This window comes from Lacerta agilis, chromosome 17, assembly GCF_009819535.1.
Source record: "Lacerta agilis isolate rLacAgi1 chromosome 17, rLacAgi1.pri, whole genome shotgun sequence".
NCBI lineage: Eukaryota > Metazoa > Chordata > Lepidosauria > Squamata > Lacertidae > Lacerta > Lacerta agilis.
Window position 1 is genome coordinate 11,658,422 of NC_046328.1, and position 244,716 is coordinate 11,903,137.

The window sequence follows — 244,716 nt, forward strand, 5'->3', positions numbered from 1 at the left end:
CTAAGAGAAAAAGGGAGGCATTCCTGAAGAAGAAGAAGAAGAAGAAGAAGAAGAAGAAGAAGAAGAAGAAGAGTTTGAATTTGATATCCCGCTTTATCACTACCCGAAGGAGTCTCAAAGTGGCTAACATTCCTCCCTCACAACAAACACTCTGTGAGGTGAGTGGGGCTGAGAGACTTCAGAGAAGTGTGACTAGCCCAAGGTCACCCAGCAGCTGCATGTGGAGGAGCGGAGACACGGACCCGGTTCCCCAGAATATGAGTCTACCACTCTTAACCACTACACCGCACTGGCTCTCATGATGAGTTCTGCACTTCTTTTTCTAAAAGAATAGCACTCTACAGGTATATATCGCCTGAGAGCAGTTCTCATTTAGGGATGGGTGAATCTGTCCACTTCAGTTTCTCTCAATTTCCTTAAACTTGATTTTAGTTCTCCATAATGAAAATAACAAAATCACAAGCTGATGTGGCTGATGAAGTCCTTATGAAAATTCATCAGCCGCTTAGTCCCAATTTCTACTAAAGTGAACATTTGTGGGTGCACTTTTGCCAATTAAACACATTTTTTTTTTTGCAAAGCAACCTTCCCCCAAACAGAATGTATTTTTTGTAAGTTTTTCTTTTTAAATGCATTTTTATGCATGCTCAGTCCTAGCATATGAATTTTTGCAAAGATGACTTTGCTGGATAACTGTGTTGCAAAGTTCAGAGACGTGTGAATATCAGGATGGCTGTGTTTCACTTCTCATATTGTTTTGGAAACTGTGAATTAGGTGAGTTTGCTTCTAGATGTGAACTGGACTGAATTTCTCCCTCATCCCCAATCTCATTACGTATTTTGAAATGATATTTAAAAAGGAAGATTCGTGCAGAAACAAGACAGATAATAATAAAACCAGAGGGGAAAGCAACATGGCCCACAAACAATTATTTGTCTGTCTCAATGCAAACCCACACAATGAAGGATTCTGTGTACAGAGTAGCTTTGTCAGTCGATACAGGTTGACACACCGCTGTGTGCATGGTTGTTCCTCTTTGTCCGGAAACTGCAAACATTTTCCTGGCATAATATTTGCCTTCTCAAAATTGACCAGCAGGTACTGGCAGACCCTGTGCTGCCTCTTCCTACTGCATCTTCCCTTTACTGCAACCTAACGCCACCTGCCTCTGCAGCAGCTTGACAAATGTTAGTCTAAATCTGCCTCTTAATTAAAAAGTTTGGGGGGGGGGAGAGAAGGGACCCATAGAAGAAACCAAACCAAACAATGGTTGAAAGTTGGAATATGGGGGGGGGGGGGAGAGATGGAAATGAAGCTTGCATATATTTAGTACTCCAGTTCAACGATAAGCCGCTATTCATCGCCCAAACTAGAAGACAAGTCGGAGCTCAGGCTTTATTATTAACAGTTCACCTGTTGCCATCTTTCAGCACTTTTTATTCAGGTCTCTTATTTGTCCTGGAGGCTTGTTGTCATCACCTCTGCGTCTCCCTTTCGGATGCAAAGCAGCCGACAGGACTCGAAAGCCCCACCAAGGGCACAGCCCAGCATCCAGTCATTGAAGGACTTCGGATCCTCCTTCTCCTCCCCCCCCCCCGCCTCCCATTCCCAGGGACACACACACACACACACACACACACACACACACTTGCCATGTTGAAACTGTTTCCACATTTCACAGCCATACAGCCAGGCAGGCAAACACCTCTATTGACCTTCCCTATTTTCCTTTGGACTTCAATTGTGGCGAGCTTTCAAAGCTCTCCAAACACGACAGTCTTCCCGATAACCAAAGCCAAAGGCCGCCTCTCTCTCTCCCTGTGTGTGGAACAGTGACAGTTTCTGTTGCAGGTCTATTAGGCGAACACAACGGCGAGGCGGAGGTGTTGTTTCCGAATGGAGTTTGCTTTTATTTTATTTATTATAAAAACCACACACACACAGTGCTCCCCCCCCCACGTCCCTGAATCAGCAAAGTATCAAACGACACCTGTATGCAAAAAGAGTCCAGATGAACCAAAGCAATAATCCAACTCAGGGCTTGTTGAGGAGCTACTGCAGTCATAGGAAATGCAACCATTCCTACATGCACGCTGAATACCCTCCGACGTTTCTCCGATGAAAATAGGGACGTCCTAAGGAAAAGCGGGACATTCAGGGATCAAATCAGAAACCGGGGCAGCTTCTGTAAATCCAGGACTGTCTCAGGTTAAATAGGGACTCTTGGAGGGTCTGCCACCTCTGTTGCTGCCATGTGTCTTGGGAGCCAGTGTGGTGTAGAGGTTAAGAGCGGCAAACTCGTAATCTGGTCAACCGGGTTCGATTCCCTGCTCCTCCACATGCAGCTGCTGGGTGGCCTTGGGCTAGTCACACTTCTCTGAAGTCTCTCAGCTTCACTCGCCACACAGAGTGTTTGTTGTGCGGGAGGAAGGGAAAGGAGACCGTTAGCCGCTTTGAGACTCCTTAAGGTAGTGATAAAGCGGCATATCAAATCCAAACTCCTCTTCTTCTTCTTCTTGCCAAATGCAAGGTGGTTCTTTTAAAAGGAAATTCAGAAGCAATACGAAACACGAGTGAGAAGAAGAAAAAATTATTTCTAAACAGCAAGCAATACATACATACCAAGCATGCACTTCTATCTGCCACTTGGAAGCCCTCAAGAAGCTCGTGTATGGACTGATCAGCCGCAGGGCCGTGCAAACCGAGGCTACCTGGGGGAATCACTTCACAGCTTCTCGAGGGCTTCCAAGTGGCAGATAGAAGTGCATGCTTGCTCTGTACACATTGCTTGCTGTTTAGAAATAAAACCTCCTCTTCCTCCTCACTCATCAGTGTTCTGTATTACTTCTGAATTTACTTTTAAAAGAACCACCTTGCCTTTGGCAAGACACCATGGCGGCATCAACAGCGGGCAGTGCATTCCTTGTAGGCCAGATCTGCTGCCCCCATGGATCCTGCCCCCTAAGTCAGTCGCCTCACCTTGCCTCAGGAGGGAGGGCAGCCCCGGGGCTGAAAAGGGTTTTCCACCCCTGCATGCTGGACATTTCCGTCTAGGAGCCATAATGGCAGAGCATTACATATCTATCCTGCTGCACGGAATTCTATACCGTGGTACCTCTGGTTACGTACTTAATTCGTTCCGGAGGTCCGTTCTTAACCTGAAACTGTTCCTAACCTGAAGCACCACTTTAGCTAATGGGACCTCCCGCTGCCGCTGCGCCGCCAGTGCACGATTTCTGTTCTTATCCTGAAGCAAAGTTCTTAACCTGAAGCGTTATTTCTGGGTTAGCGGAGTCTGTAACCTGAAGCGTATACAACCCGAGGTACCACTGTATTTTCATTCCACTGTCAAGTGCATTCAGCTCTCTTCTTACACATGATCCCACAAGATGTAGAGCAATATATTAGTGTCAGAGGCATGTTCTCTCTCTCTCTCTGTCTCTCTCCCCTCCCCACCTCATCTTCCTGGTATTGAGGGTACGCTTTACATAGGCAGCCCCAGGGAACGGAACCAGTCTGCTGACTCCCAGCTCTGCTTCTTTGGCACTGCGCTTGTTCGCGTCGGTTATAAATGAGTTCAGGTCTCCCGTTATGGGCTAATGTCTGCAGACCTTTGACCTCCCAAAGAGCCCTCAGGGGGGAGCTGCAGTAAATCAGAGCAGCAGCAGCAGAAAGTCACTAAGCGATGAAAACAGTCTCCCTGCCATTCCAGTCAGCTGCTAAACAGCGATGAGAAAAACATGAACACCACTCCTGTAGATGAATACCTTATTCATGTGCCAGGCAGCGCCTGACTTCAAGTGTTCTGAATATTTTATAGCCGGGCTTTATTCAATCCGAGGGCCGCATTCTGTCAGGGGCAACTCTCTGAGGGCCACATGCCAAAGTGCACTGGGTAACAACAACAACAAGAAGAAGAGTTTGGATTTGATATCCTGCTTTTCACTACCCGAAGGAGTCTCAAAGCGGTTAACATTCTCCTTCCCCTTCCTCCCCCACAACAAACACTCTGTGAGGTGAGTGGGGCTGAGAGACTTCAAAGAAGTGGGACTAGCAGCTGCATGTGGAGGAGCAGGGACGCGAAGCCGGTTCACCAGATTACGAGTCTACCACTCTTAACCACTACACCACACTGGCTCTCAAATGTTTCACCTCTTGTACAGCAGGCTTATTCCTATACAGTGGTAACTCTGGTTACATACTTAATTCGTTCCAGAGGTCTGTTCTTAACCTGAAACTGTTCTTAACCTGAAGCACCACTTTAGCTAATGGGACCTCCTGCTGCCACCGCACCCCCAGAGCATGCTTTCTGTTCTTATCCTGAAGCAAAGTTCTTAACTTGAAGTGTTATTTCTGGGTTAGCGGAGTATGTAACCTGAAGCCTATGTAACCTGAAGTGTATGTAACCGGAGGTACCACTGTACTCTGTCTGGGGAAGAAAGAGGTAATTGACAGAGCTCAAGGGCACAGCCCAACCAGGCAAGAAACAGTTGAGGAGTTAAACATCTAAACATGTTTAAATCAGAATCAGGTAAATGTTGGAAATGTCAAGAAACAGAGGGAACATTTTGTCCTATGTAGCGGACATGCAAACTGGACAGGGGCTTCTGGGAGATGATAAATAATGAAATGGGGGGGGGGTGTTTAAAAGGTCTTTTGTAAAAAGACCAGAAGCCTTTCTTTTAGGAAAACCGAGTTAGATGCCCTTAGAGAGCAAAATAATAATAATCATCTGTTTCTTTATGCAACCACAACAGCCTGAATGGTATATGCTCAGAAAAGGAGGGAGGGAGCAGTACCAACAAAGGAAGAATGGCTGGCAAAATGGATGGAATTTGGAGAAACCGCAAGTTGAACTAATAGAATCAGAGATGGGGAAGAAAGAGCGTTTAAGGAAGAGTGGGAATTGCTTGTAGAATATTTGAAGAATAATTGTAAACAAGTTAAAACATTAGCAGGATTAGAGTAAATGTAGGCAACAACAGATGCCAGAATCCTAAACACGCAGAATTGGAAGGAAGAAAAATGTAAAATGAATGGACTATCTGTATTAAATAGTGGGTGGACATAGCAGACGACACAGTGGATTCTCCAAGCAGCTCTGTTTATTGTCAGGCTGGAACAGAACTGAACTGAAGGGCTGAGCCAGCCTGCTTATATATGGTAGAACTCAGCTACAAGCAACAGTAACAACTTTCTGTAGTTACCCAATCCCTAAACGTCACTTTCAATTCCTCATTTGCATGTGCGGACCTGAGTGAGAACTGCAGCAGAATGAACTATGCACACACACACCCCTAGTGGCCTAGAGTGAGAACTTCAATACATAACAATCTGGAATTGGCGAAGTTGACCAAGAGCATGAGACATCAAAAGGACGGACTCTTTAAATTGAAGAATGGAAACCCTTCCCGGAATATTTGAGAAAGAACTATAGTCAAATGAAATCGCGGACAGGATTTGAATTATGAGCAGAGGGTTGAAAATGACAATAAATGTAATAGAGGAAATATGTATTTGATTTAGTTGGACATATAATGTGGCAGAATAAGGGTGGGTATAAAAAAAAACCAGGGAGATAAGGGTGGGAAGCCATTTTGTTTACTTTGTAAGAGAAACACAAATTGGATTTGAAGTTTTGAAAATTGAAGGAAACTTACTAAAAAGAAATAAAAGGAATATAATAGCTGGCAGGAATGTGAGAAAGCACCTCTCTGCCTACTTGTTGGGGTTGTGCCATCAAACCCTTAAGATACACCTTCTGAGAAAGCTTCCATTTAATACTAACAGCATCAACCAAATTTTAACCTCACCCCAGCAACTTTGGACTTTGGCCTGAGATTTCCCCAGGATTTCCATGGCCCGAAAAAGCCGACTTATTTTGGAAGTGGCTATGAATACCTGTTTCATGTCATGGATACAAACCCACAGAGACGGGGTTGTTTACATTCCCCTGCAGAGTTTTGCATCGGGCGAGTGCTATACAATCTGTCCCTTATGATAGCTTATCTCTGAGCCACAAGTGTTTCCCCGTTCATTAATCATGTGGCACATCATAGCAAAAGATCGTTTTTCCTAAAAGGGAGCTTTTCTTCGCAGGCCGTCCTCTCCACCGGCAGAGAGTTTGAAAAAGAAGCCTTCATGTCCAAGCAAAAGGATCTGCTTGTCAAAAGCCAGGCATTGGCTGGGCACACATAGGAACCCCATGCGCAGACCCACACATAAAACTGTCTGGACCAGAAGTCGGTCTGGAAGCATGAAGGCATTGTGCAGGGTAGAAGATGTGCAAATCAGCCCATGTTGATTTCTCCTCAATCCAATCTTTCCACTTTGCCCCATTCCACCACAAGTTTGCACCTTTTAAAAAACTCAAACACATTTTTGTATTTATTTCTCTTCATATAACCGTTTTTGAATGCAAATGTTTTTTTTGTTTTCCCAGGGCAACGTCAACATTAAATTGTCAGATCTGTTTTGAATACGTCTTTTGTGGTTTTATGATTCAATTTCTGCATGCCTATATATATATATATCACTTTTCGAGCGTCTCGGAAGCTGAACGTTTCAGTTTTCGAACGCCGACAACCCGGAAGTAAATGCTTCTGTTTTTGAACACACCTTGGAAGTCGAGCAGCTTCCACTGCGTGTTTTCCAATTTTCTCAATTGAACTTGCAGCCAGCGTTTTGCACCTTGGTTTTTTAACGTTTCAGAAGTCAAACGGTCTCCCGGAATGGATTACATTTGAGAACCGAGGTACCAATGTACACATTTAATAAGACTAAACCTATTTCGCCTGGATGGCCACATTTTTTGCAAGCAAACATGTGTATTTTTGTGTCCAATTTCCCCCTAATATGTTCTTCGGTACAGGCTTTTTGTTGTTGGAGAACTGCACCGCAAAATTCGCATTGTGGTTCAGGTCCCTCCCCAGAGTCATAAATCAGCAACTCTTTGAGGTCCTCCCATTCCTCATCCTAATCTAACCAGCCCTTCCAGGACATCTCCTTGTGGCACAGGACCATCCCTGCCTTGATCATGCTCACGAGCATTTGCGCATGAGCTCTCAAACCCCACCCACAGCACCTCTAGCAGCGGGCTTTGAGAATTCAATCTCAGCCATCCAGCCCCCACTGCTGAAAAAGCAACAACATCTGGACACTGCTTCTTCTCACAATGTAAATATATCATATTAAAAAGTGCTTTTGCACATACTCGACATAGAAGAAGCATCTGAAGTCACACCTTTCGGAGTATTCGCCTTCCTCTCTGGCCGCGTTCCCCTCCTGCCCGCTGCCACCACAAAGTATCTCGCTGCAATTAATCTGACTCGTAATGGGAAACAGATGAAGGTATAAATCACGCCCAATCCCGACAGTGTATCTTTGGAAGGGGGGGAGGGGTTCGTGACTTGAAGCCCGAGAAGTTTCCACAACAATAATAAAGCAAAAAATTAACAACTCAGCATGCTTCAGTCAGCCCTGTCAATTGAAGGTTATGCCTCGAATTAGAGCAGAGGGAAACAGAGTTCTCCTTTTTGCCACTGGCAGGCCCCGGCGGTCCGCCATCTTTGGTTTTCCTTTCACTGGGCAAATCTAGAGAACATTCAATGAGGGAAGGGAAGGGAGCCAGTGTGCTGTGTTCGTTACAGCGTTGGACTACGACCTGGGAGACCAGCATTCAAATCCCCACTCAGCCATGAAAGAAGAGAAGAAGAGTTTTGGATTTGATATCCCGCTTTATCACTACCCGAAGGAGTCTCAAAGCGGCTAACATTCTCCTTTCCCTTCCTCCCCGACAACAAACACTCTGTGAGGTGAGTGGGGCTGAGAGACTCCAGAGAAGTGTGATTAGCCCAAGGTCACCCAGCAGCTGCATGTGGAGGAGCAGAGACGCGAACCCAGTTCACCAGATTATGAGTTCACTGCTCTTAACCACTACACCACACTGGCTCTCACTCACTAGGGCCACATTCGCAGAGTTTATTCTTGCCACCACCACCCCAACCCAGGTGTATCCCTGTCTGTTGATTTCCACATTATATTTGAGCTTTCACACGACATAAAAGCCATTTCCAGAAATAATCGTGGAATATAGTGCACGTCCAGCGCTCGTTTCCGTGTTATCTGCATCCAGAAGAGAGAGAGAAATTCCTTTTGCAAATAAAACAGAAATTGAGCACCAAGCTTGCACTATATTCCACTATATTCCCAACAGTGTATTTTACTTTGTGCAGAAGCTCAAATGTAATGTGCCAAATTAACAGGGAAAATGGATTAAACCACCTTGGGCCCCACCTATGCCACCTTAAGATCCTTGGAAGAAAGGTGGGGTATAAACATAAGGGTAAAACGTAACATTAAAATAAGTTGTTGTTGTTGTTGTTGTTGTTTTGCATCCTACTCAGAACAGGCCCATTGAAACTTGCCTTAATTTCAATAGATCTACAAACACTGCATGCGTATTATTAGTACATTTATGTACACCACCTCTTTCTGATGCATCTCTAACCGACTTCACAGTACAATTAAAAAAAAAGTGTATATATATAACAATTATTTTAAATGGTGGTGCGGTGTGGGAGGGAAATTCCAAATACCAGCTGGGATAAATATTTCCCACTTCAAAGGCTTATTGAAAGAGCAAACTCTTTGACAGGTGCCAAAAAGATCATGGAGGAGAGTTGATATGGCAAAAGACCCGGGTGCAACATCAAGGGGATTGGACCTCCTTATAAGATGGTACCTGGGAGATGCGCTCTCCTGTGAAGCCCAGTGATCAGCTGGGTATATCAGGGATGAGATGATATTTTAGAGTGGGGAGGTGCTAAGCTGCTATTACTAGCGCCGGCTGCCCATTGTGGCTGATTGGGCAGAAGGCAGGGAGTCCAACAGTAGGTGGCGCTAGCTAATTCTAGCTTTGTCCCCATCCTCCTCTCTGCTGAGTTCTACAAAGGCAACACTGAGGCTAAGAAGGAAGGCGGTGATTGCCAGTGCTACCCCTTGGACTGGTAAGAAGGCAGGCAGGCAGGTGGGGGTAGACAGAGGTTGGTGGGGCAGTGCCCCATATGCCATAATGGGCTAGCTTCCACTGGCTTCTACCCAGGGCTGGCAACCAGGGAGAGCGTGATCGGGCACATGCTGAGGTCCCATACCCCAGCAGAGGGCCCCACTGACAAGAGCCCCCTAGAACTGCACTTGGAGAGGGCAAAAATATGGCTTGCCGGTGGGGGGCACTTTGGGCCTTCAGGAACCCTCCCATTCAGGGTTTTTTTTCCATTTCTGATACATTTCAACACAAGAAAAAAAACAAAAAAACCCAAAAGAAATAGGAAATGCGGGAAAAAGAAAATTACATATTATATATATCCTCTCTCTCTCACACACACACACACACAAAGAGAGAGAGTCATTGACGGACTTCCCTTCCTCTCCTTCCATGGCTCCGTTTCTCTTCCCCTCGCGTTTTCTTAGTTTCTCCAAACTTTCTCTGTTCCTCCCGTTAACTCTAGTTCTAACTTAACGCTGCTAAAAAGATTGCCACCCTGCTAGGCTGATTGTCTGCTTATAATATTTTTTCCATATAATCAATAAATAATACCCAGTCCTCCTTATATCTTTTATCATTTTGGTTTCACATTCTAGTAGTCATGCCTGCTAACTCTGCATATTCTAACAGTTTGAGGACTCTCCCATTCAGGAACGGCACCAGACTTGGGGGGGGGGGGGAGGCTCAGCATTTTGTTGCCGATGGGTCCCATAGCTCAATGACCCCCCATGCAGTTCCACTGGGGCCCTGGATGGTGCTTTGGCCGTGGATGGGTGATTGTGCCGCTGTTGAGTGGGAGCCAAGCATGGTTCCCGTCCATGGTGGCTGGCCGCCATTTTAATTTACTGAAAATGTAGTGCCAATGGAGCAGAGTGTGGAGGGCAGCAAGGAGTGTCGGTGAGGCAGTGAGGGGCACTCAGCCATGCCCCAACCTCATCAATGGCTTTGCTCCCATTCTCCCTGTAGATCCGGGAATGGGAGAGGAGCCATGCCAGCCCTGGAACTGGAATGTGGAGGGGAAGGAAAAAATGCACTCTGAATATACAGTGGTACCTCGACTTATGAATTTAATCCGTTCCGAATGCACATTCGTAGGTTGAAAAATTCGTAAGTCGAAAAAAGCGATTCCCCCATAGGAATGCATTGGAAACGAAAAATTTGGAAAAATTCGTAAGTCAAGTAAACCGCATCTAAAATTCGTAAGTCGAGTAAACCCCATCTAAAACAGCCAACGGATGTCCTTCGGATGTTGAAAAATTCGTAGGCGTGCAGGCACTTTTTCATTCATAAGTCGAAAAATTCGTATGTCAAGTAATTCGTAAGTCGAGGTACCACTGTACAACGCCTTCCTGGCAGGGCAAGAAAGGAGGCAGATCATTTGCCTTCAGCCTCCCCTTCCCCACACCTCAGGATTCCTCTGCCCTAATCGTCTTCTGCTGTTTGGCAGCAATCCTATGGATATCTGCCGTATTCTGTTCTTCAACCTGCAACCTCTGCTACCAAACCGAAAAGTTCACCACGCTGCTGATTCCTATGGGGATCTCCGTCCCCCTTAAAATGTCCATCTTTTTGGTTTGCAGTCGGCTGGAAGGGTGAACGAAGAATGCATGAAAGAACAAGCAGCGATATTCCCCTGTGTGGGTGGTTTCATGCCTTACGGGGCGAATATCTCGGTTTATAGATTGCTGCCCACCCCCCACCAGCCTGTTTCTGATGGGAAAACAACCCGGCGGGAGATAAATTATACTAAAGAGTCCCCTTTCTCCAGAGCGAAAAACCTGGACTTTGGGAGCTGATCTGTGCCGAGAGATGGGGAGGGGGCACTTTCTAAATATCTCCCTAATAAATTTGATGCAGTGACTACAAGCATGTTTATAGAGGTCTAAGAGGGGGAGGGGGAGAAACGAGCAGGGCTTGTATCTGTTTTCTTAAAGTGCAAAATCAAGGCTAGCTTACAGCACCCAAGAGATCAGAAGCTGCGTCGAAGGCCACCCATCTGGAGAGCAGCTGATCGTTACCTAAACGCCCTTCCCAGGCCTTGGGTTTGTTCTCTCTCTCTCCCCCACCCCTCCGCACTCCTTTTTATGGTCCCCTGTCAGGGTAAGAGAGAGAGTTTATGAAAGACTAACAGCAAGTCTTGTACAGGCCATAACTCCGTGGATCAACAAACATTGCTATAAATTAGCAGGAAGAAAGGGCCCGGGGGGATCATCTCCAAACTGGCCTGCGGTCCCACATAAGTCAGCAATTTTTTAAACATTGTAATCTAAAGTTTCAGAATCAATTGTGTCTGGAAACGTGAGTCTCTGAAGCACTCGGAGGTGGGGGGGCAGAGAAACTGGCTGTTTCAAGAGGGATGGACTGATAGAGCATACATAGCAGAATAATAATAATAATAATAATAATAATAATAATAATAATAATAATACAGAGGTGGGAAATTGTAGGAGCATTCAAGGATGTTTCCATCAGCTTTCAATTGGCTTGCTATCACTCATGGGAGAGAAAACCAGTCACTTCTCTTTTGAAACTTATTCACACTTTGTGACCCTGCAATGCTTTGAAAGTCACACTTTCCCAGATTTCGCAGTGCAGTTCTCCAACCAAAAGATACATACCAAAGAAAACGTGTACTGCTGGCAAAAAAAAAAAAAAAAATGTATGTATTAGGCAAAATCGTGTACAAAAAATGTGTGCAGAATCACAGAATTCTAGAATTTGGACCCCATGGGTCATCTAGTCCAACCCCCTGCAATGCAGGAATCACAGGTAATAATTAAAAAAAAAATGGACTGACGGCCATCCAACCTCTGTTTCAAAACCTCAAATGAAGGAGAGTCCACCACCTTCTGAGAGAATCCGTTCCACTGTCAAACAGCTCCTACCATCAGGCAGTTCTTCCTAATGTTTAGTCGGAATCTCCTTTCCTGCAACTTGAATCCATTCGATCAGGTCCTACCCTCCGAAGCAGCAGAAAACAAGCTTGCTCCATCTTCCATGTGGCAGGCCTCCATATGATAATTGAAGGGAGCTATCGTGTCAGCTCTCAGTCTTCTCTTTTCCAAGCTAATTGTACCCAACTCCCTCAACAGTTCCTCGTAAGGCTTGGTTTCCAGACCCTTGTGAGATGCTCACAAAAACATGTACAAATTTTCACAGGTACCGGAAGTAATTTCGAGGTCCCTGTTCCCCTCACAGACCTACGGTCCTCCAAAGAGTCCTGTGAAGAGGAATTGTCTGTTAAACAACTCTGAGAATTATAGCTCTGTGAGGGGGACAAGGGTTTCCTAAAAACTCTTGGTGGCCTTCAGCTCTCAGGATTCTTTGGATGAGGCCATGACTGTCTAAAGTGGTATCACAGAGCTTTAAATATGTGGTGTGAATGTGACCCAGGTCAGGGCTAGGCACGACTGCCTGCTCCCTCCCTGCTCCTCCTGTCCCTCCCAGTATGTGGCAGTTATACACCTTCTTGGAAGCTGGGATTGCAGTTCCTGCCCACCAGCCCAGGTGTGGCAGACCATTTCCCTTTTTAGATAGCCGCAACCAGACGTGATAGCTGAGTTGGTTAGAACATGGTATTGGTAACGCCAAGGTGGCAGGTTCAATCCCTGTATGGGACAGCTGTGTTTTCCTGCATTGCAGGGGCCTGGATTAGATTGTCCTCAGCGTGCCTTCCAACTCTATGATTCTACAAGGTGTGGCTGGAAAGTTCGGTGAATGGTCACAGAAATCGGACAGCGAGAAATATCCGAACATACATGCCTCACAGGCCTTCAAAGTAGGCCCCCTCTGATACAATGCACCACTGACAACGTTCGTAGAACTGTTGGAAGCTTCTGGATAAGTCCTCTTTTTGTACTGCTTTCAGTTCTCTCCTCACAGCAGCTTGGACGTGTGAAATGTTGGAAAATCTGTGCCCTTTCAGCACAGATTTCAGTTTTGGAGAAAGAAAGAAATCCGGTGGGGCCAGGATCGGGAGAATATGGAGAGTGGGACAATTCAGTAACCCCAGTAATGATTTCACGTGGAATATGCAGTTCTTCCACCATCATTCGGATGGACAAACGCCGATCCCGCAGCAATATCTCACAAACTCTGCCGACATTTGCTGCCGTTCTGCTAATAATAATAATAATAATAATAATAATTTATTTGTACCCCGCCCATCTGGCTGGGTCTCCCCGGCCACTCTGGGTGGCTTCCAACAAATATTAAAATACACAGATTAAAAACTTCCCTAAACAGGGCTGCCTTCAGGTATTTTCTAAATGTCAGGTAGTTGTTTATCTCTTTGACCTCTGATGGGAGGGCGTTCCACAGAGTGGGTGCCACTACCGAGAAGGCCCTCTGCCTGGTTCCATGTAGCTTTGCTTCTCACAGTGAGGGAACCACCAGAAGGCCATCGGCGCTGGATCTCAGTGTCCGGGCTGAACAATGGGGGTGGAGATTCTCCTTCAGGTATACAGGACCGAGGCCGTTTAGGGCTTTAAAGGTCAGCACCAACACTTTGAATTGTGCTCGGAAACGTACTGGGAGTCAATGTAGATCTCCCAGGACCGATGTAATGTGGTCCAGGCAGCCACTCCCAGTCACCAGTCTAGCTGCCGCGGTCTGCCAGACCGAGGGTCATCTTCGATGGTTCGCCACGCTTCACGGAAACGCTTAAACCACTCATAATGCTGTCTTTCGAGTTACAGCTTCAACTCCGTACACAGTTGTCAGCATTTCCGATGCCAATTTACCCAATTTGAAACAGAATTTCATATTGACTCTCTGCTCCATTTTCAATCACAACGCACAGCACTATTAACAGTTACTAAACACTACCACATGAACTGTCAACAGATGCCGAGACACGTGCACATATGTTAGCTGAGATACGGACGAACACCTCCTACTTGTCTCCGCAAATCCGCAGATTCCCTTTATCGCATACAGGGGTGATTCACCCTCCTTTCCAGTCACACCTAGTATGATAACATCACCGCCATTTTGTGAGCCAGCGCAGTCAAGACTGTCTCTCCCTGCCTGTGGTCATGTTCCGAAATCCGTCCATACCTGCTGGCCACGCAAGAAGAGGCCCAGGGTCTGCGAAGCCGTTTGGGTTTCTGCCTTTGTGGGAAAGGCAGCCATGACCTTGGCGAGGAAGATAAATGAGTTTCAACTGGAGGAGCTCGTCACATTCAATGCAGGGAGCGGAGGTTATTTGATAGCACAAAGATGCCCCCATCCTCATTTGTTTCCGCTATTCGTAAGAGAAGGGAGGGGGGTGAGCAGTCATCACCGTTTCTAAAGAAAGATGGAATCATAAGCCTTTGGATTCCACTGCAAGGGAATGGGGAATATTCCTCTGGGGTTTCATACGGACCCCACCCAGTTGCAGTTTTCTAGCAGAGGGGAGAGGAATATTTTTCTGCCCAGGGGTATCACTCCTTTTGAGGGAAATCTTCAGGGTACCACATGCCTGTGGTAGGCGGGGTCAGAGACAAAAGTGGGCAGAGCAAGGAATAGCTAGGACTCAGCTAGACTGTATCGTATATGCAATATAACATTGTGCCACCAGGTGGCACTGTGGAGTCCTGCTTTTCTCTACCTGTTTTCCCTGTTTAAATTTACAACGCGTTCAACTGAATTGCTTCTTTGATGTGTCTAGACCAGCCACCCCCAAAGTCAGCCCTCCAGATGTTTTGGGACTACAATTCCCATCATCCCTGACCACTGGTCCTGTTAGCTAGGGATGATGGGAGTTGTAGTCCCAAAACATCTGGAGGGCCGAGTTTGGGGGTGCCTGGTCTAGATCCAGCCCTAATGCTATTCTAGGCTGCATCAGCAGAAGTATAGTGTCCAGATCAAGGGAAGTAATGGTACCACTCTATTCTGCCTTGGTCAAACCACACCTGAAGTCCTGTGTCCAGTTCTGGGTGCCACAATTTAAGAAGGATGTTGACAAGCTGGAATGCATGCAGAGGAGGGCAACCAAGATGATTAAAGGTCTGGGGGGGAAAGCCTTATGAGGAACAGTTGAAGGAGCTGAGTATGTTTAGCCTGGAAAAGAAGAGACTAAGAAGAGCTATGGTAGCCATCTTCAAATATCTCCCTCATGCAAGAGGGAGCTTGCTTGTTTTCTCCTGCTCTGGAGGGTAGGACTCAAACCAATGGCTTCAAGTTCCAAGAAAAAAGATTTCGACTAAACATCAGGAAGAACTGACAGTGAAAGCTGTTTGACAGTGGTCTGCCTCAAGGGGTTGTGGACTCTCATTCCTTGGAAGTTGTAAAGCAGAGGTTGGATGACCATCTGTCATGGATGCTTTAGTTGACATTCCTGTATTGCAGCGGGTTGGGCTAGATGACCCTCGGGGTCCCTTCCAACTCTATGATTCTATGATACGTTACCTTTGTAGAGCAGGCTAGTTTCTACACACACTTACACACCCGCTGTCTACCTAGGCAAGCAAGAAGCACTTTCAGAGGTCAAGAAAACATCCTAAGCAAGCAAAAACATTCAAGGAGGATGCGAAGCAAAGTTAGTAAGGGGTATGTCTGGGGAGGAGGTGTGGCCTAGAAAGAGTCCTGAGGGCCAGATAGGGAAACTTGAAGGGCCACATGATACCTAAGGCTTCTCATCCCTCTTCTAGTTTTTGAGGGGTTGTTGAGCAAGATGCCCACAATGGAACATTTGCTTCCCTCTCTCCCTCCCTTGGGTCTCAATCCATGCCACTGGCCAGAGTTAGAAGGCAAGAGAATAGAAGGTGGGGGGGAATATCAGGGCGAGAGGACTTCAGTAGAGGGTGATGGGCTCCTGGCTGGAGTGTGGGCCTTGGCAGATCTCCAGCAATGCCAGCGCACAATGCCAGTCCTGCCAGAGGCCACAAGAGTTTGATGCTATTTAAACCCGGGCCAATTTGGGCACCCGTTCATCTTTGCAAGATAAATGGGTTTGCAGCATTCCTCTGGGCGAAGGCAAGGACGAGGTGCCCTTTCTCTGGACTGCTGCAAAAAAACAAAAAGGGTCCTGAAAAGCAATAGGGAGACTCAGACTGGCTCCACATTGGAGTTGCCCTCTGGGATTCAAAGGCCGGGACTGGGAAAGAGTTGGAACGTGGCAAAGCACCAGGATGGAGGAGAGAGGACCAAGCCCCTTGCAACCACTGCTCCTGTCAGAAAAGAAACCCCACACAGGAACCTCAAGATTTAATCGGGGAGCCACTGAGCGATTGGGTCGTGGTTCCTGTCTTGTCTAGGGATGGTTGGGAATTTCAATTCACTTCACATTTAAAGGGGAATCTACTTAACCTGCATTTTTTTTCTGAAGCAGTACAAGGACCAAAAGGGGACGCGGGTGGCGATGTGGGTTAAACCACAGAGCCTAGGGCTTGCCGATCGGAAGGTCGGCGGTTCGAATCCCCACGACGGGGTGAGCTCCTGTTGCTCGGTCCCTGCTCCTGCCAACCTAGCAGTTTGAGAGCACATCAAGGTGCAAGTAGATAAATAGGTACCGCTCCGGTGGGAAGGTAAACGGCGTTTCCGTGCGCTGCTCTGGTTCGCCAGAAGCGGCTTAGTCATGCTGGCCACATGACCAGGAAGCTGTCTGCAGATAAACGCCAGCTCCCTCGGCCTGTAAAGCAAGATGAGCGCCCCAACCCCAGAGTCATCTGCAACTGGACCTAACGGTCAGGGGTACCTTTACCTTTACCTTTTACAAGGACCAAAACTCAGCCGTCCTTTGAAATTCGCACTTCTCTGAATGTTGCCATGCAGTCCTCTAGCCAAGAAGCATGTGCAACAATGTATCTACTAAATTGTTCATTAAAATGCATGCAAAGATGTGTTATTTTAGGGAGGGGGAATTGCTTTGTAAACGTGCATAAATGAGGAGAAATGCGCAATAAGATCCTGGTGGGTTGTTGTTTTGAAATTGCAAATTCATGTGGAAATGTGGAGAACTGACCTTGGAAAAATGAGAAACAGAGAGAAAGCAAAATTAGCATATTCAGCCATCCCCCATGCATCTAGAAACGATATGGCAGGAAATGAGCGAAACTGCACTCATTAAATTTTTGGACCAGGACCTGAGAGACCAGGGTTCAAATCCCCACTCAGCCATGAAGCTCAGCGGGTAACTTTGGGCCAGCCACTCACTCTCAGCCTAACCTACCCCACAAGATTGTTGTGGGGATTAAACAAGAACCATGTGTGTCACCCTGAGGTCTTTGGAGACAACACAGTAAACAAATTGTGCAGGTCCCATGGGTTACTCTAGAGGCGAGGTCAAAGTCCGGTCCATGATCAAAGGTTCAGCATAGAGACAGTCCGTAGTAGCTGAAGCTGGGTGCAGGGCAGGGAGTCAGGCCAAGCAGTGCTGTCAAGTATCCCGTTTTCCCCGGGAATCTCCCTTTTTCCAAGCAGTTTCCCGCTGCTATCCCTTATTTTTTATATCCCTTTAATTTCCCGTTTTTTCAAAGGAAGCAGCTCCTCTCCCTCCCCCTGCTGGCCAGGGACTGGGAAGGCCTCGCCTCCTTGCAGCCTCAAAGCAAGCGGGAGCCATTTCCCGCACTTACAGGCGTCGTAGCCCACGGGCAGCGTTTCCAAAATACAGTAAGACTACTGTGCGCGTTCACACCAGTGCCACCCACTTTTGCTTCTGGCTCCACCCACCACTGCCATGTGACTGTCCCCGGGATAGGTGAGGCTGCTGGTCCCTTATTTTCAAATCCGAAACTTGACAGCTATGAGGCCAAGTCAGGAACAGGTGTGCAGGCAGGGAACCAGGGTGGGTCAGGAGCTCAGGCAAGAAAGCAAGACAGGTCTCTGGCAGGAACTAGCAACCAACAATATTACTCCCGCAACCCGGGGCGGGGTCTGGCTGCCTTTTATCTAGACCGGGGTAACGGATGGCCCCGATCCCTTGGCAACTCATTCCCTCACCTTGCCTGGAGGTGAGCACTCCTCCTGCAAGTACTCAGGTCTCTGCTTCTGTCAGCCCTGAGTCTCTGCAGCTTGGGAGACGCCTGTGGGTTGCAGGACCCAGGAGCCACCTCAGCCCCAGCTGGCACTGGGCCAGCTGCTGGTGACGACCCGGCTGATGGCAACGAGGTATCCCCTGCATCTGGAACCAAGGCAGACTCAGGCCCTAGACTCGGCTCAGCTGAGTCTTGTTGCAGGGGAGGCTGAGCAGACTGAGGCTCCTCAGGACCAGTCCCCAGACTTGGTTCAGCCGATGTCCCAGGCAGAGGGTCCGGTGCAGGCTGCGACCCCTCCAGCTCCGAGTCCGAGCCCGAGTCCCAGGCCATCACAAAAATACAGAAAAAGATGGTCCCTAGCATCTACTACTGGAAGTAACATGGCTATCACGGCTGATTGTCACCGATGGTCTTGTTCTCCGAAAGCATGAGCACCACGTTGTTCAAGCTACACAATGATCTGCTGCAGAACATAATTAACATGCATGCAAATTATATGGCCACCTTTGGGAACATCCCAAACCTTCCGGCCTTTCCATAAAACAACGTCAAGCTGTCCAAAGATTAATGCTTAGAGCAAATCGGCAATCACAACAGACTGTAAATGTCTAAGTGCTCACAGAGGTTGCGTAACTATCCCATGGCACCCCAAAGTGCCAGAGGGAGAAAGGGAGCTTCCTTCCTGTTTTGTCGACTCGTCAATTGTCATCACATCAGCACAGCGTGAGGTGATGTTGTTGACACGCTGGCCATGTTGAAAGAGAGCATCCATCTGCAGAGATCCCCTCCGTTGAAAGTGATTTGCTTTTAGTGCTTACAACTCCTCTTACAGATAATTTTCAATGGCTAAAGCAGATATGGTGGGCAGGGACAGCGGCCTGCCTTTGATTCTACAAATGGAGGTTGTTCAGTTAGCTGCTTCCATTTCAGGGATCCATTTCTGGACCGTTTTGGAAAGCAGAGCTTCTTCTTGAGCAAACCATAGCCCTTCAGTGGGGTCAGGGTCTTAGCTCTGTGGTAGAACATCTGCCTTGCATGCAGAAGGTCCAGGGTTCTATCCCCAACATGGCCAGGTAAGGTTCAGAGAGGCTCCCTGCCTGAAACCCTGGACAGCAACTGCTGGTCAGCGTAGACAATAATGAAGGAGATGGACCAATGGTCTGACAGAGCACAAGGCAGCTTCCAAGGGGCTGTATATCCAATGTCCTCTGCCCGGTGGCACAAAAGCTCTTACTCCAGTGGGTGGGTGAGTTTTAACAGAGGAATCCATTGCAATGGACCCTTCCAAGGCGTTCAGAAGCATGCTGCATCTGACAATGGAGCCAGAACATATGAACCAGGGTTAGCAGCCAGTGAATTTGTCCAACTCTCTTGCAAAGTAAACCAAGTTGGTGGCCTCCTGTGTGAAGATGTCCTTCCGTTTGTGTGTCATGGAAGAGGAGAGATCAGTCAATGGTTCCTATTCATTATGGGTACATAGAACCTCCAGGGTCAACCGCAGCGTCCTTCTGAACACCTGTTTCAAGGTAGGGGCAATGGAGAAGGGCTATTGTCCATATCCTCTTTCTGGACTTCCTTAAGGCATCTGTGAGGAACAAGATGCTGACATAGGTGGGCCCTTATCCTGAACCAGCAGGGGTCATCGTGCGTCCTTAAGAAAACTTCTTCCAAGAAAGAGGAATTTTAAGCTAATGGGTAATCTAGGCCAGGTAAGGGAAACCTACAACTCTGCAGATGTCGTTGAGACTCTAACTCTCATCATCCCTGAGCACTGGCCATGCTGGTTGGGGCTGATGTGAGTTGCAGTCCAACAGCAGCTGGAGGACACAGGTTAGCCACACCTTCCCTCTCCTCAGAGGTTCCTCTGACACCTTCATTTTGTGTATTGTCCATCGTATGCTGAAGACTCACCCCTTGGCCCTAGCTTTGACACTTGAAATACGTATATCTAGTAAGACCCACCCTGTTCTTGAAATTTGTTTTAAACAGGTTCCTTGGTTGTAAGTTGCTTTGAGCTTGATTCTTTTTTGTGGGAAAGCAGCGTACAGTAAAATTATGAATGGATGAGCCAATGCTTGCTGGAGCTGATGGGACTCTGTCTCCAGCCCTGGCTTTTGAAGTTCCTCAGGGCTCTCTTTTGCCCTCTCTGATTTTTAGCACCTACTTTGGCTCCTTTCTTCATTCCTTCTTTATATGCTATCCTGTTGTGTTTCTTCCCCCTCTCCTGGGAGTTGGCTGTGATTCGATTACTTAGAAAGGGAAGTTCCACTGGGTCTCCGCTCTTTGTTTATGAAAATGGCTACAAAGAAGTGGAGAGAAGCCACCCTTAAGCCAGCCAGCCAAACGGCGGAATCCACTGCCTTTGGTCGGACTTTGGATTAATTAGCTGTGTGTCTAATTAGCAACAGGCTCCCCTTGGTTATTCTGAAACTGTAGCTGCCGCTCATCAACCAGAGGGGCCATCAGGAGGCTTGTCAGAAATCAGAATGCGTTCCAGCTGGCCTTTGCCACCCCCCACCTTCTCCCTCTCTTAAAAAAAATACTAAGACTGCAATTCTATACCCATTTATCTGGTGGGAATCTCCACTGATCTCAATGGGTGTTAACTTATCTCTTTTAATAGATAAAAGTATGTATTTTAGTTGAAAACAAACTGAATTTTCAGCAGAAGCCTTTGCGACCTGCCTTTAGGTTCATCTCTGTGACATAAAGGGCTGTATCCAACCAACTTGTTCCGTCAGCTCAAGGATTTGTGCTTGTTCAATTGATTCCCCCCTCTTGTCTCTCCCTCCCCCAACAGGCTTGTTGCGAAGATGGGAGGGGGAGAACCGTGTACACCATCTTGGGATCATTGGAGAAAAGGTTAGGATATAAATACAACTAATAAATATTGAGGAGTTCATCCTTGGTCCACCGTAATTTATGAATTAGAATGTGATTGGCGTGATCAGTTGTCTTCCCACCACCCACCACCCACCCCACCTCACCAGCATTGTTACCAACAAATAAAAATGAAAGTAAAATACAAACCGGGTCCTCCCTCAAAGAGGGCACGTGTTGCAGTGCGACCTGCCAACCAAACCCTTGTGCTGTGGGTGGGAGCATTTGGATAGCCACAACACCCTATTAGTAGGTCCCTCGATGATGGGTGTAATCTGACCAATGGGACGCTAGCAAAATGGACCGAGGGACCTACATAAGCCCATGCACGTGTCCCTGAGCTTCCTCTTTGGGCCAGTGCATCGGAACACCCGCCCACCTCTCACTATATTTAGGGCTTGCGCTTGACCTTGCTATGCCGTCGTGTGTCGCCTGTTCGTTGGGACAGGGGCATGGCAGGAATTTTTCCCACTTGGCTGATTGGCTGGTGCCATTTGGGTTTCGGCTGCCGCGTAGCAAATCATCACAACTTGTAAGGTTGCAGATAGGCTCTGGTTCAGGTGATCGGGATGGGAGAATGCTCTCGCCATCCCTATGTGAAGGGTATTCCATTAAAGGAATCCAGGGACTCAATGGTTTGGTCAACCCTAAGAGGGGTTGTGCCCATGCCTGAGTCCAGGGGGGCATCTGGGTGGTGGACTAGCATGACCCCGCTTTCCACTGTTCCAGGTGTTTACCCTATACTGACCTATGCTGGTGCCCGGGGTCAGTGCTACCTGCCATGGGGCAGGGAGATATTCAAACCAGAGCTTTTGCAACCACTCACTTGCTGTAATCAATAAAGTTGTGGCCTAAATTCTGCCAAAAACCCAAACTAAAATTTGAGTCTTGTCTGGATTTATTTAAGGGGGAGGATAAAGGTCTAAACACGCAACTGAACCAAATCACAAACAATCGAACATTTTGGGCATTTCACTCATCCAAAGGGTACACCAACAGCAAATGGGATTTACTTCGGAGTAGACGTGCAGGATTGCAGAGTGAGATTGGTGGATCTTTCCATGTCCTTCCTTCTATGATTACCTCATATATGGGACCCCACCAAAGCTCTTCTTAGCACAAGACCGAACCTTTCTCCTTCCCAGGGGCATAGCATGGGGGCGGGGGGGGCATAGTTCTGGGCACACAATTTTGAGGGGGCACAAACCAGGTGCCCCCATGAAGGGATCCCCATCCCGCCCTGCCTGCTGCCAGAGGTTTCTGGGCCCTAGAGCCTTGCCGCCACATCCCTGTACCCATCACTGAATGGCCACCCAGCCAGCACCAGGGGGATTCGCCCACCAAGAGCCCCATTGGCTGACTGGGCAGGTGGCCAGTGCTAGGCTGGAATGGTCTTGCCATAATTCATGCTAGCTAGATTTCTGGTACAGTGAGTTTCGAAGGCAGGTTTTCCAAACCCTCTATACCCCACACCCGAATGGCAATGGTGGTGAGGGCTGGTTTGGGCATGGTAGGCTCCATGAACCCTCCACACCATGCCACCGCCCCGTGTGTGTCCCAGGCACCAGCCAACACCACAACGCCGCTGCCCCTTCCTTCTACAACATTCGTTTTCTTTTTGATTGCTTGCCCCCCAAATCCATTCATATCTAAGTCTCAGGCCTTTGGCCACAGCAGATAGTTCAAGGAGGAGAGATGAAAAGTTCCCAGAAGTTCCCATGGGGCGTGGAGATCTTCTGGCTCATATACAAGCCTACAGAAGGGGGTGGGTGGGAGGAGTTGCCAGATACATTTCTGAGACACGAATTGGAACCCACTAATAACAAGCAAAGCACTGAACCACACAGACATCACTTTGAAGGAACCCAAGTCACGCATCTGGCTTTGCAGAACTTCGCCATATAACTTCTTGCTCCATGAGCAGGGTATCATAATAGTTATTTCAGAGCACAGCATGGTTTGTTTTGAGAAGAGTATAAACTGCCTCGTTTTTTTCCGGCCTGGCAGGGTGCCGTGTTTAGCCCAGCAGTAAAGAGGGTGGCAGGAGATGGAATGGGACTAGCGATAGGGATGTTTGGAGGAATTCAATTCAGTTTCCAGTTAAAAGGTGGCCATACCTAATTTGCGCTTCCTGGCACAATTTGAGAACCGCGACTCAGCTGTTCTTTGAAACCCACGCATACAGCAAGAGTATTTTTTATTGTGTAGGCTCCTATTTTGTTATGTGCAAATGGCTTTAGATACCTGTTAGGTCCATAAATTACCATATAGCATATATTCAGCACACAAAAACAGTGACAATTTGTTGTTGACAAAGGACAGCTGGACATATAAAGGGCCCCATTACCTTCAGTAGCTTAGATAAAGGTAAAGGTAAAGGGACCCCTGACCATTAGGTCCAGTTGCGGATGACTCTGGGGTTGTGGTGCTCATCTGCCTCTATAGGCCGAGGGATCCGGCGTTTGCCCGCAGACAGTTTTTCGGGTCATGTGGCCAACATGACTAAGCCGCTTCTGGCGAACCAGAGCAGCGCACGGAAACGCCGTTTACTTTCCTGCCAGAGGGGTACCTATTTGTCCAATTGCACTTTGACGTGCTTTTGAACTGCTAAGGCCTCATCAAACCTAAATCCAGACCTGTCCCCAGAGGAATGTGGCTTTGCTATCAATAAGTTGCACACCCTACTATAGGCAGAGCAAAGGTGGAGAAGCTTTTTTGGCCAAAGGGCCACATTCCCTCTTGGGCAACCTTCTGAGGGCCAGATAGCAGTGGTGTTCAGGGCAAGAGTGACCAGAGCAGCTAATGTAAATTTGTAAAATGATATATCGTTGGTATCTAACACCAAGTAAACTGGCAAAAATATATAAATTTAAATCAAACAAATGTTGGAAATGTGAAGAGGAAGAAGGTTTTTTTCTTCATATGTGGTGGTCTTGTAGTAAGGTTAAAGCTTACTGGGAAATGATATATAATGAATTGAAAAGGATGTTCAAAATAACCTTTATATAAATAAAACCAGAAGCTTTTCTTTTGGAACTTATAGAGACAGAACTACCTACATTGTATGGAAATTTATTAATATATGTGACTACAGCAGCAAGAATGTTACTTGCCCCAAAATGGAAAGAAGCAGAAGTCCCAGCAAAGGAAGAATGGATACGAAAACTTATGGAATATGCAGTAATGGTGAAACTTATTGGAAGAATAAGAAATCAAGATAACCCAACTTTTTATAAAAGAATGCAAATGGTTTATTGAATATTTACAGATAAATTGTAAAGAGATAAAAACATTAGCAATAACCTGCAGTTTTAAAAGAGTATATATTTACAGTGGATAATTAAACGAGTAAGTTAAATGAATTTGGATATGCAGAATATATTAAAAAATGAATTTAAGGAACCGCAGAAAGAGGGGGAAGGAAGTCGAATTTTGAAATGTTAAATTGATTGTAAAACTAAAGACGTGTATCAATTTGAAAAGTATAAATAAATAAAAACTATAAAAAATGCAAAGGTAAATTTGTACAGTGTCCTAGTTTCTCCACACACCCCTTTCTGAGCTCCACCTCAGCAAGCAAGAGGTGTTGCTGAAGTTCAGGGACACGCTCCAGCACAGCAGAAACACTCGAGGAAGCTGCAGAACAGAGCCGGCGGCCTGCAGGGAGTTCCGAATGCTACGACAGAGAGGTTTGGAAGGCCACATTTGGCCCTGGTGGGAGTGTGCAATCCGTTTACCCAGCTTCCCAACTCTCAGGTAGGCCTACTCTGGTGTAAGAGCTGTCAGAGCCTAGAAGGACACGTCCAAGCTGTCAGGAAACAGTTCTCAGTTTCACTGGGAAACAAAATACATCCAGCCCCTAATGAGGGAAGACACCAGCTGTGCGAAGCCCACAGAGGGGAGACACTCCAGTTATTTATTCCCCTTCCTTCGCCAGTCCTTCCCCCCCCCCCCAAATCACAACAGCAGCGGCAACAAAAACTTCCAGCCTTCACCAGCAGGTCCCTAAAGGGAAGGCAATTTGTTTACTTCCCCTACCGGAGCCAGATCCTGACGGGGCCAGAATGACAGATGAGTGACATCAGGATGCTATTTCAATTAGCAGGCTGTGCTCTCTCCCTGTCGCCCTCCGAGGCCCCCGCCACCCCTCTGGGGTCTTCCACACTTTATTGTCACCTTGAAGAGCTTTCTGTCTCCTTACAATGGCCTTCCCAAATTCATGGAGGAGAAGGCTATCCGTGGCGAACAGCCACAATGGCTAGGTTCCACCAGCACTGCCAGAGCCAGCATGTCTCTGTGGGAATCACAAGCGCAGAGAGTTGATGTTGTGCTTGGGTCCTACTTAGGGGCTTCGCCTCCAGTATCTAGCTGGACACTTATGAGAACAGGATGCTGAACTAAATGGGCCCTTTAGCCTGATCTAGCTAGGATCTTCTTGTTGATTTAAAAACCTATTCCTGTTCATTTCTTGAAAACGCAATGCCTGGAAGGAAGAAACAACTCCGACCAGAGAAGAACCGCAAACCAAGTTTGTGCCAAAATGGGGAAATTAACTGGGAAGCTCAGTAATCAAGAAGGCAAGAACTTCAAAAAAAGAATGGGGAATGTTTGTGGTTTACTTACGGGACCACTGCAAGCAAGTTAAAACATTGGCAGGATTTTAACCAGAGACTTGTAAAGTAACAGAAAGTATGGATAATCTAGAAGGATAAAAATGTGGATAAATATTGATATGCAGTTGTAAATATTATCATTAGGACCCATGGAAGGGATGGGGGGAAGTCAGGAGATTCGGAGTAATCTCAATTTTTGGACTTTGAATTGTTTGTAATTTGTTTATATTGTTTAAAATCAAATAAAAAAATTATACACACACACACAGGTTTTAGCCAAGTTTAATCTTTTCAACCTCTGAAAAAAGGGGGGAAAGAAAATGCAATCCAAATATAAATATAAATATAAATATGAAACCAACAAAAACCAAAATAATGCAGGAGTGCCAGCCATGGTCCTTTTTTCTTTTTTCTCTTTCCATTTTGCTTTTTTCCGTGCAAAGCCTCCTGAAGGATCCACTGAGATCCACTGAGAGGCTCAAGCCAGCCAGATCAATGGAAAGGGCTGTAGCTTCCTCCTTGCATCCAGAAGGTCCCAGGTTCAATCCCCAGCATCCCCAGGTAGGGCTGGGAAGAAGGTCTATTGTCTGAAATCCGGCAGAGCTGCTGCCAGTCAGTGTAAACACTACTGAGCTAGCTGGACCAGTAGTCTGATTCGATAACAGGCAACATCCTACCTTCCTCTATTTTGTGAATGGGTATTTGTATTCCATGAAATGCCCCCTTCAGCCTTCTTTTTGTGCTCAATGCATTTCGAGGGCTATGCGATCATGATGTCTTAAGTTCCAATTCTCACATCAAGCATGGTGATAACTTGTAGCAGAACCATCAAAGCTTTGCTTTGTTGTTGCCGTTTAGTCGTTTAGTCGTGCCCGACTCTTCTTGATCCCATGGACCAGAGCATGCCAGGCACTCCTGTCTTCCACTGCCTCCCGCAGTTTGGTCAAATTCATGTTGGCCGCTTCTATAACACTGTCCAACCATCTCATCCTCTGTTGTCCTTTTCTCCTTGTGCCCTCCATCTTACCCAACATCAGAGTTTTTTTTCCAGAGAGTCTTCTCTTCTCATGAGGTGGCCAAAGTATTGGAGACTCAGCTTCAGGAGCTGTCCTTCCAGTGAGCACTCAGGGCTGATTTCCTTAAGAATGGATAGGTTTGATCTTCTTGCAGTCCATGGGACTCTCAAGTGTCTCCCCCAGCACCATAATTCAAAAGCATCAATTAGCCGTCGATCAACCCTCTTTGTGGTCCAGCTCTCACTTCCACACATCACTACTGGGAAAACCATAGCTTTGTATGGATCTTTGTCGACAAGGTAAAGTCTCTGCTTTTTGAGATGCTGTCTAGGTGTATCATTGCTTTTCTCCCAAAAAGCAGGCGTCTTTTAATTTCGTGACTGCTGTCACCATCTGCCATGATCATGGAGCCCAAGAAGGTAAAATCTGTCACTGCTTCCATTTCTTCCCCTTCTGTTTGCCAGGAGGTGATGGGACCAGTGGCTTTGTAAAAGTAAAGGTACCCCTTACAGGTAGGTAGCTGTGTTGGTCTGCCATAGTCAAAACAAAATAAAAAATAAAACAATTAGGTCCAGTCGTGGACGACTCTGAGGTTGCGCCGCTCATCGCGCTTTACTGGCCGAGGGAGCCGGCATTTGTCCACAGAAAGCTTCCGGGTCATGTGGCCAGCATGGCTAAGCTGCTTCTGGCGAACCAGAGCAGCGCACGGAAACACTGTTTACCTTCCCGCCACAGTGGTACCTATTTATCTACTTGCACTTTGATGTGCTTTTGAACTGCTAGGTGGGCAGGAGCTGAGACAGGGCAGCGGGAGCTCACCCCATCGCGGGGACTAGAACCGCCGACCTTCTGATCGGCAAGCCCTAGGCTCTGTGGTTAAACCACAGTGCCCCCTGCGTCCCTAGTGGCTTTGTACCTGAGCTTTATTTTTTTGCTGGAGGATGTTTGCTTCTTATTTGGGAGAGAAAACATAACACACGGACACGCATGCACACACACACACACATGAATCAGTTCAGAATGGGTTTTTTGGGTGGGGGAGGAGTTGTAGCAGATCAAAGAAGCCCATCCTTTAAACATCATGCAACAGCCCTGCGGCCTCAGCTGACATGTAACCGAAACCTCAGTTGCCACTAGCCAAAATATCTTTACCTTCTGTGGAATTGCAGGCTGACTCAAGGTCATAGGGAAAGGTCAAAGAGCGCCCTGCCTTGGCCTCCGTCCTTTTAAATGCCAAAGGTTATCTTGATTTCATTACAGTTGCAAAAACAAGAGGGTGTTTTTACTGCTCTAATTTTCTGAGCATCAAGGAACGTCTAGGGAGCACGTCTTAAGATAATGGGTCACGGAATTGCTGTTGGCGGGCTTTTGAGCAGTGCCTTTGCCTGCCCACAAAGCAGTTCTTTCCTTAACTGAACGCAACACAGAAATCCATACGCAGGGTGGGCAGTTAATAGAAATAAGACAATACGTGCCAGGCAGAATATCTGAGAGGGTGCTAAGATCCTTGTATCAGTTACAGGTGGGTAGCCGTGTTGGTCTGCCATAGTCAAAACAAAATAAAATAAAAAATTCTTTCCAGTAGCACCTTAGAGACCAACTAAGTTTGTTCTTGGTATGAGCTTTCGTGTGCATGCACACTTCTTCAGATTCAAGATCCTTGTAAACGGCCTATTGCTCAAAGTGGAATAAGAGACAGAAGGGAGCGAGGAACATAAAATATTATTGATCATGCCTAAGTCCTCATCTCATACTCTTCAAAGGGCAGAGACCTCGATCAAATGCACATCATGCATTTAAAACACATAGAACCATGAGAACTGTAGTTTAACCCTCACTGAACTAAAACGCCCAGCACCCTTAACAAACTACAGTTCCCAGGATTCTTTGGGGGGAAGCCATGACCATTTAAGGTCAAAAATATGGACCACACCTTACTTTTCCTTTAAATACTACAAACAGTGTGAACAAGTTAGGCATACAGAGAATTGGTACACCTTGACCATGAAAATCTAGGTAAGCTGTTTTTGTCAGTTATATACTGTGTAAATAATGGACTGAGTTTGGTATAAACTGTATAACTAATGATCTCACGAAAGGGTATTATATATATAAGCACTTATAAATATTATAAGATTTATTTCTAACACAGGATTTCTTAATAATAAAACTGTTTGAAGACTTTAAAACTGATCTCCCGCCTGGCCAGAGTTCTTGGATTTTTTTATTTATGACCATTTAAGGTGGCATGATACTGCTTGAGATGTATAGTGCAGATGGGACCTATGGTTAGCCCTGTTATGTAGCTCTGGATTACACCATTCGATTGGGGGCCCAAGGATCCAGGTTCACGTGTCCTGGGTACCTCTGACACCAGGGTTTGGAAAAACCCCTCTACCTGCTCCATATGAGGTGGGCTGTGAGTCAACAGACCAGGATTGATGGGCTGTGGGCTCTTTTCTTATCTGCTGTGTTGACTTTGAAACCCGTTTTTTTTTTCCTCCTGCAGAGGTCTTTATCAGATCTGTGCCACAGCTGAAAGAATTCCTTGTCCGGCCTTGTGCTGTTAACAGGATGCAAACAGCCCAGTGGCACCTTTAAAGACAAACTTTTTACGGCAGAACAAGGATCAAGGAGGCAGGGACCTGATTCAGGTGTGGAAAGGGGTCGTTCACAGCAATTTGATTAGCATCACCATGAATGGCAAATGATACATCTAGCATACGACATAACAGTCACTCATTTCTGCAGAACTGGCGGGTTCCTTGGGGAGAACTTAAGGGCCAGGAATACTATGTGCTCTAATATAATATGCCCCTGTTGAGTTTTTGTCATTTTCTTGAAAGCACAATGCCATTATGGAATCCAAAAACCAAGCAAAACCAGCACAATGACCAGAGGGAAGGCCGTGGTGCTTGATGCGTGTTGGGACTGGTGGGGCTCATGTACACATATATAGAGATGTCAGAGCTGGCCCAAGTCATTTTGCTGCCTGAGGCAAAGGATGAAATGGAAGCACACCACCCCTTCAATTCCACACACAAAAGTCAAGCAGATTGGCACCGTTGTGCCTGGTGTCCTTTGGGACTGGTAGGGTGTAAACCAGGGAGCCCAACAGTAGGGGGAGCCAGAGTCAATATCAGAAACAACCACAGCCAATGAGAAGCAGAGGCACCTGGTTCTAGTTTTGTCCCATTGCCCTAATTGGCCAGCCTCCATTGGACAAAGGGTTTCCTCCCCTTTATTTTATCCCCATTCATACTTTTCCACACAGAGGCTTTTTCAGGCCTGGAGAAATTGATGTCACGGCCCTATCATTGACCAACTGCAGGCCCTCCAAGTGTCCCTGTTTTTCAGGGACGTCCCTGATTTAGAGAAGCCACCCCGGTTTCTGATTTGATCCTAGAAAGTCGCGCTTTTCCTTAGGACGTCCCTATTTCCATTGGGGAAATGTTGGAGGGTATGGAGTTATTTGACACGAGCTGTCAGAAGACAATCCTGTATAGGGGAGGGGTTTTTTTTTAAAAAAAAAGAGTTTAATGATTTATTAAGTTTTCATATATGTTGGAAGCTGTCCAGAGTGGCTGGGGCAACCCAGTCAGATGTGTGGAGTATAAATAGTATAATTATCATCATGGAATGGGACTATTTTCATCGGAGAAATGTTAGAGGGTATGCAACTGCTCCATGTGGCTGATACTGAAGGCAACTCAGATGTTCTCCTCTATAAGAGGACAGACCTCTTCTTCCACTGGCCTGACTCCCCTCGTGTGTGTCAGAGGACACCCACCACTAGTGCTGAGTTAAGATTCAGTTGCCAGTCTGGTACTTGGAATGTGGAGGCACCATCTTGACCTTCGCTTCAGGCAGCAAAATCTCTTGGGCGCTCTCCCTGCTTGCTCTATTGTTAAATGGAGCACATGGTGCTAACGTCATCTGTGGGAAGGTATTATGATTAAAGGAAGGGCCGTAGCTCCGCGGTAGAGCAACTGCTTTGCATGCAGAAGGACCCAGGTTCAATCCTTGTCATAGACTGAGATCTGAAATCCTGGAGATCTGCTTGTGATCAATGTCGTGAGATGGGCCAAAGAGCTGACTCAGTATAAGGCAGCTTCTTATTAGAGGAAGAACCAAATCTGAGTGGCAGAGCAGCTGCTTTGCATGCAGAAGGTCCCAGGTTCAGTCCCCTGCATCTCCAAGTAGGTCTGAGGGAAATCCTGTCTGAAATCCTGGAGAGGCACTGCCAGTCAGTGTAGCCAAGGAATAGGCCTCCAGGTGTTGTTGGACTACATCGCCCACTGTCCCTCTCTATTGGCCATGCAGGCTGGGGCTGATGGGAGTTTGAGTCCAATGAGATCTAGAGGGCAGCTACCTTGGACAACACTGAGGTGGATGAACCTCTGATCTGACTCGTTCTAAGGCAGTGCTGTCAAGTATCCCATTTTCCCCGGGATTCTCCCTTATTTTAAGCAGTTTCCCGCTGCTCTCCCTTATTTTTTATTTCCCTTAAATTTCCCGTTTTTAATGGAAGCAGCTCCTCCCCTGCTGGCCAGGGACTGGGTGGGAAGACCTCGCCTACTTGGAGAGAAAAGCCTCAGCCCTCAAAGCAAGTGGGAGCCGTTTCCCGTGCTTACAGGGGGGTGTATTCCTCCCCCTGCATCAGCCCCTATCCGTTGCCGCCGAGCCCCTCAGCCAGCCAATAGGGTTAGCTGGTGGGCGGAGCCTGGCTGCCTTTGAGCAGCTGCTGCTTCCTGTCCTGTTTTGATTGGATCAGACAAGAAGACAATGGGGCTCCATTGCGCAGAGCACATGGCTGCCCTCCTCTTTGCTGGCTGCCCTCCTCTTTGCTCTGCTCCAAGCCCGAGCCCGCTTGGAGTTTACATTGCTGCTCCACCCACTTTTGCTTCTGGCTCCGCCCACCACTGACATGTGACTGTCCCCGGGAGAGGTGAGACTGCTGATCCCTTATTTTCAAATCCGAAACTTGACAGCTATGCTAAGGCAGCCTCCTCTGTTCCTATGATTTGCCCTGTTGGTGGGTTTTCTAGAAGCACGCAGCTGATCTGTCTGAGAAACAGATAATATGGATCATATGAATATTCAGTCGGATTTGGCAGGGCCCTTCTTATGTTCTGGCACTGCCTGAAGGATCAAAAAGTTGCCATGCACAATGGACTCACAGAAGCAGAGAGGCAAGAGGATGTAGTGCAACCTCCCTACAACCCCCCCCCCCAAAATCGATCAGCTATGTTAACATCTTAATCACCATTTCATGGTTATCTCCGCTTTCCTGGATTGGCCAGCATCTCGCTCGTTTTATTCACTCAAGTGGGAGGCCATTAAGGCCAATTACATCTCGCCTTGGGAGGTCCCAGCCATCTGGACCCCTGCAGGGCGATGAGGAGCTTGGGAGAGAATGCGCTTGGGAAACAGGAGCTGAGAATGAGAGGGAGCCATCATGGGGGGCAGGGGTGTCCTGGCCCAAGGAGGCAGCAAAGCAAAATGGGCACACCACCAAGGCTTGAGCTGCGAAACAAAGCTCGTTTTGGGGGGTTTCCCAGTAAGGACCCACCTGCCAATCTTGTTGCTCAATCCCACTGGCAAGGCAACTTTCGTTCCTCAATCACACCTGTGCACAATTGTCCATTGCCAATAAGCACAAAGAATTCTGTGTCCTGAGAAATTCGGCGCTCCTGAAAATGTCTAGCTCTAGTCAGGTCTGGCCTTAACAGACTCCCTCAGGCAAATGACAAGGCCCCACCAGGTCCTATCAATGCTGATTCCTGCATTACTTTCAAAAGCCACTTCCCATTCCTGTGCATATAATATTCTAGCTGCCGTCGTCACATACAGGTGAAACTCGAAAAATTAGAATATTGTGGAAAAGTCCATTTATGTAAGCAATTGTTTTCATTAGCTTAATATATGAGATAGACTCATGAATGACATGCAAAGCAAGATATGTCAAGCCTTTGCTTGTTATAATTGTGATGATTATGGCGTACAGCTGATGAAAACCCCAAAGTTGAAATTGTTAATTTGGGGTTCTCATCAGCTGTATGCCATAATCATCACAATTATAACAAATAAAGGCTTGACATATCTCGCTTTGCATGTCATGAGTCTATCTCATTTATTAGTTTTACCTTTTAAGTTGAATTACTGAAAGAAATGAACCTTTCCACGATATTCGAGTTTCACCTGTATGTAAATAATTTTGTCCTCTCCTGTGGAACATCCTTCCCTATTATACCTATAAGAAAAGCTTCAGGTCTTTTAAACATTTAAACATTTTCTTCATTTCATTACATCGCTTGCTTCATTACATTATTACAATAATCCTGCCAATGTTTTTATCTCTTTGCAATTTATCTGTAAATATTCAATAAACCATTTCTATTCTTTTATAAAAAAAGTTTGTTTTCTTGATTTCTTATTCTTCCAGTAAGTTTCACCATTTCTGCACATTCCGTAAATTTTTGTATCCATTCTTCCTTTGCTGGGACTTCTGCTTCTTTCCTCTTTTGGGCAAGTAACATTATTGCTGCATAAATACATAAATACATTTCTATACAATGTAGGTAGTTCTGTCCCTATAATTTCCTGACATGCCTGTCACATTTTTGTGTGCTTTCCAGATTTTTTTTTTTTTGCAGTCAAGTTTTTGTGCATTTTAAACTTTCTCCCCATTTTTTTCCCAAAATTTCCCAATTTTTTTTAAAAATTGCAGAATCCTGACCAACAGGCCCCTGTTTTGTACAAACAATTGCAGCCTCACAGCAAAATCCTAGACATGTTTACTCAGAAGTAAATCTCCCTTTGTTTCAATGGCACGTGCTTCCGAGGAAATGTCCTTAGGGTTGCAATTGTCTTTAGGATTTTTTAAAAAATTAAAATGTATGTCAAATAAAGCAGCCTGCAATCCATTTAGGGCAGTGAAGAATTTCCCGAACTAACTGTATCATGGCACACTCTCTCCCCTCCCCCTGCTATCTCTGGTCACCTTCTGATTGTTAGAATTTGACAGCAGTGAGTCAAGCACCTACTGGAAAGGGGATTAAAGCTCTCTGTCATCCTAGCACAACAAATCCGCTTACAAAAAAACAAAAGAGGACGTTTTGCGGTTAGGAGAGCGATGGGGAAATGCTCTGAAAAGAGCGGGAGGAACAAATCATTGATGGGAAGACGGGTAAACACCATTGGCAACATGATGGAAGTTGACATCATAGACATTTATTCATGGCCTAGAGAAAGCAGTTAGAGAAAAGTTTTTCTCCCTCTCTCATCACACTAAAACCTGTGGATACAGTGCCGGATTCACATATAAGATAAACAAGCTATAGCTTAGGGCCCCACTCTCTTGGGGGCCCCAAAAAAATTAAAGGGAAAACAAACTGGATGTACATTTCCAAAAATATAAAATAAAAAACAAATAAAATAAAACTTACATACAGCAACAGTGTTTTGTGTTGTGTAGGCTCCTATTTAAGTAATGGGCCCCGCCTGCTAGCCTGCTCCCTAAAATATCACTGGTTTGCTCATTTCTATATATAGGATGCCTACATTCTGCATGTGCAAATGGCACCTATTAGGTCCATAAATTACCATATAGCATGTATATTCAACACACACAAAAAACAGCGACAATTTGTTGTTGACGAAGGACAGCTGGACATATAAAGGGCCCCATTACCCTCAGCAGTTTAAGGCCTCATCAAACCTAAATCTGGCCCTGGGTGGATACCCAGCAAAGATGAATGTTAGAAGGTTCAACACAGATAAAGAAATAATTCTTCCCACTGGAGGAAGCGATGGTCACCAACTTGGAACGATTTATTTCTTTTAAAGTTGTTATTTATACTTTTCAAATTTCTACAGCTCATTAATTTTACAATCATTTTAACATTTCAAAGTTTGATTCCTCCTTCCCCCTCTTTTGGAAATTACTGGGACCAGGGCCGTCTTAAAGGGATCGGCTGCCGTGGCGCGGCGATCCCTCAGCGCCCCCGGCAGGCCGCCTCTCCGCCCACCTCCCTCCCACACTGGCCGCCCCTCAGGAGGAGGGGTGAGCGAGCAGGGGGTGAGGGGTGTGGCGCTGGAGCGGCCAGCGCGGGAGGGAGGTGGATGAGTGGGGGATGAGGGGCGTGGCGCTGGAGCGGCGCGGGGCTTTACGCACCCTTCCCAGCGCTCCAGCTGGGGCTCCGGAGGGCAGCCGGCTTGCAGCTCACCCGCCGGCGCACAAGTGCCCATGGGGGCGGGGGCGGGTTGGGGAGGGGGCGGCCGGTATGCCGGCGGGCTCCGGGGCGCCCCTGGGGGACCGGCGCCATGGCGCGCCACGCCACCCAGCCCCTATGATGAGCCGGCCCTGACTGGGACAGAACTACCTAAATTGTATAGAAATTTATTTATGTATGCTACTACAACAGGAAGAATACTACTCACCCAAAAAGTGGAAAGAAGCAAAAGTCCCAGCAAAGGAAGAACGGATACAAAAACTTATGGAATATGCAGAAATGCCGAAACTTACCGGAAGAATAAGAAATCAAGATAATAAACTTTTTATAAAAGAATCGGAATGGCTTATTGGATATTTACAGATAAATTGCAAACAGATAAAAACATTGGCAGGATTATTGTAATAACCTGTGGTTTCATGGGAGTATATATTTAAAGCAGATAATTAAATGAGCGAATTAAATGAATTTGTATATGCAGAAGATATTAAAAAAATAAATTTAAGAAACCACAGAAAAGAGGGGGAAGGAAGTCAAACTTTGAAATGTTGGATTGATTGTAAAACTAATGAAATGTGTTGCTGTAATCTTCCCAGAAATGGTGGAAGGGAAGAACAAGCCAATTGACTTCTTCTGCATCATCTGGTACTGTAGATCTGGTGTGGGGAACCTGTAGTCCTCAGGCTTTTCCTCAGCTACAATCCTCATCCTCCTTGGCCATCGGCCTTTCTTGCTGGGGCTTATGGGAGTTGTAGTTCCAGCAGCACCTGGAGGTCCGAAAGCTCTCCCATCCCTGACATACACACGGTAGTTAAGAATTGCTTCCTACAAACACAGAGTTGGACCCACGGAAGCCTGTGACCAGCACCACAGCCACCCACTAACAATGGCCAGAGGGAGGAACTCGTCACAATTAACAGCACCATGATACTCATATGTGAAATAGTACCAAGCACGTAAGTTTTGCATTCAGGTTCGGCCTCTCCCCTCCCAACCTCCAGTAACTGAAAAGTCAAAATATCTGTATTATTTTGAGGTCATAGTGCCCTCTTCTGTCTGGCATGGAGCACTTCACATCAGCAAGACAGTTCTTAAATATGAAACTGGCCCAAGAGCCTTTAAGCAACTCTTTTGGCAAAAGCAAATTGGGGGACAGTTTGTGTTGTAGCTAGGGATGGGTGATAAATTCATTTTTTTGTAGGCATATTAATGAGAAATCTGCACGTCTCAGTCCAATTTCCACACTGAAACGCAAAAACCGTTCAAAACTCATGCTTCTCCAGGTTTTGCAATGCCGCGCGGTGGCAGACCTAGTAACACTACGAACCTTAAAACCTGATGCTAGAAGCAGCTGCTGTTTTTTATTGCTTTATTTCCACAATATTTCTATACTGCTTGATTGCAATCAAAAACTCAAAACTGCTTGGATAAAACAGAAAAGCAATAAAACCATTAGTTTTTAGTTGATAGTTCTTTAAAGCTATTTAAAGCCTACAAAAAATTATTAAAATTAAATAATTTCATTTGTTATTTAATATTTATTTAAATAAATAAAATAGAAGCCAGATTGAAACACAGATTTGTCAATGATCCGCATGTCTAGATAGTTCTTGCCCAAACAAAGAATGTTTTTAGCAGGTGCGAAAACGAGCACAGCAAAGGTGCCTGTCTGAGGTCAAGAGGCAGGGAGTTCCAAAGTGTGCCATACTAAATGACTGATTTCTTACAAGTATTATGCGGCACCCGTAACTGTGCCATTTCCACAGTTCAAATTGGTCCGGTGAGCATGTATGAGATAAGATTATCTCACAAGCAATAGTCCCAGGCCTGCCTTTCAAGGGCAAATAGCAACCAAAATCCTCCAACTATCAGAGGAAGCCCCAGGGACTCGGCCACATGAGTAGCCGAGTCCCTGGATAGTTGCTGATTTCAGATAATGTCTGGAACACCATCAAAGTAGGAAATAATCCGACATTCATATCATGTTTGTTATGTTTTACTTGGCACCCTATCCAGGATCTTTCTTTCTTCAGATATCGTCAAAAGCTGAGAAAACAGCTGATTAGATCCTCTAAACTTTCCCCCTGCTGACAGAAGTTTTCTTCCCAGTGGTATGAACCCAACAAGCCAAGTCTGAATGGTTCCAGAGAAGCAGCCACTACTTTTAAAAGAGCTGGCTCTCCCTCTAAGCAGGGATAAAAATCAGATTATTTGTTCCAACACTACCCCCATCCTTATTTCTTGGTTACTCTGTATTACGGCTGGGGGAGAAATTCACATCGAAAGATGAATCTATCAAATATGTGCTTTCCAAAACCATTTGTTGTTGTTCAGTCGTTCAGTCATGTCCGACTCTTCGTGACCCCATGGACCAGAGCACGCCAGGCACGCCTATCCTTCACTGCCTCTCGCAGTTTGGCCAAACTCATGTTAGTAGCTTCGAGAACACTGTCCAACCATCTCATCTTCTGTCGTCCTCTTCTCCTTGTGCCCTCCATCTTTCCCAACATCAGGGTCTTTTCCAGGGAGTCTTCTCTTCTCATGAGGTGGCCAAAGTACTGGAGCCTCAACTTCAGGATCTGTCCTTCTAGTGAGCTCTCAGGGCCGATTTCCTTGAGAATGGATAGGTTTGATCTTCTTGCAGTCCATGGGACTCTCAAGAGTCTCCTCCAGCACCATAATTCAAAAGCATCAATTCTTCGGCGATCAGCCTTCTTGATGGTCCAGCTCTCACTTCCGTACATTACTACTGGGAAAACCATAGCTTTAACTATACGGACCTTTGTCGGCAAGGTGATGTCTTTGCTTTTTAAGATGCTGTCTAGGTTTGTCATTGCTTTTCTCCCAAGAAGCAGGCGTCTTCTAATTTCGTGACTGCTGTCACCATCTGCAGTGATCATGGAACCCAAGAAAGTGAAAACCATAGGACAACTGAAATGAAGCCATCCGTTGAAATTCACACTTCTCTGGATTTTGCAATGCAGCTGGGCAGCCTAGTAATAGCCACGAAAATAATAATAATAATAATAATAATAATAATAATAATAATGCATGCCCTGTGGGTAAGGTGCGCATAAAGATGCATAAATTGGTGAAAACACAAAAGCATTGCATTGCATTACAGGTAATTGCTTGCAACAATGCATTTATTATTCAAAACTTCCTACAAAATCGTGCTCATTAGAAGAAAATCATACCAGGGTGCTGAAGAAGATATAAACTTTCCCGCTGCCCTATGTGCTGGGTTATTGATCAGAAGTCCCATAGCTCAGTGGCAGAGCATCGGCTTTGCACGCAGAAGGCCCCAGGTTCAAATCCTGACATCTCCAGGTGGAGCTGGGGAAACCTCCCTGTCTCAAACCCTAGAGAGCTGCTGCCAGACGAGGCTGAACTGGATGGATCACCGGTTTGGCTGGGGGTAAGGCAGCTTTCTCTGTTCCTACTAATCAGGTTCCCCTGTGCCTGTAATTATTGACAGAAAAGCGCACAATGGAGACATCTTCTACATAAGAGCTTGCTAGTTCAGACTCGTGGCCCATCTAGTCCAGCACCCTGTTCTCGCAGCAACCATCCAGGTGCCCCCGGAAAGCCCCAAAACAAGACCTGAGTGCAACAGTGCTCTTGCTGTGCCATGTAATCCTTGTAGCAGTCAAATACAACATTCCTTGTATCCCTAGGGTGCACACACAGGGGGATGTAAATCCAACCAGTAGAACTTCCAGTTACACCTGGTCTGGAGCATCTTCCCGCTGTGTGTGACCAGGTAGATGGGCGTGACCCTGGGAGACCCCACAAAAGGGCCAGGCACACAGCCATCTTCACTTCTTGTTCCCCTTCTTCTTCCATTCCTTCTCTTGGTCTGCACTGCTGGCTCTCAGCCAGCAGCACATGGGGTAAATCCCCATATGGGATGGATCCACACCTCTCTCGGTAACTGTAACTACAAGCTAAAGCCTGCCTTCAGGGATCATACCGTGAACTGAATGTAAGTAAACTTCTTGTTGCTATCTAAGGAAGACTGTTGTGTCTTTATTCTTTTTAAGAGGGAACAAAGGGGAATTACCAGGAATAAATCCAATCTGGGCAAGCCAGACTGGATTGCTTAACTAAAGACATTCAAACGAATCTGCAAATTAGCTTCCTGCTGTATAGAAGGGAATGTGCTCTGCTACATGACTCACTAGTGTGAGTGAGGAAGGGTAATATTTAATCAATATACAGTCATACCTCATGTTACATCCGCTTCAGGTTGTGTGTTTTCGTCTTGCGTCCCACGGCAACCTGGAAGTACTGGAATGGGTTACTTCCAGGTTTCGCCACTCACCATAACTGTCAACTTTCCCTTTTTGTGTGGGAAATTCCCTTATTCCAGCGCCATTTCCCATTGCAAAAGAAGGGAAAGTTGGCAGCTATGGCTGTTTCCCAATACAAAAAAAAGGAAGGCTGACAGCTGTGTCGGCGTTCACGCATGTGCAGAAGTGCTAAATCACTCTTCGCACATGCGCAGAAATGCCAAATTATGCCTTGTGCCTGTGCAGACACGGCGCTTCGAGTTGCGGGCTTTTCACATTACGGATGGGCCTCCGGAACGGATTCCGTCCATAACACGAGGTACCACTATACAGTGGTACCTCTGGTTACGAACTTAATTCATTCTGGAGGTCCGTTCTTAACCTGAAACCATTCTTAACCTGAGGTACCACTTTAGCTAATGGGGCCTCCCACTGCCACCGCACCGCCGCCACCACGCAATTTCTGTTCTCATCCTGAGGTAAAGTTCTTAACCCGGGGTACTACTTCCGGGTTAGCGGAGTCTGTAACCCAAAGTGTTTGTAACCCGAGGTGTTTGTAACCCGAGGTACCACTGTATCCTCTCCTACTACTCACAACATTTGCACACTCCCCACTTGTGACTGACGCTTACCTTTCAGGTTGGGCTCCGTTGTGGGACAGCAGCAACACCAGCCCACTATCTGCTGGCCACGCTAGAGTCGAGGGGTTTTCCCTGCCCTGGGTAATCCTCTTTGGCTTCACCCGGGCCCAGGAAGTGGATTGCAGCCTGCCTGTGCTATTGGTCAATGGCAGGCCAGCTGCAGTGCAGGCTCTACCCCAGGGACTGATCGAACCAAGCTGGCAGGCTTCACTCTGGTCCGCCCCATGGGTATTTAAACCAAGACCAAGTCCACTTCCTCGCCCAGTTTGTCGCAACTGGCATTCAGAGGCATACTGTCCTCCAACATTGCAGGCAGAACATAGCCATTATGTGTATATGTTCTTTAGCCCTAAGGCAGCTAGTGAATATGGGACTAAAACTGGTGTTTCCTGCTCAACCAGTTCATTGATAAATATAAACATATACTGAGTTTATCACACCCCACATCCAAATAATATTCCAGTCTGGTTCTTGAATAGGATTCCCAAGCATTCGCCTGAACCCTCTTAACCGGAAATTATTTTCACCTTGAGAACGAAAGGATATCAGCTGACCGTAATTATTCTTTGCTAACTACCCTTTGGAGGTCCTGTGCTTACCAATTAACCTGCCATGCTTAATTATGGCGATCTTTAATGTTCCACTTCTTAGACCAGCCCCAGCATCTGAAATTCTCAAACCACTGACTGACTTTCGTTTTTAGCTCAAAAAATGTCAGCCAGTCAGTCATACAAGGATGATCAGATTTTACATCTCAGAAATCTTAGAATTTAATATTTTGCCCATATGGTGACTGTTGAGAGGCTATCTTAAGCAGGGTTGTAAAGGAAAACAAGGATATCTTTAGGGTTCAATGAATTCTAAACCTCTCCACATACTCCTAGCATTGAAAGAATTATGGAGATCGGAATGTGACATTATAGCTGCAGTTCCACGTTTGCCTGTATAAAACCAGGATAGAAGTGATATGGATATTCCACAACTGTTCTATTCCACGCTATCCCATAGTACTTGAAGATTTGCATTTAGCCATCTATATATAGATATTTTTAATCTCACCATGTAGTCCGTTTTCTTTCAAGTCGAGGCATACCGTGCATCTTCCAGAGGCATCCTTGAACAACTTTGTCAGATAAATTTAGAAAGCATCCTTTGCCAACAATACTGGCATCATGGGTAGGATACCTGCGAAGGTTCACCTCCCAGTGGTGTGATACTGCGGATCCCCCTCCATCCTTCCAGAGACCCTGGAGAGCCACTGCCAGTTAGCGTGGACCAGTGGTGAGGAATCTGTGGTCCTCAAGGTGTTGCTGAACTACAACTCACCTCACCTGGAATACTGTGTCCAGTTCTGCGCACCACAGTTCAAGAAGGATACTGACAAGCTGGAACGTGTCCAGAGGAGAGCAACCAAAATGGTCAAAGGCCTGGAAATGATGCCTTATGAGGAACGGCTTAGGGAGCTGGGTATGTTTACCCTCGAGAAGAGAAGGTTAAGGGGTGATATGATAGCCATGTCCAAATATATAAAAGGATGTCATATAGAGGAGGGAGAAAGGTTGTTTTCTGCTGCTCCAGAGAAGCAGACACAGAGCAATGGATACAAACTACAAGAAAGAAGATTCCACCTAAACATTAGGAAGAACTTCCTCACAGTAAGAGCTGTCCGACAGTGGAATTTGCTGCCAAGGAGTGTGGTGGAGTCTCCTTCTTTGGAGGTCTTTAAGCAGAGGCTTGACAGCCATCTGTCAGGAATGCTTTGATGGTGTTTCCTGCTTGGCAGGGGTTTCGACTGGATGGTCCTTGTGGTCTCTTCCAACTCTATGATCTATGATAACTCCCACCCCTAGTGTAGACAGTGCAAAGCTAGGTGGACCAACAGTCTTGACTCGGTGCAAGAAGGCTTCCTTTGATTCAAGGCACCAGGGGTGGAGAATATCTGGTTCTCCAGATGATGTTGAACTCTAGTGCTCATCAGTCCCAGCAAGCATGGCCACCGGTCAGGGATGATGGGAGTTCGGAGCCATCTAGAGGGGGGGGACACAGAGGTCTCCCACCTCTGTACAACACGGAAGCCTAATGACCAAAATGACTGCGCCGCTTCTTCCATATCCATGAAAGAGGGACACACACACAAAGCTCCCCGAAAGTGCCCTTAAGTGGTGGTGTGTGGATGGACAACGATTTCCTGCTACTTTACCTTCTCCAAAACAAAAGCTTTTTTGAATGCAACTCCATCCTGTTTGCTGATTCCCAGCTATTCTATCTGCTGGAATTGGGCATCTTGCTTTTCTACCTGCCCTTGCTTTGGAGATTTAGCTGACACCTCTGCTGAAAGGCAAGGTGTTTTTAAAGCTACAGAGTGGATTCTTGCATGGACCCACCTTTGAAGGGGTGATGACAGTAGTGAATACACAGGAAGCCAGGTTAGACCTGACGAGGATGGCCTAAGATACTCTATATTTAAAGAACATAGGGAGGAAAAGCATCATCTCTCTATCTGCCACGGGATGAATCATGGAATGTTCACAAATATTCAAGTGTGAGGTTAGCTAATTTGCTTACTTAAAATATTGATGATGTGTCTTTCTGCCTGGTAACGGGTCTCAAATACGGCGATGGAGGATGATTAAATTTTGTAATTGTGTTTGGTATTTTTTTGCAAGGGCCTCAAAGCAACTTGCAAAGATTTTAAATACAAAAAAATGCTATCAAATATACAAAAAAAAACATCTGAAATCGGGCCCTACCAAGAGCACAATCGAGGAGGTTGCCCAACTCTGCACACACTATAAACAGCTTCTTAGATATAAGAAACTACTTTTCGCAAAAGCTTGCTGGATAGAACTGGACACTGTCACCAAACGCTGAGATGATAAGAAATTTTGGCAAATTATAAACATGGGCTTAACCACCTATGCCTTCCCTGGCAACAATATTGCTGCATCCAGCTGCTACATAAAAACAAAACGATATGTCATGCTAAAAGTGTTCAGCCATTGTTCGGATGGCCTACTGTAAAAGATAATTCACACACAACAAGGACTGTTATTATTACTTTAATTAAAGGGCAATAGTGGCTTAGGCTGCAATGCCATAACCATTTTCCTAGGTGTAAGCACTGTTCAGCATTTACTTTGCACTCTGAATGCACCCTCCCTTACTTTTTGGGATTTTAAATTCTCGAGGTTTCAAATTTTGGAGTTTTGATTTCAGTTTAAACTTTTCTATATTTTGCAAATTTTGTTGTTGTCATCTGCTTTGATACTTAGATGGTGAAAAGTGAGCTATTATATTTTGAATAAATATAAATGGATAAATTGTGAATCCAAGACAGATACAGCTGCAGACTTCTGTTTAAGGAAATGCTACCAACTGAAATTTTCTGTCAGCTGAAATTTTCTGCCAGCTGAAATTTTCTTCAGAAAAGGAAACTAATTCCTATTCTTGAATCTTTTTAATAATGGGGGCTTCATACATGAGGTTCCCCCCCCCAGCCCCAAGTTTGTATGATGACCGGTGCCCACCAGGGATAGATGAGTCTTTCTTTAGATATATTTTATATTAATAATAATAATAATAATAATAATAATAATAATAATAATAATAATAATTTTTGATTTCTCATTTTTCCCATTTTAGTTTCAGTTTTCCACATTTCTACATCAGCAGTTTGCGATTTAGGTGCCCGGAGGAACGGACCAATTTGTCAATTTCAATTTCTCCTCATTCCCTGCATTTCCACCCTTAAATTCAGTTCTCCACATTCCGTCAGTTTGCAAGTTTCTTTTTTAAAGACACACTCCTCATGAAAATGCAGCAGCACGTTAACGCAAAATTTCCCCTAATGTGCACAGTTTTGCATGCAATTTCACCGAACGTAGACATTTTAAATGCAGTTTCCCCTACTGTAATAAATCTCTGTATGGGTCCCCCCTCCCCAATGAATTAATGCATTTTTTTTTAGGCTCACTTTACCCAAATATACTTATTTTTGTCCACCTCACTCGACTAGAAAACCATACTGCAAAATTCAAGAAGGTGGCCATTTCGAAAGACTGCTGGGTTTCAGTTCACATAGTATTTCAGAAAGTGAGGAAGGGGTTGGTCCACCTTTGGTGCACAACAAGTTGAATTTTTCTCTCCCCCACCCCCGAACCCAGTGCCCACACAGGTGCCTTGTCTCTCTGACAGGCCTTCAATTAGCTCTTGGCCTCAGGTTATAAATTAAGCTAATAAAAGGCCCTGGAAAACACACAGAAACGGGCCTTCCCCTCTCCATTCAGATTTAGTCAAGTGGCAAAAGCCACTTCTGTGAGAAGCATCTGTGAGAAGCATCTTGCCCTTACGAGAGGGAATTTGCCCTGCTGATGCACCCATATCCCTGCCCGGGTCATTGGGGACATGTCTGAGGGTAGGTTGAGTCCTGGAGGTCATTCCAAGGTTGCTCACTGGAGCAATGCTTTCCACCAGAGCCTGAATTTACAACCCAGAGATCCGTCTCAGGAAACCCAGCCTAGTTTGAGCCCGAAATAGAATTTTATGTCACAGAGGTTAAGCAAGCAACGTTATTTTTTATTATTATTGGGGACCGACCTACCGCAAATATCACGAGGAATAAATTTCACCCAACAGTCATACTTTATCACCTCGTGTTTTTAAATGTGTTTTTCTTTCTTTCTTTAAGCCACACACATCAAAAGCAGATCTCAGAGCTTCCGAGCCGAGCAGAGAGACTCTCCGTAAAGTCAGTAGGTGGTTGTGAACAAATAAACAAGTGTATTCCTTCACTCAGTCAAATGGAGCTGGGAATTATGGGACCAGGCCAGTGCAGGGGGCATTTAGACACCCATCTTGGCAGCCTTTAAGGAACCTGTTATGTATTGAAGTTATGGATTACTGCAACATACTATATGTGAGGCTACCCTTGGGGTTGGTCTGAAGGCTGCAGCTGATGCAGAACGTATTGGCTAGGCTGTTTGTGAGGACGAACTACTGCCAGCATAGAACTCCCTGCTAGCAGAATTTGCTGTGGCTGCCAGTCTGCTCCTGAGCCAAGTTCAAGGCATTGGCCCTATGCAGCTCAGGACCAGGTTACTTGAGAGGCCCTATCTCTTATGCCAGGGGTCAGCAAACTTTTTCAGCAGGGGCCGGGTCTACAGTCCCTCAGACTTTGTTGGGGGGTCAGACTATATTTTGGGGGTGAGGAATATGAACAGATTCCTATGCCCCACAAATAACCCAGAGATGCAATTTTAAATAAAAGGACACAGTCTACTCATGTAAAAACATACTGATTCCCAGACCGTCCGCAGGCCGGATTGAGAAGGTGATTGGGCTGCATCCGGCCCACGGGCCTTAGGTTGCCTACCCATGTCTTATGCAACCAGCAGATCACTGCAGTCTGCAGGAGAGTTTCCTCTGCAATTTCCAAAGATCTCAAGATCCACATCAGCATGGATTAGGGTATTTCGTGTTCTGTGGAATGGTGTTATTTATCAAGGTATAAAAATAATAATTATTATTATTATATACTGCTACTTCAATAAAAAATATCAACCATCAAACCCTATTTTTATTTATTTGAATTCTCTGGATTCCTGCTTTTTTATGCTTTTATACTAGTTCTACTGGTTTTGTGTTTTAATGACATTGTTTTTTGTATTCATGTTGGACACCCCTTAGAGATTTTTAAAATATTAAGCGGTATATAAGTGCTTTAAAATAAACTGTACGTAAAATCATGGACTCGGGTGGCACTGTGAGTTAAACCAGAAGGTCGGTGGTTCAAATCCCCACAACAGGGTGAGCTCCCATTGCTCGGTCCCAGCTCCTGCCAACCTAGCAGTTCAAAAGCACATCATAGTGCAAGTAGATAAATAGGTACCACTCTGGCAGGAAGGTAAACGGCTGTACGCCAGCTCCCTCAGCCAACAAAGCGAGATGAGCGCCGCAACCCCAGAGTCGTACACAACTGGACCTAATGGTCAGGGGTCCCTTTACCTTTACCTTTACATAAAATCATACAACAAAAACCATGTAAAAATGTTAAAACCAGAATTCAGATACTGCTGTGGAAAGTTCTGTTCTTAATTGCCTTCATAAGCCTGATAAAATAAGAAAAAATAAATAAATCACCAAGTTTATAAAAGTTGAACAGAATCTCTGTCCCACTGTTCCGCAGGCCTGGGCCAATGACACTGAAGCCCCAGTTCCTTGTTGTTGCCAAATGAGCCTCGCCAACCCACATCCCTTTTGAGATACAGCAGGCGTCCACTCTCTGCACTTTCCAGAAACAACCAAATGCATTTTTTTCTTCTGGCAGGCTGTCCCAGCTGGATAAATGGGTCTCTATCGTGAGTGTCCATTTGCTGGGGTTTTAGTAATTTAAAAAATACCGTTATCTTATGCCCTAAGACAGTGGTATAGAAGGTGATTAATAAACCAATGGCAGTGATGATGATGATGATGATGATGATAACAGATCGATAAAAAGTAAAGAGTACAAACGGAAGTTAAATTTGTCTATTTGTTAATTGTTCAAAGTTTAATGTATGTTTATTTCTACTCTTTCCTTCCCCCATACCCCATTTACCATTTACCCCCCTTTCCCACCCCATATTTCCCCAACCCTCTTTTTATTTGTCTCTATGTTAATACAGTGGTGCCTCGCTAGACGAAAATAATTCCTTCTGCAAGTATTTTCGTCTAGCGATGTTTTCGTCTAGCGAAGCACCAATGCAAACCGCGATTTTCGCTAGACGAAAAAAAAAAATTCATCGCTAGACGGGGGGGGGGATTCCGTCTTGCGAGGCAGCCCCATAGACTTTTTCGTCTTGCAGGACAGCCTTCCGCTAGATGAATGCTTTCGTCTAGCGCAGTGTTTTTCAACCACTGTTCCGCGGCACACTAGTGTGCCGCGAGATGTTGCCTGGTGTGCCGTGGGAAAAATTCCAGCCAGAATATCAGCTTTGTGTTCAGCCGAACAGGCCCTGGTTGCACTGAATAAAGTATTTTATAATTTTTCATATTTCTGTTTACTTACTGTTTCATAATAAAGTAATTATAAAATACTTTCTTTGTGTTTATTTGATTCGTATTCAAGAGAATTACTTTATATATAGTCAATATAGGCACAGAGTTAATTTTTTTAACATTTTCTAATGATGGTGTGCTTCGTGATTTTTTTCATGAAACAAGTGTGCCTTTGCCCAAAAAAGGTTGAAAAACACTGGTCTAGCGTGTCTTTCGTCTAGCGAGGCATTTGTCTAGCAGGGCACCACTGTATATGTTAAGCTAAGTTATGTAATGTTATGTATTGTTTTGTTAATTGATGTTATGTTATGTTATGTTATGTTATGTTATGTTATGTTATGTTATGTTATGTTATGTTATGTTATGCTATGTTATGTGCTAAGTTATGTTAGGTTGTCAGGTGATTCCGTGTTCTGTTACTTTGTGTCATGTTATGTTTATTATGTTATCAGTTTTGTAAATAATTTTTTTAAAAAAATAAAGGGGAAAAAATCACATAGCAGATGCTTCCAAATGAGGGTTAGGGTGCGATTCAGAAGTCAGGCACAATGGGAGAGGCTTCAGAATCCCACCTCTCTGTGAACTTCCTCCTCCATTGATTGCAGCTTCGGCAGGTCAATGTTTGCTTCAGAAGCTGAATGCAGGAGAGAGCCTTCTATTTAGGAATGAAAGAAAATGTTGAAAATAAAGGGGGAAAGGGTGTGTTAGGAGAAGGAAGACAGGAGGATGTGTTGCACCTGAAGCTCCTTTTGTCTTGGCCAGACTCCCCTGAAAATGTGTGTTCAGTTTGGCCAGTTAATTACCAAAAAAAAAAAAAAAGCCCAATAAGAGGACCACCTGACTGTGATGGATAGTTTGATGCAGCAGATAGGTGCGTGCGACAAAAGAGTGTAATTACACAAGTGCTTCCACACTGGCCATCCAGCCAATTGTTTGGCAAAGGAAAAGACTGTTCATCCTTGCCTTCCCCTAGCAGATAAGAACAGAATGCCCCATAGTCATGGGTAAACAAGAGAGCTCTTCCCTGGACACCACGAAGCAGCCAGCAGCCGTCGGCCTGGCCCATCACCAAAGATTCCTCTGCAGAGAGAAAACACAATGGGCTGGATGCAATGTACGCTCGGCTGACGGTCACCTTTTCTGAAGGGGCTGAATAGCCAACGGCAAGATAAAGATCGCTCCGGCAAGGGCCACAGCAGGCCAGGTGGACAATGGCTAGGCTGAGGCCTCATCCCCATCTGTCATGTGGAAACAAAGCAGTTGTCAGGCTGGACGGCTGCATCCTCCAGGCATGTCAGACGCCGGCCACGTTGCGTGAGACGAGTTGGTCACGGCCCGAGCAGACCTCAAGGAAGGTATACTTACAGCAGGAGGAAGAACAGACCTTCCGGACTGAATGGAGAGCTGTACACATAGAGGTATTGTTTGTTTGTTTGTTTCCGGTACTTCACCTTTCCACTTAAACCTCCCAAATTGGCTTACAGCTACGATAAAGCAACCTGCCTAATAGAAACCTTTTAACATCTGGGGGGGAAAACACGGGCCTAGGCCACCAATACACTGTACCATTGAAGCGCCATGATGCCACTTTGAACACTCATGGCTTCCCCCAAAGCATCCTGGGAAGTATAGTTTGTTAAAGGTGCTGAAGAGTCCGTAAGAGACCCCTATTCCCCTCACAGAGCTACAGTCCCAGAGTTCTCTGTGAAGAGGGATTGGTGGTTAAACCACTCTGGGAACTGTAGATGGGGGGGGGGCATAAAGGTATCCTAACAATTATCAGCACCCTTCACAAACTACACCTCCCAGGCCATTGGGAAGCCATGACTGTTTAAAGCGGTATCATAGTGCTTTTTAATGTATGGTGCGAATGTGGCACTAGTTCACACAGGAAGGACTATTGCACAGTTAGGACATACCCTTCATCATTTCTCCAATGAAAATAGGGACACCGCTTTCCATAATCATAATTTTACTATTTATACCCCACATATCTTACTGGGTTGCCCCAGGCACTCTGGAATAAACATGTTTTGTTTTGTTTTATTTTTTTTTTAAAAAAACCTACCCTATACAGAATTGCCTTCAGGTGGCTCGGGTGCTGGATAACTTCATACCCTCCAACATTTCTCCAGTGAAAACAGGGACATCCTAAGGAAAAGTGGCACATTCTGGGATTAAATCAGAAACTGGGACAGCTTCTCTAAATCAGAAACTGGGATGGCTTCTCTAATTAGGAAAATAGGGACACTTGGAGGGTCTGTAAGGACAGTACATTCCTTGCATGGGGAAAAAATGCATGTTCAATCCCCAGCATCTGCAGATTAGGCTGGGGGAAACTCCTGCCTAAAACTCTGAAGAGCAGCTGCCAGCCAGAGTGTACAGTCCTGACCTATGTGGACCAACAGTCTGACCTGTATAAGGCAACATCCTAGCCATAATTTCCCAGACATTTTTTTGGGGGGGGGACAATTTCTGCCCTGACACTGCTTCCGAGTGCAGTGTTCTGGGAATGTCCGGGAAATTCCAGACGTAAGGCGACCCTATTCCTATGCACAGGACTTGAGTCTGAGCCATCACCCCTCCTCAGATCAACATGCACAAGGCGAAGAGATTTGGGGGAGGACCTTAGCTGAGTTGTAGACCGTCAACCTTGCATGGAGAAGGTCCCAGGTTCAATCCCTGGCATCTCTAGGTAGGGGAAGGAGAGACCTCCTGGAGAACTACTTCCACTCAATGAAGGCAATACTGAGCTTGATGGGCCAATGATCTCATTCTATACCATGCAGATTCCTCTGTTCCTAAAGTTTCCATTCCTGGTCAGGAAGAAACAGTGGCTTTATTGTTGCATGCAAACTTAGCAAACTGGTGGTTTCTTCTCAAGTCAGGCTATCAAGCTAGTGCCATACATAGTGAAGAACTGCTGTGCAGCTGCAGCAGCCTAGGAAGGTGAACTGCAAATCAAGAAGCCCTCAGTTCGAATCTTGTCTTGATCGTAAACTCACCAAGTACACTGAAGCAAACCACTCTCTAATCCTCAGCTCCACCCCCGTCTGAAACATGGGAGATACTTAATACTCTGCATGTGGGGTTGTTAGGAACAAAGGAAACTGCCTTCTTGGTCCACCCAGTTCAATACCGTCTATGTTAACTAGAAGTGGTTCTGCAGGGTTTCAGATACTAATCTTTCCCTGTGCTACCTGGAGATGCCAGGGAGTGAAACTGGGACCTTCTGCATGCAAAGCAGATGCATACCATCCGACATTTCTCCAGTGAAAATAGGGACACCCTGAGATGCTCAGCCACTGAGCTAAATCTCTACTGTTAGGAGGATTACAACCAGATAATGCATGGGGAGCACTTTGAAGCGCATGAAAGCTGTTGTGTATTGATTCAAGGGTTATAATATCTGTATTACTATTGTCTGTATTCACATTAGGGGAAAGTAACTGCCTTCCTGTTCCAGAAGGAACAGCTACTATTGGTTCATTCAAGTTGCTGCATTTGGATCCTCAGTCTTATTGGTTCCCACCAAAAGGCAGCCTTGTGATTACTTGAGATTGTTCCCTCCAAAATGTATCCTTTCTAGCCAGTCTTTCTGTCCCTATAAATGTAGCATCCCTCTCCTCAGTTCCCCAGTCTTGTTTGTCTGAATAAAGAGTGTTATATGAAGAAGCTGTCTCCTGCCTGCTATGTCAGAGCTGAAATCACTTGCTGAATCACAATCCCCACGTTACAACAAAAGCATTGTACAAATGTTAAATATCCCTTAATTATTATCAATAAATTTTCAGCAGCATAACCCAGGCATAGGCAAACTCAGCCCTCCAGATGTTTTAAGACTACAACTCCCATCATCCCTAGCTAACAGGACCAGTGGTCAGGGATGATGGGAATTGTAGTCCCAAAACATATGGAGGGCCAAGTTTGCCTATGCCTGGCATAATCACTTGACTGTCGGTTTGAGGCCTACTCCAGCTAGGGTTGACCAAGCCCCCCTTTAAATGGGCTGGGCCTCCATTTTGAACCCAGATGGGGGTAGACATCTTTGATCTAGGGCCCCTCTCACCGTAACATGGGCTTAGAACTGGATTGGGACCTTTTTGGGAGCACGTGCCCACCAATGCAAATTCCTGTCCACATCTGTGCCTCAGAGGGTTGCATCCAATGCTGGTCATGGTCAATCCGTTGAAATTAATGGACGCAACTCGCTTAGGCTCATTAATTTCAGGGGATCTATTCTGAATAGAACTTGGCTGAATGCAACCCAGAATTAATTTTTTGGACCCGTACTATGTAAACAGGATTCCCCCCCCTCCCCGCCCCTTTCCCCCATCTTCTCTCAGCTCGCTCTCTAGACGATGAGATTTTTCTTTTCTGTGTCACGTTTGGTGACTTTTTGCTTATTTTTCTCCAGTCGGGAAAGATGCCATGAAGCAGGAGCTGGGCCCGTCCACCCATTAATCAAACGCAGCAAGTACTCTACAGGGAGGCACAAAACCTCTGTGTGTTTTCTCCCATATTTCTGAAGCAAGGTCAGCAGGAGGCCGGGGCGGGGGGCACAGGCCTGGCCCAGAGAACCCCCAGTTAGATTAACATTTTATTCAGAAGCCTATTCATCAAAGTCAGGGGTGGCGTGAAGTGGCACCAGCAGAGAAAAATGGCTGGGTGACCGAGAGAGAGAGAGAGAGAGAGAGAGAGAGAGAGAGAGAGAGAGAGATTATTTCCCTTCTTCTTCTTCTTCTTCTTCTTCTTCTTCTTCTTCTTCTTCTTCTTCTTCTGTTTAGATACAAACACACACACAGAGAGATCTTCCTTCCTTCTTTCCATCCATCTTTCTTTCTTTCTTTCTTTCTTTCTTTCTTTCTTTCTTTCTTTCTTTCTTTCTTTCTCCTTCTCCTTCTCCTTCTCCTTCTCCTTCTCCTTCTCCTTCTCCTTCTCCTTCTCCTTCTCCTGTTTGAGTTGAGCTTGTCCCAGTTTGCTAACCTTCCAGCACATCACTGCCCAAACCATTCCTTTTCCATGCCTTTGTTCTGGGTATATGAAATAAAGGGGACTCCTTCGCACCATGCATAGCTCAACTATGGAATTTGCTCACCACAAGAAGGAGTGTTGGCCCCCAACTTGGATGGCTATAAAAGAGGCTTGGACAAATTCCTGGCCAAGTAGGTCTGCTTCAGCTGTTTGAGGCGCGATGTCCCTGAATGTCCGTTGCAACTGCAGGAGGGAAGAGTTGTTGATGCACTCAGGTCCTTGCTTGTACTCTTCCTGCATTCCTGCAAGGACAACTGGTTGGCCACTGGGAGAACGACGGGATGCTGGACTAGAAAGGCCTTTGGCCTGATCCAGCAGCCTCTCCATATCTTCCAGTGTTCGACACCTCCAAAGCAGACCTGGTGGGGGAGCAACGGCAAGAGCACAGAAAAATGTGGTTCCTCGTATGAATGTACAGTGGTTCCTCGCAAGACGAAATTAATTCGTTCTGCGAGTGCTGTCGCCTAGCGAAAATTTCGTCTTGCGAAGCACCAACGGGGGAAGAGCGGTTTGACGGGGGGAAAACGCGGAAATTTTTCGTCTTGCGAGTTGCGCCCATAGGGAAATTCGTCTTGCGAGTCACCCTTTCGTTAGCGAATGCCTTTCGTCTAGCGAGTGTTTCATCTAGTGAGGCATTCGTCTTGCGAGGTACCACTGTATTGTCAAGCCCAACATTTATAGTGGTATATTTTCCTTTTTTAAAAAAATCCTGAGAATTCTGATTTCCAGTTGCCAGGACTGGTGGGCAGGAGAGTGCTATTATGCTCACGTTCTGCTTGTGATCTTCCCATAGTCTTCTGGTTGGCCGCCGTGAGACCAAAGACTCGGCTATAAAGCTGCAAATAAAACGTTTTAAGTGCAATATACAACGGGACACTAGATGCCAATGGCGAGCCTTATGGAAAAGTTAATGTATTTTTAAAAAACACTTTTAGAAAAAGCATTTTCAAAGTGGTTTTTATATGTGTCTAGATTCCACTGAGAAGAGAAGACTCCCTAGAAAAGACCCTGATGTTGGGAAAGATGGAGGGCACAAGGAGAAGGAGACGACCGAGGACGAGATGGTTGGACAGTGTTCTCGAAGCGACTGGCATGAGTTTGGCCAAACTGCAGGAGGCAGTGGAGGATAGGGGTTCCTGGCGTGCTCTGGTCCATGGGGTCACGAAGAGTCGGACACGACTGATCGACTGAACAACAACAAGATTCCACCTAGGAATCTAGGATTCCACATCTCGCCTTCAGCCAATCACTATCTCTTGCCCATATCTACTTCACAGGGTTGTTGCGAACAGTGCTATTTTTCTAGAAAAAGAGGTGCCAGAACACACCATGAACCCTTGTTCTCTTAGAATGCCAATAGTGCCCACCTAAGAGGTGCCACAGCTGAGCTCCTGTGAGCTCCGGCTGGAGAGGGGGAACCCTGGTTTTGAGGATAACATGGAAAGTGGGAGAGAGAGTCGTCACTCTGAGCTACTTGGAGGAATAGTGGGACATAAATGGAACAGTTATAGGTGGGTAGCCGTGCTGGTCTGCCATAGTCAAAACAAAATAGAAAATTCTTTCCAGTAGCACCTTAGAGACCAGCTGAGTTTGTTCTTGGTATGAGCTTTCGTGTGCATGCACACTTCTTCAGATACACTCTTGGTCCTCCGCCTCCCTATTACTCCTCTTTCCTTGTGTGCAACAGAAGTGGTGCCGCCAAAAGGGGAGATTCGGAAGAGGGAGGAGGGGCGTCGGAGGAGGAACCCCCCCCCCCAAAAAAACCCCATTTCTGTTGCACACAAGGAAAGAGGAGTAATAGGGAGGCGGAGGACCAAGAGTGTATCTGAAGAAGTGTGCATGCACACGAAAGCTCATACCAAGAACAAACTCAGCTGGTCTCTAAGGTGCTACTGGAAAGAATTTTCTATTTTGTTTCATAAATGGAACAGTACATCAAGAAAGAAAATTTTCTTAGCTTGTTTTTTGCAGTGTGGGCATGCCCTTAGAATGGAAATGAAAGATTTTACGCAAGGAGGAGCTGTATCCAGTGAGGTTTGCAATGCCCAGGGGCAGAGTCCCACAGCGTTGTTACCGAATGATGTTACCGGTCACAGACACGTAGCATTGAGAGAGAAAAGGTAGTTCACTCTGCCAGAGTGTAGTAATTACCCCCGCTATTGAAATATTGGGGATTTTTTTTTCTAAAAGCCTATTATAAAATAATACCAGCGCCCAGTTACTGTGGGTTTATCTCCTCCATCAATGGAATGCAGGAGTTTTGCAATTCATCTCCTCTGTTTGTAGGGGAGGAGGGAGGTGGAATTTTAGACAGCTGATAATAAAATATATAAAATTGCCGTGAGAAAAATACAAAATAAGCCTGGGTGAAGTCCCTTCATTTCGCTGGCCAAGGTTTTTGGTTTTTTTGTACAAAGAGGATTGTGGCATTTCATATAAGGGGGCCCATTGTCCTGGAAATAAAATCTCCATTTCACCTTTCTTCTCTGGCCACGATCAATAGGAGGAAATTAAAGGCCTGTCCTGAGAAGGAAGCAGAAAGCTAGCTTACTACCACAGCGATGAAAGATCAGGTAATCATAATACAGGAAAGGGAGACACAGGTGAGGTTTGGGCGCCATCTCTTGGATGCTGAGAGGCAGTGCTGCTAAGAAGGCCCACACAAAAGCTTTTCAAAAGGCAGCATGCAGAACAACATATGGAGGTAAAACATCAGATAAACTGAACAAAGGAACAGTTACAGGTAGGTAGCCGTGTTGGTCTGCCATAGTCAAAACAAAATAAAATAAAAAATTCCTTCCAGTAGCATCTTTTTTGTATTATTCTGTGGGGTCTGAGTCCAATTTTATGTAAAAGGTGGCATTGGAAAGTTGTCTGCGAGCCTCCTGGATGTAATCAGTTTTGTTCATGATGACGACAGCTCCACCCTTGTCCGCCTCTTTAATTATAATGTCTGGGTTGTTCCTGAGATTATCTATGGCTCTCCTTTCAGCATGGTTTAGATTTTGTTGTAAGCGGTGGTGTTTTCTGGTCACATCCGTTTGGATTCTGCGGTGGAAGCAATCGATGTACAGATCTAGTGTGGTATTGCGTCCATCAGGAGGGGTCCGTGTGGAGTCCCTTTGGTCTCTAAGGTGCTACTGGAATGATTTTATTTTATTTTATTTAGTTTTGAACAAAGGAAGTTAGCCCATGGGAGTTTAGCTTAGTTTTACTCCATAAATTCTTCTGTGAGAATCTATCATGGCAATAGGTGGTGGCAGAAGCATGCAACCAAGTGTGCATGCACATGAAAGCTCATACCAAGAACAAACTTAGTTGGTCTCTAAGGTGCTACTGGAAGGATTTTTTTTATTTTTTATTTTGTTTTTTCTTTATAAAAAAGTATCTGAAGAAGTGTGCATGCACACGAAAGCTCATACCAAGAACAAACATAGTTGGTCTCTAAGGTGCTACTGGAAGGAATTTTTTTATTTTTTATTTTGTTTTGATAAAGGAAAAGGTAAAGGACCCCTGGATGGTTAAGTCTAGTCAAAGGCGAGTATGGAGTTGCAGAGCTCATCTTGCTTTCAGGTAGAGGGAGTCAGTGTTTGTTCACAGACAGCTTTCCGGGTCATGTGGCCAGCATGACTAAACCGCTTCTGGCGTAACAGAGCTCCGTGACAGAAACAAGAGTGCACGGAAACACCGTTTACATTCCTGCCGCCGTGGTACCTATTTATCTACTTGCACTGGCGTGCTTTTGAACTGCTAGGTTGGCAGGAGCTGGGACAGAGCAATGGGAGCTCACTCTGTTGCAGGGATTTGAACCACCAACCTTCCAATCGGCAAACCCAAGAGGCTCAGTGGTTTAGACCACAGTGCCACCTGCATCTGTAACCAACTATATAGCAAGGTTACAGTTAGGGCAACCTGTGGCCCTCCAGACATATCATAGAATCATAGCGTTGGAAGGGATCCCGAGGGTCATCTAATCCAACCCCTTGTAATGCAGGAATATACAGGATGGGTGACACCTGGCTTGAGAGCAGTACATGTGAAAAGGATCTAGGAGTCTTGGTAGACCACAAACTTGACATGAGTCAACAGTGTGATGCAGCAGCTAAAAAAGCCAATGCAATTCTGGGCTGCATCAATAGGAGTATAGTGTCTAGATCAAGGGAAGTAATAGTACCACTATATTCTGCTCTGGTCAGACCTCACCTGGAATACTGTGTCCAGTTCTGGGCACCACAGTTCAAGAAGGATACTGACAAGCTGGAACGTGTCCAGAAGAGGGCAACCAAAATGGTCAAAGGCCTGGAAACAATGCCTTATGAGGAACGGCTTAGGGAGCTGGGTATGTTTAGCCTGGAGAAGAGAAGGTTAAGGGGTGATATGATAGCCATGTTCAAATATATAAAAGGATGTCATATAGAGGAGGGTGAAAGGTTGTTTTCTGCTGCTCCGGAGAAGCGGACACGGAGCAATGGATTCAAACTACAAGAAAGAAGATTCCACCTAAACATTAGGAAGAACTTCCTGACAGTGAGAGCTGTTCGGCAGTGGAATTTGCTACCAAGGAGTGTGGTGGAGTCTCCTTCTTTGGAGGTCTTTAAGCAGAGGCTTGACAGCCATCTGTCAGGAATGCTTTGGTGGTGTTTCCTGCTTGGCAGGGGGTTGGACTGGATGGCCCTTGTGGTCTCTTCCAACTCTATGATTCTATGATTCTACAGTTGTCCCATATGGAGATCGAACCTGCAACCATGGCTTTATCAGCACTACGCTCTAACCAACTCTAATTCCCATTATAGCCAAGTGTTGGCTTAGGGTAATGGGAGCTGGAGTCCAATATTTTGATGGCCATAGGTTTCTCATTGATACTTCAGGAGAAGGGTCATAGCTCAGTGGTTGCATGAAGAAGATCACCGGGCCCTGGCATCCGTAAATACACACCTTCAGGGACCAGGCAAAAACATTCCTCTTCAACCAGGACTTTGGCCGATTAACACCCTGAACGGGATCCCATCCTCGTCGCCAGTGAAATCTACTCGGAGTCAAGTGTGAATTTCATGCTATTTATTCAGCTCATAGTAGTGAGGAACGCAGTTCCCCCAAAACGTTTGCTTTATATACACTATTTACACAATGGGCCCCACGTGATTGGCTAATTCCGGGATACTCCTGTATGCCAATCAGGTTGCGGATTCACTTCCACCTGGAGCTGGATTGGGTGGCTCCTGCGAACCAATCAGACTGCTGCAATCTCGATCCTATTGTTCTGGGACCAATCAGACTGCTGCAATCTCAATCCTATTGTTCTAGGACCAATCAGACTGCTGCATTTTGGATCCTATTCAACTCAGCACATAACACACCCCATACCCCTTTAAATGTGTTTGTGTGGGGGGGAGTTATTGCTCTTCTTTGTGTTGTTTTGTTATTTGAAGTCATTTTGCATATTTCCCTTCCATTGAGAAAACCTTCCTCCTTCCTAGCTTGGCACATTCAAGATTCCAAGGCATCCTCGGCGCTCTTACAAGCCCCTCATTCATAAGAGCGTAAGTAGCCGCCCTCGGCAACATGCTAATGAACTGCACCGTGACCCTAGAGTGGTTTGTAAGTCCTGGCAGGGCAGGCAGAGCCATAAATCTATGGCAACACACTTCTCCGCTCATCTCTGGGCCTCCATGCGCCATGCAGCTTCTTCGTCTGTCATGCTCACTCGGCTGCATCTGGGTGGGCAGGAAAGGGCGCTGATTTGAAAAGTACTAATTCAGTCACTCTGGTAGCTGTGATTTATTCCTTTATTTTGCAATGGGCATAGGATGAGGGATTCACAACAGATGGATTCAGTGATTTTCTTTAAAATAAAATAAAATAAAAGCCTTGGCACTTTGCTATTATTTTTAACTTTTCTCCTAACCTTCGACATTTCACAGCGCAAAACAGAGTGTCATTTGTGATGTCCCCCCTCCCAGACCCCGTCCTCATTTCAAGAATTACTAACGGAGCTTGTCTCCTGGCCCACCCCCCTGACCACCCCAACCCCACATCGCTGGAGGCTCCACAGGGTCTGCTATATTTGTTTTAAAACTGTGGACTTACCAGCTTGTTATCCATAGCTGGGAAGCTTTACGCAGGTCTCTTAGGCCTTAAACTAAAAGCTTGGATTAGTGACAGTGATATATATATATTTTTAGGAGAAGAGCAAATTGGCTTCAAAACGGGCCGCTCTGTTCTTGGCCATGGTTTGTTAGTGGCCCATTTGCTCCAAAAGGGGGCAAACCCTTTTATTGATTGAAAATCTGCCTTTGGCTCCATATCGCAGGATCGTCCTTGGAGCAAATTTGAACAGCATTCCATCGACAGAGGCTTATACTATTGATCCAATCAAGGTACCATAACACATTAGTAAAGGTCCACTGAATTAAGCAAGGACATCTCACTGACAGAAGGATGTGTTCTTGCTTCCATCTTATTTAATCCATATTGGATGGACCTTCCCCATACCATCTCATCCACCTAAGATTGGTTTAACTAAAGTCTTTATTCTCCTTTGTGTTGATGACACTGTTATCTCATACGAAGCTGGGCCATAATATATATGTGTGTGTATGTATGTATGTATGTATGTATGTATGTATGTATGTATATGTGTGTGTGTGTGTACACACACACACAACCTGAATATTGTGTATTTTTGTTTTCAAAACTACTGAAACAAAGCCAATCTCATCCAAATGTGGACTTCTGCTGAACTCCCCCCGCCCCTCTTCTCCCACACATCCAACCCATTGATCAGTCTGCACCCTTTCGGGAATGAGTCGACCACGTATCTTCCCGTTCGTCGAACTCGGTGACCGTTCGCCTAGCTTCCTTGGCTATCCTTCGGATTCTACGCAGGTAGACGATGACCAGGAGAAGCAGAACTGCTTGCACGAGGAGGAAGATGAAAAGGCACATCTGAGAGATGAGCGCCACACCACAGTACCAGTACTGACAGGTGGAAATGATCTCATCCTCCGACAAATAGCTGATGATCCTGCCTTGAAGATGGGAGGGGGAAGAGCACATGACGTTCCTGTAAAAGCTCCGGTTCTGCTGCCACTGGAGCCAGGAGCGCAGGTAGAGGATGTGACAGTCACATTCCCAGGGGTTTGCCCACAGGTGAACCACCTGGAGGTCTTTCAGGTTGTCAAAGAGCCCGTTGGGGATGGAGTTGAGATTATTATGGTTGAGGTAGAGCTTGGTGGTCGAGGGGGGGAAGGAGGCGGGGAGGTTGTTGTCCATAAGATCTTTTGCCGTGCAGTCAATGAGAGTGGAGGCGCACTGGCAGGGTTCAGGGCAGGTTGGAGTGACGAGAGGGAGGAAGACGAGGAGAAGGATGAGCCGGAGGGAAATCATCTTCCACCCTGAAAGACGCAAGAGTCGCCAGTTAGACCAAAGCACTACCCTCACACATAGCAGGTCAATCCCTCAAGGGAATGGTCAGGCAAGATCCACATTGCAGGCTGTCTAAATCAGGGACACAGTGGAGCTCAAGATGTTGCTGGACTCCAACCTGTTGGGTTTTCTTAATATTGATGTGGTCAGTGGTGCTACTCAGAGGTGTGTGTTTGTAATTATAACCTGCATGGCAGCACATCTGTGAGCGCTTAACAATTCAACACACCTGTAGTATCTTAACAATTTAACTAATCAGCAGGGGGGGGAGTTTACCTGCTGCACCGAACGCTGCGATGTGATAGGGTAATTGACGGTTTTGAAAACTGTATTTAAGTTGACCAAATGCTTTTTATGGTACTGGCTGTTGTGGAGTGGTGAGTTGCAGCTGTTTGATTATTATTTAAAAATAAAGATATTGCAGGCAAGTTTTTATTCCATCGCCCCAGCTGCTGCGCAAACTCAGTTGGCGAAGAAAGTCGAACACAACCCCCATCACCTCTGGCTTTTGGCCATATTGGCTGAGGCTGATGGGAGTTGGAGTCACAACAGTATTGGGGGGGGGGGGAGAGAGCACTGTCCCCTCCATCTCTGGTATGAACTTAAGAGTAGAAAAATGGGAAACTGAGAGAAATAAGAATTGACAGATTTGCTCATCCCTGCACAAAATCGGTGTGACCCCGGCTGCTTGTCATCTTAATTTGACCAAAGGCACTTCCTTTACTTTTCAAAGTACACAAGTAGCCATTTGCGATAACAGGGTGTAGGGACTCGGCTATACAGCTGCAAATCTAACGTTTTGAGTGAGTTTTAAGTGCATTGTACAAATGTGGCGCTAGATGGCGATGGTGAGCTAATGGCAAATTCTATATATATTTTAAAACTTTTTTTAAAGCATTTTTGCAGCATATTCAGCCTAGGTGAGGGAAATGGCCTGACTCACCCAAAATGTACAGGGCCCAGAAAATCCTGCCGACGCCCTATAGTTCAGAGTAAAGCTCTGGCAGCAAAAGCCTATTTTCCTCCCTCTGGAAAGCATCCTCAATTTGCATCTTTAAAAGTAAATTAGCAAATGCAAAACACATGCACATCATATGCAAACTTGTGCCCCAAGTCTTTTAACTCTCTAGTGATGCCCCTGTACATTGGTCATTTTACTATTTTATAAAATTCAATTGCCCAGTACCCTTTTTTCTTTTCTTGATAGTAATTGGTGCTGCCAACCAAACTGCCTTATACTGAGTCAGACCATTGGTCTAACTAGCTCAGCATTGCCTACTCTGACTGGCAGCAGCTCTCCTTCTGGATTCGAGGCAGGAATCACTCCCAGACCCACCTGGAGGTGCCAGGGAATGAACCTGGGACCTTCTGCATGCAAAGCAGGTGCTCTGCTACTGAGCTATGCCCCTTCCTCTAAAGAGTCCTAAATTTAGATAAAAGGCAGGATTAAATAGAAGCATAGGAGGCTACAATACACCAGTCACAACAATGGTCCAGCTAGCTCAGTATTGTCTACACTGACTCCAGGATTTCCCTAGTGCTACCTGGAGGCACCAGGAATTGAACCTAGGATCTTCTGCATCCAAAGCAGATGCTCTGCCACTGAGCTAAAGTCCTTGCCTTTACTTGACTCAAAGGAAGACTCCTTCAGATGGTTCCTAGGTTGCTTCTCTGTTAATGGAATGGCAGGAGGACTGTGCCCATTTCCTTCCTCCATTTACAGGTGAAACTCGAAAAATTAGAACATTGTGGAAAAGTCCATTTATGTAAGCAATTGTTTTCATTAGCTACTGGAGTTTAATATAGGAGATAGACTCATGACATGCAAAGCGAGATATGCCAAGCCTTTGCTTGTTATAATTGTGATGATTATGTCAGTCATACAACTGATGAAAACCCCAAAGCTGAAATTGTTAATTTGGGGTTCTCATCAGCTGCACGCCATAATCATCACAATGATAACAAACAAAGGCTTGACATATCTCAATTTGCATGTCATGAGTCTATCTCATATATTAGTTTCACCTTTTAAGTTGAATTACTGAAAGAAATGAACCTTTCCACAATATTCTAATTTTTCAAGTTTCACCTGTACACTCACTGCACCATTCCCAAAGCTTGCCCAAGGCCCAGGAGCACATTTTCTGTAGGGAGCTGCCAAAGGAAAGGGGCAGGGAATGCTCATTCCATGAGCAGAACTTCCCCTCCGCAGGAAAGGAATGAGGATGAACCAGAGGTCACATATTTTGGGAGGAATACTTTTAAATCTACCAACAAGAGATTTGGAGGGGGGGGGGAAGAGAATGAGAAGCAGGAGGTTTGTGTAAGAAGAGCTGTTCAAAAAGCCCATACAAAGGGATCGCAGCCCGTTTAAAGAGTTTTCCGTAACTCAAAACCTTGTGTATTCTTTCATCAGCTGACACACCGGTCAGGAGAGAGACGGAAAGTATCCCATTGCTTATTCTTTCATCTGTTGCGTCTGTGTGACCAGAATAGTTGGCTCCATATCAGACAGAGCGCTGGCAACAGGCAGATCTCTTAGAAGCTCTTTGATACCCAGCGCTGGGTGAGTTTTTAAGACATGGCTTTGAGGCAAAAGTCCTAGCTCAGTGGCAGAGCATCCCAGGTCCAATCCCCAGCGTCTCCAAGTCAGGTTAGAAAAGATCTGTGCCTGAATTGCTGCAGAACTGTGGCAAGGCAATGCAGAGATAGATGAGCCAATGATCTGACTTGAAAGAAGGCAATGCCCATATCTCTAGAGCAGTGGTTCTCAGAGGGTGTGATGCGCCACACTGGTGTGGCAGGAGAGGGTGGCAAATGTGGTGGTGCAGTTCAGCGTATTGTGTGGGCGCGGGTGGCACTGTGGTCTAAAGCACTGAGCCTCTTGGGCTTGCCAATCGGAAGGTTGGAAGTTCAAATCCCTGCGACAGGGTAAGCTCCCGTTGCTCTGTCCCAGCTCCTGCCAACCTAGCAGTTTGGGAGCATGCCAGTGCAAGTAGATAAACAGGTACCGCTGTGGCGGGAAGGTAAACAGCGTTTCCGTGTGCTCTGGCTTCCGTCACAGTGTTCTGTTGTGCCAGAAGTGGTTTAGTCATGCTGGCCACATGACCCGGAAAACTGTCTGTGGACAAACGCCGGCTCCCTCAGCCTGAAGGTGAGATGAGCGCCGCAACCCCATATTCGCCTTTGACTGGACTTAACCGTCCAACTTTTACCTATTGTGTTTTAGCAAACAGCCGTTACACGGATAAAAATTAAAATAACAAGAATACTGCTACTAATAGTGGTTTACATTTCTACTCCTGACCTTTAGAGGATAAATCATTTCCCACACCCCCTTTAAATTTTGTTTCATGAATTTGTAGAGCCTTCGTAAGAAATTTGGATGTTCTAAGGATATATAACTTCTCTACATCAGACAACAGAAAACAGGACTTTGTAAGAGATGGCCTTCTACAATCTTAACAATGGGTGGATGTAGTTGTTTCTAAGAATATTCTAAGGATTTTATTTTATTTTATTCTAAGAATAAAAAGGGCATTCAAGGACTACATGAATTGTGTCTTCTGTTGACACAGAGTTGCAACCACAAACTCTGTCCTCCTTAGGAACTCCTTTATGTTGGTCCGTCCAATCTGCTAATGGAAGGACATTTAGTCTTGCCTGCATAAAGGCTACCCTCATTTTAATGTTTGGTAAATCTACCAGGTACCTTGGCAGGGATAAATACAACGGAATAAAAGAGGCATACAACTTATTAGATTGACAAGTCTCAATTGCAGCAGTTTGTGATTGCATCTCGGTGTGGTGGTAAGATTCAAAGACAATCAAAGATATTTGAACATTTCAGTGTAGTATAGCATTGACTTTTTAAAATTTGCAGAATATGGATTGGTATCTTTTCCAAATCAAGTGCTGCTAGGAGCTGTTTCTTTTTGTTTTCCAGTGCATTTCCTATCAATAAAAGCATTGGGTGTGGCGCAAGCAAATTTTTAATTGGAAAGTGTGGCCCAGAGGAAAAAGTTTGAGAACAACTGCTCTAGAGTGGGTATATATTATCATTAAGGGGACGTGGGTGGTGCTGTGGGTTAAACCATAGAGCCTAGGGCTTGCCGATCAGAATCCCCACAATGGGGGGAGCTCCCGTTGTTCGGTCCCTGCTCCTGCCCACCTAGCAGTTCGAAAGCACATCAAAGTGCAAGTAGATAAATAGGTACCACTCCGGCAGGAAGGTAAACGGAGTTTCTGTGAGCTGCTCTGGTTTGCCAGAAGCGGCTTTGTCATGCTGGCCACAAGACCCGGAAGCTGTCTGCGGACAAACACCAGCTCCCTCGGCCTATAGAGCGAGATGAGCGTGCAACCCCAGAGTCGTCCACGACTGGACCTAATGGTCAGGGGTACCTTTACCTTTACTTTTATATTATCGTTATATATTAAATTTATACCCCACCCTTCCTCTCAAAAGAGCCAAGGTGGAAAATAACTCTTGAGACTGCGATATCCTGAGGGGAATTGCAAAGATGCACCAAATGATCCAAGAGACGTCCTTGAGAATTCCTTGCAGAGTCACTGAAGATGTTGGAGCGCAGCTCAGTCCTGGCTCGTGCAAAAGCAGGTGAAGACTCAAGTTTGGGAAACGCTGCTCTAGATGGACAAACAATCTGACCTGGCACTGGATAGTTTCCTATGTAACTGTGGGGAAAATGGTTTTAGACTTACCACTCTCAGATCGCTCCTCTGCAGAATGAGAACCAAAGCTGAATGCTGGCCAGCTGTGTGAGAAGTAGTAAGTGCACAGCTGAGCAATCCTGATAAATCCACTGCGTGCACCAGAAAGATAAGAGGAAGCCTGTTTCTCACACGTCATTCCACAGAGATCCCACAAGCTTGTCCAGGCATAGGCAAACACGGCCCTCCAGAAGTTTTGGGACTACAACTCCCATCAACCCTAGCTAACAGGACCAGTGGGCAGGGATGATGGGAATTGTAGTCTCTAAACATCTGGAGGGCCGAGTTTGCCTATGCCTGAGCCTGTAAGCAGGTGCTTCTTCCCTGCTGACCGAAAGACTTGGTTTTTGCATCACGCTCAAAAACAGAATTGCACTCAGGAGCACTCCCCGTTGTGGCAGAATGGCAAATAAGAAAGCAATTCTGCAATAGTTCACTAGCAGGGATTCAGAAATAGGTTCCCATGGGGCCTGTAAGGAAGGAAGGTGGCAGAGCATCTGCTTTGCATGCAGAAGGTCCCGGGGTTCAAACCCCAGTAACTTTGCATAGGGTTGGGAAGAGCCCCAGTCTGAAACCCTAGAGAATCCTGGGAAGCTTAGCTTTTTCAGGATGCTGAGAGTTTTTAAAGAGGCCCCTATTCCCCTCAAAGAGTTACAATTCCCAGAGTTCCCTGGAAAGAGGGATTGATTATTATAGCACTCTGGGAATTGTAGCTCTGTAAGGGGAATAGTGGTCTCCTAATAACACACACACACACACACACACACACACACACACACGATTTTACATGTTTGAGTTTACAATCAAACCACAACACAAAGTTACAAGATTCCTACTAACCTTTGGACTTCCCGCCTTCCCCTCCATGGGTTCTGTTGTTAAATATTTTCTGCTGCATCTTTCTTTTAATAATCCAAATTTTTGTTATGCCATTGTGTCCATAGTTCTCATCACGTTATAAGCATTGTTGCAATCCTGCTAACGTTTTCAACTGCTTACAGTGGCCTTCGAGATAAATTATAATTCCCCCCCCCCATTCTTTATTAAAGTCTTGGTCTTCCTGATTCCCGAGTCTTCCAGTCAGTTTTGCCATTTTGGCATAATCCATCAACTTGATTTGCCATTCTTCTCTGGTAGGGACTTTATCTTCTTTCCATCTCTGGGCTCCTAATAACTCTGAGCACCCTTAACAAATTATACTTTCCAGGATTCTTGGGGGGGGGGAGCCATGATTGTTAAAAGTGGTGCAGATGAGGGCCTAAGTCTCTGCCATAAATGTGGAAGGGAGGAGGTCCATGCAGTTGTGCAACAGATCTGCAGGTGCTTTCTGCACATGATTCCTCTCAAAACATTCACTCAGGATGGACAAATTTGTGCACTTGTAGAGTCAAGGGTAGGACTGACCACAAGGACTGATAGCCTCTGATGACTCGACATCCAAAAGCATATGTCACTCTTAGTTAAGGATGGAGTTCCACCACATCCTGTCAAACGGAACCCAGTCATGCTTTGAAAAGTGCACCTCTCTGAATTTTGCAGTGCTGTCCTCAAGCCAAGTCATGCGTGCAAAAAAAAAAAAAAACCAGGGTGAAATATATTGGTGAAAATAGGAGACAAAAATGCAGTGTAAGGGGAAATTGCCTTACAAAAATGTGTAAGGTAAAGGTAAAGGGACCCCTGACCATTAGGTCCAGTTGTGTCCGACTCTGGGGTTGCGGTGCTCATCTCGCGTAACTGGCCGAGGGAGCCGGCGTACAGCTTCCGGGTCATGTGGCCAGCACAACAAAGCCGCTTCTGCCGAACCAGAGCAGCGCACAGAAACACCGTTTACCTTCCCGCCGAAGCGGTACCTATTTATCTACTTGCACTTTGATGTGCTTTCAAACTGCTAGGTGGGCAGGAGCTGGGACCGAGCAACAGGAACTCACCCCGCCGCAGGGATTCGAACCGCCGACCTTCTGATCGGCAAGCCCTAGGCTCTGTGGTTTAACCCACAACGCCACCCGTGTCCCATATGTGTAGATATAGGCAAAATTGTGTACATATGGGTCCATTGGAGGAATTCATGCAAAAATGTTGTTGAATTTTTATGAGAAATTTAAAAAAAAAATCACATACTGGTGTGGAAATGTGGAGAACTGGATTTTTATGAGTGGAACAATTGAGAAAATCAAACTGGCAGATTCACCCATCCCTAGTAGAATCTAGTCTACTCTACAAAGGTGGATTTCCCATATGTTGCTCTGCCGACTTACGCCTGGCAACCAAGGAAGGTTGTCCAGAAGGGAATGTGAACCCTGACTGAAAACCTTTCCCCAACCCCGATATAATTTACAGTGGTACCTCGACTTACGAAATTAATCCGTTCCGAAGGCGCGCTCGTAAGTCAAAATCTTCGTAAGTCGAAGGCGCCATCTCGGAACGGGAAAAAAATTGGAAGTCGAAAAAAGCACGTTCAAATTTTCGTAAGCCGGGGTATCGTGCAGCCGCTTTCCCTTTGCAAGTCAAAAATTTCGGAAGCGGCGGCCATTTTTTCGCTTCCGGAGGTCATTCGGAAGTCGAAAAATACGGAAGTCGAGTCGCTCGTAAGTCGAGGTACCACTGTATTGATTTTATTGACTGCATTTGCAGGCCGCCCAATAAAACAAGGCCAACTCCAAGTGGCTTCTTCCCATAAAATAATATGGATATAGATATATAGATATTTCAATCCAGATCATGAAGCTCCTTGCTCACTTACCAATACTGACGGCGATAGTCATCTTGCTGCACCACTTTGGATCTCCTTGCTCAACTTCGCAGGCATAGGCTGTTTCAGGATCCAGACTGCTGTGGCCAGAAAATGCCTGTCCAGAGATTCCACCACTTACTCAAATGGAAGCTACTCTGCGATGATGTACGATCTGTGGGGCAGTGCCCTTAACAGTTCGGGGGATTGGGCTGGCACGTAGTTTAAAGTCTAGCCTTCCTGAATGGCACCCACGCTTCTGTATGTGGACTTGCTCCCTGTTGTCATCCAGATGCAGCCTTGGAGATTGCTGCTCTTGAGCTCTCAAATGGATTGAGCCCAACATTCGCCAGAGAGTCTGAACCTTCAAGCTTCGTGTGATGAAGGGAAGAGGGGTTGGCCTTGCCTATTCCATCATGTGTCCCTGTCACAACTTCATCACTTTACACATGCTGGGAAGGCAGATTTCTGCAGTGGGGATCTGAGGCTACACCAGGAATGGGGAAACTATGGCCACCCACAGTTCATTATACTACATCTCCCATCACACTGGACAATTGGCCATGCTGTCATGGGCTGATAGATGTTGTTGTGTGTTATGTATTGGGTTTAACACGTTATGATTCTAACCAATCGCAGAGCGTAGGTGGAGGAAAGTTCTAATGGCAAGCTCTGTCAACTGTCAACTGCCAAATGGGCTCTTCTTCTTGTTGGGCTTTCAGAGTGTGTTCTTGTTTTAATATGGAAGTGAGCTGTTGAATAAACGAAGTTATATTGGGCTTCTGACTGTTCCTGAATATTTAATACTGGCGACGAGGATGGGATACTGGCCCTCCCGGTTTTGAGGCCTGCCACTCACAGTGAGCTTGAGTTGGAGGCCTGGATTTGAGGCCTGAGTTGGCACTGCAGCACCGCCCTGCCACTCATAGTGAGTGCGACATCAAGTCACGCTGGACTCTGCGGAGAACTCCGGTAGTGAGGAAGGGCCAGCAGCGCCTTCGCAATCAACCAGCACAACACAAGCGACAGCTCAAGGTACGAAAATGGCCACTGGGCAGACTAGGCCACCACCAGACTTCGACTTGAGCCACCCCGAGCAATGGCCACAATGGCTCCGCCGAATAAAGAGCTATGTTCGGCTTCAAGGGTTTACTAGGGAAATTGATAAAGTAGATGTACTTCTCACTGTGCTGGGAAGTTCCGCCATCACTCTACTGGAAGGTCTGATGGCACCCAGGGACATAGAGGCCTGCACTTTCGATGAGCTGACACAGGCTATGACAAGACACCTCGCGCCTCAGCCAACTAAGAACCACTGCCGCTACGACTTGGCGCACAGAGTGCAACAAGCGCAAGAGTCAGCGAGTGAATACATCACCGCGCTCCGGGCAATTGCGATGTATTGCCAATTCACGGACATCGAGGAACGACTTCTCGAAAGATTCATCACTGGCGTGCGAGACAGCCGTCTCCGCCGCAAGCTGCTGGCAAAAGATGACATCACAATGATGGAAGCAATTAATATGGCCACAGCCTTTGAGAAGGATAACGCCCATGAGGCGGCCTACAGCCTACATGCCGAAGTGAGAACTCACCGCATACAGCGAGACCGGTCACCTTCAGTAGATTCCCACAATGGGGATGTCCACCGAGCTTCGGACAGATCCGACCGACACCACAGCTCTCAAGCTACGAGCACATTGTCGAACCAGCGATCATCTGACGCACCTCAAGGGACCTGCGCCAGCTGCGGAGAAAACCACGAGCGGCGGACATGCAGGTTTCGGAATGCCACATGTCGCCGCTGTGGGAAAACTGGGCACATTGGTCGAGTCTGCCGCTCCAAGACCTCCGGAGCACGACCCAAGCAACGTGTCCATGAGGCCTACATAGAGGAGGAGTTACAGTCCACCTCTTCAGCCAGGGTACTGCAACTTCCGTCCCCGGGGCCCAATAAGCTTAGGGTGCGACTCAAGATAGAGGGATCCCCGTGTACTATGGAGTTGGATACCGGCTCATCCTACTCCATAATATCTGCTAAGACTCTGAAAGAGCTTTGTCCTGACGGCGGTCCTCCTCTCCGCCCGGCCCCCATAGTTCTGCGGGACTTCCAGAGGAAAAGAATACAGCTAAAGGGTATGGGCACCTTCAAGGTCCAGTTTAAGAAGTACACCAAGAATCTGAACCTCATCATAACAAAAGGCCCATTCACTAGCCTTCTAGGCCTAGCATGGTTCGGGCCATTAGGCTTAAGCATTTCAGGGCTTAATCAGATTTCCCCAGGGGCAGAATTCGAATCAATCTGCCAGGAGTTTCCATCAGTCTTTGATGGAACCCTGGGCCTGTACAACGGACCCCCGATTTCCCTACGGCTGAACCCCACAGTGCAACCCATCCGGGTCAAGGCCCGTAGAGTCCCATTTGCGCTGAAACCCAGGATCGATGAGGAGCTTGATCGCTTAGTCGCACAAGGGGTCTTAGAGCCGGTAGATTCGGGAACCTGGGAAACCCCAATTGTCACACCGGTTAAGCCAGATGGCTCAGTCCGTATTTGTGGTGATTACAAATGCACCCTGAACCGGGCCTTACAGGACCACGCATACCCGGTTCCAGTAGTGAACCACGTGTTAGCGACCCTGGCTGAGGCCAAGATTTTCGGGAAGTTAGATTTAGCGCAAGCTTATCAGCAGCTGCCCGTTGATGAGGCTACCGCAGACGCCCAGACAATCGTGACTCACAGGGGTGCTTTCAGGGTCAAACGCCTACAGTTTGGAGTTTGCGTGGCCCCAGGGTTATTTCAGAGCCTAATGGATCGTCTCCTTAAAGGCATTCCCGGAGTCACACCGTTTTTCGATGATGTGCTGATTGCCGCATCATCAAAAGAGGACTTTACCGCCAGATTACGGACAGTGCTCCAACGCTTCCAGGCAGCAGGACTTAAAGTAAAGCAGAAAAAGTGCCTGTTGGGAGTTAGCAGTGTGGATTTCCTGGGGTTCCGGGTTGACGCGGATGGCCTGCATCCAGCAGAGGACAAAGTGCACGCCATTTGCGATGCCCCAGACCCAAAGAACAAGGCAGAGTTACAAGCCTTCTTGGGACTTCTTAATTTTTATCATGCATTCCTGCCACACAAGGCAGCCGTAGCTGAGCCTTTGCACAGGCTCCTGGACAAAAAAGCACCATGGATCTGGGGCCCTCGACAGGCCAAGGCTTTCCGAGGGGTCAAAGACTTGCTTGTGTCCAACTCAGTGTTGGCACACTTCGACGAAAAGCTTCCGGTGGTGTTGGCTTGCGATGCTTCCCCTTATGGAGTGGGCGCAGTACTGGGCCACCAGCTCCCAGATGGGAGGGAAGTTCCAGTGGCTTACTTCTCCCAAACTCTCACGTCGGCAGAGCGCAACTACTCCCAGATCGACAAGGAGGGTTTGGCAATAGTTAAAGGAGTCAAAAAGTTTCATGACTTCCTTTATGGTCGGCCTTTCACAATCATTACAGACCACAAGCCACTCCTGGGACTCTTTGCGCCCGACCGCCAGACACCCCAGATGCTTTCGCCACGAGTATTGCGCTGGTCCATTTTCCTGGCCGGGTACCAATACTCACTACAGCACCGACCTGGGAAAGCCATGGGTCACGCAGACGCGCTTAGCCGCTTGCCACTGCCGGAGAGCGGCCCTGACCCTGCTCCTGCCCACCAGATCCTGCGCCTGGAAGACTTACCTGACCAGCCCCTGCATGTGAAGGACATTGCTGCCGCAACCGCGAAGGACAGACTATTGGCCCGTGTCTCGGACTGGGTGGGGAGGGGGTGGCCCGGGAAGCCGGGTCCAGAATTTTCATGTTACACAGCCCGCAAAGACGAGCTGTCTACTCACCGAGGATGCGTGTTATGGGGTAGCCGTGTTATAGTCCCCACCCCGTTAAGAAAAAAAGTCTTAGAAGGGCTGCATGTGTCTCACCCGGGAATTGTCCGGATGAAGGCATTGGCCCGTAGCTATGTGTGGTGGCCAGGCATAGATGCGGAGATAGAGGGTTGGGTGAAACGTTGCGAGCCCTGCCAGGTCTCCCGGCCGGATCCACCCAAGGCTCCAGTACAGTCCTGGGAGTCCACACAGTCCCCATGGTCCCGGGTGCACGTGGACTTCGCGGGGCCTTTTCAGGGCCAACTCTTCCTAATAGTGGTCGACTCTCAGTCCAAGTGGCTAGAGGTGGTGCCTACCTCAACCGTGTCCACGAGAGCAACTATAAACGCGCTTAGGAAGCTATTTGCAACACATGGCTTGCCAGACACACTGGTGAGTGATAATGGGACTGCTTTTACTTCGGCGGAATTCAAAGAATTTGTAACAAAGAATGGAATCCGCCACATTCGTTCTGCTCCTTTTCACCCAGCCACTAATGGCCAAGCTGAACGCATGGTCCGTACTACCAAAGACGCACTGAGGCGCATAGTGCATGGTGACTGGACTCTCCGGTTAGCGGAGTTCTTATTGGCCCAACACACCACTCCAAGCGCAGTGACCGGCCGGAGCCCAGCGGAGTTGCTTATGGGAAGGAGGCTCACTACCCTCCTTGATCGTATGCACCCCGACCGGGCTCTTGAGCAACGGCCATCGACTGTGGTGCGGGGGGCTCCTAGAGGGTTCTTCCCTGGGGACACTGTGTACGTCCGGAACTATGGGCCCGGACAGGGTTGGGTCCCAGGTACCATTGCCCGCTGTACAGGTCCGGTCTCCTACGAGGTAGGGCTGGAGGGGGGTCTGGTTTGGAAGAGACACCTTGACCAGATCAGAACCAGGACACCTCCGAACAGGGAACTTCAAGCGGAACCAGAGTACAGAGAAATGGGTACTTTGGGAGAATCTGTGCCCAGGCCAGGGTGGGAACCAGATGGGTTGCCGGTGACCGAGTTACCCCAGCAAGGTGACTTCAGGCCGGAATCCTCAATGGTGCCATTGGCCATTAACCCTTCAGAGCTGGCCTCCCCACTTAGACCGCAGGTACCGGAGGAACCTCCTGGGTCACCCATTCGGGCACAGGAACCACGACGGTCCCAGCGGGAGCGGAAAAGGCCAGCACACTTTGATGACTATGTTTGTTCCTTTTGTTAGGAAGTTGGGGGGAGGAGTGTTATGTATTGGGTTTAACACGTTATGATTCTAACCAATCGCAGAGCGTAGGTGGAGGAAAGTTCTAATGGCAAGCTCTGTCAACTGTCAACTGCCAAATGGGCTCTTCTTCTTGTTGGGCTTTCAGAGTGTGTTCTTGTTTTAATATGGAAGTGAGCTGTTGAATAAACGAAGTTATATTGGGCTTCTGACTGTTCCTGAATATTTAATATTGTACTTATTTGGAAGCAGAGAGAAAGGGCACGCTAGTGGAAACAGAAGTGGGAAGGAGGGGCCCCCCACTTTGGGATGGGGGACCACTGCTGGTCACTTACCCAAGGGCTATCCAAAATCTGGAGCCAGCATTGAGTTCAGGTGATTTTTTAAAATAAGAATTCACCAAGATCAAATTCCTGTTCTGCTATGGGAGGACTCGCTGATGTGATACCTGTGGGTACTAGTGCGCCTGCCAGTATCTCCTCTGGCACCAACCAAAGGTCTTAGTAAACATCCCCTCAAAAATCCACAAGGCCCAAGAGACTGTTGGCTCAGTTCCTGTTTGCAGTGGCTCATCCTCTCCTACATTGGACACACCGCTTTAAAGATGCCCACCTTTCAGTGGATACCAGGATCAGACCCCCATCCTCCCTTCCATTCTGAACAGATGAGAGAATCAAAGAGCTTTCCACTGTGAGGGAAACTGATGTAAGTGCCTTTTCCTCCACTGATGGGGTGGCATGCCCACACCATTTTATGCTCCTGACTCTCCTCCTGCTCTTTTAGATGTGGCAGCCATTTTGTCTTTTGCCATGCCCTCAAGACAGCCATTTAATGTTATTACACCCCCACAGCAGCCATTTTGTGTTTTGCTATGACAAGACAGCCATTTTGTGTTATGCAACACACGGCACAGCAGCCATTTTGTGACTGGCAGCCACGACACCGTCTCAAAATGTGCCCATGGACTTTAAAAGATCGGCAACCCCTGTGTTACGGATAATAATTTGACAGAGTGATCAATGACAAAGAAGCATGGTTTCGGGTTTTTAAAACTTTTAGTTTACTTCATTGATCAGTTCAGGTAGTAAACATTATATTAATAATAATTATAATAATTATTATAATAATTATAATTTTAATAAAATGGATATGTTTAAAAGGTTCTGTTCTCTTTGATCACCATGACCAAAAAAAAAAAAAAAGTTCAACAGAAATGTACAAAACGAACGAACGAAAAAGCGGTACGGAACAGAGCAAGGCAAGGCGGGTGTCACAGAAGCAATAGCAACAAGCCGCAGTTTACAACATGGCTGCAACGAGTGAGGTGCGAGGGGAAGCCTGAGAAAGGCAAGAGGTCATCACACAGCACAGAGAACAACCTTCCCCCCCCTCCTTCCAGGAAAAAAGAAAACAAAAGGCATGCGGAGTAACTTGTGAGAACAAGCACAAAGCGTGTACCGTTGAATAGCAAACCACCGTTTGTGGGAGCAAATCAGGGTATTGGCACAGATATTGGTTCAGCACCTCCCCGGTGAGGCACAGTCTACCTTGGACCTCTCCAATCGACCACCCACATGCTATGTGTGGAAGTTGTGGGCTTGCATCCCCACTGAGACTCTCTTAAGAACATTTAAGAACGGCCCTTGCTGGATCAGGCCACTGGCCCTTCCAAATCCAGCATCCTGCCTCACCGCGGCCAACCCATGGGAAGCCCACGAGCAGGACCTGAGTGCGACATCACTCTCTCCTCCAGCGATCCACAGCGACTGGTTTTCAGAAGCACCCTACCACTGACAGCGAAAGCATTGCCTCGAATACAGCACAAGGAAGAACAGCGTACCTCCCAGGTGGTTGTAAGGAAGTGCAGAAATGTGCAGGAAAACCTAGGAGAAGGAAGCAGCAAATCCATCGGCGTCCTTTGCTTTCGGCGGAGGGTGGAGAAACCGGTGACCCTCCAGCTGTCCTTGTTGGGACTCCAGCTCCCATCAGCCCCAGGCAACATGGCCAACGGTCAGGGAATGACGGGAGTTGGTGCCCAGCAATGGGTTGTGTACGGCCACAGGTTTCACAATCCCCAAACTGCAGTGCTCAAAAACTGGAGCGGGAGGAAAGAGAAAAGCAGGGTGGGCCTTAATTAAAACCCACAAGCCCTGCTGCTGATATCCTCTAATTTTAGCCATACTCCAACAACTTTCTAATAAGAATAAAAAAATTGGAAGGGGGCACAAGGCCAACACAAAAGATAAGAAGATTGGTCCCCAACTGCCTGCCTCCTGTACTTCAAGCACTGGTTTGTAACAGGCCAAACCATATGTTGCAGTTAGGGATGGAAGGATTTGTCCATTTCAGTTCTCCCCATTTCCCATTCTTCCAAACTTAAACTCAGTTCTTCACATCTCCGCAGCAATTTGCAGCTTTAAAGAAATCCTCATGTAAGTTCTTCAGCACTTCAGTGTGACTTGTCCCCCAATAACATAGCTGTCAACTTTCTCCCTTTTTTAAGGGGAATTCCCTTATTCCGAATAGGATTCCTCGCAAGAAAAGGGAAAAGCTGACAGCTAGGCCCAATAAGCATCTCTGCATGTGGAGTTTTGACACATTTTTGCAAAGCCGTTTCTCTTGATACGTGAATGCTACTCCCAATAAAGTATTCGTTTTTATGCGCTTTCGCAAATGTTGTTTGGTTGGAGACCTGCACCGTAGAACTCGGGTAACTCTGAATTTCGAAGGGTTCTGTGCTTTGCTTCTCAGAGTGTTTCAGAAACAGCAAATTTGATGGATTCGGCTTTAAATGAGTACAGAACTGAAATTCTCCTCCATCCCTAACTGCAGCCCATCGGGATTCATGCAGATGCACCACGGGCCATGGACCTTTCCCATAGACAGCTGGAGAATGGCCGAATGGACTCTACTCTGGTGCAGCTGTGCGTATTAGGGTGTAAGGCAGCTGTCCTTAAGGCAGTGTTTCTCAAACCTATTTAAAACTCAAGACATCCACACCCGTTCCTGGGCTCCCCTTCATTTAAAGACAGACCAAACCATCTATGTTCCATTTGCCAATGAGCACACGGACCCACACTGAACCTGCTGCTATGAGCTAGGACAAAGAGCCCCTCCCATTTAGAGGCGGGGGCCTTAATTTTCACCCAATTATATTTCACTTCAGCCCACTCAACAATATTTCAAAGCCCCTGGAATGTTTCCAAAAGTACAGGAAGAAAGAAACATCAGGGGAAGAGCTTCACCTTTCATTGAGTCTCAGGGTTGTATCCAAGCTACCTGTGGCTCTCCAAGCTGTTGTTGAACTACTACTCCAATCAACCCTGGTCACTGACCATGCTGGGTGGGTCTGATGGGAGCTGGAGTCTTGCAACATCCAGAGGGCCACCGGTTCCCCAATCCTGCCATAGCATCTCATACCTTCTTGAAAGAAGCAGTGGTGGCAACACCAGGAAGTCTCCAACTGCCCCAGGATATTCTCCCTCCTTTGAATTTCCAGTGAGCTTTTGTCCCTCAGCTGGAGAACACTGGCTTTTAAGCTCCTGTCTCTAAGGCAAGCCAGAGGGCATGGCTGGGGACATTGCTGGACTCCAACTCCCATCAGCCTCGGCCAGCATGGCCAATGGCCAGGAAGGAGAAGAGCTGTACAGGTGAAACTCGAAAAATTAGAATATTGTGGAAAGGTTCATTTCTTTCAGTAATTCAACTTAAAAGGTGAAACTAATATATGAGGTAGACTCATGACATGCAAAGCAAGATACGTCAGCCTTTATTTGTTATAATTGTGATGATTATGGCGTACAGCTGATGAGAACCCCAAACTAACAATTTCAACTTTGGGGTTTTCACCAGCTGTACACCATAATCATCACAATTATAACAAACAAAGGCTTGACATATTTCACTTTGCATGTCATGAGTCTATCTCATATATTAAACTCCAGTAGCTAATGAAAACAATTGCTTACATAAATGGACTTTTCCACGATATTCTAATTTTTCGAGTTTCACCTGTAGTCCAGTAGCATCTGCAGAACCACAGAGGCCCCTCACCACTCCTGCAAGAGAGCATTTCAGCCTAACAGTTGGCCATAGAGAAACCCACTGGGATACTGATGAATTTCAATTTGTCGGACAATTCAGCTGTGTAACGTATAGCTGGAGCTGAGATTTCTCTGCATGTATTGAAGAGCTTGCCAATGTCACAGTATCTGCATTATCACCAACACTGATTTGTCCATTGTTCACGGTGTCCTGCCTTGTTCATTGGTTACTGTAACTATGTTGCTTTTAGCTAATCATCTTTTCTTTTGTTCTTTTGACATTCCATTCCCTGCTGACCTCATTCGTTCCCGCAACACTGTGCGTCATATGCACGCTTGCCAATTTAGGATACACTCAATGCATCTGATGGAGTGGCCCATGTGACCCGCAAAAACGTATGGCGTAACAGATTTATTAGTCTTTTAAGACTCTCTGCTGGTTTTGCTCCAGCAGGCTAACTCAGAGAGTTCCCACAGTTATGTAGCAGAAGCAATGAGCTTTAGATACATGGCATGTACACAGCCTAAGCAATGCTGTGGCATGGTCATGTGGGTTGCTTGCTCTCCTCTGGAGTACTGCCTTATCAGGGAAAGCCACACAGCCTGCAGCTTTCCTGACTGGATGTGAGGCTAGCATGAAAGACACACAGAATGAGAAAAGAACCGTGGCTGCAGGAGAAGGCAATCCTTATCTCTCGCCAACAGTTCCCTGTGCCTTCCAGGATAAAGGGGTATCGTGGAACTTGTCGCCCAGACTGGGGCCCCAAAAAACAAGAGACAAGGGCTGTATTTATACCATCGTTTTAAAAGCTCTATGATGCCACCTTAACATGGTTTCCTGCAAAGCATTCTGGCAGCTGCAGTTGGTTAAGGGTGCCAAGAGTTGTTAGAGGAGACCCTATTCCACGCACAGAACTACAATTTGCACAGTTCCCTGTGAAGGTAAATGGGTACAGGTGAAGGACCCCTCGACGGTTAAGTCCAGTCAAAGGTGACTATGGGGTTGTGGCGCTTATCTCGCTTTCAGGCCGAGGGAGCTGGCCTTTGTCCACAGACAGCTTTCCGGGTCATGTGGCCAGCAGAACTAAACCGCTTCTGGTGCAATGGGACACTGTGATGGAAACCAGAGCGTACAGAAACGATGTTTACCTTCCCGCAGCAGCAGTACCTATTTATCTATTTGCACTGGTGTGCTTTCGAACTGCTAGGTTGGCAGGAGCTGGGACAGAGCAACAGAAGCTCACTCCATCGCTGGGATTCGAACCGCCAACCTTCTGATCGGCAAGCCTAAGTGGCTCAGTGGTTTAGACCACAGTGCCACCCGCATCCCTGTGAAGAGGGACTGGCTGTTAAACCGCTCTGAGAATTGTAGCTCTGTGGGAGGAACAGGGGTCTCTTGACAACTCCAAACATTTACACTTCCCAAGACTGGGGGTGGGGGGAGATGAAGGCTGTTAAAAGTGAGAGCATGATACTATAGATTTAGAAGCAGCTTTAAGTAGAATATCTTGCCATTTGCTCCAGTTCCTTCTGCAAATGGCCACTCTGCCTTCCACCCAGGGCAGGCTTGCCCATGAGCTGGACCGAAGCAGCCACCTCGGGTGGCAGAATGCTGTGGGGCGTCTTCTGGTGAGATCTCGTGAGAGTTCCACGAGATTTCACCAGAAGCCACCACAGCCATGCAAAAACAAGGCCGCAGTGGGAGGGGGCGGCAGGGGAGGTGGTGGCAGGGAAGCTTTGCCTCAGGTGGCGAAACAGGATGGACCACCCCTGGTTTCACCCCTGCCAGTCCCAATGGGCACCAGCAACTGCTGTCCCCTCCATCATTGCCCTGTACGGGAGCTGATGGGTTGATTCTTGGGAATGGGAAACGGCCGTACATTGCAGCTAAGAGCAGTGAGCTATCTTAAGGGGTTCAGGGTAGGCCTCATGCCACACAGAGCTCTGTCCTCCAACAACTCACCACCATTTGCAACACACACAGAGAATCTACCTGAGGCAGCAGCGGTCATTACGGCCAATGTCAGGGCCGGCCTTTCCTGAGTACAACCATGAGGCTCCCCTAGACGCTCTGTGGCTCATCTCGATTTCCTCCAGGCTTTAGCCAGGTGGAGCTGAGGTATAAACAAGGGCTGCAACTTAGGACCCAGAGAAGTTTCACTTTCTATAAGGAAAGAAGGAAGTCTGCAGGTTGGTAGACCTGCCAGAGATGTGGTTGAAGACACATTAGGAGTATTTGTAAAGAAGAAGCAAACATCTGGGGAATGATTCTGCCATGCCACATGTGCTTGCTGGGGCTGATGTGAGTTGTAGACGGAAACATCTGGAAGGCAGCAGGTTGGCAAAGGCTGTCCCAGACTTGGGTCTCCAGCTGTTAATGGACTACAACTCCCATCATCCCCAGCTAGCAAGACCGGTGGTCAGGGATGGTGGGAATTGTAGTCTAAAAACAGCTTGTGTCACATCTAATGGCAACACACTATATTCTGCTTGTTTTTCTGTTTAAGATGGGAGGCGAAAGATAGAAACAGAAAGGAAGAGATTTCACCCCGTTCCCTGCAAAGGAGGATGGTGCTCCCTTATCTTTAGCAGTGCCACAAAAGGGTACAGTGGTACCCTGGGTTGCGTACGTAATTGGTTCCAGGTTCCAGTTCGTAACCTGAAAGGTATGCAACCCGAACAAGTGCGCAAAAAACCCGAAGTAGCGGTTTGCGCATGCGTGAACTGCACAGAACGCTTCTGCGCATCCATGCGTCGCACGCGCTCTGGGCTGCGCTTCTGGGTTACCGAAGTTTGTAACCCGAAAAGTACGTAACCCGGAGCATACGTAACCCGAGGTACAACTGTATTTTGATAGGGATATATTCACACTTCTGTCATGACAAGTTGCTCCTGTAAAAAATATCCATTGCTAGTCAACAGTTAGAAAACAAGGAGCCCCATCTCTCTCATTTGGAGAAGCAGGAGGTTTCCCAGCCTGTCCTAAAGGGAGAAGAATGGCAAAAAGAGCAAAGGAAGCTGGGGGGAGCCCTGTAATTTCAAATTAGAAGGTGAGCCCTGGCTATGAGAAAGCTGCAAATGCTACACAACACATTCCCCTCTCCCTGGGAGCCTCTGGCCACTTTCCAGAGTGTTGCACACCTTGCACAGAAATTAAGTTTCCTTGTTGCAGAATGTGGACTTCTAGGTGCGAGGTGTATAAATAATCTCTGGCCATACGACTGCCAACTGCTAGCGACAGTAGAAAAAATCCGCCTCCCCCATTCAGATCTCAGCTGGTTCCATCTGTGATGCCATACATCCTATAGCCACATCTCCTCAGTTCATGCATGTGCAGTTTGCTCTCAGTCTCGCTGCATCATGGGCTTCGTAGATGTAACTTTGTGAGCGTCGGCTGCTGGCCTCTAGACTACAAAATCCACGATGCAACTGAGCACAGAAAGAAAGACTCACACTAACTCTTTATGCAGCAGGCGTTTGCACGGTGGCCCTAACTGAAGCAATGCATATTTCTAGAAGCCCACAACTCCACAACACAATCCCAGGTTAGCAGAATACCATATTTTGCTCCCATCCCGTCCATTTTCGGGTGGGGTTTGTTAAGATCCCTAAAAATGACTTGAGACATTCAATAGAGGAATCCACTGGACAGCATACAAACCAATTAGCACGTTTCTCTAGGAATCCAAATTTGCTCCATGGTTGGTGGAGGACGAAGCATGGGCTGAGCGTGCCAAGATGATGCTAAACCTCAAAGTAACTCCTGCCTTGCAGATCTTTACCTCTGCAAGAAGTCCAACAGTTGTACATCACTCAATATAACTCACCTAAAACAAGGGCAGTGGGAGCTGTTTGTTTGTTTGTTTGTTTACTAGGATCCCTCGCCAGCAGGTCTTTTAACTCCTCCCCCGTAGTGCAAAAAAGAGCCATGAGATTCTTAGTAAAAAACATCGTCGCCGTCGTCATGTCAGGAATGTTTTGAGAAACCATCAAAGAACGCCGCACACCCAACCAACTTTCTGCTCATCTTCTCAAAGCGGCTGGTGGGGGAGAGGACCAAGGGATGTCCCAGGCTAAGAGGTCAGACTGGTTGGTGCTCATGTCAGCAGCACTTGGTTCAGAGGTATCATCGGCCTTCTTGCAAAAGCTTGCTGTGACCTCAGAAAGTTTGAGGACAAAATGGGGAGGGGGGAGCTGGAAAGAGGAGGAGGAGGAGGAGAAGGGTCACAGCACCTTGGTTAGAAGTAAACAGTTAACGTGCATTTTACACAAAGAGTCCTCAAAATCCATGTGCCATAGAAACGGTGGGTGGGTGGTTGGTTGGTTGGTTTTAAATACCGGAATGCTCCTTAACAACAGTTTAGTACATCTAGGGAAGAGTGGGAACTCCCGATCGTGGAAGAGGTCCACAGCAAGTGACCTCTCTCCCCTCTCGTCTTCCCGCCTTCCCACTAACAGACGTTGCTACGATCGAAATAGAGCAGGGGTAGCTGACATGATGTCCTACAGCCATTGTTGGACTGCCAACTTCCTGTGATGGGAGTTGTAGTTCAACAGTGTTTGCAGGGCACCAGGTTGGCTACCCCTGAATTAGAGAGAGGGAGGGAGGGAGGGAGGGAGGGAGGGAGGGAGGAAGTGGGTGCCGCTCTTGCTCACAAGTCTCTTTGTTTTTGTTTGTTTTTTTGCAACAGGAAAGTCCTTCCTAAAGCATCTGCGATTCCAGCTGAACTGCAGGCAGTGACAAGGATGATCCCTTCCTTCGCAACTTCCATCCCTGCTTCCGTTTTTCACTGGTCTTGCATCTGCTGTTTCATTTTCTGCAGCATCTCTTGCATTCTACGCAACTGTAGGAAGAAAAGAGAGGGAGGGGGAGAGGTTACGCAGTTTATTTTAACCATTGGTATTCCACTTTTCCAGCAATATTCTCTCCCCACCCCCCACCCCGCCGCCAGCCTGCCCCTCCATTTCAAGGCAGATTATATTTCTACATTGCATCATGGGCTTTGTAGTCTTCAGTTGCTGCATAAAGTGGTATGGTACAAGCCCATGAGTCCTAAAAGCAGGAGCATTAGAAAATGGTGTTGCTGAACTTGTGCAGTGGAGTAAGGAATAAGACCTCCGACATCTGACTTTGCAGGCTTACACTGCCAGTTGTGGAAAATTTGCACTTTCAGGCAGCACAAAAGTCCACTCTTATCTAGAGAAATGAACACGCCCCACTCTCATTTTGACTGATGGGAACCTGGTGTTTACATTGCTATTGGAGGCTGCTGGTTAAATGTCAGCCTCCTTCAAAAACAGTTGACTTTGGGATTGCACCTATTGGACAGTGCCTGTGACGTCACTGATGACAAAATGACACACACTTATCACCAACACTAATGACTGCGGAAGTTCTGAAGACTTAATATGAGTGAAGTTTTTTTTTTCTTTCCTTCCTTCTCTTTTTTTCTTAATATACTTTCCTAAGTATGCAAATATGCTTTGGGTTAATTGATGAGCCAGGGTGCTGGACCAGAAGGTCTGTTGGCCTGATCCAGCACGACACTTGCTCCTTTTCAAGATGAGAGTGAACAATGGTAGATTATACTATATTTCAAAAAGTAAAATCCAGGACACCCGAAAAGTTGTTCAGCTTTTTTTTTAGGAAGACCCCAAAATCGTTCGGCTTTCTTTTAGGGGACCACCAGGATTGTTGAGGGTTTTTTTTGTTTGTTTGTTTTTTTACAAAACCACAAAAAGTGATAATTGGCTTGCCTTATTATTATTATTATTATTATTATTATTACCCCACCCATCTGGCTGGGTTTCCCCAGCCACTCTGGGTGGCTCCCAACAGAATTGATGATGATGATGATGATGATGATGATGATACAAAACATCAGACATTAAAAACTTCCCTAAGACCCAGGACAAAATGGCGCCTTTCTGAAATTCCGCCTAACAATGGCAAAGTGCTCCAGCGCACGACAAAACTACCACACACCCCAAAACAGCTCCGAATTAAGTAAGAAGATAGCTAGCTTGGGTGATGTCTCAAGAGAGACCAATAGCGAAATGGTTCCTTACCTCTTCATCTTTCATCTTGATCAGCTTCTCCGTTTCTGCATCTGGTGTTGGGAGCGGCAAAATCGGAATGGGGCTCTCTATCCTGTTATCCTGAGTCAGCTTGCTAAAAACATAAGCAGGAGAAAAGGGGAGAGGTGTAATTGCTATGATATAAAGAAGAAATTTGAAAGCCATGAGGTGGGAGGGAGGGAAGTCGACAGGCTCATAGGAGCAAAAAGTAGAGTGGATAATATTAAAAATGGAAATGCAATTTAATTTTTTTTTAAAAAAAACAAAAACAACCCAACAACAACTCTCCAATCCAGGAAGTTGCTTTATGGCAGTATTGAGTCAAAAGTTCTCAGAAGACACTTTTCTAACAAAATTTCTTTTCCCTACCACTGTCCCAGAAAAAGAATGTCCCCCTGCAACATTTATCTACTCATTCACCAACAATCTTGTACCTGCTGTTGCTTGGGAGCTCTAAGCACAACAACAAAAAATCAGGGCAAAGTTTAAATCAGTGGTTAAAATCAGTGCAATTTTTAAAAGGTTTAGTCTGCCATCTTGATTCAAACAAGTGCCCCATTGTGTCTAAACATTGGGGGTGTTTTTGTTTGTTTGTTTGGTTGGTTGGTTGGTTGGTTGGTTTGGTTGGTTTGTTTTTGAAGAAAACCTGCTACGTAATTTCAGGAACCAACATGCAAAATTTGGTTGAAAACAGTGCAGTCTTGAAAGGTTCAGCCCACCATATTGATTCAAAATGGTGTCCAATTATGTCCAAACATGGACACAAACCTGCTCCTTGATTTCAGGCGCCACCGTGCAAGATTTAGTTACAGAGAGGTGCCCAAATGCATAGTGAACAAATGAACAAACAGCTTTCCAAAATATACAGTTGATTCACTCATCCAGCCAACCATCAACTTTAAACCTCAATGTGGTTTAAGGAGATAACAGAAATCACTGGGTTAAAGCTGACCCGAAGTCCAGAGGTAGCATTATTATCAATTTACGATGGGGTGGAAGGTTGGTGGGATATGAAGGATTTGCTCACAAATTTATTGACAGCTGCATGAATTATTATAGCTAGGAAGTGTCAGTGTTCTCGAAGCGACTGGCATGAGTTTGGCCAAACTGCGAGAGGCAGTGAAGGATAGGCGTGCCTGGCGTGCTGTGGTCCATGGGGTCACAAAGAGTCGGACACGACTGAACAACAACAACAACAAGGAAGTGGAAGGGGCAAGCAGAATATAAAATGGAAGAATGATATAAAGAGGCACAGGATATAGCTATGAATGATAAAATCACATGTGCCATTAAGGTAAGAATGGTCTCGGTGGAGGGGTGCACATTTACATTCTTATTTATTTATGATTATTACTTTGTAAAAAAAAAAGAAATCTCAATCTGAAGCACATGGCTGGTAACAACAAAGAATAAACAAAGAATAAATAATGATTCTAGTTCACATGATTTTAAGTAAAGGGCTGAATTAAATAGAAACAGAGGCTCCACCACTGAGCTATGGCCCTTCCCTGAAATGTTGCATGTCACATTTTCAGAAGATAATTCATCACGCTTTCAGAAGACGTTTGCCACACAACAACAACAACAACAACAACAACAACAACAACAACTCTAAGGGCTGATTCATACAGACGCATTCATCCCTTGACGGAGCAGAACCTCAGGTGGACCCTACCTGGTCATCTGCTGGATGCACTGCGCCCGATAGTTCTCGTAGTGAACGTCGCAGGTGACGTCCTTCAGGTCGTGCATGTGCGTTCGGATCAGCATGTTCCGCAGTTTCACAAAGTCACAGTGCGCCTGGTTTTCCACTGAGGAAGCAGCAACAACGTTTGGCCCACAGCAACAAACAAACAAATCTCAGGGTGGGGGTGGGGGGAATGTATGCACTAGAATCACCCTTTACATCCTAACCGTATTCAGTTATTTCAAGCACACACACAAACACACACACACACACACACACACACACACACCCCAATGTGTATTATTATAAAAGGAACTGTGTTAGAGAATAAACGTGGCAAACACAGCTAGGCCGTGGTGGAAGGAAATCCACCGGGTAGCTCATTTCCGACACATTCCTCTGACCTGCCTATGGAACCCATGAAAAGAATTTCAAGGGGATGCGGGGGTTTTAATTGCATACGGTGCATGTGTGCATGTGCGTTTGTGTGTGTGGAGGCTGGTCCATTGAGACAGACACCAGTGGAAGTCACCAAAGGTGCCACTGCCGCCACAGGTCCAACACTGAGCTTCGTATCCTCACAAATTGCTAAGTCTCCGATTAGTCAAGATGGCATTGTTCCACATTCCCTCTGTTAGAGACTGGGAACATACACATGGCCTCGTCGGATTACGGTAAGGCCCAGGGTTATGCTCCAACACTAGCCTGCCAGAGGCCTCTGAAACAGGGGGTGGGGAAGATCCGGCACCTCAGGTGTTGTCGGACTACGGTTCCCATCATCTCTCTCTACTGGCCATGGTGGCTGAGGCTCATGGGAGCTGGAGTCCAACAGCATCTACAGCAGGGCAGTCCAACCCCTCTGACCACGTGGGCCAGAAGAGTACTTTGACACAGAACCTGCACTGAATTTAATTCCCACACCATAAATGAAAGAGTTTGCAATATAGTTAATGTTATTTATTATATACAGTTAATATATTTAATTGGACCGTTCTGATCTAGGGGACATCAGGTTGGGGGAGTTTGTTTTAAAAGCTTTCCCAGCAACCACATTCTGAGTTATTAGATCAATGGCTCTCTGTTGCTTCTTGCCATTTTAGCATATTGTGTTATTTCTATAATGCTTTTAGCGCTGTGGTTGTTACATGCTTGTTGCCGTTACTTGCTTAATTGTTTGCTGGGTTTCGTTAGCTGCTTTGTGTGCCCCCTTTGGAGGAAAAGCAGAGCATTATTTCATTCATCTATTTTAAATATATATATACCCTGCTCTTCACCACGCCCGGGTCCCAAATCTCCTTGCAAAAACAGAAACATAGGATGTACAAAATTTAGAACATGAATTAAAACACCTGGAGAATAAAACAGCATTTGTGGTGGTGCAAAGGTCTCCTGAAATAAAACTGCTTTCACCTGGAGCCTGAAACCTACCAGAGGCAGCAGGTGGGCTGGGTTCCTCCCAACATTGTGGGTGCCCAATGCATGGGCATGACTGGTAGGAGCCACAACGCACCCTCCAAAAGGTCCGTCAGGGCCTGTTGCGACTGCGACAGGCTCCGTCAGGCCCTACCGCTGCTGCCACATGTTCCGACGGAGCCTCACCTACAGCGGGAGGGCCCGTCAGAGCTCACTGCAGTCAGAGTAGGGTCCGCTAGAGCCAAGGGTGCCATCTCGCCCTCAGGATTGTGGGTGCCCGCCGCCACAATGCAGATGTGTGACGTCACACGCACAAACCTGCACATGCAGGACACTGAGGTCCAGCTCTGAGGGCTTTCTGGTGGTTCCCTCACTGCGAGAAGTGAGGTTACAGGGAACCAGGCAGAGGGTCTTCTCGGTAGCGGCACCCTCCCTGTGGAACGCCCTCCCATCAGATGTCAAGGAAATAAACAACCACCTGACTTTTAGAAGGCATCTGAAGGCAGCCCTGTTTAGGGAAGCTTTTAATGTTTGATGTTTTATTGTGTTTTTAATATTCTGTTGGGAGCTGCCCAGAGTGGCTGGGGAAACCCAGCCAGATGGGCGGGATATAAATAAGAAATTATTATATTAATATTACATGTGTGTGTGACGTCGCACATCTGTGTTGTGGTGGTCAGTGAGGCACCATTTTCTGCAGGGAGGGGCTCAGAGAGACTGTGCCTCCACGTCTGACACCCCCCCCCCGAAATGCTGGACCCACCACACTGAAAACACGACTCCTTGTTGACATGAGTTGTGCTTCTGGTCCATGGGGGACTGATAATAGCAGAAATTGGAGTAAAATTAAATAGTACAGTGGTACCTCGTGTTACAGAAACTTTAGGTTACAGATGCTTCAGGTTACAGACTCTGCTAACCCAGAAATAGTACCTCGGGTTAAGAACTTTGCTTCAGGATGAGAACAGAAATTGTGTGGCGGCAGCAGGAGGCCCTATTAGCTAAAGTGGTACCTCAGGTTAAGAACAGTTTCAGGTTAAGAACAGACCTCCAGAACGAATTAAGTTCTTAACCCGAGGTACCAGTGTATAAATAACTGAGGCATGGGCTTTCTGCTCTGAGTTGGCACTCGGAGGTAGAATGCCCCTGAACCAGCAGGTTCCATTTAGCTAGGAGGGCCAAACATCTTTTAGGAGACCCAAACTCCAAGACTCCCATCTCGCTTCCCAGGAACACGGCTCACCTTCCACAATTCCCCAAGGGTACAGCCGCCCTCGTACCCTCTGACCTTTGGCCTCAACCACTGTGTTGCTGCCGATGACTGCAAAGGGAGCACTTTCCTGGAACGAGAGGAGAGATAATTTCAGGGTTTATTGGACATGGTCAGGTATGGAGACAGAAAGAACCTAGAGATCAGAGCAGTTGGAGAAGACCAGTGGAAGAAAAGCAGATTTAAGGAAGCAGAGCGAGGGATTCCTCGGTTTCATTGGCCCAGGGTTCAACAATTCCCATCAGCTCCAAACCCCTGGTTTGGGAGTGATGGGTCTGGGAGTCCAATAACATCTGGACGGGCAGATGTGGTCCATATTGCTTTAGATGTTTGCCTGACATGCTGAAGGAGTAAGAGGACCATGTTCACGCATCAAGTGTGGGTATTTTAGGATAACATTTGCATCCAAATTCATATTTTGTGATTCAACATATACCGTATTTTTCCGTGCATAAGGCGAGGTTTTTGTAGTATAAATAAATGTTAAAAATTGGGGTTCGTCTTATACACTGATAGTGCAGAGGGGGCACAGGCGATTGGTGGCAGCCGCGAGCAGGAGATTGTCAGCGGCGATTGGGCGAGTAATTGGTGGCTGTATCAAGGCAATTGATGGCGGAAATTGGGCGGGCGATTGGCAGCTGCTGGCGGCAAGTGGGCAGACGAAAAAGCTCAACAACTCTGGGCAAACCCCCCCATTTCCTTAATTTGTAGTCCCCCAAAATAGGGGTCATCTTATACACGGGGGGGGGGGTGTTATACACTGAAAAATACAGTACTTAACTAATGCATACTTAACAAATTTTCACGGCCCTCTAGTGGCAATGGTGGAAATAATGTACCGTATTTTTTGCTCCATAAGACGCACTTTTTTCCTCCTAAAAAGTAAGGGGAAATACCTGTGCGTCTTATGGAGCGAATGGTGGTCCCTGGAGCTGAATTGCCCAGGGGCCAAAAGCAGATTGTGCTTTTTATTTTACAAAGAGAAAAGGGAGTGTTGAAAGGACCCCGCTCAGCAGCTGATCAGCAGGAGATCGGGAGAGAGATAAGAGTCCCCGGCTCCCTTTCAGCCCCGCCCTCCTTTGTTGAATGTGCTGCAGAGGGAGGTTGTTTGTTTCCCCAGGACATGTGACTGGCTGATTAGATTATCTGTCTGAAAACAGTAGAAATGGCTCCCTTTCCTTAAGATTTTTCAGAAATGTGAGTTAAACCCCATAAAAATGGGGCTTTTCCTCTTTGCTTTTTCCCCTTTGCAAAAAAAGCTGCAAAACCTTTAGCTGATCCTCAAAACAAAACAAACAAACAAAAAAACCCTAGGGCTTTTCCCTTTGCAAAAAAGCTGCAAAACTTTTAGCTGATTCTCAAAAAAGGCCTTTTGCCTTTGCAAAAACAGCAGCAAAACCTTTAGCTGATCCTCCAAAAAACAAAAACAAAAAAACAACCCAAACCCCAGGGCTTTTCCCTTTGCAAAAAAAGCTGCAAAACTTTTAGCTGATCCTCAAAAACAAAACAAAAAACAAAACCAAACAGGGCTTTTAGAGGAGGAAAACCAGAAAAATATTTTTTTTCTTGTTTCCTCCTCTAAAAATGAGGTGCGCCCTATGGTCCGGAGCGTCCTATGGAGCGAAAAATACGGTATTTAGTGTTAACTCTGAAAGTGTATACTCGATTCTGACCAAAAATAAGCCTCTTAATGTATATTTTGCTCTAGGAAGTTTAGTTGGCTCAGAATCAAGTATACACTTCCAGAGTTAATATTAAACACATTACTTCTGCTAAATGAGCCACCATAGCTGCTAGAGGGCTGTGAAAATTTGTGTCCCAGGCTTTTTAAGACTCAGCTACCCATTACAGTGGTACCTCCGGTTGCAAACGGGATCCGTTCCAGAGGTCCGGCCGCATCCCGAGGAATTCGCAATTGGAGGGAAACATTTGCACTAAAATGCTGGTGAATTTTCATTACGATTAAATTGCAAACTGGTGTGAAAATGCGGAAAACTTAAGACGGACAGAATGCAAAGCTGAAAGAACACCAAATTGACAGGTTGGCCCATCCCTAACCATGACCAAGTATCATGGAAAATATTTTTGCCCCTTCCTCACCTTCAGCTCTCTGTCTTGTTGTTTGAAGTCCTCGTCTTCGTCAGAATCACACTCCGGAAACTGGTAAACTTTAATTCCAAACTTGTCAATCTCCTCCCTGATCTGCTCAGCGATATCCAGGGCAATGGAGAGAAAACAGGCAGAACATTCACATTACAACATAATACTTGGCTGGTGCCATAAAGAGACGTCTTTAAAGCAGGAGTGGGGAACCTTTTTCAGTCCAAGGGCCACATTCCCTTCGGGGCGATTTTCCAGGGGCCACACACCACTTGCTTTCCACCATATCAGACAAACGAGCCCAGTATTATTTAGGTAAAGGGTAAAGCAACCCCTGACCATTAGGTCCAGTCAGACGACTCTAGGGTTGTGACGCTCATCTCGCTTTATTGGCCAAGGGAGCCAGTGTACAGCTTCCAGGTCATGTGGCCAGCATGACTAAGCCACTTCTGGCAAACCAGAGCAGCGCACGGAAATGCCGTTTACCTTCCAGCAGGAGCGGTACCTATTTATCTACTTGCACTTTGACGTGCTTTCCAACTGCTAGGTTGGCAGAAGCTGGTACCGAGCAACGGGAGCTCACCCTGTCGCAGGGATTCGAACCGCCAACCTTCTGACCGGCAAGCTCTAGGCTCTGTGGTTTAACTCACAGCGCCACTACCGCGTCCCGTATTATTTAGTCTGGGCCAAAAAGGAAGCACACCCTGGTCCCCACATCAGAGCATTGTTACAACCGGTTTCTTGCAAGCTTCCTTGAGAATCATGTGACTGAAATGCAAGCTATAAGCCACGCTTCCCCAACCCGGTGCCCTCCCGCTGTTTTGAGCTAAATTCAAGGTGTCAACATTTAGTACAAGGGTTGTCAATGCAGTGCCCTCCAAATGTCACGAACTACAACTGCCATATTCCCTGACAGTTGGCCAGGATGACTGGGGCTGATGGGAGTTGTAGTATATCTAGAGGGCACCACACTGGCTACACCTATATTAAGAATGTCAAGTCCTCAACAGCTTGGGACCAGTTTACTTGAAGCATTGCCTTACTCCAAAAGTGCCCGCTTTGACTGCTTCGATCTTATTATCAACTTTCACAAGAGCTACGCAATGTTGGTTCCACGCTTGTAAACCATCAATCCTTCAGTGTGGCAGCACATACTCTACGGAACTCCCTGCCCATTGACATTAGACAGGCACCCACTCTATATTATTATTGGTGACTGTTAAAATGCCCAAGCCTATTTAGGCATGCCATTTTATTGTGTATACTGTCATACCTTGGAAGTCGAACGGAATCCGTTCCGGAAGTCCATTTGACTTCCAAAACGTTCGAAAACCAAATCGCGGCTTCTGATTGGCTGCAGGAAGCTCCTGCAGCCAATCAGAAGCTGCGGAAGCCCTGTTGGATGTTCGGGTTCCAAGAGAACGTTCGCAAACCAGAACAATCACTTCCAGGTTTGTGGCGTTCGAGAGCCAAAATGTCCGAGTTCCAGGGCATTGGGGATCCATGGTACGACTGTGTTTCTTTTTATCTGTATTTCGATTAATGTTACTTTTATTAAAAAAGGTATTTTATTATTGTACAATTGTAGAGTCGAAAGGGACACTGAGGATCATCTAGTCCAACCCCCTGCAATATAGGAATTTTGTTTTGGAGGGGTTTTTTTGTTTTTGTTTTTAGCCTTATCACTTTTATTGTTGTGAAGGGGCAGAGGGATCAAAGGTGCTCTCTGGGATGAAGCAGAAAGGCATTGGTGTCAGCAAGAAAGGTAGAGGGGGCAGGGCAAGGAGAAAGTCTAGCATGGATGTCAGATGGAAAGACAAGAGACTCTGGGGTGAACAGGATCACCTGAGATGGGCAGAGCGGGCGATGGAGGGGGACAGGTTGCTCTGTGGGTTTCAAATGACTGAAGTAACAGGGGACAGGACTGGCGTGATTCATGCCAGCTAGAGAGAAGGTGGGTCCCATTCCCACACACACACGCCAGTCTCTGTTGCTCTGAACATCAGTCACAGTTTTGTATGGGGCAGAGGAGGGGAGGGTGGCCAATTTAAGGGCCATGACATGGAAGACTTTCCTCCCTGGTCTACAGGGTTTCTATTCTGGGGTTTGTGTTGTTCTGCTCAGGGCAGATGGGGAACTGCAGAGCATGGTGCATGCGTGTGTGTGTGTGTGTGTGTGTGTGGTCATTTGTGTGTGAAAGAAAGGGCGAACCCAAACCTCCTGTCAGGGAACTGTCCCCGGCGCAGTGCGAGGTGGTGGAAGGGCTCTCGGGATGCTACAGAGAGCCCTGGCCCCACCTGACCAGCAGCACCTCCTCTGGCAGCGGACGGAGCAGCAAGGCTTCTAGCGGGGAGGGGCATGGGTCTCAGGAGACGGAGGGTTGAGGCTCTGGGGATGTCGGAGAGACCCTACACTCCCCTAGCCCCAGGGGTGATGAAGGAGGTACGCAATTTCCGTTGCCCCAAAGACGTCGAGGGGTGAAACGAAAGGAAGGAAGGTGGGGTTTTCGTATACCGAAACTCTTTTGTTGGGGTCAGAACCGGAAGGGGCCATTCCCAGATTCTGCCGGCATTTGATACGGACATGAACTTGTTAGCTCTGCACTGTACATAGTATGCACAATAAAACTACAAAAGGAAAGGTCGGAGTTTTGCCTGGTTACTCATGAGCAACTAACCGAGGACCTTACACCTCCATTAATCAACACACACAAATGAACACACACACAAACACAATTGTTTTAAGTAAGCCATTTAGAGTCTTCTGTTGACTAAGCGGTATATAAAACATGTTCTATAAATCAGTGTTTTTCAACCACTGTTCCGCGGCACACTAGTGTGCCGCGAGATGTTGCCTGGTGTGCCGTGGGAAAAATTGAAAAATTCAAGAGAATTACTTTATATATAGTCAATATAGGCACAGAGTTAATTTTTTTAACATTTTCTAATGGTGGTGTACCTCGTGATTCTTTTCATGAAACAAGTGTGCCTTTGCCCAAAAAAGGTTGAAAAACACTGCTATAAATAAACAGTTCCCATCTAACGATAACCAGACCTTTGGCCTTTAGCTGTTTGTGGCCTTTTAGAAGTGTGAACGATGTATGGGTTTTAATGTACTTGGGATGGCAGGGAGTTGTCTGTTTATCTCAGGGGTCAGCAAACTATTTCAGCAGGGGGCCGGTCCACTGTCCCTCAGACCTTGTGGGGGGCCGGACTATATTTTGAAGGGGGGGAAATGAACGAATTCCTATGCCCCACAAATAACCCAGAGGTGCATTTTAAATAAAAGCACACATTCTACTCATGTAAAAACACCAGGCAGGCCCCACAAATAACCTAGAGATGCATTTTAAATAAAAGCACACATTCTACTCATGTAAAAACACGCTGATTCCCGGACCACCCGTGGGCCAGATTTAGAAGGTGATTGGGCTGGATCCGGCCCCCGGGCCTTAGTTTGCCTACCCATGGTTTATCTGATTGTAAGTTGCTTTGGGTTGCAGCTAACAAAGTCAATAAATGTTGATAGCTGTTATTATTGTTATTTATTAAATTCCTATCCCGCCCTTCGTCCGAAGGTCACAGGGCAGTTTTCAATATGTAAGTATACACCTAGTTATGCTGGCTGGGGCTGACAGGAGTTGTAGTCCAAGAAACCTAGGGAGACGCCAGGTTGTGGAAGACTGGTATTAAACTTCAAAATGAATGAATGAATGAATGAATGAATTAGCACTACCGCTGCTCACCCGCTCTTTTAGCTTCTTGATCTCAGAAGGAATGAGGCAGTCGGCTTTGGCAATAAGGGGAACAATGTTCACTTTTTCATGCAGAGCCTTCATGAACTCCACGTCTACTGGCCTCAGCCTGCAACAAAGAAATGCAGCGTTAGAAGGCAAGCGATCTCTATTTTTCCCTGCATGCTAGCAAGGGGAACTTTCTGCCAAAAAATGAAAGAAAGAAAAAAAAAGGACAGGACTTCCTCTTATAACAAGTCCCTTTTCCTAGAAGGGCAGCTTGGAAATGTTAGACTCTAAGTTTAATGGCTTCATGGAGACCTTCAGATCGTAATGTGTGCGCTTATTTTGAAATGTAGCAGTCCGGTCCCGTTGAGTCAGGGAGCCCCTCCTGGTCATTCTGTGGCGTGGAAGACTTCCAGTCTGCCTTAAAGTCCAATTCTGATGGCACCAATGCCTTGTGGCTCTTATTGTCTTATATCAGGTGAAGGGAACCTTCATCCTATGGGTCTAATGAGGCCCATCAGGTCTCTCCCATTTGACCCACAAGCCCATTTGGGTCAAGCCACACCCATCACCTGATGCCATATTGGATATTCATTTTCCATTATTACATTTGCTTTCCACTGTTCCTCCAAGAAGCTCAATGTGGATTTTTACCCTCATAAGAACCCTGAAATGTAGGTTAAGTCCAAGAGAAGGTGAATGACCCAAGGTCACCCGGTGAGCTTCATGGCTGAACGGAGACTTGAACCCTTGTCTCCAAGGTGCTATCCAGCACTCTAACCACTACGCTACACTGGCTGCAGGGTGTGCGAGGCAGATAAAGGAACAAGCCCATCCCACCTTACCCATGGCCAAAGGGGGAGATGAAGTAGAGGCAGCAGTGCACTCGGTTGTCCTGGATGTTCTTCCGATTGAGGCCGCTCTCATCCCGGAAGTACTGTTCGAACTGCTGGTCAATGTAATCCGTGATGGCCTTCCAACTAGAGGAAAAGATGTCAATGGGACACCAGTTTAGATGGTACTTGGAGACAGAGGGTAACACACATTAACAGAGGAGAGGTTCCTAAGATCCTGTGTAGAAACAGCAGTGGAGCAAGCCGATCGGATGCCTGGATTGGCGCACGTGCCCTGCACCAAGGGGTGAGACCAGCTGCCCGCGGGGGTGGAGCAAGCCGGGGCAGGATGCTCCATGGGGCCTCTGAGGAATCTGCCTGCCTCCCCCCACTCAGCCGTCCTACAACTGAGGGGAAGGTGGCGGGCGGACCGTTTGGGACAGCACAGAGCCTGTGGGCGCCCAAGCCACCACGTCACTCCACCCGACATTTTGTCACCCCTCCCCCTCAGTGGTTACACCTGGGGTGGTCCGCCCCTGTGTAGAAATCGCTGAACTAAATATTGCCTATCATAGAGAAGGAACATAAAGAACTTGCATCCTGTCTGTCAACAGCTGCAAGGATTTTAATGGCTCAAAACTGGAAAGTTACGTTACTCCCTCCTTGGGAACAACAGTTTGGGACTGGACCGTAAGAGCAAAAATAACTTATCTTATCTAAGAGCAAGAATTGCAGTTCCATATAGAAACAAATTCTGGGGGAACAGGTTGCCCCTTATACAGCGTTGTCAAGAAAATAATTACCTTCCATGAAAGCAAATTCAAGGAGGTTCTGAGTTTTTGCACTGAAATGTAAACACGGGGGTAATATTACAGGTGCATGTTATTTCTTTCAGCTTTCACGGAGCTGCTGAAAGAGTTAATGAGAAGACATGCAAAGTGCTTTGGTTTGGTGGCTTAAACCTCTTTGCATATCTTATAGGCCAGTTTGCACTGGTATTGCATACGAAATGGGAGAAATGGTCTATTGGAGAGAAGGAGGAGGAGGAGGAGGAGGAGGAGGAGGAGGAGGAGGAGTAATTTGGATTTGATATCCCACTTTATCACTACCCTAAGGAGTCCCAAAGCGGCTAACAATCTCCTTTTCCCTTCCTCCCCCACAACAAACACTCTGTGAGGTGAGTGGGGCTGAGAGACTTCAGAGAAGTGTGACTAGTCACTAGCCCAAGGTCACCCAGCAGCTGCATGTGGAGGAGCAGGGAATCAAACCCGGTTCACCAGATTATGAGTCCACCACTCTTAACCACTACACCACACTGGCTCCCAGACCATACCATGCCTCATAATTTCCCCTGCAGCAGAGGTAACCAAAGTGGTGTGGGGGTAGGACTCACCACTCGGTGTTGTTCACAGCATCTCCAAAACCTGGCGTGTCGACAATTGTTAACTTCAACTTCACCCCCTTCTCCTCGATGTCCACCGTGTGTTTCACAATCTCTACTGTCTGACTGATTCTTTCTTGATATACAAAGATGGAAGAAAAAGAATAACGGAGGTTAGCGCCAGAGATGTCCCTCCACTGCCTCCAAATCGGCCTCACTATTTATGAATAAGTGCTAGGTCTTTCTATCTCTCTCTCCTCTCCTTCCCCAAAATGGGATTTCCCTGCCTCCAACCCACCCACCCCAAAAAAACGGAGCTCCAGTAAGGATCCTAGAAATTACAGGTTGATAGCTTCATACCTGTCCTGGGAAAACTGGTGGAAAGTGTTGTTAAAGAAAAAAAATAATGAAGCATAAAGAAGAACAAGCCTTGCTGGAGCATAACCAGCATGGCTTCTGCAAAGGAGGGAAGATGTGCTGTTGCACTCAGGTCTTGCTTGAGGGCTTCCTATAGGTATCTGATGGCCCACTGGCTTGATCCAGAAGGGCTATTCTAACACTCATAATTGTTCTAGAAAAGAAGCTTTGAACTCTCAAGGAAACCTGTGCCCTTCCAGTAGTTGTTAGGACTTCAGCTCCCATCATCCCCTGACCATTGATGGTGCTGGTTGGAGCTGGTGGAAGTTGGAGACAAACAACATCTGGAGAGTCACAGATACCCGCCCCAACCCTTCTTTTGAACATTCCTAGCTTGGCTTTGTAGAATTAGCTCCCATATCATCCATGTGGTTGATGCATCTATATATCAACAGTCTTCAACTTTTCCAGATCCAGGGTCTACCTTTCATCAAAGCATGCATTTGCAGACCCACTTCTTAATTTTTTACCATACATTTACCATATTTTTCCATCTATAAGACACCCCCATGTATAAGACGCCCCCTATTTTTGGGATTCAGATTTAAGAAAATGGGGGGAGATGGCCCAGAGTATAAGACACCCCCCCCCTAATTTTTGACGTTGTTTTTTAGGGGGGGAACCTACTTATACACGGGAAAATACGGTATATGGCGGTAGTGCTGCTGTTGCTACTCACGTTAGATCAGGATGTGACCAAATCATAACCCACCGGTTGAAGACTCTATTATTACTCTGCTCAATAACAAAGATGCAACATTTCAAGCAAAAGATGCTAGGAAGCAGATCCCAGTTTCTCCAGCCTAGGTTCCACTGTGGCTACAAATCTGCGCCAGGGCTATAGCACTTCAAGCCGCAAGACAAGACACAGAATCCTAGCTGACAGCAACGGCAAGAAACAGCACCACCTACTGGTCGGAGGTTTTGCCTATCTGGTCACGGGCAAATACCTTCGGCATTGAGAAGTTTTCGGTCTTTGTAGAGGTCTGTCAGGAACAAGCTGTTTACCAAAGTAGATTTACCCAGGCCCGACTCTCCTAGAAAGGGACAGGCGCAAATACCAGGTTAAAAGAACATCTTGGACAAGAGGTTTTCGTGCTGAATTCCAAGATTATGCATTTGTTACTCTTCGAGAATAGCACCAGGGAGGTAGGTTATCGTCCCCCAAGCAGGAAATGTTTCCATGTAGAATGCTCTGTCCTTGGACTGACACAATATCTCACAGCCACAAATGTAGTTTGTCTTATTCACAATACTCATATAAGATGCTGTTATTTCGGCAGGGAGAGATTCAAAGGCATTGATTTGGCCAAGTACACAATGACGGTGACCCTTGAGAGCCTGTAGAAGCAAGCTATACTCAAGCCCCATCTACACTATGCATTTAAAGCAGTATTGTACCATCCTGGCTCCCCCCAAAGAATCCTGGGAGCTGTTGGTTTCCTAAGGCTGCTAAGAGTGGCTCCTATTCCCCTCCCAGAGCTACAATTCCCAGAGTTCCCTGGGTAGAGGGATTGATTGTTAAATCAATGGACTGGGATTACCTGAAAGACCACCTCCAACCCTACAGACCCTCCTTAGATCAGCAGAGAGGTCTCTCTCTCTCTCTCTCTCTTGGTAGTTCTGCTGGGGAGTCTCACCTGCCACCATGAGGGTGAAATCAAAGCCCTTCTTCACAGATTTCCGGTGCACCTGGTTGGGGAGCGTGGCGAACCCCACATACTGCTTTTCGTGGTCCTGCAAGAAGGATAGCAGCAGCTATTGATCACCTTCTCATTGCTGCTTTTTTAAACATTTAATTAGCTGTTTTACGGCTCCCCTAATGCAAAAAGGCAGAGACTCAATGTCCTTACCACAATAAATAAGGAAGTCAATTTGAAATTACCGGTAATTCAAATCAATCAAAATGGAAAAGCTATTATTGCTGACTTTATACGCCACTCGATACCAGGCTTCTAAGCAGTCTACAAGTACAAAAACCAGTAGCGCAAACATGAAAATATAAGCATCCATCATTAAAACAATCCCATGAAAATATTAAAAAATGTAAACATCCATAATTTTAAAAATGTGCAATGGAACAAGAGGTGAAGGATGAGTTGAAACGAAACAAGGCTCCAGATTCAGAGGAAGTAAGTCAGCAGATTCCAAATATTGGGGAGACAAGGGTTTCAGAAGCACACTGATGGACCTGTGCAGCCAACAGAAAGAGGCGAGTTCGGATCCTCCACAGGTCCATTGTAGCCCAGTTTTGCAGTGGTGGTGGCAAGCGGAAATATTTCCTGCTGTCACTTTTCCCACCCACCTCCAACCCCTTCAAAAGAAGCCCCTCTCTTGGGAAAGACAAGTGTACATGCAGATAGCTGGGCTGGATTTAGGTTTGATGAGGCCCTAAGCTACTGAAGGTAACAGGGTCCTTTATATGTCCAGCTGTCCTTTCTCAACAACAAATGGTCGCCGTTTTTTGTGTTGAATATATGCTATATGGTAATTTATGGACCTAATAGGTATCTAAAGCTCTTTGCGCATGTTGCCATGCAACCAGTCCATGCAGAATGTAGGCACCCTATATATAGAAATGAGCAAACCAGTGATATTTTAGGGAGCAGACGAGCAGGTGGGGCCCATTACTTACATCATAGGAGCCTACACAACACGAAACACTGTTGCTGCATGTAGGTTTTATTTTATTTGTTTTTTATCTTATATTTTGGAAATGTACATCCAGTTGTTTCTTTCCTTTATTTTTTTTTGGGGGGGGGGCAAGAGAGTAGGGCCCTAAGCCATAACTTGTTTACCTTATACGTAAATCCGGCACTAGCCGTACTGTACAGTTATTCACATATAACGTTCAACAAGTGTAGTCTCTGTACTCTACAGCTGATCAATACAATCAATGCACACTGTCACGCAAGGTTTGTTCAGCCATCACACTGAACACAGGTACAAGCGGTCTCCGCTGGTGTATCAGTGGTTGTGCGAAAGAAACGTCCGCTTATATTGATTTGTCCAGCTTGTACACAGGTTGAAAGTCACCCACCAGATGTTACTGTACAAGGGAGCAGGCTCAACTATTTGTGTACATGGGAGCACAGGTTGCACGCTTGCTTAATGTAGCGCATGCAGACATTATACACCATCTCCCCCTCCCACTGGAAAAAAATGCCCAAATGCCACCCTCTTTTCAACGTCTGCAAATGAAGTGGGGGAAGGGGAGGGTTAGGTCGGCTTGGCCCTGCCACCCAGTCTGCTCGACAGCAAGCGCATTTGTGAATCCATCTGGCAGCCTGAACAACTGCAAGATGGGTGGGTGGGTGATTGGCACATCCACAAAGCGGTGATCGGAGATCAACCGTCACAGAACAACAGCTTTCCTCCCGTCTTAAGCGAGACACTTCACAAATGGAAGCTATACGCCCCATACAACTGCAAGCCATTGCAGGTGGTGCACACACATTAAATAAGAAATATGGTGCTGGAGGAGACTCTTGAGAGTCCCATGGACTGCAAAAAGATCAAACTTATCCATCCTTAAAGAAATCAGCCCTGAGTGCTCACTGGAAGGGAGGATCCTGAAGTTGAGGCTCCAGTACTTTGGCCACCTCATGAGAAGAGAAGACTCCCTGGAAAAGACCCTGATGTTGGGAAAGATGGAGGGCACAAGGAGAAGGGGATGGCAGAGGATGAGATGGTTGGACAGTGTTCTTGACGCGACTAGCATGAGTTTGGCCAAACTGCGGGAGGCAGTGAAAGATAGGCGTGCCTGGTGTGCTCTGGTCCATGGGGTCACGAAGAGTCGGACACGACTGAATGACTGAACCACAACATGGGTGTCCCATTATGCAAGTGGGTGAAGACTACCTTCTTTAAAGGACTCAAGTGATATGAGCTTATGGCACCTTGAGCTTCTTGGGGGAAAGGTGGAAAAGCAGAGGTGGGGAACCCTCAGGCCCAGAGGTCAAATGCAGCCCCCTTGGCCTGTCTCTCTCTATGGCCTCTGGGACTCTCTCGTGGTCCTTCCCCAATCCAAACCCCCATGCCTGTGCTCTGTACCTTCCCCTTGACTACTTTTGCCCAGCTGGACTGTGCCCTTGAACCAGTGGTGTAGTGTGGGTGCCAGTACCCGGGGCAAATCTTAAGGCTGCTCTCCCTGCTTTGAAATAACACCCCCCTGGCTTTGCCTTTACTCCATCAAGTTTTTCTCACTGCAAGGGTAGCTAACCTGCATGCCCTCCAACATTTCTCTGATGAAAATAGGAACATCCTATTCTGTTGTTGTTGTTGTTGTTGTTGTTGTTGTTTGTATCCTGCCCATCTAACTGGGTTGCCCCAGCCACTCTGGGCAGCTTCCAACACATATAAAAGCATAATAAAACATTAAACATAAATAAAACCTTCCCAATACAGGTCTGCCTTCAAATATCTTCTGAAGGGTTGAATAATAACTTTATCTCCTTGGCTCGGGGGTCACATAACGTCATACCCTCCAACATTTCTCTGATGAAAATAAGGACGTCCTAAGGAAAAGTGGGACATTCCGGGATCAAATCAGAAACGGGGATGGCTTCCGTAAATCTGGGACTATCCCTTGAAAATATGGACACTTGGAGGGTCTGTCCATTCTGTCAGGGACTGGTGGCTGGACGCTAAGAAGTGGGCACCAGGAGAAGAGAAGTTAGACACTGATTTGGAAGAAGGAATCAGCGATCTGGGGCAGAGGTGAAGCTAGTTGCTCCATGGCGCACATGCTGTGCACCCGGAGGCAGGGCTAGCCGCCCGCAGGGGCAAGGCTAGCATCTGGAGGCGCAGCAATGTCACACCCCCCCCCCAAGGATGGCACCCAGGGCGGCCCGCCCCCACCGCACCCCTCTTCCTCCGCCACTGATCTGGGGGAGCCTGTAGCAGCCAGAAGAGGCAGGAGAAGCTGCAGGATTGGAGAGTATAGAACAGGTGGAGACTCAAGGACTTCCACGGCTCTTCCTCCTGCTGCCCTACCCCTCTCCTGCTCCACTGTCTCCCAGGACCAGGAGAGGACTGAAGTGGGAGGAGCAGAAACAGGTTACACACAGGCGTAGTCTCCACCTGCTTACGGGCAGCTCAGGTGGGGAAAATATATAAGAGACCATCTTGCCTGTCACTTAGTGCAGACCCAGGTCACCGAGTCTGAGCTTCCACAGCTGCCACCTGCCATGAACATCCATTGGCAGGATTGGCAGCAACAGTAGCTGACACATTCTGTGCTTATGGTATTTTATTCTCTCGTTAATTGTGCTGTTTTTATTTTATATTTGACTTCCTTTAGTAATGTTTTATTTTGAAATGTTTAAGATATCATTAATTTTTTTGTTAAATGTGCACTCTGTGCAGCAGTCGATCTCCTTTGTAATGCTTTATTTTGAAATCTTCAAGATAACATTTGAGCGTCCTGTTGAATGCTCTGGATGTATACTTTATATCTGTTATATTCTGGAATGTTTTATTTGATGTTTTAACGCGTTGTAAACTGCTTTGAGGTTTTTCTTAAAATATGTAAAGCGGTATTGAAATGAAATGATGATAAAATTGATGATAAGCTGAAGTCAGGGTTGGGGCCTCTCTGTTGAGGCAACTGCCTCATCAGGGATACACCTAGGAATAGCTGAGAAAGGTAGAACTAATGACTTGTACTAATGACTTTCTTCACTCTGGACATTCCTTGCCTGACAGCACTGTGACACATTTCCTGGGACCTGGCAGAACATGGTTCTTACTACTACAGAGATACTGACTTCCTGGATATATTAATTAGAAATATTAATCTACATGATTAATCGACATGATTAAATTTTAAACACAAGTGAAAATAATTAAAAGGAAGATGGGTCACAGGGCTGATCATTTCTCAGTGTCTGCTGAAGAACATTAGATGGATGGTGGACGGACAAGCGCTTTTCTTAATGAAATACTCGCTGCACTGCCAAGCTTGGAAGAAAGATGGATTAATCCTGATTCTCTCTTTCCACATTAGCATGATGGTCGCTTGCGACTGATGAATGAGAAGTTAAAGTGTTTCTTTAAGAAGATGTTTTAAGCGAGTGCAGAGTTTAAAGAAGTCTCCAGGTCAAACAAGATTAAAAGTCATTTGTGGAATTGGCAACTGGGTGAATGGGGGTTGGGGGGGCTGCTATCCAAAGAACTAGATCTGCAAATGAAAGGATGTCCACTTGTGCAATGAAATCTGACTTCCTTCTCCTCTCCCTACACAAGCCCCCCTCCCTCCCCAAATATGCTCCAGAGGATTGAGGAACACACACACACCCCGAACAGATTTAGCAGGTGAGGGCAGGGAGAAGAGAGGGAGAAGTCTGTTTATCTATTTATAAAATCATTTGTAGGCTGCTATATCATAAAAATATACAGTATCAAAGGAGTTTGCAGCAATAAAAACATGAAAGCAGTACAGTAAAAGCATAAAACAGTTAAAAATAAGTTTAAAGCAAAACAGTTAAATGCAAATGTCAATAAACCGTTGTTGTGTTCTTGCACCAAGGCCTTGCACTAGTGGTTCCACTCTATTGGATACTGCCCTAAATTTGAAGATTCAGATCAGGACTACAAAAGGTTAAAGCCCCCTAGGTAGGTCAAGGTCATGGGTCTGTAAACTAAGGCCCGGGGGCCAGATCCGGCCCAATTGCCTTCTGGATCCGGCCCGCAGACGATCCAGGAATCGCCATGTGGATTGGCGTGGGGATTCTGTTCGTTTGGGCTGTGCCATTTCCTCCCCCTCACACACACTGTGGCACCGCCTCCTCCCTCCCTCCTCCTGGCTTCTGCCCGCCCTGCCTAGAGGAGGAAACGAGCTGGGCTTTGTTGAGCTACGGTTGGCTGAGCGCTATTTTAAGTAGCCCCTCTCCGGAGCCAGCACTTTCGCACCGCTCATCGTCCCCTCCATCACCACTGCCGCCAGCCCCTGCCACTCACAAGGCACAGGTAAGCAGCCACCGGGATTCGCCTAGTGCTGTGGAGAAGGGGGGGAGTTGGTAGGTGGGATTTCCCCCCAAAAAATATAGTCGTCGTCCCCCACTGTCTGAGGGACAGTGGACTGGCGCCCTGCAGAAAAAGTTTGCTGACCCCTGGTCAAGGTCAAGGACCCCTGGACAGTTAAGTCCAGCCACAGGGAACTATGGGGTTGCGGCACTCATTTCGCTTTCAGGCCGAGGGAGCCGGCATTTGTCCACAGACAGCTTTCAGGTCATGTGGCCAGCAGGACTAAACTGCTTCTGGTGCAACTGGACACCATGACGGAAGCCAGAGTGCACAGAAACACCGTTTACCTTCCCACCACAGTGGTACCTATTAATCTACTTGCACTGGCTGGGTTGGCAGGAGCTGGGACAGAGCAACAGGAGCTGACTCCGTTGCAGGGATTCGAACCGCCAACCTCCTGATTGGCAAACCCAAGAGGCTCAGTGGTTTAGACCACAACGCCACCCATACACATAACACAGCAGGGTCCTGATGTGGGTCACACAAACACACACACACACATTTGTCATTTACATTGTAAAGGCCTTTAATAATAGCTGTTTTACTTTTAAGAATTGCCATCCTACCCATTTCTCCAAACGGATTCAAGACAATTAACAAAACACTGGTGACAAATGACCGAAGCCAACATAATCCCTTAAAAAAGGCCCAGAATGCATTCAAATTAATGTCAACAACGGTTTTACTTTATTTTTTAGATCTAGCTTGCCTCATTTTGCCCTTTGTATAAGTTAATATATGGAACACTTTCCCCTTTGATGGCTCTAGGGATAGATGGACCCAATAAACTCTGGTTTATCCTGGTTCTCAGTGGGGAGGGGACTAAGACCACAGCTGCACCATTCTCTCAAGGCACTATTATATGGTTTTAACAGCAATGGCTTCCCACAAAGAACCCTGGGAATTGTAGTTTGTTAAGGGTGCTGAGAGTTCTTAGAAGACCCCTACCTCCCCCCCCCCCTTACAGAGCTACATAAATCAGACTTCTCTGGGAAGAGGGACCTGGTTGTTAAATCACTCTGAGAACTATAGCTCTGTGGGGGATTTCCGAAAGAACTCTCAGCACCCAGAACAAACTACAGTTCCCAGGATTCTTGGGGGGGGAGTTTTGGTGACTAAAGTGGCATAATGTCTGGTGCGGATGTGGGCTAAAAGTCCATTTCTGGTTAGGGGGTTTTTAACGGAAAATCCCCCAAAAAAATCTGCATAGAAACACACTGTTGAAAAAAGAAGTACTTACGAGGTGATCCGAGGGTTGTAGGTTGCCTCCATTCCTCTAAAAGTAAAAATGGAAAATTCCTTTTAAAACTTCTAAAAATAAAGCGCCCAGCCACCCACAGCCTGAGATCCCAGTGCAAAGGGCACCCTGCTACGAAATGCTACGAAATGCACACACAGCAAGCCCCCCAGAGGGAGATGGGACTTGGTACCCTTCCACCGCTATTAGGAGTTATAAAGAAAAGCAACACTGTCCCCAGGACTCACAATTCCTGCTTCAACAGAAGGAACCCGCTGAGCTAGAACCCAGGCGCCCGGTCCTCAAGAGTTTCAGATCTGTGTGGGGAGGGAGCAGGGGTGTGTCCACACAAGTCCGGCCGCCAACAACCCTGCGCACACCAGCTCCATGGCAGATCGTTGATTATAGCCAGAGAGCCTCACACCATCAGCATAAGAACAGCTCTGCTGGATCGAGCCAATGGCCCATCTAAACCAGTATCCTGTTCTCAAAGCGGCCAATCAGATGCTCATTATTGGAGGTCCACAAGTCAAACCTAAGGGTTGTATCCAATGCTCAGAGTAGGCTCATTAAAATTTGATGCACATAACTCCTTTTCTGCCCAGAATTCACATTTGGTTTACTATTTCTTCAGAGTATAAGAACGCAAAGGAAGACACCAGAGCCAGCTCAAGACATTTTGGCACCACAAAATGGCGCCCAGTGCCTCCTTCCCTGCCAGGGAAAAAGGGGTGAGTGAATTTCTACATCAGGAAGAAGAGAGGGAGAATAAAGATCTACGTCGGGAACGAGGGTGGGAGACATAGGAGCCAACTCCTAGGGGCTGACATCCCTTCAGCTCCCCCAATAAAATATCCGAGGGGGCCAGGCACCCTCAAAGTTGATGGGCATTGCCATTCAAATGGTGTCTTGCGATTTATTATTTTGGTCAGGACATATCTCCTACCCCCAATATTTTATTTAAGTTGGTGGGAGGAGACCTGTAGCGCCTCCTATTCGCCAAGAGGCCACTGTAGGGACCACCACTGGGTAGGGGCGTAGCAAGGTAAATTGGTACCCGGGGGCAAAAAAAAATTTGTCACACCCCCCCCCCCGGCATGGGAAGGTCAGGTGGTACCAGGTGCGGAAAATTTCTTGTCAACCCCCCCCCCATTGATCCCACCCCCACCCCACCCCCGCAAAAATTGTTTTACGTTATTTCATATTTTCTTACAAAGGAATAATAACAAGTAATAAAAAAACCCAACTTTTATTTATATCCCACCCTCCCCGGCCAAAGTCGGGCTCAGGGTGGCTACCATCAGATACATAACATTGGTATAAAATCAAACAATAATTAAATTACCTCCTAAAAACATCTCAAAATCAAATTAAAGTCTAATTAGATGCCTTTCCACAGGGTTAGGGTTGGGAACAGTAAGTGTTCTCTAAACTGAAATTTCAGCCTTCATGACATAGGAAAACAGCCAAGTGAACAGCTATTTTGGTGGAGGAGGGTCAAGATATTAACCGATATGCATGAAATTTCATATATAGCTATATAATCCCTAGTATAGTAAGATAAGACCTTCGAAGCATGCATTTTCAAAACAAAATTCAAAAAAATCCCGTCCATTATGGAACCCGGGGCGGCCCGCCCCCCTCGCCCCCCCCTTGCTACGCCCCTGCCACTGGAGGATCACTAATGGATCCACAGTGACAGCAACAAGTGATGCCTTCCTTGGAGGCAGGATCTGCTGCCCCTGTGGATCCCACCACCCAAAGTAATGCACCTCACCTTGTCTCATGGGTGGCATTGATGCATCACCCAGGCCTGCTTGTGAGTCCCAGCAACTGGTACTTAGAAGCAATCTTCCTGTGACAGGGCATGAGGGCTAAAATGTGAAGCTCAAAACCACCCAGACCCTCCATATTTACATTGGCTTCAGAACAAGGCAGACCATTTCCTGTTGGCCAGGGGTGAGAGGCCAGGAGTTTTGTGGGCCTGCTTATGTCAATGGAATTCCAGCTCTACTCAGCAAAGGCACCCTCTGAATACCCCATTCATTGCTCGTGGTAAATCTAAAGAGGTCCTCCCAGCTGCTTTCTGCTGTTGATACACACAGAGGCTTCTTTCTCCCAAGCAGAACCACCTCCATCCTCATTTAAGAACTGCTATTCCAACATCTTCTCAGCCAGGGTGGCAACCCTGTTTTTGCCGTCCATCCTTTCTTCTCCCTCCCTGGTCCCAAAGTTTGAGGAGCACAAACAAAGGGACTTGGCAAACAGACACAACAGATGGATCTAACAATTGCATTTAAAAAAAAAAAAAACGAGTCAAAAAGAAGCGACAGCTCATCAACCTGCGGAGCCCAGTTCAACCCTTGGCTGTGGGTTAAGATAATAATAATATTTATTATTTGTACCCCGCCCATCTGGCTGGATCTCCCCAGCCACTCTGGGCGGCTTCCAACAGAAATCAAATACAAAAATATCACACATTATAGATGTGGCCTAAAGGTAAAGGAACCCCTGACCGTTAGGTCCACTCGCGAACGACTCTAGGGTTGCGGTGTTCATCTCGCTTTATTGGCCGAGGTAGCTGGCATACAGCTTCTGGGTCATGTGGCCAGCATAACTAAGCCGCTTCTGGCAAACCAGAACAGCGCACGGAAACGCCGTTTACCTTCTCGCCGGAGCGGTACCTGTTTATCTACTTGCACTTTGATGTGCTTTTGAACTGCTAGGTTGGAGGAGCTGGGACCGATCAACGGGAGCTCACCCCGTCGCGGGGATTGGAACCGCCAACCTTCTTATCGGCCATGACAGTTTAAAGTGGTATCAAAGCACTTTATATGCATGGCGTATATGTGACCTAAACTAAAAAGCCCCAAATGCTGTAACCATTTCTAACAGGGGAGCTGCTCCAGTCGCTGGATAATTTACAAGGCAAGCCTTTGTATGCTTACTCAGAAGCAAACACGCAGAGGGTGGCTGAGGCCTCTCTTTCGCCTCCACCACTTCAGTGATCTGCACTGTTTGCTTCAGAATCTGACCCACTGGACTCCACAAACCTTATTTCTTCCCCCAAAGCCAAGAGAGAAGCTGCTTAACCAAGGAGAGGTACTCTCCATCCTCCTCCCCTCAAAAAGGGATTGTCCTTGCAGAATAGGGATGGCTGAAGCCTACGTGGGAAGGTTCAATTTTAAATATAACCAGCAAACCTTTATTCGGATCCTTTTCGTTTCCTCACATCAACATTCAATGGCACTCAAGCGCATTATCGGGGGGGGGTGGCTTTTTTTGGGAGAGCTGCACCTCCACGGTAGTTGGGAATGTACCCAGTCTGGAAAAGTCACCACCGCTCAGTGAAAGCCATACTGAGCTAGCTGGATCAATGGTCTGACTCTGTATAAGGGTTTATCCACACCCCCTCTCGTTTAACACTCCATCGGAGCAGGGGCGAACGGAGCCGCTTGGCTGCTCGGGGCGGCAAATGAGGAGGCACCCCCCGGGGATGGGGCATCGGTCCGCAGCACGCATGCGTCCTTACGCATGCATTGTGCATCGTGACGTCGCTCCACAGCACGCATGCATCAGGATGAACAGCGCAGTTCTCTGTGCTGGCGCTGCTGCTCCCGCGGCAACCTTACGAGCCGCCAAGCGAGTGGCAACTCGTAAGGCTGCCGCACGCGGAGAGAGCTCGGCCGGCACACGCTTTTCTTCTCCCTCCCTCCCTTCCTGCTGGCCCCTGGTAGGGCGGAGCCACGTGGGTGAGGGGCGGGCCAGTGAGGGGCGTCACGCCAGACACACTGGCCCGCCCCTCGCCCCCGCAGCTCCGCCCAACCAGGGCCCAGCAGGAAGAGAGGGAGAAGAAGAAAAGCTCACACCGGCCGAGTGAGCGAGCAAGCCAGCCGAGTGAGGTTTTTGCCGGGTGGTGGGGCTTGGCCGGTCACAGGGGCAGGCCCCTGAGTGTCACCCCCTCCAGGGTGGAACACGGGGCGGCCCATCCCAACGCCCCACCCTTGCTCCGCCCCTGCATCGGAGCAAACGGCAATTCGGGTTTTCTCTCACTCTGGCCCAGACAATGGTGGAGGTGAGAAAGAGGAGCAAGAGATGCTCTGCCTCGAAGTAAGAAGCTGGGGACAACAATGAGGAAGAGAAAGATATGGCAGCAAAGGGGCAAAGTCAGCGAAAGAGGTGTACCATGGAAGGTATCTTGGCCAAAGACTCTCCAAAACCTAGAACCAGTTATGAGTGATTCCCTATTGCAGGGGCCGGGAATCTGTAGCACTCCAAATGTTGTTGGATTCCAGCTCCTATCAGTCCCACCCAGCATGGACAAACAGAAGGTGGGAGTTGTAGCTCAGTGGCCTCTGGAGAGCCAAGAGGTCCTTAGTCCTGCCCTGTTGCAATCCCTCTAGCCTAATGTAGTTTCATTCAACAGCACCATCAACAGATGTATCAGAAATGTATAGAACACACGAAGAGTCCTGCTGGATCAGAGCAAGCAGATCCAGTCCAGACTCTTGTTCCCCATAGAATCAGATACCTCTGAGAAGCCCACGAGCAGCACATGAAGGCAACAACCTACTACTGATGTTGCTCCCCTGCAGTTGGCATTCAGAGCCATCCAGCCTCTGAACATGGCAGGCATCAGTTGACGTGTTCTCCCCATTAATTTGTCTAATCCGTGGATATCCAATTTCGGAAGCAGTAGGCTCCTGCGTACAGCGGTACCTCAGTTCTCGGACGTAATCCATTCCAAAAGACCATTCAAAAACCGAGACACAAAGGGCTGTCAGCAAATTCAATTGAGAAAATTGAAAAACACGCGGCGGAAGCCGTTCAACTTCCAAGGCGTGTTCCAAAACGGAAGCATTTACTTCCGGGTTTCCGGCGTCCAGGTTCCGAAATGTTCGTCAACGGAGACGTTTGAAAACCGAGGTACCACTGTACCAGTTTTTCTAGAAACCACAGGAGGCCAGAGCGTTCTTGCACTCAGGACCTGCTTACAGGCTTCCCATGGGGACATCTGGTTGGCCACTATGAGAACAGGATGCTGGGCTAGATGGGTCACTGACTTGATCAAGCAGGTTCCTCTTACGTTCTTCAGACAGGGAGCTTGTGGCCCTCTAGGTGTTGTTGGACTACAACTGCCATCATCCCTTGCATCACTGACCCTTCCTGCTGTGGCTGATGGGAGATGTAGTCAAAGGACATCTGAAGGACCAGAGGCTCCAGGCCCTTTTGGAAGCCTTCTAAGATGAATTGGTGGTTTACCACCACATCTAGTGGCAGCAAATTCCACAAATTAATTGCATGTTATAAAAATAAACATAAAAAGGAAGGAGACTCCATAAACTCTCTAGCCACAGCACCACCAAAGAATGCCATAAAATAGTTAGGCGTTAACTTTTATGGGCTTGGAAGGACGGACGGCAGGGGAAAGTTCGTCTTCTGCTGGGACAATACCAGTCAGTGCTTAAACTTGAATAGGGGAAGGGACATAGCTCAGTGGAAGAGCATCTGCTTTGCATGCAGAAGGCCCCCGGTTCAATCCCCAGCATCTTCAGTTAAACCCCTGCTTGAAATCTTGAAGAGCTGCTGTCAGTCAGTGTAAAGGTAAAGGTAAAGAATCCCTGGATGGTTAAGTCCGGTCAAAGGCAACTATGGAGCTGCGGCGCTCATCTTGCTTTCAGGCCGAGGGAGCCGGCGTTTGTCCACAGACAGCTTTCCGGGCATGTGGCCAGCAGGACTAAACCACTTCTGGCACAACGGGATACTGTGATGAGTGCCAGAGCACACGGAAACACCGTTTACCTTTCCGCTGCAGCGGTACCTATTTATCTACTTGCACTGGCGTGCTTTCAAACTGCTAGGTTGGCAGGATCTGGGATAGAGCAACGGGAGCTCACTCCATCATGGGGATTTGAACCACCGACCTTCTGATTGGCAAGCCCAAGTGGCTCAGTGGTTTAGACCACAGCGCCACTCGTGTCCCTGCCACTCAGTGTAGACTGTACTGAACTAGGTGGACCTGTGGTCTGACTCAGCACAAGTCAGCTTCCTATGGTCCTGTGAATTAATGGAGGGGATATTAAGGAGCCTTTACCCCCTTTGTCACACTGCCTACTTCCTCCTTTCTTCTCAAAGCTTGGGACGCCAGGCAACAGAAGAGGAAGCCTTCCCAAGAGACCCAGAATGCAAATTCTACCTCCCTGCCATCTGTCTCGAACAGGGTACTGTTGGGAGGGGCATCTCCCCTGAAAGGGAGCTTTGAAAATGAAAATTCAGAAGTAACAAAATAAGAACAGATTGCAGCTCCAGCCTTCGCCTGTGCACTGATCCTCAACTCAGGCCTGACTCTGGCTGGCTCCCTCCTTCAGGCCCAATAGCATCCTAGGCTAAAAAGAAAGTGCAGGAAATTTATTCGCTGTCTTCCACTGAATTCCCTGCTCAAAGCAAAATCATCTCCATCGTGTGCATCTCGCAGTTTGACTCGGCACGGCGGAAGGCATCTATGTCTAGAGTTAGCATAAAACAGACCCCGCTAGGCACACGCACCCCAAATGCCCCCCCACTGAATCAGAAACTCACACATCACAGTCCCCCAGCTGTCTGCACACCGGCGGTCCAGCGACTGGGCGCTGATTGATCCGAAGTGGGTCAAACGCCGGGCACGATCTCTTGCAGCCCAAGACACACACGCAAGTGTGCGTTCACGCAAACACATTGTCTGATGAAATGGTAAGGGTAAAGGTAAAGGTATCCCTGACCATTAGGTCCAGTCGCGGATGACTCTGGGGTTGCAGCGCTCATCTCGCTTTATTGGCCAAGGGAGCTGGGGTACAGCTTCCGGGTCATGTGGCCAGCATGAGTAAGCCGCTTCTGGCGAACCAGAGCAGCGCACGGAAACGCCGTTTACCTTCCCGCTGCAGCGGTACCTATTTATCTACTTGCACTTTGACATGCTTTCGAACAGCTAGGTGGGCAGGAGCTGGGACCAAACAACGGGAGCTCACCCCATCATGGGGATTCGAACCGCAGACCTTCTGATCGGCAAGCCCTAGGCTCAATGGTTTAGACCACAGCGCCACCCACGTCCCTTGATGAAATGGTACCCTATCCAAAACATCAGCCCCAAATCAGGCACCCACAAAAGGCAGCATGTGTACATCAGTGTGTTTTCCTTCCAGCCTCCACTGATGTGAGCAGCAGCGATGGGAGGACAGCGCAGAAAACAGGCTGGTGTTTTTTTGTGGCTTGCATTTTTATATAACCCACCGCAGCCTCTCGCAGATTCTGGCCCCCTCTTCCCCCTACCCTGATCTCCCGCGCTCTGCCTTCACCTCCTTACCGGCTTCTTCCTGCTGCTCTGCCCTTCGCGAGTCTCTTCTGTGGCTAACTGCTTCTCCTCAAGCACCATTCTTGTGCACCCACCCCTCCTCCTCCTCCTTCTCTCCAGCTCTCGGCTATTACTATAAATATACCCTTGTACCTTCAGCTTGGCTGAGTGGCTTCGCTGGGTCTGGGTCCTGGGAGAAAGCAGCCGCTCGACTAATCGCTCCTGAATAATGATTGAATCCATAATAACCAACGGCAGGCCAGACCGGGAGACACCATGGGCCAAGCAGGAGAAAAAGCCCAGCCCATGCACTCCCTCCCAGCGTTGACTAAATCCATAAGGCTGCCACCCCCGCCCACACAGGGAGAGAGAGAGAGAGAGAGAGAGAGAGGCAGCCCAGGCTTTTCTGCAAGGCCAGGAGCTCCGACAACCACCAGCTGGCTAGAATTTCCTGTGCTGCTGTTGCCGCCTTGCTCACAGGAGGGTGGAATAAATATAAGACAACAAAGGCAGCAGCCGCTATGCGAGGAGAAGCAGCTCCATGGGTGACAGTTTCCCCAGACAGTAGCAGCAGCATGGCGTAATGGTTGGAACAGGTCTGACTCAGTTCTGAGGCAGCTTCCTACCCAGGAGATGAAGAGTCCTCTTCATCGCTTAGACTGGTGAACCAGAAGCTCTAAGAAGGAGGGAGGGTTATTGGAGCCTCCAACCTTTCTCCCATGGTGGAACTCAAGGCGGTGAGAGCCACAGCGCTGAGATCAGCAGATAAACATAAGGAAATAAGAGCCTGATGGATCAGGCCAACGGTCCCTGTCGTCCAACGCCCTGTTCTCTCTCTTAATTTTTAATATAAATTTATTTATTTGTTTTTTCAAATTAAAGTTTAGCAGAGATATATCAAACACAAATCATAAAAACAAGATTCCAAGGAATCTCCTGGACTTCCACCCACCCCTTTGTGGGTCCAATTATTAATCATTTCCTCCCGCATCTTTTATGATAATCATCCAAATCTTTTACATCTCCATTGTGCCCAGAGTTCACCATTAAACTACAAGTGATATTCCAATCCTACTAACGATTTTAACTGTTTATACAATGGCCTTTAAGTTATAAATTTTCCCCGGTTCCTTATTAAAATTTTGGTCTTCCTGATTTCTGACTCTTCTGGACATTTTAGCCATTTCAGCACAGTCCATCAACTTCATCTGCCATTCTTCTCCGGTAGGGACTTTATCTTCTTTCCATCTCTGAGCCAATAACATCTGCGCAGCCGTTGTCGCATACAGAAATAGTCTTTTCTGCTCCCTTGGGGTTTCGGCAACTAAAACCCCTAAAAGGAACACCCTGTTCTCACAGTGGCCAACCAGATGTCTGTGGGAAACTCGCAAGCAAGATTCAAGCACAAGACCCCTCTGCCCTCCCATGGATTCCAGCAACTAGAATTCAGAAGCATTGTTACTTCCAACTGCAGAGTGGAGCCATTGTGGCTAGGAGCCATTCTTCTCCACAAATCTGTCTAATCCTCTTTTAACTCCATCTAAGTTGTGGCCATCACTGCCTCCTGTAGGAGGGAGTTCCCTAATTTGTGCTGCATGAATAAGTGCTTCCTTTCATCTCTCCTGAATCTTTCGACATTCAGCTTCATTGGTTGCCTGCGAGTGTTATGAGAGATGGAGGAGAAGCTTTCTCTAGCCACTTTCTCCATGCCATGCACAACTTCTCCTGTGACCTCTTGCTTGCCTTTAAAGGCATGTCCCCAGTGCCGCAGCCTTTCCTCATAAGGGAAGGAAGCTGCAGGGATCCGTTGGCTACTTCCCTGTGGCTCGTAGGGCAAGATCTGGCCATCAGCTTAGCTACCCCTGTTTTGAGAAACACTTGCAAAGCCAGGAGGTGTTGTTTCGAAGCAGGGAGAGCAGCCCTACAACTTGAGTTCTGCTCAAAGGGAGAGCATCTTGCCAGGTTCGGTTAGGAAACCAAGCACACGCCCTTGAACCTTTTGCAAAATGAAAACAAGGGCATGCTTGGTAACACCCTTAGTCTCATGCTACATATTGTTTCGCAGGCTCCACCCTCCACCATTGCTACATGTCAAAGGCTCTTTGCGACATCCCTTCCCTTTGCAGTCCTTCCTCCACTGATACAGAAGCCAAGAGAGACATGGTTCCTAGATTACACGATAACCTGGGAAAATGTCACGGCCCAACAATGTTATCAACGTTTCAAAACATGCCTCGGCACTGCATGGTACATTACGGTTCCTGTATACACATCTAACAACATAATTCTCTTGATATTCAATGTATATTCAAGCCCTAAAAGGCCTCGGCCCAATATACCTGAAGGAGCATCTCTACCCCCATCGTTCAGCCTGGACACTGAGGTCCAGTGCCAAGGGCCTTCTGGTGGTTCCCTCACTGTGAGAGGTGAAGTTACAGGAAAGCAGGCAGAGGGCCTTCTCGGTAGTGGCGCCCACCCTGTGGAACACCCTCCCATGAGATGTCAAGGAAATAAACAACTATCTGACTTTTTGAAGGCAGCCCTGTTTAGAGAAGTTTTTAAGGACTGTTTTTATTATGCTTTTAGAAATGTTGTAAGCTACCCAGAGTGGCTGGGGAACCCCAGCCAGATGGGTGGGGTATAAATAATAAAATTATTATTATTATTATTATTATTATTATTATTATTATTAACAGGAATAGACTAATCTGACAATTTCATTTTCTCTCTCTGTTTCTCATTTTTCCACTCTTAAATACAATGGTCCACGTTTCCTCATCAGTTTGCAAACTAAAATAAAGAAATAAATAAATGCAGAATACAGAACTTTAGTGTGAACTAATATACACATTTTTGCAAAGCAATCCCTCCTTATAGATTTTTGTATACTATTTGAATGCATCTATTCATGTGAATATATGCACACTTTCCCATGGTACATGCATTTCTGCACACATGACTTCGCTGAAGAACTGCATCGCAAAATTCAGAGAAGTTGTGAATCTCAACAACTTCGCTCAAGAACTTTTGTGTCCGGGTTTTCACTTTCTGAAATACGGCAGCCCTGAAGAAGCGAACACCAGTGAATTCTGCTCCTGTTTCCATTTTCGTCAGGGTTCTGCAACATCCCTAAGAGGAAGCGAGTTTCACACACAAAGGAGAAGTCTGTTTGCAAAGCAGGCCAAGGTTGGAGGTGCAACAGCGTGCTCACGCCAGAGCAAGAATTTCATTAGGTTATAAATCTGATGAAAGGGCTCAGGCAGCTGTTCTAATACATCTGTAAATGTCTCTCGTCAACTAATCTGCTTTGGGATGTAGTTGTGGACCTCCAAGGCGCTTGCCATTTGGCTGATTGGTAACCTGGCCAAATCGCAGCCTGTAAATTCTCCTTGAAATATGACAGGATATTTCATAACACCATCCACTGTCCAAAGCAAACAGAATAAGCACGTCCCCTCCCAGCCCGGCCACACCAGCGCATGAAAAAGAGACACAGAGAGGAGGTGAAAAGAGAACAGACTACATAAGATACACAACCAAACAACGTTGGAAACTGAGATACATAAGGTAGCTGCCAAATGGCTCCTTCAACCAGGGTTGCAGTCGCCCAAACAGAATGTTGAGTTGCCATTTCGAAACACTTCATCATATTGCGTTTATATGCCCTTTATACTGTGCTGTCCGGAAGAATTTATTGTTACCATTAATTAACAAATTGTCTGGTCACCCGGCAGATTTCCAACTTACTTTTTCATTGCAAGATACAGATCAGTTTGTAACTTTACAAATGGCGAAGTTTTTAACTTCCGTTTTGACATACAAGAGACGTAATGGGCTGCTGTTTAGGAGTTGAAATCTCCTTATAATATTTATCTAATTTTACTTGCTGAAGGAGGAGGAGGAGGAGGAGGAGGAGGAGGAGGGGGAGAGGAGTTTGGATTTGATATCCCGCTTTATCACTACCCGAAGGAGCCTCAAGGCGGCTAACATTCTCCTTTCCCTCCCTCCCCCACAACAAACACTCTGTGAGGTGAGTGGGGCTGAGAGACTTCAGAGAAGTGTGACTAGCCCAAGGTCACCCAGCAGCTGCATGTGGAGGAGTGGAGATGCGAACCCAGTTCACCAGATTACGAGTCTACCGCTCTTAACCACTACACCACACTGGCTCTCCAGATAAGTCTTTTATCGTTACCAGTTTTAAATCAAACAGTGCGTGTGTATTTCCCTTGTATTTGCCTTTGTTTTTTCTATGAGCTTAAAGCTGAAATAAAGTCGATTGATTGATTGAGTTGCCATTTTGGGGCCAGACGGCTTGAAATGGCAAAACATGAATTTTTCTTGGTTCCTGAAATACATTCTGATTGTGCAGATAAAAATATAACTGAGAGAATTCCAAGGGACATGTTGTTGGTATGTGAAAACAGACAAGATACAAGGATCCCCAGGCAGACACCTTCAGATGGTGGAGACGTCAGGCGCCATCCTGGCACCCGGGCGCCTGCCGAATTTCAAACACTGCAGCCAACCCCAGGGAGTAATGAATATCCAGCTTGCACTGGCACATTGTGGGAAATAAGAACACGAAAAGAGCCTGCTGGATCAAGCCAATGGCCCATCACAGTCCAGCACCCTGTTCTCACAGTGGCCAACCAGATGCTTCTGGGAAGCCTACAAGAAGAAGAAGAAGAAGAAGAAGAAGAAGAAGAAGAAGAAGAAGAGGAGGAGGAGGAGGAGGAGGAGGAGTTTGGATTTGATATCCCGCTTTTCACTACCCGAAGGAGTCTCAAAGCGGCTAACATTCTCCTTTCCCTTCCTCCCCCACAACAAACACTCTGTGAGGTGAGTGGGGCTGAGAGACTTCAGAGAAGTGTGACTAGCCCAAGGTCACCCAGCAGCTGCATGTGGAGGAGTGGAGACACGAACCCAGTTCCCCAGATTACGAGTCTACCGCTCTTAACCACTATACCACACTGGCTCTCCCACACAAGCAAGACAGCGCTCTCCCACCTGAAATTTCCAGACACTGGTATTCATACGGCCTCCGACAGTGGAGGTAGAGCATACATACCATGGCTTGTAGCCACTGATAACCTTGACCTCTATTAATTTGTCGGTTCCTCTTTTAAATTCACCTGAGTTGATGGCCTCTTGTGGGAGCTAGTTCCATATGTGTTGTGCGAATAAGTCCCTCGTTGGTTTTGCCCTGAATCTGCCAACATTCAGCTTCAACAGAATGGCCAAAGGCCACCGAGTTCTCTCTCCTGCTGTCCCCAAATGCTAAACACAAAACACAAACTCACCTCCTACCCAGTGAGGGGAGAGCTTCTTGGAAAAAAGCAGGACCCAGTCAGTAGCACCTCTCTGGGGCGCTTGGGGCCAAGCAATGACCCACTGCTGGTACCCCATAGATCAAGGATTTTGATGGGGAGTCTGCCCTGGGTATCTTCTAGGTGCTTTGACAATCAACCCCTCTTCCCGGGGAACTCCGAGAATCGTAGCTCTGTGGGGAGAACAGGGGGCCTCCTCGCCATTCTCTCTTCCCTTAACAAACTGTACTTCCCAAAACAAAATTTAAAAAAAATTCCTTCCAGTAGCACCTTAGAGACCAACTAAGTTTGTTCTTCGTATGAGCTTTCGTGTGCATGCACACTTCTTCAAATACAAAAGCTCATACCAAGAACAAACTTAGTTGGTCTCTAAGGTGATACTGGAAGGAATTTTTTTATTTTTTATTTTGTTTTGACTATGGCAGACCAACATGGCTTGTTGTTGTTGTTCAGTCGTTCAGTCGTGTCTGACTCTTCATGACCCCATGGACCAGAGCACACCAGGCACGCCTATCCTCCACTGCCTCCCGCAGTTTGGCCAAACTCATGCCAGTCGCTTCGAGAACACTGTCCTACCATCTCATCCTCTGTCGTCCCCTTCTCCTTGTGCCCTCCATCTTTCCCAACACCGGGTCTTTTCCAGGGAGTCTTCTCTTCTCATGAGGTGGCCAAACACAGCTACCAACACGGCTTGTTGTTGTTCAGTCGTTCAGTCGTGTCCGACTCTTCGTGACCCCATGGACCAGAGCATGCAAGGCACGCCTATCCTTCACTGCCTCTCGCAGTTTGGCCAAACTCATGTTAGTAGCTTCGAGAACACTGTCCAACCATCTTATCCTCTGTCGTCCCCTTCTCCTTGTGCCCTCCATCTTTCCCAACATCGGGGTCTTTTCCAGGGAGTCTTCTCTTCTCATGAGGTGGCCAAACACAGCTACCAACACGGCTTGTTGTTGTTCAGTCGTTCAGTCGTGTCCGACTCTTCGTGACCCCATGGACCAGAGCATGCAAGGCACGCCTATCCTTCACTGCCTCTCGCAGTTTGGCCAAACTCATGTTAGTAGCTTCGAGAACACTGTCCAACCATCTTATCCTCTGTCATCCCCTTCTCCTTGTGCCCTCCATCTTTCCCAACATCAGGGTCTTTTCTAGGGAGTCTTCTCTTCTCATGAGGTGGCCAAAGTACTGGAGTCTCAACTTCAGGATCTGTGCTTCTAGTGAGCACTCAGGGCTGATTTCTTTAAGAATGGATAGGTTTGATCTTCTTGCAGTCCATGGGACTCTCAGGAGTCTCCTCCAGCACCATAATTCAAAAGCATCAATTCTTCGGCGATCAGCCTTCTTTATGGTCCAGCTCTCACTTCCGTACTGTAAGTGTACTTCCCAAGTTTCCTTTGGGGCACTGACAAAATGGTACAGGGATGCTTTAAATGCAGAGTGTGGATGTGGGCCTAGTTAACTGACGACCTGACTCAAAATGGGCTGAAGCACAGAGAATCCCCCAAGGCAGGTGCTTCTATAGCACATTGCAGCAAATCCCAGCTTCCAGGGATTTCCGATACTTGTACAAAACTTTAGGATCGAAGCGAATTTCTTGTAATTCAAGCAAGCTGTTCGGTGCTGTGAATCACGAGAGGGTAATTATGTGATGCAACAGCTGTCATGCAAGAGGAAGTTCCTGGGTCTTGGAACACTTCCCAGCTCCCTTCTCCTTTCCTACTTCTGAACAGCCGCTCTAGCTCCATAAAAAAAGTCTATTTTTAACCTCCCTGATGATGTGTTGTCAGGAAAGACCGTTTTGCCGGCGTTTTGGCTTTCTCTTCCTCCGACGCCTTCGAACCCGTCTCCATTCACAACTTTTGAAATCCGGCTTTCGTAAGAGATGGCTTCCCAGGAGTCGAGAGCGATGGCTCCCTCTAATAGTGAACAGGGGTGGTGAGTGCCGGTGGACATGGAGGCAGAACATGGTTGATGATAAACCAGAGGGCAGTATCAAGCAGGCTGCGAGGGAGTGGAGGGGACACCTGAGATCAAAATCAAAACACTAATGATCTCTAAAGGCAGGAAGCAAAACCTGCCCGCTAAAAATAAAAACAGCCCAACTGAGCATTCTCAAGAGCCACAAAATGTCGCCAGTTGGAAAAGGAAAGTGGAAAACCTGGGCGGGTGTAGGAATGGAATATTCTGGGAAAGGGTTAGGCTAGCTGGCTGGCAGAAACCCTGAGCAGGAATACTCCCATAAAGTAAGGTTACAAGACGCCGGGGACAGTCCCTGGATTTACAAATCAGTCCCCTGACAAAATCCTATCATTCCTACTGAAGTTGAAAAGTGTCCCCGGATTCGTTGAAAAAAAAAATCTGGTAACCTTACCATAAAGTGTTTTGCAATGCATCAGAGCATTTCGTGTAGGTTTCAGTAGTGACATACATGGAATACTGCAGTCGTTGGCAGTGTCCGGGCAGAAATCAGCAAAAATGACCGGGAAAATTCGGGCGTCAGGCTTATGGCAACCCAACTTTGCCCGAAAAAGCTCAACAACTTTTGTGTCCAGATTTTCACTTTTTGAAATACAGTCGCACCTTGGAAGTCAAACGGAATCCATTCCGGTAGTCCGTTCGACTTCCAAAACGTTCGGAAACCAAAGTGCGGCTTCTGATTGGCTGTAGGAAGCTCCTGCAGCCAATCGGAAGCCCCGTCGGACGTTCGGCTTCCAAAAATAGTTCGCAAACTGGAACAGTTAGTTTGCGGTGTTAGGGAGCCAAAACGTTCGAGAACTAAGCTGTTCCAAAACTAAGGTACGACTGTACGGCAACCCTATGACATCTAAACATCACAACCGCTATGTTCCCAATCTGTAAACAGTGAATTTGGCAGAAACAGGGGCTCTGGTTAACGCTGCTTGCATCAAATCAATATTTAGTGTGGTGGCATCTACACTTTGTAACTCCCTGCCAATTTCTCTATTCAATCAGTTTGAATACCGCTTTATATTTATATTGACACCAGGCTTTTTGGGCACCTGCTTAAAACATTTCTGTTCACACAAGCTTCTCCAAACACATGGTTGTTGACACATTTTAATCCGTTGTTTAATTTTTTTAATGTTTTTAATTTTTTAAATTGTTTTATTGGTAATTTTAATATTTCTTGTAAACCACTCTGTAGTAAAACCTCCAAGCGAAATATAAATTTTGTTAAATAAAACAATTACGGTTTTCCAGGCCTCTCCTTGAAGGGAGGCTCGAAAGGTGGTGACAAAAGAGAGGGCCTTTTCAGTTGTGGCTCCCCATCTACTAGAGACTGCCACCTGTGCTTGCATTCCTCGCCAACCCCATCTGACCCCCACCAAACACAACACCCCTCCCTTCACATCTCACCCAAGCTCTCTTCCCCTCACAGTCCCTTAAAGCCCCCACAGCTTATTCAAGGCCCCTCCATGTCCTCACAGTTCCTCTGTGTCCTTCTATCCCTGCTCTATTCAAAACTGTTGTTTAAAACTGCCTTTTTATAGCCTGCCTTCCCACTTGCTCCCCTGCCCAACTTCATGCAAATCCCAGATCGTGATGCAGCACTACAAATCCTGCAGTGGGGGGCTGTGTGACGACAGCCTTACAGTTTTTTTATATATAGGAAGATATACTGTACAGGATAAAGATTGGAGGTGTTGTAGGAAAATGTTGGTGCTTTATGTGCATTTTTCTGTGGGATAATGTACAGTGGAACCTCTGGTTAAGAACTTAATTCGTTCCGGAGGTCCGTTCTTAACCTGAGGTACCACTTTAGCTAATGGGGCCTCTCTCTGCCGCCACGCCGCCACACGATTTCTGTTCTCATCCTGAAGCAAAGTTCTTAACCTGAGGTACTACTTCCGGGTTAGCGGAGTCTGTAACCTGAAGCGTTTGTAACCTGAAGCGTTTGTAACTGTATTTATGCTTAAGGTTTTTAAATGTTAAGTTGCTTGGAAGCCTATCAGGTAAACAAAGGACTAATAAATTTAATACATAATTTTATTAAACATGTAAAGGGGTGAGATGAGTGTACTGCCTCTCCTCGAATGACCTTAGGCTACAAAGAACACTGCATTATTTTTATTTTCATTTTTATCCCAGCTGCTTTTGCCCCACTTGGTACCAAGCTGATTCCGTCTCGTGCATCAGATAATTCTCTCTAAGGGAGCCCTTTGTCCACTGAGACAGCAGCTGCCTCAAATGGAGCGGCAACAATCCAGGCATTCTGCCCCAGCCATCTTAAAAGGACACTCACTTCCTTTGAGTGCAAAACAAACCAGTGGGTGTGTCCAGCAGTTATTTTCTTTTCGGTCTGAAGTTATTGGGTTGTAGTCAATGCTAGTCCTACTCAGAGTAGACCCGCTGAAATCAATCAAGGGGCCTAACCTAGTCATGCTCATGACTTTCAGTGGGTCTACTCTGCATAGCCATAAAGGCTACGCTGTTCCTCCAAGGTTAGAGGCAGTGGCGGTTCTGCTGGGAATCGCAGTTGGCAGTGTGCTCTTCTGCCTACAATTGTAAGTTGGAAGGAATTCAGAGGGCCGTCCAGTCCAAGCCACTGCAATGCAGGAGTCTATAGTTCCCTATTCCTGGTTATGTTATTATTATTTTATTATGGCAAAGCAAAAACTCCACGAAACTCCGAGACCAGAGGGAGGAGAAGGTGCGAGAAGAGTGGAAGAAATGTAAAGAATATTTAAAACGACGTGAAAAATTGGACATTTGAAGTGAAATCAGTGAATATAATAGGCTTTAGTTATATAATGTTAGGTTAAAATAGTATAGAAGAAGTTAAGATTGTGTTTTTTTAAAAAAAATTAATGCAAAATATTATGGTTTGTAATAAGTGGATATAGATAAGTTAAGATGTTATGTGATTTGCTTAAGGATAATGGTGAATGAATGTTAAAATAGTTACAAAGTTACTTAAGTAAATTCGAACTGAACGCAGATGAGAGAACGGAGGAAGTCCCCAAGTAAGATTTGAAACAAGATTTAAATAATAATTAATTGGTGTGTTCCAGTGTTTGTATGGTGTTAGGTATGTATAAGATTTGTTATATGTATTTGTAGTGTTTTTATATTTGTATTTGTATGTTTAGTAGTTTGTATGTTTTTATTTGATGTGCAGTGTGGAAATGCCAATAATTTTTTATTTAAAAAAAAGCAAAAATCATAAATAAATAAGAATAAAAATGTGCACCTCACCACCGAGACCATTCCATTGTAACTACCCAACCTCCCAAAATCCCAGGACCTCTTGGCGATGGTTTGACCCCTTTCCGTTTTAACAGTACAAATTCCACAAACTCCCTCCATATCTCCTCGAAATCATTTCTCCTGCACATTCCCCGTCTTACCTTAATGGCACATGTTAGTTTGCCATGAATAGCCACTCTTCCATTTTATATTCTGCTTGCCGTTTCCACTTCCTAGCTATCACAATTTGTGCAGCCGTCAATAAATTTGTGAGCAAGTCCTTCCTAGCCTGCCAACCTTCCACCCCATCGTGAACTGATAATAATAATAATAATAATAATAATAATAATAATAATAATAATAATAATAATAATAATAATGCTACCTCTGGACTTTTGGTCCAGCTTTAACCCAGTGATTTCTGTTATCTGTTCAAACTCCCTTTGCCAAAATAATTGTACATATTTACACCCCCACCACGTGTGAACATAATTCCCTGTTTCCTGGCATCCCCCTCCTTCCTGGTTATGCTATTATCCTTATTGTTGAAGATATCATATACACCCCAGCATACTAAGGGGCTGTTTGTGGTTTTCAAACCTTTTTTTTTGCTTAAACCCCCACCACTACCAAAAAAATAACCCAAAACCTGTAATCTGTCACAGTAGAACCGCCACCAGCTCTCCCCCCCCACACACACACAAAATGAGAAAGAGGAGAGAGAGGTGAAACTAGTAATTCATTTAACGATTGCCACATTTCGAATTACAAAACTTCCCAAAGGGAGGCGGAAAACCTCCAGTTTTAAACAGACCGGCTGATTATGAAAGCGCACACAATATTTCAACAGAGCAGATACATACACATACAGCACGGGCATTCTCTGCACAACAACATCTACCAACCAGGAAATCAGATAAGGAAATGAGACAGTAACCAGGGGTTCACATCAACCGCCGGCTACTGACTTCTCAGGCAGTCAGGCCTTCTCACCTCCCTAAATGTCCCTTTTAATACTGGACTCTGGTGCTCATCCGGAGAAGCAACCAATGAGTTTTAGCCCTGTGCAAATTAAAAACCCTCTCCCTTTTTTGCAGAATTCTGTTCTTCCACTAGAGGGGTGCACAGGACTGCAATACAGGCAGCTAACACCTCCCCGTCCCTTGTCAATCTTCCGTCTACTAAATTAGCCAGACCAGTGTTTGATTGTTTTCCAAACAGGGTTCTGTGGAAGGCTCCCCAGGGTGGTCTGTGAAACATTGTCATTCTGGATGAAATACTTATTACCACATTTCTCTTCGGTTTCTTGGTTTGCATGGGGCAAGGAGAATAGGGGGCTCAGTCTCTTCAGGATATCATGACCACACAACAAGGGTCCCTTAACCAGAAGAAGAAGAAAAAGGATTGGGAACCAAAACAATACAACTGAATTTTGTTTGCAGGATGTTTGGAATTAATAACTTTGTGGAAGAGCACTTTAGGGAAGAGAAACGTTTGTCGTGGAATATGTCCGTGAATGGTGGCAATGAATCTTACTTGCCTTGGACGGGAGAGAGGGGGGAATGTGTAAAAACTTCAGAAGTTCGCAAGGCTTGAAGGTGACATACTGCACAAAGGCGATATTCACATACCGTCCAACATTTTCAGATCAAAAATCAGGAAGCGCATCTTCTGGGGTGCACACTCAGGCACGTCACGTGACCCACACCACAATCTCAGCCCAAAAAGGTGCTTGGGGGGGGCACGATTTCACACGCCACCAGAAACCACACATTTGGGGGTGATTTTTTTCGACATGAGAGCGCACGAGATCGCAGCACCCAAAATGGCCACCAGGATCTCACACGAAAAAAGGGGGTGCTCCTTTTTTTCCTGGGACACTCGTGGCTTCCCTCAAGGGGGTGCAGTTTTTAAGGGTGCTGAGAGCTGTTAGGGAGACAGACCCCAGTGAAGAGGGACTGGGGGGGGGGTTAAGCCACTCTGGGAATTGTAGCTCTGAGAGACGATTAAGGGTCTCTTAACAACTCTCAGCACCCTTAATAAACACGCTGATCCATTGGGTGGACTCATGACTGTTCAAAGTGGTATCATAGTGCTTTATATGGATAGTGTAAATGAGGCTAAAGATAATCTGTTGCTCCATCTACTTTCTACCTCTGGCCAGGCCCACCAATAGTATGCAGCCCCCAGAAGATGGCCCACACAAGACTGTAGACTTTGGGCCAAAAATATTCCCCATCCCTGACACACAAGGAGGGGGCACTGCAATCCAATCTCATAGGAACATCAGAAGCCCAGAGTGGCAAGGGCAACCAAGTCAGATGGGCAGGGTGCAAATGAATTATTATTTTTACTATTATTATTATTATTATTATTATTATTATTATTATTATTTATTAAGCTGCTTTATCCTGAATCAAGCCATTGTTCCATCTAGTCAGGGCCCTATCTAATTCAAAATACAGTCGCACCTCTACTTACATATCCCTCTGGATATGGAATCTTCGGGTTATGGCTACGGCAAACACGGAAGTGTATACTTCTGGGTTTCGCCGCACACACATGCGCAGAAGCACGCCTCTATTTATGTTTTTTACGGGGTGCGAACGGACCTCCGGAACAAATTAAGTTTGTATCCGGAGGGTCCACTATAGAAATAATAATAAACTGTTAAAAAAAAATCCTGAAATGAAGCAAAACCTACAAAGATGCAAAAGTAAGATGCAAAAAAGCGTTTATTTTTGTATTGTTGTTGTTCAGTCGTTCAGTCGTGTCCGACTCTTCGTGACCCATTGGACCAGAGCACACCAGGCACGCCTATCCTTCACTGCCTCTTGCAGTTTGGCCAAACTCAGCTTCAAGAACACTGTATATTTTTGTATACTTCTACTTTATTTATATTTGGGGAGAAGTTCTCTTGCTTTTTCTAATTGCAATGTCTTTGATCAGATCCTCAAAAGTAATCTTGCGTAACACATCTGCATCTATACTTAGTGGAGAGGAAGCAGCCAGCCAGCCTTGTTGCAAAGTTGTCCTGTTGGGATTTTTAATATACTTCAACTGAGAAAATGAAAGCTCAGCTGAGTGATTTGTGACCATTAATGTTAAAAATCCAGCAACGGGGAATTTCTGCAGTGCCCCTCCTTTCCCTGATGGCCAAAGCACATGCTTATTTTGCTTAATGGTTAATCCAGCCTTGCATCTAACCCTATATTATCTACACAGACTGGCAGCAGTTCCCCAGGGATCCAGACACGGTCCTCTCTCAGGTGGGTATTGAACCGGGGCTCTTTTGCCTGCTTTGCCACTAAGCTACTGCCCTTTCCCCATAGCTGTGATGCAGTGATGCAGTGGCTGGCCCAGTGCTGAATTTACGTATAAGCAAAACAAGCTATAGCTTAGGGCCCCACTCTCTTCGGGGCCACCCAAAAAAATTACAGGGGGTAAAACTGGATGTACATTTCCAAGATAAAAAAACAAATAAAATAAAACCTACATACAGCAACAGTGTTTTGTGTTGTGTAGGCTCCTATGATGTAAGTAAGTAAGCCTGCTCCCTAAAAGATCACTGGTAATTAATATTGTTGTTCAGTCGCTCAGTCATGTCCGACTCTTCGTGACCCCATGGACCAGAGCATGCCAGGCACTCCTGTCTTCCACTGCCTCCCGCAGTTTGGCCAAACTCATGCTAGTCGCTTCGAGAACACTGTCCAACCATCTCGTCCTCTGTCGTCCCCTTCTCCTTGTGCCCTCCATCTTTCCCAACATCAGGGTCTTTTCCATGGAGTCTTCTCTTCTCAAGAGGTGGCCAATGTACTGGAGCCTCAACTTCAGGATCTGTCCTTCCAGTGAGCACTCAGGGCTGATTTCTTTAAGGATGGATAAGTTTGATCTTCTTGCAGTCCATGGGACTCTCAAGAGTCTCCTCCAGCACCATAATTCAAAAGCATCAATTCTTCGGCGATCAGTGAGAGCTGTTCGGCAGTGGAATTTGCTGCCAAGGAGTGTGGTGGAGTCTCCTTCTTTGGAGGTCTTTAAGCAGAGGCTTGACAGCCATCTGTCAGGAATGCTTTGATGGTGTTTCCTGCTTGGCTGGGGGTTGGACTGGATGGCTCTTGTGGTCTCTTCCAACTCTATGATTCTATGATTCTATGGTCCAGCTCTCACTTCCATACATTTTTTCCTTAGGATGTCCCTATTACTTTGATAAAATACATTTTTTGTTATGTGCAAATAGCTTTAGATACCTACTAGGTCCATAAATTACCATATAGCATATCCCAGTATTCAACACAAAAAACAGCGACAATTAGTTGCTGACAAAGGACAGCTGGACATATAAAGGGCCCCATTACCTTCAGTAGCTTAGAACCTCATCAAACCTAAATCCGACCCTGGGCTGGCCCAAGGCAAGTCATGTATTCCAATTTCCACGGTGGAGATGCAAAATAGAGTTGGGTTTTTCCCCCCCTCAAGGACTCCACAAGAGTTGGCCTCCCTCCAGCTGAAGCTGCCCGTGACCTCGAGGGGAACAAATTTTGGTATGAAGTGACAAGTATTGTGTTCCTGCGCCAGCAATATCAAAGCAGCCGAACGACAATAAAAAGACACACACACACCGAGGCCCGGACACATAATAAAAACGTGGATCCTCCTTTCCGATCCAGGGCAAAATGAAAACAACCGCCCCTTTGTCTCCTACCCTTGGCAGAGTGAAATCAAAGGAGCCTGGAAGCGCTTTGTCTCCATCTGACATGTTGAGTGCAGACATGTTTGGGAGGTGGCAGTTTTATGAAAGGGTGAATTATTTTACCCAAACGAGCCGTCGGTCAGCTGAACTGTACACTTGAGGCCCTCAGTGCTGGGAGCACAAGCCTTATATTCAGTCTTTCAGACCCTTGGGTCCAGGGAAGGGCTGTAGCTCAGCGCTGGAGCACATTGCATTGCACGCAGAAGGTCCCAGGTTCAAATCTCGGCATCTCCAGGTAGGGGTTGGGAATGTCCTACGCCTGAACCCCTCGGAGATCTACAATTTCCAGAGTGTTTTATCAGTCAATGCCTCTTCCCAGGGAATTCTGGGATTTGTGGCGCTTTAAGGAGAATAGAGTTTTCCTAACAACTCTCAACACCCTTAGAAATTACATTTCCCAAGGGGGATAGCTATGACTGTTTGAAGTGGCGTGATTGGTGCTTTAAATGTATGGTGTGCCATTTTGAATATTATCATTATTTTCCAACATAAATCTCTCACGTTTCTTCCACCATGTACTCGTTGCAGCCCACGTGCTCTTAGGGTCAATCAATCAATAAATCTGAACAAGACTGGTGAAAATTTAAGGAACTTTGGAATAGTAAACAGAAGACAATTAACTATAGTCTTTCTGCCAATTTTATGAGAAAGTATGGCTTCACCCGAAATGACCAACATTTTGAAGCTCAGAATAGCAATGTTAACTTTATCATATGCTGACTTCATTTTGTAGGTATTTGTTACTCCACTTCTGTACTTAATATTATTTTAAACGGCATTTGGACAAGGATTTCTCCACAGGTAATTTTTATTAACATTATGTTATTCCGTTTCCCAGGAGTTGCACCCTCTTAATCTCCAAATGAAATTATTTTTAAAGATAACAGTAAAGGCAACCGAAAAAAGGGAAGGTCTGTGTCTTCCTCCTCGTCGCATTTAACATACAAAAAAAATTGAAGAGTGTGTCGCTCCCATGGCAACCATTTGCTTGTTCCCAGTCTCAGTGTGTGCTTCTTATTTGGCAACCGTGGCTCACGCTCCTCCTAAAGAACTAAGCCCTTGGCACTGCCACAAGATGTCAAAGGCTTTGGATTGGGCTCCCTCGCTCTGCGTTACACCAGCGGCCCTGTTTGCCCTCCAGAAAGTTCCGCTGAAGGCTCAAAGGGAAGATGGCGTCTGCCACCTCTCCAGAGTCACCTCAGTGTCAGCATGGCACTGCCAGTTTCCCTGGGTGCTGGGTGGGCACGCTTGGCACACAACTCTAGAGCTAGCAATGACCAGACTTAAGCCACATTCGCACCGTACGTTGGACTTCCCCAAAAAAGAATTCTGGGAGCTGTAGTTTGTTAAGGGTGCTGAGGGTTGTCAGGAGACCCCTGTATTCCCCTCACAAAGCTACTATTCCAGAGCACCCTCGGAAAAGGGGTTGATTGCTAAACCATAAGGGTTTGGGGATGGGTTAGTCTACGCCAACAATGGCCAAACCTGGCCCTCCAGCTGTTTAGGGGCTACAACTCCCATCATCCCTAGCTAACAGGAACAGTGGTCAGGGATGATGGGAATTGTAGTCCCAAAACAGCTGGAGGGCCAGGTTTGGCCCTCACTGGTCTACGCTTTCTCCATCTCTTTTTCTTTCTTCGCCTGAACTGCAACGGAAATCATCCTTCTTGCTCAACGCCAGAATTTCACAACTCTGCCAAGTCTGTTACTCAAGCCTGCTTCATTCGGGGGTCAAGCAAGTTCTCTTTTCTCAGCATTCGTGGTTCCTCTTTCATCCGAGCATCATCTATGCAAATAGCTATCTGAATTCTCCAAGGTCCAACCCTCAGGTAACCAAAACGACAGCGCCCATCCACAGGAGGAAGGTTTCGGCAGGCTTGGGGAACAAGAGCCCAAGGTTTCTAGAAACACAAAAACTATTTGTCAGGGGTGGGAGTGCAACTAAGCAGGAAAGTGACTCCCAAACAGCCCAATGGTGGTGGAGGCAATGGAATGGAGTATCCTGAAAGAGGGTGGTGACTGACCAGTGAAATAGCAGGTCAGGAAATGCAACAGCTGTATACTGTCTGTACTTAGTTATATAATAAAAAAAGGTTTGTGAGCAGCCTGGAGGACTTCACTGATCGACAGAAGAGAAATGTCATAAATAAAAATAATTAGTGACATGGAGTTTTTTTATTAAATAGAAAAGGGTGGCGATCTACAGGCCCCTCCTCCCACACACATATTAGTATAATTGGTCTTAGTATTACATTTGTAAGTTGCTCTGGGTCCCTTTTGTGAGTAAAGTGATTAATAAATATTATTGATAACAAGAATAATAATACCAGAGGCCTTTACAGTCTGTAAAAAAAGGGCTGAAAATGGACTGGATTCCAATACAAATATAATTAGTAGTAGAAGAAAGAGCTACCAGATGGAAATAGTTTAAGGAAGTTCATTTCCTAACAGCTAAGCAGCCTAGAAATTCCAAATCATCAATGTACGAATATTCAGCAGAAGCAGAACATAAAAACATCATGGCTGGCAGCCAATGATAGCTTTATCCTCTGTAAATCTGTCAAATTCCATTTAGAAGAGCCCTGGTGGATCAGGCCAATGGCCTCTCTAGTCCAGCACCCTGTTCTTACAGTGGCCAACCAGATGAGGAGGCCACAAGCAGGACTTGGATCACCAACTGGTAATCGGAGGCCTACTTCCTCCGATAGGGGAGTTGGAACATCGCCGCCCTTGTGGCTGGTAGCTGTCAGTAACCTTCTACTCCAGGAATTTGTTTCACCCTTGTTTTGAAAGCCATCCAAAATGGCGGTCATAGCGACATACCGTGGATGCAAATTCCATCGTTTTAACTCTGCACTGTGTGAAAAGATCTTTCTGGCTGTCCCGAGTCTTCCAACATTCGGGTTCATTGGATGGCTCCAAGTTCCAGTGCTTTGAGAGAGGACTTTCTACGTTTTACACACCTGGCATAATATATATTCAGCAAATATTCATTACCAACACACACACACACACACACACACACACACACACACACACAAAGAGAGACCATGGCTTCCTACAAACATGGCAGTAGCAGACCCTCCAAGTGTCCCTGTTTTCCAGGGATGGTCCTGGAATAACAGAAGCTGTCTGGGTTTCTGATTTGATCCCGTAATGTCCCGCTTATCCTTAGGATGTCCCTATTTTCATCGGAGAAATGTTGGAGGGTATGCCACAGGAACTGCCTATTGACAGGAAACATGACAGGAAAGATCAGCAGGAATTGCTGCCAACCTTCGTCACTAACTGGAGCCGCCATATTTCCAGTTGGAGCTTCAAAGAAACTACAGAGAGAAGCAAGGGGAAGCTTTAAAAGAAACCACACTGTTGGAAGGGGCCTGTGTGCTATTTAGTAGTTCAACCCACTTCCTGATGCTGAAAAGCCAGGACAGGCTTGCAACCAGTTTACTTGTGGGATCGCCTTCCACCAAACGTGCCCACTCAAGTGCTTCAGTTTGCAAAACAGGCACTATTACAGGTGCCACACAATACCCTTGAAAGAAATCAATCTTTCAGTGTCGCAGCATCTAAAACTTTGGAACTCCCAGCCTATTGACATCAGTCAGACATCTTCACTGTACTCTTCTTCTTTTTTTGCAGCCCATATATAAAATATTTTGGTTTAGTCAGACACATAAAGGCACGTGTGTTTTAACCCCTTTTACTGCAAGCCTTAATTATTTCATAAATTGTCTTTAATTGCTCTCACTGATCTTTTATTGATAGTTTTAACAGTTCTTATTAAACCCCCTGGAGGTTTAAGGTATGTAAATTTAGTTAAGTAAATCAGCAAGGGTATCCCCAACAGATGGCTAATCTTCTCTGAATGCTCCAGTACTGCTGTGTAGCTCCAATGCATCATACCAGCATCTGAGATGTTTTTGTTTGGGATGTGAGTAAGGAGAGGAAAAGAATCTGGTTCTGTTCGCATTCCAAGGTGAACCTAACAGACCATTTCTGAAACAAAACACAACCTGAAGCACAGCCATCCTTCAATGTTTGTCCTTCCCTGGATTTGCAGTGTAGTTCTCAGTCCAAGTAATGGGTACAACAATGCATCTACTGAGGTAAATCGTGCCTAAAAATGCATATATTCATGATAATAACACACAAAAATGTGCTGTGTTAGGCGGAATTGCGTGCAAACAGGAGATTTTCATGAGGAACTTTTTTTAAAAAAAAAATGCAGACTGATGTGGAAATGTGGAGAACTGAGCTGCAGATCGCAGACATCCTGCCTCCTGCCCAGCCCATGCAGACAGAGGTTATTATGTGCAGGCAATAAATAAATTTGTTTTTAGGCAAGGAGCCTACATACATGCCTTGCAGCAAAGTATTTCAGAGGAGGCTGCAACGTACCCTCCAACATTTCTCTCATGAAAATAGGGGCATCCTATTCAATAATAATAATAATAATAATAATAATAATAACAATATTTATTTATACCCTGCTCATCTGACTGGGTTGCCCCAGCCACTCTGGGCAGCTTCCAACATATATAAAAACACGATACAGTGCTGCCATACGTCTAGAATTTCCTGGACATAGCCAGTATTTGTCCGTCGAAAATAGTGTCTGGGCAGAATTTTCAAAAATCCAGGCATATGGCAGCCCATATCGGAAGTGTTGAAGTTTTGGTGAATTCCCCCCCCCCCCAAAAAAAAATAGCTTTAACAAGCTCAACAAGTCCGCCGCCCCCTGCAAAAAAAAAAAAAGGTTGGGTGTCCAGTTTTTCACTTTCTGAAGTAAGGCAACCCTAACATTACAAAACATTAAGCATTAAAAAAACTTCCCTAAATTGGCCTGCCTTCAAATATCTTCTCAAGGTTGTATAGTTACTTATCTCCTTGGCTTCGGGGTCGGATAATTCCACACCGCCAATATTTCTCCGACATCCTAAGGAAAAAATGTTTGGAAGTGAGAGCTGGACCATAAAGAAGGATGATTGCCGAAGAATTGATGCTTTTGAAATATGGTGCTGGAGGACATTCTTGAGAGTCCCATGGACTGCAAAAAGATCAAACTTATCCATCCTTAAAGAAATCAGCCCTGAGTGCTCACTGGAAGGACAGGTCCTGAAGTTGAGGCTCCAGTACTTTGGCCACCTCATGAGAAGAGAAGACTCCCTGGAAAAGACCCTGATGTTGGGAAAGATGGAGGGCACAAGGAGAAGGGGACGACAGAGGATGAGATGGTTGGACAGTGTTCTCGAAGCGACTGGCATGAGTTTGGCCAAACTGCGGGAGGAAGTGGAGGATAGGGGTTCCTGGCGTGCTCTGGTCCATGAGGTTACGATGAGTCGTACACGACTGAACAACAACAAAAAGGAAAAAACAGGACATTCCAGGAACAAATCAGAATACTGTTGTGGGGCAGAAGGATGCAATGGAATCTCTGGAATCCTGATTTGCAGCACCCCACTCTGCAATGTTTTATTGTGGGTCTCGCTTGTAAGAATGCAAGAGCAGTCCCGCCGGATCAGGTCAACGGCCCAAAATGGTCAAAGGCCTGGAAACGATGCCTTATGAGGAATGGCTTAGGGAGCTGGGTATGTTTAGCCTGGAGAAGAGAAGGTTAAGGGGTGATATGATAGCCATGTTCAAATATATAAAAGGATGTCATATAGAGGAGGGTGAAAGGTTGTTTTCTGCTGCTCCAGAGAAGTGGACACGGGGCAATGGATTCAAACTACAAGAAAGAAGATTCCAGCTAAACATTAGGAAGAACTTCCTGACAGTGAGAGCTGTTCGGCAGTGGAATTTGCTACCAAGGAGTGTGGTGGAGTCTCCTTCTTTGGAGGTCTTTAAGCAGAGGCTTGACAGCCATCTGTCAGGAATGCTTTGATGGTGTTTCCTGCTTGGCAGGGGGTTGGACTGGATGGCCCTTGTGGTCTCTTCCAACTCTATGATTCTATGATTCTATAGTCCAGCATCCTGTTCTCACAGTGGCCGGTCAGATGCTTATGGGATGCCTGAAAGCAGGACCTGGCTGCAACAGCAACTCTTCCCACTTTGCTGGGAATCATGAGGCATACTGTCTCCGACAGTGCACAGCTATGTTATCCCGTTTCTGTGGGGCAACTGCGGGAGTGGGCTGTTGCCTCCACGCTCTGCTTGCCAGTTTCCCAGGAGCATCTGGCTTTCCACTGTGGGAAACAGGATGCGGGACTTAATGGCAATTTGGCGTGATCCAGCAGGGCTCGTCTAATATTCAAAATTCCTAATGCAAGCTGAGTTGCATGAGAAAGCCTCAAGAGCCCCCGAGTCAGCACATGAATCAATCTTTTCACATCGAGAGAGTGCGGATGTGAGGATGCATCAGTTTAACGCATTTATATCCTGCCGTTCTCCCGTCACAAGTGGGCTCTGCAACGAAATGTTGCAGCATGACAAAAATAACAAAAATAAAAACAAACAACAGCAAACACAACAGCAAACAAACAAAACTGTAAATAAAAACAACATCAAATCCATAAAATGGGGTTCTTCAAATCCTGTGACTTCCCTCCCACCCACCCCTCCTCTTGTTCCTTAATTTTCTTTTTCAACTGCATGTCATTTCTACTCCAAATTATTTTTCTCCCTCACATTTCTTACATTACTTCTAAAATTACAAGTGTTCTTAAAATCCTGCCAAAGTATTAACCTATTTACAATACTTTTGCAAGTGCATAATAAACATTTCCCATTCTTTTTTAAATTTCTTGTCCTCTTCATTTCTGAGCTTTCCAGTTAATTTAGCCATTTCAGCGTAGTCCATTTAAAAATAAAAATAAAATGTTGCAGCATGAAGTGCTGCAGTTCTGTATTCTAGGCACTGCATTCTATTCCCATACCTCCATTTTAAACTTTTACTTTCTCCTCCTGAAGCCCCATGAAATCCGCGCTTCCATCTCCACTTCATTCCCCCAACAAACACCTCTCAAGGCCCCAAAATATGTGATCTGACTGGTGTCGAGAGCATGAACAAAGTCCGCATGCAACTCTGGTAACTCTTTAGCGGGCCTTCTAGGTGCAGGAAATTGTCAACAGAGCAGAAGGGAAACATAAGCTCTCGCACACTTTCCCCCACTCAACCTTTCCAAAAAATCTCATGTTGCACAACTTATTTTACCCATTTTTGCCAAGGAAGAAAAGGGGACCATTCAGAGCCTCACTAGGTCTGCCTGCTATAATTATTACTTTAATCTGGTTCAGCAAGGCCAGTGAAGTTCATAGCTCCCGGGTTCAGAATACAGATCTGTCCAGCTTGAAACACCCGGTTTCATACAGTGTAAACAGAGTGCCATTTTCCTGAAACAGTTCTCCAGTGTTGTGGACTGGCTGGACACAGAGGGATGGTGGAGGCACTAGCTGGGCCACACACACACCCAAGGGACGAAGGCTCAGAGCCCAGGGATTGGTGGTGCGACATGGGTGTGTGGTCAGAAGGAGAAGAGGGAGGGAGCAGGCTGGGAGGAAGAGGTATCAGAAGTGGTAACAAGGTTTAGTGAGCAGAAAGCGGCTGTGGCAGAGAGACCTCCAGAATCAGAGGCAGAAGTGGAAGCAGAAGAAGAGGGAGGCCAAGAAACAGAGAGAAGTTAGGCTGGTCTTCCCCTCCTGCTGCGATCAGCTCCCTTTCCACCAGTCTGCCAGAACCAGAAGAGGTATGAAGAAGGAGGAGCAGAGGCAGGTGCTCTGGCAGAGTCTCAGATTGCTTGTGAAGGACCCAGGAGAATGAGGAGGCTTAGGCAGCTGTGGGAAGATCTGGACCTTCATGTCATGAAATTCTACTCAGTATTGATCCAGAGTAGATTCCAATGTATAGTATGTAGAGTAACAACTTAAACACGTTGCAGGATTCCCAAACAATAGACCAGAGGCAATTGTATTTCTTCCAGCAAAGCTTTACGGCTACTGAAGGCAAATGAGCATAATGGTCACAAATCCAATCCATTCAGGATTGGCACTGTCCATAAGAAATCCAGTTGCAGCAGATTTAACTTAAACTTATGATAACTTACAATAAGTCTAAACCTTAACACTAAGCATACTATGTTACAGAACACCACACCAGAAGGAAAAAGAGATAGAAAGAAGAAAGTGAAACCCAGGCTCCTTCTGGTCCTACTTTTATAGTCAGCATGACCTTGATTAAAAGATATAACAGAACCAGTTTAAACCAGCTGAACTCAGCTTCTCTGAGGGGATAACCCGGACATCATGACCCTTCTGCTTGTTTCTTTCACACAGAGAAGCTTCCAGAAACTTCCAGAACCCTCTTGAAATTAGAATGGGAAAGATCTCTACACATCAGATCAATACTTTATGCACTAAGAAATGCAAACTGACACTTCAGTCTCCACAACAAGATCTTCCGGGAAGAGTTGCTCTGCTCATTCAGCCTGGCACTACTGAGCAGCTTTGTTTTGCCTTAATAAAGAGTTAACATCACTTACTCCGTGTGATTTATTGCTGGCTGGCTCCTGGCATCCAGCTCAGAACCTCAAAAAAGAATTCATGTCCTGTCCATGTTCAGCAGACACAATGCCCTTTGTAGGTGGCAAGTGAAAAAACGTTTTTTAATGCTACCCCCCAACTCTCAGTGGCCACTGGGTAGACTGCAGGAGATGGCTACTTCAGCACTGTCCTCCCCCCAAAAGAAAATGTATCACCAAACAAAAGAAAGCACAGATTTGCCTGTGTTGATGTGGGGAGAGAGATGGACATTTAGAAATAATTTGTGTGATTTATACAGAATTGCAAAACTTTGTTCAATAGTGGGGAAGACTATGTCCAGGTGGCCTGCACAGTCTGCTGACCAGGTGCAGCTTTTTTGGTCCTTGGGGTGTTTTTCAGCCAGAACCCATTGCAACTCAGTTCTGGCACCTCTCAGGTGGACACCATTGCCATTATAGTCGTACCTTGGATCCTGAACGCCTTGCTAGTCAAACGTTTTGGCTCCTGAACACCGCAAACCCAGAAGTGAGTGTTCTGCTTTGCGAACAGTCTTTGGAACCAGAACGTCTGACGTGGCTTACGCGGCTTCCGGTTGGCTGCAGGAGCTTCCTGCAGCCAATCAGAAGCCACGCCTTGGTTTCCGAACGTTTTGGAAGTCGAACAGACCTCCAGAATGGATTCCTTTTGACTTCTGAGGTACCACTGTACTCAAAAAATTAGAATATCGTGGAAAAGTCCATTTATGTAAGCAATTGTCTTCATTAGCTACTGGAGTTTAATATATGAGATAGACTCATGACATGCAAAGCGAGATATGTCAAGCCTTTATTTGTTATAATTGTGATGATTATATGGCATGCAGCTGATGAAAACCCCAAAGTTGAGATTGTTAATTTGGGGTTCTCATCAGCTGCACGCCATAATCATCACAATTATAACCAATAAAGGCTTGACGTATCTCGCTTTGCCTATCATGAGTCTATCTCATATATTAGTTTCACCTTTTAAGTTGAATTACTGAAAGAAATGAACCTTTCCATGATATTCTAATTTTTCGAGTTTCACCTGTATAAGAGAACAAGGGAAGTGTCCGTGGTGAATTCCAGCACCTCTTTTTCTAGAAAAATAACACTGCAAGTCCTTCATCTTGGATCCACTAGTTGCTAGAAGCAACACAATGCTTTGGTTCTTTCACCATTGTCCACCTTGCCTGAACTCCCTGAGATATTGACCTGACCTTGTCTGTGGATCACATTTGGGCAAGCCTATTGTCAAGGCAGCTACGGCAACAGCTCGCCTCTCCAAAACAGTATGGGAGAATCCTATATAATAAAGTCCAAGTGTCTCTGCGTCCAGTCCCTGTGTCCGTGGGATTGCGCTACTGCGCATGTGCCCCACGGACAGCCGTTGGGACTTGGAACGCAGAGACGCGGCAGCGGCCGGACGAAACTGTTGAAGCGGTGGGTGGGTGCGGGCATGTGGCAGGTGCGCGCTCACGTGCCCGCGCACACCCGCCGCTTCAACAGTTTCGCCCGGGGGCCGTTAATTTAGCCCATGCGCTTAACGGTGAGCTGGGCCACAGCAACGCAGGCACCTCACTCCAAGTGACACAGCAGCCCATCCACCCCCACAGCAACAACGCGCCCATTTTGTTTTGAAAATCAACCTCGCCGGCCCCAGGCGCCTCTGCGGCAGAAGCTGCCCCGTTAGGCCGCGTGAGGCGGAGCCGAGCCCTCCCAGGCCCAGGGCGGGGGGCGGTAGCGCGAAGCGGAAAAACTGAGGTAAATATTTCCCTCACGGATTTTCTCTTCAAGCGGGGAGGCGGCGCCAGCAGCGGCGAAGGGGTTGGGAGGCCACAGAGGTGCGAAGGGCCGGAGCCATCGCCCTCCTTCGCCATCAAGGAACAGAGAGACACGTCCTCGGCAAAATGGGCATTTGCTTTCGGGTGGCGGAGGGACGCTGTGTGTGTGGAAGGCTGCTTTTCTATTTGGGGAGAAGGTACCATGCCTGTCTTTAAAAAAAAAAAAAAAACTTTGCTGCAGCCCCCTCCACATATGTTCTAGCGCCCGTTAATTTAACGGGTTTAAACCACTAGTGTGATAATAATGGCCAATACCAAGATGAATGTCTACCAGGTTTGCGTGCTGAGCATGCTACTTTATGGTAGTGAGATGCAGGCAGCTTACACGCCACAGGAGTGATGCCCCAGCCAGCATGACCAGTGGCTGAGGATCATGAGAATCGGAGTCCAGCAACATCTTGGAGGACCACAGATAAGCCACATGAGAAGAGGAAACAGCAGAGTTCATGGAAGGGTCACCTTTGAAATAATTGGTTTTGATTTTTTATTTTAAAAAATCTGAAGAAAGGCTTCGAACTCGGAGCGCCCGGGAGGCGAGGCGGCGATTGCATGGCAGAAAAAGGATATGACAGCCACAAAAGGCAAAAGGCAAAAGCCACATCCAGCATGAGGGATAGAGAAAGAGAGAGGATGAGATGCCGCTGAAGAAAACTGTGCGTGCCAGATTGTGTTTTGCTAAATGGCAACCCCGATGGAGAAGAGGGAAAAGATTCAGAAATCAGCACACTGCTGGAAGGAACAGCCCCGTAAGTGTGCTTAATTAGGGAAAGATCTCTCCATGGCACCTGCGTCCAGAGAGATGGTTGTATCCGAAGCGACAGAATCAGGCTAGCTAGGAGGAAATAAAAAGGGGCATCAATCACAGCATGTCAGTTTGCGGCACAATCCTGAAGTGGTTAAGGGCTTTTTTGCTAATATAACAGGGTGCAAATCACCCCTAAGATTTTTCTTAAAGTTTCTTCATGATACAGTATAGAAAACTGATGTAAGGGGGGGGGAGGACAAAATTCTGGGAGTTATAACTCTGGAAGAGGAACTGGGGATCTCCTAATAACTCTTGGGCTCTTTAACCAACTACAGCATTGGGTGTTTCAAGTGGGTTGCCACATTCCCAAAAGTGAAAATCCAGACAAAGTTGTTGTTTTGTTGTTGTTTGCAGGGTGAGGAGTTGTTGAGCATTGGGGGGGGGGACATCTCCGGGGGGGGGGTTGGGCTTTGGGGGGGATTTATAACACATTCTTAAAAAGTAAAAATCATGCTACTTGCCATACGTCCTGGTTTTCCTGGACATTTCCTGGACCCAGATGCCATTCTGCAGCCCAGATGTGTCAGGCAAGACCCAGATGTATAGCAGCCCTAGGTATGAGGCCATTTTAAATATTCAGAGTCTGTGGCATAGCTGTAAACTTTTCTTTTTTTTGCAGGAAATTCCCTTATTCCAGCATCGTTTCCCATTGCAAAAAAGGGAAAGTTGACAGCTATGGCCGTTTACCAATGCAAAAAAAAAAAAAAAAGGAAGGTTGACAGCTCTGGTCTGTGGGCTGCAGGTTCCCAACCCCACCTTAAACCACCCCTGAGAGATGGAAAATGAAGCCACCCCCAACCCTCCCTTCTCCCTTCCCCCCGCCTGCTGCAACAAGTCTGGAAACAAACATCTCAAAGTCTAAAATGCACATGGCACAACACTGTTTGAGGCCAAACATGCCCGTTCTGAGTGTGTCAAAAGTTTTCCCTGGCTGAGTAACAGAGAAGCCATGTAATGGCTGTTGGGTCTTGAGTTCAAGCCTTCTTGGCAAGTGTCAAAACACACCACACCCCTTTGCTATATTTTTTGGCTCTCCCCCTGCCCAGGATGTAAATGACTGCGTTCAGATACAAGTCCACACCCTGGCTGCTGGAACATCTTAGAAAACGTTCAGTTTGCCTTCCTTATTGGAAAAAAAAGTTAGCAAGGTGCTTCAGACTCTTCACTGAAAGGTGCCTTTCCTGTACCTTTTCCAGCTTTTGTTGATAGATTGACCAAAACTATACCAGTTACAGGTAGGTAGCTGTGTTGGTCTGCCATAGTCAAAACAAAACAAAATAAAAAAAATTCATTCCAGTAGCACCTTAGAGCAGTGTTTTTCAACCTTTTTTGGGCAAAGGCACACTTGTTTCATGAAAAAAATCACGAGGCACACCACCATTAGAAAATGTTTAAAAATTTAACTCTGTGCCTATATTGACTATATATAAAGTAATTCTCTTGAATTTTTCAATTTTTCCACGGCACACCAGGCAACATCTCGCGGCACACTAGTGTGCCGCGGAACAGTGGTTGAAAAACACTGCCTTAGAGACCAACTAAGTTTGTTCTTGGTATGAGCTTTCGTGTGCATGCACACTTGGCTGCAGCATAGCTTGTCTCTCCCGCTAAGAGGGAGCTCAGGTGCCAAATGCCAACAGCTACATAGCTAAGGCGATGTTTCTATTTTACTTAATATATGTAGGCAGGGAGCAAGGTTTATAGAAGAATTTAAAAAACCTTTAGTAGGAGGAACCTCACAACAGCCCAGTGAGGACCGAGCACTTAAAGCGGTCACATAATGCCACTGTTTTTGGAGGAGGGAGAAATGGAATGTCCTGGAAGCTGACGTGCACTTCACGCTGCAACATTTTGCTGCAGATCTGACTTGTATTTCACAAGTTCCTTAGCCTGGATTTGTCCAATTGTAGTGGGTATGTAATTAGAGTTAGTGGTGTCCACTGGTAGAGTTTTGGGTGGCGTTAGGAACTTTGAGCACCTTCATGCCAGGGGCGGGGGGGAGGGAGGAGAAATTTGATTCAGTTTGCTTCCAAAGCAATCTGCACTTCTTGGAAAAAATATTCGGGCCAAGACGAAGCCAAATTTGCAAATCTGAATTTTTGCTGGGCAGTTCTCCAGCCGAGCAATGTGTACACAAACCTAGGTACTAGGATAAATTGTGCATAAAGGTGCATATATTTATGCAAATAACATGCAAACGTGTCTTGTTATTAGGGAGAATTGTAACATGTGTGTATATACAGAGCCAGAATGGCAGAGTGGTTAAGAGTGTTGGACTAGGACCAGGGTTCAAATCCCCACTCAGCCATGAAACTCACTGGGTGACCTTGGCCCAGTCACTGTCTCTCCGCTTAACCTACCTCTCAGGGTTGTTGTGAGGGTAAATTGGGAGGAAGGAAGCTATGCATAAGCACCTCAAGAGAAGGTGGGATTGAAATAAATAAATAAAAATATTAGCCACTTGGAGGCCACTGCGGCATGCGAGCAGTATGTGAATCTAACAATTAAAAATGACAGAAGAAGAAATTTTCACTAAGATGCTGGTGCTTTTCTATGGGGACTTAAAAAATAATAATCTCAAACTGTTACAGACATGCACAGAAATTAATGTGAGACTAGAAGAATGAGAAACCAAAACGGACTGGCAGCAGCTATTCAGGATTTCGGTTAGGTGACATTTCAAGCCCCACCTGCAGATACCAGGTGCTGAATCTGGGACTCTCTGAACGCATCCCAGACCTTGAGATTTCAAGCCCAAATCTGAGACCTAGGGGCAGGCCCTGGTGATGTCATGGGGGCGGGCCCTGGCAGTTCTTCCTCTGTGCTTCCCCCCCTTGTTGATCCCAGTGTGGTGTAGTGGTTAAGAGCGGTGGACTCGTAATCTGGTGAACCCGGTTCGTGTCTCCGCTCCTCCACATGCAGCTGCTGGGTGACCTTGGGGTAGTCACACTTCTCTGAAGTCTCTCAGCCCCACTCCCTGCTACCTGGACTGGCAGCCCTAATCACTTAGTTATGTGCCCATCCCTAAGTGGAAATAAGGGACGCGGGTGGCGCTGTGGGTTAAACCACAGAGCCTAGGGCTTGCTGATCAGAAGGTCGGCGGTTCAAATCCCCGCGACAGGGTGAGCTCCCGTTGCTCAGTCCCAGCTCCTGCCCACCTAGCAGTTAGAAAGCACGTCAAAGTGCAAGTAGATAAATAGGTACCGCTCCGGCAGAAAGGTAAACGGCGTTTCCGTGTGCTGCTCTGGTTTGCCAGAAGCGGCTTTGTCATGCTGGCCACATGACCCGGAAGCTGTACGCTGGCTCCCTCGGCCAGTAACGCGAGATGAGCGTCACAACCCCAGAGTCGGACACAACTGGACCTAATGGTTAGGGGTCCCTTTACCTAAGTGGGAATACAGAGGTACCTCGGGTTAAGAACTTAATTCGTTCCAGAGGTCCATTCTTAACCTGAAACTGTTCTTAACCTGAAGCACCACTTTAGCTAGTGGGGCCTCCCGCTGCCACTGCGCCGCCAGAAGAAGAAGAAGAAGAAGAGTTTGGATTTGATATCCCGCTTTTCACTACCCGAAGGAGTCTCAAAGCGGCTAACATTCTCCTTTCCCTTCCTCCCCCACAACAAACACTCTGTGAGGTGAGTGGGGCTGAGAGACTTCAGAGAAGTGTGACTAGCCCAAGGTCACCCAGCAGCTGCATGTGGAGGAGTGGGGACGCGAACCCGGTTCACCAGATTACGAGTCTACCGCTCTTAACCACTACACCACACTGGCTCTCAGTGCACGCGCCAGAGCACGATTTCTCTTCTTATCCGGAAGCAAAGTTCTTAACCTGAAGCGTTATTTCTGGGTTAGCGGAGTCTGTAACCTGAAGCGTATGTAACCTGAGGTACCACTGTATGTTTCACCACCCGTAGAGTCTTTTTTCCCCTCCCATCTATACACAAAGAATAAAAGTGGGGTGGGGGGGGACAACGCCTGGGCCCACCGCTATAGTTGTTTACCAAGTAAACGATCCCGCTATGTCCTGACACCTCCCCTCGATGGAGCAGCCAGGAAGCATCAGGGGGGAGAGAGGTTTGGAGGAGAGAAAGAGAGAGAGGGAGCCCATCAGCAATTCAAATCGAGCCTCGCAATTAAAAGTCCTGGTACTGGCTGGAGCCTGCTGCAAGCAGCTGTCCAAAAGGACAAGGCCTCGAGCCTTAAAACAGGAAAGCCTTTCAGTCGCCGCCAGTGTGGGATGGCTTAAAATAATACCGCCACACAGCATCTCGATGGCATGCAGCCCTGCTCAGTCACACACACCGAGCAAAGCTGGGCGTGGGGGGGGGGGGTGGGGGGAGGCACTGGAAAAGACAGCAGAAGAGATGAGGAAGGCTGGGATCTTTCTTTTTCTTTTTTTTCCCCCCTACTGGGCTTTGTTTATTTAAACAGTTTTTATATGTGGAGTCAAAGCTTGGGAGCTTTCCCAGAGCTTGGGTGCGCATGGCGGAAGGGCGGAGGTTTCATCAAAGCTGCAGAGGGAGGGAGGCTTGTTTTCAAAAGATGACAACATCCCCGCCAGTCTCCTGAAGACAAAAACAGGGACACGCTCGGAACGCCCTGATCCTCATACTGAGCGTTGCTGCTCGAGCCCCACCCTCCACTGTCATACATTGCTGAGGGCTTTACCCTGCCTTTGTTTAGAATTCCTTAAGCTATGGCTCCTCCTCTTAAAAAGAAAAAAAGGATGAGGGTGCTAGTCCTCACCGTTCTAAATAAAGGGTAAAATAAATAAACAAAGGGGAGTCGAAACTCGTAGGGACATAAGGATGTGCACTATACTGAGTCACATCACTGGTCCATCTAGGGCACGCGAGACCAGGAAGAAAATGTATTGGTGTGGAACAGCTGGAGCAAGGAGCGCTCTGTCACTAACCAGGAGATTTAGAGACGCTGGGGAGCTGCACGCCCCTGCCTCCCATAAAGCGTAGGGAGACCAACCTGACCCCATCCATCTGTCGGTAAATGAGGAGCTGCTTCACTGCTCGCTTTCCTCTTCCCTCCCCAGTCCTCTTTCCTTTCATACCATGCCTATCAGATACAAAGGTTGGCTGAACTTTTAGCATATGTGCAGCACTTGGGGGGGGGGGAATTAGGGGCTATGTGTTAAGCACTTAGGAGTGCCTATTGCCAGCTACCACTGTCCCTGGATCAAGTTAGCATGGCCACTGTTTTGCATGCTGAAGTAACTTCCCATCTTGATTACTGCAGTGAGTTCTACATGGGGCTACCCTTGAAGGCAGTCCTGGAACTGCAGGTAGGGCAAAATGCTGCTGGCATCTTGGTGTAGCACTTATTTTACAGTGTCAGAACCGGCTACCTCCATGCTCCCGGGCCCAATTCAGGGTATTGATGCCCTGAACAATTTAGGACCTAGATACCTGGGGGTGGGCCTTTCCCCGTATCAGCCAGCCCAGGCTTTAAGATCTGCAGAGGGAGTCCTTGAGCAGTTTGAGCATTCCTTCCAGATCTGTTCGCACAAAGCTTACATGGAGGTTCGATTATATCTGGTCTTTACTGAGCATCCGATCTCATTTTCTTCTGGGGCGCTTGTAGGACAATGAGCATGGCTCCTGATTTTGATTGCGGGGTGTTTATAAAACTTCCCACTTGTCATTTGTTCATCCAGCATTACTCAATGCATTTTCCTGTTGCTTTCCAAACTGAATATTTTCTTAAGAAGTGGATGTGTTGGGAGAGATCTCTACTTTGCTCTTGAATTCCTTCTGCCAAATAGTGACAGTTCGGAGACAACTCAAACATTGCTTGCTGGGGGGGGGGGGACACACAGGATTCCTGAGATCTGGAATGACTTCCTCTTAAGAGTCACAGATGCTTACATTACTGATGAGCTTCCGTCGCTTAATTAAAACACATCTGTTCTCTCAGGCTTTTGGAGGGCTTAGCTTTCCGAGGGTGGCTTGCGTGATATATTGGTGCTGCCGATTTGTGTCTCAGCTGCCATTTTGTTTTAAACGCTGTGTTTTATTTCCAGGATGGAGACACAGCCCTCTGGTTCTGCGGTGAACAGCAGCCTACAAAATTTATAACCGCAAGGACATTATAAAAAGCAAGGACATTAAAGCCCACAGGACTTACAGCCCCTCCAAATGTCCCTATTTTCCAGGGACAGTCCCAGATTTACAGAAGCCATTCCAGTTTCTGATTTGATCCCGGAATGTCCTGCTTTTCCTTAGGACGTCCATATTTTCATCAGAAAAAAATGTTGGAGGGAATGGAGCTATGTGACCCCTGAGCCAAGGACACAACCTTTAGAAGACAACTGAAGGCAGCCCTTTGTAGGGAAGTTTTATAATGTTAAATGTTTTAAAATATGTTGGAAGCCGCCCAGAGCGGCTGGGGCAACCCAGTTAGATGGACGGGGAATAAATATTATTATTATTGTTGTGTTGTGGGTTCTGGTAGCAATAAGTCCAGTAACACTTCTTAGTGAACAGCTCTTTATTATAAGGATTGGACAAGACTGGGGAATAGGGGGTAGGGAAAGCTCTATTTATAGACACATTGGGACAGAGGGAAAAGATACATTTTAGTGGGAACCAATAATATTCAAACTTTCCTGCGGGACCCAATCAAGCTGTGGATTGTGATTGTACTCTTCAAATTGACCAATAACATTACTTTACCCGGTTGACAGAATATCTTATTTAATACACAACAATTATTATTATTATTATTATTATTATTATTATTATTATTATTATTATTATTGAATAGGGTGTCCCTATTTTAATCAGAGAAATGTTAGAGGGTATGCACTTACTCTAAGGTTATTGTGTAGTGAAGGCTATAAAAAGGTAAAGGACCCCTGACAGTTAAGTCCAGTCGCAGATGACTCTGAGGTTGCGGCGCTCATCTCGCTTTAGAGGCCGAGGGAGCCGGCGTTTGTCCGCAAACAGTTTTTCCGGGTCATGTGGCCAGCATATAGTGAAGGCTATAGCAGGACTCTATTCCGAACTTAACAGTGGAAAGCGTAACGCTGGTGGTCAACAAAAGAGGTCTAAAGACTCTCTCAAGGGCGGGAAGCTACTTGACCAGAGGGACGACGCGGTGGAAGAAGATTGGAAGAAATTTAAATTGTATTTAAAAAAATTATTATATGATTGATAATTAGATATAACTAGGAAGGATGGCTAGACTGTAGATTTAGAGTAAGATTAAGTGTTTAAGGTAGATGAATATGAGTTAAGAAAAATAGTTAAGATTAAATAATTAGGTAATTTTTATAGTAAATAAGATTTGGCAAGATGTTTAGAAATTACTAAAGATGATAGACAAGGAACGCGGGAAGAGGAGATAGGAGGAGGTCTATATACAATGTGAGGGACAATTATTAGGTATAAGTAATATTTTTATGTTTTTGTTTTTGTTGTTGTTATAGTTAAGTTTTTATTGTAGGTTTGATTTAATGTGATTCAATGTGATGATCATGCTTGATTCTTTTTTATTTGTTTTTTGTTTTACAAAATTTAATAAATATATTTTTAAAAATAAATAAATAAAGACTCTCTCAAGGGAAATCTAAAAAAAAAAGTAGTATAAACACTGACAACTGGGAAACACTGGCCTGCGAGCGCTCCAGTTGGAGAACAGCCTTTACCAAAGGTGTCATGGGCTTTGAAGACACACGAACGTGCTAAGAGGAAGGCACGCTTGGCAAATCCACACCGGGATCAACTCCTGCCCGGAAACCAATGTCCCCACTGTGGAAGGACGTGTGGAGCCAGAATTGGCCTCCGTAGTGACTCACTGTTAAGACCGTGTTCATGGAAGACAATCTTACTTGGCTACAAGGGATCGCCAAAAAAGAAGAATAACAGGAATGGGGATACTCAAGCCTAAGGTCCATGTGTGGCCCTCCATATATTTCTGTCTCACTCTCAAGACTCTCCACAGCCACATCCCTCTTTGCACCCTTCTTGGGTGCTTTTGCCCCGTCAGGATGTGTCCCCAAACTCTGATGATGTGGGATGATGTGTAGAAACTTGCCGAGCATCCAGAGGCAAAATTTTCACTTGATTTCCATCCCACCTTTGCCTCTGGCCACCGTTGGTATGTGGCCCCTGCAAGGCTGCCCAGACGGTTGTGTGGCCCTCAGACTGAAAAAGGTTTGCCTCCCTCAGTGCAGAGGCTTAATCCATTTGGACTATTGAGTCCATTTGACAGTTTGGGAGGAATACTTCTATACCTGCTTACTTGGGAGTACAACAGCAGGCACTGGGGCTTACTTCTGAGTAGACATGCCTAGGGTTGTACTGTGCCTCTTTCTGAAGGCATTTTGAAGTAATAATATTATTCTCACCCAGGTATATTCCAACCAGCCCTGAGCTGTTGTAATAGGACGGGTAGACACTCTCAGATGCACTGCATTTCACACGCAAAATTTCTATTTGGAAAAACTGGAATATAATTGTTGCCCGCCTGCCTTACCAGTAGAACTGAGTGAGGATTAGCACTCAGCACTTTAATAATTGCTGGTGAAAATAGGAAGTATTATAGTTGCCTTCTTCAGAGGCATCATCTCCACCTGTCATCACAAACTTGCCTAAAGCGTGAGCAAGATTAAAATTAAGAGTCGGAGCTGATTCAGTGAATCTGTCCATTTTCATGCCTCACTTTTCCTGTCTTAAATTCAGTTTGCCACATTTCTGCATCAGGTGTTTTTTTTAAAGCCCACATGAACATTTCTCAGAATTTTAGGGTGCATTTCCCCTAATATATCCATTTTTTTTTTGCAAGCAACTCCCCTCCAAATACTTTTAGCTTTTACATTTCTATCCCACCTTTCCAAGGAGCTCAGGGTGGCATCCGTGGTTTTCCTCCTCACCATTTATATATGCACAACAACCTTGCGGGATAAGCTTAGGCTGAGAGTCTGTGACTGGTCTGTGGCTGGCCCAAGGTCACCAAGCCACTTTTATGGCTGAGTGGAGATTCGAACCCTGGTCTCACAAGTCCTAGTCCAGCACTTTAAATGCTGCACCGCACATAATGCATATCGGTAGATTGTTTGCACTAATATGTGCATTTGTGTGTGCACTTTCTCCCAAACAGGGGTGCCAGCTGGAATGAAGGATTGTGGGGGATCCAGGTAAGCCCCGCCCTTCTTAATCGATCACATGATGCAGTGCGCACACATCCGTTGAATGGCAACGCCCATCAACTTGGGGGTGGGGCCTCAAATACTTTATTGTGGGGGCCAAAGCCAGAGTTCTCTGGTAGGGCTGAGCAAAATCTGGTTTTCAACATCACGATATATCACCAGCTAAACATTGTGCTATACTGTTATATCAAAATGTCTGAAATAAGGATGGAGCTCTGTAGAGGCATTGGATGGCGTCACGGTTTTTCCCACATTGAGATTTTATGCATAGAACCAGTGTCGGATTTACGTATAAGCTAAACAAGCTATAGCTTAGGGCCCCACTGTCTTGGGGGGACCCCAAAAAAATTTAAAGTGGGGAAAAACTGGATGTACATTTCATTTCCAAAATATAAGATAAAAAACAAATAAAATAAAACCTACATATAGCAACAGTGTTTTGTGTTATGTAGGCTCCTATTTGTTATGTGCAAATGGCTTTAGATACCTATTAGGTCCTTAAAGTACCAAAGAGCATATATTCAACACAAAAAAACAGCAACAATTTGTTGTTGACAAAGGACAGCGGAACATATAAAGGACCTCATTACCTTCAGTACCTTAGGGCCTCATGAAACCTAAATCCGGCCCTGCATAGAACACACACCCATGATTCACGATATAGCGCCGGGTCGATAATTATGACACCAATATCTCGATACGGATTTCAAATTAGTTTGGGGAGATATATTGCACAGCCCTATTCCTTGGAGAGAAGGATTGCTAAACCACTCTGAGGATTGGAGAAAACAGTTTCCCTTGAAGTTCCGCTGCACAAAACAGAACTCACTGGCCATTCCCTTGAAACTGAAAGGCCTTATGTTTTCAGTCTACCTACATGCTTAACTTTGGAGTATACAGAATTCCTCCTCGGTGTTCTTCTGCAGAGTGACCTTAGGAGCCCATCCTCAGTAGGTGATTCACCTCCTTTCATCGCTTATTGGTTCAAATCAGGTCAAAGGGTGGGAAGACTTTTCAGTGGCTAAAGTGCTCCCCTTTCGTGCCGACTTGTGGTTCTAAGATGCTGGACACAGAACCCCTGCTACAGAAATATTAAGGGGTCTTCAAGCCTCTGGAACCCCAGACCACTACACCTTTGATCCCCAGGCCTGACATATTATAGGTTATTGTGTGAAACCAAACCTTCGCCTCCAGGAAAACTAACCAGCAGAAGAAAAACTAGGAGGACCTCTCTGAACCAAGAATTTTGCTGGAATTGTATTTCCACTCCTTCGCCTTAAATTTCTCTTTGGGATGCTTGTTCAGTTCACGCCTTACCTGTTCTACTAGACCTAGAAACTCAGAACAATACTCTCTCAGGCTACAATCACACCCTTCACTTTGTTACTCCCACAGAGTTTCAGGTCACCTCCACACCCACAATCCACCCCCAAAACAAAGTTTCCTTCAAGTTGGGCAAACAGAGTTTCATCTGCTCTAAGGATGAAACCTTCCTTACCGGTAGAAGGTTCGATGTAGTCTGCATTTTATTTGTAAGTTCACACCCCGCCCTTCTATATATAGTGGACGCTCGGGTTGCGAACGTGATCCGTGCGGGAGGCACGTTCGCAACCCGCAGCGTTCGAAACCCGCAGCACCGCTTCTGCACACGCACGGATCGCGATTTGGCGCTCCTGCGCATCCGCAAAGCTCAATTTAGCGTTTCTGCGCATGTGCGAGCACTGAAACCTAGAAGTAACCCGTTTATTTATTATATTTCTACACTGCCCTTCATCCAAGAATCACAGGGCCATTCACAGTACAATAACACAGAAATGCATACCATAGTAACAAACAAAAAGAACACTTCTCCCCACCAACAGTTTAAAAGGCTGCAGATTGTTTAAGTAGCCCAAGGTCTGGTTGTAGAGGAATATTTTCGCCTGGCACCTAAAGATATGTAATGAAGGTACCAGGTGAGTCTCCCTGGGGAGAGCATTCCATAAATGGGGAGCCACCACAAAAAAGGCCGTGCTCTCATGTTGCCACACTCCAGACTTCTCACAGAGGAGGCAAGGGCCCTGAAGAAGGGCTTCAGATGATGACTGCAGGGCCCGAGTTGGTTTATATGGGGAGAGGCCGTCCTTGAGGTATTGCGGCCCTGAGCCGCTTCATATTGCAAGCTTGAGGGCAGGCAATGGTCATTATTCCTGGTATTTGCAATTGGTGTCTTTTCTTAGCTGCAGGAGCACGCTAAGTGCTTTTGAGATAATAAAATGTGCCCCAGTTCTATACAGAGCACAAACCTGAGATCAGCAAAGATAAAAATTTATCCTCAGACCCTGAAAATAGCAGAGCCGTCGCTGAGACTATGGTTGGGAAGTTATCAGGAAGCAAGTTAAGAGAACCTGACCAGAGCCTTTCAGCTCTCGGCGTGCTGAATCTTGCTCTCGTGCCATTAAAATGACAAGCCGTGTGAATCGCATTAGGACATCTTTGACAGTTGAGGGACATTTGCAAAACCACCCTTCCAAGAAGAATGTGCAACAGTAAACAGACAGCACTTTCCCCCCCCCCCGCCTCTCCCTCCCTTTGCTTCGAGGCTAAACATAGTGCTGACATTTTTAAAAAAGCAAAGAACACACCGACCACATCACTGACCACAGGGGAATTACTCTGTGTACTGAGGAACTCCCTGTCAACATGCTCTCTCTCACACACACACATACACAACAAGCTGATGGGTTTTGAATTGTAGACGTTGGAAGGGACCCCAAGGGTCATCTAGTCCAACCCCCGGCAATGCAGGATAAACATATGTTTCTATTTTGTTCTTTTACAAATTTAGTACAACATATAACTATAAAGTCAAACCACACCCATCTGTCAAGTGACTGATGTCACAGATGTTTTCAGCTGACAGGTGGGAGGACAGGGTTTAATCCTGCACTGGCTGTGCAATCTTGATCCCAGTGAAGAAGCCAAGGCAGCAAGGTTTAATCGCCACTCATCATCTGAGAAGGGATTAAAGCCCTGTGCAAAAGCACCCTTTGAAGCCACTCTTGTGAGAGAGCTACTTCAAATAAGCTTTAGCGAAGGCTTTAAAACAGAGCCTCTGCTCCCATTTGCTCAAACAGGACTGCAGAAGCTGTCGTAAAGCTGGTTGCCAAACCGTTCTCAGGAGCAGCCTTTCCCCCACCCCACCTGCTTTAAAAATTGGGGGGGGAAGTCTCGAGATTTAGAGAAATCTCATTTTGTGAATATGTATTTGGTATTGTAATAAATTTATACTTGTAAAATCAAATAAAAATGATTTTTTAAAAAAGGAATACTGTATATACTTGAGTATAAGCCTAGTTTTTCAGTACATTTTTTGTGCTGAAAAAGCTGCCCTCGGCTTATACTCGAGTGAGGCGGCCGGTGGGGGCAGCGAGAAAGAAGCCCTTTCTCTCCGCTCGTGCTGCCACGCACTCTCCCCAGTCAACCATTCCTTAAGAAGTGTACAAGAATGGCGGTTCTTTACTCTCCCCAGGCAGCTTGTTCCATTCCTGAACTGCTTGCATAAATGCAAACTCGGCAAAGGAGGAAGAGGAAGGAGCAGCCCAATGGGCTGCTTTCGGGCTGCTTGTTCCTCCTCCTCCTCCACAGCGGCAAAGGTGAACCGGCTTATACTTGAGTCAATAAGCTTTCCCAGGTTTCTGTAGGAAAATTAGGTGCCTCGGTTTATATTCGGGTCGGCTTATACTCGGGTATATACGGTAAATGTATAATTACTGGAGCAAAGTTTACAGGAGGGAAGGTGCTGCTTCAGAGAGCATTTTTGCCTGGATGGTTACAAAAGGCTACTTGAAAGTGACAGCAATCACAGCTTCAAAGAGATGACTCACTTGACATCACTATGACATCAAGTGACTGGCAATTGAGCAGCCCCGCCCACTTGTCCAATTTTGGCTCGTTGGGGTGGGGAAGATAAAGATCTCACCCTCCAGTCAGGAAACAATCCCCACCTCTGAATGTAGACCATACTTTGCTCAACGGACCAATGGTCTGACTCAGTATAAGAAGAAGAAGAAGAGTTTGGATTTGATATCCCGCTTTATCACTACCTGAAGGAGTCTCAAAGCGGCTAACATTCTCCTTTCCCTCCTTCCCCCACAACAAACACTCTGTGAGGTGAGTGGGGCTGAGAGACTTCAGAGAAGTGTGACTAGCCCAAGGTCACCCAGCAGCTGCATGTGGAGGAGCGGGGAATCAAACCCGGTTCCCCAGATTACAAGTCTACCGCTCTTAACCACTACACCACACTGGCTCTCAGAATAAGAGAATAATATAAGGCAGAATCCTACATTCCCCCCAAATGTATGCATCTGAAATTGCTGGAGTGGACAGAACGAGGAGAGGCAAATAATGGAAAATCCAATTAGGGTAAAAAAAAGCACTTAGATTTTATATTCTGCAAATGTTGCCCCATGTCAACAACACAGTGCATGGACGGAAAGCTTCTTCCCCCTCCCTGTGGGTCGTTTTATTCATTTGTCGGATTAATAATTCAAGGGACAAGAGCCCAGCAGTGGCTCCATGGTGCGTTGGCAAGGCTTTGATGAGCAGGCCTCCAGCCGCAGGGACATACATTTCCTGACCTCCTTTTTGCCACCGAATCAAAGGCAGCAGAGGACAGATATTGTCGAGGTGCATTTTCCACTGGGGGCGGGGGAAGCCTTCCCATGTGCCTCGAACAGGCCATCTGGCCAACGACAGGGGCTCCTGCCGCAGAGCCCCTTGGACAGATGTGCAGAAGGAGGTGAAGCTGGTCGAGGCTGGAAACCTTCTGACCTACACCTGACCCAGCCTGGCTAATATCCCAACTGTCGTCTTGTTCTGAGAGGCAGGCTGCATTTGGGCACAAGGAAGCCAAATAGGCAGAGAAGGAAGATGCATATTTTTATTTTTATTTTTATTTTTTGGTGTTCCTCTCTGACCTAGAAGCAGATGAAGAAGAAGCAGCAATAGCTTTGAGCTTTGGGAAGGGCCGATAGCCAAATCGTCTGACCGGGTAGAAGGCAGATAGTTGTGACAGACTTTCCCCCAGAGCTTTGCAGAGCTAACAGATGACTTCTCCGTGGCCAGAGTCCAAAGACCTACTTTATACAAATATCCAGGAGTTTTCACTGGCCCGGGTCAAGAAGGGGCTGGAGGGGGCATATGCCCCAAGCAGGATATTGGGGGGGGGGAGGCAGCAAAACAGCATGTAATATCAAAAGCTGCTAGGCGACCAGACACCCCAAAGTGTCCCTATTTTCCAGGGACAGCTCCGGATTTCTGATTTAATCCTGGAATGTCCCACTGTTGCTTAGGACGTGCATATTTTCATCAGAGAAATGTTGCAGGGTCATGTGGCCAGCATGACAAAGCCGCTTCTGGCGAACCAGAGCAGCGCACGGAAACGCCGTTTACCTTCCCGCTGGAGCAGTATCTATTTATCTACTTGCACTTGACGTGCTTTCGAACTCCTAGGTTGGCAGGAGCTGGGACCGAGCAACGGGAGCTCACCCCGTCGCAGGGATTCGAACCACCGACCTTCTGATCAGCAATCCCTAGGTTCTGTGGTTTAACCCACAGCGCCACCAGATTTATGTATAAGCTAAAAAGCTATTGCTTAGGGCCCCACTCTCTTGGGGGGGGGCCCAAAAAATTAAAGGGAAAAAACCCTGGTTGTACATTTCCAAAATATGAGATAAAAAACAAATAAAACAAAACCTACATACAGCAACAGTGTTTTGTGTTGTGTAGGCTCCTGTGGTGTAAATAATGGGCCCCGGCTGCTAGCCTGCTCCCTAAAGTATCACGGGTTTGCTCATTTCTATATACAGTGGTACCTTGGTTCTCAAACTTAATCCCTCAAAGGACAGCTTGATATATAAAGGGCCACATTACCTTCAGTAGCTTAGGGCCTCATCAAACCTAAATCCGGTCCTGTTTTTATTGGAGGAATGTTGGAGGGTATGAGAGACCAAGTAGAAGTGTTTAAATGAGCTATTCGCAAAAGGCCAGAAGCCTATCTTATAGGTCTAATAGGGAAGGATGTCCCAAAGAAGAGAACAAAACTATCTATCCTCCAAGGTAGTCCAATGGCCTGGCTTAGTATAAGGCACTTTCTGAGGTTCCTAAACATTGAATCAAGTTCCTTTGTCCAGTATAAGTTAGGGGGCAGTTTTCAGTCTCCTTGCATTTAAAGGTTTGTTCCATGCTGACTTCTTAAACACAACTGAAATATTTGCCCACTGAAAAGGGAGCAATGTATTTATCACATTACTCTGAGGAATCTTGAGGTAAACAGTTGGAAGTTTGTCCAAGCACAGCACATCTGTTGTGGCTTTTTTGTCTCTCACATCTGCTTCTTCTAGGCCAGTCACTTGGAGAAAGCAGAGTCCAGAGAGAAAAGAAATCCTAATAACAATTTGCCTCTGTGGGGAGGGAATTCACCACTTGGAGAATACCCTCTCCCTGGGCCACTCTCACCTGCCCCCCAACTTCTGATGACAACCAAGAGGGTCCCTCTCTGCTGATGTTTACATCCAAGAGGGTCTGTAGGGAAGGAAGGGATGTTGCAGATATTTGAGGCTTAAGTAGTTTAGGGCTTTAAACACTAGTGTGAGTACCTTTAGGGCTGCCGTATTTCAAAAAGTAAAAACCAGGACACCCCGAAAGTCAAATCCCAATGTTGTTGAGCCAAAAACCCACAATTGTTTGATTGACTTGCCCAAGATCCAAGACAAAGTGCCACCTTTCAGGAATTCCCCCCGATGTCAATTCCGCCTTTAAAATCCCGGTAATATCTGGGAAAATCCAGACTTTGGCAGCCCTAGTACCTTAAACCAGGGGTAGGCAACCTAAGGCCTAAGGGGCCAGATTCAGCCCAATCGCCCTCTAAATCCGGCCCATGGACGGTCCAGGAATCAGCGTGTTTTTACAAGAGTAGAATGTGTCCTTTTATTTTAAATGCATCTCTGGGTTATTTATGGGGCATAGAAATTTGTTCATTCCCCCCCAAAAAAAAATATAGTCCAGCCCACCACATGGTCTGAGGGATGGTGGACCGGCCCACGGCTGAAAAAGGTTGCTGACCCCTGCCTTAGACTGAGCCCCCAAACAAACTGGCAAATGGTAAATATGTGCACTGGAACACTGTTACCCTTAAGTTTTTGCACTTCTTTGAATTTCACAATATATTTCTCACATATTTTAGAATACAACGCATTCAGTTTACTGTTCTGGGCGCCACAATTTAAGAAGGATATTGACAAGCTGGAATGTGTGCAGAGGAGAGCAACTAAGATGTTCAAGGGTCTGGAAACCAAGCGCCTTATGATGAACAGTTGAAGAAGTTGGCCATGTTTAGCCTGGAAAAAAAGACTAAGAGATGGCCACGATCGACACCTTCAAATATCTGAAGGGCTGCCACACAGATGATGGAGCAAGCTTGCTTTCTGCTGCTCCAGATAGGAGGACCCCAACCAATGGATTCCAATTACAAGAAAGGAGATTGCGAGTAAACATTAGAAAGAACTTTCTGGAAGTCAAAGCTGTTCAACAGTGGAACAGAGTACCTCAGAAGATGGTGGACTCTCCAAAAGGTTGGATGGCCATCTGTCAGGGACCAGGGCCGGCGCGTCCATTTAGGTGAACTAGGCAATTGCCTAGGGCGCCAAAATGGAGGGGGCGCTGGCCAGGCTTGGGCGGGACGGGCTAGCCAGCCCCGTCTCATCCATTGGGGCTGGTGGCGCGGTGCGCCAGGGCGCCGGCCCCCCCCAGGGGCGACCCCGCCGGCATGCTGGGCGCCCCCTCCCCAACCCGCCCCCACAGCCACTACCACCCATACTGCTCCCGGGCGGGCTGTGAGCCGACCGCCCGGCCCTGTCTTCGAGCGCAGCGAGCGGGAGGAGCCGCGCAGCCCCGCCGGCGGCCTCCCCCACCCCCACAGGTGACCGGGTGCTTGCGCCACCCGCGGTCTCCCCCGGACGCCCCGGACGAAAGGGGGCACCAGAAAGATCACCGTGCCACGGCGACAGATGTGCCTGAGACGGCCTTGGGGCTAGCAGCAGCTTCTCTGCTGTAGCGGAGAGGTGCTGCTTGCCCCCTATACCACCACCCCCACCTCCCGCTAAAGCAGGCTTTGGCGGGGGGGGGGACGCCAGAAGGTGGTTCGTTTAGGGCGCAAGAAGCCCTAGCGCCGGTCCTGGTCAGGGATTCTTTGGCTGTGATTCCTGCACTGGAGTGGGTTGGACAAGTCGACCCTTGGGGTCCCTTCCAACTCTACAATTCTGTGATACAAAACTTGTAAAAAAAAAAATGTTCCAAAACAATGCAAATGTCTGTAGTCTGTAGGCATGTGGTACATGTGGAAAAAAACAAATGGAGTGATCTGTTCCATTCCTGTTTGAGGCCCAGTCCTCAAGAATACTTTCACAGCCAGGCTAAAACTGGCTGGGAGGATTTTATTTATTTATTTATTTATTTACTTACTTACTTACTTACAAAAAGATAACTCTGATGAAGGGGAGAAATAAGATTCAGTTTGTCTGTAAATTGAACCTACCTAAATCACACCTCTCACAACACAACCAGCCTCTGAAATCCACAATCCTCTTTAATTTTTCAAATAATGTGTACTCTAAGTAATGCGTACAAAAATACATATATTGAAGGAAAGTGCTTTGCGGAAATGTGTATATTGGGCAAAAATTGCACCAAACATGTATATATCAGCAGAAATATATTAGCACTAAAGTGCTGGTGAATTTTCACAATAACTTTCTCTTTAAAAAAAAAAAAAAGACAAATGCAAACTCAGAGGTGCCTTAAAATGTTCTCCCACCTAATTCTGAGGCAGATCCCACTGGGGGTAGATAAAACTAGAACAGCAATAATGTTTAATGTCCTTTAAAGGGGGGGGTGATATTTCACTACTCATTCATGATTTTTATAAGTTTTCTCCATGTGTCTAATTGTTCAAAAGTGTGTGCCCTGTTAATTTAGCAAGAGATAAAGCATTTCAATGCTCGGGCCATGGACAGTATCATTAAATAAAATCAAAAACAGAAGATAACTACGTTAATATTTACAACCCAGAAAACCCAAGGATCGATCCCTGCATTTCTTTAGCCTATAATACCGTTCTTGAGATAAGCCATCTCACAGACGGTTCCCCAGATGGTCTGTGCAAAAGGCAATCCTTTGATGGCATGATTCATCATTACAAGGAGTGGGTAGATCTTGCAAAGGGTTGGGAAAGAAGTCTCTCCAAATATAGAGGCAGCCCCGTGTCTAATCAGGAGGCTCAGGAAAATGGGACACGCCGATAGTCAGAAGTTCAAGGCTAATTGGGAAAACGAGATCTACTGCATATTTCAGATGCCCACAAAAGACACACGCCAAGACAACAAAGCTTGTACGGCAGAGTTTGTGGAAGCAGACATTGCCTCCCAACCTTCTCCTGACAACTCCGAAATTTAAATAAATGTTGCTCTCCTTGACATTATTTTCATAATCATTTTTTATAGTGTCACACGCTTCTCCGCCAAAGCACAACAGACTAGCTGTCCGTTCAAAAAAGAGCGGTGCCCCCTCTGGGCATACCAAGGCCCCATCTGCACTATACATTTAAAGCAGTATCATACCACTCTAAGCAGCCCACCCAAGGAATCCTGGGAAGTGTAGTTTCTTAAGGGCGCTGAGAGGTGTTAGGAGACCCCAATGACCCTTCACAGAGCTTAAATTCTCAGAGCGGTTTCATAGTCAATCCCTCTTCCCAGAGAAATCTGGGAATTATTGCTCTGTGAGGGGAAAGGGGGGGGTCTCCTAACGACTCTCAGCACCCGTAACAAACCACACTTCCCAGGATTCTCTGGGGGAAGTCAAGACTGTGGTAGGGTGGTATGGATGAAGCCTTTCTCCGATGCTGTTGATGGGACAGAGTCTTCTGTGGCACTTGAGGGCAAGTCAGCCTATGGAGGGCAGGGCAGGTGGAACACACAGCTCGGTACGTCTGACACTTCACCAAATCTATCTAGATTTATGTCTGTAAGATCAGTGGTGCTTCTTTCAAAGAAAAGGCTTTTTTAATACTGCAGTGCAGTATCTGAATTTTAATAGACCTGTTTTATATTTTATATGGTTTTAATTCTCTTATAGTTCAACAGTGGCATTTTCAGCTATTGTCTTTTATGTGTTTCCAGTGTTCTGTATTTTATCCAGGTTGCCTTAACTTTGGTAAGCCACCTTGAGTTCCAGACTGCGGGAAAGGCAAAATATTTTGATAATAATAACAGGATGGTTGTTATTCAAGCCCTTTCAATATCCAGGCACCATGCAGATTTTTAAAATATAGATAGATGATAGATAGATAGATAGATAGATAGATAGATAGATAGATAGATAGATAGATAGATATACAGGTGAAACTCGAAAAATTAGAATATCATGGAAAGGTTCATTTCTTTCAGTAATTCAGCTTAAAAGGTGAAACTAATATATGAGATAGACTCATGACATGCAAAGCGAGATATGTCAAGCCTTTATTGGTAATAATTGTGATAATTATGGTGTACAGCTGATGAGAACCCTAAATTAACAATCTCAACTTTGGGGTTTTCATCAGCTGCACGCCATAATCATCACAATTATAACAAGCAAAGGCTTGACATATCTCGCTTTGCATGTCATGAGTTTATCTCATATATTAAACTCCAGTAGCTAATGAAGACAATTGCTTACATAAATGAACTTTTCCATGATATTCTAATTTTTCGAGTTTCACCTGTAGATGGATGATAGATTTGCCTTTCAATGCAAACTGAATCTAATTTCTTCCCCATCCCAGAGGCACCAACTTGCTCCCAAGATTGAGGGGGGGGGGCTAGTGGAGTGAAAGCAAGCTATGAATACAATCCAGTTTGGGCAAAATGGACGTAATTATTATTATTATTAATTATTATTGTGTGGGTCTGCCCTCCATTTACAGTCCTATTACACTGGGTGTCCTAAGTCCTCTCTGCCTATTTTCTTCGCGCACCTCTGCCACTCAATTCTGGTTGTCCTTTTCCTAAATTATAAAGCTGCAATGCTTTGGGTCCCGTGCCTTTACATCTTGCAATGCCTCCTTTAGCTACTGTTTTTTTTTCCAGGCTGAAGGAAGGGGCATAACTTGATTCCAATTGATGGGGACCACAGAGTGGGCTTGTGGGTTTCAATAAGGCCTCTCCCTGACCACTGGCAGAGGAAGGGAGTGCGGTGGGGGCAGACCGCCCCGGGTACCATCAATGAGTGGGGTGACAAAATGCAACTCGACGCTGCCTGTGAAACCGAGCATAGTTGAGTTGCATCGTGACACGTCCCCTTCCCAACAATTGGCCAGGCTCTCCCTGCCCGTCCCATCCCATCCATGTCCCACCCTTGGGGGGGACCCTGCCTTGCCTCGTGAGCAGCAGCCCCCTGTGCTCCCGGGCTGCTTGAGGAGGGCAGGGTGCAGCTTTCTTTGACAGGCGGGTGGAGGGAGGGAGGAGGAATTTCAATGTGGGGAGGTGACAGAAAAAACTGCACTGGGTACCACCTGACCTTGCTACGCCACTGCCCCTGACTTTTTCCTATGCAATGTGAGCATGGCACATAAATCTGCACAATCTCAGGGTGTGCTCATATTGCCACTTACTTTGTGTCCAGTCTGACTGGAAAACTGGACGCAGAGCAAGCCATAATTTGAACATACTGTAACAGTCATCGCACATGCACAGATGAGCACACATGCGCAGGGAAACCCAGTATGCATGACATTTCAGGGCACCCCTGCCCTCTCTCAGATATGAACAACACCATGCAAATTCAGCTTGAAACACAGCAGGGGAGAAATGACCTCGCGGCGTTTCGAGCTGCTAATATGGATGTGCCATCATGCTCCCTAATTACCACACAGACAGGTAGTCACACTTATTATTTTGCACTGTTTCTTCCTTGAAGTACATCTTGAAAGAGTACAGATGCCGGGTGTTGCCTAGCTACAAGACTGGATGCAGATGCAGAAAAAATGCCTTCTGTCTCCAGCAATGCTGCTAAACCTATTCTTATCCCACTAAGGCTTCGTGTTTCTCTGTGAGGTACCATTGTGCGTGCCTAGTTGACAGAGGGCCAGTTCTCAAGTTACACCTGTGTAAGCAGAATTAGTGGTGACCTTTCTTCTCCCCCCCCCCCGAAGGCACACAAGACGGAGGCACACAGGACGGCATTACTGAAAAATGCAACGTCTCCATATTGGTCTGAAAAACAACAGATCTCCCAGCAAAACATTCTGGGGTAATTTTGGCATTTGATGTGCTGACCTTTATGGCAGAGCCAGGGAACCTTTCTTCTGTGTAGGACTGTTGAGCCAATGGTGCACAGACATCACAAGATTGTACAGATCTCTCCGCGAGCCACACAGTCTCTGTGGGTTTCATGAAATTAGGGTTCTCGTGCAGCCTGTGGGTTGCAGGTTCCTTACCCCATTGGTCAAATCCAACATGGCAGACATATAGAAAGTGTGCCTAACTGAACGTTAGTTGCAAACATAGGTTTCATTTCCCCCTCCCCCCAGGCATTTGAGGAGGGGGAATTTAGTGCAGGGGAGGTCCCAACCCTTTCCCATCCACTGTTAACTCTAAGTTGCCCCATCCCAAGAAGTCTCCTTCGCAAAGTTCCCAAAGTGCATTTAGCAAGATACGTATGCTTTTGGAATTCTAATGGAGGGCAGGAGGGAGATTTATGTAGAAGAAGCAGTAACAATAGCATCATCAATTGGTTCGTCTGACTCAGAATTGTTTATTCCATGGGTGGCCAACATTATCCCCTTGAGATGTTGATGGACTACAACTCCCACCAACCTCACCCAACATGGCCAATGGTCGGGGTGAAGGAAACTGTAGTCCAGCAACACCTGGAGGACCACAGGTTCCCCATCGCTGCTCTAAAGCAACCTTCTCCATCCTAGTGTCCTCCATTGACTATGGAGTCCAATGACATCTGAAGGATAGCATGTTGGCTACTCGTGGTATATAGGATACCAATCTATCTTGGTTGTGCCTAAAATGAAGAAGGCAGTTACTTTGGGAGCATGTGTGCCTTTAATTGACTTATTTATCCCAGCACATAATTTGAGAATTACTGTGCCAAGAACATGGCAGCAGCCCAACTGGATCAGACAGAAAAGGCCCATCTTGTCCAGCATCCCAATTTCCACTATGGCCAGGCAGTCACTCCTGGGAATATAGGGTGTTGTTATAAAAGGGTGTTAAGTCCAGTCAAAGGAGACTAGGGGCTTGTGGCGCTCATTTTGCTTCAGACCTAGGGAGCCAGTGTTTGTCCACAGACAGCTTTCCAGGTCATGTGGTCAGCAGGACTAAACCACTTCTGGCACAATGGGACACCGTGACGGAAACCAGAGCGCACAGAAACGCCATTTACCTTCCTGCCACAGTGGTACCCATTTATCTACTTGCACTTTTTGGTGTGCTTTTGAACTGCTAGGTTGGCAGGAGCTGGGATGAAGCAACGGGAGCTCACTCCGTCACGGGGATTCAAATCGCTGACCTTCCGATCAGCAAGCCCAAGAGGCTCAGTGGTTTAGACCACAGTGCCACCCACGTTCCTGGTGTTGCTATATGCCAAGTCAGACTAGTGGGCCATCTATCTCAGTATTGTCTACAACCTTTTTTTTTCTTTTTTCGTAAGGGCCACGCTAGCTTATAGCAGGTCAGACTATTCATCCACCTAACCCAGTATTATCTACTCTAGTGACAGTCCACATGTTGTCCTGCAGATGCTTTGGACTACAACTCCCATCATCCCTGATCATTGGCCATACTGGCTAGCACTGGTGGGAACTGCAGTCCAACAACATCTGGAGAAGAAGAAGAAGAAGAAGAAGAAGAAGAAGAAGAAGAAGAAGAGGAGGAGGAGGAGGAGGAGGAGGAGGAGGAGGAGGAGGAGTTTGGATTTGATATCCCGCTTTTCACTACCCGAAGGAGTCTCAAAGCGGCTAACATTCTCCTTTCCCTTCCTCCCCCACAACAAACACTCTGTGAGGTGAGTGGGGCTGAGAGACTTCAGAGAAGTGTGACTAGCCCAAGGTCACCCAGCAGCTGCATGTGGAGGAGCGGAGACGTGAGATTACGCGTCTACCACTCTTAACCACTACACCACACTGGCTCTCCACTATGCTGCCTACCCCTGTTGTACCCTGGCTGACAGTGGCTCTCCGATTCCCCCAAAGGTGCCAGGGATTGAACCCGGACATAGGAAGCTGCCTTCATACCGAATCAGACATTTGGTCCACCTAGCTCAGCATTCTTCGCCAGGCATGGTAAACCTGTTCCCCCATCCAGATACGGTTGTACTCCAGCTTCCATGATCCTTGGCCATTGGCCATGCTGCGTGAAGCTGTTGGGAGTTGGAGTCCAGAAACATCAGGAATTCCAGAGGTTCCCCAACTTTGATCTCGATCATGCTGGAAGAACCTCAGGCCTCTCTATCCGGTCCCTCAGGCCTCTCCCCTGGCCATCTTCATTGGGCTGTGCCCTCCACAACAGCTGGTTCTGGTGCCTGCAAGCCATGCCATCAGTGAGGATCTTCCTTTGCAGCTTGAGTTCAAGCCAGGCCACAAAGGAAGAAATGAAAAAAGGGAAGAATGCACCTTCCGGATTCTTTCCTTTGAAGTCAGGTCCCCAAAGACCAGGGTCACAGCTCCTCTTGTTGGTTCCTAAACCAACTGCTCAAAAGCAGAGTCATTTGGCATCTCTTAGAAAGTTCGCCTCTTGGCCGGAACAAGCGATTGCCCCAGTCTAGGAGAAGGGAATTGAAGTCACCCCTTTCTCTGCCTCCTGGATTTCATCCTCTCTCCCTCAAGAAAGTGCAATAGCTCAGTGACTGAGCACACAGAAAGTCCCAGATTCAATGAGCATCAGCAAACCCACCACTTCAAGTCTGCACTTATCTGCCGTCAGAAATGATTAATAACCAGGAGAGTTGAAGCATCACCCCATTCATTCCCTAGGCCAATTGTGGCGTTGTGGCGGTAATTGCAGAATAAACTATCTTCTCTCTCTGTCTTTCTGTCTGTCTGTCTGTCTGTCTGTCTCTCTCTCTCTCTCTCTCTCTCTCTGTGTGTGTGTGTGTGTGTGTGTGTGTGACACACACAGTCCGGTTTACAATACCAAATACCGAAACAAGCTTTTCTTTTCCTGCAATTCCTTTAACCGCTGGATTTTCAGTCCCACCAAACCTTGAACGCCAAGCCAAGAGACATTAATTCAACTCTTCCTGTATCTCCATTGAGAATGATTCATGATACTGGAAGGCCAAGCCAATCTCAGTTCACTCCCTAGGCTGGTGCTGAAGCTTAATCACCAGAGAGAGAAAAACCTTTCTCATTAAATACACACACACACACACACACACACACTCCCAGGCTTCGGTTCATCCTAGAACGCCAAATAACAAACCCACATTTTAAAAGGCATGCAGATAGATAAGCACAGACACAAACACAAGCATACACCATTTTCTTCTAGATGCTAGAAATACAAAGGCGCAAACGAAGTCACAGATAAACAAGTCTTCCTTGATGCGTTCTAGTTACATCACCCCTTCCAAGCTCATGCAAACAGGCACACATCTCCAGAGAGTTGTGTGCCAAAGGGATGCTGAAGAGGTGTGGACCACAGCAAGGAAGGGAAGTATCAAAAAGGGAAAACAACAACAGCATGCTTTTAATGTCAAAAGAAGGATCCCAGAGAAACGCAGGCTGACTGTGCCATCTCCACTTGCCTGGCCCTAAAGCAGATGTGGTCCTGTGGCCCTAAGTCTAGATGCATAACAGTTCCATCATCCCTGGCCAATTGTCATGATGGTGGATGCAGCCCAAAAAACGTACCGGAGAGGTCACAGATTTCCCAATCGTGCCCTAAAGCACCACGAGGGCGACCAAGTCGGGTTGTCTGACCATCCACTGGGTGTGGAGCCTTGCTTCAAAACACATGCACACACCACGCCATCGCCAGCATCACACAGAGAGTGTGGATGCCACCAGAATCCATCATGGGATTTTTGTTCCAGCCATTAAAGAGGAAACAGAGCTCCTTTCTCTCCACCTCGCCTTCCCCAGTGTCAGCTACCGACACAGGCAGACTGGTAGCAAAACACACACACAAACACATACAATGAACCTTCCAAACAGCAAAAGTCCCTCAAAAATTAGGGGCTGACAAAGAGGATGAAGGGGATGGGGGGGGGGGTGGAGAATAAGTCCTTCCTTAAAGCAGCAAAGAAAAGGGATGCGCCTCTTTTTCGGGGGAGGGGGGAGGCACCCTGATTTGATAGCATCACTTGGGAATGAAAAGAGCCACAACCGAGAAAATATAATAATAATAATAATAATAATAATAATAATAATAATAATAATAATAATAATAATAATAATAACAAGCCTCACCTGTTTTTCTTCTGCAAAGGGACACACGTTGGGAAGCAGCGAGAGATGTCCAGGATGGGATCGGAGAGGAGGGGAATAAAACGGGAAGGCATTAGCAACGTCCAGCATGAGTCCCAGTAATAATAATAATAATAATAATAATAATAATAATAATAATAATAATAATAAATATGCATGAATGTGAATGCACCCATTAGGAGCTCCCTCGCCTTACCTGGGTTGACCAGCTTGCTTTTGTATCGTATGGCCGTGCTCATCTTTCTCTCTTAAGGGGTCAGAGGGGATTGCACCAGATGTAGCTTCCTCCGGAGAGGCGAGCCACCCTCTTTTCTGAGCTGCTGCTGCTGCTGCTTCCACTCCGGTCCCCCCTCCTGACTACAAAAAGGTCTCTCTATCTCTCTCGCTCTCTCTCTTTCTCTCCCTCTCTCTCTCTCTCTGCATGCGCCTGTCAACTAGAATCTGCCGCTGCCGCTGCTGCATTAGAGAAGCTGGCCGAGGGAGGAAAAATTAAAAAATGGAAGGCGGGGCAGGATGCGGCCCAGCCCTGCCCACAGCCCTCAGCCAATCAGAGCCTCGCCCTGAGCCACCCTATCTCCATCCTCCGCCTCCTTTTCCAGCCTGCAAGCGAGCGGCTACAGAGCATCCTCCGTTCTCCCTTTTGTTATTATTATTAGTATTACTCTTTCGCAGACATCAGATGGAAAAGGAGGGGGGGGGTAAGCATGGCTCTGGGCCTCCCTTCCAAGTTGGAAGCCGCAAGGAAACAGGGTCTTCTGCATGTGTGCGTGTCTAGATGTTGGATGGTGAATGATGATAAAGTGTGTGTCTGCGTTATATGTGCTTTTATTATGACACTGGAGTAGTGGTTAAAGTGCTAGGCTAGGACATTGGGAGGCCTGGGTTCAAATTCGCGGCCAGCCACAAAGCCCACTGGGTGACTTTTGGGTCAGTTACCCTCTCTCGGCCCGAACTGCCTCACAGGGTTGTTGTGAGGGTAAAATGAAGAGGAAGAGAAGTGTGCATACCACCTTGGGCTCTCTGGAGGACGGAGGCAGGATATAAATGTAAGAATAAACAAATAAACTGCTTTTTGGTAAACCGCTTTGAGGTTGTTTCTACGATTGAGCGGTATATGGATTTTATTAAGTAAGTTTATATATATATATATATATATATAGATATATATATAGATATATATATATGCAGTGTAAGTCTGTGCACGATTTTTAAAGCATTGCAAGTCTGTTCTGAGTGTTTGAGCGATGATGTGTCAGTCACTAAGACCATCTATTTATTACAGTGACAGACAAAGCAGACATTATGGTCTTAAAGGCAGAAGCCAAGGCTTAAATATCTCTGTTTTGTTAGTCATTGTAGTTGTGTGTGTGTGTGTGTGTGTGTGTGTGCGTGCGTGTGTGTGTGTGTGTGTGCGTGCGTGTGCGCGCGCACGCGCAAGCTCTCAAGATGCACACAAATGTATGGAAGTTTATTTTGAGGGGGGAAGTATTGATATTAGAAGATAAGAGGATCAGTAAACGAGTAAAGAAACTGATTGCAACAGCCTTATGCAGCAAGGTTGCCTGGGAGTAAGTCTCTCTGAATTCAATGAGGCTTACTTCAAAGTAGACACAAAAATGATCGCAGTGTTTGCATATTATTATGATTATTAAAGTTAATTTATCAATTGCCTTTTAAACCACTGTCTCAAGGTGATTTGCATCTCTCTCCTTTCTTTGGTGATCCCTCGTAGCCAAGTAAGATTGTCATGAACACGGTCTTCTTAACAATGAGTCCGTGACTGTGGAGGCCAATTCTGGATCCACGCATCGTTCCACAGTGGGGACATAGGTTTTCCAGGTGGGAGTTGATCACGGTGAGGGTTTTCCAAACGTGCCTTCCTCTTAGCATATTTCTCCCTTTCGCACTGCGTTCGAGCATCTTCAAAGCCCATTACACCTTTGGTAAAGGCTGTTCTCCAATTGGAGCGCTCGCAGGACAGTGTTTCCCAGTTGTCAGTGTCTACACTACACTTTTGAAGATTTGCGTTCAGAGAGTCTTTAAACCTCTTTTGTTGGCCACCAGCATTATGCTTTCCATTTTTAAGTTTGGAATAGAGTAGTTGCTTTGGAAGACAAGAATCAGGCATTTGCACAATATGACCAGTCCAACGAAGTTGATGTTGAAAGAATCATTGCTTCAACACTGGCGCTAAAAGGCTCTCATAGTCACTGAAGATACCTGTTCCTCCAGTGACAGAGTTGCATCTAAGAGCATCTCCAAACTACACACCTGGCAGAATGTGACCCCATCCAGGGCAGGCCACTTACCTTTCCCTGACCAGTACAACATGCTTGCTGGACAGCAGCACTAAAACAGCCCTAGAAGACCAATGTGTGTAACCTAGATGAGTTATAAGGTGACATTTTCAAAGAAAAAATACATAGGCTTGTATGAGACTAAGTCACAGAGTAGACCCATTGAAATTAATGAAACTGAGTTAGTCACACTCATCAGTTTCAATGGGTCTACTCTGAGTAGGACTAGCGTTGGATACAAGCCAGAGGTGCTTGAACTTGTTTGGAAGTGGATCAGAGCCTTTATGGGCCTCCACATTGGAAATAGAACTATTTCCCACTGGAAATAAACTATTTTCCCCAGCCAAACCCTCCTTCAAATTAGCAAGGCTTGGTTTTCTCCACCTTGGGCAATCTTGCAAATGGGCTATTGGGTTTCAACAGCTTGCATAGGGAAGGGAGATTCTGGCAAAAGAAAGGTGTATTTGGAAAGGGACTTGACTGGCGAGTTTGCTCCTAGGACAAGCCTTGAAGGCTTAATACTCCCGTGTAACAAGAGTGGAGGGTGGGAATCCAGCATCCCTGTACAACTGTGCTCTCCTGGACGCATGGCATGCCAGGTCTATTTTAAAGGCTGGCAGCTTAATCATTTCTAAAACTCAAGCTTGGAAAGGAATTTGCCGCCTCCTCCTCAAACCTGTATTTACCGAGTGTCGGCAATGTTGACTGGAGCCGTACAGAACAGCGGGTCTTTTGTACAATTCACCTTGTGGGGGGCAGGGGGGTGTTTGACAGCCCACAGCACGGGTTGGGTTGAAGTTTACATCAGCAATCTGTTGGTAGATCATCTGGGTGACCTGCAGGAGATCACCAAGGGTTGCTGTTTCAGCAATAGCAACAAATCCACTCTTCTGCACCTAAATTAGATTTCTGAAATGAAGAAGGCTTGGGGGTAACCAGGAGAGGATATGTGTGTGTTTTCGTTTTTAAGGACTGTGAGCTCAGCTCTGTTACCGAAAATGAGATTGCTAGGCTCAAGATGTGCTCAGAAGCACCCTGTTCTTTAATTGTAACTAGTGGGGGCCAGAGCTCATTGGGAATGGTATGCCAGAGGTCCGGGTGCCCATTAGTAGGTGGAGCCAAGGAAATGGGGGGTGGAGCCAACTAATTCTGGTTTTGTCCCTATCCTCTCTGCTGAGTTCTACAAAGGCAATCCTGAGACTGAGGAAGATAGCCTAATGGATCGACCTCCACTGATTCTAACCGACTGCCTTTTGCAGCCCTCTCTGATTGTTAGGTCTTGGAGCTGTAGTAAAAAGAAAAAGGGAAAAGGAAAGTAGATATACGAAACCTGTGGTGTGCACATCCCTGGCCTGCAGGACTCAGCAAGCCAGTTCTGCGTTTTAAAACTGGATAGTGCTGTTTTCTGTTTATGAAAAGAAGGGTAGGCCTGAGATAGCTCAGTCGGTAAAGCATGAGACTCTTAATCTCAGGGTCGTGGGTTCAAGCCCCACGTTGGGCAGAAGACTCCTGCGTTGGAACCGGATGGTCTAAATGACCCTATTAGTCCCTTCCAGCTATATGATTCTATCAGGCACTCAGAACACTTTCCAAGTCACATGTAGGCACCATGACCCTCAAAACAGGACCAATAACAGTTTCAGGGGAGGTTAGGAAAATGAGCTGGTCACATCATGGAGAATCCAGTCAGCCTGCTTTGAATCTAAGGCTGCTGCAGTTCTGCACATTCTGCCAAGGAGGAAACCCTACTGAAGAAGAAGAAGAAGAGTCCCAATTCAAGAGCAGAGCACTTTGCTTTGCATGAAGAAGGTTCCAGTTCAATCTCCAGGAAGGACTGGGAAGGAGCCCTGTCCAAAACCCTAACAATAATTGAGCTTCTTGGGTCGCAGCTCAGTGGCAGAGCATCTGATTTTCATAACAGAATCATCATAGAATTATAGAGTTGGAAGGGACCACGAGGGTCATCTAGTCCAACCCCCTGCAATGCAGGAATCTTTCGCCCAACATGGGGCTTGAACCCACGAGCATGAGATTAAGAGTCTTGCGCTCTACTGACTGAGCTATTTTCATGCTTTAGGCCCCTCATCATCTCCAGGCAGGACAGGGAGACACACACCCGTCTGAAACCCTGGAGAGTCACTGTCAGTCAGTGTAGACAATATTGAGCTGGATGGACTGACTCTGAATAAGACAGCATCCTAGGGACCTAAATACCTAAATGATTTATTATAATTATGCATTTTCTGATTTCTGACCCAGAAGACCTTTTTGAAACGGCTAGGCTGAATAATCAACTGTTACTTAAAAGAAATTTAAAAAGAGGGGGTGTTAGGAGAGGGTAGTACCTCTGGTGGGTGACATGTCCTGCTCCTTCTAGGGTACTTTGCCCACCTTTGGTCCCCACCCTGCACTCAGATCTCACCTGTGGCTCCTACAAGCTGTAACACGTGACAGTGGCCACACCCCGGGAATGGCTTTGACAGGCCGGCTAAACCAGGTGAGGGTAGCGGATGGGTCTCAAACCCTCGGTGAGTTAGGGACTTCCCCTGCATGCGAAGAGGATTGTGTGGATGAGACCAAGAGTGGGTCCAACAGTCAAGGAGGCGGTTTCTGCATGTGCTGTAGAGGGAATCGTGGGGCAGATGAGGCTGGGAAAGTAGCCCATTTAGGAGAAGGAAAACTCTGACCCTAAACCTCCACTGCCTTGTGGGATATCTTTGGGAGAAGCTGAAGGATTAAACCCCACACAGTCTAGTGAAGTCCCTCGGATGGTGCTTTGTACGCCTCCTTCCAGCAACTCCTGCAGCCAAGCTGGTGCCAAACGTATTGCTCTGCTTTCCTTTGGACCACATCAGCAAGACTTGTCATCTGGGCAGCCCAGGACATCCATATAAACTGTCCAGGCTTTGCCCCCTGGGGAGGTCACTTTGGTGCTGCTACAGCAGCAGTTTGACTTCACCCCCGGAGGCGCACCCCCTTGTCTCTCAAGTCAGGCTATTTTCTACATACATACCTCCCATCCAGACAAGCAAGAGGCACTGTGGTGTAGTGGTTAAGAGCGGTAGACTCGTTATCTGGGGAACCTGGTTCGCATCTCCACTCCTCCACATGCAGCTGCTGGGTGACCTTGGGCTAGTCCCACTTCTCTGATGTCTCTCAGCCCCACTCACCTCACAGAGTGTTTGTTGTGGGGGAGGAAGGGAAAGGAGAATGTTAGCCGCTTTGAGACTCCTTCGGGTAGTGATAAAGCGGGATATCAAATCCAAACTCTTCTTCTTCACTATTTACTGGAGTTCGACACATTCCAAACACTGGCGGTGTAAAGCAGAGAGCCAGTGAGGCGTGTGGCCTGGGGAAGAGTTCTGAGGGCCAGACTGAGAGGCCTGGGGGCCGAGGTCCCCCTCTCCCGCAGTAATATACTTATATTCGTGCGGGGAAACTGGTGCGTTCAAGTGGTTGCTGCCATAATCAAATACCACCTTTTTGAACTGATGCAGCCATTACTGCAGGCCTTCTTCCGTCACCTCTTCCGCACGACGACGCAAAGAAGAAAAGCTCAGAAAGTTGGCCGCTGGCCTGTCGCAACAAATGCATGTAACCAAAGCTGCTTGGAGACCTCTCAAGTTCTCAGTTTAACTCAATCAATGGGGGTGGGGTGGGAAAGAAGAAACAGAGTCCATATTGGCATTATTTTTTAATGGCTAGATAACCACAAAGCCGTTCAAGACTCTGCTGCGCAACAAAAGGCAATCTCACCGAGTCAGATCCATACATTGCTTGACAGCCTGCCACCGGAAATTTAAGTCGGAGACAGACTAAATGGATAATTCAAAGCTTGTTCAGGAGAATGTGTCGTGGTGGGTTTCCTCCTGCCAAAACACCACAGAAGAAGAGGCCTGCTGGCTGGATCAGACCAAGGGTTCCTCTAGTACAGGCATGTCCAAACCTGGCCCTCCAGTTGTTTTGGGACTACAACTCCCATCATCCCTAGCTAACAGGACCAGTGGTCAGGGATGATGGGAATTGTAGTCCCAAAACAGCCAGAGGGCCAAGCTTGGACATGCCTGCTCTAGTATGGGACAGAGGGAGGGGTAATTTGCAGCTCTTGACTTAATCTCAGAAGACGTCTGCAAGAGATCATTTCAGAGCTATCTTTCCCTGTCTTGGCAGCCTGCTAGATTGGGAGTGGGAGGGCTAAAAGAGAGGGGGAAAGGGATTGTCCCACCCACTTTTTGCTCTAGTCCCACCCGCTTTGGCTTTGGTCCCGCCCACTGCTGGATTTAGTCCTACCCACCACTAGCATGTGTCTTCAGAGAGAGAGAAAGGCTCCTCCTCCTCCACCAGATGCTGGTGAAGCAGATGCTCCCAGGATGCTTTGGGGAAAGTCATGTGTCATGGACTGGCTGGATGCAGAGGAGTGGTGGACAGGGGAGACCCCAGGGCAACACAGCTCAGAGTCAGGGGAATGGTGGTTGGATGGCGATGAGTGGTCAGAAGGAACAGACTGGGAACAGGAGGTTTCGGACGCTGAAGAGGCAACAGGGTTTTAATGAGCAGGAAGAGGCTGAGGCAGACAACAGTCCAGAATCAGAGGATGGTCACGAGGCAGAGTGGAGGCAGGCTGCTGAAGAAGACAGGGAATCTCCCCCTCCTGCTGTGACCAGCTCCCCTCTCCACTGGTCTCCCAGAACACGCAGAGAGATGATGAGGGCGGGGCAATGAGACAAGACGAAGGAGCTTCAGATTTCTGGGAAAGGAACTGGGAATGAAGCCTTAGAGAGCAGTGGGAAGGCAGGAACCTTCAGTCCTTGCAACTGCCTTGTTGAGGCAAGACCAGGCTTCCGCAACCTCGGCCCTCCAGATGTTTTTGGCCTACAACTCCCATGATCCCTAGCTAGCAGGACCAGTGGTCAGGGATGATGGGAACTGTAGTCTCAAAACATCTGGAGGGCTGAGGTTGAGGAAGCCTGGGCAAGACCTACTGGGAAGAGTTGCTGTGATCACTAGGTCTGTGCTGTTTGGGTTTCTTTGAATAAAGAGTTAATTTCACTGACACCGGAAATTTTCTTGCTGACCTGCCCCTGACTCCAGCTCCTAACACCATGCTTTTTTAAAAAGTGCTATGATATTGCTTTGAATGCATAGTGTGGATGTGGGCCTTTGGATAGAGGTTGCAAAGCCTGTGAGCCAGACCCAGGCTACTAAGCCATTTGCAATGGCTCAGCAGTTCCTGGCCCATCTCACCACCAACGGCACAACAGGGAAGAAAATCTCATCCTCTCCTCTCTTCCCTGCCAACACCACCAGCACCAAGCAGAATCAGAGCACTCAGGAAACAAGTCTATGGGAAGCTTAGAAGAGTTTACATTACTGTGAAGAAAATGACAGCTCATTTCCTCATCAGTTCTAGTCCACAGTTTTAATCTACATATCTTTCTTGCCTTTATGGACCCTTTGATTCAGACCCTGGCTGAAGTTCTTCCCTTATAAGGCTACATGCACACCATACATTTAAAGCACATCTCCACTCCTCCCTGAAGAATTGTGGGAACTATAGTTTACCCCTCACATAGGCTACAATCCCCAACCCCCTTTGAATGTATGGTGCATATGCAACCTAAGAAATTGATTCCCCACTGACATTCCCTGGGGTTTTACGGAGCTATTTGAATGCTCGGTGTTTAGGTAACCGAGGACAGTGACTTGTTTATTCTCCCATCGGCAATCCATGCCAAAGATCACCCCAAAACTACCACATCAGTTTCAATTTTTGGATGGGACCAAAGCACCACCCACATCCCTAGGGGTCCCTTACCTTTACCTTTAATACTTGAACATCCCACACTCATGCCTAACCAGTTGCTGGAGAGGAGAGCGCTCTTGTGTTTGGGTCCTGCTTGCAGGTTCCCCACAGGCATCTGGTTGGCCGCTGTAAGAACAGCATCCTGGCCTAGATGGGACATTCTCCAGCAGTCTCTTCTTATGTTTTTACTAGCATTGTGTGTTTTCATTCCCCACCCCCAACCCACCGACCAAATTTTGGGGGAGCAGAGTCAGTGACTTTCCTGGAGACTGCAGCTGGAGAGGGAAGAGGGGTAGGTATCCTGTGGTCTTCCAGGTGTGGCTGAACTTCAACACCCATCTGCCCCAGCCAGCATGGACAATGGTCAGGGGTGATGGGAGTTGTAGTCCAACCACAACTGGAGGGCTACAGGTCCCCCATCCCCGGGTCTTTACAGATTCTGCCGACGTATTTTGTTTAGTGAACCAAAATAGAAGGATTTTTTTTAATAAAAAAACCACACGCTTTACCTCCCCTCGTGTCTGTTCAATTTATTACAAAACTGCAAAGGGACGTTTAGTGTCATGATACAATATAAAATAATTGCGAAAATACCGTTGCTCTTTCGACCGAGGAAAAACAAAACCTGTTCCGATAGAAAAGGTTGCTAATTAGTACCTGAAAAATTCAAGGCGGATCTTCTAGGAGGCCTCTGAGAATATTTGGCATGTTAAGATATTTGCATGATTTTAAGGCATCACGGGTAAAAGGATAGCTCATCCTCCCCCATCACTTTAGTGTTCTGTACCATTTATTTGTATTTTTATATATATATTTTAAAAAAAACCAGGAAGCACCAAGGGGAATTCTACCCCAGAGAGCCAAAGCACAGGTGACAACACAGCCTTCATTGACTGGGCGCCTTCCAGATGTTTTGCACTACAATTCCCACAAACCCATTGATTCGGGCTGGTGGAAACTGTATGCCAACACATCTGGAGGGTGTTAGGTTGGCAAAGACTGGCTTACAGAGACAGACATATTTTTTTTTAGTGAGAGAAGAATGTTGGTCCCATATGCACTTAAAGTTGTATCATTCCATTTTAAACAGTCATGGGTTCCCCCCAAAGAATCCTGGGAACTGCAGTTTGTTAAGAGGACCGAGAGTTATTAGGAGACTCCTATTCTGAGCACCCTTAACGAACTACACTTCCCAGCATTCTTTGGGGGAAGCCATGGCTGTTTAAAAGTGGGGTGGTAATGCTTTAAACACACAGTGCGGATGGGGATGTTGTAAACTAGCAACAAGTTACACAATGGTTACACAAAGCCTAAACAAAATGTAGTTAGGAGACCGCAGACATTTATGGTAAACAGGTCACCGCGTCTTTTAGTAAGAAAAAAAAGGTATCATGTTAGCCTAGCTAAACAAAACGAAACATGGTTCATCAACCTACTCTCAAAGCCTACTGCATATAAGATGGCATATTTGCTTTTGACTTAAAAAAAAGGAGAGGGAAAGATAAGGAAAAGTAAGTCCCACATTATAAGCACGAGCATATTATTACCAACAGGGTGATATAAGCAACATGATTAAGAAGAGGTATATATATATATATATATATGGGGAGAAGAAGAGAAGCTGCTTTTCAATATGATCTTCAAGACCGCCAGCTGCTCCTCGTAGCATCCAGCCCTGCATCCAGGCGTGATCCATTGGCGTTTCACTAGTGTCACCGTTTCAGATAAAGCACTGACCCATTTTAAGAGCATTGAGTAGCCACTGTAAGAAAAAGGAGAAAAGGCTGTAGATTTCCTTCCACAGGTAGATCACCTTGTGTAAACAAACACAGAACAGATCCATTCCATTGAAAGAAACAGAAAACTTTCCCATGGACACAATTCCCTCCCCGCTGAAATACTAGAGCTTTCCCCCCCCCCCCATCAGTGTTGGCATGCCACCAGCTCCTGAAGACACACCTGTTTACGCAAGCATTTCCCTGAATGGAACCTGCAATTTTACGGTTTTGACAGTTTAAAAATTTTATTTTTACTCTTTGTTTTATTGTAATTTTAATTAAGGATAGGTTAATGCCCTGGTGGATTTGTAATTGTGTATTTTAATTATGTGCTGACTTAATTATGGATTGATTTGATTGTGTATTGATTTTACAGTTGTAAACTAAGTAGAAGCCATTTTGGCATCTAAATTGAATAATAATAGCAATTATTAAACAGCTAAGCAGTTTCAAACATGCTGTCTGTCTCCAAATCATGTGAATGATACCAGTGTGTGTGTGGTTTTTTTTGTGTATGGGTATGCAAAAGCTGCCTTGAGTCCCAGTCTAGGGAAAAGGCAGGATATAAAGATTATCTGTTGTTATTATTATATTGTCAATTTAGCCCTTTCAGACCTGACAGGAGCAAACGTGGACCAATGGTACCAAGTAGTATGGGAAACAGCCCTACTAGAAAACTAACCAGTAACCTGAAACTGACACAGGGACAAACAGAAGAAGACACCTTCACCCCGGTATGGTTCCCCTGCATCACACACACAGCCCAACAAGACAATGACAAAAATCTACTGACAGCATACAAATCAATATGGCTAACCTGATCCAAAATACCCACCAACCCCACTCACACAGGAAACCAAAGATCACCACAGCCAACCACAAATGAACAATCACACCCTACGCAAATCTCAACTTCTCTCACACCCAAAGAAGCACAAGCAAACAACAGAGAACCTACACAAACAACGCTGACACCAAACCCTACTCATATTAAGTAAAATAAAAACATCGTCACCTCACCCCACCTATCTCCCCATCCCACCCACCTCTCTCCCCCTTTTCTTCCTAATGTCTCAACAACAAAAACTGATTTGTAAAAAAAGTTATATGGAAAAATACGAGAGAGACATTGGACTACCTTTGTAAATCAAGAAAATAAAAATATTAATAAAAATATAAAATCATGGGTAAATTTTTTTTAGCCCTTTCAATAGTTAGGCACCACACACATTTTGTTTTGTTTTTTAAAGGAGAAGGGGAGGAACCTGAAAAAACCCTATCCTGCCAATTTCCTGGAAGCAGACTAAAATTAAGGGAATGCTACCTAAATTTGCTCCAGGGCAGATTACATTTTATTAGACACAAACCAGCAGAAGCATCTTGTTTTTCCAGTTTCTTTGAGAAAGTGCCAGTTGTGCTGGGTTAGGCACTGTGTCCTAATTGAAAAACAGGGCAAAAGCAAAATGGGAAACGAGGAATCTGAGTCCAGAGATCTTTGGCAAGGGAATTAGGCCAGGGAGGGTCTGGAGAACCGTAAAAAGAGGGAGGGGAGGGCTGCAGACCGAACCTCCCCTCGCCCTGGATCTCAAGTTTCCACTTTGAATTCCCAGATTTGAAAACGTCAGCCTTTTTATCCTTTTACTTGGGGAGATATTTTTAAAAAAGCAGGCCGGCCATATTCTGCTAAATTACTCACCAAGGCACAGTGCAGTTAGAGAACATTAAGCCAGGGGTGGGGAATGTCAGGCCCAGGGACCAAATGCAGCCATCCAGGCTTCCCTATGTCAGCCATAGAGCTTTAACCAGGCCATACCCTGTTCTCCCCAGACCATACCCCTCAGTGGCCCTGCTTCACACACCCTGGGGGTGATGAGCGTTTTAGTCTGCAACATCTGGAGGGCATGCTCCTACCCCTGACCTAAACCACTGCTGTTGCTGTTTCAAAGGACCTTTGCAACAGTACACTGTGGGCTCAGCAGCTGCAACCAGCTCTAAATTCTGCTAGCTGTAAATGTTGCAGTCCTGCCTAGACAGTGCTGGTTTCCTCAGAAGAGTCGTATTTTTAAACCAGGCATTATATACTGACAGATAAGCGCTGGAACGGCAAAGTTAACAGGTTGACACCTTAACACACCTTTATTTATTGCCGAGGCCATGAAGGGACAGGAAGCAGCAGTCAAGCTCTGCTCCACCATGCCTGGATCCAGCCCCAGTTTAGACTCTAGACTCCTCCCAGCTACTGACGGATGTAATCTGCTGAATAACTGCCTGCCGTAATGACCTGCTGAATAACTGCCTGCCGTAATTCAGGGGAGGGATTTGGGGAAACAGAGAGTCGAAATAGGCTAATGACCATCCCTGAAAGAGTGTGCTGTTCGAATTCCGTATTTTGATGTTAGAACAAAGTTTGTGAGGCATCACAGCATGCAAAAGAGAGTGCTGGAGGTGGGTAGTCTAAGGGCTAGGCCAGCGTTTCCCAAACTTGGGTCTCCAGCTGTTTTTGGACTACAACTCCCATCATCCCTAGCTAGCAAGACCAGTGCCCGGGGTGATGGGAACTGTAGTCCAAAAACAGCTGGAAACCCAAGTCTGGGGAGGAAACTCAACTAGACACTTCAGTTCAGGAACAACTTGAACCTGCAGTTAGGTCCTGCTTAGATTTGGTGCTTCCTGTAGGCATCTGGCTAGCCACTGTGAGAACAGAGTGCTGGACTAGGATGGGCCTTTGGCCTGATCCAGGAGGACTCTTCTGTTGTCATCTACTGCACTGCAGCCACAAGCCTTGCAATTACTCCCAAAAGGTTGCACTTTCAGATGACCACCAGGGCATTCACTGGTCTGAAAGCCCTGGGTTTCTCCTTTCCTAACAGGTTAATAGCTATCCCATCTGGCATCTCCACTAAAGCGAAATAAAACTGCTTTCCTCAACCTAGTGCCCCCCCAAGATGTTCTGGACTATAACTCCTCCCATCAGGCCCAGCCAGCAGGGCTGTGCTGACTAGGCCTAGCAGAAGTTGCATTCCAAAACACCTGGAGGGCACCAGGTTGGGGGAGTCTGCTGGATAACCATCCTGCTTCGATCCAAACCCGTTAAGCTGTTTTATAACGTGACTGAATTGCAGAATTCTGGCAGGAGGCCACTTCATACCCTTGTATATTTATGCAGCTGTGCTGGGAACATAGTTGAGCAGTCCAGGTAAGAGCAGAGGAAGATGCTAAAATATTTGGGACATTCGCCTCAGAGGCAGGATCGACAGAAAACCAGCGGCTTACATCACCAGGAGAACAGCAGGTGCAAGGGTTTGTCACGAATACCTCAAGACCGAGCACAAGAGGCCAAAACAAAACCCTTGGTCCCCTGCAACTGAGTATTATAAATGTAAATGTCATGCTGAGTCAAAAGAAGCTCTTGGGGTAGGAAAGCATACTTGCAGGAAGCGGTGTAGATCAAGCTAAATTGGCTGCCTGTTCGTTGATGAGAGAGGGTTAAATCCTGCTCTGTTTCAGGCTAACCTCCTACCGATTCAGAAAGCTGTTTGCTACCACAATCCCCCGTTAAGACTGATTCCACCCACCCCCACCCCCATTATTTTAGTAGACCAGTCCATTCAAACCTGCATGGGATCCCCCCTCTAAAACGATGGAAACATCCCTTTTAGCAGGGGATTCCAAAGCCCACCCAGCCCTGAATCATGAAAAGGGAGGTATCGGAATCTCTTGCTAGAAGAGTAGGGTTTTTTTTAACTTGCTAAAATGAGGGAAGAACCTTTGCCTTTTCGCAGAACCATGCAAGGTGCTTTGAGGCCCTGACTTCGGGATTTGCCATTATGATGACGTTATGGCACCATGTGATTGACAGGTGGGGAACCCCGCCCACCTTCCGAATTTGGGCCAGGAGTCCAATTCCAATTAGGCTCTGGCCCATGGAGTCAAAAAGCTTCCCCGCTCCTGGCCTAACCTCTCTCACAGGGTTGTTCCAGCTGTTGAAGCCCACTCCCTTGCCTCAAGAGGACATCAGTCAAAGCTGCTGCCTGGTAGGGAGAAGCAAAAGGGGAACCTAAGGGAGGAACACGGATGAGGATAGCAAATGAATAAATCCTTGCGCCATGGGGAACACCATGTTGTTTCTATCCCCGATACCAGAATGGGGCTCTTTTTATTGTGATAATTGTTCATAAGCTGCTTTGATCACCTCTCAGGGTTATAAAGCAGGATATATTAATCTAGATGAATGAATGAATAAAATATTTTGTAAGGATAAATTGCAGGGGCCGTGGAGTGGATGGGACTACAATCATGTACATCACCTTGAGATCCTTGATGGAAAGGTGGGGTATAAAAGAAATTGATGGGTTAATGAATAAATAAAATGATGAGCTTGCTATTTCCCCCATCCTCCTGTTTGTTTAACAACACAATTCTCCACCTGGGTTGCAGGTGTGCCATCAAGAGAAAATGTGAAATCTGGAAACATTCCCTTTGTACTACTGAACATATCAGTGACACCGATTGATGTATTTCAATCAGTCACCAACATTCTAGGTATTTACACTTCCTTGCATTTACACACACAGAAAAAAAATGCAGTTTGCGGGAAGAAGCTTACAGAAGTCAAAAGGATACACCACAACTCCACCTGAAAAAGATCACCGACAAAAATTGTGAAATGACACTAACACCAAAAGGATTAAAGGAGACGAAGAAGCCACGTGGAGCCAGACTTTCACAATCATTTAAAAACTGGCCGTATGAGGAAAAATAAAACATGGATCACTAGTCATAGGATATTACTTGTTTTGGCTCTGCTTTTTTTTCTTTTAAGCACTCCTACTTGAACGGTTTGTGTTCTCTCCTACCTCAAGGATTAAAAGCTTAATACAAAAACCCAAATCCTCTTTTAGCACAATATTAGTTATTGTACTTTTAAAATCACGCATTACCTTCCCCTCCCCTCTAGCAACGCAAGGATGTTAAGAACACTAACACATGGGCCACCTGTGTATCATACCACAAACCTGGAGCATTGTTTCAGCTTCCTGGAGTATCAGAATGCAACCCTCCAATCTTTAAATGGAAAGAAACAGGTTCCTAGTCCTCATGATTATGATATGTGAAGTGATAAAATTGATGAAAGGACAAAGATCCAATGAATAAAAGGGATTTCAGGGTTCTGGGAGGGAAACCTTTTATGCCCTAGATGATTCCCTGTCTTTTTTCTACATGGATGCTAACTGTCTCCTATGACTCCAACTGCTATTCCCACCATCATGGTGGCTTTGAGAGAAATGGAACAGAAAGAACAGAGATAGGGGAGGTTATCTCCCCATTTCCTTTACTTCTCCCTTTCATACCATACCACTTGCCCTCTGGATGAGCAACCAGATAAACACTACTCATGAACTCCACCAGAAACTCCCAACAGCTCGATATTTCATGCTTCCCAAGATACTGTTCAACAGCGTTACTTGTCGCCAGTGCCTGTGGACTAAAGGGATACAGCACAATCTTCCCCAGAATCTATTCTCTGGGTTCTTCGTTATCTTCTGAGCTTGGGCAGGTGGCTACTGGCAAGAGGGCCTTTTCCCCAAACAAACCGCAAGTAGTTTGTTGTTTCGTAGAAATAAACCATGAGCACGAGTCAGGCCAACGAGAAGAGCCTTATGGTTTGATGCTCCCGGTGAGAGGTGGGGAGGAGCAAATTGTGGAATTTTGAGCAGCGTGCACTGCTTGCTCATATTAAAACATAGTTAAGCTATAGAATGATAAAACTATAGAGTTGGAAGGGACCCGAGGGTCATCTAGACCAACCCCCTGCAGTGCAGGAATATGCAGCTGTTCTATAAGGGGATCCAACTTGCAACCTTGGCGTTATCAGCACCATGCTCTAACTAACTGAGCTATCTAAGACCTGAGATTTATATCAGGGGAAACTCACTCAGCCATAAAACTCAAAGGGTAGCCTTGGTCAAGTTGGCCAAGCCTACCTCACAGGGCTGTTGAGAATATAAAATGAGAGTGCGACATACTGAGCCTCGTGCTCCATGGAGGAAAGGCAGGATGCACACAAGCTAATGAGCTAAGGAGAAAAAGGGATGCTCCCACCTCACGGGAGCACGCAATGACCTCATGTTAAGGAAGATCATTACCATGTGAGCGTAATCCACAGATCCAAGCAACCACAAAACACCCAGAAAAATCTTCCCTCTTTAAAAGCCACAAATCTCTAGGTCTTCACAAAGCATAAAAAGAACCAGAATTTTTCATTATTTCAGCATTACCCTTCAAAAAGACGGAGGAAGCTTCAAGCAGCAAGTGAACCTCATCGGAGCAAATCCCAACATATTTTCTGCAGACGCAACAAAGCAAACGGGCCGGCGTGACTCACGGCGAGGCAGGGGAGCCAGAGCGTTGGGGCAGCTCACCCAGCCTTGGTTAGCAAAACACCCCGGAGGCTACAAGGTGGTTGCTCCAAAAAGGCTAAAATTCTGCCTAAGCTTCACATTCCAGGCGTCAGAAGCTACCGGCACAAATACATCCTTCCTCCCCCACTAACCCCCCCGAGATGACTTTTCTCATCACATCAGTTTGGCATCGGACCATGATTAAAGTCTGGTTGCTAGGGCAACGCCACACATATTTTTCTTTTAAAACCCCACGTATCCATTATTGTAGGGAGTGGGCTGTTTTTTCAGTTCTTTGCAATGTGCCTGTCAGGAGCATGACTAATGGTTTTAAAAGCAAGATAAACCACACGTTGTGATAATGCGGTCAAGTTAGGCGAAAGTAGCTCAAGACTCCCCACCCCCTAAAAAAAAAGGCAAACACAATAAACTCTTCCATCGTTATGCAGGAACATTACAAGATAGGTGGGATGAGTTAATTGTCGCAGTCTTTTCCAGAGTTTAAATTCTTGACTCTGTCCCAAAGACACCCCAGTTGCTATGTTAAATCAGCCTTCCTTAACCTGATGTTTCAGACAACAACTTCCAATCATCCTTGACTACTGGAAATGCTGGCTGGGGCTGATGGGACTTGGAGTCCAACAACAATGGGTGGGAGGGCAGCAAGTTAAGGCAGGCTGCCCTAAGCGAACTGAGAAGAATATGAAGGCGATCCAACCTTGCAAGTTTTTAGTTTAGTGATGGGAGATTATTCTTTGCCAAAAAAAATTTGGAGGGGGAGGCAGATTTATGTTGCTAATTCTCATTTCCAGAAAGAAAAACAGAAAGCCATCTCTATCACCCTACCGCAGCTATTTCGGCAACACAGGCAGATTGAGATACCATGAGTTATAATAATAATAATATAAAGCACTGGTCTAATTTTGAAAACTCAAAAAAGAAAAAGAAAAGGCTTGGGATTGTTTTATTGGAGTCTGCTGCCCAAAAAAATTAAAAAGCGAAGCCTGCAGAGTTGAGAAAGAGATGGAAATCCACCAGCCGACAGCGTGATTCTTTGCTGTGCTGTGCAGACAGGACTGTGCTTTCTGAGCTGGAGGTTGGGCTCCCAGATCCCAGATCCAGTGTGCCAGGAGACATTCCCAATCTTGCTTGCACTGGTGCTGATGTGCTCATCCACACCCACTCCCAGTGCTCCTATCAGCTCAGAAGAAGTCTGTCTAAACAGCAAATGGTAATAGACTAGACCGAGGGAACAAGAAGAGTAAAAGCACATCTTAGGCAGTCTGAAAACAACATTCTGGCAGGAGTGGGGAATCTTTTCCATCCCAGGGATGGAAAGCCTGGCTTTAGATGACAAAGACATCCACAGAAGGGGCTCTACATCCTCACATACAGACAGGCACATTCGAGTGATGCTTTAACTCTACTGACCCTAAGCAGGGGAGGGCTTTTCCAAGTCAAAACCAGCACTCTGAATTGGGCCCCAAAAAAGACAGAGCCAGTGCAATAGGCATTAGTACCAGCTGCTGAGAAAGACTCCCTGCCCCAAACCCTTGCTACCAATAAGAGTTGACAGCACTGAGCTAGGTGGGCCAATGGAATGACTTGGTGTAAGGCAGCTATCTATGTTCCTGCTTGCCATCTGTGTTAAAACAATTCAGTAGCCTGTAGGCTGCGGTTCGGGCTTGTAATGCTAAGCACCGCCCTAGAATAGGGATGGGGAACAGATACTGCTGAACTCCAACTCCCATCAGCCTCAATCCATAGGTGCTGGGCTCCCTGGGGTCCTGAGCACCCACAAAATTCCCCATTGCATGGCACCTACAGCCCAGGGCACCCACAGTCACGGGGCCAGGCTGGCACTCCTGCCTCAGCCAGGGTGGTCAATGGTGATGGATGATGGATGATGGGAGCTGTAGTCCAACAACATCTGGAGAGCCAGAGGTTTCTCATCCCTGCTCTAGAAAAACACAAGCTAAGGTGTGACTATAGATAACCCTTATCCAGGCTTCCTGCTATGAATTCTGAAGGGTGAATGGTTTCACACTTTCAGCTGTGTGTGTGTGTGTGTGTTTGTGGATCCTCTCAAAGTCATACAATTCTGTAAACATTTCAGTAAGGTTTTGAATAGACATCTCAAAAGTGCACTAGCAATTATTACAGGTGAAACTCGAAAAATTAGAATATTGTGGAAAAGCAATTGTCTTCATTAGCTACTGGAGTTTAATATATGAGATAGACTCATGACATGCAAAGCGAGATATGTCAAGCCTTTATTTGTTATAATTGTGATATTATGGCGTCCAGCTGATGAAAACCCCAAAGTTGAGATTGTTAATTTGGGGTTCTCTTTTTTTTTAAATTAAAATAAGTCTTTATTAAATTTATGTTTCTTTAAAAAAAGGATTTCAAACATAAAACACAACAAAACATTAAATCTTGCATTTGGGGTTCTCATCAGCTGTACGCCATAATCATCACAATTATAACAAATAAAGGCTTGACATATCTCGCTTTGCATGTCATGAGTCTATCTCATATATCAGTTTCACCTTTTAAGTTGAATTGCTGAAAGAAATGAACCTTTCCACGATATTCTAATTTTTCGAGTTTCACCTGTAGAAGTGGCCTTCTAAACACCGGGGGGGGGGGGGCAAGGCTTTCTGAATACTTTCTTCCATTATTGGAACCTTATTATGATGTCATAAGCTTTTGTGGACTAGAATCTACTTTATCAAGAAGTGGACCACATCTGATGCAGTAGCATCTCGCCCACAAACGCTGATGCAAGCATAAATTTGTTAGTCTTTTTTAAGCTCCTCTGATTCCCACCCCCACCCCCAGTAAAAACACTCATAAGAATTCTGAAATAGCATGCAACTTAAAAACAGGTTCTAACAATGCTACAGGTTTTGTGGTCTTTTGAATACACACAAACCCCCTGTTGTCTTTTTCAACCTTCAGTGTATACTACAGTAGTCAGAAAGAAGCAAGTCAACTTTGAAAACAGGCTTCCTCTTGCTGGGAAATAGGCCACATAAGGAAGTGGACAAGGCTTGGACTGTATGCTTGAATCGCTTTTTCAGAATGCCAAATGCTGTGGCGTTTAGACCTACGATAGCATCAGTGTTGTCTTAGAACAGAATTCCAGCTGGTCCTTAACTGCTTCCTGGCTGCCATCGTAAGCAGATGGGTTTGATTTTACAAGGTAGTGGGGTTTTGTTGTTTTGTTTTTAAAGAGTCTTCCTTTATATTCAAAAGCAAGTTTGTGCTCCCCATGGTAGTAGAAAATGACTTTTCATATTTTAAATGCAAAAGCAAATGCAGTCTGCAAATAGCTCTGAGACTGGAAGGATTCATGAAGGTCCATTCAAGACCAGGTGGACAGATGCTTCCAATCCTCATACGTTCATTCACGAAGCCCAGCACCGCCTCCCTTGCTGTCACTTGTTCCATGAATCCTATTTCTCTTCCTGCAACTCCCCTCAGTTACCATGATTATCTTGGAGTTTGGGGAAATCATGCAGGTGCCATTTTGGTAAAGGACATTATTGCCATTGATGCTGAAAGCCTAACTTTGTTCCTGTCCAGTAGTTTGAACAAAAAAAAACCCCTAAGTGTTCTTAAACCGTATCATCTGTTTAGCTTCTTGGTGAAATGGCAGGACAGGCTTCCTGAATTGTGGAAAGTGGTTTGTAGCTAGCTAAGATGTCTACAACAACGTAGAAGGGCTGTGTGTGTGTGCTTTTAATGCAAACAGGAAAAGCAAAGGTTCAAGTAGAGGCAACAAAAAACTCCTTATTTAAGGGCTGGAATGTTGGCAGCTTGTCACGCGGTCATAAGGTAGAATATAAACCATTTTTACTCAGGCTTTACATTCCAGAGGACCAGCAAACCAAAGCTGGGTGTCTTAAAACTTGAGCATTCAGCAACAGTAGCAACAAACTTCATGCACTTCCCCCCCCCCCCCAATGTTTTCAATTTCCATAGTTTAGGGGGAAAACATGAGAAGTGTATCTACCTTTCTGAAGCCAGAAGAGGCCTCCAGGCAGGGCTCGTTCCTGCCAAGCTGTGCAATGTACCACGATGGCCCCTCGAGGACCAAAGGAACCATATACACAAATTCATTTATTACAGAGAGCTGGAATTTAATCTGATCGTACCACTTTGCATTTTTTCATCGACACAAAACTGCCAGCCTAGTCATTCCCCTGCGTGCTTAGGGTTGTTGTGTTTTTATTTTCCAAGGAGCTGTACCCCACCACTACCACCAAGTGATTTTGGTTTTAAACGCAGAGTAAGGCAGTCTCTAAGGGAGTAGCTGTATTTAGTTGTGGGGCATCAGAGTTTTTAGGGGGCTAACCAGGTGTAGATTTTTCAATTTCGTTGTTCTGTATGGGGCAATGACAAAAAAAGATTATCGAATCGTACCACTGTTTTTTCGTTGCTGCTGCTGAAAATTGACCTGCATGCACTTTTACAAGCCAAGGCCTCCAAAATGTGAAGTGACACCTACCGTCAGCGGCCAGGTAAACCGTCTCACTCGTCGCCAGGCTTCAGCCTCATCTGGGCTTGCATGTGAGCAATCATCTCCTGCATGCGGCGCAACTGTATGGAAGCAGGAAAGGAAAGAGAATTCTAAATGCCCAGCACAATTTAAACAAGTTCCTAGCACAGTTAAAACAAACGCCATGAAAACCTATCTTGCAGGGTTTGATTTGGCCAAGGTGTTTGCCTCTGCTTTGTAAACTAGGGCCCTGGTTTTCAAGAAGAAGAAGAAGAGTTTGGATTTGATATCCCGCTTTTCACTACCCGAAGGAGTCTCAAAGCGGCTAACATTCTCCTTTCCCTTCCTCCCCCACAACAAACACTCTGTGAGGTGAGTGGGGCTGAGAGACTTCAGGGAAGTGTGACTAGCCCAAGGTCACCCAGCAGCTGCATGTGGAGGAGTGGAGACGCGAACCCGGTTCCCCAGATAACGAGTCTACCGCTCTTAACCACTACACCACACTGGCTTCAACTAGCTTAGGGGTGGGGGTAACCTGTAGCCCTCCCAAATGTTGTTTTCATAAGCTACCTTAACTGCAATTCGTTGGAGATCAGGGATATAAAGACATCAAAAATACAAATAGTCAGTAGGGAAAGGAATTTATAGGAGAAAAGGCAGAGACGTTTATAGGAACAGGAAATAGAGAAGGCACCCTGCACATGAAATCAACAGGACTGTCGGCCGTTTTACATATATAATATTAACTTGGGGCTATCAGGAGCACCTGGCATCCTCAGAAAGCTGCCACAGTTTCATCAGGGCATAAAACTAACATGAATAGTTAAGTAAGTAGCACATGAGACTCTTAATCTCACATTGGTCGAAATATTCCTGCACTGCAGGGGGTTGGACTAGAGGACCCTCATGGTCCCTTCCAACTCTACAATTCAATGATTCTATGTTCTCTAAGACACTTTTTAAACAACCACCACCACCACCACCACCCTTTTCAGGCAGCTGGGTTTAGCAGCCATTCAAATTTCCCAAAAGGCTCCAAAACCACAATACTGGGTCATTGTGGGAAACGAAAATGGCAGTTACTCTCAGTCGCCTAGCATTGCTGAGACTCACCACTACGAGATACAGTGGTACCTCGGGTTACATACGCTTCAGGTTACAGACTCCACTAAACCAGAAATAACGCTTCAGGTTAAGAACTTTGCTTCAGGATGAGAACAGAAATCGTGCTCTGGTGGCGCAGTGGCAGTGGGAGGCCCCATTAGCTAAAGTGGTGCTTCAGGTTAAGAACAATTTCAGGTTAAGAACGGACCTCCGGAACGAATTAAGTACGTAAACAGAGGTACCACTGTACATTTTTCCCAGGGTGCTCGGGCAGAGGAAGGCACTTTGGCCTAAGCCTTCTCAAATGTGGAGCTGGCGCTAGCCAAAACCCCACCTCCTTTCTCCAAGGGCATCAAGGCCAGTGGATGTGGTCTTCGCCCGCCTCCCATACTGGCAGGAGCCGGTGGAAGTTGTAGTTCAGAACACTGAGAAGGCACCGGGCTGGTGGATAAGACTGCTGCATGTATTTATACACAAGAATTAATTTCAGTGACCCCTAACAAGGTTGCATTGAATGCACCCTCTTGGGGGTGGAGGGGACACATTCCCTTTGGGAATAAGCAATCGTTCTCAGCACTCTAAACTGACAGTATCATTAAAACCCATCTGCTCAGCGGTGCCGGCAGGAGCGTTTCAAGGCAGACTGCTCACCCTACATTCCATGTAAAGAACTGAAATGCTCCAGCCTCGTGACATTTACCTTTACGAGGAGGAAACAAAGAGACTCTCATAAATATTCAGGGCAGAAAACGAGCTCCCTTTCCCCTCTCTCCCTGCGAGTGTGTGCGCGCACACACACACTCACAAACACACACACATGCTCATGCTGGCTGGCGGAAAGTAAAAGCAGCAAGCTCAACCATCCATAGGAAAGGATGTCTGCTTCAACTGATTTGAAAAACATGCCGAGGAAAGAGCATGTGAGCAGCCTGGATTCAGAGCCCATGTCAAGGCCCTGCTCAGGGTATCTCTACCAAATGAGATAGAGGCAGGTGATTGGTGGTGGACTGATGGCTCTACTGATGGGGTCCAAAGGAAAGGAAAGCAATATATTCTGCACCAGCTTGGCTGCAGGAGTAGCTGGAAGGAGGTGTACAAGGTGTTATCCAATTGTCATAGGGACTCCACTCTGGATTTGTGTAGCGTTTAATCCTTCACCTTTTCTCCGCCCGCCAACCCCCGGATATCCCACGAGGCAGCGAAGGTGTAGGATCAGAGCTTTCCTTCTCCTAAATGAGCTACCTTCCCAGGTTGATGAGCTTCATCTGCCCCTCACCTCCCTCTACAGCACATGCAGAAACCGCTTTCTTGACCCTTGGACCCACAATCTGCCAGGGCCTGTCTTCGCTTGCAGGGGAAGCCCCTAACTCACTGAGGGTTTGAGACCCATCAACTACCCTCACCTGGGTTTAGCTGGCCAGTTGAAGCCATTGCTGGGGTGCAGCCACTGTCACATGCTGACAGCTTCTAGGAGCCACAGGTGAGATCTGAGTGCAAGGTGGACAAACTAACCCAGGAGCATGACGTGCCCCCCACCAGAGGTACCACCCCTCCCCTAACAACCCAATAACGGGACTATATGGTGTATATTGTAAAACATTCAAATAAACTGCATACATTTCTAGCCTTATACATCATGGGTACAAGCGGCTATTTATTTGATGGAGGGCATGTTTTGACTAGTTGTCCAGCACAACTGAGCCACAGAGATTCCTACAGTAGATCATGCAAGGCCCTACTATGGACAAAAGGAAAGGAAAAAAAAGGAGACAACCAGGACCGCTGCAGAGCCTGTCAGCCGTTTAGCCAACTAAAACTGAGAGAGAGACAGAAATAGCCACCTCTTAACTAATAAAACCCAGCAGAGGGTTGTGAAGGACCAAGAGAAGTTTCAGGGCTGTGGACAAGCCAATAACAGGAAGACGTTCCCACGATGCTAAATGCACTCTTCGGTATTCAAGGTATTTTTAACTAGCCACTAATCTCGCTGCACACAGGCCAAAAAACAAAACAAAAAAAACCCCAAAAAAACCCACACACAATCAGAAGCCAGTTTTAATGGGTATTATTTTTTTCAAGTCTCCCGCGGGAAACCGTTTTTTTTTTCCATGGGACTTCTTTGGGCATCATAAAAGAGACATTCTTCAAGTGTGACAAGCTGCTGCGCCCCTGCTATTTATGGAAAACAGTCCCCCCCCTTTGTGTTTAGAACAAGTTGAACAATTAAGGACGCAAAATTATTGTGTCCCTCCCCTCCCCAAAATGAACTTAGAATTTAGAAAACCTGAAAATAAGCCTTCTGGGGGGGCAGGGCGGGGGGAATCTAAGAACTCTGAACAGACAACTCAGAAAAGTCCCTTGCTACATGAGAACCAATGCAGAGATTGGAAGTTTTTGCCCTGCACCATCAGGTATGAAAGACAGCAGGCCACCAAAATACTCACTGAAGCCAGTGTACTCATGTCCTATTCTGGGCTTCCCAGGGGCAACTCGATGGCCACTGTGGAACAAGGGTGGCTAACCCCACCCTCCAAAAGGGCTTGGAACTGGACACTGAGGTCCAGCTCCGAGGGCCTTCTGGAGGTTCCCTCACTGCGAGATGCGAAGTTACAGGGAACCAGGCAGAGGGCCTTTTCGGTGGTGGCGCCTGCCCTGTGGAACGCCCTCATCAGATGTCAAGGAAATAAGCAACTATCTGACTTTTAGAAGACATCTGAAGGCAGCCCTGTTTAGGGAAGCTTTTAATATTTTATGCTTTATTCTGTTTTTAATCTGTTGGGAACCACCCAGTGTGGCTGGGGAAACACAGCTGGATGGGCGGGGTATAAATTATTATTATTATTATTATTATTATTATTATTATTATTACTGCGACAGAAAGGAATATTTTTATTTTGTGAAGTAAGCACAGTGCTCATTCAGCCCAGCTCCATAACAGGGACAGAAATTTCCCCCACCCTGGTAACTACAAGGACCGGCTAAGGCGGAAGCATGGGGGTGGGCATGGGGAGCTCACACCCAATTTGGGCCATACCAAACACTGGCATGTGGCCCCCGGAGGGCTTGGGCCAAAAAAAAGGCGAGCCACCCCTGCATTAGAAGACAGACAAATGAGAAGGCAAAGGCTAAGGACTTGCTGTGGTCCATCCTCCCACGCCGGCAGCTTTTAAGAAGATCTGGATCTTGCTAATGATAAGCCTTGTCCATGCATTCTTTGAATGCTTGTAAACACAGCGTGTGTTCAGGAGCAGATGTGCAGGCACCACCCTCACCCGCTACTATGGATGTCGGCGAATTCTGATGAAAACAGAAACGGGAGAGGAAATCACCAGCGGGTTGCTTATTTGTCCCGTCTGGAACAGTAATAATCTACCCAGCAAATGCAATTGGCATTTGCTGTTGTGTTTGCTTCAGTCCACAAACAATACATAAATAATTGCGTAAATCACTTACATAACTTCACCATGGCAGACACGGAAGACAATTAACATGGGTTTTGGTGGAAGATGAATTGCAGCAGAACAGAAACAGCACTGCATGTGATGACCAGAAGGTAGAACAGAAAACGGTGCCTTCCTACATTTCTGTCCCCTCTGCCCCAAGAGCACACCTTCAGACTGGGAAATAACTTTGGAGCACAACAACCAAGGTGTGTCCGTTCCTTCTACACACTTTATGCCCACACCCTATTTTTGAACTCATGAAAAGGGCTACACTCTGCCAGGACTAGGGAGTCCCACAGCTTCTAATCACCAGGTTCTGATTTGCATGCATTTCTCAGAATTAGCAAGGTTATCCTCTTGACCCCACATCCTAAGCAGCAGATTCAAATCAACACCTCTCATTGATGCAAACAAGAGAAGAGGGTTTCATTGCACCTCAAAGACTAACAGATCAACTGTGGCATGAATGCTTTGTGCAACTACAAATGTAATAATTAAGTGCACTTCAAAAAGCAAGCTCCCTAAACTTGTTAAAACCAGCAGCGTCATAAATGTACCTTTGAGATCTTGTTGTAACAGACTAACACAGTTAACTCCTCTGTTATTCATCTTCTATCAGTGCTAATTTCTCCAAGGGTGAATAATTTCACTTCACATTGAAGTTTTATATTTTTGCCCCTGCTCTGCTTACTGCTTCCTGTTAAATATTATCTTCTGGCTTTCCCAAATTCCTACATTATCTACTTATATATCAGCCCTCGGGGAGTTGACAGCGGCCAAGTCTGTACCACATTACGCCCCCTTGTGGCTTCCTTAAAACAGTGCAGGCCTGCGTTTGTTTTGGTTTAATAATCTGCAATATCAAAAAAGCAGCATTTCTAGAAATAGGATATATATATAGCGAGGCCGAAGAGGGAAAATAGAAATTGACGTGCACACAGTACAGACATGCGTGTTAAATTACAGATTATGTTTACTGCTAACTAAGCACTGTTTCTTTACGAGCTGCTCTGCATTGGTTTAGAATGCCGGTTATTTACCTAAACGAAGAGCACTTTAAGAAGCTAATGCAGCACAGAGAGAGAGAGAGAGAAAATTATTTAAGCCAGATGTTAAAATGTTGAGCAAGAGACATAAGGTCAGTCTTCAGATCAGAGTGCTATGATACCTTCTAGTAGTGGCCTTTGAGACTGGTTCAGTGGTAGCCAACATGGGCCCTCCAGATGTTCTTATACCACAACTCAATCACTGGCCATTTGACATGCTGAGGAGGGTTGATGCAAATTACCCAAGAATATCCAGAGAACACCACGCTGGCTACACCTCTGTCCTAGTTCAACATTTCTCCAAACATTCTTGGACTACAATTTCCATCATCACCCCTGACCACTGGATTTACCAGCTGCTGCTGAATGGAGTTGGGAGTGCAAACACCTGGAAGGCACCAGGCTTGGGAAAAGCTTACCTAACAAGTGTATGATCTAACAGGTGAACATGCCAACATGTGTGGTGCCACGGTGGCCGCACACAAACACACACCAAAAAAATGTTGGTAGGACTTCACCTAGAAGAGTTGCTCTGTCTCTGGTAATGTGGATGAAGCGACCATTTGAAGCACCGCTGTACTGGGCCTAAAGGCATGGGGAGAGAAGCACTGACGTGGAGAGTCTCCCTACAAAAGGTGCAGATCCGAACAGCAGTAAAGTGGCAACTTAGAGAAGCCATGGGAATGGCCAACACACACAAGCATTTCCAACACTCTTAATGTTCAATCAGACATAAACAAACAACCCTATTATTTTTTTTGTTGGGGGAGACAGACTAATTGTTTGCAACACCCAAGGAGGCTAATTGTTTGTAAGACACAAGGACAGTAGACATAGCATCGTAAGACACAGTGAAGACTAACAAGTAGTAACAGAAGATTTTGTGGACTGGCATCCACACTGATGGGAGGCATGAATCAAAAACAAACATTGGTGACATCTCATGGTTAGCAGTGGAGGCTAGTCCATAGGGTGACTGGGGTACTGCACCACTAACATGAGTCTGCCCACAGTAGGCCAACACCTGCTTCCTCCTCTTCCTCCTCAGTCTCAGCCCTTGTAGAACTCAGCACTGAGGTAGATAACAAAACTAGAATGAGTTGGCTCGGCTTGTCATTGACTCTAGCTACACCCATTCTTGCTCTGGTTCCTCCTGGTGGCCACTGAGGAGCCATCTTAACTCTGAGAACTGGCTTGGATAAAGCCAATCTTTGGCTTAGCTAAACCTAGCAGTAAGAAGGTCCAGGGGGAAACTCCTGTCCTGGAGCAAACACACTTGTGTGCACTTGCTAAACCATGATTTGGCATACTGTGTCATGCAAGTAGCTCAGTATGTATACATAGAGTAAGATTGTAAACAGGCCATGAAATGCAAAAGACACAGGTTGTCATATTTCTACTTGAAGCTCAAATATCCTTCTTAAAGTGACCAAAGGCGGATAGCAGAAATGTGCTTGATGGCACCTTGAGATCCGCAGAAGGGTAGTCACACTACCAAGTCTCTCTATGAATGTCCTTCTTTGCAGACACAACTAGTTTTGTATCTGGAGAAAAGGCATAAAAAGGGCAGTTCAGAAAACAAAAGCCAGCTGCTGGTGGGAAGGCAAAAAAAAATAAAAAAAAATCTACACAAGTCCGAAATGGTCTTGCAACACGGTCGAAGAAAGCAGGCAAGAGATTAATGGCTCCAACCAGCCAAGGACAGTGTCCTTTGATAAAATCCATAATGATTATTTAGCAGAAGTGATGTCTTGATAATGGTGGACCTGGCACCTGCCCAAGACTTCATCTCCCCACCCCCACCCCCGGAGGTTATGTAAACCTTGCAAATCTGTAAATAGAACTTCAAGCATCATTAATGCTCAGAATGTAAAAACAGAAAGGGAAATTGATGTTTGTGTTCTCAGCAAAGGCCAAAGAATGTAAGCCCATTTCCTCTGGTTTGCCCCCTAACCCCCCAGTCCTCCCCCAACTCAACTCCTCAACAGACTGCTTTGGAGATAAAGAGATTTCGTGCCACCTTATCTGCACAAGACTAAGCAAAGCCTCTTCGGTTCTTAACAGAAATGACAGACAGCAGAAGTTCAACACACATTTGTTTTCTTGCAATATCCGTCCAATCCTCCACAACTTTAAAAGGGCAGCTGTTTAGGGCAGGCCTATCTCACAAGGAGCTCACCCTCCAAATACAGCCAAAGGCCTTCAACGTATATTTGTATATAAATTCAAAACTAAGGGACAGAGGAGGTCACTTAATCCCTTCCGAAAAGAAACATTTAAATGCACTGGCCTCATTCTTGCAACGGAATCCTGGCTTAATAAGGCAGGGTATACGTGAGTAGCATGCACCCATATGCCACTCCATTGCCGTCACTCTGCTTGAGCAGCAAACACACCACGAAGCAGTGGCTGACCACGGTTTCCCATTACGCGCAGATTGGAAACTATGGTTAATGGCTTCCTAACATTCCAAGATTCGGGAGCCAACTTCACTACTTTCATTGATATTTCTGGTTACCCAGATGAGTGCCTACCTGCCAGTTTAGGACAACTGTTCATGAAGTGGACTTGTGCAATAAGACTTGGTCAGCTTCAATCCAGTGTTTGCAACCAAGGTTAGGGACGGAAGTAGTGTTGGCCACCAACCAGGCAAATTCACCCAATAGGGAATTAGACAAATCCAATTGAGAAGGCTATCAAGAGCTATTACCCATTGTAGCTATGTTCTACCTCCACTGTCAGAAGAAAACAGCCTCTAAATATGCAGTTGCTGGGAATCACGAGTGGGGAGAGTGCTGTTGAGCTTGGGTCCTCCTTGTGGGCTTCCCTTAGGCACCTGGTTGGCCACTGGGCATTCAGGATGCTGGACCTGATCCAGTCATTATGTTCTTCAGCTTCCAAAAGCTTTCGCCATAATAAATTTGCTAGTCTTTTAAAGGTACCACAAGGCTCTTTGCAGGGTTTGATACTTCACTGCTTGCATAGTGCACGACACTGTGCAAAAAATGGGTCACCTTATGTCACAACTGACAGGCAAGCAGACCTGCTTACCTATCAAACTTGTTCTGTGGGATGTGTGAGCAATACAGATCCAGAGTGTTGCACGGATCCTGTTCCCCAGCCCTGATTTGTCTGCAAGTAATTATACATGACATTCCAACCATAAGGGCTAGAAGTCCGCTTGCTTTCAGTTTTAGTTTTCATAATGAGACTTTTGGGAAAGTGGGTGTTGTGCCTATTAACACAAGAATGGGGGACCTGTAACCCTCCAGATCTTGCTAGACCAGCACTCCCATCACCCCTGACTATTGGCCATGCTAGATGGAGTTAATGAAGAGATGGCAGTGCAGCAACATTAGGAGGGCCACAGATTCCCCATCCATGTGGGGAATCTCCTCACTGTCTGCATTAGTGGGTAGCTGTAGAAACAGGATAAAGGAGCCATCCATCTCACCAAATGTCCTCCCATTCTGCATTTGCACATTAAATGTACTTTCTTAATACGGTCATCATATTTCATTGTACATTTTATATTTATACAACAAAGATGCTTGGAAATACATTCAGGAGAGTTCAAGAGGGGAAAAGGACGGGTGGTTTGCTTCTCTGTTGTTTTGCTGACAGCTGCCAAATACCCTGGAACAGGGAAACTCAGCAGGAAAGAGGAGAGTCAACATCAATATTATCACGGCATCTTGCATGGTAGGTTAAGCTAACAGCTGCTACATTCAGCCAAGTTAAAGACTCAGACTCCACTCAGAAGTCAAACTCTTGGCAAAGACTTTTCGAGAAGTCCACCCAGGAAGAAAGCTTCTAGCCTCCTCCACATTTCAGAAGCAGCCCTGACACCCCTATGTGTGGACAGCTGAAGCGGTGTAATGGTTAGTGTTGGACTGGAACCGGAGATACTCAGGTTCAGCACCTCTGCCGGCCGTGAAGTTTACTAGGTCCCCTTGGGCCAATCTTGGCCTAATCTACCCCACAGGGCTGCTGTGCAGACAGAGGGGGAGGGAAGGAAGAACCATCTGGATCACCCTGAGCAACTCTGAGGAATGGTGGGATTAAATGTGATACAAACAAACATTGCATCGTTCAGGGGAAGCTAGCAGGCTCAAAAGAAAATAAGAGCCAACACTCTTCCAGTTTACAAAGGCTTCTTCCTACAAGACCTCCTGCCATCAGCGGCCCTTGATAAAATCCTGCTCCGTAAACTACACAAGATATTTGGAGTGCAGTTTTGGAACTAATACCTACACAACCAGAAGCAGTGGGAGGGACAATGCAGGGAGGGAAATGTCTCCAAAGTAATAATGGTTGTTAATCTGGGACCCCCAAACGGCACTAACCCTTATCTGAGCATGCAAACCTGACATGCCAAACAATGAACAACCAAAATGAAAAGAAGCTGTAATTATAAAAGGGAGGGGGACATACACACAAGGGCTGAGGGAGGTAGAGGAACTGGGAGGGGGACAGGTAATAAGGGACTGCAATATTTTATTGTAACAACTAGTGGTTTCAGCCCGTTACAATAACGGGCGCTAGAACATATGGGCAGCCGCCGCAAGAGCAACAACATCCCGGCTGGCGGGGAGGGAGAGCCTGCGCCTCGAGACTGGACTGAGGCGAGCAGGTCCGGGTGGCGTCGCCGCCGTCACGTAGTTTGCGTGCGGGGTTGAGGATGCCGAGCAGCAGCAGCAGCGGGTGTCTGCTTGCCTCCCTCTCCGGAGTCGCCGCGGCTTTCGGAGACGCAGGTTGTGGGGAGGAGAGAGAGCAGGAGCGATGCGGCTGCTGCTGCGACAGCCTGCCTTAACTTAGACCCGGTGGGGAGGGGAGCAGCCGCTGAGGTGTGCGCGAGAGCGGGACTGCGAGCCAGGCTCATGCGGGGCAGATGAGGGGCCGAGTGGGAGGAGGAGGAGGAGGACAACAGCCGGGAGCCTTCTATTGGCCGCCGCGCACGTCAGGCACATTCTGGCGCCTCGGGATCTCCGCGGGTGTTCGTGCCGCGAGAGGTGGGTGCCTAGGAGGGCCCGGAGCGCCGAAAGGGGCTGGCGGTTGCCGTTGACACGGGACTTAAGCGATGGGGCGGTGAAGAAGAAGTCGCCTTCCATCCCTCCTCTTCTCTCCCTCCCCTCCTCTATTCCCCTCTCGGCCGGGTTGGCGCCGGAGAAGGATGGCTGCGGGCTGCTGCGGCCCAGAGCGGAGTCTGCGGGGAAGGCGGGAGGAGGGAATTGGGCGCGAGGGCGGGGAAGCGGTTTAACTTTCCACCCGCCGAGAGGAGAAAGAGGGAGCGCTGATGGCCCGCCGGCTGGCCGCGTGGAGCCCCAGTCGCCTCCCTCCGCTCTGCTCCCCCAATAAGCAGAGAAAGAGGAGGGAGGGGAAAACCCCACCAGCATCCACCCACCCCACCCAGCCTGAAGGGGAACCATCTTTGCCCCCCACCCCACCCCCTGTTGCTGTGTGTAAAAGGAGACTGCAGGGGGGGAGGGAGAAGTACGGGCAAAGAAACCTCCAAGAAACCCAGCAGCTGCTACTCGCATCGTGACCTCCCTCTTCGGCTTCCCCTCGTCCTCTGCAGCGTCGAAGTTCCATTTAAACCGCCCCGCTTGAACTGCCGACGCTGCTCTTGGCCCGATGTCTCTCTGCGCCAATCCCTGTGTCCCTGGGGCACATGCGCAGTAGCGCAAACCCAGAGACACACGGACTGGACGCAGAGACACTTGCATTTTATATATATAGATGTGAAAATCCTAATCAACTATAGGTTAAACAAAGGCTTCCCCACTGATTAACTGGAGGTCAACTTCACCCAAAAATAGCTATTAACGAACTTGTCTTAGGCCTCGTCCTCAAACCTGAATCTAGGCTTAACCATTCACCTTGACAAAATGTTCCCGCACTTTGTTGGGGGTCAGGGGTGGGAAGAAAGGGGAGGATTCCTACAGGGGGGAAACCAGCATGTCAAAAATTAATCTGGACTGCAAGGCTTTTTCTCTGCTGACACGCTAGCTTTCGATGTGGAAGGATTTACTTATTTGAAGTAAGGCGGGGAACAGATAGATGGCTGTGACAAGTAAAAGCAGCCAGCAGTGGGCGCCAGATGCTTAGCTATCAAACAGAAGTGGAATAATATACAATGGGCCACTATTTTGGAGTGGGCAAGGACATGGGATACTGTGCAAAGACCCGGTGGCTGCACCACGGAAAGTACATCATAGAGCTGGAAAAGGTGCCGCAAAGGACAAACCAAACAATTGAGAGGCTGCAGCTCCCTTATGAAAAAAGAGGGGCAACATTTGCGGCTTTTCATATTAGAAAAAAGATGAATAAGATGCAGGGAGGCGGATGTGACACAGGTGTGTTAAAATAGGAGTGGTGTGAAGAAAGCAGGTAGGCCCTCACTCACAATACTAAAATTAGGGGATGATCCAATAAAGCAGAAGAGAGGGCATTTCAGGACAGGTAACAGGAAGAACGTCTTCATAGAGCGCATAGTTGTAGCTGGGATTCACTTCCACAAGGTGTGTCGATGGCCACCTGGATGGCTTTAAAAGGGCACGAGACAAATTCATTCATTTGTATGTGCTTGTGTGTGTCTTTTTATATACTGTTGTTTTACTGGTTTCAGGTTGTGCTTTGGTTTTTTGTGATATATAGTTTCTTTTTTTAGACTATACGCCTCTTAAAGTTATTCAAAATATTAAGCAGTATATAAATGCTTTTAAGTAAATAAGCACCTCTGAATACCCGTTGAAAGAGGTCTATGGTGCTCAAGTTCTGTTTCTGGGCTTCCCGGGGGGATCTGGTTGGCCACTATGAGAACAGGATGTTAGACCAAGATGGGCCTTTGGTCCGATCCAATAGGGCTCTTCTGACGCCAGAAATAAGGATTGTACTCAAATGGCTTTATTTTTGTTTTAGTTCACTCTCATTCAGAATGTCATTAACTCAGCCAAGCGCCTCGCTGCTAATTAGATGTTAACTTAGTTTTAATCGCAAGCTTACCTCAGCCTCCTTCTGCTGAAGGATCCTGTCTTTGTCCACAACTTCTTCTTCAACAGGCCTGTCAGGTACAAGAAACACACATTAGCATCACAAGTGCTAAAAGACAAGGGTTCAGATCTCGAGCTGAAACATTATGCAACCAACTAGACAAATTGGTTTTATTAAAAATAATTTGCTCAGCTGGGGGGGAAACCTAGCCCCTCTAATGAGACAGATTAAAAAAAACACGTATTTTCAGTGCAAGTTCTTGCAAATATGCAGGTGGCAAAAATCTTCTTAGAAGAGGCATTTCCTCCTTTACAGGTGGGAATGTCTCTTCTGGGATTAAGCCCTGCATTATCTAAAAACAGGGATGTTGTTAGACTATAACTTTCATCATCCCAGATCACTGGCCATGCTGGTTGAGGCTGATGCAAGCTGGGAGTCATCTGATCTTAAAGGAAAGAAATATGCTTTTTGCTTCAGGACAATTGTTTTAGTCATTTACCGACTGCTGTAGATGTAACCAATTAGAATTCAGGCAATGATTTGACCCGAGTTTACATATTGTAACCCTTCTCCAAAAATGCAAAAGAGGAATTGCCTTTCTGCAATTTTCTCAAGCCAAGGCAGCTTTGCAGCTGTCACCTTCTCATTCTTCACTCTTGTTTTATATAAGGAATTTCCTGGATTTTTACACCCTAAATCTGTCCTACACTTCAGTGGAGCCATTTCCTCTGCCTACCCCACTACCCACACCCTATGGCACCAAGCTATAAAACAAAGAACCAGCCCAGACACACACAGTCATTTCCTCAACTAGAAATATTTCTGCACTCTCGCGCCGAGCGATATCAAAGAGAAACAAGGTTTTTTTTTGTCAGGAAAGGCGCAACACGAACATAAAAGATTCACACACTGAAAACAGAATGGTCAAGGGCACAATATTCACATAGAGGGACTGAAGTGAGTTTAGAGTGGAAGAGGAATTAAGACTTTTTTTAGCCAAGATAATGTGCCTGGTTATATAAAATTAACACAGAGAAAAGAAAGCTGGGACATTCTATCTTGATCAAGAATTGTTGGACTACATTTATGAAGGTTGATGATCCAAGCCTCACAGGGGTTGGTTCACATAGGCATGAACACCACTTGCCTAGTTCCTCTGCACTCAACATGCCACAGCTGAATTAGTGAGTTATAACAGCATTGAACACACTGCATTTGAGAGGGTATTTAAAAATTCTGGCTATTCTGGCTATATGGTGTTTGATTTGGGGGTGGTTCATTCAGGCACACAGGTCTTAACTTGACATCATCAAGAGATGAACATGTGTGAAAACAGTCCTTTGCCTTTCCACTGCAGTCTGCAAATGGGGACTTTGAACACGGTCCACTGTGACCATCTGTGCATGCTGTTTTAAAATATACGAGATATGTGCAAGACGTATAGGAACTGCTGTGAGATCTACGCATGAGACAGGGAAGGGGCCACAGCATTGCATGCAGAAGGCTCAGTCCCTAAAATATCTAGTTCAAAACACCAGAAGCAGTCTTATACCGGGTCAGATTAATTGTCACCTATCGTCTACAATGGCAACAGTTCTCTAGGGACTCGGGCTTTCCCATATCCTGCTACCCAGTCCATTTTAACTGGAGATTCCAGTGGCTGAGCCTGGGACTCTCGGTATGAAAAGCATGCGCTGTACTACAGAGCTACTGTGTGTCACAATCCTAGAGTATGGATCTCAGGGAGAAGATTTGGCAGAGAGTCTGGAGAGCTGCTGCCAGACAGGGGCGTTCCTAGCCCCTTGGCTGCCCGGGGCGGGAAGCCAAGAGGCACCCCTGGGGGCGGGGGGTGCCGTGCGGGGGCTTTTGGAGCCTTTTTGGGCTGCAAAGAGTCCTGAAGCCGCTGCTGTAGCATAAAGGGGGTGCTACAGCGGCGGCTTCGGGACTCTTTGCAGCCCAAAAAGGTTCCCCAAGTTCCCGCCCGGCATCCCCGGGGGCGGGGCATCGCGGCATGTGCGTCATGACGCACGCACACACGGCGACGCCCCGCCCCCAGGGGGTGCCGGGCGCAGGCTTTTGGAGCCTCTGCAGCCCGCGAAAAGCCGCTGGAGGACGGGGGCTATTTTGGGTGCTGCCGGGGCAGAGCCGCAGGAGCGGCCAGCGAGGGGGGTGACACCCCGACTCGCTGGCGGCCCCTGCGGCTCCACCCCAGCAGTGCCGAAAATAGGCTACTGGTCCCCCACACTCCCATCTTCATTCACATCTGACACTTTCCCCAGGCAGCCCCCCATGTGTCACCCCCAGCAGGGGCGCTGCCCGGGGCCCCCCGCCCCCTCCGCGCCCCCCCCCCCCGCGACGCCCCTGCTGCCAGACAGAACAGGCATAACAAGGCTAGATGAACGAACAGCCTGACATAGTAAAAGGCAGATTTCAATGTTTGTATGCATATTCCCCATATCTATCTAAATGGCCCAAGTCAGATGGGCAACATAAGAATAAAGGGTTGCATCCAACAAGGTCGACCCATTTGCACATAACTAAAGACACCTCCAGAGGATCAGGGGAATCCCCAGGACAGATCTGGGGGATGCATGGGAGTGAACTCTCCATTGAGCAAGCGGCAGTGCTTGCGGAAACAAGACAAGTTTGGATACAACCCAAAGATTACACACAATTACTGAATGAATACTGGGTGGGGGAGACAGATGTGATATTTCACAAAGCCCTTAGCTGGTATATTTTCTGGAGCTTGCGTGCACACACACACACACACACACACCATCCTAGCTGGATCAGTGGTTTCTTCCCGTTAATTAACACAGAGGAAGCAATTTAAAACAGGAGCCCCTTCCCCTTGGTTTCCGTGTGTGTTTTCAGGCTAGAAAAAGGAAGGGAGAGGTTACGAGAATGAGATCAGCAGATGCAGGAGTTGGGGAGGGGGTTGTTTCTGAAGCTACTTTTAAGAGCAAGACTGGCCAGAGTCATAAGGGGGAAAGCACAACTCAAGAGAGAGACTCACTTTCCAGTCCGCTTTAGCCTCTCTGACCGGAAGTTTTCGTAGTGCAAATCTTGAGTCACTTCTTGAAGATCCTGCATGTGGGTCCTGAAACGAGAAACGCAGCTTTTAACTTCCTTTGCCAGGAGCTCCCGAATCAAATTTCATTAAGTTCATCTCTTAACTGGATAAAAAGCAGCTTTACAGACATGATTCATGCCCATGCTTTTTTTTAATGCCACTTCTTGGCCAAAGTACAGTCGTTCGTACCTTGGATCTCGAACGCCTTGGCTCCAAAACAAATTGGCTCCTGAATGATCAAAACCCGGAAGTGAGTGTTCCAGTTTTCAAACGTTCTTTTGGAAGCCGAACGTCTGACAAGGCTTCCGTGGCTTGGTTTTCGAATGTATTGGAAGTCAAACGGACTTCCAGAATGGATTCTGTTTGACTTCCAAGGTACAACTGTACCTGAAATCCACACGCAAGGAAATTTATATATGTAATAAAACAGAATCAAGTTATAAACGGGCAACACACAACTCAACAAAAACAACTGAGGAGCCCACAAATACATAAATTGGGGCTAAGGATATAAAACTCAGCCACTATTTTTAAAAAATGAGCAGAAAAATCTTGTTTCAGGACCATACTCTCCACACCGTATGTTTAGAGTACTATTATACCGCCACAGAGTCACTGCTTCCGTCAAAGACTGCTGAGAATTGCAGTCTGTCAACAGGTTTTCCACACCTATCAGCTGATCACCCATTCCCACCACCCTTCTGAGTAATACCTCTCCCCACTCCCTCACTATATTTAAGGGTCTGGTGACTTCTGTTTCAGTGTATCTGAAGAAGTGTGCATGCACACGAAGCTCATACCAAGAACAAACTTAGTTGGTCTCTAAGGTGCTAATGGAAAGAATTTTTTATTTTATTTTGTTTAGTCTGTAAAGTGTTTGAGATTTGTTAGAAGAGACCCCTATTCCCCTCACCGAACTACAATTCCCAGAGTGATTTCACAATCACTCCCTCTTCCCAAGGAACTGTGTTAGGGGAACAAGGGCCTCTCCTAACAACTCTCAGCATCCTAAAACGACCTTTCCCAGGATTCTTTGTGGAAGCAGTGACTGTTTAAAGGTGGGGAAGACTCCATGTCTGAACCCTTGGAGAGCCACTGCCAGTCAGTGCAGACAATACTGAGCTACGTAGACCAATAGTCTGACTCAATATAAGGCAGGATCCTATGTTCCCCCAATCCATTTTTTATTCTATGAACTGCCCTGAGCCCTGCAGGTTTAGGGCGGTATATAAATTCAATAAACGAATGAATTGTTTTCTCCATTATTACTAACCCATACTAACTGAAATGCTATATTTTCTGTATTTTCAATGACAAGATCCATAAGCTTAATTTAAATTTTAACCTATTCCAAACTTCAAGTAAAAACAGGCAGTATTCTGTTCCTACAACCCACATCCTCAACATTTCTCTACTGCACTGCTACATATTGGTAAGCTTCACACAGGTACACCCGCTTTAGGGAAAAAAATCTATCTGGGATGTTTTCTTAAATGTGGTGCCAAGAGGAACTTCCTAGCCTGGAAAGTGTCAGATGTGAATGAAGATGGGAGTGTGGGGGACCAGTAGCATGTAAAATGAATGTACTCTTCCATCAAGTCAGCCTTTTCACTTGACTTACAGACACAATAAAATACAGAATCTGACCTCCACCTTACTCGCAAAAATAGTCTTCGCTATCACTGTAGCTTCAAAGGTGAAAGTCACATGTGACATGGAAACAATCCAGCAGGGGGAGATCTTTGACTGGAACTTTACCAAGCCAAGGGTGTATAATGGAATCAAATGCCACAGAATTGCTGTGACCCACAAAGCCTGATTAATGGAATTACCCTAGGAGGAATAACTCAGACATTATTAAGAGTCACACAGCTAAGTAGCACTTTTTGGATTATCAACCCTAACATATTCCTGGAATTTTACTATATTTAGTTTCTCAGCACTTGCTGCAAGGAATGCTCCGCTTGACTTGTTTCAAATCTTTTTCGGTACAATTGCATTGTTAGAGGAGATAACATGCATTAGTCGAGGTGTGTGTGCACGTACGGAGGGGTGAGGTGAGAGAGAGAAATCTGTACATTGACAATGAAGCTATAACATGTGGCTATGATTCAGAACAGATACACATTGCAGAATAAAACTAAAATCAACTTCAATCTCTTGCAAAAGCAAATACTGAAATAACTCAAGATTCCAAGAATCCCCCTTGCCAATCAGAGCTGCAATATGGTCTAGATGCATTCTGAAACATGCTGGCATTTCAAATTTAAATTCCTTTAGGGATTTCTGCTTCCAAATATGGTAAACTCCAATTAAAGCAAGCCAGATTTTAAGCAAGCTACCCATTTCCTAACATATTATTTATTGATTATTTAGCCAAGAAACAAAAGACAAAAGTAGTTTCAGTATAAAGAAAGAAGCAGAGTTCTCACATAAACCTTGCAGCTACCGTATGCAGGCGAACATGTTTTTGTGGACAGTATGTACAAGGGGCGTCTCTCTGACAAACACATTTTGTTAGAGATGCCTGCAGTTTAAGACTAAATAAGGGACTCTACTTACACCAGCATGGTGCGTAACTTCAGGAAGTCATTGTGCTCCGGATTCTCGACTTCCACCACTCCCCAGGGATACAGGCGACCTCTGATCTTCTTCCCTTTCACTTCAATAAGTTGGTTGGACCCAATCACAGCAAAAGGAATGCTAGCCTAGATGAGTCAATAAATTCCATTTTATAAGATCATCAATGAATAATGCCAATGGTACGAGTTAACTTGCCACTTAATACCCGGACTGTTCAAAAGTTTTGGCACAACATTCCACAGAAATCTCCACTTTCATTTATATTGAAAACTACTCATGGGTAGTTTTTTTTTATTTAAAAAAATCATTGATATATTACCTTTTTTTGCAGAGGTAAAGGTAATTTCTGCTACAGGCTCAGAAACTGGAGTTGCGAGATGTTGGCAAGGGTATTATTTCAACTGCAAAAATGGGAAGTAAATATGCCTTCCTGTATGCAATAATTATAGCAAAACTAACACCTACATGACAAATACATTTAAATTAGACGAATGCCTAATTTAGCACCTGTTGGTGTTGAACCCACCTTCAGAACTCGGGTCTGTTCTTTGAATTCCTCGTCCTCATCAGAATCTGCATCAGGTAATTGGTAAATCCTTATGCCATGTTCAGAAATCTCATCTAAAACCTATGGGCGCAGGCAAGCAAGAGAGAAAAGCGCAGTGGTGATTTTTAGCTGCATCCTACAGTAGGTGTACATACATGAATTCTGAGAGCCTACAGTGGTACAGTGTGTTGAGACTTGGATCTGGAAGACCAGGGTTCAAATCCTCGCCCAGGTATGAATCTCCCTTGGTTACCTTGGGCAGTCACTCACTCTGTCTACTCTAACCTATCTCATGGTGTTGTTTTTTGGGGTTAAATTAGAAGAAGGGAAACCATGTACACCACCTTGAGTTCCTTGGAGAGAAAGGTGTGACATAAATGAAATTATTATCATTAATAATAAATTGTATTTTTACGTTGCTGCCACCCAAATCCCAGAGCTTGCATTATTTCAGCTATTAAGGGATTTGTTCCTAAAGCACTGACCTATTCTTCCATTTTTCTTACACTCCTACCTGGTGATTAAATAAATTGATTACTTCCACTGGCAAATGCCACTAGATTGCAATATGAAATTACTGTTTAAACACTATTCCTAGACAGAAAAATAGTTAAGAGTTATTGATTCTTTAGCTTGTTACTGGGGAGTGGGGAGTGTTTGGTAAAAAAATAAAATAAAGAAAAAATTATTTTGCAATAGGAAATGATTCGGTTTAGCACTGCTAAATTCAGCTGTTATTTGGGAGGGGAAGTAATGGTGACATACTTTGGAGCTTAACAAAATTATGAATTGGCATTTCCTCCCACACAGTACCCAAAAGTCTAAGATAATTATCAATAGTGTAAAATCCAGCTTTTGAGAAGAAAACCGAAGACCTCCAGAGAAAATCCTGACTTGGAAAGGCAAGTAGTTCTTGTTCAGACAACACTACCTTGAATTAATAAGCCATTATTTACTAAGCTGAGAACAAGTAGCCTGTCCGCATGCTCCCCGCTGCATACCAGCATGGTGTTGTTTCTATTGTGGTTTGCGCAAACCACAGTTTCCAGAATCTCTGGTTTAATTTTGACTTACTAACTGGGATCAAATTCTACATATACATCCCTGGTTAGTAATCAGAGGTTAAGCCACAGTTTCCTGATTCGAATGGGAAACTGTGGTTTAAATGCACCACGATAGAAGCATCAGCGTCAGTGAACAGGTAAAGAGATGAAGCAGGGGTGATGGGCCGAATATGGTACATCTGATGCTCTGAACCAGCCCATTCAGCCAGAATGGGATATTAAGAAGGGAAGGGGTCAGTGTTGAATCCAAGCACTAAAAAAGTTCCCCAAGAAATACTTCACAGAAAGGGAAAGCAATGGAGTTGCTCTACGGCCTTCCATACCGTCAATCATTAAATGAGATAAATAGCCAACAACATGCAGGCCCAGTCCACCAAAAAACCCAACACAACTGGAGAAGGAAACGTATGGGTACTTCCCTTAAGGAGGCATGTCTGACACAGCTTGATTTTAAAGGCACAGCATCTCTAGCATTTGCTACACAACAGAAATTCAGTCCCAATGTAGAGGAGCAGGGTGGCATTGCAGCTCGCCTTTCACCAGAGGCACGGAACAAGAAAGCCCATTTCTCTGGGCAGAGATCTTAGCGATAAAAGAGAAACAATGGCGGGAAAAACCCAACAAGGGTGCTGGAATAATATATCACAGCTGTTCAGCCAAGTGCTTTCCTGAAAGGGGAAAGGGGGGGAGCGGATCTCAAGGAAAAACAAACTGCTTTTCATATTCCCAACAATGAAGCAACATTTTGCTGCTTCGGACATGGGTTTTATTGGCCCCAGGAGGTTCTGTGGTTCCTAAAGATTAGCATTCCCCAGGGAAATGTGTTAAGAAGTCAAAATCCAAGGTTCCCTCCCCTCCCCCACAACCCCCCATTCTCATGTAATCATTCTTTTGAGCAGGTTTCCTCTTGTGGCTTTGCAGCGCACAGCTTGTGAAACTGCCTTCCAATTCTTCTTACTCAAAAGAGGGGTGTTTTTATATTAAAAATGAAAAACGAAGTTTGAATTCCACAGAGTCAAAACAGGAATTACACCAAGCTGGGTTTCCTTGACAGAAGCCCCACAACTAAGCTTTCTGCTTATTTAAATAAAAAAAAAAACTCTCCACAATTCAGGACAAAAAACAAAGCCAAAAAAAACCCCCTCGCATTACCTTAGATTGATTGCCAAATGGCAGAGACATCTAAAAAAACCTAGCAAAGGCTTCAAAGCTCCATCAGGAGAGGCAGATCCTGATCCCCTGCCTTGATTACAGATTTTGAATACAGAGATATTTTGAGTTAGAAAAATATACAGTAGCTAAGCTTTCAAAGCTCTGGATCAACATTAAAAGCATTCAATCCTGGTTAAGCTGCTGGTAACAATGGCTGACCCAAACAGACCAAAGGGCTAAGATGTTTATATTTATTTGTCCTTTAAGTGCTCCTTATTAGGCAACGGTTTTGTTGCAGCTGGTGTTCATTTAAAGCAGTGGTGAGGAACCTCAGGCTGGGGTGGGGTGGGGTGGGGTGGGGTGGGATGCAGCTCTTGAACTCTCCACTAGCCCTGCTTCACACCCCAAGTGTTTTGGCGTGGCTGGAACGCGTTCTCAAACACTGATCATTCCTCTTGCTTGTCTGGATGGAGGACAGAGGGGGACGCATGCAAGTGTGTGTAGAAACCAACATACAAAGGTAAAATCTGCATTCATTGCTCCGCCCACGTCTGCCTCTGGTCCTGCCTGCCCCCCCCCCCATGTCCACACCCACACTGGCTGCCCAGAAGGCATGCTGGCTGAATAAGGTTCTCCATCTCTGATTTAAAGCGAAATAAATAGCGAACGTTTACAAGTGTGCATTGTTAAATCTAGACTAAGAGGAATAGTTTCAGCACGTTTGCATTATCAGACAACAGCCTGGAAAGAGCTCTAGCACATTATACTTTTTGCAACTAATTGCTTAATTAACTAATAAGGAACAGGCAGTTTCAACAATCAAAATGCTACTTTTTGAATGAAATGACTTGCATAAAATGAGTTTGATTTCCAGCTCCCATGATTGTGAAGATCAACAGTCCTTTTCTCCCTTTTAATGCAAGGGAAATTAATTGAAGAGTGGTGTGTAAATGCTCATGATAAGGAAAACAAACAGCCTGCTTTGGTTGCATTCATTCCTTCCTCCTCACCCCCGATTTATTCATTACCTTTTTGAAAAATCAAGAGCGATTAAAAATAACGCTCAATCCTGCCCATTTGCCAGACTAAAACATGCTGTCCGATTAGCCGGAGAACAAAAATAATTTTTTTAAATACAAAACACAAAAGATGTGGGTTTCAAGTGCCATGTTCAAAGAGGCACATCCCCTTCTGTGCCAGAAATTAAAGAGAACGTATAAAATGATGCCCATTATAACCGAATTGTGTCATCTGAAAACACACAGGAAGTATACTCCCCCCCTCCAGGGGTCTGTCAGCTGCCTCCCTCCTTATGCCAGCCACCCCGTGAATTTAATTGATGGGCAGCATGAATGAAATTCATTTTGGGATAAAGGAAGACTGCATACATTCTTAATATAATGCAAACAGCCTTGTGCTTGGCATTGCTCAGGAACTGCATGAAACAAAACAAAAAAATCAGTGCAGTTTTCATTCCACTATCTTGATTCAAAACGGTGTCCAATCATAATAATAAAAATGTGTTATCAGCAACCATAATTTGGTTGTGGGATCTTAAGAGGTGTCCAAATGAATAGCAAACAGATACACAACTTTCTAAGGCATATAGCAGATACAAACTCATCGGAAACGGGATGTGGCATTTCGTTTTAAAAGCTTATACATACCCTTCTTTTCAGTCTCTCTCTCTCCTTCAGTGTCAAAGTGTCTGCCTTGGCAATCACAGGGACAATGTTGACTTTCCCATGAAGTGCTTTCATGAATTCTACATCCAAGGGCTTCAGCCTGTGTATCAATTATTGGGGGGAGGGAGGAAACCTCAATAATTATTAATGGAGTCCTGAGTGAAGATATCCTTGGCAGCATCTTATGGATCATCTGTTATGTATCTAAAATCAAAAACATCCCAACAAGCAGTAGGGCCTTTGCAAATGCAGCCCTGGAACTCCAGAATACCCTTTCATGGGTGGTTCATTTATCTCCCCCTTTAATTCCACAAACAGAATTAGTCCTCTGCTCTTGTGGTTAGTCCTGCTGCTGATCTTGTTTTGATAATCACTGGGAGTTTTTCTGGAGAGGATCACCAAACGTTGCTGGACCACAACTTCCATCGCTCCTGACCTGCTTATATTCTCAGTAGCTTCCTAAGCTAATGTTTTCGATATCATTGAGTAATTTTTAAAACGAACATTTCTCCCATTGAACTGCAATCGCCCAAATTTAGATCTTGGTCTCTAACACTCATCTGCCGTCACATCAATACAGTCGTACCTTGGTTGCCAAACGCCTTGGAACTCATACGCTTTGGCTCCCAAACGATCGAAAACCAGAAGTGAGTGTTCCGGTTTTCAAACGATTTTCGGAAGCCGAATATCTGGCGTGGCTTCCATGGCTTCTGATTGGCTGCAGAATGCTCCTGCAGCCAATCGGAAGCCGTGTCTTGGTTTTCGAACAGTTCCGGAAGTCGAACAGACTCCCAGAACACATTCTGTTTGAGAATCAAGGTACGACTGTATAGCGAGCTGGTTGGGACTGATGGGAGTTGGTGTCTAGCAACTCTTAGAGGGCCACAGGTTCCCCCCATCATTGTTTTAGAATGTTCAATATTTTCAATATTGTTATTTCAGTTGGGGGAAGGAGGGTGTACACCATTTTTAGAGTTTAAGCTGAAGTATAACTCTTGTGAGTTAAAGAAAGTTCTACTTTTGCTGGCAACAAACAGAACTTCCAAGACCCAGGTGAAAGGTAAAACTACTTACTTCAAATGTGGGTGGTTGACATGCTTAATTAAACTTTCCATATACACATATGAAAAGGCATAGTTATTACAACTCTTAAGTTTCTAGATAGTCATCCATTTTTAATATGTGCCCCTGACAAGTTTTAATAGCAAATCCTCTCTGAAATGGAGGTCATTAATCCCAAAGATGATTTTAATTGAGTTGGCCGACTGACAACAAAGAAACTTGCTCTGCTCGTAAGGTGGTTAAATCTCTTTGCAGGAATTTCCCCAGCGTCTGCTTAAGGGTGAAAAAAGTTCACCCTAGAATGCAAATCTTTTCTTACCCATGTCCAAAGGGGGATATGAAGTAAAAGCAGCAATGAACTCTGTTGTCTACAATATGGCGCCTGTTGAGGCCGCTCTCATCATGAAGGTACCTTTCAAACTGATTGTCAATGTAGTGGATGATGGTCTTGAAACTGCAGTGAGAGAAAAGGGAAAAGGAGGAACTAGTGATGAGACAGGTTTGCATCCAGGCACTTGTGAAATATTTAGCTTCTACTTCTTACTGCTTCTTCTCTAGAGCCCCTAACCTTCAAGGCATTCAGAGCATGCTCCCTCACACTCTGTGCCTCCCATTTTATCACCGCTAGTGGTGACCGGTGCCCACTGGGAGTGGGGGGGCAGGAAGCAGGAAGCCCAACAATAAGTGGAACCAGAGCCAATGGGATGTGGAACTGATTCAACCTAGTTACAGGTAGGTAGCCATGTTGGTCTGCCATAGTCAAAACAAAATAAAATAAAAAATTCCTTCCAGTAGCACCTTAGTTGGTCTCTAAGGTGCTACTGGAAGGAATTTTTTATTTTATTTTGTTTTGATTCAAGCTAGTTTTGTCCCCCTTCTCTTTCCAGCTATTCCCCTCACAGAGCTACACTTCCCAGAGTGGTTTAATAAATGGCCCCTCCTTCCCAGGGAACCCTGGAAACTGTAGCTCTGTGTGGAGAATAGGGGTCTGCTAACAACTACAGTTCCCAGGATTTGGGGGAGAAGCCATGACTGTTTAAAGTGGTATGATGATGCTTTATATCAGGCATGTCCAACAGATAGATTGTGATCTACCGGTAGATCACTGGACGTCTGTCGTAGATCACTGGTAGATCATTGGCTCCCCCCAAAGAAGCTGAACAACTGTGGCTCCCCTAAAAAAAAGCACAACATTTTACCTCCTCCCTGAAAAAACTCAACAACTTTGACCTGAACACCCCCAGAGTAGATCGCAGTCTCTTGGGAATTGGCCACCAGAGCCGTCTCATCCATAGAGGCCGGTGGCGCGGCGCGCCAGGGCGCAGGGCACCCCAGGGGCGCCCCCGCGAGCCCACCGGCATACCGGGCTCCCCCTCCCCAACCCGCCCCCGCCCCCACGGGCAGGCGGGCACTCGCGCGCCGGCGGGCGGGCGGGCTGTAAGCCGCCCGCCCTCGCCTCCCGGAGCCCCAGCTGGAGCGCTGAAGCGGCGCGGGGCTTTGCGCGACCTTCCAGCACTCCAGCTGGGGCTCTGGGAGGCGAGGGCGGCCGGCTTGCAGCCCGCCCGCCCTCCCGCCAGTGCGCGAGCGCCCGCCCGCCCCTCATCCTCCGCCCGCCGGAGCGCGGGCGCCCGCTCCAACGCCATGCCTCTCATCCCCGCTCGCCCACCCCCCCTCCCGAGGGGCGGCCAGCACGGGAGGGAGGCGGGCGGAGAGGCGGCAGGCTGGGGGCGCCGAGGGATCGCTGCGCCAGGGCGGCCGATCCCTCTAAGACAGGCCTGTTGGCCACCCCTGCTTTCTATGTATTTTGTAGATGGGGCCTAGTTCTGCCTTTGTTCCTATTTTCCTCTTTGTTGAATTCTACAAAGGCAATACGGACACTAAGGAGGAGCGGGGAGGTGGCTGACAGCCAGTGCCACCCCCTAGACTAGTTTAAAGTACTGTAATGAGGTAAGCATGTGGGGCTGACTCAAGGCAGACTGATCCACATTATGGACCAACATAAAACATGTTTACAATGCAATATGCAGCATGACTTGGACACGCGACAGTCAAATGCCAGCAGAATTAAGTACAAGTGAAAAAAGGAAGCCACCCACCCAAAGTAGGAACACTTTCAAACGGCTGACTAATTCTGAGTCACCTCCTTTGCGGCCCTTTCCCTTCCCTCCTTTCTAATGCTTTCCTTTGGGAATAGAGTTTATTAAGAGTTACAAACCTCATGAAGCTTCATACCTGAAGTTTCTCTCCCTGCCCATTCTCAAACCCACCCAATGTTGGTTCCGAACCTCAGGGTTTTCCACCTGAAGTTTTTACGACCCAAACATAACCAAGCTGAAAGCTGAGAAGGGCGGTGTTCACAATATATTGCAAGTACATGTGTATGTTTGTTTGTTTGTTGCTTGCATTTTTATCCCACCTATTTCTCCAAGAAACTCAAGGTGCTATACATGATTCTCTCCCTCATTTAATCTCCAATAGAACCTTCTGGGGTAGGTGAGGCTGAGAGGCAGTGAATGGCCCAAGGTCACCCAGTGAGCTTCAGAGCCCAGTGGGGATCTGAACCCTGGGTCTCTAGGTCATGGCCCGGCTCTCTAACCACTACATCACACTGGCTCTCTTAATGGATGCCAAGAATTGCTTGAAACGTAAGACTGTTAAGGGAAAGGGGGGCTCCTAAAGGGCAAAATGCTGGGGGAAGAAGAGTTAGGATTTAAAATGTGGGTGGTGGGTTTGGGATCAGGGTAGAGGGTGGGTATGGTTCTTAGGTAATGGGCAGAGAGGACCTTTTCAGTGGTGACATCCCAGTTGCAGAATGCCCTTCCCAGAGAGACTTGCCTGGTATCTACATTATGGCCTCTTAGGCACCAGATGAAGACCTTATTAATTTTCCAAGGTGTTTCAAATTCTTAAGAACATCTGGTGCTTTTTAATACTGTTTTATATGACTGACTGGTGGTGTTATATCTGTTTTATTGTGATTAACTGCATATTTTTACACCATTTTAGAACATATCAGTTATTGAAGGTATTCAAATAATGTAAATAAATGGAAGTTTCCTATTTTGGGAGATTCTGTGTAAATAGAATACCGGTAGTTCTTTTGAAAGTTCTACTACAAGCAATACTGCACTCACCTACAAACTGAGATTATTTGTCTTCAGTTCCCTTATGACTAAAAACTGTTAAAATTAGCAAATCCTGTTCTGCCTCCCACGGAAGCCACATCCAAGCACCCACCCCCCAAAGCAAAGTGTTCATGGTGAGACAGTGATAGTACACACGTATACCAAGCTTCCTCCATTTTTCTACCTCCACAGGAATTACAAAAAAGTTTGGCAATTCAAGGGGAGTGGGGCTGATGAAATATGATCAGGAGGGAAAACCTCAGCGTGTTGCGCCAGAAAACTCTACTTAGCGCTTCTCTGTCACTGTAATTTGATTACGTGCTACTTTCAAGTCCTCACTGCTGTTCCATTTTTCTGTAAGTGTAAGTCACCAGTGAACTGTACATTCCACCTTCCGGGAAGCACCTGCTTTCCACCACGACAGTATCATTAGTTAAACAACTCCATATCCTGTACTATGCATTACAACAGCAAACAAAGCAATATTTTTCCCCCCAAAGGGAGAAAAAAAATGGTTTTTGAGAAAATCCAATAAACCGAATGTCACCAAAACACACCCCCTCCTTCCAAATAACAAGGCAGCAGCCCAAAAAGACTGGTCTTTTTATAGTGGAACAAAGGGTTCAGAACAGAGGAAATATCACCTGACACCTTCTATTTAATACAGAGCCACATGACAGGTTTAATATAGCCACTAGAGTCCTAGAACAGCAAAAGCATTTTTAAAAAGTATATATCACTTTTCTTACATACTCATAGTGCATCACATTATATTATTCCGGCTATCCTAAATGACAAACCTGTAAAATAAGCCGGCATTATACGGTATGACAGATGAGCTGAGCAAATGAGGTCTGAGACTAAGGAAACAATGTTTGATCACAGCTTCCTGGTGAGTATATAGCTGGAATGTCCCCCATTCTCATCGTTCTGCTACGCTAACTCTCAGCTGGGGCATAACAATGACGCTGTAGGCAGGATATCAGTCTTCCATTGGATCCTGACTGAGGTATTATCCCCGAGAAAAGTAGTAAAGATCGACCAGCAGACGAGGGTCCAAGTGGTAAGACACAACAAGAAGTGGCACAGAAGACTGGTCTTCAACAGTGGGTCACACCCTGAGCTCGGGTAAGTTGTGCCAGGAGACCAACATTTTCAGGGGCATGCTTTGTAAATATGTGATATATTGCTTTCTTAAAAGTATAAATACTGTTGAGAAGATAGTTTTTACAAACCCTAGAACATTCTTATTAACTGTGGAAGGAAAGGGAATTGAAGCCTCCAACATGGGGAGGTGGGAGAAATAATAGTTTCTACGTAGTCCTTTTAATGCTATTCTGCAAATTGAATCCTCTGTTGCAAATTCAACAACAGTAATGCAATGACGGACCGTAACACCACCTTGCTGCCCGCCGCTTGCTCGGCCTCCCTGCCGGAAAAAGTGGGTGGGGATTCAAACTCGCAGGATTCGCAAGAAACATTTCCGAAGAATAAACACAGCATCAGAACACAATCAACAGGAAGTCTTACTTGCAACACAATAGCCAAGCTAAAGGGGCTTGGAGATCCCACAGAAGGAAATTCCAAGTCAACTATTACAGAAAATGTTAAAAGCGATCCAGCACAGAGAGACTAGAAAAACCACTCCAGGAAAGCAAAATTATTCAACAATACTGTGTAGCCCAAAGCAGTAGGATACGTAGCATCTGCTTTAACTATTGTTTTTCAACCCAACAATCATAAAAGTCAGTTGCTCCAAGTTTACAGCATTCATTGTAGTGAACCTCTACAGAGGCATTGAACTAAGGCTGCCATGCGTCCGGAAAATCCCGGACATTGCCGGGATTTCGCTTCCGAAAATGGTGTCTGGGCGGAATATGTAATTTCTGTTTAAAATGTCCGGGAACACCTGGACATGTGGCAACCCAGGTCTCCAGCCAGTCACTCACCATGAGCATGCGGGATGGATCCACACCAAAGCGCTCCACAATGCACTCAAACATATACATGTTTGGATTCCCAATTACCATTGCTTTGCACCCAGATGCTGTTTCAACTGCAGCAGTGAGGCTCCCTGTCCCTGGGGCGCGCTGTCCGCGAAGCGGTGCTCCAGCTTGGGCACCGAGCAGCGGCTGTTGTTGGAGACAAAGAGGGTAGCCTTGCTGTTGTGCTCCACCGCCTCCCCCAGAAAATAGGTCAACTTTTTTGTCCGGGTTTTCACTTTCTGAAATATGGCAACGCTACATTGAACTCCCTATGCTAGTGGTTTTCAACCAATGTGCCCTCGGGTGCCCTGAATGATGGTCAGGGGTGCCGCGGGCAACACTGGCCTCTGTCCCTCTTTCCTTCCCTCCCTCCTCTGAAGCCCTCTCACGTCTCTGCCTCCCAAAGGCTTCCACAGCTGTTTGTTGCAGCCCTGGCTACAAACTCCGGAAGCGAATGGTGCCTCTGGGACTGACCAGGGAGTGCTGGTTGACAGGAGCTGAGCCAGCCCTTGCTGATGGGAATGGACAGACAAGTCACAGGCCCTTGTGGGGAAGTGTGAGGAGGTACCTCTCTTGGGGGCAGGGGGGGCGCAGCTCAGAGACTATGGGTGGCAGCTGTGGCTGCCCAAAGGACTCCCAAGGAGAGGGAAGGGGAGAGGAGGCTGAGGGGAACACTCCGCAAGGGAGCATGTTCGAAAAAGCGTGAGAGGCAAGGGGTGAAATAACTGGGCTCCTGAGCCCCACAGGGGTGCCGCAGAAAGAATGTAGTTGGTCAAGGCAGCCGTGGACTCAAAAAGGTTGAAAACCTCTGTCCTATGGATCACCTAATGTGTGTGGGGGGGTGTTCAATCAAGCTTTCTTCAGGGTTCGGGGAGTTTGGGAACTGACTGGTGCACCCAAACCAAGCAGGATTGAACTTCCCACACATCATCTGGTGCATGGGGAGGCTCAACCCTGCTTTTTGAAGCTGCGTCTCTGCTGCCTAATCCCCAGCACCGACAGGAAGACATGAGAGCTAAAACAGTTTAAAGCATCACCAAAGCTGTATACAACATAATGGTAGCCTGGGACAGATGTGAAGATTCAGCATCACAGCCTGGGGAAATAACATACCAGTCTTGGCTATTAATGGCATCCCCATATCCTGGAGTGTCGACTACCGTGAGACGGAGTTTCACCCCTCGCTCCTCTATTTCTACAGTAGAAGCTTCAATCTGGACCGTTCTCTCTATTTTTTCTAGAAGAGAAATGTCATATAATGTTAAAAGTTTCCTGGTCAACAAAGCAGTAAAATGTTATTCAAACTACTGAGAGCGGGAGAGAGGGAGGGAGGAGAGAATATATGATAGAAATTAGGCTGGAAATGACATCCCACGCAAAATAAATGCTTCCTATGGCCAGTCTGAATTCCCAAGGATTCCTGTGTATCCAATGCATGTGCCCAACCTTTACTGAGAATTCCTCAGTGGTTGCCCTCATCATGAGGATTTTGACGATTCTGTTGTAGCCACGGAGACCACCCTGTTCCATGTCTCACCACCACCTGATGGTGCAGAGGGTGAGAATGAAGAACAAGGCCTTCTCCCTGACAGCTCCCTCCCTTGCCCCATGAAACCCAGCTGATGCCCTTCCTCTTCAGTCAGGCATCAGGCTAAGACAATACTATATAGAAGTGTGTTTCATCAGGATCCTCATTAATCTGTTTCAGTTTGACTGCTGGGTTTTTAGGTCACAAAGCACTCTTAAGACTACTTTGACAGTCACGGAGAATCCTGGGAACTGTAGTGCCCGCCTCACAGAGGTACAGTTCCTTGCACTCTTAACAAACTACAGTTCCAGAGATTCTCTATGACTGTCAAAGCGGTCTAAGAGTGCTTTAAATATGTGGTGTGGATATGATAGTATCGCTGCTGTTTGCAGTTTGGCAATCCTACAAGCCTATTTGGGAGTTCAACCCAGCTCTATAATCATGTAGTGCAGGAAAGTGGGGAAACCCAACAGGCTCATTGAGAACACATGTCTGTATAGGGCAGCCTGCTTTAAGTACTCAGGTTGCCTCCCTATGACTTAGAACTCTGGGCAGTCAGGGTTCTAAATCACAGGGATAACTTATGTGCATAGAGCAGGTCTCCCTCTATGGAGGAGCCCCGCTCCCATGCATGGATGACTGCCTGGGGGTGGGGTTATGGCCAGGAAGGATAGTCATGATGTCCCACTTCCACATAATAGCACTCACACGGAGTGAACACCCAAATAGAGTAATTGTGTTATGGTTAATGGTTGCTTTACTGCCACTTTTATGGTTTTGTGGTGGCTGTTAGCTGTCCTGAGTGTCTCAGTTGGGGTGAAACAGTTCAGAAAGCAAGACTGAAGCTGCCTCGGGCATGCAGAACACAGTGAGTGGCCCTTGAGGATCCCGTCAACTGGCTAGTTTATGGCACTTCATTCCAAAAAGCATGAAGCTTTTTCTTTTTCTTTTTCTTTGAAGTCATTCCTTAAAGGATAGATAGGCAGAACACTGTGGGAAATTAGAAGACAACCAGGGTAGACAATATAACCATTTCAGTAACAAGTGAGAAGTACTTTGAAGTCAAACAACAGAAGCATTGATGCAAAAAGAACTTGAGACAAAAGGCAGCAAAGCAGCCAATTTGAATGGGATAAGGAACAATTTGCAACATGCTTCTTATATAATGATGTACAAAAGGTGCAAGCCAGAATATACATTCATTAGGACTGTAGTATTAATTGAGCCAATCAGTCCATGAAAAATCTTGGGCTCAGTTAATCGAGTTTTGCATCCATGTCAATCCTCCAAACCCACCTGTTGCACTTATAATCTCTCAGTCTTTCCCTCTGTCTTAGAAGGAGGCAGAGATCCCTTGTCTATCTACAACCTCCAGCAGATGACAAGGGAACTCTGCTTCATGCTAAACTGGGAAGATGAGAAACAGTAACTTCCACCTCAATAGTGGGCTAATACTTCAGCATGTCTATACTATTCAATCAAGCATTTCTCCACCCTAACGCGCCTTGAGGATGAACTGGATGTATTAGCGCATGTGTTAGGCTAAATCATTTGCAACTGCAACTTGCAAACTGCATTCAGAGGCATAATAGCCCTTCTAATGGCAAACTCAGATGGCAAGTGCCAACAAAAATATGAGAGGAACCATGTGTATTGCCATCCTACCGGCTTTTGAAGGTGTACCTGAACCTTCTGTTTTAATTTCTCCAATGTTTTATTCTCTATTTTAAGTAACAATATTTGTATAACTGGTTCTTCTAATTCATAAACCCATTACAATCTTATTTTGGCATAAGTACGGTAGTATAAATAATAGCCAAAAACAGACCACTGAGAAACAAAAGAGGTATCTACATGTAGAAATATGAAAATGTAAGGAGGCCACACACACAAAAACCAACCACAATTGTTTACGATTAGGGGTGAACATGTGCTATAACCCCAATATCTGCTTTTTATGTTCTGCATGTGTTATAAGCCACTTGGGGACCTTTGCACAAGAAACTTATAATAATGTTGAATGGCAGTTGGAAAAAGAAAAAAAACAGGAAACTGGAGAGAACAGGATCTGCTGCTTGAGTCTCAGACCCAATGGGCCAAATGCAGAATGTGGCCCTCCAGCCCTCTCTACACAGCCCTTGAAACTCTCCCAAGGCTGCCCTCCTTCCCTAGGCCACTCCACGCACCCTTTCTGCCTAGCTGGTATGCATCTTGGTGACAGTGCTTCTCACCTGCCCAGGTGGAAGTAGGCTGCACTTGGGAGTGTAGAAGCCTCTGACTTCTGAGTGGCTGGAATGTAGCCTACTGTGCAGAAGTGTCACAGCTATGCACCCACTTTTGCCTCTGGCCTGGCCCATTACCAGCATGCAGCCTGTGGAAGGTGTTCCACCCCTGGTTTATAGTATCAGGGGAGGGAAGCAGTAGAGAAATGGCTTCCCAGCTAGCATGAACCCCAAACAGACACACTTCTACTAGGAAGTGCAGTTATTCTTCCATCAGAGGTCTTTCATTTTATACACCTTAATCACTTAATTCATTGATTAAATCTACAGTTTGTTGTGGGTTGTTGTGTTTTAATGAAGCTACAGCCCTGATATTTGTGAAAAGAAGTCTATCATGATTAGTACATAATAACAGCCTTGTGTAAGTGAAATATCAGAGGAAGCAAAGCATGTGAAAACAGAAAGCGAGCGTTAGGAACAAACTGATTTACCTGCAGCTCCAGGAATGTAACGTTCAGGATAGAGATCAGTCAGAAATAAACTGTTGATTAAAGTGGATTTTCCCAAGCCAGATTCACCTGTAAATAAGATGGATGTTTAATTACTGGAATAATTCCGCTCCCCACTTTCAGGCAAGCCATAGGTTTATCTCTTACTGCCAGTATCCACCCTGGTTTTATAAGATAACAACATCAAAGGCTTTCCTAGGCTTAGCTAAAGTAAACAGGAAAAACAAGCCTGAGGAAAGTGAGCAGTGCGAATTCTAAATTTAATCCATCTATTTTCATAACGCAACCCATAAGGCCAAATTAAGTGCTCTAATCAAATACCTACAAGACAAGCATCTTTCCAGCACTTTCTCTTCAGTTCCTGTATTTATTTGATTCACATTTATCTCTCGAGATCAAGTAAGTTCATGCATCACCACCACCCCACACTCAAAAAAGCTAAAGTTGGGGTGAATGACTATGGAGAAAATTTTGTCTCCTAAAATCAATCACACCACATTAGTCCATTCATTTCTGAGGTGGTAGCCATCAGGGATGGCTCAAGGTATTTAGGTTGCCTCGAATGAAGGGCAAGGTGTCAGGCTCCCCTTTGCACATTCAGAAGCTAGCTGAATGTGGAGCGAGTTTACCCGTACGTCAAAGATGGTGACAAGACAACATCCTCCATTGCACATGAATGGAAGCTAGCTAGCAGAAGGGGTACTGGACAGGCCACACACAACTGTGTCCACCCCAACAGCTCACTGCCACCGTTGCCTCACAGACATAGGAGGAGACATTTTGGCAAGCCTACCTCCACCCTGAAAAAAAACACCTGGAGCCATTTCCCTCTGCCTTCTGTGTGACCCTGGCAGCTCTTTCGACATATGAAGGTTCTGACTAGGGGTGGAGGAATCTGCCAGTTTTGGTCCTCTGAGTTTCCCATCTTAAATTCGGTTCCCCACATTTCTGCAGCAATTCATGGTTTTCGTTTATTTTTTTTAAAGAAACCTCACAAAAATTCTTCAACATTTCAGTGCAAATTTCTCCTAACAAACACATTATTGTGTACATGTTTTACTTAATGTACACATTTTTTCCAAGCAGCTTCTCTTAACATAATGTGTTTCCTTGTGTTATTTTCCCTAATGTATTCCTCTTTATGCATGCTTTTACCTAATATATCCATTTTTGGAAGTATTGTTTGGTCAGAGAACCACACCACAAAATTCGGATTAAGTGTGAATTTCAAACCATGACTGCATTTCAGTTCTCATATTCTTTCAAAAAGTGCAAGTTTGATAGATTTGGCTTTAATTTTTTTTTTTATTTTTATTATTATTATTTTTATAATTATAATTATTATTATATTTATTATTTTAATGCAAACCAAATCAAATTTCTCCCCCATTCCACAACTGTGTCTCGAAAGAATTTTGACCATTCCTGTAAGCTTCCCATGTGCCCTCATAGACAACTTAGAGGAAGTGAGTCAGAGGGAGTTTTGGTGGTGTTAAAACCTAACCGCAGTTAATGTTGGTACGAATGACTTTCCAATAATAGTCTAGGTTCAGTGTCTTAATGACATAATCTCTAACCGCGAGAAAATGTTCTCTCACTAGCAGCTTCCCTAAACAGACAAAAGTGGACGGCACTTGTGAAATATACACGTATGTACCAACACTTATCAGCCGAGTTGAGGCGTAAGTCACCAAACCACATCTAGGAGATTGGGTGCAACTTGCAAACCTGGTCACTTTCATCTCCCTCTCTCCTCTCTCAGGCCCCAATTTTCCCCAACTTCCCTTTTTGGATCCAACTATGGTACATTTATATCTCCCCGCAACTAGACATGGTCCACTTAAATGCAACCAAAGTTAGGAACAGAAGCAGCGATGGCCACCGGTTTCGATAGCATTAAAAGATTTGACAAAATTCATGTAGGATGAGGTGATCAATGGCTACACCTACAAAAAGGAAAGCAGGGGGAGGGAGGAAGAGCTCACAAGCTTGAGGGTCCTTTCAAACTTTCAGAACTATGGTTTGGGTAGCTGCTGGAAGATTACATCTGCATTGGGCCTCATTTTCAAGCTTCCATTCATGGTGTCTCCAAACTGACTGCATTTTGCAGGAGCAATTGCAACACATACCAGAAGTTTAAAAAGGTAAAGGGACCCCTGACCGTTAGGTCCAGTAGCAGACGACTCTGGGGTTGCAGCGCTCATCTCGCTTTATTGGCCGAGGGAGCCGACGTACAGCTTCCGGGTCACGTGGCCAGCACGACTAAGCCACTTCTGGCGAACCAGAACAATGCATGGAAACACTGTTTACCTTTCCACCGGAGCAGTACCTATTTATCTACTTGCACTTTGATGTGCTTTTGAACTGCTAGGTTGGCAGGAGCAGGAACCGAGCAATGGGAGCTCACCCCATCGCGGGGATTCGAACCGCCGACCTTCTGATCAGCAAGCCCTAGGCTCTGTAGTTTAGACCACAGCGCCACCCGCGTCCAGAAGTTTAGGTTTGTGTAAAAGAAGTGGAATAAAACATTCTGTCATCCTAACACACACATACACACAAACCCTGGACTTTCTGCAGTTTGGAAATTGATGGGGAAATGCACTGAAAAGCGTGGGATGGGGGAATGACTAACAGGAAGACATGAAAACACTCTGCAAGCATACTGTATAAAAATGAATGCAAAATGAATTATCATTGTTGTATAACGGGGTGGGGAGCCTCCAGCCCAAGGGCAAATGAAGCCCTCAAGGCCTCTCCATCTGACCCTCACGACTCTCCCCAGGCTACATCCTCTCTTCCCAGGTCACATCCCTCATTGACCCTCATCACACCCCAATTGTTCTTGCCAGGCTGGAATGTCTACTTGAACTGGAGGAAAACTCAGTTGGTAGAACATCAGACTCTTAATCTCAGGGTTGTGGGTTCGAGCTCCACCTTGCGCAAAAGATTTCTGCATTGCAGGGTGTTGGACTAGATGACCCTTGTAATCCCTTCCTACTCTTATGATTTTAACTGTTTCTTTTTTTTAATTTAAAAACAAGTTTTATTGAAATTTCTTTAAGATAATACAAATAATAACACAAACACAATCTAAGCAATTGCAAAAAAAACAGTTACACAATCACACCATTACACACAATTACACAATCAAGTAAAAATAGAACTCAAAAAAAAAAAACCTGAGGGGGGGGGGAGAGAAAAAAAAGTTAAAATAAAATGCCTACTCTTACAATTTTATGATCTATAAACTCCGGTAATGCCTCTTGCTTACTTGGTTGGAGGATGGAGAGGGATGTGTGAGTGTATGTAAAAACTAACCTGCTGTACAAAGGTAAAATCTGCATTCAAACACAGATTGGTTTGAAATCATAAAATTATTATTATTAGTTAGAAGACATCTGAAGGCAGCCCTGTATATGGAAGTGTTTTTTTTTAATGTTTAATGTTTTATTGTGTTTTTATATATGTTGGAAGCTGGGGCAATCCAGTCAGATAGGTGGAGTACTAATACAGTGGTACCTCTGGTTACGTACTTAATTCGTTCCGGAGGTCTGTTCCTAACCTGAAATCATTCTTAACCTGAAGCACCACTTTAGCTAATGGGGCCTCCCGCTGCCGTCGCACCGCCGCTGCACGATTTCTGTTCTCATCCTGAAGCAAAGTTCTTAACCCAAGGTACTATTTCTGGGTTAGCGAAGTCTGTAACCTGAAGCGTCTGTAACCCGAGGTACCACTGTAATACTAATGCTAATACAAATACTAATAATAATAATACTCATTGCTCCGCCCACTATTGCACCTTGCGTCGTAGGCCCTCCAAACGTTACCCAGAAGAGAACTGTCCTTTGGGCTGAAAAGGGTTCCCTTCCCCTGTCATATAACCTTCCTGCAAGCAAATCCCTATCTGCAAATGGTAGAGGTTGAAACTGGGATATTCTTCATGCAAAGCAGATGCCCTGCCACTGAGCTATTTCCCTTCCTTCATCAGCAATGGCAGGAAGGCTGTGCCTCTTTAGTGAGATACTAACTTCAGTGCTCTTTACCTCGTCTCTTCCCCCACCCCCCAAGGACAGGGACAGACAATTCACAGGAAGAAATCCAGACTGAACTAGCTTCCATATGTCAGTTTCAACAATAGATTTCTACACAAAAAGGAGGAAGAACTGATGGAGACACACAGAAAAGAAAGATGTATATTTAACAGCCTAACATAGTCTAATAATGAAGTGCTTATAAAAAAAAGAAGGGGGGAGCACCTACCAACCACCATGAGGGTGAACTCAAAACCTTTCTTGACAGACTTCCTGTGGACTTGGTTGGGGAGATTGGCAAAGCCTACATATCCTGCCGAGTCAGAAAACTGGGGAGACAGAGAAAAACAATAAAATAAAAGTTTCAAATTGGACATGGAAGTCAGTTGTAACAAAAGCACAGGGGTTTTATGACGAAAGCACACAAAATGAACCAAGAAAGAATCAACACAAATCCGCAGAGCCGAAAAAAGGGTTGGATGTTTTGACAGAAGTGGAACAGCAAGAACAATAACTCATGTTTCCTCTTTTCCTGGGTCTCATGTAAATGTTGCATGGGAAGAAATGTTCATGCCATCCCCAAATTTGGAGAACGTGCCCTCTACACATAAGAGTGCAAACATCCTGCCCTCTACGCAGACTTAGCCACACTTCCTCTTTCGCCACTTCTCACGTGTGTCAGAAGTGGCATAAAGTTCTCTTAATTACTGCTTAATAACCCAACTCATGTTTGAGAATTGTGTGGTTTATATCCAACTGCTAACAATGCAGCAGACAAAAGATGATTGCTGGAAGGCTAACCTTCTACTCAAATCAATGTCATATAGGACAGCAGGAGTGGGTAACCCTTTCTGGCTAGTGGGCCAGATCACTATATCACCACCCCAGGCAGGCCAAATTTGACAGCTGACCACCTGGCAATCACACAATGTCACAGTGATGTCAGGTGCTGCTGCGCTTTGAAGCCTTGGTTGTCAGGGCTTCAAAGAGCAGCACAGGGGCTGTTTTGAAAGTCCTTAACATGCAGCCCCACGCTCACAAGTCAGAACACACATACAAGCAATGTTGCTAGCACAGCATTCTCGTGAGGTTTTCCACAAACCCATTCTACTTACCTTCACTTTCTCACCAGATTGAGACATGTTCTTACACTCCAAATTTCAGAGCCTGGATTGTGGTGGGAGGAAGAGAATAGGAACAAAGTCTGTGTTAAATGGGAAATCCAAGAATTCATCTCATCATTTTTACTGCAATGGCACCGGGAATCAAACAGATCCAGTCCCTCACCCACCTCTGGCTATGGAAATACATGTTAGGGGAAAGGACTGTTCTGCCATTATTTGGTATCATTAATTTTATTATCTATAGAGTGATAGCAACTGGTTCATTTTAAGCTTTTTGAGTCCCATCGATAAGTTAATTGAACCAGCTAGGAGTGGCTGACTTGCAGCTGTTTTATGCAGAGTTGGATTATATTGCTAGACAGTTGGGCCATTCCATTGTCACGGGTGGGACACTTTGACCATGTTTTTTGGTATTCACACATGTGTAACAATGTAAATATACATAAAAATTAACAACCAAAATTTAAACTATGTTCTTAATAAGATACTGAACATTTTACTAATGTTTTATTATTTTTATGGATATTTTTGACAATTTTATTAAATGTTAAAAGGGTTGTCACGGGTGGGACAAAAAAAGGACATGGGGCTTGAGATAAGTTTGATTTATGGAAAAACTCTGTGAGTTGGGAGGTGACTCAATGATAAACTCATTATATCTGTTTAAATCAATGTTCATTGGTTACGACTATGCAATCAGGAATTAAGTTTAAGAAATTTAATGATACAAAATTAAGGAAAAAATGCTGTCACGGGTGGGACAATCATCAGAAAACTTTTAACTTGAACACTTCTGTGAAGACTACGTGGGTGGACTTTTGAAAAGAAGGTCCATCAAATAAACTTCTTTTGTCTTTAGCTTTTAAAAAAATGGTTAGACTGCACGTTTGGAATCTTCCTCACCAAAGTCCAGCGCTCATCTAGCATTGTTATCAGGCTCATTTTTCACGGAGTGGCCCAGTTGCGGGGTTGGTTTTAGTGCTGATTTGTCATTAGCTGCTTTGTTTTTAATGTTGCTTATTTTGTTGTACGTCTCCTAGAGAGTATTTTATTGGTGACTCACAAATAATAAATACTGTAAATAAATTTAATATAACCAACTTGGAAGCAACAAACAAAGAAAACACCATTTTGCAAATGAGACAAGAGCGTGTCTCTTCAAGCAGTACTTTCTGACTCTCAGTTGAGTTGCAATCTGATTGAAGGGGAAAGAATCTGAACAAGTACTATGGCTCTCACCACCAACCTGGTGCCCTCCAAATGTTTTGCACTACAACTCCCATCAGTACAAGCCAGCAAAAGTAAGTCTGTAGATCACTTGCTTCTTGTGTTGTAACTGGCACCAAGAGATACATTAACTATCTTTACAGACTTATATCAATTTGCAATGTTGCTTATTGAGCCCTCCAAGTTTGGGGTAACCAGCCTCATATAACCAATATGCTTAAGTCTAATTCATGCATGAAGGGTTTAAGATCATAGAGTAAGCTGTCCTGCCAGGCTTAGCTCACCTTGGGAGGAACTAGGTAATCAAGCCTTTGTTCCCCTTCCAGTCTACCTAAGAAGCTCAACATGTGAGCTTCTTGCTCAAAGCTTAGACCACATGGCTCTCAAAAGCCACTCTTAAGTTCCTATACCAATAATTTAAGTATTTTCACCACTGTGACCAAGCCAGGACTAGCAAGTTCTTATGTTTCTGGATTCACAATAGACTTGCCGGGCAGTTGGGTATTTTAAAAAAAAATGAAACCAAGTGCTCCTTTATTCAGAACTTATACAGAAACAAAGAAGGAGAGACTCAAGAAATTTAATCACTGGCCTTCTTGAAAAACACATTTCGTGCCCTGAAAAGGAGGAAGTGACCTACAGACAGACACCTGTGACTTCTGGATGCAGATGCTTTCCTGTTGCTTACTAATGTTTAATGTTGCTGGCAGGATGCAACACCAAGTTATAATAGAATGCAAGAGGACTGCTAAATGCTTGCACTAGAAAAAATGGTTAGAAAATTAGTTGGAGGGAGGGGAATCTTCAGCTTTTCCCCATTGCTGCCCAGCAAATACCTGTACATAGATCACAAATACATAGATCAACCATTCACAGTGCTGGTTCACAGCGCTTGCCTGTTTGTTAAAGTTCCCCACAGCGCTTTCAGTATATTATTATTACCCATGATTTCCCAGCAGGTCCCAGGGTGGGTCACAACAATCTGAAACTCAATATTAAAAAGTTACAGCAAAACAAGTTACAGCCACAGGAATAGGGTGGGTCCTGAAAACACACAACTCAGGTGTCTGGAAACCAAGACTGATGAGGAACAGTTGAGAGAGTTGGGTATGTTTGGCCTGGAAAAGAGGAGGCTGAGAGGAGATAGGCTAGCCATCTTCAAATATCTAAAGGGCCGTCACATGGAGGATGGGGCAAGCTTGTTTTCTGCTGCTCCAGAGGCTAGGACCTGAACCAATGGATTCAATTTACAAGAAAGGATATTCCAACTAAACATCAGGAAAGAGCTGTTCGACAGTGGAACGGACTCCCTTGGAAGGTGGTGAACTCTCCCTCACTAGAGGCTTTTAAGCAGATGGCCATCTGTCATGGATGCTTTAGTTTGACTAGATGCCCCTTGAGATCCCTTCCAACTCTACAGTACTATGATTCTATGAAAGGTCAGGGTAAAGCTATAGTAGAGGTTATCCCCACACAAAGGAAATGCTGGATATGACTAACACTGGCTATGACAGCAAAGCCACAAACTCTGCAGTCAGTCTTAAGTGGTGTTGACTGGTGCCCATTGGAACTGGTATGGCAAAATGCAGGAAGCCAAAACAGCAGGTGGAGCCAGAACCAACAAGAGGGAGAGCCAATTAATTATCATTTTGGCCCCATCCTCCTCCCCACTGAATTCTAGAAGGACAAAACTAAGACTAAGGAAGAGGCAGCTTACAGCCAGCACCACATGCAGGATTGGTTGTAAGTAGGAAGGTGGGGAGATGGAGACTGGCTAAGGGCAGATTGAGCGTGATAGGGCAGTGCCCCTTCATCCTAACGGACCAGCCCCAGCTGCTCTAAACAGTGCAAGAGGTGCTGCAGAGACGTGCATCACACCCAAATGCACATTTACTCAGAAGTTAATTCTCACTGCGTTCGTTCAGTGGCACTTAGTCTTTATTAAGCATTCATAGAACTGCCACCCTCAGTAGATCATATCAGAAAGAGAGAACCTGGTGGTAGGACTGGAATGCAGCTCCTATCATCCCTGACTACTGGCCGCACTGGCTGGAGGTGATGGGAGCTAGGAGTTCAATGGCAGATGTTGGCTAGCCCTGCGTTAGATGATATGTGTGCGTACTGCAGCCGGCATCTGTTGGAAGCAGCATTTTCTCTTGGACAACAGAGATGAGAGTAGATGGGATCATGTTTGTCATCTGATGTTTTGATAAAACAGTATTTTTTTATAAAAAAAATCAGCTGCCTAATTAATCAGTCATTAAAAAATAATAATCACCAAACATGTTTTTAATCAATAGTCTCAACACAACTCTGTTACACGTTTTGTTAAGGACTTCCCCATCCCAAAAATGCAATGCAGCTGTACAAACAGAGCTTTCAGTAGTGTTTGGACTAATGCCCAGGCATCCTTCCTAGAGGTCATCTGATAGTCGAAGCTGATTTGACTAAGTACCAACGTCCAGTAAACTTGTAGCATTCTCAGCCCTCTTTGCAAGCAAAATATCCAAAACCCATCCTCATATCTTTGTAGGTACATTTGCAGCCAACCTATGCTACGAGCATCATAGTTGTAGCCTTAAATAAGCTTCATACAGGAGGCTCAAAAAATAATTAATCCTAAGAGACTAAATGGGTGGCGGTGCCTTCTAACTAGGCGGTGCCTTCTAACTAGTGCACCAACATAGTAAGAACAGACCTCTTAGTCTCTCCTCTGTCAATCCACTTGGTTTCCATATTTATGGAGGAACAGGCTTGTCATCCTCCACTGACATCATGGAAACAAAATGGGCTTGCAGAGGAAGGAAGAAGCAATCTGTCCTGCAGAGATGTGGGGAGCAGAGCCCTCTCCTGACAAACACTCCCACTCCCTAACTGTTTTGCTATTAGTTAAAACTACACATGACAGTGTGGAAACAAACACAGTCTTGCTTAAGGAACATCTCAAGCAAAGGCAGACCTGATTCACAAAACTGATCAGCAATCAATACAGAAGCAAATTTCCATATACTTGACCACATGTGGTTTAACAAAGCAAAAATACCAATAACCACTGCACAGCAATTTCTAGAGACACACAAAACTGAACAATTTTTTTTTTAAATGGAGTACTGGGCATATTTTGATGTTGCATAATTTGATAAGCCACCATTCATTTCAGAAGGACACATACTGTACCAATAACATTTCCGATCTCACGGGAGCGCAGGCTTTTGAAAATTACACTCAAAGAGTACAGAGATTCGCGTCAGTTGGACATGACAATCAAACACTAGCGTCCAAAGTATGTTGTCATCCCAAAAGTCCATTATGAGATGAGGCCCCCTCTGGAAGAGGCAGGAAGGAACCCAGGTCATTTCCTTTGTAACTTTGGGATGCAAAAAGTAAACAACTGGCATCTGAGGACTTCACTCTCCAGTCACAACAAAATGAAAACATTATGTAAAGTTTTCAGGTTTGCTGAACACCCAAAAATTAGCCAATGATTTATCATCATGGTTATAAGAGCATGTGTGTATGTAAAAATAATTCATTATTTATATCCTGCTGCTCTCGGTATCCAGAGTGATTTTCTATTTTTTTTCCATAGTAAGTTGATTTTGTAATTGGCATTAAAACTTCTTAAAGACTAGAATACTTATTGTGCCTTCACAGTTTAGGGCCCTTAAAAATAAACCCATTAAAAAAATAGGGTAGCATTCCCAAGTTTGCAGAAATGTGTATCACTGTGAGAACAGCCATTGTGTGATGGTGTCTCTTTTAGCTTTTGTAATTCTGAAGTGATTACAAACCAGCTCAGACATCCATCCCTTATTTTTTCAAATCCTGCATGTCTGGCATGTGGAGCAGTGATTATGTCTGTAGATGGTTTTAACTGAGTAAGCAGCCTGATGCATTTTTAATACCAAAACCAAAGACATTTTACAGCCTTCCAAGGGAAGAATAGTTGGATGAAAGCCACAAAAGAGCTTTTCCATCTCTACATTTAAGTTTTTTTTAAAAAAAAAAAAAAGGAAAGGGATATATGCAAGAATGAACAAAAAAAAGCCAACTCTTGAGCAGTGTGTTGAAGATCCAAGTTTTGCTGCCAGGATCTATACCCAATAGCTTACACCAGACGCTCTGGGTGGGGATGGAAGCAGGAATTACTAAATCCATGTGGCATTCCTAAAATGCTTTCAGAATTGCAAAGCCAAGCACAAATCTGGAGTTTATGAGCACAGAGAAAGAAACAGGGATGGAGAAATCCTAAGTATTTAGCTGTATAACTAGACATCAAATGCCATTCAGTGATAAATGGATGTGCATAAGTCTGACACCTAGCTCATTCAGAGGTGCAATTACTGTATGTCTTCTAGTTTTAGGGAAAGTGCATCATTCATATATATATATATATATATATATATATATAATATATATATATATAAGCTTGCGTGTCATACAGCTTCTCCCATCTTCATTGCAATTTGTAGGAGCCTGCACACATGTCATTAACCCTCACCACTGCCGTTATTCCTCACTTCCCAATACAACAGCACAAGCATGCATGGCTGTAAAACCCACACAAAGGATTACAAAGACAGCTCTATGAATGGCTGCCAAATAGGGCAGGACATAATCAGAAGCCACTTTCCTTCTTGCCAAAGCAGCAAGTAATGAATGGATTTCCCATCTGCGATCTGCAACACCTATGCACATATGGACAGACACATGAAGCTTTTAAGTATTTCAGCATCGGAAAATGCTCCCCACGCCAACAGAAACTTAAATTAAATTTTGATGCAGCTAAATGCAACTTGCCTTACTTTTTTAACACTTCCAAACACACAGGTCTTCCTTTCCTCAAGCTGCCAGTCCCAGCTAGGGATTTACACTGCAAAAAAATAAAAAAAAATGCCCAGGCAGCTCTCAGAGCCAACACTGCACATATTTCCCTGTTTCCACTTCAGGAGTTAACATGGCATTCCTAGGAAGAGGGAGGAAGATACTAGGGGTGCTAATTCTTTAGATTAAAACAAGGATTTAGCATTCCAATGAACTACTGCTTGGTGCAAACATTGGGGGGGGGGGGAAGTAGCTCCAGGTTCCCATGATTACTTTTAAAGCTGTATAATAGGCCAAAATTAAACACATTCCCCATCATCACCTGCTTGGAACCACATTGCCTGCCTTATTTTTGTTTTTGCACCCAGAAAAGACACAGGAGCCCTCCCAGGGACAGGGTCGGCTTTCAATATGTGTGATAAGCAAAAATGCACCATGTGTAACTTTACACACAGAGAGATATGGACTATCATCTAATGTGGAATTTTGCTTGATAGCAGCTTGGGGCTCCATCAGGAAATCCCGAGAGTAGATTTTAAATGTATGCAACAGGCAAAATATCACCAGGTGATGCTTTCCACCACTAACTATCCCACCCATCCTGCATATCTGTTCCAGCAGAAAACCATTTGTTGATTTTTACTATTTTTTTTGACTGATACAGAAGCCTTGCCAGAAAAAAACACAGGAAACTGCCTTATATCAGGTCAAACACTTTGTCCACCAAGCCAAATAGCTGCAGCATTGTGTCTCAAAAAGTAGTTCAGAGTTCAAGGTTCTTGTGTCAATTTACAAAGGCCTTAATGACTTTAGTATAGCTTAAGGACCACCTGGCTCCTTATATTGCTGCCCCATCACTGAGGTCTTCAGGGGAGTCAGTTAGTGGCCCCTCATGGCTTGGGTGGACAGCTCATACTTAGGGTTTCCTGCCCCTTGGCAAGGAGCTGTATGAAATAAATCATTTTACTGCATGCCTTTTGTTGTGGTGCAATAAAGGAAGGGAAGCTTCTCCCACGTTTGATCTTGCCATGACAGCGGCACGTCATATACTCCATAGACTGATAGGAGTTTTTTGTGCCCCCAGCAGGGGCCAGTTTCACCAACCTCTTATTGTTGGCCCAATTTTGTAGAACTGCCTCCCAGCTTAGACCAGACAAGCCTCCTCCCTGTTGAACTTCCAGCACCTAGTGAAAACCTTTTTACTTATTTCAGCAAGCATTACAAGTACGTTCTCTGGTTTTATGGTTAGTTTTAACCAATTGTTTGTTTTTAAATGTGACAAAATCTTCCCAAAAATAATCAATACCCCTTATCCTTGGGAGGGGGGAGCATTATCTGGGAGAATGAATCAGACCTAGGATCTTCTGCATGCAAAGTGTATGCTCTACCCACAAAACAACAGGCCCTTCTACCTCACCCCGCAAAACAGATTGACCACTACAGTACTCATTCCTGGGAGCGAAAGCATTCAGGCTGTATGTTTATAACATTGACCTGGGGAGCTCTGCATGCAAAACAGCAGTCAATTTCTTGATTTTACTGTTTTATCTCTTGGCAAACCATTGAGGTCCCTTCTAACCTAGCAGTATAACAAATTTTATGAAGATAAAAGTAGGGTGTCTTCCAGGGGGGGGGGGGGGACAGTAAATTAAGCTGCCTATCTTCTAGCTCAGTTTGGTCACGTATGAGACTCTCAGCTTCAGTTCAAGATCCATGTTGGGCAAAAGATTCCTGCACTGCAGGGATTTGGACTAGATAACCCTCAGGGTCCCTTCCAGATCTACATTCTATGATTTTTATACATGCCAACTTGAATAAAATATTTGGGGGGACCAGGTAAGCCCCGCCCTGCCTAACTGATCACATGACACAGCAACCCACCCACCATTTGAATGGCAATGCTTATCAACCTTGGGGGGTAGGCAGCCCCCTCAAATATTTTACTGGGGCTGGGGGCCCAAAGGGGTTGGCTCCTATGAACTGAGTTAACAGTTTGCCATTTCCCCCCAAAACAGCCGCTCCTTGTTTCAGTTGGGGAGCTGAAGGATGCCTTCAAAGGAGGGAGGGAGGGGAAGTGGCAAGTTAGCCTGCTCAGGGTAGATTTAATTTAAATCAAATCAATTTAATCACTAGTCAGTAAGACTTGATTTAAATCTTTTTTTTTTTTACAGAAAGAAGCTCATTCTTGCATATTACAACTAGATGAAGGTTTCATTTTGGAATAATAATTTTCAGAGTAGTTTTACAGTTATATCAAAAATGTCTGATTTGGTTATACTATTAGAAATACGAGACAGATAATTATGAATTATTGTGAGGTTTAATAAGTTAACTGTTTAGATTTGGACAACTTTTCAGCTGGAACTTTATGGAAGGAGAAAAATAATCATTTCCTTAACAAAAATTGAAACAATTTATTTACTAAAACAATAACATACGTATCCATGATGTGTTTAACAATTTTAAAAAAAAAAAAAAAACCAGTTTTAGCACACATGAAAAACTTAATCCTTACTTCCTGATGAACGGCCTTGGGACTATAATGTAACTTTAAATAGAAACTACTTTAGAAAGATTTTTCCTCCAAAAGCATTTTATTTTAAAAATCCGATTTAATTTTTTTTTTAATCATTGATTTTTATCCACCCTTGCCTGCATGCAAAGTGCTCTTCCAGTGGCCCACAGCACTTTCTCTGCTCACCCCCCCCTCCGCACCCCCATAACTGGGCACCCCCTCATTCCCGGATGGATGCAAACCACAGAAGCCTTTCCTCCTCAGCGCGTGCACCAGGGGTGCCAACTTGAACAAAATATTAGGAGGTCACTTGGAGAACACACACAGACGCCATTTGAATGGCAGTGCTCATTCACTTGCGGGGGGGGCCTCAAATATTTATGGGGGGGCAGGCAAAGGGACCTCGGCCCTTAGGAAAAAGGGGGGCACCTCCTGCAAACGCCCCAGTGGAGGAAGCTGAGGGGCGCCGAACCCTCTCGCCCCCCCCCCTGTAGGGGGGCTGTCAAGTCAATCAGCCGGTCTCCTTCCCCTCAGTCCCCTTCCCTAGACTGGGCTGTGGGGAGGGAGGGAGGGATGGCACGCCTCAGGCTCGGGAAGCCGGAGGAGCAGCCCGCCGCCGCTACGGCCCCTACCTCGTTCAAAAAAACCTCCTCAGGCACCGCAGTCGGCAGCCAGGCCCGGAGTAAGAGACGGCGCTGGGGAGGGGAGAGGGCGGGGGACTTCCTCGTCCTAAAGCTCCGCCCGCATCCCACAAGCCTCGGCGGTCCGCTCTAGCCGTACGCTCTGTGTCTGCCTCGCGGCCGTCGCTGCTTTTAAAATCTAAGGGGGAAGAGAGGGAGGGAGCCGCCGAGAAGAAAAGTCCTAGAGTGTCTCTCTGTCTTCTCTTGTTACCCCTCCCCCCCCCCCGCCCATAGCTGTCAAGTTTCGGATTTGAAATTAGGGATGGGCACCCTTACCTTGTCCCGGGGACAGGTCTACGGTTCTCAGGGACAGTCCACGCCGTGGTAATCCCCCCTCCAAGCTACAATTTAATTTACACCAGGCTACACACCATAATCTTTCCCCACATTCATATGTGGGATTTGACTGGAGTAACACATGACTGGAAAGTCTTGCAGTTGTACAAAATAGGTGTGCACTGCTTCGAAATAAAAGAAGTGAACAAAAGAAGGCTCACTAGGGGGGCATTGCCTAAAAAAAAAAAAAGTCAACTTCGTAACCAGAGGTTCAACTGATAGAATCTGAATCACATGCACCACAAGGCCTATGCAGCCTCAACTTAAGGTGGCTCCTGGCATGGCTTTTTACAGGCCCCAGCTGACTGCACAACCTGGCCTTTGGAATAGGCCATATAGACAGATACCTTTAGCTTCTGCACCCCTTCTTTGCACGCTTGTCAACACAACCACATAGGCATTTTTCCACAACTGGCTCCGCAGCCAAATCCCTTCTGCAGGCAGGCACCAGTGCGCAAGAAATGCGCTCTGCTCCCCACAGCGGACCCATGCTCCCTCGCCCTCTCGAATTTCCCCTCTGCAAGCTGCATCCATGGATAGAACATCGCACCTAAATATTTCCATTCTGCACAACGCACAGCATTTGGACGACCCCCTCCTGACAGCACCACACACAGAGGGATAATTCCCACACACAGCTTGATGGGCACATGTGCAAACCCCCCACCCCATCCCCCCAATATATATATATATCAGATCTGCATCAGAGGGAATGGCACATGCCTCTTTGTCAATTTGAGCATAGTTGTGCTCCATGGGCGACAACGTAGGGGAATAGAAAGAGATGGACTTGGCCTGGGCAGGCCACAGGCCTGGGCACGCCGGGTCGTCCTCTTATATACCTGCCTTGGATTGACAAGTCATGTGACCCTCTTATATACCTGCTGGGATTGACAAGTCATCTGACCCTCACCTGAATCTCATAGCTCTCCAGTAGCTGCCTCTGATCAGTTATCATTTAACTCTATATACCTGCTGGGAGTGACAAGTCATCTGACCCTCACCTGAATCTCATAGCTGATGTCACCATGTTTATGGAAGACAATCTACTCGGCTACAAGGGAAGAAGAAGAAGAAGAAGAAGAGAAGAAGAAGAAGAGAAGAAGAAGAAGAAGAAGAAGAAGAAGAAGAGAAGAGAAGAAGAAGTTGAAGTTGTTTGCCCACCTTTGGCTTTCTCCTGCACAGCTTCCTCTAAAATGAATGATACCTCTGCAATCAACAGAGACTGTACAGGACAGCTTCCAAGAGGATTGGGCCCATGGCTTTCATATTTTATCCACTTCCTTGGGAAATGTTGGCAGGACAACAAAACAAAAAAAGGTGGGGGCCTTATGGCCGTACAGATAAGTTCTAACCTTTGACTGCTGGGACAATTGTCCCCAATAACCTTAGATAAGTGAAGGTCATGGGTGCTTACTCACTAAACTAATCCAGTGCATTGTATTCAATTTTAACTGTTTCCAGCTTGTTCAGAAATGTAGACAGAATCTTCTTTGTTGGGGTGTTTGGGGGATCTCCTTCTTGTTTAAAATTCTCAGGGACCATCTGCACTATGCATTTGAAGTAGTATCATACCACTTGAAAACCGTTGTGTCTTCCCGGAGAGAATCCTGGGAAGTGTAGTCATGGGGAAGAGGGATTAAGTCAGCCCCTCCAAGTGTCCTTATTTTCCAAGACGTCCCTGATTTAGAGAAGCCGTCCAAGTTTCTGATTTGATCTCAGAATGTCCCACTTTTTCCTTAGGGTGTCCCTATTTTCATTGGATAAATGTTGGAGGCTGTGGAGTTATCTGACCCCCCCAAGCTGTCTGAAGGCAATCCTGTATAGGGAAGTTTTATGAATGTTTTATTATGTTTTTATATATGTTGGAAGCAGCCCAGAGTTGCTGGGGCAACCCAGTAAGATGTATGGGGTACAAATAGTAAAATTATCATTATGGAATGGGATGCCTCTATTCTCGTTGGAGAAATGTTGGGTGGTATGTTAACTGTTAAAACACTCTAATAATTGTAATGCAGGTAGAGACCAAGAAGCTCCCTCAGCCCTAGAGCAAGCAGCTACTCTACATGCTACTGAGCTTTATGCCAGGTCCCCCATCAGAGCAGTTCGACTCTGTCCTGGGGGGGGGCACCCCCTGGTCTCGGAATCCAAGCTGTCTAGGGTCCATGGAGCTCCTGGGAAGTGTGATGCCCTGGAGAGGAAGACATCAAGAACATGGCTGTGTGTTCAACATGGAGGTGGAGGTGGTGTTACAGACAGACCATGAGACCTACATCCCACAGCACCAGCTGGTCCAGAAGAAGATAGGGTACTGAACAGTAAGGTCTGGGTTAGTGTGCACCACTCCCTTGCTCCTGGCCATCGCTGGGGATGCTTAGTGTAAAGTCCCCTGCAGGACACTCGTACATTGTTTTTTTAAGCAAAGGTTGGGTGGCCATTTGTCAGGTATGCTTTAGTAATGAAGCAATGATTCTTCAACATCAACTTAGTTGGACTGATCACGTTGTGCGGATGTCTGATTATCGTCTTCCAAAGCAACCTACTCTATTCCAAATTTAAAATGGAAAGTGTAATGCTGGTGGTCAACAAAAGAGATTTAAAGACTGTCTCAAGGCAAATTTTTAAAATGTGGTATCAAACACCAGCATTTGGGAAACCACTGACCTGCGAGCACTCCAATTGGAGAACAGCTTTTACCAAAGGTGTCATGGGACACTCGAACTCAGGACGCAAGGGAGAAACATGGTAAGAGGAAGGCACGTTTGGCAAATCCACACCGTGATTAACTCCTACCCGGAAACCATTGTCCCCACTGTGGAAGGACGTGTGGATCCAGAACTGGCCTCCACAGTCACTTACAGACTCATTGTTAAAACCTTGTTTATGGAAGACAATCTACTCGGCTACGAGGGATCACCAAAGAAGAGTGATTCCTGCATTGTGGGGTGGGGGTTGATGACACTTGGGGTCCCTTCCACCTCTACATTTATAGGATTCTATGAACTCTTTCTTACTGTGCATGTTGGAAGGGAGGCAGGACAACTACGTGACAAATGTCACCTCTAGCTCATTTATTTTGAAGGAGCAGAAACTTCCCTAGTTATAAACAAACTCACCCGGAGACACAGATTTTTTTTAGTAACACTTTAGTAAACTTGCACAAAGAATGATCGTTGCTTTTCATAGACGAAAATCACCTTTCCAGGATGCTAATTAAAAAACATCTCAAGAAAATGGCACTAATGAGGCAGAGAGAGAGAGAAAAAAAATCTCTGGATACCCATAACCTTGAGATCATAAATAGCTTAATGGCCTCTGCCAGGAACAGCCCTGCTCTGCAGTGTAATCAAAATGATTAAGGAAAATTAGGGTGACTTCACCTTTGCACATGGATTCCTTTGCTGGAAGCAATATTGTTTCTCTTCCTTATATAAACTACAGTGGAAAGATATCACAGTTCCTCCTCCAAAAACAGATGATGCAGATGCATCAGAGTGTGGGATGTTCATGTTTGTTTGTTTTTAAATGTAGTTTGCTTATATGACGCACAGTTGCAGAACTCATATTGACCTTGCTGTTGCAAAAATCAGATTGTACTGTCACCACTATGTTGATGTGCCTAAAACCAGAATCGGGGACCCGGAGAAATCCAAGTCATTATCCACAGCAGTGTTCTTCAGTGTTGGTTCTTCAGATTTTGGACTACAAATTTCATGATCCAGCTTAGTCAATGTCCAGGAATGATGGGCGTTGTAGTCCATCAACATCTGGGGAGCCAAGGTCGAAGAACCCTACTCCAGTGTCTTAAGATATGATGAAATTATTGTTGTTGCACACCATCCCCATAGCCATTTTGTCCAACTTTATATAGGAAAGTCCTATGTTTAAAGGGTCATCTGGTCCAGTTTAAATATAACGAAGTCAAGAAGGATGAGACTTAAAGTTGCCCATTAGTAAACTGAACAAGCAGACAAATCACTTGGTCAGTCTTCCCCACTTTAGTCATATGTCTTGCATTGTATTGTATTACAGGGACTGTTCCTAAATTTGCATTTGGAGATATAAGTTGGCATATGCAAATTGTATGCAAATCAGTGCCCTCTTTGTGATGCAGAGGTCCATAAGTGGTCATTGTTGTAAACCTGTTGATGGGGAACCAATGGCCATTTAGACATTGTTGGACAGCACTTCCCATCAGCCCTATCAAGCTGCCAGAATCTCCATTGCCCCAAAATGTAAAAACTTACAGGACTTGTGGCTCTTAGTTCGGTACAAAAGATGCGGTGTTTAGCATTAGTTGAAAAAATAAATCAAAAATTACATGTTGCCAAAGGTTCAGAGGACCCCGAAAAATACGTGTTTGGTGGGACCTTATCTCATATATATGCAATAAATACATACAAGACTCCACAATACAATGTGAAACTTGGCTTTCCAAATAGTTTTAAATGCTATTAACTACCTGATATAAGTAGTAGTAGTAGTAGTAGTAGTAGTAGTAATTTATTATTATCTGGGCTGCTTACAGCAGAATATAAAAACCTAATAAAACGTCAAACATTAAACACTGCTCTTTTGTAGCTGTATTTCTTTTTTTAAAATAGTCTTTAATGATTTAAATTATATACATATACAAAGAATTTACACCGATTTATACAATCTTCTACTACAAAAAGAAAGCTCGATGAAAAAAAGAAAAAGCAAAGAAAACAACTACAAAATAGAAGAAAAAGAAGAAAAGACAAAAATATAAAAAAGAAAAAGAAAAAGTCAAAAATTATTTACATAAAAAGCATAATTTTCCTAATTAACACTTGAATAAAAAGTTGTATTTCTATTATTATTATTATTGTGTTTTATGTGTTGGATTTATTTCAATAAATATCTATTTTTAAGTGCAGAATTGAGGAACTTGAACAGCTCTTGATGCTATTACATTTCTTCAGAATCACATTATCCGTTCATGTGAACCTGAAAGAAGAAGTGAAAGTAAGGGAAGAGGAATGCTGACAAAGGGTCTGGCAGAAAAAAAAGAAACTCATGTCTGGGGGGGGGGGGGAATGAAGAAAGTTTAGGAGCCTTGGCTTTATAAAATTCTCCTACTTATACAGATTGCTGGCCTCTGACAATGGAGATAAAGCATAGCCATTGTGGTTAGTAGCTCTTGATAGCCATACCTTCCATTAATTTGTCTAACCAAAGCCTTCCCAGTTGGCAGCCATCACTACTTCATATGGGACCAAATTCCATAGTTTAAGGACTTGGCTACATTAGTAAACAAACAGCGATTTGAATGTGCTATAAACACACAACACCAAATGGCACCAGAGAGCAGGATTTTCAAAACACGATTTTCCATAGAGATTCCCCCCCCCTTTTGTTATAACCATCTAATTCTGACTTATTTATAACTCCCCCCCCCCAGCCTTTATCTAGACCCACCCTCTGTTGTTTTGTCTGTTCTGGATCTTCCAACATTCAGGTTCTTTGGATGTTGCCCAAGTTCTAATATTATGAGAGAGAAACTTCCCTTCCCTCCATCCATTTTCTCCACACTGTGCAAATTTTATACATTTCTATACCATGTCTCAGTCCTCTTACTTACCTGTTCTCTAAACACATCGTTTGTTCCAGGTTCTAAGCTATAGTTTAGCCAGTGCCGGCCCTATCATGACTGAGAATTAGCCCTATCATGACTCAGGCAGCAAATGGTGCAGGGCAGCGAGGCAGGCAACCTCCCACCCCTCTGGTCCAAGGAACCACCCACTAACAGTGCCTCAGTCGTATCTGGTCTGAGTTTCAGTTTGTTAGCTTTCATCCAGTCCATTATCAAGGCAAGACACTGGTCCAGCACTTCCACTGCCTCACCTGCAGATGTAAAGGAAAAGTAGAGCTGAGTGTCATCAGCATACTGCTGACAACGTTCTCCAAACCTCCTCCAGATTAACTCCACTCAGCGGTTTCATGTACAGTAGATGTTTAACAACATAGGGGATATAGGATTGAGCATTTGTGGTATTCAAAGTCAGGAGATTTCAGCAGAAAATGATGAGATATGCACTAACTGTGAACAAAACATTGTGGCCACTCCAAACATTTTGCAGGAACGAGCAGTACTGAGAGCAGGATCATGAGCACAAATCATGGAGAGGGGTTATTGGTTTGGGGTTTTGTTGTAGTTGTTATCATGTATTTTGTGCTTTTATATTGCATTGTTATGTTGTGAACCACCCTGAGATCTGCGGATGAAGGGCAGTGTCCTTTCCCTCCCCCCCCCATCAATTTTTCATAGTTTTTTTAATTGCTTTTTATTATTTTCCAGAGTTTCAATACCTACATACATATTCTACATATTTTCCTCCATTTATTCCCTTTAGACTTCCCAACCCACCCTGGCTTCCTATTTCCCCTTTTTATGCTGCATATCCTCAAACAAAAAAATCACCACCCGTTATTATTCTGTTCATTATTCCAGTTTGTAATTACTTTTGCTTATATATCAATTCCTACCTATTTGGTTGTTGTACCTCTTTGGGGTAGTGTACAAATTTAATAAATACTACTACTATACTACTCATAATGAAGCCACAATCAAAAAAGGACATCTGGAGGAGCCTTTAAGCATGTGACGTACCCATTTGTGCTACGAAGACAATGAGAACGCTGGCTTACTTTATAATTGCCCTAAAGATTAAAGAACTAATGTATGTGATGCTGTGAAGACAAGGAAAATGCTGGCTTGCTTTATAGTGATCCTAAAAATTACAGACCTAAGGTGAATCTACACACAGGGGCGGGGGGGGGTGGACTATAAATTAGTCAGAAATTAGATCATTATAACAAAAGAAGAAAACCCTATGTAAAATCCTGCAGAAAAGTTTTCTGCTCTACAGCACCATCTGGTGTTGCATGTTTATAATGCATTCAAACCGTTTTTTTGACTAATGTAGCTGAGTCCCTAATGTATGTGAAACACTTTGAACTCTTAAAACAGTTATGGGAGGACTGTATTATTATTATTATTATTATTATTATTAGAGTTTATATACCACACTATACCCAAAGGTCTCAGGGCGGTTCACAGAAAAGATCACAACATATATGATCAAAATAAAACAACAACCCAATAACACCCTCCCTCCAGAAAAGATCCACATTTTAAAAGGGTATAGGAATATCAAACAGATAAACCAAAGGCCTGGTTAAAAAGGAACATTTTTGCCTGGTGCCTAAAGGTATGCAATGAAGGTGCCAGGCCAACTTCCCTGGGGAGAGTATTCAACAGGCAGGGAGCCACTGCAGAGAAGGCCCTGTTCTCGTGTTGCCACCCTCCGCACCTCTTGAGGAGAAGGCACAAAGGAGGATGGCTTCAGAAGGTGATCTCAGACTGTAACCCTCCAGGCAGCAGGAGAAACATCCCTGAATTCATTGGTTCATCCTTCATGCATGTTGCTTTTCTTCAGATCCCTGTGTTTTCCGTCTCTTTCCTTCAGCCTTCCTGGCTGTGGTACCCTGGCACCACATCTTCCTTGCGCTGTTCTCTGAAGTTTCATTCCCAGCCAACTTGACGCGCCCAGCATACATTCTGCCGCTGGAAGCTTTGTTCTCCGAGCTGCAGGAACACCGGTGACATCACACACTTGTGCCTGTCGGAGACTTTCCTGCTGCTAGCCCAGCGCAGAACATCCCTCCCTAGCCCTGAAAATACCAAGCTCAGGTGGCGAGTGCCAGCTGGACTGGAGCCAAAAAACAGATGTGACAGGAAACAAAGAGGGAAGGATCAGAATGCACGAGGGAATCCCAGGTTGGTAGAAGTAGTTTGTGTTTTTTTTTAATCCTGCCCCCCCCCCAAAAAAATAAGAACAGAGCGTTCTTAGTGTGACCACAGAACTTTTACTGTCATTGGAAAAGAAGAGAAGGAATGGAACAGAATGTCCTAGAGGAGGGCATGACTGGCTGACCAGCTGAAATCCTGAAGAGATGGGCTGCAGCATTTTGTTGTAGGTCCCACTTATAGGTGATTTAAAGAAGTCTGGGTTTGGAAAGTGGCTGCAGACATTTAAAACAACTTGAAAGGACATTTACGACACACACACACACCGCAAATGAATTCCCGTGCATTGCATTTGTCCCATGCAGAGCTGTAATTCCCAGCACCCATAGCAAACTACAGTTCCCAGTATTATTGAGTATTATTGAATACATATTGCTTTATATGTATGTTTTATACACAGCAAGTGTGGGTTTCACCATGCTTGTTGGTGCAGTGTGTGTGTGTGTGTGTGTGTGTGTGTGTGTGTGTAAAAGATCCAATTTTGGGGTAAGTATCTTTGGTGATTTAAAGAGATTTAAAATCACAAAATATGCAGCAAAGTAAAGCATGGAATTATAGATTCTTTGGACTTTGAAATATGCCTTTCCAAGTGTGCTCCAAAATTTGCCTCTTTCTCCAGCACAGGAAAAATACCATAAATCAGCTAGGTTACAATTTGGTTTACTTACAAACTCTTCAAAAGTCTGGTCCATGTGCTTTTCCATACATCAGTCAGAAAAGTTGCACAGGCAGTAAAACTTGGCTAAGTTTCAGTGTGGGAAAAGTTCCTAGGTTATTAGTACAGGAACTCAGAAGAGGTTTGTGAAGGCCATGTTGCTGAGGTAGAGCAACTACCTCAAACCTCCTCACACACTGAATTCACGTGGTTGACTGGGAAGGGAACAAAGACTTTATTTCCTCCCAAAGTAAGGGAAGTTACATAAACTAGAAGCCTGGCGAGACAAATTACATGCCAACCCAATCTCCACAGCAGGGTTTCTGTTTGGGTTTCTGTTTTGGAGCCAAGACTGTTGTGCCTATGGAAGAAGCAAGAGACCCTCTTGGATTGTAACGCTGGGAACCTCTCCAGTCTCCATCGTAGGCTAAGGTTGAGTATGTGTGTAAATAAACCATATATCATAAGGACAAATATATCATCGGCCTTGGCTCCAAAACAGAAACCAGCCATGTACTCTGTCTCCTTTTACAGCTTGTCACAGATTTTGCTAACAAATAAAAAAAGGTAAATGGTAAAGGACCACTGAACGGTTAAGTCGAGTCAAAGGCGACTATGGGGTTGCGGCACTCATCTCGCTTTCAGGTCGAGGGAGCTGGCATTTGTCCACAGACCGCTTTCCGGGTCGTGTGGCAAGCAGGACTAAACCGCTTCTGGCACAGCACAAGTTTTTGCTAACACACCACTGCCAACTGCCATCCTAAAAACTCTCGCCTTTTGTTTCCTGCTAACTGCCTCAGGAAGGACGGACTTGCACCCCTCTCCTGTGGCACAGAGTAACTGCTTTGTTAATTGCCCACTCTGCTCCTTTGTGTCACAACTCTGCCATTCTCAAACCCAAATCTCGATCAATTCTTTTATTGGACCCAGAAATTTAGGGTGTCTCACACCCCACCAAATCATAACAGCATTAGCCCCTTCTTTGTTGTTCAGTCGTTCAGTCGTGTCTGACTCTTCGTGACCCCATGGACCACAGCATGCTAGGCATGCCTATCTTTCACTGCCTCCTGCAAACTCGTGCCAGTCACTTTGAGAACAATGTCCAACCATCTCATCCTCTGTCGTCCCCTTCTCCTTGTGCCCTCCATCTTTCCCAACATCAGGGTCTTTTCCAGGGAGTCTTCTCTTCTCATGAGGTGGCCAAAATACTGGAGCCTCAACTTCAGGATCTGTCCTTCCAGGGAGCACTCAGGGCTGATTTCTTTAAGGATGGATAAGTTTGATCTTTTTACAGTCCATGGGACTCTCAAGAGTCTCCTCCAGCACCATAATTCAAAAGCATCAATTCTTTGGCGATCAGCCTTCTTTATGGTCCAGCTTTCACTTCCGTACATTACTACTGGGAAAACCATAGCTTTAACTATACGGACCTTTGTCAGCAAGGTGATGTCTTTGCTTTTTAAGATGCTGTCTAGGTTTGTCATTGCTTTTCTCCCAAGAAGCAGGCATCTTCTAATTTTGTGACTGCTGTCACCATCTGCAGTGATCATGGAACCCAAGAAAGTGAAATCTCTCACTGCCTCCATTTCTTCCCCTTCTATTTGCCAGGAGGTGATGGGACCAGTGGCCATGATCTTAGTTTTTTTGATGTTGAGCTTCAGACCATATTTTGCGCTCTCCTCTTTCACCCTCATTAAAAGGTTCTTTTTTTTCCTCCTCACTTTCTGCCATCAAGGTAGTATCATCAGCATATCTGAGGTTGTTGATATTCTTTCCTCCCAAGAAGCAGGCGTCTTTTAGTTTCGTGACTGCTGTCACCATCTGCAGTGATCATGGAGCCCAAGAAAGTAAAATCTCTTACCTACATTTCTGACTTGTGCTTGTGCCTCTAGGATGATGCTTCATGTTTTTTTTGGGGGGGGGGGGGAAGCAAGCCTACATCTCTGACTAGCTGCTAAAATGTTTCCTCTGGAATTGGTTTCTGCCTGCTCAGAGCATCAGGCCGGTTTCCTCTTTGTGTGGCTAATGATCACTAGACCAGGCCATGAGACACTTTCACCACAACTAGCAAGTCAGGGGTTCAGACCAAAACAAGGAACCCAAAGCATTTCCAATAGAGGCAGTGACATAATCTCCAGCTGTCTTTTTTTTTAAAGACAGCCACTGACGTTTTATCTATTTGTTTCATTCCACTTCTTAACCCATCCTTTACCATAGGATTCCAGAGAAAGTTACAATGAGAAGATCTACAATTATAATGCAAATTAAACAGATGATGCCATAAAACAAAATTGTAGAAACAGCAAAAAAAAAAACTATTCCATGTGTAAAAAAGCAATACAAAGACTTTTTAAAAAATCTGTTAGATAAACATAATTTAAAATAGGTCCAGTGGGTTTTTTTGATAAAGGCTTGTTGAAAAAGGAAGGTCTTCGGGATAAATATAACAAAATCCCCCCCCCCTTTTTAAAGTTTTTATTAATACTTTTCAAGTTTATACATTTCATTAGTTTTACAATCAATTTAACATTTGAAAGTTTGACTTCCTTCCCCTTCTTTCTGTGTTTCCTCAAATTTATTTTTTAAATATCTTCTGCATATCCAAATTCATTTAATTTGCTCATTTAATTATCTACTTTAAATATATACTCTTATGAAACTGCAGGTTCTTACAGTAATCCTGCTACTGTTTTTATCTGTTTGCAATTTATCTGTCAATATTCAATAAGCCATTTCCATTCTTTTATATAAAAAAGTTTGTTATCTTGATTTCTTATTCTTCCGGTAAGTTTCGCCATTTCTGCATATTCCGTAAGTTTTTGTATCCGTTCTTCCTTTGCTGGGACTTCTGCTTCTTTCCATTTTGGGGTGAGTAACACTCTTGGCACTGTAGTCGCATACATGAACAAGTTTCTATACAATTTAGGTAGCTGCCAAAACAACTTTGTGTCCAGATTTCCACTTTTTGAAATATGGCAAGCCTACTGCATACACACTAACCAACTTGTAGCACAAAAATGTAGCTTTTCTCCAACTGAAATCTTTCCTGCTCATCTTCATCAACACGCTGCTTTCAATCTAGATTGATTCTAGATCCTGCCACCCAGAAGGGTGGGTGTGGTTATTTGAGATGCTTTGAAAACCCTCCCCTGGAGGAGGTGATCCACACCTTTTCCTCCCTGCACATGGCCCACGTCATGGGTAGGCAAACTAAAGCCCACAGGCCGGATCTGGCCCAATTGCCTTCTGGATCCAGCCCACGGACAGTCTGGGAATCGCTGCATGGATTGCCAGCATGCACGTTCTTTCCCTCTCCTTCACACAGTGGCGGCGGCAGCGCCTCCCCTCCCTCCCTCCTCCTGGCTTCTCCCTGCCCTGCCTAGAGGAGGAAGGGGGGGCTGGGCTTTGTTGGTGCCAGCAGCAGCAGCTGCGCTCGAGCGGCCGCCATTTTAAGCAGCCCCTCTCCAGAGCCCTTTCACATGCCACTCATCGTCCCGCCGCCACTGCCGCTCGGAAGACACAGGTAAACAGCCACCGGGGCTCGTGGTGCTCTTGCATCTTGTTTTTCTTTCCAAAATATAGTTTCCCCACACACACACACACACACAAGGTCTGAGGGACAGTGGACCAGCTCCCTGCTGAAAAAGTTTGCTGACCGCTGGTCCAGGTCAATGAAAAAGGGAGTGGTGATTGCAGTTATGGGGGACACCCACCCACAATGTCATTGGGAAGCTGTGGGTCCACAAAGACACCGTTGCCAGGACTGCCTATATCTGTATTCAAAGGGACATGCTGTGGAAGCAATGCAGAGTCAACCTGCAGCAAGCTTTTCTTTTTGGAACAAAACCAAATTCTCAAGAAGCGCTTTTCAGGGACACACACAAAAACACCAATGCGTCTAATTTGTGTGTGTGTTATGTAGGGGGGAAAGTAAGTACTCAAGACTCCACTGCTCTTGGAATAAAATGCCATGTGCACACAGGCGAAGAAATAAATATTCCTAAAAAGGAAATGAATGGTCAAAGAGGGTGCACATGTAACCACAGAGGCGTCTTTTGTGGCAATCAGGAAATGACTACTGTATTGACCTCTAGCATGACATGTCAGGACTGATAGCAAGGAAGCAGAATGTGTGGAAAGAGCATCCTATGGTTGTGCCTGTGTCCCCATGAGTCATGCATGGATTTAGTTATTTTTTAATAATAATTTTTATTAGTTTTCAATTACAATCTTGTCACCTGTGGATTTAAACATGGCAAAGAAATACCAAAAAAAATGACTTACATGTGGGCAAAATAACTTAGGACATAGGGGTGATAATAAAACTAACTTAGGAACATAGGGATTTCCCTTCTACCGAGTCTGCCTATTGGGTCCACTTAGAATACAGGGACGTGGGTGGCGCTGTGGTCTAAACCCCTCAGCCTCTTGCCGATCTGAAGTTCGGCGGTTTGAATCCCCGTGGCAGGGTGAGCCCCCGTTGTTCTGTCCCAGCTCCTGCCAACGTAGCAGCTTGAAAGCACGCCAGTGCAAGTAGATAAATAGGTACCGCTGCAGCGGGAAGGTAAGCGGTGTTTCCGTGCGCTCTGGTTTCCGTCATGGTGTCCTGTTGCTCCAGAAGCTGTTTAGTCCTGCTGGCCACATGACCTGGAAAGCTGTTGGTGGACAAACGCCGGTACCCTTGGCCTGAAAGCGAGATGAGCACCGCAACCCCTTAGTCGCCTTTGACTGGACTTAACCATCCAGGGATCATTGACATTTTTTTACCACTTAGACTGGCTCAGTATTGCCTACACTGACTGGCAGCAGCTCTCTAGGGCTTCAGGCAGCAGTCTCACCCATCCGCACCTGGAGATACTGGGGCAGGTAAAGCAGATGCTCTACCACCTGAGCTACCAGGCTTTGCTGAGTTGATTAATACCTGTAGAGCAGGGATGGGCAAGCTGGTGCTCTCGACAAGTTGCTGGAGTCACTTCCCTGTTCCCACCAAAGAAACCATTGCGGTTACATGTACAGACACGTTGAGTATTTCCTTTTTTAGGAACGGCAAACCAAGCACATTGCAATGTTTTGCTGGGAAATTCAGGAGCACATTAGTGCTGGTCAAAGTATTAATTGGGTCACTTCCCCCCATGCTTGATTGCTTATTGATTGATTTATTGCTTTGTTTTATTGAGATTATTA

The 244,716-nt window shown here is 45.9% G+C and overlaps 3 protein-coding genes, 1 long non-coding RNA gene and 1 other non-coding gene across 6 annotated transcripts; 2 read left to right on the forward strand and 3 right to left on the reverse strand.

Annotated features, from left to right (window-relative positions):
• Positions 1-58,398: 58,398 nt before the first annotated feature.
• Positions 58,399-64,038, reverse strand: GP1BB (glycoprotein Ib platelet subunit beta). The gene is made up of 2 exons (XM_033136320.1): positions 63,897-64,038; positions 58,399-59,146 (listed from the first exon to the last, which is right to left on the reverse strand). Exon 2 carries the CDS (start codon positions 59,136-59,138, stop codon positions 58,533-58,535), a length of 606 nt encoding a protein of 201 aa, XP_032992211.1. The 5' UTR covers positions 59,139-59,146; positions 63,897-64,038; the 3' UTR covers positions 58,399-58,532.
• Positions 64,039-80,567: 16,529 nt separating this feature from the next.
• Positions 80,568-162,727, reverse strand: SEPTIN5 (septin 5). Of its 2 annotated transcripts, XM_033174725.1 has the most exons (12): positions 162,593-162,727; positions 162,379-162,389; positions 96,343-96,439; positions 95,653-95,739; positions 94,298-94,421; positions 92,917-93,051; positions 92,078-92,195; positions 88,333-88,434; positions 86,206-86,302; positions 83,538-83,673; positions 81,854-81,956; positions 80,568-80,628 (listed from the first exon to the last, which is right to left on the reverse strand). In XM_033174725.1, the coding sequence occupies exons 1-12, from the start codon at positions 162,633-162,635 to the stop codon at positions 80,572-80,574; spliced, it is 1,110 nt and encodes a 369-aa protein (XP_033030616.1). In that variant the 5' UTR covers positions 162,636-162,727; the 3' UTR covers positions 80,568-80,571. The 2 variants fall into 2 exon arrangements, with proteins under 2 accessions (XP_033030616.1, XP_033030617.1); XM_033174726.1 differs by lacking the exons at positions 162,379-162,389; positions 162,593-162,727 and adding an exon at positions 110,446-110,638.
• LOC117061768 lies at positions 96,338-103,006 on the forward strand. The gene is made up of 3 exons (XR_004428141.1): positions 96,338-96,436; positions 101,322-101,327; positions 102,972-103,006. It is a non-coding gene; the product is annotated as an uncharacterized LOC117061768 (long non-coding RNA).
• A 3,393-nt stretch (positions 162,728-166,120) lies between the features above and the next one.
• Positions 166,121-166,194, forward strand: TRNAK-CUU. Its single transcript has one exon. It is a non-coding gene; the product is annotated as a tRNA-Lys (tRNA).
• Positions 166,195-171,722: 5,528 nt separating this feature from the next.
• Positions 171,723-230,753, reverse strand: LOC117061587 (septin-2). Its single transcript, XM_033174483.1, has 13 exons — positions 230,660-230,753; positions 221,453-221,504; positions 220,567-220,666; positions 216,289-216,375; positions 213,161-213,284; positions 207,257-207,391; positions 205,858-205,975; positions 201,954-202,055; positions 201,407-201,552; positions 198,788-198,871; positions 195,781-195,838; positions 183,192-183,283; positions 171,723-172,258 (listed from the first exon to the last, which is right to left on the reverse strand). Exons 2-12 carry the CDS (start codon positions 221,477-221,479, stop codon positions 183,215-183,217), a joined length of 1,050 nt encoding a protein of 349 aa, XP_033030374.1. The 5' UTR covers positions 221,480-221,504; positions 230,660-230,753; the 3' UTR covers positions 171,723-172,258; positions 183,192-183,214.
• Positions 230,754-244,716: the final 13,963 nt, after the last annotated feature.

Excerpts from the sequence above, each read along its gene's own strand:
- GP1BB (XM_033136320.1), bottom strand. The coding sequence starts at position 59,138 with ATGATTTCCCTCCGGCTCATCCTTCTCCTCGTCTTCCTCCCTCTCGTC.
- LOC117061587 (XM_033174483.1), bottom strand. The coding sequence starts at position 221,479 with ATGTCTCAATCTGGTGAGAAAGTGAAG. Across the intron at positions 202,056-205,857 it reads GAGAGAGACTGAAAAGAAGG|GTTTTAGATGAGATTTCTGA; the intron begins GTATGTATAAGC and ends CTGCGCCCATAG. Across the intron at positions 195,839-198,787 it reads AGGCTAAAGCGGACTGGAAA|GCCTGTTGAAGAAGAAGTTG; the intron begins GTGAGTCTCTCT and ends TGTACCTGACAG.
- SEPTIN5 (XM_033174726.1), bottom strand. The coding sequence starts at position 110,535 with ATGGATTCAATCATTATTCAGGAGCGATTAGTCGAGCGGCTGCTTTCT. Across the intron at positions 95,740-96,342 it reads TTTCACCCTCATGGTGGCAG|GAGAGTCGGGCCTGGGTAAA; the intron begins GTGAGACTCCCC and ends GTCCCTTTCTAG. Across the intron at positions 93,052-94,297 it reads GCTGTGAACAACACCGAGTG|TTGGAAGGCCATCACGGATT; the intron begins GTGAGTCCTACC and ends CTTTTCCTCTAG.